The 228,232-nt window shown below is 46.5% G+C and overlaps 3 protein-coding genes and 2 non-coding genes across 13 annotated transcripts; 2 read left to right on the forward strand and 3 right to left on the reverse strand.

Annotated features, from left to right (window-relative positions):
- Positions 1-1,107: 1,107 nt before the first annotated feature.
- On the forward strand, positions 1,108-146,713 carry DENND2B (DENN domain containing 2B). 8 transcript variants are annotated; one of them, XM_036121403.2, is made up of 22 exons: positions 1,108-1,149; positions 1,395-1,528; positions 46,540-46,628; positions 94,782-94,886; positions 111,393-112,637; positions 116,014-116,150; positions 123,853-124,004; positions 125,518-125,733; positions 126,667-126,763; positions 127,362-127,406; positions 128,398-128,582; positions 130,089-130,198; positions 130,415-130,484; positions 133,232-133,309; positions 133,897-134,037; positions 137,998-138,146; positions 141,725-141,902; positions 142,214-142,255; positions 143,267-143,378; positions 144,149-144,388; positions 145,243-145,329; positions 145,962-146,713. In XM_036121403.2, exons 4-22 carry the CDS (start codon positions 94,807-94,809, stop codon positions 145,994-145,996), a joined length of 3,399 nt encoding a protein of 1,132 aa, XP_035977296.1. In that variant the 5' UTR covers positions 1,108-1,149; positions 1,395-1,528; positions 46,540-46,628; positions 94,782-94,806; the 3' UTR covers positions 145,997-146,713. The 8 variants fall into 8 exon arrangements, with proteins under 8 accessions (XP_035977296.1, XP_035977300.1, XP_077914553.1 ...); XM_036121407.2 differs by lacking the exon at positions 111,393-112,637 and having other exon boundaries at positions 1,123-1,149; XM_078058423.1 differs by lacking the exons at positions 1,108-1,149; positions 1,395-1,528 and adding an exon at positions 1,658-1,735.
- Positions 146,714-153,069: 6,356 nt separating this feature from the next.
- Positions 153,070-156,506, reverse strand: RPL27A (ribosomal protein L27a). Its single transcript, XM_036121418.2, has 5 exons — positions 156,406-156,506; positions 155,951-156,014; positions 155,436-155,511; positions 154,385-154,559; positions 153,070-153,243 (listed from the first exon to the last, which is right to left on the reverse strand). Exons 1-5 carry the CDS (start codon positions 156,406-156,408, stop codon positions 153,115-153,117), a joined length of 447 nt encoding a protein of 148 aa, XP_035977311.1. The 5' UTR covers positions 156,409-156,506; the 3' UTR covers positions 153,070-153,114.
- On the reverse strand, positions 153,352-153,482 carry LOC118554108 (small nucleolar RNA SNORA3/SNORA45 family). The gene has a single exon (XR_004926372.1). It is a non-coding gene; the product is annotated as a small nucleolar RNA SNORA3/SNORA45 family (small nucleolar RNA).
- On the reverse strand, positions 155,141-155,271 carry LOC118554109 (small nucleolar RNA SNORA3/SNORA45 family). The gene has a single exon (XR_004926373.1). It is a non-coding gene; the product is annotated as a small nucleolar RNA SNORA3/SNORA45 family (small nucleolar RNA).
- A 2,923-nt stretch (positions 156,507-159,429) lies between the features above and the next one.
- TRIM66 (tripartite motif containing 66) lies at positions 159,430-215,510 on the forward strand. 2 transcript variants are annotated; one of them, XM_036121394.2, is made up of 21 exons: positions 159,430-159,614; positions 165,061-165,367; positions 180,938-181,038; positions 182,516-182,663; positions 183,528-183,660; positions 183,974-184,090; positions 185,367-185,481; positions 186,051-186,197; positions 188,322-188,439; positions 189,855-190,756; positions 192,120-192,281; positions 203,294-203,815; positions 203,976-204,168; positions 206,207-206,267; positions 206,686-206,860; positions 207,136-207,425; positions 207,916-208,042; positions 208,341-208,415; positions 208,787-208,939; positions 209,357-209,575; positions 210,315-215,510. In XM_036121394.2, the coding sequence occupies exons 1-21, from the start codon at positions 159,570-159,572 to the stop codon at positions 210,372-210,374; spliced, it is 4,170 nt and encodes a 1,389-aa protein (XP_035977287.2). In that variant the 5' UTR covers positions 159,430-159,569; the 3' UTR covers positions 210,375-215,510. The 2 variants fall into 2 exon arrangements, with proteins under 2 accessions (XP_035977287.2, XP_077914548.1); XM_078058422.1 differs by lacking the exons at positions 159,430-159,614; positions 165,061-165,367 and adding an exon at positions 174,107-174,543.
- The last annotated feature ends 12,722 nt before the right edge of the window (positions 215,511-228,232 follow it).

Here is a 228,232-nt window from a genome sequence, read left to right on the forward strand (position 1 = left end):
TTCAGGTTTTCACCTGTATTTTCCAGTGTGCCTCAACAACAAAAGTCTTGGGTTTTCCTAATGGAGAACCAATTCACTTTACCAAGTACTGATTATTTTTCACTCACAGACAGCTGTGTCACACTGTCTATAAGACCTTCTGCTAGAAAGGCCAAACGTATCTTCTGGCACCACTATTACTAAGATGAAGGGTTAGTACTAGTAATTTATGTTATTATCTTTTTTGAGCAAAGGAACAATAGACTTTATCAGTTTGTTTCTTGCCATTATTTCTATTCTATCATGAGCAAATTCAGTTATTTCCAGGATATATCTTAAAATCACCATTATTTTTGATGCTTGTCCTGCAGCTTAGTAAGTCCCTCTTTAGGATATATGACAATTGAATTGGCTTGGGCTTTGAAACATGGCTCGGCCTTATAGTGTGTTTATGTTCATTCATGCACATTTGCTCCTTCAAATTGTAACTAGGTTTGTAAAAGTCAATTTTATGCATTACAATATCAAGGTCTATTTATAGTGATTTATGGGATGAGAAATTGGGTTACATGACTTCCTAACATCCCACCAAGTATGTACGGCTTTGGATTTTAAGTGGTTTTCGTTTTTCTTTTCCAAGTGGATTGTCACACTGAGTTAACAATGTCTTTCAGAATTCCACTAATAAATCACAGATTCTCACTGCTAGTATTCCATTGCTTATTTAATGACACCCTATTCTAGTTTTGGGTTTTGCAAGCTCAATGGAGTACTTAAAATAAAATCTCTGAATGCCCTCTGAACTTTTGGTTCAGATCAGACTCCTTGGAGCCCTAGTGCTTTCAGAGTTTCTCGGCCACTGCTGCAGTTCCAAATGTAGCTTCTTGTCATGTCTTTTTGGGTTTTGCAGGGCTCCCCCAGGCCAAGGCCTGGGAGAACGGAAAGAGCTCATCGGTTTGTTTGAAGGCAGGCAAACTGTACAGGCAGCTTTTCCCAGACTCTCCCAACTCCGGCTTTTCATGCATACCAGCAGAGCCGCTTTTTTCCTCCAGTGATTGAAACCATCTGGACTGCAGGGGGGTCACGTGTGTATGAGAAAATGACATAAAGTTTCAGACCCCCTTGTGCTTTGCTCCAGATCCAGACAATTCTTGTTCGGTTGGTGCCGAGGTGAGGGCTGACCAGTTTGAGGGCCAACTCCTCATCCTGCCTCCCACCCCCATTTTCCCAGCCCCGGTTCCCCCTACCCCCTAACTCCGTACTCCTAGCGCGGTTTTCTTGTTCCCTCCAGTGCCTCGGAGCACACCCCTCCACCGGGTTCCAGCAGCCCACCCTCTCCATCTCGGGTGGAGGCACACTTCCTCCACGCCCCCCTCCACTCAAATCCGTGCTCCCTCCCATCTCTCTCCCTCCAGCCGGGCCACAGCCCCGGGCGCGGATGCCTGCCCGACCACCGCCCTCTCTCCCGGAGCGGCTCCTCCTCCGGGCTGCACGGCTCCAGACAAGCCCTCATCATTGCGAGCGACCAGGCTGGCTGGGGAGCTCAGAGGTAAGTGCGTCCAGCCGCCGCCCCGGCTTTCCCAGCCGGTCTGTGTGTGTGTGTGTGTGGGGGGGGGGGGTTGGAGGAAGGGAGGGTTGCCCGTGCCCTTATTCCAGGAGGGGCGCCGGTTCCGCTCTGCCGCGCCCTGCCCGCCGCTGCAGTCCTAGTCCTTTCCCCGCTATTCACCGCTCCTAGCCCCGGCCGAGTTCCAGCTCCGTGAGTATTCGCGCCGGGCGCCCACACTCGGGGGGCCTCTGCAGGCTCAGAGGAGCAGGGCGGAGGGGCAGCTCCGCGGGGCTGGTGGGGACTGCCCTCCGGGCGGTCGGTCGGGGCAGGCTCTGCTTTCCGGCGGGGCTGGGGCCACGCAGTTGGGGGTGGGGAGCCGCGAGACCAGGGTCTGGGGAAGTGCGGAGCTGCGGTGCGCAGAGCAGACTGCTGGCAGTCCCGGCGGGCCTGGGAGTGGGCTCGGCACGCCGCCCCGTCCCCTGGACTCGCCCAGGCTGCACTGCTGTGGCTGTCGAGCCCTTACCTGGAGCTGTGGTAGCTTGTATGCAGGCTCCTTGAGGGACACACACACACACACACACACACACACACACACACACACACACACGGAACTCAAACAAAGGAAAATTAACTTTGCACTCTATCACTTCAACAAATTAAACTGCGACTATTGATGAATGATTAGCTTTCCTTTTTTGCCCTTCTCCTAAAGTGCACTAAGTATTAAAGATGTATTTTTTAAGTGACTCAAGACTAATGGAATACACTTTAGCCAGTGTTTGTGCTACCTTATCCAAGAATTTAGTAATTTAGTAGAATTCAAGAGACTGAACATTTTCAAGTGTTTCTACAGAGATTATTTTTCTGGGATCTTTTATATGAATGTCGTTCACAGTTACTTGAATATGAATAAAACAACTTCTTCATTTCTTCACTAAGTGAGAGAATTTGCCTTAATGCTGCCTAGTCTAGTTCTTGATTTTATCCCTATGCAGGTGTTTCTGTTGTTTAGACATCAGGGTCTTGGGAATGGGAAAGAGGTCATTATCTCATCTCTAGGACAGTGTTGAGTTATCTCTTGCATCCACACACTTGGACTGGCCATCTTGGGATAGGGCCACAAAATTAAAACCCAAGTGACTGTGTTATTTATTTATTTTTCCTCCAAGTAATATTTTCAGAAGGTGAATCCCTTCACCGATGAAAATTTTCAGAAACAGGGGTTTCTAAAGAATCAGAAATAGTTTAGGTTCCAGAAAGCTGATCAAAGGTAGAGAGACCAAATTGCTCACAGTCTGTCTCTAGTGCTGAATTAAGGACTGCACAAAGCAAGAGCTCAAGAGGAGTCTGTTGAATGCAGGGAGTGAAGTAAAGGCTTCCTGGACTCTGCTGGCTTGTCTGAGTGTTCCCCTGTGACTACGTAGATATAAGCTTCCTTTTCATTTATCCGGTAACTCTCACCCTTGGAAAAAAACTCCGCAAGATATGGGGGAGATTTGTTCAAGTGTATATGGGAAGTGGTATTCTCTTCAAAGTATTTTTTATGGATCAATTAGTGATTGGTTGAAAATTAGTAAAAACTTTGCTCTTGGGTTTGTGGGCTCATTGGAGAAAGAGGAGTGACACATAAGAGAAGAATAAAAATCTTCGATCTGTTGGCTTAGAATATAAGAATTAATTATAGAAGCTCAGAGGAGAAAAGGATTATGAGCCAGGGTGGCTTCCTAGAAGAGAAGGGATTTCAGCTGGGCCTTAAAGCAGAGTGTGGCTCTAAAACTGGTGGAGAGTTGCTGGGGAGAGTTTCCAAGAAGAGAGAGAGTAGATAATTTATTTGGATTGGAGCTGGCAAGAAAAGTAATACTTTCTGAGCGTCTTACTCTGTGCCACATGCCATGCTCTCTCTTTCATCCTCTAGTCATACGAAGTAGGTATTGTTATTCTTGTCTCAGAGAGAGGGGATTCTTGTTTTAAAGAGAGGAGATCCAAAAGATGAGTAACCTGCCCAAAATCACACAAGCAGTGAGTGGTACAGCTGGAATTCTAACTCCTGGTTGTCTTCCTCTAAAGCTTGTGCTTCCACAGCTGCCTTCAATAATGGGTAGGGGGACGTTCAGTTGAAGCGGACTGGTCAGCTTGAATTCTGGCTCAGGAGCTGGAACTTTATCCTATACACATTCTCGGGCTTTTAAAGATTTTTGAGAAAAGGAGTGATGGGCAAAGCAGTGTTTTTAAGATTAATGTGACATCAGGGTACAGCAATATGGTATGCTTATCACAGGTAAGGTGCAAGATGTAGTTCTTAATTCAGGAGGTTAAAAAACGTGAAGGTAGCAAAGATACCTGGGTGTTTAAATTCCTGCCCCATTTAACCATAGCCTCCAATAGCTTGATTCCCAGGGTAAGAACTCATTGCACTGACCACAGGGCTGCTGGGGATCTAGAAGAGAGCTGGATCTGCCCAGGCAAACATTGAACTGGAACGTGTATGTGGAACAGCACGGCTGGCGGTTTATCCTTTATACTCCCCATGTGGGTTGCAATGCTTTGGTGAAAGTTTTTCTTTCTTGTACGACTACCCTGGGACAGAGATCAATGTTGTCATTTGTTTAAGAGCCTTTACTAGGTGGCGAAGTTGAGCTCCCAAACCAGGGCCTCTGCCCTAAAGATCTCATTTAAGTTGAGGTGTCCTTATCCCCCAATATTCCCTTGTTTCTTAAAAATGCTGAATTTTAAAATTTGGTACTGCCAAGGGCGCCTGGGTGGCTCAGTTGGTTAAGCGACTGCCTTCGGCTCGGGTCATGATCCTGGAGTCCCTGGATCGAGTCCCGCATCGGGCTCCCTGCTCGGCAGGGAGCCTGCTTCTCCCTCTGACCCTCCCCCCTCTCATGTGCTCTGTCTCTCTCATTCTCTCTGTCTCAAATAAATAAATAAAATATTAAAAAAATAAAAAAATAAAAAAAAAAATAAAAAAATAAAATTTGGTACTGCCAAGATAAAAATGAATTGAGATTACCTTTCTTAATAAGACCAGTTAAGAGAAAATGCACATTTATTTCACTTTTTGTTATGGAGGAGCAATAGAGGCCTCTGGAGAGTTACTGTGTGGAATTTCGAAGGAATGGGAAAGCCAGGATTTAGAGATGTGCAGAGCTCTTCCTACCCCTCTGCATTTCTTACCAGTTAATTGTGTTGTTCATATACACAGCTAGGGAGCTTACAGGGCCTTTGAATACCCAAGTTTATAGCCAGACCCTTTGATTCTCTGCAGATAATGGGCTCAGGAAGGGCAGTAGTGGGTGGAGCCATTTTATTAGAATTGTCTCCCACTTTGAATACAATCTAGATGTCTGGTTCTTCCTTATGCAACCTCTAGGCCTTTTCCTCTGAACTTGTCAGTGCTCTGAAGACTTGGTTTTTAGGCAAGGAATATGAGGTAGTGGGGAAGGGGGTTCTGCAAAAAACGCAGAAAAATCAAGTTTGTCAACTAGAGAATTTTTATTTTAATTAATGCTAGAGTCAACCATAGTTTTTTGTAACCTACAAAATGTAAACCCAAAATATGATCTTAGTTCTCTGTACCCATTTTTACCTTAAAGAGTCTCTAACTGGAGAGCTTGCCCCATTGAATGGGGCTTTGATAGGTAAAATTCTCACCAGCAGCTCTAATCCTGTGAGGACGTGACCCAGTTTGGGTTTTGTATCTTAGAAGGATGTGACCTCTCAGGGCACCTGGGTGGCTCAGTCGTTAAGCGTCTGCCTTCTGCTCGGGTCCTGATCCCAGGGTCCTGGGATCAAGCCCCGCATCGGGCTCCCTGCTCGCCGGGAAGCCTGCTTCTCCCTCTCCCACTCCCCTTGCTTGTGTTCCTGCTCTCGCTGTCTCTCTCTCTCTCTGTCAAATAAATAAAATCTTTAAAAAAAAAAAGAAGAATGTGACCTCTCAGTGTAGGGGATTTAGACTCCAAAGATATGGGTTAAAGTTCCAGCTTTGCCACTTTTATTTGGAAGTGTCTGGAGTTTGATGTCAGGGGGATCTCTTAGCTCAGTTATTCTAGTTCTTCTAGAGGAGGGTAATCCCCAGGTCCAGCCAGAGTTCATGCCCTGATAGTCCCTTGGTTCCTTCTCCTAATTTGTAATCTTGTGTCACCTGAAAGCCATTTTGTTTTATCTGTAGCCTGTGGTTATAGATCAGAAAGGAAAATCAGCTAGGATTTCCTCTAGAGAATGGCTAATTTCCTTATTAGTTGACCAGTGATCTTTTGGTAGGAGTTTTTGTGAGAATGCTCTTGAGGTTAGTTTTGAGAATTGGGGTCTCAAATAGTGACTTTGGCATTGCTCTTATTTAAATGTCAGAGATGTTTATTTGCATTTTTGGTTCATTGCGTACTCAATGTTTTTATATGTGGTAAGCATTTGTTATTTTTATCATTTATTAAAGGAGTGATATAGATTTTCTAAGGTAGCTGAATGCTTAGAAAAATGTGACTGGAATATCCTTTTGGTACTCAGATATGATCTCCTAGTGTGGTAGAACCATTTGACCATTTTAACTCACTCTGCCTCCAAATATCCTTAAATCTCTCTCAAGTGATTTGCTGTCTCTCAAGAGATTTCATAACCTCTCTAGGAAACATTTTCTGAGCTTTCCAGACTGATGATTACAGATTATCTCCTTGTAGTTAGCCTGAGTTTTCTTTTAGTGTTTCTTACTTTCACTGTTTTCCCATCCCTCTTCAACACACAGATGTTCACAGAATGAACAAGTTGTCTTTCAAGGACTCCAGTGGCAGCTACCAAATGTGCAGATTGCCCCTCTGGACTCATCCTTTCTTTCCCTTTGTCTGGCTAACCAAGCTGAGCACTTTGTATTTTTCTTTACACATCTCTCTTTTTAGACCTATGATTATACTTGTTGCTTTGTTTTTTGTTTTATGCAGGAAGTCAGTATCAGATATGATAGCAATTATAGCTTTCGGTGAAGAGAGCCTTTTGGAAATAAAAGTGCTTTCCCCCCCCATCAGCGTGAATCATTGTGTAATGTCTATAAACTCTGGAAATGATCTTCTAAAAAAATTATCAAAAGAATTTTGCCTAAGTCCTTTAAGAGCTTAAAAAGAATCCAGCCTTTGTAAGACTACACTAAAAGTAACAGATTAACCCAATCACGGCCTTTCTAGAAGTGTGGGAATCATTTGTTTATACCAGAATTTAGGATCCCCAAGCAAATATGATAGAATGAATCTACTAACCCTTTGTTAATAGCATAAGCAATAAAAACTTTTTTAGTGGACTCTTGTGATAAAGGGCCATAGTGCTTAGAATATGCTGAGAACCCTGATTGTCAGTGTTCTGGAAACTAACTTTAAGTGTACAGGTATAAATGTTGGTGGCTTTTTGTCTTTCTTTGGTGTAAAGTTGGGATCTTGGATGTTAATTGAGCGAAGGACAAGTTTGAATCTAGATATTTGTGGATTTCCCCCACTTCTCCCTATTCTTCCTTATCCTAAAGGCTAATTGGAGTGGAGCAGAAAGTGCCTTTCAAAAGGGAGTCAATGTCTTGGAATGTTTTGTCAGACACTTGTCTGTATTACTGTCATTCATACACTCTTTCTTGTGTTCAACATTTGTTGAATATCCACTGTGGAAAAAGCACTGGGCTAGTGCTTTCAAGTGTCTGTTTGTTCTCTCACTACTTTTTTTTTCAGTGAACATGCTTCATATTAGGTGTTTGAAGAATCAGTGAGTGGGTAAAGTTAAGAAAGTAGATGGGAAATTATTTTCGGATGTGGGTGTTGGATACCTCCTGATTGGAATGCTGCTGTTGAGAAGTGGCCATTTGTACATCACTCTGCCCTCTGGTTTAGGTGCTGCGATGATCCTTGACAAGGAGGCTGAACTTGGGGGTATATTTTTTAGTGAGTGAACAGGGCCCAGTTACTTATTTCGCTGTCAGTTGTGTTAGATTACATTTTCTGTTGCCAGGAACTCCACTTAGCATAATATCCCCTGCATTCGGAAGTACCAGGTAGTTGGTAGTAAGGACTACCTGGAGAAGGTTTTCCTGAAGGTGTGGTTTGGCCATGGATGGATTCTAGGTGCTTAGACCCAAAGGGCTTCTACACAAACCAGAGTGATTCTAACACTGGGACCCAAGAGGGATGGAAGTTCTCTTAAAATGTTGTACTGGTACGGGAGGGATGTCAAAGCTTTTGTTTCTCAGTGGACTCCAGAATCTGTACACAGAGACCTAGAGATGAAGAAAACCCAGCTTACAAATGAATATTTAATACTGTATAGGGCTAGGGAGAGCATGGAAAAATGGGTTTTAAGATCAGAGGGTTCATTTGTGTCCTTAATGTCAAATTAATCAGAAATATCAGTTGTGAAGGTTTTGTTTGCTCCTTTTCCCCCCACATTTGTATTTTGACAGGTCTTGAAATTGACATTGTCTTGAATTAGAATAGTATTAGGACCAAAATGTTTATACAGAAAGTGATAGTAGAGTTATGGGAGATGGGCAAAGGCCACTTTGTATCTTATTTCAAACCATTTTTAAAATCCCCACGAGTACCTCAGTGGTCAGAATTAATTTGAAATTGCTTTGCTGAGAGGTATTGGTAAAATAACATTTATCAGCTTTGGTTTATTCCTGGTTTAGATATGAGCAAGAAAGCCAATTTGGGAGCAGTATCATCTGCCCAGCCCTGCCCACATTCAAGTTGCCTACTTACTAGTTCCCATGTATTTGTCACTGTTACTGGTCCCTGAGGGCCAGGGTAGATCTCAGGATAAGAGGCTCAGACTTGGTTGAAGCCACATCAAAAGGTATGTGGCTGGCTCAGTTGGTAGAGCATTAGACTCTTAATCTCAGGGTTGTGAGTTTGAGCCCCACGTTGTGTGTAGAGATTGCTTAAAAATAATATATTTATATAAAGGGTTGGACCTGGTAGGTCACCAGGGCCGTGGGTGTGGGGAGATGGGTGGATGGGACAAGGAAGAAAACTGAAGGGCATATAGTACTGTGGAAATTGAGTAAAGAAATGAAAAAGTTAGGATTCTTTTTTTCCCTCATTGACTTAGACCTTTGTTCCGTTAGAAATGCTTATCACTTGAGGTCATTTTATGAACACTCACTGTAACTAGCTGAAGGCGCTGTGATTCCTGTACATTGATGAGAAGAACCCTCCTAGATGATTCTGTGGATATGTATTTGGATTATTTCCATTTTCTTTCCCTCTTTTTCTCCTAAATTGTGATGCTATTTTTTTTTTTTTTTTTTAAGGAATATTCTGGCTTTAGTGTCTGGACATATTTAGGGCTATGGGGACTGGGGGTAGGGGCACTGAGTGTGACATGTTGCCAGGTATGAGAGGCTTTACGCCCAGACAAATTTCCAGGAAAGAGGGGACAGAAAGGTTTATATACAAAGTCAGAAGGGAAAATGGCATGGCATGTGGTGTAACTGCTTTGGCCATTGTGACTGTCTCTGCTAAGATGGGGCTGATGGTTGGATTATGGAGTGGTACTGAGAATAATTTATAACCTACATCATTCCTTGAAGAAGATTTTTTTTTCTTTAAGAAAAAGCATAGTGCATTATATTAATTTTTGTTTTGAAATTTATATGACATATCCATAAGTGAGCATACAGAGAAATGAGCTTTCTTGAGAACACATAGCGCAAAAGATGAAGAGCCAGGATGTGAATCTAGACAGAGACTGAATGCCAAGCCCTTAATTGGTTCTGTATAGCCTCTAACTGGTCTTGACTCCTCTACTCCTATCCCTTTACAGTGTCTTCTCTACATAGCAACCAAAGTATTATGTCTTTCTCCTACTTCAGCCCTCATATGGAATCCCACCCATCACACTTAGAGTCCAATTGCCAAGTCCTTAAGTGCTGTAGCCTGTAGTCCTCCCACCTGCTGTCCACCGTCCTCCCCATCTCTTCTGTCACAGAGCCTTTGTCCTGTACCTGGGATACTCTTCTTGAATAGCTAGTTTGTACCCTCCTTCATTCAGGTGTCAGCTCAAATGCTTTCCCTGAGGCTTTCCCTGACCATCCTATGTAAACCGCTCTTAGTGAATCTTTAATCCTTCCTTTGTTTTTCTTCCTAAAATTATACCACGTATTTGTGTGTTTTTCCTGTTTGCTTTCACAAATAAATAAACTCCATGAGATGAGGGAGTTGGTTCATCTGTTTACTGGTATCTTTACTTTTTAGAACAGTACATGGAAAGTTTTCTTTAAATATTTGTTAAATGAGTAAGTGGTGTCATTTGCATTTGATGTTCATGTTTAACATGACTTCACTTGGATAAAAATAGCAGAGGGGAAAGGGATATATGGGTGATACATACAGGTCTGGGTCTTACTTGGTTTTACATTTATTACCAGGGCTTTGCCATAATATCTGGCCAAGAAAATGCTTAGAAAATGAGTTGAGGGGCACCTGGGTAGCTCAGTCGGTTAAGTGTCTGCCTTCGGCTCGGGTCGTGATCTCAGGGTCCTGGGATCGAGCCCCGTTTTGGGCTCCCTGCTCAGCAGGGAGTCTGCTTCTCCCTCTCTCTGTTCATGTTCTCTCTCTCTCTCTGTCTCTCTCAAATAAATAAAATCTTTAAAAAAAAGGAAAGAAAATCTGAGTTGAACGAATGCACTGTTTGATTTATTTTGGATTTCTGACAGGAGTTCAAAGAAGGGAGAAAATAGTGTGGACTGGAGTGCTGAGAGAAAATTTGTGGAGGCCTTGAAGGCAAGATTGAATTTGGTTGGGTGTATAGGAATGGTAGAGGTGGGTTTGTTATTGTTGTTTATTTTTTTTAAAGATTTATTTATTTGAGAGAGTGCACAAGTGATTGGGGGAAGGGGCAGAGGGGGAGAATCTTCAAGATGAGTCCTTGCTGAGTGCAGAACCTGATCCCAGGATCCCAAGATCAGATGTCCCGTTGTTGTCTTTTAAAGCAGGAAGGACTATTAGGATGATCTAGTTCAGTCTTCTTGCTTATAAATGGGGAAACCAAACCCAGGGAAGCATAGGACTTGTCCAAAGGCACACATGGTTTTATTAGAACCATACCTGGAATTCAGGTATTTTGATTCCTAGGTTAGTTCTCTTTCCTCCATATAGTGCTGCCTTCAGAATCAAGGAGGAGCTTTGGGGGTAGGAAGTGACTAGGAATATTGAGAGCAAAGGCCCAGAGGCAGAAAAAATGTTGGCTGTGTGGGATGGAAATTAGGTCATCCTAATTTAATCAGCAAGTTTATGAAAGAGATCCATGGGAGATATAGTAGGCTGTAGAAGCTGGATAAGACCAGATCCTGGAGGATTCTTTTTTTTTTTTTTCCCCTTAAGTAATCTCTATTCTCAATGTGGGGCTTGAAATCACAACCCGGAGATCAAGTGTTGCATGCTCTACCGACTGAGCCAGCCAGGAGCCCCAGATCCTGGAGATCTTGAGAATTATCTTGGAGACTTTAAATTTGGAATGACAGGGAGGCATGTGAAAATACTTTAAATATTGTTCTGTATTTTCTTTCCAGTGAAGGTGACCAATAATGTAGTACAGAAAATGGATTAGAATTGAAGAATACTTTGGAGTCTTGGAGGAGTTAGAAGGCCCTTATAACAATCCAGGTATTAGTATAGTTTGGGGCCTACTAACATTTCAGTCGGTTTTGTTTTTGTTGTTGGAAATTGTGTGTTTTTGAAGATGATATATAATTTTCTGACAAGATGTGTGTACCCAGATTTCTAAGAGAGTTTGGGAATAAGAACCAGTATTTTACTTTATTCAATTTTGTATATGTTCTAAATGAAATTTTAGTATCTAAATGGCAATCCCTCTTAAGAAACCTGGGTCAGGTTAGGAAAATAGGGATAGAAGATAACACTATATACTAGGTGTGAAGCTCGTGGTGGAGGGTATGGGGAAGGGCAGAAGTTGCAGATGGACAATGAATGGGAGCAGCTTCCAAGAGAGGATGTGGACCTCTCTGTCAGAGCTGCTGCATCGTGAACGTGGCTGGAGAGTTAGGAATCCAGGGACCTCAGCCTGGCACTGGATTTTTTTTTTTTTTTTTTTTTTTAAGGACATTCAGCAGAAGTAAGACCAGTCTCCTGGGCCCACAATGTTTTGGGTGGATGGGTTGTGTTGAAACCCTGGCCCATTCATGTAGTCCACATAAGTTTATTTTTTTTTAAGATTTATTTATTTATTTGGGGGGACAGAGAGAGAGAGCGCATCCTAAGCAGACTATGCACTGAGCTCAGAGCCAAAGTGGGGTTTGATCCCACAACCCTGAGATCATGACCTGAGCTGAAACCAAAAGTTGGTCATTCAACCAACTGCCACCAGGCGCCCCATGCAGTCCACATAAGTTTTCAACTGGAACTGATGAGAATAGATTGATACAACCCTTACCAGGCCAGCATATTGGCACAGGGTATGATACTTTAAAAGTTTTTTCCATCCTCAGGAATCTTTTTCCATCTCTAAGGAAAAACTGTAAAAGTCAGTGTGCAAGTGAGAACACAGACCTTTAAATAATATCTCATATTGGATCTGAGAGTTTGGGTTGCAAAAAATCCTAGAGCATTAACATCCAACAAATACTTATTGAGCAGGACCTGTTAAACACCTCATAATGTGCTAAGTATTGGGGTTTTAATCTTTTGATCATATTGCGTCAAGTGTTATTGATATTGATATTAACATTTGGTTCTATTTCATGTTAAGTTATTTTAGCCCCCAAAGTTATATAGCTCAGTCCATAAACCCTCAGTTCAGACTGTTCACTTATGCTTGCATTCATTTGTTGACTGTTTACTATGTAAGAGGCAATATGCTGAATGCTGAGGCAGTTTTGAAGATGAACGAGGATGGGTGAGGGTCCTCAACTGGTCCGCTGGAATTTACCAGGTAGATCTGGTAGCTGTGCAGTTTCCTGGGATTCCTAGCCACGAGGAGAGTGTTTCAGCAGTGGTGCATCCCTCTTCACTTGTTCTGCCCATCCTGGGTTCTCCCCTGTCTGCCTTGCCTCTGTTCCCTAACCCTATCTTTAAATTTAAGAGAAATGAAAATTACTTCTTTGCCATTAAATTTGCAAAGTTCCATTAAGGGCAGCACTTCTCTGATGAAACCTTTAATAAAGTTTGAAATGTTTCCAGGAGAATCTCTTCTGTCTGTGTAATCCCAAAGAAAAGGCTTCTCCATGAGAACTTTCCTCCTTCCTCTGAAAGTTGCTTTGCCTACGGAGTGGACACAGGGTATGCAGTATTCAGTATTTCTCAGGCTCTTCACTTCTGCCTGCTTCATTGGCTCTCTGTGGGGATGCCAGGAGGGGCTGTTGTTTTGTTTGCTTACAGTGAATGACACAAATCAGAGGGAGGCAATCGTGCTAAATTTTCTCAACATTTGGAAAAGCAGCTGCTCAACAAAAGAGAGGCAAAAGAAGATGGATACAGAAGAGTGTTAGGTTGAGCCTTTGCATTGCCAACTGGAGTGAGGTTGTGTTCCCCTTCTTTGCTTGGCATCTGGAGCCAGCTTGTCCACTGTTTGTTTGAGATTTGCTTTACTTATTGGTGTCTGAGCTCTTAATGGAAAGTTACAAAATATAAAATAATCTTTCTCTTCAACTTTAAATTGATTCTTTTAAAAATATAATATGTGCATTGTAGTACCTTATAAAAAATTAAAAGATTCACTCCCTATCACCTAGAGAATCACCACTGTTAATATCTTAGTGCACCCTCTAATCAGTCTTTCTCTGGGCATATATATGTACATATTTGTATTCTGTTTTTAGAATAAAGCAAGATCATACATACTATTTTTCATTCTATCTTATTTTCAATTTTCTCCACTTTTCCAGGTCAGGACATTTTAATTTTAACTAATGCCCAGACCATATTTCAGATTTCCCCTATTGACCCTTAAGTATCTTTATCATTTTTTCCATACCAACATCGAACCTGTAAGTACACACTGTATCCGGTTGTTATGTCCTTTAAACTTCTTTTAATCTCACCTAGGCTCTTTAGTATGATACTATTTTGTTGAAGAATTATCCTTAGTAGGTTCCTTCAGTTGAGTGCTGACTCTGTTACTTGTGTATTGCTAAGGGGTTTGTTTGTAGATGTCATCTCATTTAACCCTTGCAACAGCACTGAGAAGCATGTTTTTTTATTCCTGATTTTGTATACGCTCTTCCTGTGTGATCTCAGCTATCTCCAGGGCTTCAACTCTTTCCTTTATGGCAGAGGTACATCACTTGTATCTCAGTGGTTACCCTGACAGCATGAGTTCTTGAGCCAGATGTCCTGGGTTCAAATCCTTTTTCTACCACTTATCAGATGTGATCCTGGACAAGTCACTTAACCTCTCTATGCTTCAGTTTCTTCATCTGTAAAAGGGCTAGTAATAGTGCCTACCTCCTACGGTCTTTGTGAGGATAAATGAATTAATACATGTAAAGTACTTAGATGACCTAGCATGTAGTTAGTGTGTATAATCATTGCTACTGGACAGCTGGATGATCCACAGGCATCTCAAATTTTCCCTGTTCAGTACTTACCTCTGTAAAGCTGCTCTTTCTTCTCCTGTATTCATGAGCTCCTTTAAGGATATCAGAGTCATCTCTGATTTCTCCTCTTTCTTCAGTAATCGTACTCAAAGTCTTGTCATTTCCATTTCCCAAAAGTCCTCCTCACTGTCTTGCCTCCAACCCAGTTAGAAATTTGACCATCGTTTTCCTGGAATGCATCCTCAGTGTCTCAGAAGGACTGCCCCTGGATGTTCTTGTCAGTCTCCCAGCCTGTTCTTCAGAGTGATCGTTCTAAAATGGTTTTATTATCATAGTTTCTTGCTAAAAACTCTTTCCTTTTTTATGAAGAATAACATAAAGTGCACAAATATTAATCATATAGCTTACTGGATTTCAACATTTGTATTGACCCATGTAACCCCCACTCAGATCAAGATAAAGAACATTTCCAGCACTCCGGATGGTTGCTTTATGTCTCTTCCAAGATAGTATCTGCATTCCTACCCCCAACCACTCTTCTATTACCGTTTGTTATTGCCTTTTTTTTTCCAAATCTTTACAACTACTTAAAATAGAATTCTTTTTTTCCAGTTTTTTAAAGAAATAATTGCTGTACATCACTGTATAAGATTAAGGTGTACAACATGATGTTTTGATTTACGTATATTGTGAAATGATTACCACAATAGGTTCAGCTAACATCCATCATCTCATATAGATACAATACAAAAAAAAGGCAAAAAGAGAGAAACATTTTATTTCCTTATGATGAGAACTCTGAGCAACTTTCCTGTATGTCATACAGCAATGTTAGCCACGGTCATCATGTCATACATTATGTCCCAGTGCCTACTTATCCTACCTTCTAGAAGTTCATACCTACCCCTGACCATTCTTGTATCTCCATTTGTTTTGCCTTTTCTTGATCTTTGTGTAAATGAATCATAAGAGCTCTTTATTGAATCTTCTTTGACAAGGTAATCTAAACTCATTTAATTTGACATTCAGAAATGTTTGTCATCTGGCTTTTACTTCAAATCCTTCACAGTCAGCCGCCCTTCCTGCCATGCCAAAATTGCGTGTCGTTTACTAACACAATAGGCTCTTTTTCCCTTTCATTTTTTTTGTACTTGATATTCTACTTCATTCCCTGGCAAATTCATCCTTCAAAACTCAGCTCCAGGCTGAATCAAGCCCTTCTCTGTACTCTGGAAGCATGATTATTATTGTTAGTTACTTATTTACATGTCTTCTCCTCCACTCATCATTTTCAAGAGCTCATGGATGGGGCATTCACCTCCTCCCCAATTTTACACAAGTAATTCATATTCTCTCCAGGAAAATTAGAAAACAGAAACAAAAAAATAACCCCAAATCCCACTATATAGGTATGACTGTTGTTTACATATATATATATACACCAGAATATATATACCAACACTGTAAAACAAAGAAACATCCATTCACAAAATACAAAATATTTATTTAATCTGTTATTTACATTTGGTCCCCCCACTTTTTGTTGTAAAAACATTTTGTCTGTATTTTAATGCAGTTCCCTTCCCTGATTATTTTTGGAGGATACATTTATAGAAGTAAAATGGGTAGATGAAAGAGATGAACATTTTTAAGGGCTTTTGATATGCTAAGCTAAATCACTCTCCAAAAAGTCTTTAACATGTGTACACTTCTGCTAGGGTGAGAGTGCCTGTTTCCAGCTGTCTCTGCCAAACTGAAAAGGAGGAAAATAGTATTTGCAAATCTGATAAGATTATAATGGTTTTGCATTGCTGTTTTAGTTTGCATTTCTTTGATTGCTACTGAGGTTGAATATTTTCTCATATGCTTAATGCCATTTAATTTATATTTATATTATACTTCCTTCCCTCTATCGTTTATCTTCTAACTTTATTGTTTTCCACGTATAAGCATTTTAAATAATTTAATGTAGTAAAATTTATTGGTCTTTTAAATAATTTTCTTTACCTGTGGTGTCATTCTTAGAAAGGTCTTCCCTCAACAAGATTAGATAAATATCCATTATATATTCTTGTACCTCTTTTATGATGTCATTTTTTGCATTTAAATCTTTACTCAGTCTGGAACTTATTCTGTTATTAAATAATAATACTAATAATAGCTAATTTTTTGAGTGCATATTATATGCCAGGCATATGCTTCATTTGTACTGACTTATTTAATACTTTCAACAGACCTGTGATACAGGTATGGTTGCTCAGCTAGTAAAAATGGCAGAGATAGGATTCAGGTTCAGGTAGTTGAGCCCTAGAACCCATGCCCTTAACTACTCTGCTAACTTAATTTTTTCCCAGTGTCCTAATGTCATTTGTTAAGAAATCCATTCTTTTCCCACTGCTTTGAAATTGCCAGTTTTAATCATATGCTAAATTTATATATATACTTAGGTGTGTTTCTAGACTTTTGTTCCCCTGAGCTGTCTGTTCTGGTTAATTTGTGTAGCTGAAAGATGGTATTCTCCTCCCCCTTTGCATCCCCAGTGCCTAGCAGTGACTGCTGCCTTGTAGGTATTTAATGAATATTTGCAGAATGATGTAACTCTTGGAGGTTCATGGATAGAATTCAGAGGGTCTGCAACTTGGTTAGGAAAAAGTTACATCATCATTTTCATTGATCCCAGACTGAAATTTAATAATTCTTTCAATTATGAATATAGGCAATAAACCACAGTAGTAATAGCACTACCTGTTACTTCGTCATGGATATTTGCCAGGGTGAACCTTAGGTTAAAAACTCTTGCTTTCCTGGGGCGCCTGGGTGGCTCAGTCGTTAAGCGTCTGCCTTTGGCTCAGGTCACGATCCCAGAGTCCTGGGATCGAGTCCCACATCGGGCTCCCTGCTCCGCGGGAAGCTTGCTTCTCCCTCTGCCGCTCCCTGCCACTCTGCCTGCTTGTGATTCCTCTCTCTCTCTCTGTGTCAAATAAATAAATAAAATCTTTAAAAAAAAAAAAAAAAAAAAAAACAACTCTTGCTTTCCTGTGTTTCTTTCTTGAGGCCATTTTATCTTTGTGTCTAATACCTAGGCAGTGCCTGATACTTGACTAACTAACATGCTAATTTGAAATATGCTAATTTGAATACGCTCATTTGAAAAACTTTTAATTTTCTTTTTCTTTTTCTTTTTTATATTTACCCATTTATTTTAGAGAGAGAGAGAGCAAGCATGTGAGCGCGTGTGCGCGCACAAGTGTGTGTGTGGGGGGCAGAGGGAAAGAATCTTCAAGCCGACTCCCTGCTGAGCACAGAACCTGACAGGGCTAGATCCTACACCTGAGCAGAAACCAAGAGCCAGCCGCTCAACTCACTGAGCCATCCAGGTGCCCCTTAATTTTCAAATATGCACAAAAGTCTGAGAACTGTATAATGAACTCCTATATATTCTTCATCCAGCTTCAAATATTATCAACATTTTGCCAGTTTTGTTTTATCTATCTCTCCTCATTTCTGGATTGTGTTATTTTACCCAATAATACTTCAGAAAGCATATCTAACTGATAAGGACTTTAAAAATATATAGCTACTCATAACACATTTAACAAAAGTGAACAATAATTCCTTAATATCATCTGTTACCCAGGTTGTATTCAGATGTCCTCAATTGTCTCAAAGGTGTCTTTTGCTTAAGTTGGATTTTTGAATTGGGATCCACATAATACCCACACTTTGTTTTGATGGGTATGCTTTTTCTTATGTGTTAAAGACATTGTAAATTACTTGTTAATTTATCTTCATATTCTGATACCGCTCCTCCCCTTCTTCTCTGTTGCCTCTTAACGTTGGTATATTTTTACTAATAATATACTCTTGACAATTGCTCTTTACCCTATTTAACATTTTATTTATTCTTTTAATAAGAAATTGTTGATTTTGGTTATTTGGTCTTATTTTTATTTTTTAATTTATTTTTTTAAAGATTTTATTTATTTGAGAGAGAGAGCGTGAGAGAGAGCACAAGCAGGGGGAGGGGTAGAGGGAGAGAGAAGCAGACTCCCCGTTGAGCAGGGAGCCCAAGGCTGGGCTAGATTCCAGGATCCTGGGATCATGACCTGAGCCAAAGGCAAATGCTCAACCAACTGAGCCACCCAGGTGTCCCTATTTGGTATTTTTATTTATTTATTTATTTTATTTTAAATTTTTAGAAAAGATTTTATTTATTTATTTGACAGAGAGAGAGGCAGCGAGAAAGGGAACACAAGCAGGGAGAGTGGGAGAGGGAGAAGCAGGCTTCCCGCTGAGCACAGAGCCCGATGCCAATGCGGGGCTCAAGCCCAAGACCCTGGGATCATGACCTGAGCTGAAGGTAGATGCTTAACGACTGAGCCACCCAGGCGCCCCCCTATTTGGTATTTTTAAAACTTAAACACTTGTCTCATTTAAAGTTGTTCCTTCAGCCATATTTTGGACTGAGGTATGCAATGGATAAATTTCTTAAGATCAAAGCCCTAATAGATATTTCTTTTTCATTTTCTCAAGAAGTCTCACCTTGTTAAATAATTTGAGATTAAAAAAATACTTTCTCTGAGACTTTTATATGCATCTCTTGGCCCTAATTGTATCCTTTGCAAAATTGGAAGAAATTCAGATTTGGGTCTTTTCTATATGCAGAGTTTTTTCTTTTCTATATATTTCAAAAATATGAGACTGTCATAGTGTTAATCTGTGGTTGTTGATTTTGTTCAGGATTCTATAAATCTTTTGAATTTGGACCAAAATCTTCTTTTCTGGATAGTTTGCTTCCATTAAACTTTTAATTATAGATTTGAGACCATTTGTTCAGACTTCTATTATTTGCAGGGTGGTTCTCTGACCTGCATTCCTTCTCATTATTTTCAACTTGTATATTCTTGAATCTCTCTTTTTCTTTCATTCATTTCTGCATATTATATCTTTTTCTTGATTAGCTTTTTCAGTAGCTTGTGTTTTTATTACATTCATATCTATTCATTGCTTTAGGATGGACCTTCTGTTTTTACAACCTGCACTTGTGTAGTCGTTATGATGGTCTGTTTCATCTCCATGAGAATCAGTGTCAACTGCTTTGTAAATTTGATTGATTGATTGAGTGTTTACTGTGGGGAAGGCATTCCATTACAGGGATTAGCTTTGTTTTTCTTTCCTACCCTAAGTTTTTTTTCTTTGCTTATTTTTTTTCCTGTTTATTCATTTTTCTAAGTTTACTTGTTGATTTGTCTTTCATAGTTTCAGACTATTTTGTTTGCACTGTATTTACTGAGATTTGTGAGAAATCCTTTTCAATATATTGAGATCCCCTTTCAGCCTCAATAGGAATTGAGGCATTTTTTAGTTTGTGAAGATGAATTTAATTAATGATCACTTAATTACAAATCCTCCATTTTGGAAAATGACTTTGTAAAAGAGAAATGACATTCTAAATTCCCAGTTCATCTTTGTTAAGATGAACTTGAAGGAAGAGCCCTACGATGATGGGAGAAAGCTCTCTACTAAGACACGGCTTGTGCCTGAGAGACACGTGGCTTGGGCATGCTTCTGGAGAGCTTGCGGACTGCTGCAGCCTCCAGGTCAGTGAAGGCAGTGGTGCTCATGCTGTCCCCTTTCTCAGTCACTCTGCTCCCACTTGGCCATTGCTGTTATTCATTCTGACTCTTGCCGTTTCTGTGTCTGGTGTTTGAAAACTCCCAGGATAGCAAGCAAAGGAACAATTAGAAATGTTTTTAAGAAAATGAATGACTTTGAGTAACAAATCCTTTCCCAAAATGAGATGGTTCCAGCTTTTGCTTTCAACAAAATTGAAAAAATTGTCAGCTGGTAGAGAATTAAAAATAATTTTTGATTATAGATCACTGTGTAATTTTAGCGTATAACTCAGAAGGAGTGCAAAGATTGATATTGCTATAACAAAATTTCTTTCATTTCTATCTACTTATTTATGTGAAAAAGTTTCTTGGCCCTTGCAACTAATAGACTAAAAATGGAAAAATTAATGCATTTATAATAAAATTTTACTGTTTGTATTTAATACAATTTTGTACTATGATTGTTTTGATCAATTGCATAATAGTAATAAAGGTAAGGAAAGCTCAATCCAAAAGAAAAATTTTTTGAACATTAAGAGTTTATAATCATAGAATTGAAAGAGATATGTATGGGGTGCCTGGGTTAAGCGTCTGCCTTCGGCTCAGGTCATGATCCCAGGGTCCTGGGATTGAGCTCCGTGTCCAGTTCTCTGCTCAGCGGGAAGCCTGCTTCTCCCTCTCCCTCTGCCTGCCGCTCCCCCTGCTTGTGCTCTCTCTCTGTCAAATAAATAAAATCTTTTTTTTAAAGAGAGTAATATAGTAGATTTATTTTAAAATGTCAATATTTGTAAAATGTCAATATTTGTAATATGCCAGAAAGCATCACAAATCTACTATTTGTGATGCAAAAATATAATTTTTAATTTAAACATATGGGAAGAACACTTGTTTTGTAAAATTCATTTAGGGCAATATGACGAACATTTATAATAGAGTATGATATAAGTAATTAACCAGAGGAAAAGATGGAAAGGATGCCCCAGGATTTGAGAAAGCAACCAGAGAAGGTGCTGTTGGAGCTGAAGCTTGGGGGACTATGGGAGTTGGCTAGCAAAATAGAGGTGGAAAGGAAGGGGGAACAGTGTATGCAAAAGGCCTAGAGGTATAAAAGAACATGGAGAGCTTGCGGGAGATGGCAGGAGTGGCATGAGCAGGATGGTGATTTACAGCCAGCCTGACAGTGCACTTTGATGACCTGGAAAGCAGAGGCGATGGGGCGGAGGGGGGCAGGGGGGGTGCAGGCAGGAGGTAGTGAGAACAAGTGTGATCCATTAATTGTGCTTTTTCCTAGTGACTGTTTCCCATACTGGTTGTCTTCCGGACATTCTTAGAACTGTAGAGATTCTTGTTTATATTCTGCTAGGGAAGAAAAGAGAGGCCCAGCCAGGGTCTATTCCTCTTACAGGTTTTGTATCTCAGTAGTGATGGGCAGGCTGAGATTAGTGCTAGAGTCCAAGGCTTCTTTCCACACACTGGCCACATGTTTGATTGAGGCCTTCAGCTTGTTATTAAAAAGGGTCACTACATTTTTGGACCGCAAATTTGAGATCCTTGGGCCAATAAAAGATTCCCTCCCCCTCCGGTTTGTGAATTTGTTTATGTGAAAAACTTTTACAAACTTCTGCAAATTAAATCAAATGTAACATATTTAACTAAATCACCCTTATTATAAAGAATTTGACTGTATAAAATTTCTCTCATCCTAGAAAAGGTAGCACATAAGGTCATACTTCTGGCCCATCTGGTACTGGGAATTCTTTTGCTTTCGTTAATAGAGAGTCTCCCCATTATAGGGACCCAAATAGGAGTGCTATAAAATAAGACTGTGTATAGTCCCTAAAACATTGATTACACTTTTTGCCTTTTTAGAATATTTGTTCCACAAAGTGGTAGAGCCCTGAATCAGTGTTTGGGTAGAGCAGATTGAGTGAACTCCAAAAGGAAATCATCAAAGTGTTGATTTGATACCACACAGAAACACGAGGTGGTGAGATGGGTGGTTTTTCCACGTTTTAATATTTTCCAGGATGACGCTGAAAGCCTTGCCCTTAGAGAACCCCAAGCTAGCTAATAATTCATTCTTCCAGGCTCTTGAGAAGGAGAAATGGAAGATTTATACTATTTAGTAGATGTCCTGGGCCCTTCCTAGGAGAGCCTGGAAAGGAGTTGAGGACAGCTAGGGGATATAACCAGCAAGGCCTTGCTTTTGGGGGTGTGGGGGGCCATAGGAGAGAAATGCTGTCAAAGAAGTACTGAGTCAGTTCAGGAGACCTATTCTGTGCCATTCACTACTTAACACTTTCATAAATCTCACTAATTGTCTCAAACAGGAGGAAGTCAGGACTTGAAGAAATCAAGTAACTTGCCCAAGATCCAGAATTTGAACCCAGGTTTATTTGATTCCAAAACCCTTTCCACTACACTGTCATGCTTCCTTGTGCTGAAATCATGGAAAATGAGCAATATTCTGGATTGAATTAGGGAGCTCATGGTATCCAGCTAACTGTTCTGAAAAACTCTGAGAATGCTTTAGTTGGAGGCATTTGGGGAGAGGAGTAATGCTGGCTAGGAGAGAGGAATTGAGGGGAAACACTAGTTCTTCAGATTGTCTATTTCATGGAAAGGGATTTTGTGTTGTGGCGTCTAGTCCTTGGTGGTGGCTTGGAGGAGGTGGCTCCTGAATTCATTTGCTGCTAGTAAGCCCTGTGAAGGAAAATGTGAGAAGACTAGCATACTCTAAGGATGTGGGATTTCACAAAACTCAGTTTTTGTTTGTTTGTTTGTTTGTTTTTTTGAGACCAACATGGTATTCCCAGGTTTAAAATTTTTTCTCAGAGAAAGAGACTAGAAATAAACAAACAAAACCCTCAAACCTATTATCTTCACATTGTATAAGAAAAGGCATTTGAAAACCAGAATAATAAATAAATTAAGAACAAACAAGCAAAAAAAAAATAGGATAAAAGGGCAGCCCTTCCCAAGAAAGCACCTTATACTCATCTTGTACAAAATTAGGCTAGATTTAAAATATTTTGAATTAAGAAAAATTACAACATAAAATTTATTGATGTGTTCGTCGGTTTTGGAAGTTTTATTTGATATACAGCATTAGGAGAAGCTTGACTGTCCAGTTGTTTCATACCTTTTTTTTTAATTTTTGTTTATTTATTTATTTATTTATTTATTAAAGATTTTATTTATTTATTTGACAGAGAGAGACACAGTGAGAGAGGGAATACAAGCAGGGGGAGTGGGAGAGGGAAAAGCAGGCTTCCCGCGGAGCAGGGAGTCCGATGCGGGGCTCGATCCCAGGACCCTGGGATCATGACCCGAGCCTAAGGCAGAAGCTTAACGACTGAGCCACCCAGGTGCCCCTACCTTTTTTTTTAAAAATCAGTTACTGCTGATAGTCCATTTCAACAGGTATGTTGATGAAAACAGTATCAGTAGTCAGTGTAATTCACTCAATATGGAATATTCTGGTGAATGGAGAGAAGGGGAGTAAGAACAGTTCTTAGCTTTCAGTTCTGTGGCCAGGCTAAGAAGGAAGCACAGTGGTAGCTCTGGGGTCTGACTGGTGAAGGCCACGGGCGGAGGGCTGGCTGCAAGGACCTGTCTGCCCCTGATTCCCATGTAGAGTCTGGGTGAGGGCTGCACGGGCCCCTCACTGCCCAGTATGGAACAGGTAGGAATTTATTTGAGAGGGATGCTGTAGATGGTAAAACCATGTCCTGGACCAGTATTTAAGGGAACCATTCCTCTAAAGGAATTATCCTGTTTGGTTCTCCAAGATAATCTAAAGGCAAGAGGCATAGACAAAGGCCCATTGTTTTCTCCAGGGCAGCTGTTTATTGCATTGGTGCTAAGGAGGGGTGTGGGAAGCTCACAGGACTGTGGCCTAGGTGCTCAGATTTGGGGGTGGTCCTGCTGCTCTGCCTGGTTGTTTTCTTCTGAGTCTCTCATGTGGGAACTTGGGGCAAACTGCATTTTCCTCCAGGCAGTGTAGTCTTAGCTTCACCTTCTACACCGTCTCCATGCCGTGGAGTTTTTGTGAATGCTAAGGGCCTGGGAATAGGAAAAAAGCCTAAAAGCAGCCTGGGAATTCCCCACCTCTCCTAGCCTGCCTCTCTTGTATGAGGGAACACCTACCTTCTGCGTTTCCAGGGCCATGCTGGGGGAAGTGTGTGCCTTGGCCTCTCTGGAGAAGGGCACATTAGCTTCCCTGGCCTGTTTACATTAGTTTGGTCCTTTCTGCCTTGATTACAAATGAGGCCTTGGATGGGGGATTTCCCTGCTTCCATGGAGGTCACTCCTTCCTTTTGTCTGCTTTCTCAATTTTTCCACCTGGAGAAGAGCTGCCCCCCTCCCCACCCCACCCTCCACCCTCGTTATTAAAATACTGTCCTTGGCTTAACTCCTTGTGTCCTAGGCTTGGCCTAGTGAGTAGATCGGTTCACAACCAGGAAGCAATTAATCTGTCTCCTCAATTTTCTTTTGCTCTGTTCTTTGACTTAATCAGATTTTTTTTCATTTGCTTGTCACTGCCTTAGTTGTCAGTACTCTCCCCGAAGAAAGGGTTCTCTTCCAAGCCCAGAGGCCAGACTACTTATTGGTTCTTGTTGTATGGATGCAGGATTTCCTTGTTCTTTGGAATGTCTTGGCTGCTCCAGTAAAATGTAAACTCTTTGAGGTTAAGAGCTCCAGGTTCATTCTTTCCCTTTCCCCCAGTCTGTGTTGTGGCATGTGAGAGGAGAGGTGGGCCCTATGGGGAGCATGACCACCAGTGGCCGACTTTGCCAGTGAGGCTACCTCCACCTTGCTCTCAATGTCAGCCTGTCCAGCCAGAGCATAGACACAGCTATGCCCCCTCTGAAGCTGACTCCATTGTGTGCTGGACGGTGGCTCACAGTAGGTACAAGAGGGGCAGTGGTAGAAGGCCTGCCTCAGACCTCTGTGTTCCTTTGTGCTAGCTCCCCTTTTCTTCGTGTTCATTTGAACCATCCTGATTTCAGAGCTTCTGACATAATTGAGGGATCTTATCTGCCCATTGAAGTGTTTTCTTTCTTAAGAAGTCCTTGGAAAGCTCAAGTGAATTTTACTTGGTGGTAATAACTTTTTCACTCTGTTCATAGCTTTCAGACTTTGGGAGGCTTTCTCTCTTGGGTAATTCAGGTAGGATTATTTTTTAAATCAGTGGACCTTGTTCTGTACAGTGACTTCATGTCTTCCTTCAGATTGATCTTAGGTCTTATTCTCCTTTTGGAGAACCTTGTTTGGGTCCCTTGAGTTCCCTTCCAGTTCCACTAATGATGCTCTGTGCTAGTGGTTCTTTTCCTCTAGCCTGTCTCCGTCTCCTTGAGTTCCCGGTCCCCATCTCACACCCGTAGATTCCTGTCTACATTGCTTGGTACTGTCGTGTATTTTCTTCTGACTTCTGTTTGGTCAGTTGTTAGATGACAGCCTATTTACATTCACATTTAGATCTAGGATCCTATTTTTAAATCTCAACTTTTTTTTTTTTTTTTTTTAATCTGATACCCTTGCCCCTAGCTTGTCTTCAGTTTAAGATTGGGTTTTCCTTTTGTGCCACCCATCTGCTGGCCTTGCAGTGGTCTTTCCTTCAGTTTCCCTGTGTACTGCGCCTACCTCACTCCCACAGTCTTCCCCTCCGGCATAGATCACAAAGGAAATATTTAGTTAGTCTCTGCCAAACATTCTGGCTATGTTGTTTTGCTTAAGAAGCCATGCAGATAAACTGTTTTGATTCTTGGTCTTGGTGCTCTAGGGCAGATGTTCCTCCTAAAGCAGAGGTATTGTGGTCAGGGGAAAGAGTGCTGGACCAGAGTTCGGAGAATTGGATTCTAGTCCCTGCTGCACTACTAATTTGTGGTGTGATATTGTGCAAGGCACATTTCGATGTCTCAATTTCCTTTTGTCAAAAGGGACCTTATGATAAAGAAGACAGGAAATCGGTGGACATGAGATGGGAACCCGGCGAGTAAGTCTGGGGGATCAAGGAGAGAGTAGACAGGCTGGAGGTAGAGAACCATTACTATGAGTATCATTAGTGGAACCAGAAGGAAATACGCATTCAAATACAGATAAAATTAATGTATATAATCACTTTGAAAAAGTCTAAAATGTGATAACAAAATGGTGGCAATTTCTTGACCAGGATGACTTCAGGAGAAGTTAAGCCTTGTCCCTCCCCAGGCTTGCTCTGGGTCTACACCTGTTTGCTGTCACCCTTGGGATGTGGGAGGCTTGGCCTTCTCTGGGTTCAGTTCCAGAATTCCACCTCCCACCTTCTACCTCCTTTATAACCCCAGGAGTATTTGAAACTCAGCCCAGATCCTCACCTGGCTTTGATTGCCTCATCATGTGGATAATGGTCCTTGGAAGTTGTAGTTTCCAGAAACCTTAAATATTTCCTAACATGTCCAACTTCTGCATTTGTTGATCACTCCTTCTGTGCATGGCTTTGTTCCAGTTTTTGTGCCCTAAAGGTGATTGCAGCAGGAAGGGGGGAATCTGGGGGATCCTATCACCAGGAACTAGGAAATAAAAGTAGACAAAAGAACTGAGAGATGCCCTCTTTGTGTTCATGAAAGGCAGGTGTTTGAAGGAGAAACAAAGTAGTTTAACATCTTCCCATGTAAACCACAGCCCCCATGTACACATACTCAGATAGGCAGAGCTTCATTTTTTCCCTTATCCCTATGTGTCCCCTTCTGAAATAATTCTGGGATTTTATCAGATCTTGCCTAGTTTATACTTTTACTTTACATTTAAAGGTTTGCATTGGTTTCTTCAGTGCAGAATGAGCTGAAAGACAGTCTCCAGAGTCTTTTGCTGTCCTGTGATCCTTTATCAGACATAATCAGCAGAAACTTTTCTCAATGAGTACGGAGGATACTTGTCTCTGCGGGGTTAGTGATGAGTTTCTGTATGCACTATTACTGTGCCCAACCCTGGGAGGCTCTTGGGTTACTGAAACATAGAACTGAGTGGAATAGTTCTGGGAGTAGAGTTACTTAATTGACTCTGTATACTTTCAACTGGACTTTCTTTGCTATTCTGTAGTTCTTTATCTCTAAGTCCTTGTGACATACACCAGAGTGGCCATCCCATATTTTTTTGTATTCTGTAAGCTTTGACTCCATCTTGACCCTACATCTCGAATGAGGGCATCTTCTAATTTACTGGGACTGTTAGAGCTAGGTGACCTAGAACTCTGGGATAGTTCCTGTAATCTTTAGATAGCTAGATACTCCAAATCATCCAGCTCCAAGGGAACAGGCAGTAAGCATTTCCTGTAGGCTTTGTAGACGTGTTCATTGTGAATGTCAACATCATCTAGGCAAAATAATGGTTTGGCTTGGGGCTTGATAAGGGTTGTAAGCCCATGTCTGGCTATTTGGTACTTTCCCCCATCCCATTTGATCTTAAACCAAGTTGTCCAAGGCAGATGGCCCACCTGGTAGCTGTCAGGTGATGCCTGTTGTGTCCTCCCTGCCACCCCAGTTCTGGATCCTCATGAGCCCTCTGGTTCTGTGTCTCTCACCAATCATAGCTCATACTGTCACCCTCAGGTAGGTGTTTTTTTAAACCCCACTCATATCCTCTTTAACCCTCTTGTTCCATCCTCTTTCTCTCCTACCTATTTTGCTTTGTTATCTCAGGAAGTACCCTCCTTGTCCCTTTGCCTCTTTGAGTGTGGAGGAAAACCTAGCCCTAATCATAGCTGAGAAGCTTGACATCAGAGCACTTCACAAAGGAAAGTCAGACGTTTGGGAATGAAATTAGATGGTGTGAAAAATCAGTGCTACACCCATCAAAAGGAATGAAATCTTGCCATTTGCAACGATGTGGATGGAACTGGAGGGTGTTGTGCTGAGCGAAATAAGTCAATCAGAGAAAGACATGTATCATATGACCTCAGTGATATGAGGAATTCTTAATCTCAGGAAACAAACTGAGGGTTGCTGGAGTGGTGGGGGTGGGAGGGATGGGGTGACTGGGTGATAGACATTGGGGAGGGTATGTGCTATGGTGAACGCTGTGAATTGTGTAAGACTGTTGAATCACAGACCTGTACCTCTGAAACAAATAATACATTATATATTAAAAAAAAAAAGAAGACGAAGATTGCAGGAGGGGAAGAATGAAGGGGGGGAAATCGGAGGGGGAGACGAACCATGAGAAATGATGGACTCTGAAAAACAAACTGAGGGTTCTGGGGGGGGTGGGGTGGGAGGATAGGTTAGCTTGGTGATGGGTATTAAAGAGGGCACGTTCTGAATGGAGCACTGGGTGTTATACGCAAACAATGAATCATGGAACGCTACATCAAAAACTAATGATGTAATGTATGGTGATTAACATAACATAATAAAAAAATAAAATGCAAAAAAAAAATCAGTGCTACACGTCTTGTCCTTGTGAATGATTTTTGAAATCCCTAAAAATACCCATCTTGTAATTAATCTGTCTTTCTTCTAGGATCACAATTTTGGATATGTAAAAATTATTTAATTTTATTTCTCTTATGTTTTGTTTTACTCCTAGTATTTACACAGGTATTTTTTGTAGGTTATTATATATCAACAGTTTTTTGGCCATATTATTCAGTAATGAGCTTATCTGGGCATCCAACTACCATGTCTAATATTCTTTCTTTGGGAAAAGGTCTTCAGCTCATAAACATGGCTGACTGATAAAGGAGTGATCATAGTCTTCACCCTTTGGCCCCTGCTGGTACTGTTGCCTTGGAAGGGACTACCTGTATTCCTGTCATATGGAGAGGAAGAGAGGTGCTGCCAAGGCAGGCCTGGAGCTAGATCAGGAAGGTGTGGTCATGGTCCTGCCTTTTATCTGAGTCTCTAGGAGGTAGCTAGAGGTGCTGGAGTGTGCCATGTCTGCCTTGGCCTAAGCGCTTTTTCTTCCCACTGTGTGTCACTTCAGGAAATACTTTAGCTTAAGGACTGAAGAAGTACCCCCACTTTGAAAATCATGATCTAATTATGACAGGACCACATTTTTTAAACATGTTGTTTGGTGGAGTTAATTGAATTATCCCCTCCTATTTTTGAGTGGGAAATAATACATTCTTGTTGTGATGCTGTATCAGGTCTTAAATGGAACGCTTCTAGTTTGAAGCTGTGTACATTTCCAGTGGGAGAAATCTGCTGCCAATTTATGAAAACTGAAGACGTCCCTGTGCTCTCTGTGTAAACTGCAGCATCTCCTCGTGGAATGAACACTGGGAAAATGGAACAATTTTTTGAATAAAATTCCAAGCTCCACTAGGTTCCAAGTGACTGAGAATTTCCTGTCAGAGTGGGAAAGCTTATCCATGTGTTTTTGCCTGGGGACAGTGTGCATCAGTTAATTCCAGAGAAGTTCCTCCATAGCTGATTTCCTCTTTCTTTGTCCATTCTCTGGTGCCCAGGGCTGGTTTGAGCTCATCTTAGGTCTCCTCTCTTTGAAACAGCAGCATGCATTATGATCATGGTTTGAGAATAAAATGTGTAGCCTCAGGGCAGGGTGAAACTAATGGTTCTTCTAAGTAGCAAACCTTTCACCTTTCCTTCGTTTGTACCAGGCTGTAAGTAACTGAACTAACCAGCTACAGACACTTATTGTGCAATTTTGAGGTGAGCATAGGCAAAACCCCAGGGACTGGGAGGCGGACATGTGGCTACCAGAGAGATGACATCAGCTAGTTTACTGGTGCTGTGGAGGAAGGGGAGATTCCAGGTGCTCAGCCGCCTTCCCGCACGCACGTGGGGGTGTCTCATGCCACCCCCAGTCCTGTTGGTGGCCAAAGCCTTTGCTTGGGAAAAGCCTTCATCTCATTCTTGCCCCCTCCTGTCCCCGCCGGGACCTGAAATTGGAAGGGGTCTTGCAGCCTTGGCTGTGGGCACAAAGCTTTGAGGAATGAATATGCATGTGTGTTTCTGTGTGTCTGTGCATTTTGTGTTAATGCTAACAACTGATGAGGGTTTCCAAACTGAGGGTTGGATGTGAGATGGGGAAGCATTATCTGCCTTTTTTAGAATCTGTATTAGGAATTGTCCTTTTCTTGGAAGGGAAACCCTTTTATGATTTAACTAGTTTTTTAATTAAGATTATTTTCTTTTGATACTCTTCATGTGGACACTTCGTATACAACAGGAAGGCATTTCTAATTTCCTTTCTGTGTTCTCCTCCTTCCCCTAGCTTATCGTGGGAGAGAACCTCACAAAGCCATAATAGGTGACAATTGGAAAAAGCACTTCTGCGAGAAAGATCTTCCTCTTTGCTTAGCCTTGCCTCGCATGTGGGCTTCTGGGAACTGCGGTGGGGCTTCTTGGGAAGCCTGCACCTCACAGTAGGAATGGAAAAAGTTTTATGACTTCTGAAGCATGACAGAGAGAGTAGGGAATAGAGCTGGGAGCCATTGGAGCCTGTGAAGCCCATCTGCTCACCAGCTTTACTTTCCTGTCAGATGTTGGGTACCCGGTCTGGTTCCACCCTCCTCCCCTAAGAACGTGGGAAAAAATGAAGCCTCTGCATGGAAAGCAGGTGATAAAGCCATCAGCAAAATCTTACACTAAGAGGTTCAGACATCCCCACCCCAGGCCTGTCCTGGGTTTCTCTGGGGCTGTGCATAGCTTAGCGTTTGTTTCTAAGACTTGCTCACATTCGAATGTAGCCACTGCTTACTAGAAGCCGTCTGGGGCCAGCCCAGGCTTGTTATATCTGGGTGTCTTTCCACTGCTGTACTTTTCTTTTGGGCTTTCAGATATGAGGACCTTCAAGGTCTCTGAGCTGCTAGAGTCCTGAGAGCCTGGATCATCCTCTTCTGGGCCCAGGAAGCTGTGGTAAGCTCTTGGTTTCCTTCTTAGGAGGGCACTTCTGGGAAGCTGTCTGCATTCCTTTCTGCCCAACTCTCAGCCTCCAGGGCTCTGCGGGGCGCAGTTGCTTCAGGCCTCTGTGATGCAGAATATTAAGGCAGTTCCACGGAGGCCAGTCACTGGAGATAGCCAGGAGTTTGAAGGGAGAATTGCCCTTTCTTGCCATCCTGGAAGCAGGAGCTCGCTTTTCATGGGATGTGGTATGGTACTGATTCTTCTTAAAACTTTTTCCAACTTGCTTCCCTGTCTCCTTGCCACTCTGTAAGAGAGGGAGAGAGGAGGGAGATTGGTGCTCAGTTTCCTGTGATCTTGCTGTGGCACTGGAGATGGGTGCAGCAGATGCCTTTTGTGAGGAAGGAGCTTAGAGGCAGGTGAGAGAATCTGGATTCTGGTTGCCGTGTAGCTGGCTGTCTTCCCAGTCAGGGTATGTTGACGCCGAATGGTTCGCGTTGGCATCTCCTCGTCCTTAAAGGCAGGTGCCACCTTCACCTGTTAAAAAAAGAATGAACATGCTGGGCAGGAGATGAGCCTGAGAGAGAGGCTCCTGGCCCAGATACTACCCAAGGAGCTGTGTGTGTGTGTGTGTGTGTGTGTGTGTGTGTGTGTGTGTGTGATGGCTGGAAGTGGAGGGCGGGGGTGAACACTTCTGATGGAAAGGGCAGTAAATCTGGAGAGGGAATGGGGGAAGCTGGCTGTGGGGAACACGGAAGCTGGGAATTTTTGCAGAGCTGGGGTTCCAGAGTAGCTGGAGGCCAGTAGTCGTGGGGAGGTGGGTTTGGACACGCTCGGTTTTGCTTGCATTGCTGAATACCTTGCATCTGATGGCCATGAATGCCTTCCTCTGGGAGTAGAGCTGGTCCCACAATAGCCCTCCCCACTCTGCATCTGTATCATACCTGTGTGATTCTTGTCTGTCAGGGGTCCTGGCCTAGAGTGTTCTGGGGCAGAGGCACTGGGTCTGAGAGGTGGGCTGGCCAGCCAAGCCTCACCTCCCAGTTTGCTGGCTCCTTGAGGAGGAGAAGGAGCACGTTTGTAGCTGCCGGTGCCGCTGGCACAGCTGTGCAGGTGTCTGTGCCCCGGCAGCTTACAGAACCTTCTCACGGGTGCCCTGCCTCTTTGGGGTTTGAGAACAGATGGGGCTTAATTTGAAGCAGACCTACCTCAAGGCCCCAAATCTGAAATGTATATTATAAAACTATTGCTAGTCTTGGCTCGTCTTCCCTCTGTGTCTCTCTCTTCCCTTTATCTTCCCCTCACTGTCAGGGATTGTGAGCAGCTGGGGCCATCACATTGACGGATCAGGACATTAAGACTGGAGCTAGGGCTGCCTGGGTGGCTCAGTCGTTAGGTGTCTGCCTTCGGCTCAGGTTGTGATCCCAGGGTCCTGGGATCGAGCCCCGCATCGGGCTCCCTGCTCCGCGGGAGGCCTGCTTCTCCCTCTCCCACTCCCCCTGCTTGTGTTCCCTCTCTCACTGTGTCTCTCTCTGTCAAATAAATAAATAAAATCTTAAAAAAAAGAAAAAAAGACTGGAGCTAAATACCACTGTGCACATTGCCCTGATGCGTGCAGGCTCATCCTTAGAGAAGAGGTGGATTTGAACCTGTGATGATAGAGAGGGCCTCTCCGCCCCAGAGTGGGTGAGAGCAGGAAGGAAAAGGGGGGAAGGTACTTCAGGAGTTGGGAAGAGTATTGATTCCACCCCTTCCCTTTCCCCTCCTGTGCCCCCCAACATTTCCTGTGAATGGTCAAGGGCAGGAGAGAAAACCAAGATCTTGCCTCTCAGCCTTTATTTAGTACTTTTTTTTTCCAGCGGTAACCAGCATTGTGATGCAGATATTGTATCAAGCTTGTTTGCTGCCTGAAGGAACCTATAATCTCAGGGAGAGACAAAATTTGTTAAACAATTAGGATATCAAAGATCTTAGCTGTGTTTGGTTACTAACTGAATATATTTATAGTTCAGGAATGAGGAAGTTGTGTCTTAAAACTATAGGAAAGCTTTCTTGGAGTAGGCAGAATCTTTTCTGGTCTTTGAAAGTTAGATTGACTTTATATAAGCAAAGGAGAGGTAGGAAGTGTTCTGGAGGTGGAGAAGAGCAAGAACATAGAATGTGGCATGGTCAGGGTCACTGTGATGATCTGCCTTGGGAGTGGGAGGTCTGGCAGCGCAGAGCTGGGAATTTGAACCCTGGAGCTTCTTCCTTGGTGCATCGGAGATGGAAGTGAGGCAGTGGAGGTGGGATTTTGTGGAAATCAATCACTCTTGTAGAAGAAAGTAGGGTAATTTTGGAGAGGACAGAGACTGGCAGTAAGGAGACCTACTAAAGAGTATGGGACATCAGCAACAGGAATAGAGATGAAGGGGGTAAGTCCTAGAGAATATTTAGAAGTAGAACAAGTAGGACCTAGACATGGGATGTGAAGGATGAAGTTGAGGGAAAGGCAGAAGATGTTAGAATGTCTGCCCTATCAGAGTGGTTGTTTATAAAATGCTTTACACTTTTCAAAGCACTTTTTCATTCAGTAAGTATCTCAGAATTGTGTGGGCTCTTACATCTCATCTAGTCTGGCTTCATTTTCCAGATGGAGATTAGAACCAAGAAAGGGGAAGGTGCTATTCCCAACTCACACAGCTATTTAGTGGTAGAACGGGGCCTCCAGTCTCAGCCCTCTATCCCCTAGGGGAATTTGAAGAGAAGAGTACATGGAGGAAGGATGTGGGATCAGGGAAGAGTCCTGTCTAGTTGGGTGACATTAGGTGATTACTCATCTCTGAGCAAAATGAAGCTTACTCAGAAACATTCAGACCAGATGAGTGATTTTACTACTAAGAGTTTTTTTTTTTTTTTTGAGAATTACTAGACAAGGAAGATGGATTCCTTGGGTCCTTTTAGTTCTGAGATTCTTAAGAGTGCACAAAAATGTATATGAAAAGTACTGAATTGGGTTTGCTGGGAGATGGGCTGGTTTCCAGTGTGGTACTTTTCTAAGGGAATTTTGAGAGTAATTTGACTCCACGTGATTTTCACCTTATGTGCTGACCACAGAACCTAACTGTGGGCAGTGATAATCAGCAGCCAAGAACTCAATATTTGCAGAGTTATATTTATGGCTCTGTTTGCATTATCCACTTCCTCTCTCCCCTTCTCCTCCTACAACACACACACACACACACACACACACACACACACATTTTCCTCCATTCCCCTCTTTCTCTCTCCTTCTTTTCCTCTTTTATTCTTTCTCCTTTACTGCTTTTCTTGTCCATCACCCCATCCTCCATCCCTGTCCTTTCCATTCTTGTCCGTCTTGTTGTCTAAACAACTTCCTGTGTTGGAGCGACTTTACCTCTTCGTTGAACTCAGACATGACTATAGCAAAGCCGTGGAATATCCTGATGCAGTGGAATCACTGTGGAATATCCTGCTTTGTCTGTATCCCTGATGTGGTGACTGGCGCCCAGTGATCAGAGCCAGAATCTGGACCTTTCCTTACCTTCACTCAGTCATCCTTCACGTTCTTGTTTTCTGTTAAAATAGCTCCTGATCTGGGGATGCCTGGGTGGCTCAGTTGGTTAAGTGGCTGCTTCGGCTTGGGTCCTGATCCCAGGGTCCTGGGATGGAGCCCTGCATCCAGCTCCCTGCTCAGCGGGGATCCTGCTTCTCCCTCTCCCTCTGCCCCTCCTCCCTCCTTGTTCTCTCTCTCTCTTTCAAATAAATTAATAAAAAAAAATCTTAAAAAAAAAAAAATGGCTCCTGATCCTCCTTCCTTATGTCCATTCTCATTGCCCATACATCAGGGGAGAGCAGAGAGAGAGGTCATGGTTGAAAAAAGAGAAGCAGAGATGAGGGTCACCTTTGGTGTCCTCAGAAGCATTTTGCGAACCTGCAGCTCCCAAGTAGAGTCTTCATGTTTGTTTGTCACAGTCTGGCAGCTCTCTCTCGTTTTGTGGCCCTCTGTGATTGGCTGCTGGCTGTGCTTCTGCCGGCTGTGTCTGGACACACCCTGAGTCTGAAAAGAAAAAACAAGAATTTAATAAGCAGTGGTTATTCTCTTGGGAGGACATAGAGTCAGGCCTCATCTTCTCAGTGAATTTTCCCCAAGTAGACTTCCTCTTCTCAGCTCCTGGGGGCCTTTTCCTTGGAAGAGGTGTGTCCCACGCACCTCAGCTGTTCTGCATTCGCATGAGTGGCTTCAGTCTTTCATCACCTTGAGGACTCTCTAATGATTGACTTCCTTTGCTTGCTCAGGTTTCAGGAGAGCCAGCGTCTCTGAGGTACAGCCTATGGAGTCCCACAGCTTAGGAGAAGGAAGCCTTCTGCTGGCATCTGCTGTGCTGGGGACAGTGGTCCTTAACCCTTTGTTTTTTGTACTCTGCCCCCTCGCCTCCCAGTCATTTAGCAGCGTTAGCCAACCAGTTACGGGGGCTTTAGGCAATTGTGTTAACCCAGGGAAAGGAACCCTGACACTGAGGAAATAATAGGCTTTCTGAAATCTTTCTTTCCTTCAAAAGGCTAAGTGGTACTCTAATATGTTCCTTGACATCCTCAGGAGTAATGCTCAGGAATTCCCCCAAATATGCTGTTCTCAGACTTCCAAACAAGCATCCTTCTGTTTCTGTCCTTCAAGGATCTTAAATTGCTCTCTTCTCTCCCTTCACATTCCTCTGTTTTCCCCTCATCATCTTATCTATCTTCCCTTCCTTGCAACCTGGGGCTTAATTTTTCCCCCTATTGCATAGGTTCCTCTATATTGATCTCTAAGTGAATGAATGTTTGAAAGCACCTCTTTGTACACAAAAGGCAACTCCCTCTATTTTACATAAAAATGGGATACACCTAGTGCATGTATTGTTTTCTTTTTAGATTTATTTATTTTATTTTTATTTTTTTTTAAAAGATTTTATTTATTTATTTGACAGAGAGAGAGAGACAGCTAGTAGGGAACACAAACAGGGGGAGTGGGAGAGGGAGAAGCAGACTCCTGGCTGAGCAGGGAGCCCGATGCGGGGCTAGATCCCAGGACTCTGGGATCATGACCTGAGCCGAAGACAGATGCTTAACGACTGAGCCACCCAGGCGCCCCAAGATTTATTTATTTATTTAAGAAAGAGAGAGCACGAGTCGGGGGAGAGCCAGAGGGAGAGGAGAGAGAAGCAGACTCCCCACTGAGTGTGGAGCCTGACATAGGGCTCAGTCTCAGGACCCCCGAGATCATGACCTGAGCCAAAATCAAGAGTCGGAGGCTTAACTGACTGAGCCACCCAGGCACCCCTCCTAGTGCATGTATTGTTAAGGAGCTAATCGTTCTAGAAACTCCTAGGTTCTTATCCTTGGGGAAAAGAGAGAGAATGGTTTAAAAAAATGGCATCTTGTACTATAGGATGTTGCAGTTTATTTAGTGTGACACTCATCTGCAGACCAGGGCCTCCTTCCATGTCCCTAGGATAAGAACTGGGTTTTGAGGGACTGCTGCTCTTCTGTCTTACTGATTCTTCTTAGGTACCTAGAAGAAGCATCATAGTTTTCCATTATGGGAGATAAGCTGGTATGTATATATCCCAGCAATGCCTGATGGAGCTGAAATGCTGCATTCCTGCTGTCTAATGTTTCCGTTAGAATAGTCAAACCCGAGTCCTTGCTCACCAACAGCTATCATATGACGACTTAGTATAGAAGGCTAAAGATCCACAAGAATTCACTCTAATAGTTAAAAATATCACTTTGTAATTCTGATCATGATGAACCATAGTTCAGGGAGATGATGTGTTAAGAATTGTTGAGATTCCTGAGCTTCTCTGTGTCCTTACTAAAGCTTGGGTGGTCAGAGCCCCAAATGGGAGGTTCCAGTGTGAATAGCAGCAAGGACAAAGGGCTGATCAGGCAGGGCTCAGCTGGCTCTTCTTCTCAGGAGCTTTCTTTACCTCATCTAGCCACCAGTCCCCTGAGATGATTCCATAGGGATAAAAGTGGTATCTTCGTGTTCTGCAGGAGGCCTTGAGAGCCTCATGAACCAGACGGACATGTTAGCTTATTTCTCAGCTTAAGGGGCTCCATAGACTTGATTTTCTTTTTTCCTTCAGTATACTTGCCTGAGATGTTATTAAGACTCCATTTACCCCTGGGTCTGCAAATACAGTGTGTTCCCCTGAACGTGCTATTGTTCTAATGGGAATGGAGCAGAGTAAAGACATGGACCTCATTTGATCTGGGCTCTGTATTTTAGTCAGTGAAACTAAAAACCACATTGACTCATCAGTTGACTCATATTGAACCATTTCTCAAGTCTCCTTCACTTCTACCATCTTCATCCTGTTGTTAGTGTAGTTTTTTTTCCTAAACTTGAGTAAAATAGTATCTTTTTTTTTTTTTTAAATGTCATCTTGCTATATTAACCTCTGGTTCCAGTTTGTGGAGGCCTTTCTTCCTGATTCTCTCTAGTATATTAATTATTCCTCCCATTTAGTTTGCCATAGGCATTTTAGATAAGCATGTCTTCCCCTAATTATTGATTAAAAACAACCGTGATAGGATCTAGAACCGATGAGAAGTGGCCAAACTTCTGGGGAGTTCCAGAGCACTTCTTCCTAGTTGATATTGATCCATTTTGCAGCACCGTTTGGTCCCAGCTGTCCTGAGTTACCGGACCATCCAGTTGCCAGTGTATTTCTGTTTTATCCTTAAGATCAAGAGGAGTTTTTCTGAAGTCCAGAAAAATTGTGTCCCTGGCATTCTTTGATATATGTGTGTGCATATGGATGTGTTTATTTATATGATATATAACATATGTCATATACAAATATATATCATGGAAATAGGTATGCATATTATTTTTGAAACCCCAAACTATTGTTTATAGACCACTTGCTATCTATCACTGTGTGTTTCACATATATTGTCTCCTTTATTCTCTATAATAATTTTATATTAGCTTTTTTAAATGAAAGTAATAATAACATGTTTTAGTATGACTTGTACTTAATCTCTAGTGGCTGGTACTTCCTCCTGCATGTCCTTGCCACTTTTCATATTTCTTTGTTCTGGAGTTTTGCTTGTGATATTGCTTATTTAATAAATATTTACTGAGTACTTGCTATGTGTAAAGAAAGCACAGCATTATAGCCTGTTGGGAATTCAAAGCTAATAAGAAATGATCCTATTGCTCAGAAGAGCTTATATGTAATTAAAAATATGAATGGATGAACAATCGTTTGGTGGGGGAAGGAGGGAAAGCAAAAGAACTCAGAAGAGAGAGTCCTGAGTGTGAATGGAGTGCTGAAGCTAGCCCACTTACAGGTTCTGAATGGAAAACTCTAGAAGCCATAGTAGTGGTATGTTCCATGTCAGAACCTTTTCAGAAAGCTGGAAGGTGTCCAGTTGACTGACTTAAATCCTATCCCAGCACTTTGTTGGAGTGTCTTCCTTCTTCACTTGTATGTGTTTTTGTAGTGTAGTGTAATTATAGGTTTGTAATGCACAATTAGCATTGCCTGATGCTGTTAAAGTCTTCACAGTCATCACTTAAGGTTAATTTTCAAATAAGTAATACATGTATGTGTTGTAAATCCAAACGGTGCAAAAAGGTGTACTATGAAAGCAAGTCTTCCACCTTCTTTCCTCTTCCCCTAGAGCCAGTCGCGGTCACCAGCTTGGGGACTGTATCATTTAATGGCCACACAATAGTCCAGTGCAGCTTCTCAGACTGCAGGTCGTCATTAGTGGGTTGGAAAATCAATTTAGTGGGGGCTGTACAAGCTTTGTTGGCTTTCTTAATGAAATAGATTAAGATAGCATCACACATGGTAAAGATAAACACCATTTTGAGAAAACTTTTTGGTTCAGTTTTATACACACACACACATGCCCTCTCATACATGTGCATATGACATTACTATATTACATACGTATTTTTTACTCTGGGTCTTGGTCAAAACATCCTTGAAATTTACCAATCATACTTCGGAAGTTTTTTTCTTAGGATAACTTTCTAGAAGCGAGGATACGATACTGAGTCAAAGAATATGAGCACTTTAATTGATTTAGCCAAGTTACTTTCTAAAAGCTATGTCCCATTTACTATCTAATAATGCCATCTGTATTTTATTTAGTATAGGTTATTTTTATTTTAACACAGACATTTTTCTATGCGTTATATATGTGATATATATTTTTTAACAAAATGGGATAATTTATTACTTTTCTCAAAGTAATATAAAATGAACACTTTCCTATTTTACTAAATATTCTTCTACAGCCACAGTTCTCATTCTGGGGGCAGTTTTTCTTGGATGTAGGGTGTGAGGAGTGACTGCTCTAGTTCTTCTCGAACTTGAGCCATTCTTACCCATTCCTGTGATTTATACTGTATATACTTTTTTTAAAAAAATATTTTATTTATTTTGAGGGAGAGAGAGAAAGAGAGAGGGAGTGCATGAGCGGGGGGAAGGGCAGAGGGAGAGGGAGAGAGAGATCTCGACCAGACCCCCACAGCTGAGTGCAGAGCCTAACATGGGAGTCGATCCCATGACCTTGAGATCACAACCTGAGCCAAAATCGAGTCGAATGCTCAACCGACTGAGCCACCCAGGCACCCCTGTATATACTTTTATTTACTGATCTTTAAATTGGCTTTTTAAGAGCTTTTTATTTTTAAATAATTTTAAACTTACAGAAAAGCGGCAGAGACAATACAAGTTCCCCTAATCTTATAGAACTATGGTACAAGAAGTTTAGTAATAGTGTAATGTCAACTATAGACTTAATTTGGATTTCATTAGTTTTTTTTATTCCAGGATCTAATCCAGACTCTCACATTACATTTATGTGTCATGTCTTCTTAGTCTCCTCCAATCTGTGACAGTTCCACAGTCTGTCCTTGTCTTTTATGACCTTGAGACTTTTGAGGGTATACTAGTCAGGTATTTTATAGAATGTCCCTCAAATCAGGTTTGTTTGATATTTTCTCATAATTAGATTGAGGTATGGATTTTTGGGAAGAATGCCACAGAAATAAAATGCCCTTCTTAGTGCATCATGTCGGAGTACATGATGTCAGTATGTCTTATTAATAGTAATGTTACCTTTGATCACTTGGTTAAGATAAAGTCTGCTAGGTTTCTTCATCATCAAGTTTTTGTATTTATGCCTTTGTAATTAATAAACATTTTGGGAGAGATACTTTGAGACTGTGTAGGTTCCTTATTTCTCTTTAAACTTTTACCCACTAATTTTAGCAAAACAAAACTGAAAGCAAACAAAAAACATACACAGTTGACCTTTGAACGACATGGGTTTGAACTGTGCAGGTGCATTTATACATGGATTTTTTGGATAAATACATTATAATACTGTGGATGTATTCTCTTTTCCTGTGATTTTCTTGATAGCATTTTCTTTTCTCTAGCTTACTTTATTGTAAAAATATGGCATATAATACATATAACGTACAAAATATGTGTTAATGACTTTATGGTATTCGTGAGACTTCCAGTCTGCAGTAGGCTCTTAGTAGTTAAGTTTTTGGGAAGTCAAAAGTTATATGAAGACTTACAACTGCACAGGGGGCCAACACCCCTAACTCCAACGTTGTTTGTGGGTCAACTGTACCTTCTTTAGCATTGGTCTAATCAATGAGATCAGTGAAAATGGGGTTAATAGCTGGTTATGTTTTTTTCTTATGAACATTAAGATAAATATAAAAGTATTTAACATTTTTAAAATGTTTGTCCATATACCACTTATAATCAATCATCTTCTGTACACGTCATACCTTGGGAACCCTGGACCACTCTGAGGTGCTAAGCACCAAACGGTTTAGGTTTTGTGGTGATATTATTGATCCCTTATTAATTAGATTGACTAGTTGGTTGGTTTCATTAGTTCATATATTAAAAATGTATTAATTGTGCTTGGTACAGAGTCCTAAACTAGAATTCAGAGTTAAGACATAGTTCTTGCCCTAAAGAATATTATAGGCTTATAGGCTAGTAGGAGAATTAAGTTGAATAAGCCTTGTACACTAAAATACAAGGCAGTGAGCAGGGCTAACAATGGAGTAGTAGACTGTTTCAATGCGTTATAAGGACTATGGGTAGAGAATCCAGTCCAGGCAGGGAAAATCGGGGGAGATGGCATGGAGGAGGTGACACAGTCTGGGCCCACATCTCCCACATCTTTGCCCAGATCCTTATTCTGAGGAGTACTTTTTCATTCAGGCTCAAGGTATTTTTTTGGTTATATCATGGAAAAGCCATTTGAGTCCACATTCTTCTTATTCCCCCATCTCCTTTCCCCCCACTTTGTGCTCTACCTCCCCTATCATCAAGCTTTGGTCGTGACAGGTTAAGGTCTTGATTGAGCTCAGAGTTCTAAGGCAAGTAAGCATGAGAAGCCCATTCTGGAAAGGTAAAATGGTGCTTTTAGAAAGGGTCTGGAATATTGCCTCCTCAGTCCGGTCTTTCCTGGTCCCAGGCTGTGTTTCTATGGCCCAGTGTTAAAATGCTCAGACTTAACAAGGGACAGTAGTCAGTGGTCTGTGGATTTGAGAGATTCTAGGAAGCATTGTGACAGATACTCCAAGAGACTGGATCAAGCCACGAGTATCTTGTGCCCTGGGGATCTGAATTTTGAGTTTCATATTGAGAGTTGTGAACTGAGTAGAGGTGAACTAGGGCTGGGAGGCTGACAGACCAAAGGAGAGTGTGCTCAACCCAGCACGAAGATGTCCAAGAGCTGCTTCGTCACAGGGCAGTGGGATCCAGGATAGTTACAGGCTGAATCCCACACTCTTTTAGTTCAGAGCCTTAGTGTTGGGTGGGAGGCAGGTGGGATTAGGTCAGGAGTAAGGACCCCAGAGAATTTCCTCTCATAAAATGCCAGGACTTGAGCACAGCACGGCCCTTTCATCTGTGCAAGCAGAAGCAGAGTATGTGTAGCAGTGGCCGGCGCACTGGAGGTCCTGCTGGATGTGGCTCCTGACAGAAGCAGGAGAAGGCTGGCATTGCCATCTGGACGGAGACAGCTGTTTTGTTGATTCACAGGTGCTGTAGAGCCCATGAGGAGACTGCTTGATTGGAAGTATTATCTTCCAGGAGAACTTAGATATTGCCAATTCCTCTGCTTTGTAAAAGCGGCTTTGTCTCAGACCGTTGGCTAAGGAGTGAGTCCCTGGCAGAGGCTCAGTTTCCTTCCAAGGCACTTCCCAGGTCATTTCCAAACTTCCCCATCCTGTGTTTGGCATCTTTCTTCTCTTTTCAGCCTTCTTTAGGCAAGAAGCCTGAATCTCCCATCTTCTCCTCCAGAAGAGGCTGCCTTTTATGGGGCTGGTCTTCTGTCTGGTCCCAGGCAGAGGACTCCAAAGCCCCAGGCCAGGGGCTCTGCTGAAAGTCTTGGAGGAGACTCTGGAGCCTCTGAAACAGGAAGTCTTCCTGAAATCAGTGGGACTAGGTGACTGGGACAGAACAGTTGTACTGGGCAACTGCAACAGAACATTCAAGTTGTAAGGACCGTTAGAGAACAGCTAGTTCCAACAGCCCAGCAGCCCAGCAGCCCTCTTGTTACGTGCAGGGAAAAGCGGAGGCCCTGAGCGGGGCAGGGACTTGCTCAAGATCTCACCACCCTGGCAACCAGGACCTGGGCTCCAGTCGACCGAATCCTTCTCTACTCCTGCATTTCCTAAAGGGCTCTTGTGTAAGCCTGCCTGCTCACACGGCAGCCAGAGCCCAGTGCAGAACCAGGCAGGACACATGCCGGATTCCCCCACTACTTGGGCAGAACTAGATGCCCCCTGTGCAGGGGTGGCTGGACTCCACGGTCTGGTGGCAACTGGGAGCTCAGCTCCCAGAGGCAGCTGAAGTTACACTGCATCTCTTAGGCCTTCTGGGATCCAACAGGTAATATCAAAACAACAGCTTACTTTTCTTGAATTCCTTTGATCCCAAAGTAAGGAGTGACTTTAAAAGATTTACTCTGCTCCTATGTTTTTAGGTTTCTGTATAAGTCTTTGCACTCAGATTCACTTATCTTATGGAGGGTACAGCTTCTGTTTTTGCTTTTAAAAGTCTTTTTCAAAGATTGATTTATCCCACACACATTAATAGATTGCCCACTGTGAATGAAATAATAAAGTTAGTAGACCTTATGGGGCTCATGACTGTACGAATATGAATGACAGTGATAAAGTGCTATGAATACCATGATAAAGCCATCTTCAAACTGCTGTGGGATTGCAGAGCAGACAGATTCTGATAAGAGATCAAGAAATATTTCACAGGGGAGGTGATCACTGAGTTGGGCCTTGTAAGATTTTGCTTGTTGGGGAGGAGGAGGTCCTCCGATAAAGGTAACAGCATGAGCAGTGGGGAGGGAGTGGTGGGAGAGTCAGGGCACAGTTAAATTATAAAACATAAGATGACTTTTTAAAGGAAAAATGTATTTTTCATAAGCACAGTGACCTGCACGATGGAGGTAAGAGAAAAATGTTACTGTCCCTGAATGGAGCTGACCTGAGAGATCCTTCTCATCTATGGGAGTTGGGCCATTCCTGCACCCCGCTCGGTTTGGCAGTGACACTGGTGGAGGAGTGCCTGTAGTGGGTGATGGGAGAGGCCATAAAACCCTGGAGCGCGTCCCTAGAAGAGTGACCTTACGAGGAAATTTCTGGGAAATAAACCACAGGGAGACTTTACAGGAATTTTTGGTCAAGCCCACAGGCAAGGCACATGAGGAGAGGAGATGTAATTATAGTCTGTAAGTCTATGAAAAGAAACAATGAGTGGCATGAAATAGCTGTTCTAAGTTTCTTCTTCCTGCAGGACAAGACAAAATGGGTTCTTTGCACTCATTCAGCAGAAACTTCTGAGTGCCAGCTGGGAGCTGGACCCTATCCTAGATGCAGGGAGTATGGTGGCAAAACAGTCAAGGTTCCTGCTCCCAAGGAGCTCATCAGGGAAAATTGGCCTTAAGAAAAGGGAAATGTATTTTGGTTGGAGATTATGGTGAGTGCTATGAAGGATAAATCCTCATTTTGATTGGAGGATCGTGGAAGACTTCTCTGAGGAGGTGAGAGGCAAGTTGAGGCAAGGTAAGAGCCGATTAGGCAGACTAGGGGCGGGGGTGGGGGTGGGGGTGTCCCAGGCCAAGGGGAATAGCTTGGGAAAAATCTGGCCCTTTGGGGGGAATTAAAAGAAGGCCTGTGTAGCTAGCACACACAGGTGGAGGGCAGGAAGTGTGGTGAGAGGAGGCTGGAAAAGGATCAAGCAGGGCCTTCTAGGTCCTGGTAAGAATTCAGATTTTATCTCAAGTGCAGTGGGAAGCCATTGAAGTGCATCAAGCAGGAAATGACAGGATCGGATGTCCATCAGACAGCTGCATGGAGAATGGAGCTGGGAGGATAAGAGTGGAAGCTGGGGCAATCCAGGAGGGTTTTCAGTAATCAAGGGAAGGGACTGAGGTGGCAGTGGAGGGCGGAAAAATGGATAGACACATTTTGGAAATAGAATTATTTGGAATTGGCAAATGGATTGGATATGGGGAGAGAGAGGCAGGAAGATGCAAGGGTGTCTCCCAGATTTCTGGCACAAGATTGTATGCGTGCCTTTCAACAGATCCTAGACCCCATAAAGCCCTGTCATTTGGGAAAGGTCAAGTAAGGTTGATCTGAGTCCAGCCTTGCATAGGCAGCGGAGGTGTGCAGCTGTCCTCTTGCCCTGCCTGGTTCAAAGAGCTTATACCTGCAGCAGCACCAAGCAGGGGTTCCGGTTCTTCTATCATGGGGCCCTTACTGTCTCCCTTCCCCCTGAGGACAAGGCTCTAAAGAATCTCTGTGAACTCCAGGGTGCCACTAGGGGGAGCATGGCCTGCATTTTGTGCCCAGTCTGGAGGGCTTTTTGAAGTCTGGATTACTTTAGAGACTAGACTTGTAGCCGCTTCAGTACTCAGCCCCGGCCCCGGCCCCTGGCTCCTCATAGTGTTTTGAAGAATGCCTGCCATATGGTAGGTGCTCAGTAAATGTTAGTTGGTGCTAATATTGTAACTGTGAGTATTATCTTGTGGAAGTGAATGGGCATCATCTCTTCTTTTTCAGTATGGTTACTGGGAAGTGGAATGTGCATTTTCAGAGTGAGGAGGAGAACAGAGGGATGCCTGTGGGGAATGGGAAGAGGGAGAAGTTTTGGGACCTGATGGTGTTGCACTTGCCACTTCATCCTGTCTTCCTTTGCAGACGTGGGACACTAGGGCCTTTGAGGGATTCCTGAGGTGGTGTTTGGCTCAGGTTGGGCATCTGTAGTGGGAGATTGGTCCCTGCCCCCTTTGAAGCTCTGATGGCTTCACTACAGCAATAGGGCCCACCACCACTTAGGGTTTATACCGTCCCGTTATTTCCTGTTGCATTGTCTTGACATTTTTCCTGCTTTGGCTCCTGACATGTAGTTACATTTTTTTTTTTTTTAATATTTACCTTTTAAGCTCAAGTCAATTAAAATCTTGTTTTGAGAATTTTGTGATATATCAGAGGTTAATAAAAACACAAGGACTCTGCAAGGAATCGCTGCATTAAAGATTCCATCAGGACCTCTCTGGCACTGTTTTAGGAAGCAGCGTTGAAAATGTCTTCCTTGAGCCCCAGTGTCCTCCTCTGGGAGAGATACCAACTGCCCTGGCTTTTTGTTTGTTTGTACATGGTAAAAAACAGCTGAGATGAATGAAGTTCTTAGCTCAGTGCCCAATTTAAGGAGAATGCTTTCCCACACATCATCTCTTTTTATGCCCATCCCAGCCTGTCAGTTGCCCATGGGGTAGGTTTCATAGGTGGAAACTGGGAGGTTAGTTAGTGGTAGAGCCAGACACTTCCAGGGTCTTCTGACCCCTGCTCCACAGGTGCTTCTACAGCTACTCTGATTAATACACACAGGAGAGCTGAAAGGCTGTATCTAGGTCTGTTATTTTCTGCTTCTGTGAGCTGGGGCAAGTCATTTGACCTCTCTTTGAGATTTTCTTTAATCTGTTAAATTAGTATGATAATACCAGTCCTAACTTTTAGGTCAGTTGTGTTGAACAGATGAGCCAAGATTTATGAGGGTACTTGGGAAAAGTGTAAGGTAATTTATAGCTTTGGGGCAGGACTTTTCGCTCTAATCTGTGCACCATTACCTTCCACGTCTCATAGATGCTATCGTAGCGTCTTCAGGCCAACTGGATGGTAGTCAGGTCTCACATACGATGACTGAAAGATTTCTCTACCTTCCCCTGGGAACTCAGCTTTGTATCTCAATACCGGCTATCAAAAAAGTTGTTAGTGTGGTGCTCGGGTGGCTCAGTTGTTAAGCGTCTGCCTTCAGCTCAGGTCATGATCCCGGGGTCCAGGGATTGAGCCCCGCATCAGGCTCCCTGCTCAGTGGGGAGCCTGCTTCTCCCTCTCCCACTTCCCTGCGTGTGTTCCCTCTCTCGCTGTGTCTCTCTGTCAAATAAGTAAAATCTTAAAAAAAAAGTTGTTAGTTCTTAGGATCAGATGGTAGTGTACTTTAGTGGAAAGTGCCCTGGACTGGAAGACAGTGGCCTAATCTCCTAGTTCTTCAACTGCCTAACTCACGAGCTGTGTAACTGTGGACTAAACATTGGATCTCTCTGAGCCTTGGTTTTCCCATCTATAAAATGGTAATAATATTGTCCACTGTATTTCAAATGGTTTGAGGATCAGACAGAATAGTGCATATAAAAGAAGGTCACAAAGCAGAAATGTACATGGGGGGTTGAATTGAGAGGGCCTGCCATGTCCCAGGCACCATGCTAGCTCTTGGACAGGAGTGACAGTATTCCTGGCTGTCACAGCAGCTCACAGACAGCCGAGGCTTTAGCTGCAGGCCCTGAGCAGGGCAGAGCGACGAGGCTGTGTTTGTGTCATGTCTGTTGCTTGGGCTGTGACTCTGGACTTGCCCAGGACTCTTACTGGTCCTGACCTAGTGTCTTTCCTCTCCATTGCAGGAAGATGAGAGACTGCTTGGGCACCAGCAATAGTACCATGAGTCCCTGCACTGGTTAAAGTGATCACCACAACCTGGGCAGGCAGCAAGGTAAGCAGAGAGACCAGTCCAGGCGAGCTCCTGGGATGTGAATGCATTTCCGCCTCAAGTGCTGCCCGGAAAATCCCAAGTGCACAAACAAGTCAAGGCAATGCGTCTGGGTCCTCCTACCCGCACTCTGGGACCCAGAGGAAAGGCTTGCTTCCCCTCCCAAGTGCTCCAGCTAGCTCCCTCCCCTCTGGCCAGGATTCCTCCAAATTAAAAAAAAAATGAGACACTGGAGGGGAGGAAAACAAGTCCACTCACTGTCTTTCCCTTATCCCATCTGAGCTGTTGAAGCAAGTTCCCAGGAGCTGCCCAGAGCCCTTGTTTGACTGGAAGGGAGGTAGGAGGAGTGGAATGTGTGCAGAACCCGAGCTGATCAAAAGACAGTGCTGTTTCATGGAAGCCTCCCAGAGCTGAGAGCCGGAGAGAAGGGGGGTGGAGGGGGAGAGGAGAGAGGAGACAGAGGGAGAGAGAGAGAGAGAGAGAGAGAGAGAGAGAGAGCGAGAGAGAGAGAGAGAGAGCGAGTGAGAGAGAGTGAGCAAGCGCGAGCACAGGAGCATGCTGGCTGGCGAGAACAGGGTCTCCATGACAACTGGCCTGGCCAGCTAGAAGTGCTCTGCTCATTTGGCTGGAAGGAGCTCCACGAAAGGTCAGAGGAAGGAGCTGTGGGAAGCTCGCAGCAGGTATCGGAGCTTAAGCGAGTGGATTTTGGGGCCCTGGGCTCCCTTACAGACTGTGGTGTGAGCCAAACTCTGCCGAGAATGGAGTGGGCAGGAAAGCACCGGGACTTTCAGGTAAGGTCAGCTTCGGCTTGGATTGTTTTTTCTCCTTTCCATAGTCTTGGGCTGTTTTCTGGGAGGCAGGCAAATGTCTGTACTCTCTGCTCGGGGTTTGGGGCTCAGGAATGATGTCATGCTTCAACAGTTGGATTCTATTAGCTTAAGGAGGAGGGAAACAGCCAATTTTCTTGACTTTGCAAATCTAGCTGATCTCACTCTTGCTGAACCTGAGGTGTTTAGACTTTCTGTAGAAATCATCATCTTTTATTTAGCACAAAGGCTTAGGATATTTTACAGAAAGAGTGTTTTATATAGAAAAAGCAAGTTATCATCACTCCAGTATTGTGTTTGAGGTTCCTACACGGAAACTCCAGTGTCTTTTGAGTGGCTTGGTTTGTTCTAGTGAACACTGTTTTGTCTCTTGGTACTGCTATGTCTGACTTGTAATGAAAAAAAAAAAAAGCCAGTTAACTCAGCTAGGGGCCTGTGGTGAGTTCCCAGTCTCTGGAGCAGTTCTTAGGACAGAGGGACCGTCTTAGGGATATCTGAGCTGGGAATCACACTCTCGGTCTCTCTCCCAGGTAACTTGGAAAGAAGCATGTTGTTCTCCTGCATTAATAAAGCCCATCACAGGCTTTCCTAAAAAGTATATGGGGTGGAGGCTGGCAGGTGTGTGTGTATTTTGGGTTGGGGGGCCTGTGAAGAGGTTTCCTATACAGGTATCTCCGAGTGAGCTCTCAGTGGTGGCCGCTAAGAGCTAGCTTGCTCGTGGAGACACGAGATATTGTGGTTGTGCCAGATGGATACTTTGGGTTAATATTTTAACCCAGTCTCAGGGCATGCACTGTCCATGCTGTGCACTCCTCTTCTGTTTGTCGTATGCTTTGGTAAAACTTGTTCTGACCTAGAGGACTGGTGTGTGGTGAGCTCAGTGTGGCCTAGCAGAAGAAACCCTTCCAGAAAGGCACTTTATAGGTGATGGGGTAGCTAGGTTGTTAGTAATCTGATTTGGAGGATTCATGCAGCAGACACTCCCTGCAGTGGGGACCCATCAGGAGATGTGCTTCCGCTTCAGGCATGTTGTATCTCAAACTTAACTCCTGGGCCTCAGGGAACATTGTGGATGCCTTTGGTTTCTCTGTGGGATGAGGGAACAGCTGCTGTCCTGGCTCTTTGGTTTTTCTTCTTGAACTTTCTGAACAGAATGTCTTTTGTATTCTGGCAGACAATGAGGGGGCCTTCTGATTAACTTCGGGTCAGCTTGCCAATAAAAGCACTGACCATGTCCCCAATTTGGGCTCCCTGAATGTGTACATGTATGCATCAGTATTGTGGCCTAAGGGTCCACAAGGGTGAACTCCGTGGCCTGCACCTCAGATGGGCCACTGTTAAAGTGATGCCCCCTTTTAGTACACTCCAATGATCCTCTGCTTGGTAGAAACCTCTGTTTTGTTGGGGGGATATGGCATTGCACTGTTGGTTGGGATTAAATTTGGGGGGTGTGAGGAAGAGGCAGTGCAAATCCAGAATCTCAGTTCTCCTCTGCTCAAGTGGCTGTGGTTGGGGCTCACCTCCCCCCAGTCCTGATATGTGAAGAGGGCTAGCAATGATCATTCTTTTGATAAATCAGAATGAACACTGGATTTGGGGTTAGTAGACTTGAGTCCATGGTCAGATTCTGCTACTTGCCATCAAGGTGGCTATCGGCAAGACCATTAACCTCTGTGACCTTCAGAGTTATTAGCTGTGAGATGGGAGATAGTGATATAACTACTTCAACAGGTCTTTTGGGAAGAACAAAAATGAGATAATTTTCATGAAAGTAATTCTAAGTAAGTCAAGTCCTATATAATGTAAGATGTTGAAGGATGACCCCACTCTCTTCTGTATAGTCATTTTGCCCCTCTGTTCTGGTTTCCCAGTTTATAAAGTGCCCTTTTCTTTTGTGCATTTACAAATAAAAATGAGGAGAACCTTTAAAAAGTCCTTTAAGATATTAAAGGAAACAAATAGTGCTTTCTTTGGGTTGGGAAATAGAGTGATGTTCACTGTAGGCTTTGAGCCTCCTAAATGATCCTTCAGAGATGAAACTTTCTTTCCCTTAGGTCACCTGACTCATGTGTTTAGTACAGAAGAGAGGGATTCCAGCAGACCCTTTGCTTTTCCAGTGTCCCACAGCTAGCTACCTGGCAGTTATGGTGTCATAAATTTCAGTAGCTGGAAGAGAGGCTTCTGGTTGTCAGGTTTGGTTCCCTCATTCTGCTGGGTTCTGCTGGGGAAACTGTTTTGAGTGGGCAGAGAGGCCTTTCTCCTGTTCTGGGTTTGAAAGGCAGCGTCTAACTGGCAGGAAGAGTTAGCGCTCTGAAAGGCTCCTTGGGGGCTGGGCAGCTTTCAGGAACCTGTATGACTACAGCTTAGAGGGAAACAAGAAAGAAAGAAAGAAATGAGGAAGTGGGAATTTCAAGGGCAGAGATTCTTGATATGCAGTGGGACTGTGCCAAGGAACAGAATAGCAGGGGTGGGGAGACTCCAGGCAAGGACACCCGGATCTGATCTCAGGGAGTGTGTATGGCTCATGGCATGCTTGGTGGGAACACAGGGAGGGACCTGGCACCCCACCTGCAGCCCCAGCTTCTGTCGTAGGACAGGGAAGCTGCCTACCATGCCCTGGGCTCTGGGAGGAAACCCCTGGGAAGACCCTAAAGAGGCAGATTTGTTGTTGAACAACAGAGCCACTTTCCCAGGCGAATCACAGCCCAGCAAGCCTCTAAGGCCTGATGGCAACTTTGTCCATAGCTTAGGTTGGGGCTGCAGCTGTTCCCCACTCCTCCTCAGTCCAGCTTCCCAGAGCTGAGTCACACGTTGGATGGATCCCTCTGTGTTCTTTAAGGATTAAAAAGTAACATTCCTGTTCTCACTCCCTCTCTCCCCCTTCCTCTACACCCCTTCCTGCACACTCTCCCACTGGGCTCCCTCTCTCTAAAATTAGAATAATCAGTTATCCAAGGAAGTTGAAACTTTGAAATGCCTTGGAGGACAGGCCTAGGGCATCCTGAATTCCGCTGTCTCTGCCCTGTCCCTGGAATGGAGGGCTTGGGTATAAAGCTTGCAGGGGCGCCCCAGACTCCAGGTATCATGGCCACACTGCTGGCCCAGGAGTAAGAGAGGCTGTGCTCCATTTCCTACCTAATCTGATTGTAAGAACTACTTTGGGGGGCACCACTGGGCACCTGAGGGTGGTGGGAGGGTCTGAGTCAGGGACTGCCAGAGCACCTCCCTGCAGGCAGGCGGCGGTGGGGGGGAGAGACTGAAGAGCATGTCTTCCTGTTGTTTCTCTTGTCTCCTATGTGTCACTGTCCTGGAGTCTCCTGATTTCTAGTGTTGGGCCCAAGAGAGTTTGCTGAGGCAGCCAAGCACAGGGAACGCGTATCTGAGCCTGGAGGAGTACAGGCATCAGCCCTGCAGAGTGTTGGCTTGGCCTCCCTTCTGGTCCTCTACGTTAGCTTGGGAGAAGAGGGTGTTTAGGGTGGGCAGGGGGAGGGGAAGGGGAAATCTGCCGGCAGATAATTGAGTTCTTTGAGTTAGAAGAACCATGGAAAGTGGAGAAGGGGCCAGGAGGGCATGAAAGAGGAAAAAAAAATTACCGTCTGGCATAGTCTGCAGAGATTTCTCTATAAAGCCTGAGGGAGAACTTGCATTAGTGAGCGCCTTCTCCTGGGGGTGGGGAGGGAGAGTCTGAGCATCTATTTTTTGCTGGGGAGGAGGCGCTGTGTGCATCTGTCTCAGTAGGTGGGTGTGGTGAAATACTGGGTGCATCTGTCTTAGGGAACATGCCACGGAGTATTGCCTGATAGAAAACCCCCCGTAAGACCTAGAAAACTCTCCTATGTGTATGTGTGTTGAGGGGAGAGGAGGATGTTAAATGAGCCTAGACTACCTTATTGTAGGATTTCTCCAAAGATCCCTTCTCTTATTATTTTTGGCTCTAATATACTGTCAAAATTATCAGTATTCTTCTCATCTAAAAACTGCCTGTGTGTTAGATTGTACTGTCTCTATAAAGGGTGAATTATATGCAATTAGAGTATGATACCTTCTTAACCAAAGCTGACCCGTTTCTAAGGGTTTGTCATGAAACTGCCCATTTCTCAAAGATGCAGACTCTTCTTGTGCGTGACTTGTCCCTGAAGGGCTTTGTAGGTGAGCTGGAGGTTGACTAATAGGAAGCAGCACATCAAATGAAGGACTGCTTGATCCTTGGGAAAATGAGATGAACAGGGGGTTATGGGAGTCTAGGAGGAAACAGGAGAGAAGCTCTGGGCAAGGGGACTGGGGGCAGGGGAGGAAGGTAGTTCTGAGGAATAGCATGGGAGATAGAAGGCAGTAGCTGGGCTGCTCTAGGAGGCCTTCACAATTTAGCAGAAGGTTGGCCTGCCCCCAGGGGACCCAAGGGGACCGTGTTGTGTAGGTCCTAATAACCAGGGAGGCTGGCATTGTGGTTGACACCCTGTTCATTTGCTCCTGGGCTTGGAGGCATCTCTGGTGCCAATGTGCCCTCTTGGTCTGTCCACCCATTTTGTCAGTGAATATGGAGGGTCTGGGCCAAGAGCTGGGGAGGGTCTAAATAGTATCAAGTGTGAACTTGATGTTGTCACTAGGTATTGTATCGTAGTTATTTCCTCCCCAAAGTGAGCCTGTCTCTGTGATTAAGAGAGAAGAAACATAGGCCTGCTGAAGTTAGGGTTTTGCAGGTAGGGTTAATGACCATCTCATGCTTCAGGCTGGGAAGAAGGCGGAACATCCAATTTTTAGACTCTGGTATAAAGCACTGTTTGAATGATGGAAGAGAGCCAACTAAAAAGGACTAGAGATAGGAGGGAGAGCGTTCTAGGTCTCTGTCGAAGCTTCTCTGAGAGTGTCAACAGATCAGGTGTGGGGGATAGGAAAAAAGAAAGGGGAAAATTGGAAAGAAAACTATATAGTCAGCTAGTTTTCAGAACTCTGTAGCCTTGTTTGAGGAAGTGAATTTTGGTGTGCTCCCTTGTATCTTGGAACACAGGCTCCCTTATGCAGTTCTGACAACCGAGTTTTATAGATTGCTTTTAAATGAATCAACCTGTGTTTGTTCAGCTATCAGTGACTCTTGATCCTCAGTGCGTGTGTGGTGGAACGAACCATTTGCACTTACCGTGAGCATCTCAATGCCGTGAGGTGCAGTGGTGAAGAGCTGGTGAAGAGCTGGCGTTTGTGGGTCTCACACGCCTAGGTTTAGAATCTGGCATTACAGTTACTAGCTGTGTGACCTTGGGCAAGTTGTTTAATCTCCCTGAGCCTCTGTTTTCTGTGAGGTATCTGTAAAATGGATATAATAACAGTACTTAGCTTGTGAGAGTTGTGCTGAGGATTGAATGAAATGATACATGGAAAGCTCTCAGCCCTAGCAAATGTGCAATGCTTTCCCTTATTATCATCATCAACTTAAAGCAGCATTTTGAAGAGTAAGGCTGGCATCTCTTAATCAGGTTGGGATTACAACACAGGAAAGTCAAATCGGATTCTATTTATTTAAGATTTTATTTATTTATTTGAGAGAGAGAGAGCATGAGTTGGGGGGGTGCGGCAGGGAGAGGGAGAAGCAGACTCCTCGCTGAGCAGGGAGCCCTATGCGGGGCTCGGTCCCAGGACCCTGGGATCATGACCTGAGCCGAAGGCAGACACTTAACCAACTGAGCCACCCAGGCGCCCCCCCTGTTAAATTAATTTTTAAAAATCAATGGAAAAAGGACTTAGTGCCTTAGTGTCTGCATCTGTAAATTGGGAGTAATGTTACTCACCTCAAAGGTTTGTCGCAAGGGTTAAATGAATTTATATAAAGCACTTCGCTTAGTTGCTGGCACAGATATGCTCTTGGTAACTGTCGCTGCGATTGTTGTTTGAGATCTCTCCCTCCTGTGAGTTCCTCTGCCTCCATACAGCAGTATAAAGAGCCCTGGTCATGTAGTCAGCAGATCTGAGTGTTAGTCCTGGCTCTATCAGTGACTTGTCGGGTGACCTTGGGGAAGTAACCCTGGCTTCTCTAGACTTCGGTTTCCTCTTCTAGAAAGTGGAAGGTTTAGATTGAGTGTTTTCATTGACATTCTGACTTGATTCTTAAGTGCATGTATCTTATCTTTCCAACAGATTCCCCGAAGTTCTATAAAATTAAGTATAATATTTTATACATTTTATCTCCCCAAAGTGGCCAACATATATAGTTTATGCTTAAACAACATTTCAGTAGCTTTTTTAAAAAATCCCATCAGCTAGACTCTAGGAAGTGTTTGACTTGGTTCTTGTAACTTGGAGCTTGGGATCTTGTTCTCAGATGCACGGGGCTTGGTTGTAACAGCTTGCAAAGAGTATCCGGCCTTTGGTGAGTCAGAAAGTCTACCAGGTTAGTAAGAAAGGAGGTGGGTTTCACTTGGTGCCGCTGGGAAAATTTTGGTCGACAGATGTTGGGGGTACTTATTTGTCGTGCTGTATAGACTCAGATCAGCCCTGTGAATAAATACTGCCGTCACTGTTTCCTTCTCTCTGTGGAGAAAAATGGCAGTGTTTCCTGGCTGACCCTCTCTCTCCCTTAGAGTTTGAAGTGAGTCAGTGGTGCTCAACGACAAATTCGTGTGTTAAGAGAAGAGCCGTCTAACGAAAGAGTGATGCTTAGAGCCTGGGCTCTGGGGTCAGACAGTTGGGGTTCATATTCTGGCTCTGCTGCTTACTCCCTTTGAGATCTTGGGTAAATTGTGTAGCCTGTCCATGCCCCAGTTCCTTTTCTGTGAAACTGTGAGTACTATTCCATAGTGTTGTGGTAAGGCCTAAGTGTCACGTGCTTAGGATAGTACCTCGTATCTGGTGTTGAATGAAATGTGAGCAATGCCTGTTATATTTCTTATTCCCTTGTAAGCCAAGCAGAGTGTGTTTCCAAGTGGCTGGTCTGTCTGGTTTGTTCTTCTGAGAAATTGGGGCAATACCCCCTTCCTTCCTGTCTTGGGCAGACATCGAGTATCAGCAGAGCAGTAATAAGTGTCCTGCAAACAGTACATAGATCGTAGCTCTTGTACTTTGCTTTTGCAAAGACATGTATAAACCAGAAAGGGAATCTGAGCTAAAAGAGCATGTAGGTTGAAAGGACCCTCTCTGATGAGTAACTTACATTATATGGCACTGGAGTTAGGGACATGGCAGAACCCTGGGTAAAAGAACAAGATGGGAAGTGGGCTGAGGGAGAGTGTAAACTCAGAGACGGAGCTCGGTAATGAAGAGTGGTGAGTATTTCTGGGCAAGTGGTAGTGGCTACGGCAGTAAGCCCTATGGAGAAGCTCCTGGCACATTATCTTCCCAAGAGGGACATTGACTTCCCAGCCCCAGGTGGGTGATCACAGTGATCCCCCACAGTGATCCCTCAGATCAATCTCAGAGGAGTGGTGGATTGAGATGAGGTGGTTCTAATCTGTTCCTAACTAGAATGAGTAGCATGAGTAGCTGGTGTATCTTATCTACAAGTGTAATTATAAAGAGATTTCCTTTTCCAATTGCAAGAAACAGGAACTTTTGCTGCCAAACTTAGCAGCATGTTTTTAGTCCCTCAAATCTCCTCTGAGTGCTACCAAAGCTCTGAGCTTTGTTGTTATCTCTTGTTGAAATATATCCTGGAAAGGTCATATCAACAGTGCCAATTTATGGGCCTGCTGAACCCAGGCAGGCCTAGGGCAGAATGGGGAGTTCCTGGGAGTAGGTGCTTCACAGATTTTCCCTTTGAGTCAGGCTGTTTATAATTTAAGGTTCCTTTTGCTTCAGAAGACCACGCTCTGCAGATTAGGCTCAAACATTTTATTTCTTCTGCAGTTTTACTTCTGTAGGCAGGAGCTCTGACTCTACAGTAGCTCCCTGTACTGTGGGGAGAAGCTCAGCCTTGATGGTCCTTATGGCTGCCAAAACCATGCCCGGCACTCCTTATTGGAGGTCGGTTTTCTTGGCACAAAGTTGTAGCAGGATCCTTCACCCCATTTAGTTGATTAGCAGTTTTTGACCTACTGTGTGTTCTGAAGGAGCGACTAAGGCAAAGACCACATGGTATAGAAGCCGCACTTAGGTATTTACACTCATTCGTAAAGATCTGAGGAAAAGAAGATCAGACCCGTGCGGGCACGTACAGTACTCTGTCACTTGGCAAAGTGGATGCAAATAGGGAAAGGAAACTAAAGAACCTAACCGACCCCAGCAACTGTAAAGAAGTGTGGTGCTTGAGTATGTGAGAAAATACCTGGGACAGCTGAGGTGAACTTGGCAATGGCAGTGACCTTGGTTGGCAGTCTGTGACTTGACTAACTCAGCCGCTGTGTTTAGAGAATTGAGGCTTTGGAATCTAGGAAGGAAAGAGAGCACTGAAATTTTTTATTTTCTTTGCCTCCCTCTAACCCCCTGATTCACTCACCCGTCTGGGTTCAGACGCCCACGGAAAGACTGCCAGCTAAATTGCTGTTTTTGAAGTGGTGTGGGTAGCACTGTCCTTTCCGGGTCTCCGTGTCTCTGGGTTGGAGTCCTCACTGCTGCCCAGGAGTGAGTTACTGCTCATTTGTGCCGGGAGAGCCGGCTGGGAGGAGTCTGGTGGTAAGAAGGGCAGTAGGTTGAACTCTGAGGAAATGCCCGAAGGGAAGTGGCAGGGATCAGGTTAAAAAGAAAACAGTGAGGAACAACTGGGGATGTTTGTCTTATTTAAATCTCATCAACTAGAAATAGAAAAGCTTTTTAAAAAAGATTTTATTTATTTATTTGAGCGAGAGAGCAAGTGAGTGAAAGAGAGAGAGAGAGAGAGCGCACAAGCGGGGAGAGGGCAGAGGCAGAGGGAGAAGCAGGCTGATGCGGGGCTCAATCCCAGGACCCCGGGATCATGACCTGAGCCAAAGGCAGACGCTTAACCAACTGAGCCACCCAGGCGACCCCCAGGTGGGTTTCAAAAGCAGTGCTATCCAGGCTTCTTTTTGCCTGAAGAATACCCAAGGTCAGATGTCTACATAGCTTGCTCAAACAAGTTGAGCCCTGGGAAACTGTAGAAACTAAAGGAGGATACCATAGAGTTATGTGTATTTACCACAATAAGAAAAAGTCAGCGGGGTTGGGGGTGGGAGCAAGCCATGGAGACTGTAACATCTGTGACATCATCCCAGCCCCTGAGAGCAGTTAATGTTTTGTCACCAGGGGAGTTGGATGACTGTTTGTGTTCCCCAAGAGTTTATTTCTCCTCAGCCTTAAAAATTTAAGTAATTAATCGAAGTATAGTTAACATAGAGTATTATATTAGTTTCAGGTGTACAACATAGTGATTCGACAACTCTGTACATTGCTCAGTGCTCCCCATGACGTTACTCACCATCTGTTACCATACAACATTATTGTAATATTAGTGATTATATTCCCCATGCTGTACTTTTTATCTCTGTGATGTATATATTTTGTAACTGGAAATTTGTGCCTCTTAATCCCCTTTATCTATTTCACCCATACTCCCACTTGACCGCCCTCTGGCAACCATCAGTTTGTTCTCTGTATTTAAGACTTTGTTTCTTGTTGTTGTTGTATGTTTGTTTGTGTTTTGTTTTGAATATTCCACATATAAGTGAAATCGTATGTTATTCGTCTTTCTCTGACTTATTTCACATAGCATAATACCCTGTAGGTCTATTCAAGCTGTCCCAGATGCCAAGGTCTCATTCTTCTTTATGGCTCAGTAATATTCCGGTGTGTGTGTGTGTGTGTGTGTGTGTGTGTGTGTGTGTGTGTGTATACCATGTCTTTATTGTCTTTATCTGTTCATCTATTTTTTTAATTTTTATTTATTTTTTTAAAAAGATTTTATTTATTTATTTGAGAGAGAGAAAGAGAGCACGAGTGGTAGGTGGGGAGAGGGAGAAGCAGACTCTCCACTGAGCAGGGAGCCTGACGTGGGGCTCCATCCCAGGATCCTGGGATCATGACCTGAGCCGAAGGCAGATGCTTAATCGACTGAGGCACCCAGGTGCCCCTATCCATTCATCTGTTGATGGACACTTTCATATCTTGGCTGTTGTAAATCAGTACAAGCACTGTGGAAAACAATATGGAGGTTCCTCAAAAAATTAAAAATAGAAATACCATATGATCCAGTAATTCCGCTACTGGGCATTTACCCAAAGGATACAAAAACAGTAATTTGAAAAGATATTCGCACCCCTGTGGTTTATAGTGGCGTTATTTACAATAGCCTTTCTCTTTTTACTTTACATTCTTTCCTTCAGATCCCACCTTCTGCTACCACGTAGAGAAGCAGGGTGTGGGGGTGTGTGTGAAACTCTGCATCTCTTTTTGAAACTTTTTATTCATTCATTCATTCATTCATTCATTCAATACATAATCATTGAGTACCCATTCTGGCCTAGGCACTGTTCTATATACTGGGGATGTGGAGATAACTAAGACAGCAAAGTCCGTGTGTCATGGAACTTAAAGTATTTGGGGGTAGCAGTCAGTAAACAAGTAAACAAATCAATAAATGAGATAAAGATAGTGATAGGAGCTATGAAAGAAGTCGTGGTGATATAAAAGAGGGAGAGTAATAGGAACTTGAAAGCTATTAAAAGAAAAGTTCGAGAAAGTGTTTCTGAGAATGTGACATTTGACATTTGAGCTGCAAGTTCAAGCACAAGAAGCAGCTGTGAATGTCCACGTTTGGGGAACGTACATTTCTGGAGGAGGGAACAGTAGGGGCAAAGCCCCTGAGGTAGGAAAGAGCTTGGCATGTTGAAAGAACATGAAGAAGTCATCATTGTTAGAATATAAGGAGCCACTGGTTATAAGGGTGTAAGATGTTGGTGGAGGCTAGGCCAGGTACAGCTGTTTGGCCACAGGAAGGAGTCTGGAGAACCAACGTGGGGGGCATGCATTCTAGGCCTGTGGCATAACTAGGGATAAGATGTCAAAATGTGAGAGGGATGATTGGCTAAGAGGAACACTGAATTTGATAGAGAAGAATCAAGAAAAAGAATATGGGGAAATAGAGGGGATCTGGAGTGGGGATAGGCATAGCTAATTAGCTAAAAGAAGTGGAATAAGTCTGATTCAATTCTGCATAATTCTTGGGATCAAGCAATATATGTTTTAAAAATTGCCGTAGATTTTAGGTTTGTGGTGTATCAATAGAGAATGCTTTCTGTATTCCTGGCATTGTATTAGACCAGGCATTTCCACTTGCATCATTTGAGTAAATTCTCACAATAACCTTTGAGTGAATTTGTTGATGCTCTGATGTCTACAGATGAGGAACTCAGAGTGGCTAACTTGCTTAAAATCCACATCTAAGTCTGTATGATTCCAAAGCATGTGCCCCTTTTATGCCTCCACTCTGATTGGTACACCAAATGTACCTCCTCTTAGTTACCTAAAAGATTTCAGGTGCATTTTCCCCCTGATTTATGTGTTGTTTAGTCATGTTCTTCTATCCATTGGGAACTAGGATAGATTTTGGATGTTTGTGGATTTGAATGAGTTCTTTTCAGCTTTCCTGAAAGGAGTACCTGGTTAAATATGAAGAATGCCAGTCCAAATCAAAAACCGGGGAGGGTGGGGTAGGTGGCAAGACTTGGAAACAGATAATCTGAATCACATCTCTTTGGGTAGGAAGAGTGATGGTCTTTCTCATGAACAATACTCCACAAGTAGTCAGATGTCTTAGATTACGATTCCTTCTGTTTTATAGTAAGAAGATAGAATTTGTTTTTGGAAAATTTGATTTTCAATAAACTAGCATTTGTAAATGAACTATGCTAGTTTACAGGTCTCCTTTAGAGTCTCAAAGTTTATTGGAAATGTTTGAGGAGAGAAATTTATCAGGCCACAACTTTCACTTGCTGGAAATTGAACATTGAGTAGTTTCTATTGGTGGCTACTTCTTTTTTGAGGGATTGATCCTGTTTGGATTCTGTAAATCAAGGGTCAGGATTCTGAAATGAAAATGTGTGGCTGTTTATAAACTCTTATTCCTCGGTGTTCATGAGATCTGTGTTCAGCCTTGTCAGCCAGCTTAGACAGAATAGTTTGTGAAGGGCAGAGCAGGGTAAGATTGAATTTCATTTTAGCATAGATTCTTGACACACAGAGGAATTTTCTTTTGTAATGGGATTCTGCTTTCCTGTCTCCCCTGTCCCTGTCTGTTTTAGTAACTACTTTGCTTCTGAAGGAAAAGATATGTGGTTAGGAAAGATTCCTTTAGACAGTGTTTTTATCTTCAGCACTGATTCACTGAGCAGACGTGAGATGGTCACCTACCATGAGCAGGTCCCTACCATGAGTGGGGACATACAGATGAATTAGAGGTGTGGCTGAGAAGATTGCTTCGGCCAGATCTTAAAGGACTTGACCCTTCCAGGCACTGGGGAGTCCTTCTTTTGAAAATAGGAAAGGAACACAATTGGATTTGGTTGGTAGAAAAGAAACCTGTGAGACCACGTGGAAGATAGAATGGGGGGGAGTGGGGAGAAAACTTCTATTACCAGGTGTAGCTAGTGGGGTAGTATTCCAGTCTCTCACAGTTCATTTAAGGCAGAGTATGAGGGAATTCTGGAGGGTCTGAACTACAGGTTTCAGGTTTTCAGACTTGAGCGGGCCCCAATTCACCTGAGAGCTAGTTTCCAATTCAGTAGGTCTGAAGTGGGGTCTGAGAATGTGCATTTTTAACAAGTTTCTAAGTGCTGCTTTTGGTTGGGAACCACTGCGTAAGAGTCTCAGCCACTGAGATTCAAATGAGGGTGTGAGGGTCAGATGTAATCCATATGCCTTCTTTCGGTGACCTAGAATTTCATGTCTATACTTTAGAATCTCTTGGGTGGCTTACCACCATAATGTCAACAAAGCCTGGTAAAGGCTTGCGCCCTCGGTTGCAGTGACTCTTCTCACGATATCCATATCACTTCCGGATGAGGTTTCCAGCTGAGTGCTCGTCTCTAAACAGCTGTTTGACTTCTTGGAAAATGCCCATCCTGGGCACTTGGTTCTATTAGGATAGATGACATTTATGTCAGGATAAGCTCCCACCTGCCCTTTAGCACACCCCCTGGTTGGCAGGACTGTTTCAGGGACTGCAGGCAGGCTGAGCACCGAGTGTTGTTCTGTTGATTAACCAGGTTTACACAGGACATGCCTGGGAGATTATCTCTTTAGCCCAGGAGTTGAATTTCCAGGGCAAAGTCCACAGTTGGCGGCTGATAGGCTGAGAACACCTGGAAGAGAGGATTTCATTTGGCTTTCACTTATCCAGGCCTCAGTGCCTCTTCCCAGAGAGGTCAGGTGTTCTACTTGTCTGCTGCCCAAGCAGGTATCTTTGGGGTGCTTCTGCCAGAGCAGTGTGGCTCCAGGCACTGCCTCCTTGCTATCTAGTTCAGGACCCGTGGCTTCCGGTGATATGCTTGCATGAATAAACATAAGCTGCCCTCTCTTCCTTGGCGTTCTTACTTCCTGCAACACTGTGCTTGCTTCTCTCCTTGGGGGAGGCTCTCCCGGGGCTCCCCTTTTCTTTGCTTCACTCATTAGTTCAGCACAGTTGTAGGATTCTGTTTCAGTGTGGGAAGAGATATGAAAGGTTACCTGACCTAGCACTGCCCAACCTTTTTCATAGCCCTGCACACACAGGAAATGATCATTTTGGTAAGCAATTTGGGATAATAGGAGGAGGCTCCTGGTAGTGCTGAGCCCCAGTGCTGCCCTGCGGCTTGAAGGAGTCGCTTTGTCTGCACAGCTGTAACCCATTCTTGGCATTGTGGTTGGGAACTCTGGTCCCGTCCCAAGTGCGTCAGAGTTTAGAGGTGAGAAAACAGAGCACCCAGAGAGGTGGCAGAGCTAGGACAGGGATGCGGGTCATTGCACTTTGGATTCAGGGCCTTTCTGTAAGCATTTCACAAGAACTGTAATGTGTTGCAATTTCAGATTAGTAAGCATCGCATGAAACTGTCTCAGGCTAATTTTTAAGATTTTTTTCTTTTTTAATAACAAAAGTAATACATTTGTTCTATAAACTTTTACACAATAGGAAAATATATGTTGGAATATGAACCTCTCCTATAAACCAATGCCCCAGGAGTATAATCATTGTTCACAGTTGGGTAACAGTGGATTTTTCCCCCTACAATACATTTATATAAACATTTATTTTATTTTTACAAAAAAAGAGTATAGTCTAATCGAAGCTGGAAAACAAAAAGTATTGGCAAGGATGTGGAAAAATTAGGACCCTCACACACTGCTGGTGGGAATGTAAATGGTACAGCTGTTGGAGAGCCAAATTCAAAAGCTAAAACTTACCGTATGACCCAGCAATTCCACTTCTAGGTAAAAAACCCCCAAAATTGAAAACAGGGACTCAGATACTTATATGCCAATATTCGTAGCATTATTCACAGTAGCCAAAAGGTGGAAAGAACTGGAGTGTTCACCCACCGATGAATGAATAAACAAAATGTGGTATATCCACACAATGGACAATATATTATTCAGCCATAAAAACGGGTGAAGTTCTGATACCTGCTACAATGTGGATGAACCTCAAAAACATTGTGCCAAGTGAAATACACCAGATACAAAAGGACAGGATACTGAATGATTCTGCTTATATGCAATATCTGTAATTGGCGATTCACAGAGACAGAAAATAAACTAGAGGTTTCCCAAGAGTCTGGAGAGAGGGGAGAATGGGGAGCCATTGCATAATGATGGTTACAGAGTTTCTGTTAGAGTGATGAAAAGGTGTCAGAAATAGGTAGTGGTGATGACTGCACAACATTGTGAATGTAATTAATGGCACTGAATTGTGAACTCAAAAATGCGTAAAATGGCAGACTTTATATATATTTTGCCATAATCACAAAATGAAAAAAAAAGATTATACTCGCCTGAAAATGTTTTCACTTGGTCATTTACCTCGGCTATTGTTCCTTGTCAGTGCATTACTTTTTCACAGCAGCATTGGGTTTCTTCAGGTGGATGTAGCATACTTTATTTAACCCAGCCCCCACTGATGGACACTCGAGTTGTTTCCAGCTTCTCCTGTCCTGAGCAGGGCTGGGCCATAGTAGCCAGCCGTCTACAGCTGTCTTTGCCTGAGCATTGTAGTACTTGTTCTACCTTTGGCAAAATTCCTAGAAGGGAAGATTTGCTGATCAAAGGTATACTCACTTAAAATATTAGTAAACTTTGCCAGACCACTTCCCAGAGAAGTTGCATCAATGTAATTCTCGTCAATAGTATGTAAAGGTTTCTCCTGCACCTTTGCCAACAGGGCTGTTACAAATCTTTGCCAATCTGATAGGTGAAAAGGATTTCTTATTGTTACTTTATTTAGGATTTCTTTCTTTTTTTTAAGATTTTATTAATTCATTTGACAGAGAGCGCACAAGCAGGGGGAGTGGCAGAGGGAGAGGGAGAAGCAGACGTGGGGCTCAATCCCGGGACCCTGAGACCCTGACCTGAGCCAAAGGCAGATGCTTAACCGACTGAGCCACCCAGGAGCCCCAGGATTTCTTAGTGAATTGAACACCTTTTACACTCACTGGCAGTTCTGCTTATTCTTTTGTGAATTTTTGTTTCAAATACTTTGTTTGCTTTTCTGTTTGGTCATTATTTTTTCTTATAGATTTAGTAAGAGCTTTTACATACGTGTTTACATTAGTGTAAGTTGCTGATCTTTTTTCCCCCAGTTTATTTTTAATTTTTGACTTTTTTTTTTGCTAATTATTTGCCTTTCACATGTTTTAAATTTTTCTTTAGGCAAATGTATGATATTTTCCTTGAGGGCTTGTTTTTTCTCCCCTTAATGACTTTTGAATTGAATATTGTGTCATGCTTGGAAGAATTTTCTTCACTCGTCAGAATTATACAACTCATTGATTTTTTTCTAGTGTTTTTATGGTTCCAATTAAGCTGTAATTAAGTTTGTACTAAGGATTGAGGTAGGAATTAAATTTTATTGATAATAAACCTAAAAATAACCTTTCTCCTATTAAATCAGCTCTTTATATAAAATTTGTAAATGTCTGTTTACTTCAGTGTTTTTCGTGAGTGAGGCTACCCATATTTAATTTTTTGCAATATAAAGGTTTTTAGTGAAAGAGGCAGATCAAGATCAAGGAATTGTGCCCAGGTCTTCTGATTGCCAGTCGTGGTTTTTGTTTGTTTTCTATTATCCTTACACAATGCAGCCGGATTCCTTTTCTTGAGGTTTGGGGATAATTGCATCACTCCCCTTCTGAAGAACTTTACAGTGAATCCTCTGTGCAATTATATTTGACACATTAGACCTAGGTGAGGTGACATGAAAGCTTCGCTCTTACATTATACTTGGTGAAATGAGCTCAGCCTGGCTGAGGTGGGAGCAGAGAGGCAAATGCGTGTTTGGTTCTGAGGAGGCTCAAGGGCCAAAGTCTGAAGGGATGTTAGGACAAGACCCAGGAAAGGTGTGACTCTGGGCGAGGGGAGCAGCAGGAAGAAGTGAGAAGAAACTTGGCTGCTTAGAAGATTAAGGAAGATTTTTAGCTGAGAGAAGGAAGAGGAATAATTATTTATGTCCCGATTACTAAACTAGTAGGTCCCACCTAATTGTATTTTAAAAGTCACCTTTCAGGGCTGGGTCAGCCAAGGGTTGCTGCTCCTAAGGGTTGTGAACCCAGAAGAGAAAGCCTTATTCAAGGGCCAGAGGAAGTAAAATCCTGCAACCAGAGAAGTCAGGGTTTGAAAGACCCAGGAGAGCAGCATCGACCTGGCATCATTTCTGTTCTTGTCAGCCAGGAGCTTAGACGGAAATGTTTTTAGTGGGAATAGGCTAAGTAAGGAAGCAGGAAAAACTACTTCAGACCAGCAGACATTCATTAGGCCCCTGTCGACTGGCTGCGTATGTACGTACAGTCCCTACCCTTAAGTCCTTAAGGAGCTTAGTAGTTCAGGGGCTGAGACATGGAAAAGGTCAATACACTGTAGTGTCATTTATATCGCTGTATCTGTGGTACCAGGAGGAAAGGGTTGTTTAGTCCCTGGTGGGAAGAGCGGGAAGAGGATGAAGGGCAAGGTTTCACAGAGGAACTAATGCTGATTCAGATTTTGAAGGATAAATAGATTTTTTTTTTAAGTTTGTTCCTTTTGACCACCATGAAGAGTTATTTTTTAAGTGGCCAAGCCAAAGGAAGGGCATTCCAGGTAGAGGATCAGCATATGCAAAGACAGAGAGGAGTGGAGCAATATGTGCAAAGTTATGTGCACATAACTACCGGTTGGTCATTTTGGCTGTGCATAGTAGGGCAGGATGAGCAGTGTCAAGATGAGACTGTCGAGGCAGGTCTCAGGAACTAGGCCTTGAAGGGCTGGGTCTGCCATGGCATACCAGATCACCCCAAACATATTGGGTGTTTAAACAACAACGATTTTATTATTACTTCTCATGGTTTTGGGGTTCTTGCTTGGGGTCTTCTCATGTAGTTTTAGTCAGATGGTGGCTGGTGCTAGAGTCTTCAGAAGACTGACTCCCCCCATGTGTGGTGCCTGAGCTGGGAAAATTCAAGCAGTTGAGGCTCCTCTGCTCTGTTGCTCTCACTCCATCTTTCCCTGACCCTCCATCATTATTCCCTGGGGTCACTCTAGCATGGTGGGCTCAGGGATCGCTGGACCTCTTATAGGGTGGCTCAGGACTTGAAAGTCAGTGCCCCAGAGAGGCTGGTGGAGGTTGCGTGGCCTTTATCTAACCTGGCCTTGAAGTTAAGCACTCTCACGTGGGCCACCTTCTGTTCCTTGAGGTAGTTAGAGGGGCCTTTCTGGTTCAAGAAGAGGAATATCAAACAGTTTGCAAACTTGTTTTGAAATCATCACAATCATACAAAGAAACTTGAATTTTATGCTATAGGGCAGTCTTTGCCAAACTTAATTCATTGCTTACCATCTTTACAGTATAACCATGGCCTCTTAATACCTGACCTGTTATTTACATAGTGTTTGAATCAGCTCACGTTCGAACTTAAATTTATTTTAAAAGGAAATGTTATCTCACTCTCTTAAGGTGGAAAATCAATATTCCTTGCCATACACACAAGATAACTTTTAAAGTAAATACAGTGAGAACAAAAAATTTTAGCCAGATACTGCTGCCTGTGAAAGTCTCTCTAAAGACCTGGAGTGTTAGAGCTTGGGACAGCAGCAGGGAGTGGAGACTTTCTTCTGAATCAAATGAGAAGGTTCGAAAGAACTAGCAGAGGAAAGCCTTGATCACCTTGTGATCTGATACTGCCGAGGGCCTGCCCTGCAGTTCCTTACCACACTCCTGGACGCTCCCTTGTGGGCCATGGAGCTGCTGTAGAAGAACTTGAGCCCTGGAGTCATCCAGTAAAATTTGCACTGTAGCAGGATCGCTTTGGCTGAAGTGTAGAAAGTAGACTTGAAGAAAGTAAAAGTAGGAGCAAGGGGATGGTTCTTAGGAGATTATAGCAGAAAGTCAAGCAATTGGTAATAAAAGCAGGGTGAGTGGGTGGCCGGGGAGTGGAGGAGGTGAGCCTGAGGCATTAAGGAGACAGGGTTTGCTGGACTTGGGGACAGACTGAGCTGGAGGAAGAAGGAGAAGGGAAAGTCAGAGACAGCTTATAGAGTTGGGGAAAAGTGGAGAAAGGCTGTGGAAAAAGTACAGGAGGGAAAGTGTTTTATTAGAGGTGGAGTGGAAATGATGAGTTCTGGTTTAGGCATTCCTTTTTTTAAATTTTTAAAAAAGATTTTTTTTCTTTTTCTTAAATTTTTTTAACATGAATTCACTTGGCACTTTATGGATTTGTCTGATTGTTTCTTTGGGGTATTGTGTAGGTTCTTCCTCTCTCCCCTGTATTTTCTGTGAACTGCAGATTAGATCTAGAGGCTTGATTAGATTTAGGGTAAGCGTTTTTTTTTGAAAAAAAAAAACCCTTTATAAATGATGCAGCAGATCAGAGGCACATAATGTCTGGTTTTCCCACTGTTATTGATGCTAAATTTGGTCACTTCTTAAGGTAGGGCCAGCCAGATTTCTCTATTGTAAAATTATAGTTCTCATTTTATAACCAGCAGATAATCTGTGGGTAACCTTTGGCACTGTTCCCCATCAATCTTTCACTTAAGTGGTTTTATTTTTTAAACTTTTTATTGTGGAAAATGTCAAACATACACAGAAGTAGAGAGAATCAAAGATGAACAGCCATATATCCATCGTCCATCTTCAGCTGTTATCAGTATTTGGCCCAGCTTGTTTTATCTCCATCCTTGTCCACTTACCCCTCCTCTTTCTCCACTGGATTTTGGGGAGCAGATTCCAGGCATCATACCATTTCATCCATAAATACTTCACAATGTCTCTCTAAAAGACCTCTCAGACATGTTTTAGACATATTGATTTCTGACCAGTGGATTTAGCTGCCCTCACGAAGGAACAAAGAATGCTGATGGTTGAACTGATCCTGAGTTAGGGTTTTACAGGTAGGTCCAGTGGAAGGTGAAGGGGCTAGAGATTTGAGGGTGTGATGGATTGTGGATTCCTGCTTGGAAGTTCATACTGCCAATCCTTCGGTACTCTGGCCTCACATACCCTCGGTCTTTTCAGCTCTAAAGACTTCATCTTCCATCCTCTTATGGTCTCATCTCATAGCTTGACCATACTTTTGGCCTCATCACCTGGAGCTCTTCCACTTTCAGGATCCTAAGCTTGGAAATTCCCTTCGCTCCCCAGTCTTCTGAATGTTTACACCTCCCACTCTTTATTGTCCCCTCTGGACAGCTGATTCTCTGACCTTTCCCTGCTGGTGGAGCCTCTGAGCGCCCTCGGGACTGCCCGCTTATTTTCCGCTTCAGCCCAAACCCCAAAGACAAGAATTCCAGTCATGTGCTGGATTACCTGAAGTTCCCTCCCTCACTTCTCCTTCCTGTGCTCTTCAGTCCTGGTGGGCTCCATAATCAGATTTTGCTGCTACAGCCCCTGGATTTCTGAGGGCTGCCTCATTTTTCAGAAGCACAGTTCCGTACCCATCATTCCTTTCTCAGAAAATTTCTATGATTTCCTAGAGAAAAGACAAGACCCTTAATTTAGTTCTCAAAGACCTCTGAGATCTGACATTTCTAAGTCTTTCTACTTCTCCTTTTCCCTGGTCTACTTCCAGTTAAACTCCCATCAGACTGAACATCTTGCCGTCCTTCATATGTCTTCTACTTCCCTGCTTCCAAGACATTGCTCATGTAGCTCCATCCACTCAGGATTGCCCCTTTATTCTTTTGCCATTTGACCTTCCGGGCCCAGTGAGTGCAAGGGCAGCCCTCTCTAGGAATCCCTCCTGCTTCTTCAGTTGGAAGTTATCCCCCTCTACCTAAATCCACAGCATTTCATCTCTCCAGTGGCCCTTAAAATAGTCTTCCTGGTATTTATTATATTTATGTTTCTGTTATAACCACCTTACTGGAATGTTTGCTCTTTTTTTTTTTTTTTTAAAGATTTTATTTATTTATTTGACAGAGAGAGACATAGTGAGAGCAGGAACACAAGCAGGGGGAGTAGGAGAGGGAGAAGCAGGCTTCCCACGGAGCAGGGAGCCCGATATGGGACTTGATCCCAGGACCCCGGGATCACGACCCGAGCCGAAGGCAGACGCCTAACGACTGAGCCACCCAGGCGCCCTGGAATGTTTGCTCTTTGAGGGTGGACCTATGCCTGAGGCATTTTGGTGTCCCAGCCAGCACTAAGCACATTAATTTACACATGTTGGTGTTCAGTATGTATTAATTGAATGCATGTATGATTGTGTGAATGGAAGGATTTTAAGTGTGAATTCCCCTGGCTTACCAGAGACTGCCCTTAAAATTTCCTACCACTTCTTCTGTTCTAGTGAGTAAAGAATCAGACTTAGCTTGACCTGGCCCTGTAGAGGAATAGACCAAGCTCCTGACCCACATTGCAATGGGTGAAGCACCAAGCTTGTCCCACTGTGGGAGCAGGAGCCTTGAGTACCAAGAGTTCTAGCAGGATATTTCAGGTTGAGGGAGTAGGCTGGCTTGGCTACATTCTGTGCACTGTAGGGGAGACGATTTCAAAGTAGTACAGAAAAAGGAAACACTGAGAATGCTCTTGGCAGAGGTAAGAGCAGAGGGATTGGAGAGCATGGTGACCCTGAAGGGAGGGTTTTATTTTCTTCAAGTCAGGCCAGTCCTTTTCCTCCGTACCTCCCAGGGCTGAGCCTCAGTTGAATATGGGAAGACATGTGGGCATGATATTTGCCATTCTTCCTGCCTTGGGACCTTGAGTCATAGTCTTAACTCTTCATCTCAAATAGCCTCCTGTCTCATTCTGTCCAACTACTGTTTGTCCTTTAAGCCTCCTGTCTCATTCTGTCCAACTACTGTTTGTCCTTTAAGGTCTGGCTCACATTTCCTCTCCACAGAAAACTTGTCCTGAGCTACTCTAGCCCCTCCACTCCTACCCATTGTACTTTAGAGTACTTTTACTCTGTATCTCACATTTGAATTATTTCCTACTGTTATCTTGTCTCCCTAAGTTAGTCTGTGAGCTCCTTGAGTGCAAGAATCACATCTCATGGGTTTTTTTTTTTTTTTTTTTCCTCTGCTGAAAACAAAGCAGTGATCAGTAATTACCATTGCTTTTATTGAGCAGCCTGATACTAGATCTTGGAAGATTATCAGTAGCAGAATAACTGAAGATGGAAAAGGGCATAAATGTCAAACCTCATCATGGGCTGGTTCTCCAGAGTTTGGGTCTGGGGAGGCAATGCCTGTTCATCTTTACGATCACCTAGTGTACAAGAGAAGAGAGTAGGTTTCCTGAATTCTGGCTTTTGAAGCTCTGAATTTGAATAGTACTCAGCATCCAGGCAGGTGAGGGGATGAGGTGTTCAGGGCCTGGCCTCCAGGGAACAAGAAGGAGGGCCGATGGCAGGGGCCCCACATAGTAGTGGCTAGCTTGGGGTAAGCTGGCACCATGCCAGTTCCTCTGTACATAGGAGCTGTAGGCACACATGGTAGATTGGAGCTTGAAGGATCCTTCACCAGCCTCTTCCCCAAGCTGGAAGCAGGACAGGGAGCAGCAAGCCAGTTGGCTGACTTGCCTTTTTTGCCTTAAAGTACTTTGTTTCTGTTGCTAACAACAGACATGGGTAGTGTAAATAAAACACAGACACACAGGCACATAGACACATATGTAGAGACTGAAAATTTGAGTTGTCGGGGGCAGGAGGAGGGGCTGAGGTGGAAGGGGACTGAAAACGTGTAGCTAAGTCTCTGAAGATCTCAGTTTGTGCTGGGTCCTCCTCCAGCCTTTGGCGATAGGGTAGCTGAGTGGGGGAGCCTGGGCCGTTGAGTAGGATAAGATGCTGCCTGGATACCACAGGTGTCAAAGAGGAGGTGCTTGTTAACACTTGGATGCGAAGCTTCACTCAGGCAGACACTCCTCCGAGGGAGACGCTGGTTATGTGAAGGCTGGCGGCAGCTTCTTCCTGTCTGTCCTGCCTTTCTTTTAAGGCTTTTTGCTCATTGATCCCTCGTGGTGCTACATGTGGTGTACATTGATCGGCAGCAGCTGTGGCCTTTCTGGTGGTCTTGACCTGTCAAAGCCCCCTAGGGTCTGCACACTTAAACATGTGACTGGTGTTTTGGGTAATGTCCCGAAAGCTGTGATCTTCCTTAGCGTGGACTGAGACCCCTTCAGCCTTGCTGGGGCGGGTAATCCTACCAGCAGGAGCTGAACGTAAGAACTAACAGTTGTGTCTCATGTGAGATGAGCTTTTTAGAGACTTGAGGTCCAGATAGAGTGTGAGGAAGGTAGGTAATGAGGAATGAGTCTCTATTGCTGGAAATGTACCTAGGGGTGGGCTAGGTGTTCTCTCTTCCTTTATTCCTGGGTCCAAAAGGCATCTAAGATTACATCTGGAGAACAATTTCTGTTTCTGTTTAGGGGGAAAGAAAGAAACTGCATTGATAGGCTGTGTCTCATACTGCATTTGTTCCTATAGGAGTTAAAGGATCAAGGTACAGGTGAATGGGTTACCCATTTTTTAATTTAGAAGGTCTGCAAGATTATCCCCATAATAACAGCAATCTGACTTATATACTGATAGCCTTTTTTGAATAGGAGAGAGAGGAATAGAGTTACTGTCAGGGTCTGAGAATTGGACATTACCCTGGAGGGGCCTCAAGGGGTTGCCTCCCATGTGACCTCCATCAACTGTGCAGTCACGGTGGCACAAAGTCTGGGAACTCTTGAGGAGACTTGGTCACTTTCTCTCTATTCCCTGGCTTAGGAGGGGTAGTCGACTAGGGCTATTATTGAATGGGGTTGGATTCAGCCTACCTCTGAAGCTGATAAAACTCCAAAGCAGGAGGCAGTACTAACTCCAAGTGGTCAGAGAGAATGCTGGTTCTTGTAATAAACTATGTTCTAGACTACCAAGCCTGTGCCTTCTTGGAGAGGCTTAAGGGGGAGGCATGAAGACCTCGTCCAACTGGACTTCATCTCTCACCCCCACCTCCTCCCCCACAAGTATCACAACAAGTTGCCAGTGAGGTCTGGTCGTTGACTTCCCTACCTGCCCAGTTCAAGTGGGCAAGGAGGTTGATGCTGAAGCCCCTCCCACCAGTTAGCAGCATGTAGGGCTGTGTTGTTTTCCTTACTGTGTCCTCACTGTCTGGCCTCATGCCTGGCGCAGAGGAAGTGCATGGTCATTGTTTGTGGATTGAGCAGTTTCCCAACCTAAACTTGAGAGGGACCTTAGACTGGGCCTTGAAGTTTGGATAGGATTTGGATGATAAGCAGAGAGGAAGGAAAGTACTCCAGGCTGGAAGTGGTTTGAGCACAAAAACATGGAGGCAGAAATGGACATGTTTGTAGCAGGAGGTATTCTGCCTGGAGAGAGAAGTGCATTTGTATGTGTGTCTCTGTGCAGGTCTGTGTGTCTTTGTGGGGAGGGGAATGGAGGGTATGGTGGTATGATGTGGGATGGTTGAAGAAGAGGAAGGAAGAAGAGAGCAGTATGATTGGTTGGTAGCATTTGACAAGGTTCTAGAGGACCTGGGGAATCTGGATCTGGTATGATTGGCAGTTAAGGAGCCCAGAGGAATGACATGATGATATTGATGTTCCAGGATGCTTATTCTGTCATTTATGAGCAGGGAGGACTGGACATGAAAGAATAAAGGGAAACTAGTAATGATAGTAGTATTATTTCACATTTATTTAGTGCGAGGTGATAAGCTAGAGAAAAATTGCACAGAAGATGACATAGTTAGCCTCTTAATATTTGGCTATATTTGGCTTTTATTTGGTTAAATAAGAAATGGCTCCAAGGACATCTTCTTCCTGGGCTCTGCTTCCCAAAACGTGTCCTTGAGGCTGCTGGAGTTGGGGCTATTAGCTGGTTCAGCCGGGCTGCTGAGTTTCTGCACACTCCCTGCCAGGAACTAATGTCCTTTGGCCTCAGCTGGGGTGTGTCTCCAATCCAGCCAGCTGGAAGGTCAGAGAAATTAGCCACTAGAATGTGCCCATTAGTGCGACCAGGGGTTACAACCTGTCACTGGAATCTTAAGCCTGGGAACTGCTTCTCTCACAGGGCTTTTCCAAGTTGGAACAGGCTAACTGTTCTAGCACTGACTGCTCCCTTATTTGGACACTAAATTTTCAGGGTGAGATTGGACTTCTCCTTTGGTTTAGGAGAGTTTTTTAAGGATCTGATATCCTTGTGAGTGATTTTCAGAGAGAACGTGACATCAGAGCCATACCTTTCTTCACCTGATTCTTTCCTTGGCCTCTAGCCCATCCACTTACAAGACCAGGATGGGGCCCTGTCCACTTACCTCAGTCTTCCTAGGGGAAAAACTGGATAACACATCATGAAGCCAAGAGTCAGGGTGGCTGAGGCTCGAGAGCCTGGCACCAGGGCTTGGGGGTGACTTCATGCCCAGCCTTGGCGCTTATCTCTTGGCTTTGGGGAACTTACTCTGTGCATGACTTGGTGGATTTGTGGCTTATCAGCCCAGCTTCATGTGGGGCCAAGGTGGGGAGCAAGGTGCAGGGGAGGGTGTGGATGGTGGATGGTAGTGGTGGATGGTGTGGTGCTGCTGAGGGTGAAGAATCTTTTGTGGTAACTTTGAGAACATATTTCTTTCCTGCCCACACCCCACCCTGGAAAGCTAATTATACCGAAGCTCAGCCCCTTCAACTTCTGCCTCTCCTTGTGGTTGACCTCTGTGAGCCTCAGGAAAGTAATTGAGCTCATAAAGGTGACATTGGATCCTCCTGGAAGAAGGAAGGCAGGAAGGAGAAGAACATGTTTCCTGTGGTGTGCTTTCACTAGTTGGAACTCGCTGTGCGGCAGCCGTCAGCCCTTTGGGCGATTACCGTGGGCTTAAAGTGTGATGCTTATGTGGAAGAGGCTGTAACTCATAGAGACGGGTATGACTGTGGAGTGGAAGCAGGGCCTCCCCCCCAGCCCCAGGTGAAGGCTGACTGAACTGAGAAATGGTTCCTGCCCAGAAGGAAAGCGCCTCAGGCGGCGGTAAATTCTTTTTGCGCAATGCCTCACTTCATCTGCACAGCCACACTTCACGGTGGGAACTGTCATCTCCATTTAATTGAGGAGGAAACCAAAGTTTTGAGAGGTTGGGGAACTCCGAGCTAGTAGAGGCAGAGGTGGAATTTATATCCAAGACCACTCTTTTCCATTATTCCTTATAGAGGAAACCATGACAAGCCATTAATTTTAATATACTTTTTATTTTAGAATAGTTTTAGATTTACACAAAAGTTGTAAAGATAGTACAGAGAGTTCCTGTAGACCTGCAAGCCATTAATTTTTTTTCTTCCCCTTCTGGTCCATTTTATGAGGATTCATGGGGTGGGGGAGGGGGGTATACCGATTTTGGAGTAAGGACATTTTTCCAAAGATCCTAACTTGGAGATTTTTCAGCTAGGAGTTTTGAAAGTCCCATCAGAGTACATTGTTCCTTCCCCAGTTCCACTGTGTCTCAGCTCTGCTGGACTAGGCTAGACCTGGCTTTGACATCTGGTTTCAGAGTCAAATACCCTAATTTCTGACGCTCTCACTAGAATCAGATAGCAGTTGAGTTTTGGAGCTAGGGAAGGCAGGTCGCTGTGGGGTGGGTCCCTAGCAGCTTGGCTCCTGGACATTCTTCTGTCTGATGGGACTGTGATGGGGGGTGTTAATAGTTTGAGCTGGTGTTTCAGGGCCTGGAGCAGAGTCCTCCTGAGGGACTCAGCGAACATCAGTGTGGTGAGGCCTGTTTGCTTGGATGCTCTCTTGAGTCTGCCCTTGCACAATGCGGAGTGTCTTGTGGCCATCACTTCTCTGGGCCCAGGCCTCAGTATGCAAGCAGGCAGGCTGGCTGTGGGCAGGATAATGTCCGTGGGCAGCTGGTGTGCTTTGTTTTGGGCCCCAGGCACATTCTCCATTTAAGGGAAAGGGGTCTGCAATCTCCTTGGCTCTGGGTGTGAATGGGCTGGCCCAGAGTTTGCTCATGGCCTTTGCTGGATGTGCTTTTTCAATGAGATCATTTCAGAATTACATTCCTATGAAATTATATTTCACTCAGGACGTGAAACTGGATTTGTGTAAAAGCATTGGCACTAAAACTCAGGGCTCAGAGCAGGGCAGAAATGAGGCTAGGGATAAACAGCTCTTCTTTAGAAGGAGGAGAAGACAGAAAGAGAGAGAAAACAGTTGTTAAAGGATCTTGCATTGGAAATTGGTACACTGTGAGCATCCCCGGGGAGTCGAGATTGCCCCTCAGACCCTGGAAAGGCAGACATGATGTTTGTTGTCCCAGCTGCCTGCCACCCCCAGGCAGTATGGGTTCACCCTCCCACGTTGTTCTCTATCATAGCTTGTTCTGTTTCTGTTTCTCGCTGTCTCTGTCTCTCTCTCACACACATGCGCACACACGGCCCTCCCATGCTGACATGATGAGATTATTATACTCTGTATGATTCTGATTTGTATCTCTGTGTAAATACTGTTCCCTCCTCTCAGAATGCCCTTCTCTCCCCTTGTCTGCCTAGAAAACTCTGGGCACTCTCTAAAACTTATGTCAGCATTGCCTTTTCTGAACTCTGTTGTGCTGCCCGAGACAAAGTTATTTTTCGGTGCCTCTGTGCTATCATCCCCTTGTGCATCCCACTCTCCTGTACTTCTCCTTGGTGTATCTGAAGGGCAAGGCTATTTCCCCCAGGACCTCGTACTGTGCTTCATAAAGAGCAGGTGCTCATTAAATGATTGTTGAAGGAAGGAAGTGAATGAATGAGGACTTGGATGTGAGCAAAAGTTGGGTGCTGCAGGCAGGGCGAGCCACAGAGTGGTGGCTCACAGCAGAAGTAACGTCAGAGGCCCTGAGACTTGAGAGTCAGATTTATGGAAACGGTGATGCATGTGTGTGTGCACAAAAATACAGAGAAGTTTGAGGACTGGTAAGATAGAGAGCCCAGTGAGTTCTAAGTTCCATGGGCAAATTATAAGGATTGAGTCTAGACTCATTCAAGGTTAGATATCTGACGCCACTTCCTCAGTGATTTGTGCAAAGCTTTAGCAGGATAGAGAGGAAAGAGCTCTGAGTTTGGAATTGGGGATTCTAGTGGTGGTGGTGATAATACTCATAATAATTATTAACAACAACGACGATAATAACATAACATAATAACAACATAATCCTTACTGTGGACCAGACACCATTCCAGGCACTTTTCATACAGGAGTCCATTTATCCTTACAGTAAGCCCTGTGAGGTATTCATTGTTGCCATATGAAGAGCTGAGGTCACACAGCTACAAAGTAGTTCTAGACCTGGTTCTGCACTTACTAGTTGAGCGACCTTAGGGCAAGACAGGCTCCCTGAGGCTCAGTCTCCTTTGTAAAATGGAGACTGGGGGGCTTAGTCTGTACAGCGCATGACTTTTGATCTTGGGGTTGTGAGTTTAAGTCCCAAGTTGGGTGTAGAGATTACTTAAAAAAAAAAATTTGGAGAAAATACCTACTGCATTTAAGCTCTGAGGCTTGTTTGGTAGGCTCCACTGAGATAACATGTGAAAGTGGTTTTGAAAAGTATAAAGTACTCTACAGTACTTTGGAGCCAGTGCTTGAGAAGAAGGGAAACTTGCATGGTAATTGTGGTTTAGATATTGGGCTCATACTTAATGTGTATGCCGTTCTGAGTGTGGGGCCACAGTTGTACTTCACGGCTGCCCTGGGCTACATCTTTGATTATATTTAGAATCAGGATTTGAGCCGTCATTAATGAATCAAGAAACCAGTTTTTATTGGAGCCAAGTGTATATGTGAATAGTCACTAGAAACAAATTCTTCGGGCTCACCAGTTCTTCCTTCCTAGTCAGGGAAGTAGTGCGGAAGCAGGGTGGTGGACATTTGCATGGGGGAGAATTACTCTGTCGGGCCCTCAGGAGCAGTGAGACCACTTGAGCTGGTGGTGGAGAGGCTGGGTCAGAGAAGAGGCCTGTGTTAGCTCCGAGAGCCCAGCTGCCCAGCACTGACTGCAGGATTCTGTGGGTTGGTGGGTGTGACCCGGTTTTTTCTCAGGTGAGAAATTTGTGGGGATTTTAGTAATTGATTTACATTGCTATTGCCTTGATAATGGAGACTGTGTCCAAGAAAGTGGTCCGTTTTTGTGGGCATTGGGCCCACAAACGTGCCAATACTTAGGCTTGGGAGTGAGCTGTTTTGAGCCAGGCAGTAGATAAAGAAGAGGGGTGAAGGGGATGGAGTAGGGGTATCTCCATGTGCAGCCAAGGAAGAGCAGTGTGGCCCTTCTGAAGCCTGTTGTTAACCAGTATTCTCTGGACATCCTTAGAGCCAAGTGGCCTCCTCCATGAGGTCTGAGCTCAGAGTGCCTCCAGCCTGAAAGCTGCCTGGATGGGCCATGATGCCTGTGTGAATAATTATAGGTCGCTGAACAGAACCACTAGTCAGCTACATCCCTCAAAAATGCCTAATTGTAGGCTACACATATGAAAATATACAAGAGATTAGATACATGTCATACCTCATTACAAAGAGCAATGGCATGAGTCAGATGTGACTTGGGTGGTTGTTAGTATGTGAGAGCTGCTTGGTGAGCATGCTGGCTGGCCCAGAAGGTTGCAGGAGGCGTATTCCTTGTGCTTCCCATGAGGAGACTGGGGACTTAGGGAAAGGGGAGAGAACATATGCTGGGACCATAGCTTGCTCTTTGTATCTGCACTTACAAATAAATGAATGTGGCTGCCAGTTCCTCTTTGGGAATTGTTTCCAGCACCAGTTTATAAACCACATTAGGAAATGTCACATTTGAGTCCCAGGACCCTTGGCATTTGTGAGTCTTTAACATTCTTGGATTTAACCATTTCTGACACTCCTGAAGTCCTGTGAAGTGTAGTAGTTTGTAGATTGTGGATTGTCAACCACAAGTAAGCTACGGCAAAACCATAGGCAATTCCAAAGAACAAAGGAGAGGAACATTTTTTTTTAGAGAGCGTGGGCGCCCACCCCGTGTGTGCGCAATGGGGAGGGTGAGGGAGGAAGGGCAGGGGGAGCGGGAGAGAGAATCTTAAGCAGGCTCCATGCCCAGCTCCATCTCATAACCCTGAGATCATGACTTGAGCTGTAATCAAGAGTTGGAGGCTTAACTGACTGAGCCACCCAGGAGCCGGGATGCTCTTTTCTTGAGGGAAAGGGGAAGTTGGGGGGATGGTTCAAAATGTAGTGGCTTTTTTTTTTTTTTTTTAAAGATTTTATTTATTTATTTGACAGAGAGAAACACAGCGAGAAAGGGGACACAAGCAGGGGCAGAGGGAGAGGGAGAAGCAGGATTCCCGCGGAGCAGGGAGCCTGATGTGGGGCTCGATCCCAGGACCCTGGGATCATGACCTGAGCGGAAGGCAGACGCCCAATGACTGAGCCACCCAGGTGCCCCTGTAATGGCTTTTTATTGGCTGAATTGTGACAGTCTCTCACTGGCCGGGCTGTTGCTGGGGGAGGAGAAAAACCTTTTTTTCCTCCTGCTGGGATAGGAAAGTAGCTGAGGTAGTGTGGACTTCCTGTTGGGCCTGCAGTTGTGAGAGCTCCCCCTTCTGGCCTCTTGACTCCATTTTTAAATGAGGTTTCTTTTTACTAATTTTCACCCTGAGGTCCGAGTTTGAAACATGGTGCTGCAAGGACTCAGGAGAGCAGGGTGCTTTGTTGCAAGTCAGTCTCTCTTTGTGCCCAGCATTGGCATATCTGCTGAGCTCGTAGACCTCCATTCAGAATTATCCTTGCATTTATGAGGAAGGTAAAATGGGTTAGGATAAGGATTCTTAAAATGAGTCTGTGGAGTAGCTTGTGAACCCCATGAAAGGAAAACCCTAAAACGGTAGACAGAAACCTATGTTCTTATGAACTTTCTGTGGAAGTTCTTGGGGTTTATTAGATAGCCACAGGTCTCTGGGACCTCAGAGTGAGTAACTGCTGTACTCTAAAAAGTGGAGATTTGGGGCAGTTTCCATACGCATTTCCCTTGATATAAAGGCTCCACAGTACACTTGACAGTTACTGTTTATTCTGACCTAAGGTGGTTTTCTCTAGTTTGTGGGTTTTTTTTTTTTTTTTTTTTGGTCATATGGCTCTGAATGAGTTAGCACCCTTGAAGAATGCAGATTTTCCTTCAGAGAAAATTCAAATCATGTTCCAAAGCCTCTGAGGGCAGTTTCCAAATGGGAGTTTCAGAAATGTTTTGAGAATGTACTGGAATAAACATCCAAGCCTCTAAGAACTACTTTGAAGAGGATAATGTCTGGTATATTGTGAATCTGTGTATCGTTATTGTTAAATAATCTGCTTCATTACCTATAGTTATAACTCTCCAGCCCTCAGCAGTTGGAACCAAGCCTACAGCCCTAGCACAAGCTAGGCAAAGAAGATCTTGGAATTATTTCTTTGAAAATTGGTCTGTAGTAACTATGTTGTCATTCAGATGTCCTCTAGCAGGATAAATGCCTGAGGCTGATGGGGAAATTATAAGCTCCTTAAGAGAGAAGTGAAGGCATCTGAAAATACCTCATGTTACCTAGCTGGACCATACTTACCTACTGCTGGGCTAAGGGAGCCTGGGTTCACATAGGAGCCTACTTTGGTGGTGGTGGGGTGCAGGGGGGGCGGCTTTAATAAATACCCAGCCAGTTGCTCTGGTCTGGTCCAGCATACTGCTGTCTCAGCATGAGGCCTCTCCCTAGCTGAGAAGGCAGCCTGAGCTCAGTCTAGATTTCTAAGCTTGTAAGTGGCAGTAGAGGTGGTAGGGAGGGTTCATCTGTGGCCTTTGGGGTCCTCTTTCCTCTCAGTTTCAAGTTTTTTAGTCAACTCTAAAACCAAGGAATCTCAATATGGAAGGGGCCTTACATGGCATCTGTGCTAAACTACAAAGCAGGGGAAGAGGGGAAATAGACCTACCTTTTCTACCTCATTCACTGCTGTTATCCCCAGCATCTTAATTGAGTGGCATGTGGTAGGGATTCAAAAAATACTTTTTGGAAGAGTGAGCCCCTGTGAACACCAACAACTTCAGCAGACCATTGCTATTGCTTCATTTGTTCATTTATTTGACAACTATTACTAAGCACCTACTGTGTGCTATTTACTCTAAGATCTGGGATATACTACAATGACCAAGACAGTCCTTGTCCTCAAGAGCATCATCTGTAATGGAGACATTGGGCATTAAAAAGAACTTAAAGTCTTTAATTCGAATTTAAGAATAAAAAATTCTCCCTCATTTTGTCCATTCTAGATCTTCTCATGTCTGAGGTCTCTTTGGGGGCCATAGAAAACACATGTCATCCCTTTTTCACATGAGAGCCTTTCAGAATTCTCAAGGCAATTACCCGCTTCCTCCATCCCCAGTCTTGTCTTCTCCAGGGTAAACATTCTCCATTCCTTTAGTCATTTCTCCTGTGACATGCCTCTGAGTGCCCCCTCCATCCTGGTCCCTATCCTCAGGATTCAGTCCAAGCCGAGTCTGTCCCTCTGACAGTGTGGAGTCCAGAACTCAACACAGTATCCCAAACATTAGGTTCTAGGGAACGTTCCAGCCTGGAGCCTTTCCTGCGTTTCCATTTTTCTCTGCTTGCTCTGGGCCCAGGTGATGGATGATGGAAAGAGAAGGTCCTGGACTTGGCCCGACTGAGAACGTCTTCATATTTGGCTGGCTAATCCTAGAAGTGAAAACTTTCTTTTGTCTCCTTTTTGCCTTCGCCCCTCACCCCTGCCGCTCTCCAGTTGATATCGACAGTCTGCATACAGCCTTGCTGCCGGTGGTTTGCCTTTCCTTTTCTGAGTCACTGCTTTTCATTTCCAGGGAAATTAGCATGAAAAAGCAAATTCTAGTTCTATAACTTTATTCTGTTCCAGCCCTTTGTCCCATTCTCTACCCCAGCCCTCACCAAAAGTGACAGAAGTTGAGTCTTGTGACATCACAATAGTTAGCTATTGTATCAACTGCAGTGATGTCACCAACAGAGGATTATGACTTCAGGGAAGAATGGAGGGAGGGAGTGTAGCAGGCGAGAGACTCCTTGGGAACAAAGGAGTTATTCTCATGCAAATCTTCACCCAAAAAGCCCAGTTGGCCTTTCTCTGGATGGGCTGTCTGTCCGTGGAAGCCCTCACTCAGATTCCCATTGCTCCCTCTCTCTGGATTAATGGTTTGGTTTGTGGACATTGCCCAAGTCTGAGCATGTGTGGAAGTCCCCTGCCGGCCTGGCTGGCTTCCGGGCTGGCTTTGGGTTTTGTTCACGAGGTCAGTGCTGAATAGAGGTTTTTAGGGAGGGAGTTCAGAGGAGAACCTGGGAGCCTGGGGCGAAGCTGACACAGATGTGCCCAGGCTCTCGGCCGAGAGGGAGCTGGTGTGCAGCCACCTCTCCTCAGGCATTGGTGGGGGAAGGGGTGCAGCTGTTCTGTCAGCCGCTGTGTGCCTGAGTGTGCCCTCCGTAGACCCGAGTGCTTGCTGCCCACCTCCTTGTGGGGCCGGCTTGGGCCTGCCCTGGGAACTCCGAGGCTCCGTGACGCAGAGATGTAAAAACACCTGCTGCAGAGGTTCCCAGACTGTCTCAGTTCCTGGGCCCTTGGCATTTCAGTAAATTTTTCACAGTGTCCATACGCCAAAAGAAATACCTAAGTTTCATTTTTGAAGCATTTAGGTCCAAACCATGTAGAAAGAGCTTATATCCTAACAACTGAGTAGCCATTTGAAAAAATTATACACATAAATTGAAAGGAAAAATATTTGTATTTCATTCTTAAAGAATCACAGTTACTAACTAATGGGATGGACTGGGCCCTATACAACATCTCACGTCTTGGTATGGGGACAGATGGTAGCTACACTTGCCGTGGACATAGCATATTCTAGGAACTTGTAGAATCACTGTGTTGTGCACCTGAAACTAATGCAACACTGGGTGTTAACTACAGTCGACAAAACCCCTCACATCTTGGAATCAGAGTGAATATTGCCATCTCATTTCCTGCTCTAAATTGCTTCGCACATGGTACTTGCTTTTTATCACTGTAGCTGCTGAAAACCCAGCCTCACAAAGAAAAGACATCACTGAAAAGAATGTAGTGTAATCTGATGTTAAAAGTGTGAACTTGTGGGGTGTCCAACAAATGTTGAATATTGCTCTGTTTCCCTCCAAAAAATAAAATATTTTGCAGCACCCCTGTGAGTTCATTGCAGTGCTCTAGGGTCCCTCAGCACACAGTTTTGAGAACCACAGACCTGCAATCGCCAAGTAACACTTGCTTTGTTTAAAGGAGGATAAAGAGGCAAATTCTGTCCCCATCATGACTCTTAAAGAAATTGGACAGATGGATGGACAGAGTCCCCTTACTTGCAGTCTGTGCTCCAGTGTGACTGCATTTTTAGGGGAAGGTCTTTCTTTGACTAGGTCTGTGTTTGTGAGGGCCTCTGTCCCTAGGTGGGGAAGAATGAAGAGAAAAGGCCTGAAGAGCAGCAATAGAGGGGCATCTCTGATTTTTATTTTCTGTTGATTCAGGGCCCTCTGAACTAGATGGCTTAAGAAAAATGGGGTTTTAACACCAAGAATTTGGGGGCCATGTGTGGGACCTCTGCTAATATCCTTTTCTAACTCTATCCAGTTAGAGCTGGGCTGCAGGGTTGTACTTGGGATGGAGGATGGCTTCCTGCCACAAGATATGACAAAGACCAAGGGACAGATGTGGGCTGGTATCAGTTATAGAGCTCAGTGCCAACCTCTCCAGACTCCAGTGTCTGCCACTTACTATGAAACCCTGGGCAAATTACTTAACCTGAGCCTCAGTTTCTTCACCCATAAAATAGAAATACTGACAGCTAGGTTAAATGAGATAAACGCATGGGGAACCTGGGTGGCTCAGTCGGTTAAGTATCTGACTTGGGCTCAGGTCATGATCTTGGGGTACTGGGATTGAGCCAAGTGTCAGGCTCCGTGCTCAGCAGGGAGCCTGCCTCTCCCTCTGCCCCTCCCCCCACTTGTGCTCTCTCCGTCTCTTTCTCTCTCTCTCTTTCTCTCTCTCTGTCTCAAATAAATAAATAAAATCTTTTAAAAAATGAGATAAATGCATGCATAGAGCCAGCAGAGCCTGGCAGTATATGTGCACTTTCTTCTACCACCTTCCAAAATTGAGAAACAAAGGGCTTTTCTCCAAAGGGAAATTCAGCCCTAATGATCTGGCCAAGGTCTGTAGTATGAGACTATTACTTCTTGATAACTTTCTGTATCAAATGTTCCCAGATCTGCTGAGCCCTGCTGAGCCCTGTAACCTGTGTACCCACTCTGTAGATCCCTTTCTCACTCTCTAAATGGCATATTTTAAATGAACAGAGTTCTTATTTAATGTAGCTGAATTTATCAGTGTTTTTCATTAGGTTATCGCTTCTTTGTGTTCAGCTCAAGAAATCTCAGCCTGCTCCAAGGTCTGTCTCCTTGGCTTTTGCTTGTGGTTTTTCTTCTGCTTTCAGTGTTCTTCTTCTGCCTTCTTTATCTTTCCCAAGCCCTGCAAGACTCAGCCCAGTGTCACTCCCTGTCTCCTTCGGAAGCCCTCCCCAAAATCCATTCTGTCCACCTGATTAGGTGTCTTTCTCCTTGCTCCCAGAGCTCTGTGTTCATACTTCTTTCACAGTTCTTGTTACATTGTACCAAATCCTTTTTAATCTAACTGGGGCAGGATGGGGAGCTGCTCAAGCACAAGGACCAGAGTAAAGCACAGTAGCATGGGGGCCTGGCTGGGAAGATGTTCTCAAAGGGCTCCAGGAAGTAAATGAATGAAAGCCTTGGGTGCCTGCACCTGTCCCTCTTCTCTACTTCTCTGGCAGTATTTCCCAGCCTTTTTCAACCTGTTCCCTCTTTTGATGAGCATAAAGATCTTGTGGACAGATTGTGAATACCCCAGAGAGTGTGCTCCTGATTGAGAGTTAACTACATTACAGTGCTTCAGACAGGGCTGATGAGTTGTATCCAAAACAGTAGACATCAGAAAGGGAAGGTCCTGTGATTCATTAAGATCCACAGAAAGGACGCTTGCATTTTGCAGTTGGGAAATCATTGTAATCTTTGCAGAGAGCAATTTCAGGTGAGTTCTTGGACTGAAGCTACCCCTGCCCTGAATCTTTTGGGTGCTCAGGAGACTGGCCCCTTTTGAGTTTTCTGAGTGGGTATGATTGTTGCAGGTAGGTCAGACTGAACTGGGAAGACTGGTGGGGTTGGAAGATGGGCCTGGATAACAGAGCCCAAAGCTGCTCACCCTGCCCAGGGAGGGTCACTGTAAGCTGGTGGCAAATGTTTTGTCATTCAAAAAATATTTGTTGCGGGCCTGCTGTGTAGCCATTGAGTATACAGCTGTGACTAAAACACAGAAATCCTTAGCTTACATAAACATAATAAGTGGAAGAGAAAAGTAGTATTTTAGGTGTCCGTAAGTGATATGGCGAAAAATAAACCAGAAAAGGGGGAATAGGAGTGCTGAGGGACAGCGGGATGGAGGAAGGTTTTTTTTTTTTGTTTTTTGTTTTTTTTTAAGATTTATTTATTTATTTTAGAGAGAGCGCTTGTGCAAGAGAGTATGGGAGGGGGAGGGGCAATGGGAGAGGGAGAGAAAGAATCTTGAGCAGACTCCCTGCTGAGTGTGGAGCCTGATGCAGGGCTTGATGTGGGGCTTGATTTCATGACCCTGAGATCATGACCTGAGCTGAAATCAAGAGTCTGATGCTTAACCCATTGAGCCACTCAGCTGCCCCTGGTTTTTTGGTTTTTTTTTTTTTAAGATTTTATTTTTAAGTAATCTTCACACCCAACATGGGGCTCAAACTCACAACCCCCAGATCAAGAGTTGCATGCTCTACTGACTGAGCCAGCCAGGCACCCGGAGGAAGGTTTTTTAGTAGCAATTTTGTTAATACTAATTTTTTACAGTGTGGTCAGGGAAGGCCTCACTAAGAAGGTGACATCTGACCAAAGTCCTGGGAGAAGAGGGAGCGGGCTCTCTCAGGGGGTGTGCCCTAGTTACAGGGCACAGTAGGTATGAAGGCCCTGAGGTAGCACTGTGCCTCATCTGTTTGAGGAAGTGACAAGGGGACAGTGGGACTGGTGTGGAAAGAGTCAGGGGAAGAGTAGTTGAAATGAGGTCAAAGAAATCATAGGGCCCCAGCTGATGAGGGCCTTGTGAGTCATTGTAACGACTTTGGCTTTTACTTGGAGTGATTGGGAGCCATGTCAGGGTTTTCAGCAGAGAAGTGACGAGATCTGCACTGATGTCGCTGGTAGCTTTTTGAGGGTGTGTTCTGTTAGTTTCTGTTTTCTCAGTGAAACAGGAAGCAAAATCAGCTAGAAGATTAAGGACAAGGGAAAAGGTTTGAAGGCTGAGAGTTGGGGAAAAACTAACCCATTGCCTAGAGACCTCAGGTGTGTTCCCTCTTGGTTCTGAGTATCCTCTGTTTCTTGTAGATGGCTTCTTGTTGGTCTCCATGTTCTTTCTCATTATAGAGGTGGGGTCTTCTCCCTATGCTACAGATAGGAGAATGGCAATATTGAGACTTGGCCAATCCCTTTGGTCCTTACTATTTCCTAGTCCCCTTCTGAGATAGTTGGCTTGTGGGTGGTTTGTTTTTTAGAGCAGGGGAGGCATCTTGCCATTGGTCAGGTTGAGTTCAGCTAGACTGGCTGAGCGTGGGAGGGGTGAGAAGGAGGTCAAGATTCAGGATCAGGAAAGGCTTCAGAAGAAGTTGACATTTGAATGAATATTTAAGAAAGAATGGGGGAGGAGGACATTAAGATAGAAGGAATCGGTTGAACAAAACCTTGAAGGCATGAACGTCCCTGGCACGTGCAGGAAATGGCAACGACTGTAGCTGGCCAGAGGGAAGGCGCTGGTGTGAGATCGGTTTGAATCGGCATCATGATGACGGGACCACAGGCTCTTCTCGCCAAAGCTGAAGAGGGCAGTGGTTAGCCCTCAGGAGCAGGGCTCTTTGTGGGGCAAGCCTCTGTTCTACTTTCTTTTTTCAAGTGTTGCCAAGTCATCGGACAGAGTGGTCTCCGTTGTCCTGGCAGAGCTGGGATCAGCTGCTTGCTGAGAGGCTGAGTTTCCAGACCGTGTCTGGGTTTTTCTAAAACTATCTTGGAAGCCACCAGATTTCCTTTGCCTAGAATTGCCTAACAAGCCCTCACCCCTTTTCAGGCTTTCAGGAAACATTTAAACCCAGCTTCCAACCTCCACAGAATCTGTACTGAAGTGGAGAAGGACCATCTGGCAGGAAAAGGGACTGAAAATAGTTGAGGTTGAAAACCCAAACTTATAGGCCTCTTTGAGGTTGAGGAGGAGGGTTGGGAAAGAGGATGTGGGAGTGATAAATGGACAGTGAAGAGATGGAAAGAGCTTAATTTTTTTCTGATTATTATTCAACAACAACAGAAAAAAACCCATCTTTTTCCCATGGCTGGTTGAGGAGGATTTCAGCCTCATCAGGACCTGTAAAATCTGACTTCCCAGCAAAACAAATCTCAGTTCCTAGCCACTTGACAAAGCTCATAATCCCCTTGACATTTTTGCTTGAAGGGTTTTCTGGACCTAGAATCCCAGAACCTGGGGCTGGAATGGAGAAGCTCTAGGGTAGAAGGTATATAGAAGTAGTGACAGAGAAACAGGGTCTGGCATTTTGGAGGGAAGTATGGGATAGAGTGGAGAAAATCGTTCCTGGCTTCCTTTCTAAAGCTTCTGTTGCCCACCCATCCAACCTCTGAGCCCACTTTGTCCCCTTTCCCTTGGAAACCCTTGCTTTTAGGCACAGCAGAGCCAAAGACAGGTTGTGCGCAGATAACCAGTGAGAAATGAATCGGAAAAGGAAGAGGGGGATGAAGGAGGAAAAGCCCACGTGAATGAGATGAAGGCAGGTTTCCCAGAACAGCCTCTCCTTGTGGGTGTGTTGGATGGGAACCTGTTAGTGCAGTAGTGTTCCGGAGAGTAATAGGGACACTTGTGAGAAGATTGATTGAAAGCCCCGAGGTGGACAAGATCGGCTGAGGGGTGGGAGGGAAAGGCCTGCCATTGACAGTCTGACTGGGTGGCAGCCACAGTTGGAAAACTCCCTTTCATTGGTTTTATAGCAGCTGTGACTTTGGGAAGAGAAGGAGTGCACTTTGAAGGATACGGCCAGTGTGGAATTTCTAGGGCCCTTTATCACCGTTGCTTTTGACTCTCTGGGGACCCTCTTTTGTCATCAGTTAACAAGTCAGTTAACATTAAGTTGAGCATCAGGGAAGAACTAGCTGAAATTGCCCTCTAGCTTTCTCAGCCATGTGGGGACAGAGGGGGCCAGCATGGCAGGAGAGCAGTATGGCTGAACTTCCTAAGAATGCCAAACAGCAGAGAGGCTGAGTGTGTGAGCTGTTAGTCCAGGCAGAGACAGGAAAGGGAGACACAGCCGTTGCCACCTTAGCCCAAGGCCAGGACATCTGCCGGAGAGAAGGAAAGACTCAAACACTCACACTTTTGAGAACACTGGTTTGGGTAGTTAAAAGGAACTCATATATACAATGGAATATTATGCAGCCATCAAAAAGAATGAAATCTTGCCATTTGCAATGACGTGGATGGAACTGGAGGGTGTTATGCTGAGCGAAATAAGTCATTCAGAGAAAGACATGTATCATATGACCTCACTGATATGAGGAATTCTTAATCTCAGGAAACAAACTGAGGTTTGCTGGAGTGGTGGGGGGTGGGAGGGATGGGGTGGCTGGGTGATAGACATTGGGGAGGGTATGTGCTATGGTGAGCGCTGTGAATTGTGTAAGACTGTTGAATCACAGACCTGTATCTCTGAAACAAATAATGCAATATATGTTAAGAAAGAAAAAAAGAAGAAGAAGAATGTAGCAGGAGGGGAAGAATGAAGGGGGGAAATCGGAGGGGGAGACGAACCGTGAGAGACTATGGACTCTGAGAAACAAACTGAGGGTTCTAGAGGGGAGGGGGGTGGGAGGATGGGTTAGCCTGGTGATGGGTATTGAGGAGGGCACGTTCTGCATGGAGCACTGGGTGTTATATGCAAACAATGAATCATGGAACACGACATCTAAAACTAATGATGTAATGTATGGTGATTAACATTATAATAAAAAAAAGTCAGAGAAAGATAAAAAAAAGAACTCATGGCAAGGGTAGGGTTAATGATATTGTTTTTGAAGAGGTGAGTAATAATTGGGAACAATAACTAATTGATCATAAGAAAACTATAAATAAAGTTAATAGAAAAAATGTAGAGAGATATTTTATGACACTAAAATGACCTTGGATGGGGAGGGGAGTATGAATCATAATGTGAAATCCTGATAAATTTGAATATATCAAAAATAAAACTTTCTATTCAAAAAAAAAAAAAAGAACTCATTCTAATGCTGACCCTCCCTGAAGCTGGTAGTGCCGGTGTTGGTTGCTGGGACTCTTGAAGGAGGAAATTAAAGGCCTAAGCCCTCCTCTGGGGGAGCTGTCGGTTTGTCTAGTCCTTTTCTTGGCCAAGGACCAGCAATGAGAAAAGGTTGCAGGGGGGAGTCAGTAAGAAGGGAAAGGGGGTCCGAGTGGGTGTTCGCTGGGCCGGGGGAGTGGGCGTGTTGACCTCACCGTGGTCGGACTACAGCTGTACAGAGCTGTGCAGTCTCCAGGTTCTCGGGGCACACATAGAGCTCTGTTCCCTTTCCCACCTTTTCCTTCCCTCCAGGCTGCCACTTCCACAGGGGAAATTGCTTAAGAAATTAGTGGAATGTAGTTGTTAGCAGAAATTCTCTTATATGGTTTAGAGGTTTCCTTTGTTGAGTCTTGACTTCTTACCTGGACTAGTAAAGCAGAGTTCATGGCAGGGTCTGTGTTTCCTCTACATGGCAACTTTAACCCCAGCAGAATGGGAGGCTTCCTTCCAAATGCTTACTCTCAGGGTTCAAGTGTCTCCTCCTTCAGGGGCAAAGCATCTTGTCACGTCCACAATTAGGCCCATGGAACAGTATCACACAGACATTTAGAAATATCACCTAACCAAAGGCAGCTTTTTTTTGCTCTAGGATAGGAAGGTTCATTCTGAGAGGTTGGGCATCCCTCAGAAGGTATGCTTTTCAGAGCCTGACCTGATGGGGCCCTTCCTGGAAAACATTTGTGGTCATGGGATTGGATTATAGGGAGAAGGGGCAGGCGAGAGAGAGTTGCAAGATGAAGGCTGGCCTGAGCAAAAGTTGGGAGCCTTTCAGAGGTCTTTCCTCCAGTGGCAGTGAAGAGAATAGATGGGGCAGGGGGGGGGAGGGGGTTCAAGTGGCTAAGAGGCGGTGCCCTGTACTAGAATAGGCTCCTCTTCCCTGCACTGTGCAGGCCCAGCTGTCCAGAGGCTTCTTGTGGATGCTCCACAGGGAGCATGCTCCTGGTACAGTACCTCTTAACCCTCCCCTGCTGGGACTCAGGCTAGGGCTGCAGCACTCACCTGCTGACCGAGGGTCAGGTCGGAGAGCTGAGTAAAGCTGGCCAGCTGCAGGCACTGGGTGGGGAGGGACAGCTGTAAATTGGAGAGCTTGCTGCATCTAAATGGGCCACTTCTACTCAGCCTAGCCAACTGTTGCCAGTGCAGACAGTGACGTCAGATTTTCTAATTTTTCAAGAGAAAGGCCAGAATCTTTTTATTTGTATTTTATTTGTACCCACACGCTTTTTAAAACGTTTGATAACTAATCCAAATTTCTTAAAAATAAAGAGAAGGCCAGATGAGACATATTTTTGCTCTTACAAACCATCAGCTTATGTCTTTGGCTATAAACATTTTTTCCCTGGAGTTGAAAGTGAGGAGAAAGTGCAGAAGCAGATGTTAGCTACTAGAGGTGGGTGGCAGGAAGAATTGTTCTGAGATGCAAGAACACTGAGCACACCTGAAAATTGAGGAACTGTTTAGAGGAGACATTGGTAGTGCTTTCACTGGACCTCATGTTGGACCTGCTCCTTTGTCGTTGAGGGTCGGTGGTTCCTGTGCAGGGTGGAAGAAGCTGAGGGGTGGGAGGACGAAGAGGGGCTGAATGAACGTCCATCTTTTATTTGCTTATAGCTCGGAAACCTTAGGAAGACGGTCAGTAGTGACCCTTTGTACCTTTCCAAGTCCTCAGAAAGCAGTAGGACACAAGCTTTCACACGTTCAGGGATATAAACTAGCTTAAAATGCAAATTCCTAGGCTCCACTCCTATAGATTTCCATTCAGGAGGTGGAGGTGGGGCCTGGGACTCTATTTTTAACAAGCGCCCCATTGATGTGAAGGAGAGTGAGTGGATGCTGACCCACATTCCTGTTCTGTTCCTTCACTAGGTGAGTGATCTTGGGCCAGTCATTAATCTCTCTGACCCTAAATTTTCTGATTGGAAAAATGGGCCTGTATCGTCACTACCTTGCAGAGCTGTGAGAGCTGAATTCGCAGATGATTAGAGGTAATACAGAGTCCTGGCTCCAAGCTGGGGCACTGGTGCCGGCTATCGGCTCAAGTTCCTGCCGAGCCACTTTCTAGCCAAGTGACTCGAGGCAAGCTATTTAACTGCCCTGTACCTTGGTTTCCTTGGTAACATGTAAATAATAATAGTACCTACTTCTTAGGGTTGTTACTAGGATTAAATGATTTAATACTTGTGAAGTGCTTATAACTTCAGCTATTACATAAAGAATGTAGGAACATGTCTTAATAAATGTACCTTTGCTTTTCCTTAGGTCCTCTTACTGTGGGTAGCAAATAGGTTAAGGCTTACTTCAAATGTCACCTCCCTATGAAGCATTCCTGGGGTCCACTTTTTACTTGACTTTTCTCCCTTTATAGTTATATCCTCCAGGGCAGGGACTGTCTGAACGTTTTTATATCCTAGTACCTTGCACAGTGCTTGCATAGAGCAAATAGACTGAATGACAATAGTAACAGGGAATTTGAAAATGACTCAAGGTCGGGAATGGACTGGTTGCTTTCCAAATACCTAGAGCAGCATGATCTGGAAGAAAAACCATTTATTAAACTTCTGTGTGCCAGGAAATCACATGAGGTAGGTCATGTTATTATTATTGCTCTTATAGTGAGAAAGTTGAGTCTTTGAAACTCACTTGTGCAGTGTCACTTAACTATCAGTTGAGAGAGGCAGGGTTAGAATTAGTTATCTGACCCCAAGTCAGGTGTTCTTCCCGCTGGACCTCAAGTACCTGGGATGGTGGTTTCTTTGTCTCAATGCAGAGTTTGTAGAACAAGTCTAGGAATACCTTATTGTAGTCCTTTTTCTGGATAGTCCTGACTCTTCAGATGGTTGTCTATAATTTGTCAGAGCTGGGTTTTTGAGCAACTCGTGACTGGTGGTAGATGCTAATTGAATAATTTCGTTTTCTAAACATGCAGTTTCTGCCTGGACTTTGCCATCGATGGGCCTGAGAACTAGCGAAACAGCCTCTCAGCCCCCTTCTCTGCTCCATGCCCAGTGTGTATTTCTTCCTAACTAGAGCATCTTCTCTCCTTGCAGTCAGGCTAGTTAAGGTGTCAGGCTGAAAGCATAGCTGAGAGCCTGGAGTTGCTCTTAGGGCCCTGGAAGAAGCAGTGTCCCCCAGGAAGCCAGCCATGCGCAGTGCGCAAGTCTGAGCTTCAGGTGTAAAGGGTTAGCCTGGTCCTTAGTACTTCAAGCCCCTAGATTATTCCCTGATCTGATAGACCTGGCCTAGAGAGAGCAGGTGGGAGGAAGGATGACAAGTTGGCATCTCTGTTCTTCTTACTGAGTGGGCCTGTCTGGGGTTCTCGGCAGTGCCTGCCCAAGATGCCTGAACTCCTAGGCTACTTTTGAGAATTGCAGCTGTGCTCTTGCAGAAGTGTGATCAAGAATCCTTGCCATGGGCCTTGTAGAAATTTTGGTCCACTCCTCTTATGGTTACCTCTTCACAGGATTTTTCTTCTCGGCCCAAGCAAATGTCAGAGTCATCTGTATTTTTCCTTCTTACTAAGTTGACTCTGTGTTCTCATACTCAACTACATAAAAGCATTTCTGAGCAGTGGGCCCACCCTCCTTAGATCGGAAATTTGGGGAAAGAAAGAATATATTTTTTATCATGTTATTTTAATATCTTTCAGTTTCTGGTCTTTCCACAGATCTTCTGCCCTTTCCCTGAGGACTTGCCCTGGAGCCGCTAGAGCATGTCTAGTGTTGTTTTGATGGGTTATGATGGTTATTGTGACCATTGTTACCATGGGCACAGTTGAAAGCTGATGCTTAGCCAGTTGATTCCTTGTAGCACTGTGCTCCCCGAGGACCCTGAGAACCGGCCTGGGAAAGCTTCCAGAGGCTGCCTCTTCTCCCCCTTCTTTCTAGTGCACACACAGCCATATGCCAAAAGCTTAACTTGGCACTGGGCTGGGGCAGATAAAGAAGATCTCATGAGAGCCAGTGTGCACAGATGCTCTGGTGGCAGGATTGACTTCTCATCCTCATTATTATCATCATCGTCACCATCATCACTGTATACTTAGGTTTATAAAGATTTTTTGTCCCCCGACAGGTAGAGAAGGCTTTTCTCTACTTTATGAAGGATAAAAGTGAGGCTCAGGTTTGGTTTTCTTGTCATTGAGACTAATCACTTATTTGTACCAAGGTAATAAGTAAGATGGCCTCTAGGATTAAGGTCTTCAGTGGCTGTAAATAAATATGTTTAACTCTCATATCCAAATGCACTTCATTTTGGTCAGTGTGATGGGAATGCCAGTCAGAGTGAGAACTGCTATTCAGCTTCCATGAAGGGGTGTTAGTCCAGGCCAGAGTGTACATTCACATTGGAAATATGCTTGGTGTCTCAATTGTGTTCTCTCTCACATCCACTCTCCAAGGCACTTAAAAAATTTTTTTTTGCCCTTAAGTTTTATTTTAACAGCTATATTGAGATATAATTCACATACTGTAAAATGCATACATTTCAGTTGTTTTTAGTTTATTCACAGAGTTGTGCAACCATCACCACGATCTAATTCCAGTACTTTTTTATCACCTCAAAAAGAAACCCATACTGATCGCAGCCATTCTCTATTCTGCCACTCTCAACCCAACCTTGGCAACCACTAATTTACTTTCTGTCTCTACAGATTTGCCTATTCTCTACATTTTGTAAAAATGGCACCAGGGTTCATGCATGTTATAGAATGTATCGGTACTTCTCCTTCCTTTTTATGTCTGAATAATATTCCATTGTATGGATATATCACATTTTGTTTATGCATTTATCCATTGATGGACATTTGGATTGTTTCCACTTTTTGGCTGTTATGAATAATGCTGTTATGAACATTTGTGTATAGGTATTTGTGTGGACACAGTATTTTTATTTCTCTTGGATATAAACCTAGGAGTGGACCATGCTAGGTCATGTGGTAACTCTGTGTACAACTTTTCTGAACTGCCAAACTGTTTTCCAAAATGGCTGCACCATTGTACATTCTCACCAGCAATAAATGAAGGTTTCAGTATCTCCACAGCCTTACTAACATTTGTTTTTATCTGTCTGTTTCATTATAGCCATACTGGTGGGTGTGAAGTATAATACTATGTTGTAGTTTTGATTTCTGTTTCCCTGATGACTAGTGATTGTTTCATCAGCTGACTGGCTGATTTTATATCTTTGGAGAAATGCCTATTCAAATCCTTTGTCCAGTTTTTATTTGGGTTATTTGTCTTTCTATTATTGAATTGAAAGAATTCTTTATACATCCTGGATACAGCTCCTTAGCAGATACATGATTTGCAAATAATTTCCCCCCATCTGTGGGTGTCTTTCAGATTTCTTGGTGGTATTTTTATAGCGCAAGGGTTTTTAATTTTGGTATAATACAGTTTAGGTCTTTTTTGTTGCTGGTCCTTTTGTTGTCATATCTAAGAAACCATTGCCTAATCTGATGTTACAAAGATTTACCCCTGTTTTCTTCTTGGCTTTGCTTTTGTAAATTTTTACTCTTACATTTAGGTCTGAGATCCAGTTTTCCTTTTTTTTTTTTTTTTTTTTGGTATGAGGTCAGGGTCCTACTTTACTTTTTGCATATGAATATCCAGTTGTCCCAGCACCATTGGTTGAAAAGACTTCTTTCCCTATTGAATAGTCGTGGCATCCTTGTTGAAAATCAATTGACCATGAACATTTGGGTTTATTTCTGGACTCTCAATTTTATTCCCTTCATGTCTATTTCTATACTTATGTGTATATACACTGTCTTGATTACTGTGGCTTTGTAGTATGTTTTGAAATTAGTCTGAGTTCTCTAACTTTATTCTTCTTTTTTAAGATTGTTTTGGCTATTCTGGATCCCTTGGATTGCCATAAAATTTTAGGACCAGCTTGTCAGTTTCTACAGTTGATGGATATTCTGTTCAATTTATAAATCAATTTGGCGAATATTGCCATCTTAACAATTTTGAATTTTCTCATCCATGAACATGGGATGTCTATTTATTTGTGTCTTCTTTAATTTCTTTCAATGATGTTTTATAGTTTGCAATATACACGCCTTGCATTTCTTTTGTTAAACTTATTCCCAAGTATTTTTCTAAGTATTCTTAGAAATACTAAGGTTTTGTTTTTTTTTGCTGAAATTATTAATGGAATTTTTTTTATTTCATTTTCAGATTTTTCATTGCCAGTGGTTAGAAGTAAAATTGATTTTTAAAATATTACTCTGTATCCTGCAAACTTGCCTGACTTTATATATTAGTTTAAAAGTTTTTTAGTGGAATCCTTTGGATTTTCTATGTACATGATCATATCATCTGCAAATAAGAGATCATTCTACTTCTTCCTTTCCAATCTGGATGTACTCTTAAGTTTTAACCTTTTTCTTCCTTTTATTATTTTAACATAAAATGATGTTCCCTAAAGGATAATGATATATTTGCTAACTCTGTATGGTACGTGAATGGACATTTTTCACTTTGTCAGTACTTAAATACCATAATGTATATTAGAAAAAATATGATAGTTCATAATTTTATGGTGTTAGCTTGAATGTTACTCTATTAGAATATTCCTCCCTGAACCTTCTATTTCAAATAACAGATCTTCTTCACTCTTCCTCTACCTTGCTTCATTTTCTTCTTCATACCACTTATCATCACCATACAAATTATACATAAATGTACACTGATGTATCACACACATGTGACTTGTGCAGGCTTATTGTTTGTTTTTCCTGTAATGAATCTCCCCAAGGGCAGAGACTTTGTTTCATTCTTTGTTGGATGGCAGTGCCTAGGACATAGGTGCTCAGTAAATATTTGTTGAGTGACTAAATGATTAATTGTATAGAACAAGGTTAAATCTTTTAAGATAAGCAAGTTAGTTTCAAGTTGTTTCAAGAAAAACACTGAATAAATAGTTATTCAGGAGGTATACAAATAGGATGGAATTTGCCAAGGCTTTATGGCACGCTTGAAGTTTGGGAATATTTAAAAAATGAGAAGAGGTAGGATGGAAATGGAGTTTTGTCATTCTCTGTGAAGTGATAAGTTATCTGCTAGCTCACAGACACCTTGCCTAACCCAGATCAGGGATCCCTTGAGGCTCTTAAGCTATAGTACATGGAATTAAATCTATGTGGGAAAGTGGTTCCTGCCACCTGCCACAGAAACCCTCTTGGCAGTTTTGGAGGTCATCTGGAAATGCTTGAGGTACTTTTGGCTGCCTGTGGAAACTTGGCTAATAGGCCTTGATTTCTTTGCAGGGTTCTGGGTTTGCAGAGAGCAGAAATGACCATGACTGCCAACAAGAATTCCAGCATCACCCACGGAGCTGGAGGCACTAAGGCCCCTCGGGGGACTCTGAGCAGGTGGGTAGGGGAGCACTTCTAGGGAAATGGGGTTCACTGGAGGGTGGCATCAAGAGGCAACCAAATTGCTTGGGTCCAAAATATAAATGCTTATCATCATGACTCTGACAGTTGTCCAGGTGAATGATCTGGGCCCAGCTCATGCTGACTATGAAGCAAAAGCCATCTCTAATATCTATGCCATTTTCCAGTTCTATAAGTGTCCATAGGAGAAAGCAAAGGGACCCTAAAACAGACTTTGCTTTGTGCTGTTGGAGGAGCCTAGAGCTCCAGGAATGGAGCCAGCAAGAAGCAGCTGACATTCTCCTGGCTATATCCTTTTCCTTAAGATGGGACAGCTTGGGCCTGTGCCTGAGCTAGGCTACACTGTAGTGAGGGAGGTTGACCACACTGGGGGTCGGGGTGGGGAGACAGTTATGCATGTTAGCACAAGTTGCAGGCAGAAGTCTAGTTCTACAAGAATTTAGGCTGGGCTGTAAACAAAGCAGCTTGGGGAATTTTAGTCAGTGTCAGCTATAATCCACTTTCCTGGTTTGGTCTTTTTTTAAAAAGTAGAATGTAGAATGATAGAAAAACCACAGATTTTGAAATCATAAACAATTGGCTTCAAACCCAAGCTCTACTCCCCAAATAGTAAGATCTCAGGGCATTTTCTTATGCCCTCCAAAATCTTGGATACTCATCTATGAAATAGTAATAATAGTAAGTATCTCACAGAGTTGCTGTGATGATTAAATGAGATAATATATGTCAGTGCTTAGCAGAGTTTTTGGCATAAAGCTTCTCAATAAATGTTAACTCCCTTCCTATGATGGGATAAAAGTTGCCAGAACTAGAAGATCGATGTATAGCTCTCACCAGGGCTTCTCAATTTTGAGTCAAGGCCTAACTTTTTAAAATATTCTTCCCCCCTACCCAGTTTCCACTATGTGGGGGTTAGAGTGGGAGAAGCAGGTTTTACATCAAGTCACAAAGCAGAATCAGGACCACCGACAAGTACCTGTTTCTATTTGGAATATGTACCTACATGTTTTAAATATTTTTAAAAATTGCTCTTCCTTTAGCTTCCCGGCATGCTTGCCATCATAACATGATAGATGATGTTTGTAAATATCTGAGCCTCTGATGTGCCTTAAAAAAGCATTCTTCCAGCCTCCCCTCTAGGTCTTCATTTCCCTTCCTTTCTGCCATATTTCTGCTTTCCTTCCAATTTTCTTTCCTGGACTTTTGGCATGGAGTCCCAGGCCTCTGTGGCTAGCTATATCCTTCTCTCAGAGGCTACTGCTGGACCGTGAGTGTTATTTTGAAAGTGTCATCTGGTGGGTTTGCTGGCTGTCTTCACCCCCAGCCATATCTGGGAGTTGCTGTTTGGGCTGAGGAGGGCAGTAAATCACCAGTTCATTTAGGAAGTCATTGTCAGTGAGCTCTGAGGGCTTTCCTCTCAGGCACCAGGCTCTGTGGTGGACAATGGGGGAGAAAGAAGAATGATCCTTTCTCTTTCTTCAAGGCATGTACAACCTGTATTAACGACTTTGGCACCTGAATCTCTTAGTCTGACCTTTCAGTAGATGTTTCGCAGTGACCTGAGGCCCTTTTTTTTATCATCACTAGCCCAGGGGTCTCAGTGGGAAAAGACTCCTTGGTGTGTTGGGAACTTTGGTTGGGGAGTGGAAGGGTGCTAGGGCCTGGGAAAGCTGGGTGTTTGACTTGATGGCTGCTTTGGGGACCCCCACGTCATCCACATGGAGGCAGAGGAACCCAGGGGTAGTAGAGGCATCTGTGTTTCACTCTGGGCGTAGGAGGTACTCTGGGGCATGGAAAACTGGTGGGAAGGGCAGATGGGACCCTGTGGAACTGGCAAGGTAGGTATTTGCAAGTTTGTGTCCTTAACTTGAATGAGACTTCACCTGAGCCAGTATGGGTTAAAGATCCTGTATTCCATTCTGCTTTTTGACTTTTATGGGTATTTTGCTAATATATTTCCTTCCTTTTCCTCTGTAGCCCAGTTTTGATTGGCAGGGTATGTAGGAGGAGGAAATCTAAGCCTTTTCATTTGACCACCAAAGTGCTAGGTTTTGGTCTTTTGGAGCAGGTTTCCCTTTCTCTTTGTTGACGAGGCAGCATGGGCAGGTTGCTTCACCCTCAGCTGCCAGATATACCCTCCCTACATATGGTTCGCACTCCAGCTCATAAGATTTGGCTGCATCCCCATTCTGGGAGTGGGAGGTGAGATTCTCCAAGCTCCCCTGGATTTCAGAGGCCAGGTTTTGTGATGTTGGTGTTGATGACCTGGGGTGAGACTAGAAGCAGTGTGGTGACTTGCAAACAGGGAAGTGTTATGTTTAAAGCTAATTCAGCCACCTAAACAGGGTGAACTTTGCTACGTGTTGCTCTCAGGAGATTTCACTTGTGCTGTAAGGCCTGGCAGGCAGCAGGGGCAGTTCTCAGAAGACTCGTCATGCCTGCTGATTTCCTGGACAGCTTCTTCACTGTGAACCTCTAGCATCCGGGTCACTGCCCCATGGAGGTTCAGGCTATCAGTATTGTGTCTGGGAACCTTGCCTCTGGATGGAGGTGTGAGAAACCTGGGTGCCTATAAAAGTGTAGACTTCTTGGTTGTCTTTTCATCTCCCTTGAGCCTGGAACAATGCCTGGTATGTGGAAGATGATAACTATTTATTGACCAGTTGATTAGCTGTCTGGGAGAGGAGCCTCTTCTAGCATAGGCTGCTGTGCTATTTGAGTCCTCATAGTACCTCAAAGTACCTTTCTCGTAGGTCTTACCAACTTTGGGCTCCCTTTCCATTCAGTCCCCAGACTCTTAGAAGGGCAGAGCTGAAAGGAACCTTAGAGTTCATTCAGTCGAACCCATGTGTTTTACAGATTGGGAAGCTGAGACGTAGAAAAGGAGAGGTGCTCCCTCCAAATACAAAGCTAATGGGAGAAAGAACTCAAGGCTAGCTCTCTTGGTCCTTCTGTTGTTTTATTGTACCACTCCATTCACCTCCCTCTAAACATCCCTGGGATCTTCCTGCTCAAAAACTATTGTCAAGTATGATATGGTCAAACTTGGCCTGGCTTGTAAGGCTTTCATAAAAAGCCCTGGTCTTTCTTTCTACTCTTATCCTTCACTGTTGTCTAATGCAAACCTTACATTTCTGCCAGTCTAGACGCAAGTGTTACTTCCTTCCCAGTGCTTTTCTTAACCACCCAGCAAAGAAGGATTTCCCTCCCCTCTGTATTCACTCTTAGAACCCGTGGTTTGGAGCCTCCAGATGGCACTTATCATATAGTACCTCATAGGGTGGATTTTCATGGGGGTCTTATTTCCCCTACTCTGTTGGAACTCTTTGGAGGCCCAGCACATACTCTTTTGGAATGTTAGAGTTGGAGGGGTCTTGGGATTCATTCAGTTTCATGATGTTACATGCGAGGAAGCTAAAACCCACAGTTAATTGACAGTGGAACCATAATTTCAACTCACATTTGTAGGTTTCTGGGCAGAGCAAGGCATTGGTTTGTAATATGGTAAAGTCCAGAGAGGTCTTGGGGTCCCACTGCTAAAGTGGGCACCGATCTGGACCCTCTGCCTTCGATTTCAGGAAGAGGGGAAGAGCTAGCAGATAGGGAAAATCTCCTGAGAGTGGTGGCTGTGGGTAAAAGATAGTGCTGCAGAGCCTGTCCTGGTGTGGCAGGCTACCTCTCCGGAGGACCTGTGGCTTTAGCCCCCTGTTACCTGAGATGCTTCCGAGAATCCAACTGTGATGTCAGTAATATTTGTCTGGTTATTTATTGCTGCATAGCAACCAGTCCTAAACTTAGTGGCTTAAAACATTAACAGTCATTTATTTTGCTCACAAATCGCAGTTTGGGTAGGGCGGGAAAGCTTGTCTCTATTCCTTGCAGCATTGGTGACTCAGTGGCTAGGGGCTGGAATTATCTGAAGACTTGTACACTTACATGTCTGACCACTGATGCTGGCAGTCAGCTGGGACCTCAGCTGCGGCACACCTATGTGTGGCCTCTGTTGGTTGCATGCTTTTACAGCATGATGTCTGGGTTTCAAGAGTGAGCATCTCAAGAGAACTAGGCAGAAATGCATGACATTTTAATGACCTAGCCTCCGAAGTTGCATGGTGTCTTTTCTGTTTTACCCTGTTGATTAAGGCGAGAACAAAGTTCTGCCTGAGTTCAAGGTAAAGAGCTCTGCACCCCAATTCCAACGTGGTGGTGTGTGTGAGGGTGCTCCCCTGCACCACTAAGCAATTCTCTGACACCAGCTCAGTGCCCTACAATTCAACTTGATTCTGAGACTATCTACCAGAGACAGCATCAGATCCCACAATTTAAGGGCTCAATCCTGTAGACTGCCCTTTGCCTCAGATGCTAATCTCAAGCCAGGTTGTTACCTGTGCTTCTGACAGACTGGCTAAACATCAGAGGTTCCCACGACCCCCTCCTTGGGTTCAGTAATTTACTAGAGTGGCTCACAGAACTCAGGAAACCCATTTACTCACTAGATTACCAGTTTATTACAAAGGATATTAATGGATACGAATCAACAGCCAGATGAAGAGATACATAGGGCGAGGTCTCAAACAAAGGATTTTTTGTCCTGGGGAGCTTGGGCCTTGCATAGTGGCATGCGGCAGCATTCTGATTCACCAACCTGGAACTTCTCTGAACCCTGCCCTTTTGGGTTTTTATGGAGGCTTCAGTTACATAGGCACGATTGATGAGATCATTGGCCATTGGTGCTGATTCAACTTCCAGCCAGTCTCCCCTCCCTGGAGTTCTGGGGAGGAGAACAACTGAAAGTTCCAACCCTCTAATCACAAGGTTGGTTTTCCCAGCAAACAGCCCCCATGCTTAGGTGTAGTCCAAAAGTCACTCATTAACATGACAAAAGACACCTTGATCACTGTCATCTCTTAGGCAATTCCAAGGGTTTCAGGAACTCTGTGCCAGAAATGGGACTAAGACCAATTCTATATTTCTTATTATAAATCACAACATCACACAAGCCGAGGGAAAATAATTCCCACTTGATGAGAGGAGTATCCACTTCACATTGCTAGAAGGGCATGTGAGATGGGGTAGGTCATGATCAATGTCTTTGGAAAATGCAATCTGCCATATTCTGCCCTCTGATCACAAATATTCACATCCTTGCCCAATGTGAAATACACTCAGTCTCTCCCCTAAGTTCCCAAGTCTCATCTTGTTAATGGCATCAGCTTGAAGTCTAAGATCTCATCGTGTGAGTCAGGTTCAGGTATAGATGAAACGCTTTGGGTGCAGTCCCTTTCTCTCATTGTGTGCAGTTCCTTGAGTCCTATTTCTCTTGATGTGAAGACCTGTAAACTAGAGAGAATATGTATCTGCCACCCAAGATACCCGGGTGGGACAGGCCCAGAATAACCACTGTAGATAGCCCTCTTCACATAGGGGGAAACCGGAGGCCACGCAGCAGTTACTGGCCCATTGTAATTCTTATATCCAGTGAGGCACAAGTGACCAAAGCCTTGGCTAAGTCGTGGTTTTATTGCCTCGGAGGCATTTACCTTGTCTCTGGCTCCCCCCTCAGGGCTTTGGGTTCTGCCCTGACTCTGATTGCTTCTTCCTTTTCTATCAAAAGTAGCCCATTTGTGCAGGTGAGTAGTTTTCTCCGTCGGCTTCATACCCATAATATTTCAAATGTCCAGAGTCTTCCCTTCATTTTATATGGTCTCTGTGCTTCCCAGTCCCAGCCGATATACTTCATTTAAAACTTGGTGGGTTTCTTCGGAATCCCTTTATAACCCACTGCAGTGGACAGAAGGCACGTGTACAGATCACTTCACTGTGAGCCCCTTCCCTCATTGGGTTCCCTGGGAGACTGCTCGGGGACAAGGGTTCTCACGGGTCTTGGAAGCCTTACCATTTACAGGGGATCTGCACGGCCCACCCTTCAAATCATTAGAAGGCCTTTTGTCTGTCTGTCTGTAAGATTCTCAGAGGAATGCTTGAAACCATTTTTTTAGGTCTTGACAAAAGATTTTTTAGTACTAGACCTACTCTAGATTTTTTTTTAAAGCGGTTTATTGACAGATAATTAAACTTGAACTGAACCTTTTAAAGTGTACAGTCTGATTAGTTCACACACCCACGCGCACATACACACACACACACACACACACACAATAAAACTGCCACTACAATCTGGAAGCCATTTCTTAATTTGAGAATTTTTTCCTATCTAGAGAGACAGAAACAAGTGTTATTTTCTAACCCGGAAAGCCCTTTCTCGTTTCTGTTTCCTTTCCGTGTTGCTTGAAAATGGAACAGTCCCTTTTTTGGCTCCTCTCCTCTGTCTCGTACTGTAGGCAGCTAGATGTCGGACGGCACCTGCAGCACTGCTCGGAGATACTTTAAGCTGGATCGTCGAATTAGGTAGATTTCCTATTTTCCTTGTCGCCAATGGGGACAGAATTACCAAACTTTTCAACATTTATGAGGGTCCCCTTCCCTCCAGCTTCTACTAACATTTTCCTTACTTTCCTGTAACCTCTCCTGATAGCCTGTCACTCAGTCCCCAAGTCAGTGATTTAGGATTTTGTTTCAACAGCACTAAATTTCTAGGTACCAAAATCTGTTCCACTTATCTACTGTGACATAACTACCCCAGAATTTATGGTATAAAACAACCATTTTATTATGCTCACAGACTCTGTGGCTTAGGAATTCAGAGAATACTTCAGGGATGGCTGGTCCCTGCTCCATGATGTCTGGCATCTTGGCTGGAAAGACTTCAAGGCGTAAGGTGACTCATTGACTAGGGGTTGGTGTCACCTAGACGTGTCTTGCTTCATGTCTGGGGGTTGATGTTGATGTTAGCTCTTTCTGGAACCTCAGCTGGGACTGTTAGAACACCTATATGTACCCTCTGTACATGGCCTGGGCTTCCTCACAGCATGGGAGATAGGAAGTAGAAGCTGCTGGTTTCTTGAGGCTTGGGACTGAAAATTGGCACCAATTCATTTCAGTTGTATTCTATTGGTCAAGCAATTGCAGAGTCCAGATTCAAGAGAAGAGGTGATTTTTATAGGAGGCATGTCAAAAAATTGGGGGACCATGTTTTAAAACCATTACAAGTATCTTTAATATGGTTTCCTGGAACTACATTTCTCTCCCTGTTGGCTTTGCACAGTACCTGATTCTGCTTCGTAGGGCAGTCCCATTTTTACTGGACTAGGGCTTTGGGGATATTCCTGTAAGGCATCATTTTTAACCTGCCACAGGGAGGACTTCTGTCTTGTAAGTACTCTGTGTTCATTGCAGCTACTACTTAGAGGACTTGGGGTTCCCACCCAGAGAAGAGCTCACTGATCCTCTTTGTGCTTCCCTAGAAATCAGCTGGAAGGTAGACAGGTATGGCTTTGGTAGATTCTTAGATGTACTTTTGGAAGTGAAAAGATGACTCAGTTTCTGCTCTGACCCTAGTTACCATTCTACTTACTCTGACAAGCTATGGTTGACCTCAAGAGTCTCTATAGATGGTGGCCCATATGTAGCCCCACTTGGAGGATGAGGCTATCCTGGACCCTGTTGCGGGCTTCCAACCATTTGAGATGAGGTTGCTTTGGGAACAGGAAGGCCAAGTTGTGAGTGTCACCCTGTTCTTTGGCTTTTTATCAGGACCATGTCCCAGAGTGGGATGTCAGTGGGAGTTATTGAGCTGAGCCCCTGCTCTGGCCTGGGGAGCAAACTTCTGGGCTTGCTAATGGGACTCAGGAGAAGCCTTCCTCTCCTTTCTTCTCCTTGGGAGCCTCAGATAATGGCCTTGAGGGAATATAGTGAGAATGTCATCTCCAGAGTTAGGGCAGTCACTGTGTGGTGGGAGGATGCTGATGTCCACTGAGTCAACAAGGGCCCACCTTCATTGAACAGCCCTAGAATGGTGAATGGCCAACTCCCAGGCAGTTTCATTGGGGAGCAGGCTAGACACCTGTTTCGTAGAGACTAAGCATATTGGAAGCTGGGCTCCGTGTAACCTTAATTTGCAGACAGGCTCACTTCATGGCATCCACAGCCCATCTTGTTACCTCCGGGGCTATTTCTTGGACCCATAGGAATCTTCCCTAACTGGCCCCAACTTGGTCATCTTCCTGATACCAACACACTCAGAAGCCCTGTCTCCAGAACATGCTGAGTTCAGAAACCTCTTGTCATCAAGGACTAAAGATAGCCTTCCCTCCCAGAGAGTTCTTGGGTGCACTTGGCAATATATGGGGCATCCCTTGGCATGAATGCTTACTGCTGTGTTCCTGGAGAATGGCTCAGATCACTAAGTGAAGGGTTGGGTTGTGTTCTTATGAAACAATACCAGAGGGAAGGGCACATACTTTGCATTTTGACTCTCACTTTCTGTCTGTTTGTACACATATGGCACATGTTGCTTTTTCTTTAAATACCTCTTTCCATACCCTTAGTTCATACTCTCTTTCCTACTCAGTTGTCTTACATATTTGTCTGTATGTGAGTGTTCATGCCCCTCTGTTTAAATTGATATTTAAATTGAATTTAAAATGGTGAATTTTCAATTTAAAATTGAAATTTAAATTTGAATTGAAATTTAATTTCTGTTGAAATTTAAATTTCCTTTGCATTCTCCCCCGCCTTTCTTCTCTCTTTCTCCTTTTATCTGTTTATCTTACTCCCTCTCCTGTAAATGTTGGTTTTGGCCAGTCACATGCTGCAGTGTTGGCACCCACGCCTGATGAGCAGCAGATCTGGCTGCCTGCTGACAAGGTGGTGGCATGAGTGCCCAGTTTCAGTGTCTGCCTCCCCAGGGGCAAGCCTGGGATTTTTAGAATAAAGAGCAAAAGATGATCAGAGCACGGTCATAGGTGTCTCTTAGCTGTGCTGTATTTGCTTTTATATTTCTTTTACCTCCCTGGAGCTATTTATGGTGTTCAAGCACTTTTTAATTGTACATCATTTTAGCCACACAGCTAGTATATACGGATACTCAGAGCAAGTGTTTTTTCTGTTTCATGGATAAAGAATCTGAGGCTCAGAGAATTTAGATGACTTTTCCAGGAGCATATCTGGAAAGTGAGGGAACTGGGACCAGAGGAAACCCAGGTTTCTAGATTTTTGGGAACTGACAGCCAATGCTGGTCTGCACTAAGTGCTTTGTGTAACTTTTTGTGTTGTTCTTCAGATCATATGTGACAAAGAGGGGGAGGTAGGGGGGAGTCTGTGAATATCCTGGGCAGGCATAAAGAGACTTAGGTTTTAACTATTTATTTTTTATTCATTCATTTAGTCATTCAATATAAATATTAATTCCTACTAAATTCTAGATGCAGTGCAAAGAGTAGGGGATATCAAGATTAATAAGACACCATCACCACCTTCAACTAGGTCCACTCATCGTCTAGTAAGGGAGGCAAGTGAGGAAACAATCTAGTCCAATAACATGTTACAAGTACCGTAAGACATTTTTCCAGGTGCAGTGGAGGCGTCAAAACTTGGCCATCTCCACCTGGATGAAAGGGGGTAGGGTCAAGAGAGATTCCAGAGCAGAGCTACAGAGATATGTAAGGGAACAAGCCAACATTCTAGGGAAAGCAAACAATGTGTGAAGGCCTAGAGGCATGAAAAGCAAGGAGTTTGATGTGGGTGGTTTTGGGATTGTATGTAGGAAAAGACAGATGACAAAGTGAAAATAGGGAACAGATCACGAGGCCTTGTCATCCATGCCAGTGAATTTGCACTTCCTTCTGTGGATAATGGGGAGTTTCAAGCGTGAAGATTTTTGTGTTTTAGAAAGATGTCAGAAGATGAGAGGACTGACTAGAACTGGATTAAGATTGAAGGCAGAGAGAGAAATTAAGAGATTGTTTTAAGAGTCCTGGTGAAAGATCATATCTGAGCTGAGGAAGTAGCAGTAGCAGAGGGGATGAGGAGGAAGGGGGCAGGTCTGAGAAATGTGAAGGTTATAGAATTGATAGGACTCAGTCATTAAGTACATCAGTGTGTTTGAGGAAGGAGCTGGGTACAGATGCTTGAAGGAGTGGGAAACAAAGAACAAATCTGGACCTCTTCTCTCCTCTGTGGAATGCATTGGAAAATATGAGGCAGTAAAGGCCAGTGGTGGAAGCATAGAACAGCATAGGGATGAGACCATGCGAAAAGACATTCAGCCCAAGTGGGTGGGAATGAGAGCAAAAGGGGTTCTCCTGTCTAAGGCCAACGCTTCTAGATGGGCATGGGATCCCCATCCCCTTTACTGCCTGCTTAAGGACATTGCTCCTGCATTTGCCCTCTCTCGTTCTGCATTGGCAGCTTTTCTCTCTAACTGGATCATTCCAGTCATCATTCAAGCATGCTGCGTCATATCTCCTGGCTCAAGCTAACCAACAAAATGCTTCTATTACACCACGTTCTCCTCTACCCACCACCTCATTTCCTTGTTCCCCCTTTTAGGAAAACCCTTTGAAAGAGATGCCTGAATTCTTTGTCTCCACTTCTCATTCCATTTTCTTGAATTCCTTCCAGTCAGGCTTCCCTTCCTACCTCTCTACCAAAATCTCTTTTCTCAAGGTCATAGCATCCTCTGCATTGCTAAATCTAATTATCAACTGTTTCTCAGTCTTCCCCTTACTTGATTGTTAGCAAATTTGACTCAGTTGATCACTCCCTATTTTTTGAAGGTCTCAGGACATCAGTCTTCATGGTTTTCTTCTTTCCTTATTACATGCTCTTCTCAGTCAATCTTCTTCACTGGTTCCTCCTTTCTCTATGTGACTTTGAAACACTGGAAAGCTCCAGTTCAGGCCTTGGGTTTCTGTAGCTACTGACTCCCTAGATGAGCTCATATAGTCATATAGTTTTCTGTCTTTTATTACTGAAGTATGGTTGACAGACAATGTTATGCCAGTTTCAGGTGTACAACATAGTGATTTGACAATTCTATACATTATGCAATGCTCACCACAGTGTCTTGTAGTACAATATTATTGACTATAGTCCCTATGCTGTACTTTTCATCTCTGTGTTATTTATTTTATAGCTGGAAGTTTGTACCTCTTAATCCCCTTCACCTATTTTGCCCATCCCCCCATCTATTTTTAATCTTTTGAGGAACCTCCATACTGTTTCCCATAGTAGTTGCACCAAATTTACATTCCGACCAAAAGCGCACAAAGGTTCCCTTTCTCCATATGCTTGCCAGTGCTTGTTATTTCTTGTCTTTTCGATACTAGCCATACTTGGTCATATAGTTTTAAGTAATATCTATATACTGCTGATGACTCCTAGGTGACGTTTATAACCCTAACTCCATTCTATCAGGTTCTCAGGCCAAAAATCTTGACATCATCCTTGACTTCTCTTTGTCTCTCATACCTTTTATCCAGTTCATCAGCAATCCTATTGGCATAGCTCTCAAAATAGATTCATCTCTTCTGCTACCATTCTAATCCAAGCCATAATAATCTCTTGCCTGGATTATTGCAGTGTCCTTTAGGTGATCTCCTTGCTGCCATGCTTGCATCCCTGCACTCCGTTCTCTGATGTGAAGTCAGAGCATATCATTTTTCTGCTCATACCCCTTCAAGAGCTTCCTTTCTCTCTCAGAGTAAAAGCCCAAGTCTTATTATTGGTCCATAGGGTCTTCTGGTGCCTCTCTGACTAATCTCCAGCCCTCTGCCTCTTCTCACTCGACTCTGTCCACACTGGGCTTTTTGCTGCCCCCAGAATACAGTAAGTATGTAGTTGCCTCAAGCCTTTGCCCTGTTGCTCCTTTTGCCTACAACATTTGTCCCCTGGATAAACTCATTGTTCACTTCCTTAAGGCTATATTCATATTGTCCCCGGCAGAGGGGCCTTCCCTGATCTCCCTCACTGTGAATCTTTCTCCCTTTCCCCTTTTTAATTCTTCTTCATTGGCTCCATATCCATCTCTCAGTGTTGGTTTGTTTATTGTCTGTTCACTCTAAACAAATAAAGCCACACTGCCTCCCTCCACTAGACTATAACCTATTAGAGAGACTTTGTCTAATTTTAGTCTCTGCTGATCCATGATGCCTAAAATAGCACCTGGTATGTATTTGGATCCAGGCACCACCATTCAGGTGGCTAGTTTCCCACTGTCCAACAGGGGAGAATTATCTTTCACAACCAGCCTGCATTTGAGGAACTGGAAGATGGCTAGTGAGGACTGGTACCTATGAGTGAGTGAGCACCCCCTCCCATCCATGCTCAGGAGATGCCACCTGCCATGGGAACACTGCCACAAAGAACCATGCATCCTCATCGCCAGTCCCCATCATGTTTCCCCCTTAAGCCTCCTTGTTTTCTGGGTTAACAGGTTGTCCTGAGCCCTCCTTCCACTTGGGGCAAAGACTGATGGAAGCTGATTCTATTATTGGGATTACAGAACTAGCTCCATTTGCAGGGAGTGTTCAGAAGAGATTCTCAGGCCAGAGCTCCTAGTAGAGAGAGTGAGATCCAAACATCAAGACCATGAAAACTGCTCTGTGGGGAAGTGGAGGAGAGAGGCATGGGAATGGAAGGTTCAGGGCAGTAGTTCTGCACTGGGATAGGGCAGGCCAATTATACACATGGCTGACCTTTCCCACCTGCATCATTTTACTATTAGAACAGTTTATTACTTTATTACTTTTCACGTTTCTGTGCATTTACTGGGCAGTCCCTCTGCTGGTTTTCCCTGGAGTCTCTCATGTAGCCAAATTCAATTGGGTCCAAGTGTCAGCTCACATGGGCTGGCTGTTGGCTGCAGGGGCCTCGGTTGTGCTCCACATGGCTTCTCATCCTCTAAAAGACTAGACTGGCTTCCTAACATGACAGTCTCAGGGTAGCATTCCAGGTATGTTAAGGGGGATTCTGCAAGGCCTCTTGAGGCCTCAAGTTTGGGACTTAGTTTAATTTCTACTCCATTCTGTTGGTCAAAGCAAATCACAAGGTAAACCTAGATTTAAGGGGCAGAAAAATAGAATCCACCTTTTGATATCATGAGCTGCAAAGGATTTATGGCCATTTTAAATTACTCCCTTTCTCTTCCACTCCAGATGTTTAGAATCCAAGGACAAAGGTAAGCTCTTTGAAAAAGTTTGCCAAGTGATTATTCTGAATAGTGAGCCCCTTGTTAATATTAGTAATTATCAAGCTAAAACCGAGTACTATGTGTTAGCCGCTGGGTTCAACACTTGATGTGTGTTGTCTCTATTCCTTACAATAACCCCCTGAGACGTGTGTTCTTTTAACCTCCATTTTACAGATCAGGATACTAAGGTTTAAGGAGATAAAGCTATTGGCTCAAGGTCATGTAACTTGTTAGTGGCTACTCTGAAATGTGAACCCTAAGGCTTTATAATATTTTTACCCTCTGTTGAGAAGAACTGGCCTAGCATAACCTGGTGAAGAACTTAATACTAATGATAACTAACAGTCATAGTGAGTTACAGTATATGATATCAATTCACATCCAGTCTCATTTGCCCATTATGACAACCCTGTGATATAGTCAGAACAATTTGGAGGAATTGAAGCTGGAAGCTCAGAGAGAATGAGTGGCTTTGCTTATAGTCACATTCCTAAAAAGGTAGACTCAGAAACATGGAGAGATAGCAGTGAGTTCTTCTGTCAAGTGAGAATCCCATGAGGGCAAGGCCTTATCTATATTATTTATGAATTTATCCCTAGGACCTTGGAGTGAGTAAATGCTGCCTTCTCTGTGATGAACCTGGGGATGACTAGGCTCCAGGTCAGCGTGGGCAGGCCCTTTCTCCCATCCCGAGCTGCTAGAACACACTGAGCCTGGCCTGTGTGGGGAGGCTGCGCAAGGAGCCCCTGTAGCTCTGCCCGAAACTCAGCAATGATACAAAGACCAGCACCTTTAAAGGGAAGGGCCAGTCTCTTCTCTATTTGATCCTTCATGAGAGGAGAGAAACTAACCTTTAGTTAAAGCAGCCTAGGTATTTAGGCTTTGAGAGAATTTCTTACCTTGTGGAGATTTTTTCCATGCGGGAACTACTAAGGGAAGTTAGGGAGTCATCTGTTCTAAAACCATGCTGGAATCGGACAGACAAGAGATCCTTACCATATTTCTTTCCCACCTGTGGGAGCCATGCCATACACCATACATACCTACGCTTCCCCCCCCCGCCAATAAATACAGTGGCTTCATGGCCTGGTGAATTCTCACCTTGGGGGTTGAGGAGTCTCGTCTGTGGGGAGCATATATCAGAATGTCTGGAGAGATGAGGCATATACAAGAGGCTTCCTAAGAGATTCTGAGTCTCATTAGATGACTGTCCTCTCCCACTAGAATTTAAGCTTCATGAAGACGTGAATTTTTGCCTCTTTTATTTATTCTTGTGTCTAGCACCTAGAGCAGGGCCTGGTACATAGTAGGTGCTCACTAAGTATTTGTTGAATGAATAAACACATGTCCAGGTTGTTTTCTATTAACGGCACCTTCTCCCACCTCCAAAGGAGAATAACGGAAACAGAGTCCTTTGTGGAGTCCAGATACTGCTAGCTCACAGGGCTGGACTGATGATGACCTTTGGCATCCATGGTTCTATGAAATAAATGAGGGACTTAAGGCCTCCCTCGTTGTGAGTAGGTTGGGATCTCCCCAGGCTCGAGCTTGGCACATTGCCCTGCTGCTGCCTACCCTAGGGAGTGCTGAGGCTTATTCCTTTCATACGTCCTTGCTGTGCAGAGTCTCTTTGGTCATTGCCTTGGCTCGGCACTGCATTTCTACCATCTGTGCCCATGTACACGTGGGATGGCTCTTGTTTGACTTGCCCTTTTAAAAACAACTTAAGCATGTTGAGGTTTCCTGTTGATCGGGGGCAGCCAGAGGCTATGACCCAACAGGGAATTGTCGGCCAATCCCTGACTCACCCAAGCTCCAGTTTTCTGTGTGTGAGCGAGTAGTGACAGCAGGCTGGCTCGAGGGCAGCTGGCTGCCTTCCTGTGGATGGCATGGCCCTCTGGAGCCTGTGAGGCTCCCACCCAGCTTTAAGGGCCATGGCATGAGGGTCAGGTAGGCCTTCGTAGCGTGCGGTGTTGGCAAGACCCTGATGTATTTGAACTAAAACTGTTTGTGGAGAGCGCCGAGAGTTGAGAGTGATGACCCTAGCAGACAATTAGAAAAGTGTACTGAAAGAGAAGTCTACTCATGGTTCTTGTCAATAAGCTCACCTTTACCTTTTCCTTTATTTGTCCTCCATTCACTGAGCACCTTCCAGATACTGAGGACGTGTCCTTCCACTTGGAAGAAATCATGGACTGGTAGGGAAGAGGTCTAGAGGTCTTGAAGGGGAAGAGGTCCCTGCTACTTATAAATGCTACATTTGAGACAGGGCTGTGCATGGGGCTCTGAGGGTTTCTGCCGGGTTATGTCCAGGAGCCTAGGCAGTTCACAAAGATGGCAGAGGCCACTGCTTCCTCTTGAAAGGGGCAGCATAGTATTTTATAAGTTCCTGTCCTGGCTTCCCCCCTCACCGGCTGAGGGACCTTGGATAAGATATTTAGCCTCTCTGTGCCTTTGTGGTTTTCATTTGTAAAGTGGGGATAATAATAAACAATAATAATTGTGTAGAGTTTTCGTGAAGACTAAATGAGTTAATGATATGTGTAAAACCAGTTATTTTGAACTCTTCCCACTATTGGCTAAGACCTGCAAGTGGATTTAGTGCTGAGAAGTGGCCACCGCTGGAGGGTAGAGCCTCCTGAGGAGCTAGCCTCTCCTCCCCATGGGCATCCTCGCTGACGGGGCAGAGAGGACTCTTTCTTGAGGGACCCTGATGCTTTGAGACTCTCAGGGACCTGAATTCTGGTCAAGACCCAAGCTGAGGTGCAGTATGCTGTGCCGGTAACAGAAGTCTCAGGAGACAGGGGTTTGTTAAGGAGACGGAGCAAAGGGCTCGGGTGTATATTTGGGGTACTTCGGGAAGTAGCGTGCTTGAGATGCTTTCTAGCAGCTCCTGGGAACTGATCACCAGCATTTCTTCCCAGTGCCACATTCCGTGGGGCCATGTTGGCAGCTTGAAATCAGCTGCAGTGGGAGTATTTATACTGTGGAGATTGGCCAGTGTTACAGAACTGTGCTTTCTCTTTCAGAGGGCCGACCGCTAAACATTTCGCAGCACACCCCTGGCCTTACTGTTCTCTAGCTGGCCGATGTAGCTTCTTGGGATCCTCTGACCTGACACAGAGCTGGCCTGTTCCAGACAGCACTCAGGGCCTCTGGGATCGAATTGGGCAGAGAGACCCATTGAGTTTGGCCGGCTGTGGATAAGCAGTGTTCCTTCCCTTGAGGACGGCTTTGAAAGGTGTATTACTTGAATAGAGTACTTCGAGCTTGGATGCCCTGCAGGAAAGGGATACTGAGCAGGCCAAAAATGAAACACCATGCCTCTGGTTGTCAGGCCACTCACTGCCATTTTCTCTTCTTTTCCTTTTTTTTGTTTTTGTTGCTTTTAGGTCTCAGTCAGTCTCTCCACCTCCAGTTCTCTCCCCACCGAGGAGTCCCATCTACCCGCTCAGTGATAGTGAAACGTCAGCCTGCAGGTACCCAAGCCGCTCCAGCTCCCGGTTGCTCCTCAAGGACTGGCACCCCCGTGATCTTTCACCCCCAAATCCTCAAGCTCCCTCCCCAGACACTTCACCACCCATCTGTCCCCTCAAGGCCACCAACTTCAGTTATTTGGACAGAAGCCCTTCAGTGTGCAAGAGAGAGGACCAGAAGGAGAACGTCCAAGGGGCAGCCCAGGATGTAGAGGGAGTAGCTGCTTGCCTCCCCCTTGCCCAGAGCACCCCATCCCTAGGGCCAACAGCTGGCCCACGGAGCTTCTTTCTGAACCGCACTGGCACCCGTGCCCACAGCCTGGGCATCCGGGAGAAGATTTCAGCATGGGAGGGGCGCCGAGAGGCTTCGCCCAGGATGAGCATGTGCGGGGAGAAGCGGGAGGGCTCTGGGGGCGAGTGGGCGCTCAGTGAGGGCTGTCCCAGCGTGGCGCCATCCCCCTGCAGCTCAGAAAAAGCCTTCGATTTCAAGGGCCTCCGGAGGATGAGCAGGACCTTCTCAGAGTGCTCCTACCCTGAGACCGAGGAGGAGGGAGAGGCGCTCCCTGTCCGGGACTCTTTTTATCGGCCAGAGAGACGGGCGGGCCGGAGTGAGCCCAGCGCCTTCCTCAGGGGGCATGGCAGCAGGAGAGAGAGCTCAGCAGTGCTGAGTCGGATCCAGAAAATTGAACAGGCCCTGAAGGAGCAGCCAGGCCGGGGACTCCCCCAGCTCCCCAGCAGCTGCTACAGTGTAGACCGAGGGAGAAGGAAGACTGGGACCTTGGGCACCTTGGAGGAACCAACAGGGAGCACGAGTGTGAGCACTGGCAGCCGGGCAGGAGGAGTGGCTGGAGTTGGGGGGGAGGCAGGCCCACCCCTGGAGAGGGAAGGCAGTGGCTCCACTAAGCCAGGGACCCCTGGAAATAGCCCGAGCTCCCAGCTGCTGCCATCAAAGAGCTCCCCTGATCCCGCTGTGAACCCTGTCCCCAAACCCAAGCGCACCTTTGAATATGAGGCTGACAAGAACCCCAAGAATAAGCCAAGCAATGGTCTACCTCCTTCGCCCACACCTGCTGCTCCACCCCCCCTGCCCTCCACCCCAGCCCCACCAGTCACCCGGAGACCCAAGAAGGACATGCGTGGTCACCGCAAGTCCCAGAGCAGGTAACGAATGCTCCTCCAGTGTCTTAACAGCCGGGCACAGTGGCTTTCTCCTCGTTGGAAGATGCAAAAGCGGATTGTAATTGTGGGTCTCAGTCAGCAGTGCTTCCTAGGTCCCGAAGCAGTGAATCCTTGTTAGGCGGTAACCTGAGTTAGGTGAAAAAGAAATTGTTCTGCTCTTGCCGGGATAAGGATACGTAAATGTGAGTGGGAGGGTGAAAATGGTTCTTCCAAATGCTGTCTACTGAAGGTGTGGGCTAGATTTGGCCTTTGGGGGAAAGTTGGGCTGTCTTGAGCCCTGTTGGAACTTCCTTGGTCCCTGGGGGAGGGGGAGGGCCACCTTCCTTTTAGATAAAATGGGCAGTCCCTTGAGGACTAGTAGTAGGATCTTAGCCTCATGACCACCTGAAATGCCAGCATTAGAAACTTATTTCTTTGAGGGAATCATCATCTGAATACTGCATGTTGTCCTTAACACGGTAGTATTGAGACATTTAAGGTGATTTTCTCTTTCCTGAGGGCTTCCTGGCCATTTAGGGACCCTGGGCCTATAGGGAGAGGGGATCCTTGGATCCTGAAAGGGGAGACTGATGGAAAAACGAGTCGAAGAACATTTTACTGCTTCTTCGCCATGTCCAAGAATGACCTGTCCTGACACTCTCATTGTCTTCCTGGTCAGTCTCCGCATTCCTGACCCTGGACTACCTGGGCTGTCCTATAGTGACCGGGAGCTGGAGCTGCTAGGGTTCGGGAAAGTTGACTGGCGTCTTATTCTCTGAATTGGGGTAGGCTGGGAGCCTGCCTCCTTGGGAAGGCCTATCCCCCTCTCCCTCACTGCCTTTCTCTTCTAAACCAAAGTCAGATGGCATTCAGGTTTATTTCACTTCTCAGGATTCTTCCGTTGGACCCCATACTTCAGGCTGCATCCAGCATATCCCATCTCATATAGATAACTGTTCAGCCATGAGAGGAAGATATCAGAAAGTTTCAGATCCGTGGACCAGAAGAGCCCTTGGCTAAGGGAAATCCTATGTTTTGGCTCACCCCAGCATGCTCACTGGCTCTTAAGTCTTTAACAGCCTACCAAGAGTGTTTGCTTTGTTCTTTATCCATTTCTTTAAACACCCATCTAGAGCCTGCCATGCACCAAACCTTGTACTGGTTAAGGGGACACAGGGTCAAATAAGATGTGGTTCTTCCATTCTTCCATTCTTGATGTGGTATAGGAGATAGATGCACAAATAAATCCTAGATGCTGTTCTATGTGACGTGATCCCTGTCCATGTAGGGTGCTATAGCGACCCAAAGGAAGAGGCAGCTAAATTAGGCTGGGGAGTGAGCGAAGCCTCCTTATAGAGGGAGTTGCTGAACTAAATTTAGAAGAGCAAAGAATTTGCAGTTAGCACGGTGGAAAAGGGGGGTGCGGGCGAGTACATCAGCCTGAAGGTTTTACACATACTCCCACACACATTACATTTATACATAATATACACACACACACACATACCATATATGGTAGGGCCACTTCACATAAGAAGTAACTTCGGAAATTTAAAAATCTGTGCTCTTGGGGAAAAAAAAGACCATTCAAAAAGTACAGACTGTTTTATTTGCCTATTCACATAGTGAGCATATTCCCTCGAGGAGCAGGTGAGTTTGTTTCTATTGTGTCAGGTATGATTCTTATATTTAATATACCTTTTTATTTAAAAAAAATGCAAGCCAAATATTTCTTTGGGTATTCAACCAAAGAAAAAGAAATCTGTTAAAAAAAATCTGTGGAGAAACTGACAATATTAGTCTTAATCCAAGACAGTGTGTTGGTCTTCCTGAGGGATTTTCAAGGGTAATTTGGCTGAACATGATTTGTGTCTTATTTGCTAACTTGAGAACTACCTGCAAAAGATGTTGAGCCCACTGTATGTAGATCCATGAGAGCTTGATCTCAGACCACCAGTTTCTGTGGGCCCACATTCAGGAAACACTGCACTCAACTGGGTGGAAAGTCTGTGTCAGAGACATATTTGGGAGCCATCATGGTAGGAGTGGTAGATAGAGGGATGGCCATCAGTATTTGGGCCCCAGAAAGTACAGAGTGAGAAAGAGAATCCTAAAGACAGAATTCTGAGAGACCCTGGCATTTAAAAGGCAAGTAGAAAAGGTGAACTCCTCACAAGAGCCTGGAAAGTAACTGCCAAAGAGGCTGTTGACCGTGTCATACAAGGCGAAGGAAGGAGAATGCTAGTTAGAGTGTTCAGCTGTCAAGTGCTCCAGAGTAGCCAGGCAAGCTGAGAATAGAATGTGGCTTTTAGGACACCTTCAGTTCTTGACTTGCACCCCAAGACTCTCAGGAGTTTTTCATTAAACAAGAGAGAAAGGCTGAGATGTCTAATGGTACCCAAAAGAAGAGGGAGGTGTTAATGGGTGGGAGGAGGTCTTCAGTCAGTGCCTTTCCTTTCTCCCCCTCCCCAGGGGTTTGCCAGGACCTGCCTTGGAGAGAGAGAGGATGCAGCTGGGGTCACGCCTTAGCTAATGGAGGAGAGGAGGAGAGAGTACTCTGGGCTCAAGCTGTCTGAGGAGCTAACAAGCTGTGGTTTAAAAATTCTGCAGTAGAGGGGATGGCCATTTGCGGGGTGGGAAGGAGCAGGTGACTAGCTGAAGGGAAACTGGTTCTTGGAAGTAGCTTCTGACTACAAATTGCCCTCCTGCTTCCACCTCAGAAGCAGTGTGGTTTGTTTGGAAGTCTCAGCCCTTCCTCTTCCAACACCCCACCTACCACCAACTGCTTCCCTGACCCCCAAACAGCCCTGGGCACCACCCGTCCACTGTTGAGTCCTTACCACCTGTTCAGATCAGGGGCCCTTGCTATGGTGCAGGTGTGATGGAGACTCCAGAGGCAGAACAAGTACTCTATTCTTGTGGTACTGGCAGGTGCTTCTCAAGGATGACATGCTCCAGGACTTGGAGGCCCAGGTCAAAGCTTAGACCCTGGAGCCAGACAACCTGGGTGAGTCCTGCCTCTTGTCATTTCATCTCCCTGAGCCTCCACCTCCTCATTCATAAAATGGCACAATAGCTCATAGCAGCATTGTGAAGATAAATGAGGTTCACATGCAAGGCATTTGATAGAGTATCTGACACATGACACCCTTCTTAGCTGTGGGAGTTGTTACAGGTATTATTTGCAGGCACCCAGTCTGGGCCTCTCAGACCGTTCTCTCCTCATTTGAGTGGTAAGTTTTGATCCATCTTGATACGTTGCTTGGTAGCTGGTTGGTGAGGAGGACCTCTGGACTTTGCTGTTGCCCATGGCCATTCCCCCAACAAGGCAGTCGGAATCTAGTTTTGCTGGAATGACTCATGCTCTTGTTATCTACAGAAAATCCTTTGAGTTTGAGGATGCATCCAGTCTCCAGTCCCTGTACCCCTCTTCTCCAACTGAGAATGGTACTGAGAGCCAACCCAAGTTTGGATCCAAAAGCACTTTAGAAGAGAATGCCTATGAAGATATTGTGGGTAAGCTATGGCAGAGGTGGTGGGCTGGCTTGTCTCTGGGGGCTGCAGAGCAGGAACAGGAGGGACACTCCCAGGTTCCACTTCATTCACTGTGGGCAGACCTGGCCCAGCTTCTGGAACTTCTCAAGAAAATGGGCACCAGAGGAAGCAGCTTAGCAAAGACTGAGCAGCTGAGAAATTAAAGCCTAACCTTGAATGAACTGAAACCCAAAGGGTTTCTGGGAGCACAAAAAGGGGAAAACCACACATCATCCTTTTTTTTTATTTTCACAAGGCTTCCTTAGCTGTATGTCCTTCCTTAGTTGTGTGTCCTTAGGCAATCACTTTTCTCAGACCTCTGTCTTCTCTTACAAAGTGATGATGATGATGTTATGATGTTAACAATGATAATGATAATAGTAATAATACTTCAAGGGATTATTGTTAGGATTCAATGAGATAAAATGTTTATCAGAGTACCTAGCACAGTGCCTGGTCCTTAATATCTGTCTCCTACTTTCCCTTAAAGTAAGTGGTGTCAAGAAAGCATCTGAGGGGCGCCTGGGTGGCTCAGTCATTAAGTGTCTGCCTTCAGCTCAGGTCATGACCCCCAGGTCCTGGGATCGAGGCCCGCATCGAGCCCCGCATCGGGCTTCCTGCTCCGCAGGAGGCCTGCTTCTCCCTCTCCCACTCCCCCTGCTCGTGTTCACTCTCTCGCTGTGTCTCTCTGTGTCAAATAAATAAATAAAATCTTAAAAAAAAAAAAAAAAGAAAGCATCTGAGATTTTACTCTGCTTGCAAACAAGTTTAGCCCTCCCCAGATTCACAGATGCTGACAGAAGACACAAGACTCTTGGATCAAAGACAAAGGACTTTATTGCTCATGGCACAGCAGGAAGCATGAGCTCCGTGTTAACGTGGGTTCCCCTTGCTCCCAGGCCCCATGAGGCAATGTGGAGGAGGTCCAGGTAGAGACTGTACGCACAGTGGGTCTGTGTCCCAGCTGAGGAACTCTAAGCTTAAGGAACCCCAATCTTTTCAGGGGATGGCTAGCAAACGTGCCCAACTTTTGCCCCACAAAGAGATGTTATCTTTATTCTGGTCAGGAAACAAATCTGCCTCTGCCCTCCAGGGAGACACTCTCCTCTCTGTCTTCTGAGGTTGTTTGCTATACATTTTTGAAACGGTAATCTGGATGGTTCATTCCTCTTGCTCAAAAGTCAGAAAGATAAGGTACCATGGAGAATTGTCCTTCAACTGGGAAGACTTGGTGTTGGCAAACCTGTGTTTCAGGGTCAACGAAAAACCAACAGAATGGGGTGGGTTGGGTTTATTTTGGGCTTTCATTTTAATTCTGGCCTCATTCTCTTCAGTGGGTGCTTCAGTTTTGTTCAAGTAATGTGCTGTGTGTGAGTGTAGATCATTCAAGAGAAGAGAAGCAGTGTGCTTCTGCACTTGACCCCTCCTCTCTCATCTCTGGTTCTGTCTCATCTCTGTGTTAGGACTTGAGGCTGGAGACTGTAGTCTTAGTTAACACATTAGAGAGAGAAGTGGCCCTAGTGGAGAATCCTCCAGATTCTCCTAAGACTAGGGAATCTTCGGAAGAGGAGGTCATCTATTCCCTCATTTGATTTGAGCCATCAGTTTCATCGTTTTTTCCTTACAACTTGCTGGGCTGGCATTTCTGGGGAAATAGCAGAGTCCTTGGATCCACAAAGGCACTGCTTCCCCAGGAATGGAGTGCGTAGTATATAGCCATCCAAAATTAGGTCATAATAGGAAGACTGTAGGAGTGGGATCCCTAGAACAGCAAAAGGATTTAGGGAGGGAGGCCTTTCCCTTAACACTGGGAAAAAGCTTTGTATACACGGTCCCCAGAGTTGAGGTCAAGAGCTGTGGGGATCAGAGGCACAACCCCATCTTCCTCCCCACTCCCGTTGCAGGGTACATTCCTGTTTCCTCTAGTTGAGAAGAAATCGGAATGTGTTCTTGCTGCCCGGGGCCCTTGGGAGCACCCAGTGCAGCTGCTGCAGTGGGCAGCGGAGGCTCTCGTTCTTAGCCCCCTCCCCCAGCACGATGGTCTCTGCCCACTCTGTGATCCTCTTCTCTGACAAGGCTTTGCAGCCCGTCTGGGCTGTCCAGGGATTTCAGGTGAGGAGATGCATGTTTTTGCATCAACTGAACTGAAATAAGAGAAAGAGATGCTTTAACCATTTCTCCCTGTCCAGAGTTCCATGATCCTAGGCTCTGTTTGGGCTTGTTTGGGGACTGTGTCTGGTGGAGCAGGGGAAGATGAGAATTTGGGGGGCGCTGTCCTGGGCAACAGAGCTGTTCTCTGGGCTTTCTTCAGTCAGGTTAGAGAGAAGAGGAGGAGAGAGGCAAGGGTGTCTGGGTCTCAGTCTCCAGACTCAGCAGAGGGGTCTTTTTGCCACATTGGGATGCTGCACAAGGAGGGAAGGAAATCCCGGAGCAGCGTAGCTGCTTCCTGAACGGATGAGCTAGAGCTAGGGGTAAGGGCTAGGATGGGATGAAGCTGCAGTGGGGGCGTGTTCCTTTGCTACTCACCTAGCTTGTGGATTTGGAGCATTGTGCAGATAAGGGGAGGAGTGGAGTACTCAGGAGGGTGTTGGAAGAAGGGCAGGGAGTGACCCAGGCACCTGGGTTTTGCTTCAGCCTTGGGGGTGTGGGGCTGTTCAGCATCTGTAGTTAGTTCACTGCCCTGGACACAGCTTCCTCCTTTGTATCCCCCACAATAGCACTGGCTAAATTTCTAGACAAGGGAGGCTAGAGGGAAATATAAGAGAGAATATCTCTTTCTCTTAGATTCTGGTTGATCTATCCCTTTCTCCTTCCCTGGAGACAGGCCCAAGAATTTGGACCCCCCAGAGGCTTCACGGGGGCCCTTGTTGCTGAACTCTGAATGTCGGTTTCACTTTTGCCTGGGATTGACCAGTGCCTGAGACTTCCCAGGAGCCTTCTCTTCTGTTCTTGGCCCAGCCTGTGTTCTGTGAGGTTAAGGTCATTTCTGGTTCTGTTTGGATTAACCAACTCTTCTGCTGCCTTGCTTGCACAGGGACAGACAAAGCTTTGTTTTGGGTGTGTGATAATAGGGCTGTGGGGGGCAGGGAGCACCCATGTTAAATCTCCATCTTGGGGACCAACTGATTGGATTGGAGTTTCTGGTCGGTTAGAGGTTGAGGATCAGTTGGCCCAGAAACTAACATGTCTTTTCTATGAGCAGTGGACTTGAATGAGGGGCCTTGGGGAATTTGTTGGCCTCCCACCCACATCAGGCATGACGCCTGGGGACCTGGGGTGGGATATTCCGAGACAGGCTGAGGTTTATCCTGCTGATTTGCAATAGAGGGGTTCAAAAATAAAGTTACTGCCTTGTTACTTCCTAGGGCTGTTAATTTTCGCCTGTTGAATTTGACATCTGCCCCTGGAAGATGCTGCTATTCCACAAAGCCTTATAATCGTTTGCATTCTGAGCCTGACACTTAAAAATGCACCCAAGGAAGCAGCTTGTTAGGGAGTTATGTGGAGTGGCCTCGGCGCCTGACCAGGGAGCCTGGACTGCATTCCTGCAGAGATTCCCACTCCCATCAGCTAGTTGGGGCTGAGGGAGAGTTTCCAGGAACTTGAGTGGGATGGGAGCTGGGGACAGGGCCAGTCAGCCTGAGTGCAAAGCTTTTTGAGCTTCTGCTCTCTCTGTCATCTTCTCTCATTTGTCCCCAGGCTGGAAAGTAGTAAGGAACAGAGAGTACCTAACAACATTGAGGCTGCAGCCCAGAGGTGCAGCCCAGGGGAACGGTGCCTGGGCAGTTAGAGAAAGGTGTCCAGGCTTGGAGGGTGGGTAACAGTTGGCCCTTTAGAGCTCCCCATCTGATGTGCTGTGTGTTGGCGGAGGAAGGAGGGAGTTGGGCCTTTACCCTGGCCCTTTCTCCACTGTGTGAAGGAGGGGAAGAGGCTGAGCACCAGGAGAAACAGCTGGTTGGAACCAGGAGAGGTTTTGACAGGGAAGCTACAGACCCAGGGCCCTAGGCAGGGTGTGGTCAGGAAGCTTAGGATTCTGTTGAGAGAAATTCTCAGTGTCTGTGCACTTACACACCTCTTTCCTAACTGGTTCTTCTAGTTGTGTGTGTGTGAGTGAGTGCTGTTTGGTGTGTGTGGTTAATGACCAAAGGAGCTGTGGGGAGGAATGGGACAGGGCTGGGTGGGGCTGCTTTCTTCTTTCAAGAGGATCAGTGTGATAAGTTTGGGCTCTGACAAGCCCCTTTAAAAGAGTGCAAAGCAGAAATTCTTGGCGATGCCCTTGTTCCATATCTCATCAGCAAAGCTGGGAAGGGTTGAGACCTCTGGCTTCCCCCAGCTGGGCTTGATAAGATGGGGCTGCTCAGAGCCAGGCTTCTGGGGAAGAGGGCCTACCTCTTCTCCCTCTCCTCTCCTCAGGCAGTCAGTGCGGATCGCCCTCGAGGAATCTGTGTGGGTGGGAATGCAGGTGACAGTATGGTGGTCTGCTAGGCTTCCTGTCTCCCATCCACGCCCCTGCTAACTCTTCACCGTGTTTCTCCACTCAGCTGTGGCTGCTCCAGCCTTGCTGTAGTCCTGTTCCCCCAAAGGAAGATCTGAGCCCTATTCCCCAGCCTTCCTCCTCTCCTGACTCTGAGCCATTGCTTTGGGATTAATTTTCTCTCAGCCGGTTCAGGTGTGGTTCTCCTCGGGGCCTGCTTGGTCTCTGCATATTATCCCCATCCCCTGAGCATCCTTACTCCCTGGAAGGATGACTGGGAGTACGTCCATGAGACAGCTCCAAAACGGTGGCCAGGACCAATCTAGGACATGGAGAGTAGCAGGTGAACAAGGGCTTTGAGGTCCCAGCTAAAGCTGGGGAGGCAGGGCTTGGGCTGCGGCCAGCAGTCATTTCTTGGAGCAGTGATGAGTGGCCTGGTTCTATCAGAGGGGATTTTAAACACTGCTGAAGAAGAAAGAGGCTGGTGTTAAGGCTGGGAAGACAGGAGGAACAGGCTTTTGAGGCTTTCCTGAAATTTTGTTTCCAGAGGCAATACTAGTAGTGAGACCCTGGTGTTCCCAACTGTTTTCTCCCAGGTTGTCACTGATGTGCCTCAATGTTGTGCATCTATTACTTCCCTGGGCCTCAGTCTCCTACATCTGTTTCTTGGAGCTTTGGCTTTTGTATCATTGTTCAAAGCTCTGATTCCTGGGGAAGAAAGAAGGAAGAGAAGGAAGGAGGGAGGGAGAAGAAAGGAAGGAAGGAAGGATGGAGGAAAGAGAGTTTGCCTGGGGAGTTATGTCACGGCAGTCAGAATCTATTAGGAAGTTTAGAAACATCTATCTAAAGCAGTGGTTCCTAACAGGGCAGGGGGATAATTTCATCCATCCACCCATCCTCCCTCCCCACCCCTCCCCTCTTTCTTTCCATCCTTCCCTCTCTCCCCCCCAGTCCATCCATGCATGCATTTGTCCATCTGCTCAGGGGACATTTGACAGTGTCTGGAGACATTTTTGGTTCTTAACAACTGAGGGGATGCTACTGTCATCTAGTGGATTGAAGCCAGGGTTGCTGCTAAACATCCTGCAAATGCACAGAAGAGTCTACCACAACAAGAATCATCCAGCCCCAAATGTCAGTACTTTGGAGAAACTCTGATCTAAAGGAGTTGAGACAAGGTCATCCTGTTGGTTCAGGGATGATGATAAGTACTCTGGCTGGTCATCCAGCCCAAGGCAGTTTGGATTTGATGAGCTTGGAATAAATGTTCTTCCTGCCCCCATCTGAACAGTGATGCTCTGGTCCTGTTTCCCAAGGGTCAGGAAGATTGTGTCCTGGCATTCTTGAGTCCGTGACCCAGCCTCCCCCCCTCCCCCCCACCTCATCAATACAGGTTATATATTGGAGAGGGACCAGGAAGTACTGAGTCTCTCCTGCCTCCTCTCTAAGTGCCCAGAGTGGGGTAGGCTGGATGCCAGTTTTGATGCTTGGCTTCTTGAGCAGTGTTGCTGGGCCGGCTCTGCTTAGTCAGGACTCTGGAATGGAGACCAGTCATCTTTATAGCATGGCTGTGTTACAGGAAAACGTCTGTTCAGTTGCTGGGGCCTGGACTCTGCTTGGTGCTCGGAATCACTTCATCCAGTCCCAGATCCTATCTTGACCCATTCTTGACCTAGACCTTCAAGGGATTTGTGTCGCTCCCCTGGCAGCTTGATTAGCTGTGACAGAAATCCTTCCTTCACACCTCCTCCCTCCCCCTACCTCTGTGAAGGCATTTCCTAAATTCAGTGTAGTTTTCCATGGTAGTAATAAGTAGATACCCCCAGTTTGGGGGGAATCTTGACTTTGGAAATCGAGAATTCTGTAAGCATTTAAGGATTGGTTTTTCTCCTGTGTCCCATCTTAGGAAAGCCTACACTCCCAGTGGCCTTATTTCTAGTCCTATAGCTCTTTCCTCTGCCTGCTCCCTGAGAAGTAGTATCTGAACTCCTCTGGGGCGTGAGACACATCCAGGCATCTGCAGGGCTCAGCGGTCACCAGGCTCCATCCTGCTCTGAACAGAGAGAAGAGGAGTGAGCCCTATTCTCTTCGTGTGTGCCGCCCCTAGTAGAGGGTAGCATATACATGTTGGTCACCGGTTGCTGGGTCCCCAGCCCCAGACAGGGGCATCCGTGTGGCAGGGAGGATATGGAAAGACCAGGGAAGGGGAGCAGAGGGCCGCGCTCACTCGCAGTGCCCACGGATCTGACCCGGCGTACAATGTTCTGGGCTGTAGGGAAGTCCAGCTTTGTGTTGCGGGGAAAGGGGCGGGCAGGTAGGGCTCTGGGAAGGAGATGCTTTCATGGGCAGGGACTGTGCTCTCTGCTCCCTGAGGTTTGCTGGCAGTGCCCGTACAGTGCCTGCTTCCAGGGCTCTTAGCCATTAGTCCTGAGAAGCCCAAACTGCCCACTCTCACCTCTTTGGCGCAGATGGCTATCAGGCCTTTCACATCTCCCCTGTGTCACAGCAGGAGGGCTTGTCCCAAAAGGGGAGTGAAGACCATCTCTTGTTGCGAGGCCAGCGGTGGAAGAAACAGACTGGCCCTGTAGTGAGAGCGGTGCATGGAGCAGATAATGACTGAGCTGTCACTACTTGGCTCAGCCTTGTTCTGGTGTGGGGTTACCTGTGGACCAGATGGCAGAGCTGCCCGGAAAGAGTCGATGCACAGTATAGGAAGTGAGAGGGAGGCCTGGCAGCCCCCTGCTCCTTGTAGTTCGGTAGTGTTCCTCTGTGCCCAGCCCCCAGAGTGCGTCCTCAGGGAGCATCGGTAGCAGGACAGCCGTGTGACCTCTGAAAGCCTTTCCTACCTTGAACTGTACATCTCTGGGGCTTTCACAGTGGGAGGACTGGAGCCAAGGAATGAAGCCTGGTGTTGGCTTTGTCCTCTGGCTGGGCACGGGCAGGGGTAGCTGAACCAGTCTTGTGCAATCTCTGAATTTATAAAGCAGAGGCCAGACGAGGCTGAGCTGAACTGGGGTGGGTGGTTTGCTTCTGGACTTGGAGCTGGGATCTGTTTGTAGCCTCCCCGCTGCAGACGGGCAGCTGTATGACTCATGGGCTGAAGGGCCAGGCAGAAGCCATTCTCTTTGGTTCACAGGAATTCTGCTTGTTTATTTGTGAGTGTGTTTCCTCCTTCCCTTCTCCCAGTCTCTGACTTTTCCCCCTCTGCAGGAGATCTGCCCAAGGAGAATCCTTATGAGGATGTGGACTTAAAGAGCCGAAGAGCAGGACGAAAATCCCAGCAACTGTCTGAAAACTCCTTGGACTCTTTGCACAGGATGTGGGGTCCTCAGGACAGGAAGTACAACAACCCACCCACTCAGGTAATGGCAGCCCCGACTTGGGCCAGCACAAGGGCCACAGTGGAGGCCTGTCCTACCAGGATGTGGGCCCGCTTCCACTCACACTCTTTCCCTCACTAGTGCTTGGCAAAGGAGGTGACCTCAGGAAAGAGCTCTGCATGTAGGGACTTCTGCCATGTTGAAATCCTTGTGGGCAAGCGAGAGGTGCTCCCTGGGCACCCTGCCCTCCTTTCTCCCCTTCACTACTCGAGCTCTGTGCTGCAACACGGAGGCATGAGCCCCGGCTGCCTCCTGTCCTATCATTGTTCCTGCTCCCCTTCTGTGGGTAGCAGGAAGACGGGGCCCTGGTTGGAGTCTTGGTATTCGGCAGCTCTGGCAGAAACAATCTCAGTACTGGCATTTGGGGGCCAGGCATAGGCCCAAGAACCAGATTTGGAGAGCTAGACAGGTGTCTACCAGACCTGGAGCTACTCGTATTGGAGGGAATAAAAGATTGAATATTCAAGGAATGGACTGATAGAAGGCAGGATGAGAAAAAAGAGAGTCAAAGGAGACCGTTAGACTTGAGCTCATTCTGGCCTTGTCCAGGGTGGACAGGAGGCAAGAGAAGGGAGGCGCTTTCTCGGACCTACCCAGGCAACTCTAATTCTCTTTGCAAATGGAGGGACCTAGACATTTTATAACATTGGCTGGAGAATATGGAAATGATTTCTTCTGGCTTTGGAATGATGTAATCATTTTTATAAAAGATTCACCTTTCTCATGTGCTGTATTCAAACAGGCTTCCACTGAATTTGTGCGGCCAGCCAGATTGGGTGGGAAGAGGATGCTGGGGGACGGGAGGAAGGAGGACTGGCTGAAGAGGGATGAGAGACGATGCCAGATGCAGACAGCGGGTGGGAGGCGGGCCGAGTTGGCAGGGGTGCTGCCTTTCTAGCAGGGAGCAGGATCTGCAGAGAGTAAGGTGCCTGTGCAGAAGGGTGCTGGTTTCGACCGAGGGAGTAGATCAGGGCTGGGGAGGGGCAGCTGCGGTGAAGGAGCCACCTGACTGTGAGGCCCACCTTGCCAGGCTTTGGGAGTGAGGGCCCAGAGCCCTTATGTTCTGCCTGGAAGAGGTGAGCGGGGCCAGGCTGCCATGTGGATTATGGCCCCTGCTAAGGAAGCCTTTTAGGACTGGATCAGGGGCTGTGGGAGGGAGACAAGCTCCATCAGGCAGGCTGAATAATGAGTAAAGGCTAAGCCTTGTCCCAAAGCTCAGGAGGAGCCCCCAGAATTCCCTCTTGTCCTTCTCTTTTCCACTCAGATGAGAGCCCAGTTTTCTTAGCCTCTGTTTTCTTTTTTCTGGCAGAGGTGGTTCAGCTTCCTTTATGGAAGCCCATATCTCATCTAGCCCTGACCTGCTGATTAGCAGCTGAGGTCTTAGGAGAAGAAACCCAGGCAGAGGGAAATTCCAGGGTGGGATTCGGGGGAGCCAGGGATGCCAGCCAAGGCATCTGTGCTGAACCCCTCTCCCCCATCTTCTCTCCCATGCCAGCTCTCCTTGAAACCCAGCAGCCAGTCCCTGCGCAGTGGGCACTGGTCAGAGAGGAAGAGCCACCGGCTGCCGCGATTACCCAAGAGGCACAGCCATGACGACATGCTGCTGCTGGCTCAGCTGAGCCTGCCGTCTTCACCCTCCAGCCTCAACGAGGACAGCCTCAGCACCACCAGCGAGCTGCTGTCCAGCCGCAGGGCCCGCCGCATTCCTAAGGTAGCCTCCCCAGGGGAGCCACCTGGGGCTGGCTGGGCAGGTGGGCGGGCAGGTGGGCAGCTCTCTCCCTCCCCTCCTTCCCTAATCTGGGGCTGCTTCCTCAGTTCGCCTTGAATAAATTCTGCACCCTTGCACTGGCCTTTCTTTTTCATCTGGTTAATTCCCTGTCTTATTACCAAAGATGCATTAAGTGATTCATGGGTGCACAGACGTTAGGGGAGGGACAGGCAGGCCTCTCTCCCAAGGAGCACTCCATGCCTTCGAGTGACCGGAAACCAGTCCTTTAGGAGACTCCCCATTAGTGAGTGTGGGGTGTGCACTTTGAGAGCTCTGTGCACACATAAACACTTCCAGGCTTTGAAGGACCTAGGACTCAAACCTGAGTCTTCCTTTCTCTGACTCTCAGAATTGAGAGTTTTCAGCAATGATTTGCACACACAGGCAGTCAGACCCAAATCCCCAGCCCAAAGCGGCAGGATTTAGCCAAATGGTATTTTTAGCCTGCAAACAATGCTTGGGTATATTGGGAATTTAGCTCCTTCCTGTCGTGGCCCCAGGTTATAGCCTAGAGGGAAAGGCTCCAGTCCTTGTTCCTGTTATTACGTCTGAGGAGCTCTTTGTCTCCGTTGGTTCATTGACTCTGGGGACCCAGAAGCTCCCATCCTGTGTAGTTTGATCACAGTTCCTTCCTCTGGGGAGCTAAGTTTAACATCCTTGTGTAGGGGCAGGAGACCACTTAGGGGACGAGGGAGATGAGAGCTACCGGCCCGTCTGCACTTGGGGTCAGTGCAGCAGGGAGACCAGTACTGGTCCAGTATGGGGAGGGCAGAAAGCTTGCACCTTGAGGGAACGAAAGGGCTACTAATCAGCCTTCTTGGAAATAGGGGCAGCTGATGTTAAGGTTATCTCACCTTCCCTGCTTTTCTCACCCAGCTTGTCCAAAGAATTAACTCCATCTATAATGCCAAGAGGGGAAAGAAGAGATTAAAAAAACTGTCAATGTCCAGCATTGAGACAGCATCACTGAGAGGTAGGCCTTGATGTCTGAGCTGGTTCAGGTGTCTGGGGCCCTTGGGCAGTAGGAACAGGGAGGAGCATGATCTAGCTTTAGTTTACCCTTCTGTGGGCCAATCCCAGGATCCTCCTGCCTTCTAGGAGGGTAGAGTCCTACCAAGAAGTGGCCCATAGAAGGGGAGGGCCAAAGAGGGAAGGAAACCATGGGATGGGTTAGTTCAGGCTTTGGGCTGTGAGGCCCTGATGAGGGAGGTGGGTGTGGGAATCTGCTTCTGGCAAAAGGAAAGGCCAGACTTACTGAGAACTGTGGTCTGTTTCCCATTTCAAATCTTGGCGTCCTGGAGGCAGGCCCTGTGATCCAGGCCTGTAGGCCTCTCTGCTGGCTCGGCCTCCAGCTCAGGCCTTCAGCAGCTTCCCCCAGAGCAGGACTGGATGGATAGGGGTTTGTATAGTGATTAGCACCTGCGGTTTGAGCTCAGAGGGACCCTGGGCCCAGGGGGGCCCAGAAGAGGTATGATCCATCCCTTGTGAGAAGAGCTGGGAGGGGGGCGCAGGAAACGTTGGCTGTGGGGCAGCGGCTCAGCAAGCGTGCACTCCTACTGTTACTTTTCCAGATGAGAATAGTGAGAGCGAGAGCGACTCTGACGACAGGTTCAAAGGTGAGGCGTGGCTCCCCGAGAGCACGGAATCCCTTCCCAGCCCTGGCTGTAGAGTCACCCCCCTTCCTCTGCACATATAGTTCCAACGTCCCCAGGTGGCCTGCTTTGGAGAGGCAAGAGGCAGGCAGGATAGCAGCCAACAGAGCTAAGAGCTGTAGGGGAGTCCCCTCCTACTGCGTGCAAGGCAGCCCTGGGAGGGTTGAACTCAGACGTCCCCCTTCACCTGGACTTCCCCACGGTCTTGTCCACAAGAACTGGGTGCTAGATTTGCCTGGTAAATGCTGCAAATCTGGAGGGTCAGAGGTGGGTTTAGAAGATTACAAGTACCTCTTCTGGCTGTAAGAATCGTGCCAGCCTGAGGAAACTGGTCCTCTGGAGGCCCTGAGACCACTTACGCCCCATATTCATAGAGAGGAGGACTGACACCTCCCTGAAAAGGTTTTGGAAACTTCCCGTTCCAGCAGCCTTGGATAAATCTCTGTTCTTTCTCTACTGGGAAACCTGCCTAGACTTTCCTGGATGGTTAAAGTATGTGAGAGCTAGCTCCCTCCTTCCGTCCTCCACTGGTCCCCCAGGCAAGTGGGCAAATGGACTTTGGGCTGGGGACAGGGACAAAGGGTCCAAGTCCAAGGACTCTGAGAGGGACCCAGGACAAAGCCTTCGTGGAGGTTCGTGTGGTACTAGGCAGGGGTAGGTGGGTGCCTGGGTTTTGCCTGGCTTAGGCAGTCCTGTCAGTCCCCGCCCAGCCTGCAGAAGCTCCAGAAGGCCCAGCGCAGCAGCTCCCTGTGGCAGGGCAGAGCCTCTGCACAGGCGTAGACACTTTGCTCCTGCCACTTCAGCCCCAGACCCAGCTGCGAGAGGGTGTCAGGCCAGGCTTCTGCACTTAGAGGTGGTCCACAGAGGCAGAGCCTGAGACTGGGGTGGAAGGGGGCTGATGTGGGGTCTGTGATGGTCCAGCCTGCCTGAGCCCTGACATACACCCTGCTCCCAGCCCACACGCAGCGCCTGGTCCACATCCAGTCCATGCTGAAGCGTGCACCCAGCTATCGGACTCTGGAGCTGGAACTGCTCGAGTGGCAGGAGCGGGAGCTTTTTGAGTACTTTGTGGTGGTGTCCCTCAAGAAGAAGCCATCTCGAAACACCTACCTCCCTGAAGTCTCCTACCAGTTTCCCAAGGTGAGGCCATCTCTCCCCCATCCCACCCCTCCTCTAGCACCTTCTGTCTGCCTGGCCCATCTCTGGGGCAGGAGAGATCCTGTTCCTGCCATAGCCACTCACCTCGCTGCGACAGCCCTGAGCATGGTGCCTGCCAGCTAGCAGGGAAGAGAGGGTTTCCGGGGCATGGGTTTGGGCCCGTGCTTGTTCAGAGGATGAGGGCGCAGAGAACACCTCCCAGTATGCCTAGAATAAAACCCAAATTGCTTATAAGGATGGCAAGGGGCCTGCGGGAGGGACTCCAGGTACTTCTCATACTTTCTCTCTTTTTAACCACTGTATTGAGACCTAATTCACATACTGTTTAATTCAGCTATTTGAAGTATATAATTTGGGATGCTTGGGTGGCTCAGTTGGTTAAGCATCTGCCTTTAGCTCAGGTCGTGATCCCAGGGTCCTGGGATCCGAGCCCCACATCGGGCTCCCTGCTCAGTAGGGAGTCTGCTTCTCCCTCTGCCTGCTTGTGCTCTCTCTCTGTCTCTCTCTCTCTGTCTGACAAATAAATAAATAAAATTTTTAAAAAATTAAAAAAAAAGTAAAGTATACAATTCAATGACTTTTAGTATATTCAGAGTTGAACAATCAATATTAGGACATTTTTTTAAAAAGAATTTATTTTAGAGAGAGAGGGTGCAAGCAAGTGGGGTTGGGGGAGCAGAGGGGAAAGGAGAGGGAGAGGGGAAGAGAATATGAAGCAGACTCCATGCCCAGCGTGGAGCCTGACAAAGGGCTCAGTCCCACGACCACGAGATCATGACCTGAGCTGAAACCAAGAATCGAGCGCTTAACCAACTGAGCCACCGAGGTGTCCCTGGAACATGTTTATCACCCCAAAAAGAAACTGTGTACCCCATTAGCTGTCACTCTCCATCCCCCCACCTACCTTCCCTCTTACCACACCTTCCCTGTCCATCACCAGCCAGCCAACCTGGCCTCCTTGCTCTCTGCCTCAGCCTGGAATGTTCTTTCTTCAGCTCTACACATGGTGGCTGGCTCTTTTTCATTCCTCATTCTCTGCCCAGATAGTACCTCTTCCAGGAGATCTTTCCAGATACCTAAAGTGTCCCTCCCCCTGTCCAGTTCTCTCTGTCATAGTGCCCTCTTTATTTCCTTTGTGGCACCCTTGGGGATTTCGTTGTCAATTGTCTCAGTCTCCTGACCAGAATGTGCAGGGACAGGGACCTTACCCACTTTGTCTTACATCAGTAGCCCCAGCGCGTGACACAGTGCCAGGTGCCACATAGAAAGCACTCATTTGGCACCTACTGAATGAATAAATGATGTCTCAGCTCGCACCCAGACCTCTCTGTAAGAATCGGGAATGGGGACAGGATTGCTGAGAAGCATGCCAGTTGGCCAGATGCCATCTAAAGCTCTTAGGGGAGGAGATGCTTCTCAGCCACCCCCCTCCACCCCAGGATCCATGTCTTCTCTCATCTGTCTCTCCCCAAATCCCTCTCCCTGCAGCTGGACCGACCCACCAAGCAGATGCGGGAGGCAGAGGAGAGGCTCAAGGCCATCCCCCAGTTTTGCTTCCCTGATGCCAAGGACTGGCTCCCTGTGTCGGAGTACAGCAGGTGAGGCCTGGCCCGGTCTGGCCGGAGGCAGGAAGGGGGCATCGGCTCCGTGACTCCCACAGCAGGGGCAACTGCACAGGACATGATGGCGTCCTGGCCTCTGCTCTTACCGCCAGCTGGCCCTTCACCTCCTCCCTGGGAGGGCATTCCCTCTTCTGGGGTGCTATTTCCTGGGTCCTCTGACCTTCCCTGACGCCAGGCCCCTCCCCGTTCCAGTGAGACCTTCTCTTTCATGCTGACTGGGGAAGACGGCAGCAGGCGCTTCGGCTACTGCAGGCGCTTACTGGTGAGTAGAGCCGTGCAGCCCTGGGGGGCCTGGGCCGCACAGTGTGTGTGTGTGCGCCTTCCTCAACTCTGGCTTGTGTGGGATTCTACGTCCTGCTTCCTTGTGTGCTCCTCGAGGCCACCCCCAACACATGCACGCGCGTATGCACGCGCGTATGCACGCACGCACACGCACGCACGCAGGTACCCGGATGAGGCACTCCTAGGATGGCGGGACTCACAGTGACTCCTCTGGTCAGGCCCCAGGATCTAAGATAAACTGCGACAAGAGGAGAGAGTGGATCACCTCCTACTGGGCTGTCCTATGGTTTTAACTTTCCTACACTTTTTCTTCTCCGTCATTTCCCTCGGGCTCCTGGGCTCTGGTTGCTGATGCTGGAGTGTAGGATCATATCACCCCAGCTATGTGTGTGTATCGGACAGGGGTGGAGGACAGCCTTCCTCATGCCCATACCTGGCCCGCTGACGTGAGGAGGCCTCCTGTCCGTGGTCTGGTAGTGTTGGAGGCCGAGGAGGGACAGAGCAGTACTTTCTATGGGATTCTGGGAGAGATGCCTTGAACACAGGGGAAAGGGAGGGTTTTGAAAATATAGGCCATGTTATAGAGAGAGAAGCCCTTCCCCGTCTCCCTTCCCATTAGTCCTGGGAAATAATCAGATTGAGGTAAGGTAAAGAGAGAGTCCTGTTGCACTCTCCCCTGGAGTTCACTAGGATGTTGTTGGTTTGGGGTGTCAGCAGTGTTTCACGGTTCATGCCTTAATGGGACAAAGACTCACTAGATGCCAATCTAAGCACAGATGAGAAGGATCCTAGGCAGGGACCCCAGATGAAGGATTCTGGGCCATTCATTCATTCATTCTGAAACACATACCATACTCCTGCTGAGGGTCAGGCAACATGTTAAATGCACCTAAAAAGGAGTTAGACATGAATCCCATCCAATCCTCAAGGAATTTTAGATAGTCTAGTAGAGGAGGTCAGACTTTGAATGTAGAAGGGAAGACAAAGGGAATAAACTATTATTTAGGACCTGTTATGTTCCAGGCTAGATGCTTTAAGTATGTCATCTTCTTTAATCCTTAGGGGAGAGTTCATGAAGTAGTACTATGTCTGTCAGTTTCTATAGATTAAGAAATTAAGACTCGGGGGGAATAACTTGCCCAGGATCACACAGCCAGTGAGAGACAGAGCCAGGATTGACTCTAAGTTCTTTGATACTCTTGGATCGCCCCAAAGGGTAGTCTGGGGAGAAGGGATATTTGGATATTGAATGCCCGGTGAGTAGGGCTAAGGGAATGTGGAGCAGTACAGATGCCAGGTGGGGAGCCAGCAGAGGCCAGCATGCCCCAGATTCACCTGGGCCTGGAGACGAGCATTCCGAAGGCTGCCTTTGCAGGAATAGTGATGGAGCAGAGCTGCTCCTTTGCAGTGGGCCTGCTGCCCCCAGGGAAGAGCATGTTTGTCCTGGCGTGCTCAGAGAGGGCCTGGGCTGGGTCCCTGCCAAGGGGGCTGGCACTAGCTCGGCATTCCTGCAGATTGGACACAATGATTCTAACCCAAATCCCACATACTTGATTTAATCACTTGGGGCTTTAGGGGAGGCGGGGGAGAGGGAAAGAGAGAGGAGTGAGTTTCAGGCCTAATATGGACAAAAACAGATTCTGCCTTCTCTTTAGATCTGTGACGTTCGGCCAGCAGGTTTGGAAACTGAAATGGGCCCATCTGCATTTGCTTAGCAGCCTGCATGAGGGGCCAGCACCTGCTCTGTGCTCCCTCCCTACTCGGCCTTGCCAGGCACTCAGGCCTCTGAGCCAGAGGCAGCCACAGAGCCCTGCCAGCCCCTTGCTGGAGACGTAGACTCCGGTGGCGTCACCCCAACCTGCATTTGGGGGCTCCAGGCCTGGAGAGCTCTCAGGGCACATCTCCAGTCACTCACCTTTTCAATCCCCCTTTTCCTTTGTTCTCCTCTCCTAGCATACTTCTGTTCTCTGTCTTTGCGTCCCTTTCCCTTCTGTCCTGTCAGAAGGCAGCATGCTTTAGTGGTGAGATAGCAAATCAGAGGCCAAAACAGACTCCTGGCTCCATGACTTTTAGATGCATGTCCTTGGGCAATGAGTTATTCTTTTTGTAACTCAGTTTACTCATCTATAGAATGCAGATGATAGTGCCCGTGTGCTATCTCTAACAGGCTTTTTGTAAAGTACCAAGCCCAGACCTCAGATATGGTAAACATTCAATAAATAGTAGTTTGCCGCCCTTATCTCTGTTCAATTTGTCTTACTAGAGTGGGGTGGATCGAGGAAGGGAGGCAAGGGGAACCTAGAATGGGGATGTTTTACAGAATGTCCCTTGTGAGGGGCAGGGGACTCCATGGCTTACTCCGAGGAATGTACACAGGTCCCTCTCGTGACCATTGTGTCCTCTGGATTCCCAGCTTTTGCCATGTAAATCCACGAATCACCATCTAGCTTTTGCCAGGCTGCTTCCTCCTTCGCCAGCGGCCTCCTGGGAGGAACTCGGCAGGAGTCTGGCACCTTGGGCTGGAAGACCCAGTGGAGGCTGAAGCCTGCCCCGGAAGAGTGTCAGCCTTTCCTCTAGGGGCCTGGTTGAGTAGCGGTTTAGAAGAGGTTTGCAGTCGTCCACTAGAAGATCAGTCTTTAGTCCTCAGTTCCCCAGAAAAGGAGCCGGTTGTAGTAATCGTGCCTTCTCTGTATCTGTCTGTCTCTCCTCCGCCTCATCCCGACCCAGCCGAGTGGGAAAGGGCCTCGGTTGCCAGAGGTATACTGTGTCATCAGCCGCCTTGGCTGCTTCGGCTTGTTTTCCAAGGTAAGAGGGCTCTGGCTTACTTCCCTCCCCTTTCCCCAGCTGACAGCTCCCACAGGAGTATCTATAGTCAGCTCAGATGAGAAAACCACCTGTATGCATGAGCCAGGAAGCGAGCGGGCATGAGCAAGAGAATGCAAGAGCAAGTACAGGGAGCTCTGGGACTCTTTCCTGTTCCCAAGCCTGGCTCCCCATCTGGCCAGCTGGCATCTCCCCAGCTCCTGCACCAACATGGTCTGCCAATGTCGCAGTCTACCCTGGGCCATGGGCAGAGCCGGAGTCCTTGGGGACAGAGACCCCCCCTGCCCACCTGGGGAAGCCAAGTGCCCAGGGACCCGACTTACAAGTGGTGTTTCCTTTGCCCAGCTCCTGGGTGTGAGGCAAGGACGAGTTAGTGAGCAGAGCAGTCATTGAGTGCCAAGGGAAGCAGGAAGGCTAGAGTGTAAAGCTGCTGGCGAGACAGTCCTCCTGTCCCCTAGCTTTTGGCCCCGGCTGGTCAGATGCCAGGCTGCCCTCTTCTCTGCCCAGGAGGTAGGGAAGGGCAGTGTCCTGACACCCTTCCTCTTCGGGCTGCCGGTGGTTGGGCACAGGTCCTAGATGAGGTGGAGCGCCGGCGTGGGATCTCTGCCGCCTTGGTCTATCCCTTCATGAGAAGTCTCATGGAGTCGCCCTTCCCTGCCCCAGGGAAGACCATCAAAGTGAAGACATTTCTTCCAGGTGCTGGCAATGAGGTAGGGATTTCTGCTGCCTCTTCTCTCAGACTATGGATGGGGGCTAGCTAAGGCTGCAGTCCCTGGGAGGGGCAGAGCATGGCCCCTTCCTCGCTCACCGTGTGTGTACAGCTAATCAGTAAGGACTGGAAAAGTGAATGACAGAACTGTCACTGGGGCCCAACTCCCTGCAGCTCCTAGGGGGCCTTCCCTGACCTGCTTGGACTCAACTACATTCCACCTGCCCTCCTTTTATTCATTCATCAGCTCTTTACCGACAGTGCTCTCTCACAGTCAGGGATGGCGCCAGACCTTGGGGCAGCCATGAAGTTGAAGTAGGCCACAGCTCTGTCCCTGTGGAGTTCATAATCTAGTGGGAGAGACCAATATTAAATACATGTGTCTGCTTTTAAGTAGATAATTCCTGAACATTTTAAGTGCCAAGTGCAAGCGTGGGAGTAAGAGTGTGTGACAGGGGACCTGCTCTAGGTTAGGGGGCCCGGGAAGGCTTCCTCTGAGAAGGTGACTTAGGTGAGTAGAGTCAGCTAAATGAAGTGGGGGAGGGAGACTGAAAGAGAAGGGTGTGGATGGGAGAAGGTTATTCTAGGTAGAGAGGGAACAGCACCTGCAAAGGCACATGTCGGCAAAGTGACAAGGAACTGAAAAAAGGCCAAGATGGTTGAAAGGGTGGTGAGCAGGGCAGGATAGGCAGCGAGGGCCACATCACAGTGTGCCTGCTAGGCCAAGTTAAGGATTTTGGAGTTTATCTAAAGCAGGGTTATAAGATCTGAGAGACAATTTTAAAAGCTCACTCTGGCTGCTGTGGAGATCGTGGATCGGAGTGAAAGCAGGGGGACCTGCTAGGCTCCTATACAGTAGGACAGGAGATGATATGATAATAGCTTGGATTAAGGAGTGGTAGAAAAGGTAAGAAGTGGGTGGATTTGAGATACGTTTTAGACTTAGGATCAGAAGCACTTTGTGTTGAGTGGAAATATGCAGTAAGTGTTAGGGAGATTTTAAGGCTGACTCCCAGCTTTTTGGCTCGAGCTTCAGGGTAGTTGCCGGCGTACTGCCTGTGGAGGGAGCAGGCTCCGAGGAGGAAGCAGGGAAGTGGATTTTGTAGGTGTTATGTTTAAGATACCTGGGTGGCACCCAAGAGAAGATGTTTCGTAGCAGAAAGTGTAGATAGGGAAGAGAAGAGAGCCTGGACTCGGTCCTCCTCGGAGCCTGGGGAACTCCAACGTTTGGGGATCCTGCAAAAGAGGAGGAGCAACCCCCAGGAGTGAGAAGACAGGAGGGATAGCAGGCCGTGGCTTGGAAGCCAAGGAAGGGGGCATCTTAAGAAGGAAGGGGTGCTCACGTGAGGTCAGGATGAGGAATGGCCAGCTGCCTTGACAAGAGTGGATCTCAGTGGAGCAGGAACTGAGGGGCCCAGATACCTGAGTGGAGTGAGTTGAGAAGTGAAGAGGGGTGAGAAAGTGGAAATAGCCTGTATAGACTTCTCTTCGAGAGGCTTGGTTGTGAAGAGGACTTGGGAAGGGAGGGCCGTGGTTGAAAGGGGGGAGTTTGCGGAAGATGGTCGTCTGGAGGCTGGTGGGAATGACCCAGCGGAGGCAGAGGTGAAAGCGGATAGTCAGGAGAGGGAGGGGACAGTCAGACTGTGGCTGAGGAGGCGTCAGGGCTGTGGGATCCAGGGAAGGACTGGCTTCGGTTAGGAGAGATGGGCCCTTCCTTGTGTGATGGCAGGGAAGGGCCATGGCTTGTGGATTCTGGCTTTTCATCTGATAGCTTTGGTTTTCTCAAAATGGAAAAGAAGGTCATCCTCTGTGAGAGGTGGGTGCTAGGCTTTAGGAGAGGGAAGAAGAAATGACTTCGTTGTTACAGAGAGCAGGAGAGGGTCTGACTAAAGAAACACAGGGTGTGCTGGGAGTGGCGCGAATGCCAGTTCAGGGCTCTCTCAGCCTCTTTTCCCCCACCCTCCTCTGGAGGGACTTTAGGCTTTTTGAGAGGTCTGGCGCAGGATGGCTGGCCCTGCCCCGAGAGCCCAGCAGCATGCCTGGGAGCCCTTCGGGACGGCCCCGCTCTCACCAGCCTCACTTCTCATCACTCTGACTTGAATTGCTTACTGTCGCTGAACCCTGCTTCCTTTTGCCTTGAAGACTCTTCCCTTCTCTCCTTGGACAGCCCAAATGAAGTATCTTGGGCTCTGAGCCACTGCCCTGACCCCTCCCTGCCTCCACTGGGGCTGCTGCCCTTCCTCTCCACCCTCGTGGCCCCCCCCACCACCACCGTGCAGACGTGAATCATGGCTTCCTCGGTCCAGACACCAGTCTCACAGCTGGGGTTGCTTCGACTCAGTCGGCCCCACTGGACTGCGATCCTTGAAGGCAGGGATGCATGAGAAGAGGCCCAGGTCCCACCAGCTGCTTCTGTGAATTCTCACACGCTGCAGGGAGCCTGGACCCCAGGGGTCGTAGGAGCATGGCGCTGTGCTGCAGAGCTGAGCCTGTCAGACTGCGTGAGGCTCTTGGGGGTGGAGGGGTGTGGGGGAGCATCACTGTGACTTCTGGGGACAAGGACGGGGGGCTCATACAGAGGCCTCTGGTGTCCGTGTGGTGTGGGTTTCCTTCAGGCCACATTCCCTGAGCATTTTGTGTGGGCATGGCATCGTGCTCATCCCTGGGCCTTCTAGGAGTTCACCATCGGTGGCAAAGATAGTGTCCGCTGATCGTTAGGGCACCTTGTGCCCCCTTTGCTGCTTCTCTGGGAGCCGGAGGGATGAATATTGAGCTAGGAGTTTAAACTTCCCTTGCTTCGACCCTGAGGAATAAATGAGATGATGTGGGGTAAAAGCCCCTGGAAAAGAGCTCTGACACCACGGGCTCTGCAAGGGACGTCAGTTTTCACCCTACTTAGCAGGAGGCCTGCACATCCTTGCTGCCCACATGCGCTGAGAGACCAAGGAGAAGACTAGGCAGGCTCCTGTGGTAAGCTGCTTCGGCCTGGCCTGAGCGTCAGCAGCTCCTCCTGCTCTCACTGCTAGGGTCAATTGCTACCCTTCACCCTCAGGGCTGCCCCCAAGGAAGTGGCTTTTTTGTGGCATAGCACTGACCTTGGGAGTGGCCTTGCAACCCCCCTGGAGGGAGGATAGCTAGGTCTGGCCCTGATAAAGTCCTGCTTCCTGGCATGGTGGTGGAATAGCCAGCCCTTCCCTGTGCCTTCCTTGTGCCTGGCACAGAGATTAGACAGGCTGATAGCGATAGAGGCCAGAATGGTAAGACAAACATGACCTCTGGAAGGAAAGTCTAGCAGGAAGGGAGAGGACATGACAACAAGGACACTAGCATTGCCTTCTGAGAGATGGCAGCCCAGGGATATGGAGATGCTGCTCTTCCTATGGCCTGGGGAGCAGCGATTGGTTGTGGGATCCGGTCAGCATGGGCGCCAAGACCTCTGCTTGGGGAGATGGACCAGGGGGCGGGGAGCACCCCACAGATGGAGCTGTGTGGTCTCCTTATTCTCCTGATCTGTAAGAGTATTCACCTCTCCTCCTTTTCCTGTGAGCCTGAGGGATGGCTCATCAACTGCTTCCCTCTGGAGCCTCCCCCACATTCCAGTTAGCCCTCTTGCTCACAGGCTAGGTGTCTGAGTACTGTGGGAACAGAGCTGTGGTCTGAGGGGAGAGGGAGACTGGGTCTTATTGCATAGTGGGGTAGATTAGAAAGCTGGAAAAGGGAGGGTGGGGAGGGAAACCTCTCAGAAGGCAATGTTAGTGTCCTTGTTGCCATGTCCTCTCCCTTTCCTGCTCGAGTTTCCTTCCAGAGGTCATGTTTGTCCTACCGTTCTGGCCTCTATCTCTATCAGCCTGTCTAATCTCTGTGCCAGGCCCAAGAAAGGCACAAGGGAAGGGCTGGCTATTCCCGGGAGTGACACCCACCTCGCCTGCCTTGACCCACTTCCCCCCTCGCTTTCCTGCAGGTGTTAGAGCTGCGGCGGCCCATGGATTCCCGGCTGGAGCATGTGGACTTCGAGTGCCTTTTCACCTGCCTCAGCGTGCGCCAGCTCATCCGAATCTTTGCCTCGCTGCTGCTGGAGCGCCGAGTCATTTTTGTGGCAGATAAGCTCAGGTAAGGCCCAGCAGGGCCAGGTGAAGACGAGGGGGAAGGCACGTCCACTAGTTAATCTGACATGTATTTATGAGCCCTACTGTGTGCCAGCTACTGTGGTATTGGTGTGGCAGGATTGAGAACCCAAGGGAGGACTTGGCCTGAGGGAAGAAGTGGGGCATTTCTTCTTTTGCCCCAGCCAAGAGTGTGCAGATGCAAATACGTGGATTTGGAGAAAGGTGGAATAAGGAGATTTCTGCCTGATGGCTGCACTTCCTCTGGGAGGGGAGGCAGGGCCATCTCTGTGGGATGCGGAGTTTGAGGGGAGTGATGAACTCTTAGGCAGAGCCACGTGAGGAAGGGGCAAGAGCACTGACTAGGCGTCGGAGGAGCGCTGAGCCCCCCAGGGAGGAGCCAGTTAGGGCATGACCTGGAGAGGTCACCTGGGGATTTGTGGAGAAGGACAAGGTGAGGCATTGAGGGTGCTGGGGAGCAGAGTGGTTGCAGGAAGGTTGGCCAGTCAAACCAGGAGAGGGAAAAGATGTCCAGGGACAGGAGGTGCCCGTGAGGCAGGGGAGCTGGTTTAGGAGGAATAAGAAAAGAGCCGGATGGATCATAGGTCTTGGTCCGAAATGTTGGCATTTATGATTTTAGAGGTAGAGGAGTTCCAGATGCCAAGATCTGGTTGTGGCTATGGGAGGGGTGGTAGAAGGGTCACAGAACATGGGCTGTTGTGGAAGGAGTTGAGCTCTCCTAGGCAGTCAAGATTTACAAGAAAGTGTCTCAGTCTATTCAGGCTGCTATAGCAAAGTACCAGACTAGGTGGCCTGTAAACAACAGAAATGTACTTCTCACAGTTCCAAAGGCTGGGCATCCAAGCTCAGGGTGCCAGCATGGATACGTTCTGGTGGGGCCCGCTTCCTGGTTCACAGCCAGAGCCTTCTTACTGTGGTAGAAGGGGTGAAGGAGCTCTGTGGATCTGTTTTATAAGCACGTGAATCCCATTCACGAGGGCCCCACCTTCATCACCTAAGCACCTCCTGAAGGCCCCACCTCATATTTGGGGCTCAGGGTTTCAACATAGGAATTTTGGAGGGCACAAATACTTAAATCATAGCATGGAGTATATGTGGGGAGTGGACAGGCAGGTAGAGGATGAGATCTTGGCAACATGTTATGTATTTTTTTGGTCAGAAGATCCATCACGGGAAGAAGTGGTTTCTTTAAAATGGTGGAATTAATTCAGTCATTTGGACATTTATTAACCCACCTGCTCTGTGCCATACCATATGCCAGGTGCTGATAGGAGGGGCAGAAAAGGACAGTCCTCTTTCGGGTTGGTCCTCAGTAGGCCCAGGCTCTCTGGGGTCTTCCTTTCTGTCTGTGTGAGGGGCTACTGAGGGGAGCAGGAGAAAGGGACTTCTGCATGCCCTCACGGGGCACTGGGCGGGATGCCAGGCCACCCTTGGCCCAGGAGAAGGAAGAGGAGGAAATGCCAGGCTGCTGACTTTTCCAGAGAAGGCCCGCTTTAGAAATGCAAATGGCCCCTCACTTCCCGCCCCAGCCTCAGTGTCTCTGTATCCCACAGTTGTGTGTGTCTTGCTGTCCCTCAGGAAGGGGCTCAGGACAGTACCCCGGTGGAGCCCCTGTCTGCTGCCTCCCTGCCACCCATGTTCACTGTCCCTCAACAAGGGAGGCTCTAGTCTGGCCAGACTGTGGTGTCCCTACCGAAGCCTAGACCCTGAGGTTTCTTTTTCCTGAAGGTTCCATTCCCTCACTCAGGGCTTCCTCTTTGCCACCCCCACCCGTAGCCCAGCTCCAGTAGGGCTCTGAGCACATTCCTGCACCATTCTGGAAGGAAAGTACCCCAGGGCTCTGTTCTTTGCCGGGCTCAGCATTCAAGTTCTGCCACTCTTGGGTCTAAGAAGAGATACCCACTCTCCTCAGGGTCTGCCTGTGACTGGAGAGGGGCAGGGTGGGCAGCCCAGTGATGGCACCCGGTCTGGACTGGGTCAGGGCTTAGTGAGTCCAGCCAGCTCACGTTCTGTTGCTCACATTCTAGGTTGTCCACAAATCCTTTGTCCCTCCAGGTCTAGTTTTGATGTCTGAGTATGTGGAAGGGGTGCGCCGTGTATGTGTACAGGCTCTGCAGTGATTAGCCCTGGGGGCTCTACAAGACCCTCTGTCTCCAAAGAGCCAGGCCTATTGGAGGGGAAGGTGGAGATCAATGTGTCCCTCAACACTGAGACAGCCCTTTTCTAGATCTTCTCCAGATGGCTCCGCTCGAGGTGTGGGGAGCTGCTGTCCCCAGGAGAAGGGCTGTCAGAGCCAGGATACCTGTGTCTCTGCCTCAAGGCCCGGCACTATTAGGTGTCTGTAGGGTGGCAGGACAGCCAAGCAAGGCACTGGCTGACGAAACACTTGTGAACATCCAGGGGTCCTTCTAGAAAAGGGGGTTTGTTTCTGTCATGGATTGGAACCATGTTCTCTGACTGGTGGGGCATTAGTCAGGAAAGGGGGGAGAATTCCTGCGGGAGCTGATCAAGTAGAGTCTATTGTGGCTAATAGGTGGGACTAATAGAGGCAGAGGGTCAGAGTGGGAAAATCAAGCTTAAAACTGAACTTGACTGTGGGCCTCTGCCTCCTCATCTATAATGTGGTCCCCAGAGGAAGGCCTTTGATTCTCCTCCCAGCAGATGGGTTGTTCAAGCCAGGTGTGTCTCCTGTGTTTACCAGTGCCCCACACCAGCCCTCAACACACGTGGGGAGTGCACACTCACTTCTGCTCCTTCTAGCTAGCACCCTAGAGGTCTTCCTCCCCTCTTGCATTGGTCATTCTGCTCAGATGGCTGGTCGTGGAGTGCTGCTGGGTCTAGAGGCCCGGAGCCCCATCTAGGCCAAGAGAGGGATGACCCCACTGAGACCTTAGGTTATTTTTTGGAGCCTGAGAAGAAAGATGGGCGTGGGCACTTTTTTCAGCTTGGTAGGAATGGTGCCGGGCTCCTCACCTCGGTCAGTGGTCCTCAGACTACTCTTTGCGATTACAGCGAGGAAGGGTTGGATAGACGGCAGAGTAGTCAAGTGACACTGGGCTGGGAGACAGGACAACTGTGTCCCAGGCCGGCCCCTTATGAAACTGACCCTTAGTAGCTGTGGCCCCAGTTATAACATGTAGAATTGATAAGACAACCTCTGAGGGTCTTCCAGCTCTTACACACTACAAATCTGTGATCGACTCTTGCTCCCCTTGCCTTCATATTCCCTGGCTTGAGCTGATACTTCCCCACCAGGTTAGGCCTGTCTGTGATTAGGGTGACCCTTGGTGGTATGTATGTGAGTCATTTGTGAGCTTAAGTGTTGCTATGTACCTTCATGGCTGTTCCTAGGTCGAGTCCCAAAGAAGGTCGGTACCAGTGTCCTTGAGGCTCTGAGTGGTGGGAATGTGGGGGCTTCACCAGTCTGCAGGGTCAGATCCTGACCTGAACTCCATCAGCACTTTTGTTGCACTGGGTGGTTTAACCTATAAAAGGATGCTCGAACTCCCCTTCCCCAAAGGTCCTGGGCCTGGGCTCAGATGCTTGTCTCTGTCTGTCTACCAGTACCCTCTCCAGCTGCTCCCATGCCGTGGTAGCCTTGCTCTACCCCTTCTCCTGGCAACACACCTTCATTCCTGTCCTTCCGGCCTCCATGATTGACATCGTCTGCTGTCCCACACCCTTCCTGGTTGGCCTGCTCTCCAGCTCACTCCCCAAACTGAAGGAGCTGCCCGTGGAGGAGGTGGGCCATTGTCTGGGGGACCAGCTGGGTGAGGGGTGGAGGAAGGAAGGGACCGAAGGAACAGAAACTCCCAGGAGGGAGGGAGGGAGGGGCAGAGGGGGAAAGGAAGGGACCAAGACCACTGGGATCTTCTCACTTGTGGTCCCTGGGCCTCTCTACCCAGCTCCTGTCCCTTTTCCTTGGGCACTCTATCCCTGGTTGGAGTTATTCCTGTTGTCTGACTCTGGGAATCCAGGAGGTCTGGAGGCCTAGAGAGGGCATTGCAGGGGCTCATTCCCTGCATCACTGTCACTAATGACTCTTTCTCTTAGGCACTGATGGTGAACCTGGGATCCGACCGATTCATCCGACAGGTAAGAAAGAGCAGGACACCAGAGAATATGGCCTGCCCTAGGGTAGGTGCCTGTTTGCTGCAGGCCCCCAGGCACCCAACACTGTTACACACGTTGTTCAACCTTCACAGCCTATTTGTTGAGCTCTCTGGGCTCCATATTCACAGACTAGGCAAGGGTAGGGAGGGAGAAACTGATCTGGGAAGTCTTGACCCCAGCAGGATCTGCCTTTCTGGTTGGGATCATCCAGTGTGATGGGAATGTGGGAGTGTGAAGAGCATGGCCTGGAAATCTGAACACTTGAGGTCTGGCTCTGCCACCTTTGAGCCACACAATGTCAGACGGGCCTCTGAACTTCTCTGAGCCAGAGTTCTCATCTCTAAAGCAGGCATGGTGACACCACCTGCCTTGAAATGTTGCTGGGGGATGACACATGATGCACAGAATGCTATGGAATGTCAAGGTTTGCAGTCATCATTGTAACTTCAGAAAGCCTTTGTTAGTCATGGAAATCCTCCCGGCTCTCCACTAAGGAGCACAACCCACTGGTGTACCCTCTGGGAAGGTACAGTCTATTACACACCATTGACAGCTGCCACTCCTGGGTACAAGGGATCAAGGTACAGACACGGAACCAGAATGCAGAGGCAGGAACGACAGCCTAACCTCATACCTGAGACACAGGCTGGGCCATCATTTCCCTGCCCCGAGCCAGCTCTGCTTCCCATCGTGGAGCTGGAGATGGAGGAGCCAGGGAGGCTTCATCAGGGTGCTGGGCGAGGAACCCCAAGCTGGTCCTGGGCAGTGAATGCCACGGCTTCCACCACTTTTTATCTGTGTGACTTTGGATGAGTTTCTTAACCTCTCTCTCTGCTCAGCTTCTCATTGTAAAATGAGGTTGATAATTGTATCAGGATTTGGGGGAGGAATGAGTAAGATTATATATTTAAGCTCTTCGGATGGCCTGGCATATAGTAAGTGCTCAGTCAGTGTCTGTGATCATGATGACTGTGTGTTTTCCTTCCCCTGTAGATGGATGATGAGGACACGCTGTTACCAAGGAAGCTACAGGCGGCTCTGGAGCAGGCTCTAGAGAGGAAGAACGAACTGATCTCCCAGGATTCTGACAGCGACTCCGATGATGGTGAGTGAGGCTTGCCCCGGGCAGAATCAACTCTGGCCCCGGGACTCCCTCTGCTCTGGCCCCGGGCCTCATGGTACCAGGACCCTGTTTCTACACACCAGACCCTTCTGGTTGATGAGGCTCCAGGTATAGGACCTTGGTCTCAGGCTAGCCTAGAATTCTCTAGCCCCACTACCAGTGGGCTCAGGGAGTAATGGGCCTGAGGAGAGAGAAGTACTGTGGTAGTTTGTCAGAGGGAGTTGAGAAACATAAATAACATTGGGGGCACTTGTAGGGTGGCCCAGGCTAGAAAGCTACCCTCTTCCCTCTAATTCTTCTCTACCTCAGAAGGTTTGAGAAAGAAAACCCAAAGATATATGGCAACGCCTAGACTCTTCTTGCTGATAGGAAGCTAGTTATTCCTCCCTCAGGGGCCTTGCCTTGAGTCCCTGCAGGAGATGGAGGGAACTTCCTCTTCTTGTGAAGCCCAGGAATACCACCAAGGGTGACGGGTATGGGGAAAGTGATCCTCTGGTCTCTGATTTCCACTCTCATTCGCATAGTGAATATTTGCCAACTTCCATGTGCAGAATACAGTTTCTGACCTTCCAGTTCAGGGGCTAGTTACAAGCCCAGGAGCACAAGAGATAAAGTTTCAAAAACAGATTAAGTAGTTCTGGCTAGAAATTCTCTTGGGGAGAGGGAGACAATAACAGCTAGAGGTTGGGGTTGGAGGTTGGAGATGACCGTTTCTTGACCCGAACCTCAAAGATTTGTCTTTTCTCTTCCAGAATGTAATACCCTCAATGGGCTGGTGTCGGAGGTGTTTATCCGGTTCTTTGTGGAGACTGTTGGGCACTACTCCCTCTTCCTGACTCAGAGCGAGAAGGGAGAGAGGGCCTTTCAGCGAGAGGCCTTCCGCAAGTCTGTGGCCTCCAAGAGCATCCGCCGTTTCCTTGAGGTTTTTATGGAGTCTCAGATGTTTGCAGGCTTCATCCAAGACAGGGAGCTAAGAAAGTGTCGGGCAAAGGGTAAGGCCAGAAGAGCTTGGGGTTGGGTGCTGTGGGCCCTCTTCTGCTACCAGCAGGCCTGAATAACTGGGCACCGTGACGGAAGCTCTTAGCCATCAGCTAGAGCCAGGCCTCCTAACATCCCTGTCTTCTGATACAAACTGCCAAGGGAGCTTTCTTCGCCTCCCGTCACAGTAAATGCCTTCCCAAGGCTGTGCACGGGCTGGAGCCTGGTGGCTGGTAGGGCTCCTCTCCACCCCAGAGCAACGTGCCATTGTAGCCCATCCCCTCTTCAGATGCTCTTCTTCTTCAGAGAAAAAGACCAGACTGAGCAATTTAGGGGGTTCTAAGAACCACAGGTTGGAGAAGCCCTTGATGAAAATTGAGCTAGCTCTCTGAGGTTAGTGGCAGCCTCCATTCAGAATAGAAGGTCACCTTGTCTCTAGTTACTTCATCAGCTCAGCTCACTCTAGGACTTTTTTTTTTTTTACATCTCAAGATCTTTCTGTCTAACCTCAGGGTTATTACATCTTCTGTCCACTAATACTGTCCATTTAGTCTAACAAGCCTTTTGGAACAACATGGTAGAGTGATCTAAGAGGACCTAGAGAAGGCGCCCAGCTCTGAAACAAGGAGTGGCATCTTTGTCTTATGGAATGCAGCTCAGGCACATGCACCGGGAGGTGCTGAGGGCCTCTTGCTTCAGCAGTGAGCACAGTGAGATGTTATTAATTATAGTTCTGATGAGATAATCTGAATTCTAATAAGATGCTCCCATAAATTGTAATTGCAGATCCTGGTTTCTCTGTGCCCAATAGGCCACCCCTTCCCTTCCTGCAATAACGGTTCTGTTCCCTGTTCCTCCTCTTCCGCAGGCCTGTTTGAGCAGCGAGTGGAACAGTATTTAGAGGAACTTCCAGACACTGAGCAGAGTGGGATGAATAAGTTTCTCCGAGGTTTGGGTAAGTAGCATGGTCACTGATGAAATAGGTGTTCAGCAAGAAGCTGGGGCTGGGGGATCTGTACCCAAACTACTCTAAACCAATGCCAATGGATATTTATATTGGGGCTGTAGACAGAACTGTAAGAGATCCCCTGGTGAAGAGGTTCCCAGCCCAGTCCTCCAAGAGCATTTAGCACAGTATTTACCAAATTGCAGAACCAGGAGAAACTACAGATCCTTACATAAACCAGGTCTTTTTCCATGTGCTCCTTCTTGAGTGTATATGAGGGTGCTAGGGGCAGTGAGCTTTTCTCTAGGCCATAAAGGGGTCTACAAAGGTCTCGGTCCCAGAGTGCCCTTCTCTGAAAACCTCTACTCCCTTCAAAGAGCTCAGCCAGCTAAATCATGGAGTCATAGCATGTCTCTGTTTAAAGGGAAATTGGGCCCAAAGAAGTTAAATAGCTTGCCCACAGCCCCAGAGTGATTGATACCAGTGCCCTAATTAGAGCTCTAGCGTATTTTCCCTGCCCTGGCTCAGACCCGTCACAGCTGAAATCCAGGCTTTCTAGCCCTGTGTGCCGCTGAGAGGGTTAGGGCTGTTACAGGAGTTGATACTGAAACCTTCTCACTCTTGCCCTCTCTGACCCACAGGCAACAAAATGAAGTTCCTCCACAAGAAGAATTAAGCCCCTTTCCCAGTAACGGAGTCCAGTGCCTTGCCGAGCCTGGAGCCTGGGGAGGGGGCCGGCTTGGGGCCCTCTGGGCTTCTGTGGCTGCTCTCCCCCCACAGACCCCACCCTCCAAGCCAGCCCACCTCTGCCTTCACAATATCCCAGGATACTGTTTGTAAATAATCTGCTATAAGCTTTCTTATCTCTTTTTGTAACAAGCAAAGAGAATCTGGTAAATATTTGTATATTCCCAAGGGGCTGGGTGCTGGCGACTGGCCAATTATGTGCAGCTGACTGTCTCAGCCGAACCACTGATCTTCCCCTGCAGGCTCCTGGCCTGCCTGCCTGAGGCCCCTGCTGCCAGTCTTGGGCCCTGGAGAGCAGATGCTGTCTTGTTATGTACAGGAGGACTATTTTTTTTTTTTTAATCTTAGAGTTTCTATTTTTTTCTAGTAGTCCCCCTCCCCTAACCCTCTGTTTTTGAAAGGCAAAGGCCAATCAATCCCCATTTGCAGCGTGGTACCAGGCTCTCGGGCCTGGCCTTCTCTTGTTTCTCCCACCTTTGTGATGGTCAGTGAGTCACGGGAAGCCCACCCCCCACCCCCGGCAGTGCCAGTGCTCTCCGGGCCCAGCTCCCAGTCTGTGGTGGCCACGATGCGGTACAGGGCATCCCTCCTTCCCACCATCTACGGGTGTTCTCAATAAACAGTGTACAGTTGTTTGGGCCCAGAACCCTACGTGTTCCTTGGCTTCATTTTCTAGAGTTCTCTCTCCTGGGGGATGGGCTGAGATAGGCCAATCAGGAATGAAACACCATCATGCAGGGAATTGAGGACTTCATTGAGAGTTTAGTGTCAGTGTGAGTCACTTACCTCCCCTGAAATCAGGTTCTCTGGCTTGAACCATTATGACTGGTCTTAGAAGATACCTTGTCATTGTTCTTGTTCAGCTTGCCTCTTCAATAACCAACTGTTCAGACTGTCTTAGTGTTCCCAGTGATGGAAAGAATGCTCAGTGCTTTCAACTCCACTGTTAGGTGAATCTTAACATTTTCCTATTTAGTATGAAGCCCTTAAGATATCATTGGGTATCCTGACACTGGTGGGGTGAAGCTCAGCGAAAGCCAACCCAGGCTTACTCATAGCCCTGGCCCATTGCCTATAGCTCTTCTGTCATTCTGTGACTAGTTTTCTCCTGTTGGAACCCTAGGTTTGCATGCAGAAACTTCTGCAATATTCCATGGAAAAGCAAGAAGAGAAGCAGGGTGGGGAATATGGGTGGCTTAGGCTTTCCACCCAGAGACCGTGAAAATTTCCAAGTTGAGATATGAGGCAGTAAAATGGAACTCTTCACTGGAATTCAGTTTGGGGCTGGCAGGATTTGAACCAAGGAGTAGATCTTTCCTGTCCTTCCACCCTGGCCTACTTAAACAGGAGACAGTCCTATCCTGAATTCCCTTCCCTGCTTCTCCCCATTTCCACTGAGGCCCACGCAGGTCCCAACCTGTCTGGGGTTTGGGGTTGCTATCTGCCTCCTAAAGTAGAGGGTTTGTCTTCTGGGAAGACAAGGTCGTCTTCTCCTCTGAAAAAGCCTCCTACATAGTTGGCTTTGGCATCTTCCAGTAGGGAGGCAGAGATTGAGGCCTCATGAATCTGAGTTTTCAGCTGAGGTAGAGAAGACAGTGCTTATCACCAGGAAGTCCAAGGTCGGGTGTAGTTACCTCCAGGACTCATTACTGTTAACCCAGCCTGGGCTTCATGGCAGTCATAGAAGTAGATTCCTTAACAATCAAATAATAATATTACAGTTTCCAAAAGGTGCTATTTCTTTCTCCTTTCCTTCTCCCACTCCCCTCTTTTTTAACGTGACTCCAAAGAATCTTCACAGACATGTGATCAGATCACAAGAGATATAGGTATAAATTCCTTTTTTTAAAATAAACTTTGAAACTTTTATGTATCTTTAAAATCTTAAGATACCTAAGATTAACCCTAAGGATTCCTTCCTCCTGCGATGGCCACAGCTTTCATCCTAATTCAGAAAATCAATACTGGCACATAATGGCTCTGGATGGGCTGCAAGGGTCCATACAGTGAGTGCTATGGGCAGGGTACAGAAGACTTTGGGGGAATATAGAGGAGGGTGTGTCCAGGGGGCCTGGTATGGGGTTCACAAAAAGTGGTCAGGATTTCTTTCCAAGTTCTGTTTCACATGATTTCTCAACCCCTAAATATATGGTTCTTAACCCTGTCGGATCCAGCACTCTCCTTTTCTATAGCAAATACTCTAACTACCCCCCCCTTACTATCCTGAAATGAAATTCATAGATAATGTAACCTAAACACACCTTAACTTTCATGTAAATGGGGAGAAATAAAAGGAAGTATTTTGTTATAACATGTATTTAAATATGTAAATGCTTGGGTACAGCTGTACTAGAATATATAATGAGGTCAGATGCTTACACCTGTACATAGAATTACTGTGAAGGCAGCAGCTACACATGCACAGATAAAAGTGTGTTGTGTTAGCAACTCAGATTCTACTGAGTAAGTGTTACCATTGGTAAGAGAGTTGAACAACTTTTTTTTTTTAGAGGGTAGGGAGGGGCAGAGGGAGAGGAGAGGGAGAGAGAATCTTAAGCAGGCTCTGTGCCCAGCATGGAGCCCAGCGTGGGGCTCAATCTCAAGACCCTGAGATCATGACCTGAGTTAAAATCAAGAGTCAGATGCTTAACTGACCGAGCCACGCAGGCGCCCCAGAGAATTGAACAACTTTTGGCAATATTCTGAGCAAAACACAGTATGAGCTTTCCCTTGACTAAAGCAGCATTTGGAATCCTGGAAAACAGAGAAGTATATGAAAACTCGGGGGGAGGGGGATTTTTTTATTATGTATAAAATGGAAGTAGACCTAAACTAGATTTTTTTGTTGTTTAGAATCAACCCATACATTGCAGGATGTCTAGCAACCTTGGTTGCTTCCCCTCTATGATTGTGACAAAACAAAACCTGCCCCATTCATTTCCAAACTGCCCCCCCTAGAGGATGGTTTTGCCACTGTTGAGAGCAAGTGTCTTTAAACTGCCTTTCTGACAACCCTAGGGCAATTACTCAGGGGCAACACAATACTGTCTCCCCTCTCCCAGAAGTCCCAGTGCCTACGGAATGTCAGCCTTCCTCTATTATGGAGTCGAGAAAGGCCCTGGGTTTTCTCCTTAATTAGTTTGGTGACTTCTAGAGCAGGGCGGGCTGCCATCACATCTTCCTAAATGCTTTTTTTTTTTTTTTTTTTAACTAAATACACATGCTCTGGTAAACTATAGTGTCAAAATGAGGAGTCTGGGCTTCTTAAAGGCAATATTTTGAAGGAGTGCCCTTGGAAAGCCATATTATTCCAATTCCAGCTCATACTGGAATTAGGGCTCCCCAAAAATCATTCTAATTACAATCACAGCTCAGTTCAAATTTTTGCTAAAAATAATACCCTTTATTTTACATGGAGACTTGTAACTTGTACCCAAAGTGACTTATTTATAAAGATAAATAAACAATATTTAAAAAACAAAGTGGGAAAACAAAACTTGGGCTGTAAAACAGAGCCAGAATGAAACATACACTTGAACTTCTGTTCTTACTAAGGGTGATACACAAAATTAGTTTCTAGAGCCAAAGTGGTAGTATGCATTCCAAAACATCTTGTTTATTTGCCTATGGAGGTGGGAGTGGGTGTCACTTAAAAAGTCATGAAAACTCTAGACCAAGAGAAAATACTACTTTTCGGTACTGGCAAGTTACTGGTAACTTGGGAATTATTTTCTGTCCATTTATATTGCCTTTTAATATAAATATGAATTTGGTTAAGCAAGAAACGCAAACTATCAAAACATACATCTCCCTCACCTCCCACAGCTCATGAAGAAATGCCTTCTCAGTTTTATGTTCTCCCAGAACATTTCCATTTCCATGTATATACAAGCAGGTGTCCAAGGTACCTTGAACATCGTAGCTGGCGCTCATCTTTTTGACAACTAATTAACAAGCTAATTCTGAGAAGTTTGGAAATTCCCCTCTTTCCATGTTTCCGTAAGCGCGGCCTAAGCACGACCTCAAGCGCTGCAAGGTTGGCCCGGCCCCTACGTCTGAAGGAGCCCACGCCCACCGGGAGCCGGCCGAGTTTAACCTCCCGCCTCGCCTGGGAAAGTCTCTCGGCCGCGCAACTAGTCCGGCCCCGCCCCTTCCGGAACTGGCTGAGCCCACGGAGGGAACCGGCGCCGAGCGTGCTTCCGGCCGTGGGAGTGGGCAAGGTTAACGTGACCCCGGAACCAGAATCTCACACGCTCCGGAAGTGGTTCTCAGGGCCTGAGGCGAGAGGAGCTGACCAGTGGGGCTGTTGTGCGACGGCGTCGCAGAGGTCGGACAGTGTAAACCACAGGGGTAGCCGCGAGAGCGCCAGGCCCTGCAGGGCTCTGGCCGCTGCCATCCTCGTCGTCCGCCTTCCAACGCTGCACGCCTTCCGCCGATGGTGCGCCCTTAGGCTTGTTTTCAGGCCAGGGGCTGACTGCGTTTGGCTTAGCCATCAAGTAAGAATACGCGTATTTGAATTGAAAGCTTAAATTCGATTTAGCGGATTTTGATAACGGGGTCGGGTCCGATATCGCCAGCTGATCTTGTTAGAGCTGCAGCTCCGAGGTTTGGATGAAAATGTATCTAAAGCACATGTACATTAGGCCAGACAGACATCCTTAGCAATTCAAGCTTACAGAAAATAAGCATGTCAACCTGATGTGCTAGGTGACGTGACTTTACCAGTTTGAAGAGGTAAACAAATGGTTGAAGACCACGGAGTTACAGGGGCATCTAACAAAGCTCTGCTCTCCGTTTTTGTGAGGACTTCCATTAATCCTGTGCACCTATCAGCCACTAAAGAGACCAGTAGCAGTGTGGGCCTCTGTGCCTGCAGGACTGACTAATCAAAGCTTGGCAGCTTCGTTTGTTTCCTCAGCGTGGACTCTATATTAATCTCAGCAGTGGCCCGTTTCATGCAAATACAAAGTCAAAACGTAAGGTTTGTGGTTGGTCCCATCAAAAAAGCCAAGTGGTTACTATACGTCTGCACCCTTCATTTGTAACATCAAAGTATGGCTTTGCCTCCTGGCTTCCTTGGCAATATCAACACCAGCATACAGGATTGGAATGAGTATTATCCCACTCAACCCCGTCCTGTTTATGGATAGTGATGCTAATAGTGAATTGCTGGGTAAGAAACTGGCTACTAAGGGACTAGTTTTCATGTATGGTCCACTAAATCCCACCTGTCCATGCCTAACCATTTAGCTGTCAGCCCCACCCCAATTTATCCACTTGCCAAGTCCTGTCCGTTGGGTTTTCCGAATCCTACTCCTCGTTTTCTCATTCCCATTTTCTTTGTCCCAACTCCCACTGTAACCAAGTCCCTAACTACATTCTTATTTTGCTTAACTTTTCTGAACTGGTTAGCATGTTTGCTCTTCCCTCTGCTTGGATCATTTTGCCTTGACTTAATCAGACCAAGGGGATTAATTTGTCTGCCCCCTTAATCATTCACAATTTAAGTCAAAAAGTTTCAGTAAATGCTTCCATTTTACTTAATCCACACAATCAATTTTAAAAGATGAGAAAATTGGACTAAGCTTAAGCCACACACAGCTGTTAAGGTTTGGATCAAAAACTCAAAACCCCATCTGAATCTTAAAGATACTCTACATGTTTGTATCTTCAGTGTCTAACTGTAACCAATTAGACATTAAATTCTCTTAGTATCAACTACAACCCATTTCAGATCCATGACCTCAGCTTCCATATTATATGTCCTCCAAAAGACACTAAGGGACAACCAGTTTTACCTTTCTCCATCAGGCCCATCATCAAAGATCACATCCAAATTATTCATTTGTTTGTCCAACTGAGTAAAACCTTCCCGGCACTTAACCAAATCAGCTAAGTTTGCTGTCCAGTTTCCTTTTACTTGAGGGTCTGCAAAATCCTCTAAAGGTTGTCACAAACTTGTCCCATAGAAACTCATGGTTCCCAGCCCATGTATCACCCCAGAGGACTAAGGAAACAACACTGCCAAACGAAACCTAGTTATATTTTAAGCGTCATCCTATTCCTTTGGACAGGGTTCTAGAAAGCAACTTTTATTTTGGGCCAAAGAAAACTTTGTTAAGTTTTGGAAAGAACTAGAAAAACTGTTAGTCAATTTACCCTGAGATCTGAAGGTCCTATCTGCACACGAGCATTGGTCATCATTATGGTTTTATAGGAGATACAAACCCTAGAAAACCCAATTCCAGCTTCTAGCTTTTTCCAAATTCTATGCTAAATACATTTCAGACTAGAATCTTTAGCATTTCATTATGTAGTTCTTTGAACATTAATGCACAGGGATACATAAATCCTGACAAATGCTTTTTAGATTCCAAACCACTTTCATGTGTAAAAGCCCTGGTGTGTTTAACATTCAGACTGCTGGGCCCCATCTCAAGATTCTGGAACAGTATGGTAAATAATGGGGGCGTCAAGGAGGAAAAACTTTAGGTTCAGGATTATATCCTTCACAATCACTTTAATCCTATCACTCTGTCCACTCTTTAGAATGTGCCCCATCAAAACTGAGTCTTCCCTTTTGGGGTGCCCAACTGGCTCAGCTGGTAGAGCAAGTAACTCTTAATCAGGGTCGTGAGTTCAAGCCCCATGTTGGGTGGAGAGCTTACTTTAACAAAACCTAACAAACCCTGAGTTTTCCCCTTTTGAGCCACATATTACAGTTAAAGGGTGTGTTCTCCCCCTCATTGTAAATTCAGAATATACAATGGAAACTGGCCTTTCAACTACATGTGCTATCATTCTCACTTTATAAATGAAAATGTTCAAGTTAGGTATTGGGCCAAGTCCTCTAAGTGCTGGCGCTCTGTTTCACACTTTCTGAGGGGAGTTGGCAGAGGGTCTCAGGCCCTCATACCCTTACTCCTAGAATCTGTTAGGTGGGTTTCTGATGTACAGGTAAGGAGGTAGGGGTGCTAAAGAATTTACACCCAGACCAGAAGAGAAAAGCACTTGTTAGCATTTAATGAACCTCCCCCAAACGTGGCTTCAAGCTACTAGAACGCAGGCGCCCCCGACACCCTTAATCTTCTCCTCTGCTCTTCTACTGAAGAATTTGGCCTTCACGATGACAGGCTGTTTTGGGAGTTTTCCCTTTCCCAAAACTTTGTAGTAGCCCTAGAGGAATAGAAAAAAACACAAACTTTAATACACACCACAGCAGATACCAACTCCCTGGTATGAAGAAAGATGCCTGCCAGTCTACACCATCTAGGAGCTGGGAGGGCATGTTTCTGATCTGGGCACTACCGGGGGCACTGACTGCCCTCGCCAGTGAATCAAGACCAGCAGATTCTCTCTGAGGACTCTAGCACACCAGGACAAGAGATGTGTCAGGATGTGACTCTAGCCTCAAGCAAAGCACACCCACCCCACCCTATTCAATTACCGCGTGATAAGCAAAAAGACAGACCATATTCCCAGCCATGTTCCAAGAAGGTCCTCACCATCACAATTGCTCTAGGACTGTTAAGTAGGCTGGGACAAGGGATTTAAAACTTAACCAAAAGCCCCTTTAGGGTTTAGACTACCTTCACACCCATGGGAGGTAAAACTGACACAAGGACTCCAAAAAACGTACAAAAATGCTTTGTCGGGACGCCTGGGTGGCTCAATTGGTTGGGTGTCTGCCTTTGGCTCAGGTCATGATCCCAGGGTCCTGGGATAGAGCCCCGCATCGGGCTCCCTGCTTGGTGTGGGGAGCCTGCTTCTCCCTCTGCCTCTCATGAATAAACAGATTTATTTAAAAAAAAAAATGCTTTGTCATCACTGTTTTGGGGTGTGCGGAAATCTCTTTCAGATAACGCAGATCCATAAATAACAACCAAACGTCTTAGGATTTTATTCTGTAAGGGACAGAAATGGCCAGGAGCCGTGCCTCCTGTAAGCAGGGTTGTGTAAGAGGGACCAGAGCCAGCTGACGGGAGATACTGCCAAAAGCTTAGGCCAGAAATGCAAACCTGTACAAATCAGGGCAGAAACTGTGGGGATGGGATTACTGACTGGGAAACATTCAAGAAATAACAAAGTAACTGAATGAATGAGGGATTGGAAAGATTATTCTTCTTCAAATATTTTGCGTGAATTACAACTGAACTAGAGTTCAATTTTGGTGAGTTACCTGTGGAAATTCTATCAAAAGATGGAATAGTCTAGTAGGTAACTGGGTAGAGATTCCAGGTAGGAGATCAAATACATTAGATTATCCAGAATTCTGAGAGGCATGGACCACAGAGTCAACAAATATTCCTTCACTCACCGATCGCACCACATCAATGATAGGAGCAGCTCCAGTCTTGTTTTTGGCGGCATTTACCCGTGTCTGCTCACTGACCAAGGTCCACAGTTTATCAAGGTTGACAGTTGGGCAGAAGCTCTGGTTCCTCTTTAAGTGGTAATGTCTCATACCAACTTTTCCAAAGTAACCTGGGTGACTAGGAAGAGAAAGGCAATCACGTTCATAACCTGACTCCAAATAAGAAGTGATGTGTATCATCTTCATAGTTCATGTCTCCCAGTTATAGTGTAAATTGCTCACTGGTGTACGACAGTGACATAGCAGGGACTCCATTCATTGTTGAACTAAAACAAATCTTTAAAAAAAAAAAAAAAAGCCACCGAAGACGTTCAGGGTAAGAGACTAGCCTTATTTCATGGAACCAGAAGTCACTGAAAAAGTCAGAGACACGGGGCGCCTGGGTGGCTCAGTCGTTAAGCGTCTGCCTTCGGCTCAGGTCATGATCCCGGGGTCCTGGGATTGAGCCCCGCATCGGGCTCCCTGCTCAGTGGAAGCCTGCTTCTCCTGCTCCCTCTGCCACTCCCCCTGCTTATGCGCTCTCTCCCTCTAATAAATAAATAGTATCTTTAAAAAAAAAAAAAAAGAGAGACATTGCCAAGACCAGAGGTCTTCCAGATCACCTGACAGCATTTTATGGAAATTCTACACATTCTTGTAATAGAGATTTTCTAAGCAAATTTGGGGGCATAAGTGAATCTAGCAGGTGCATAGTTAATCTGATGTCACTAACCCGGTGACTGACTATGCCATGAGGGTCACAGCCAGTGAATAAGGTCAGCAATTACTCTTCGAGGACTCTAGCACACTAAGGCAATCAGCTGATACCCAAGCGTGACTCTAGCCTCGATGACAAGTTCTCAGTTCGCATCAAATCTTAACTTCGTAAAACGCAGCAACACAAGGTTTTTCAGTGTTAAGAGGCTTTCTTCCCACTGAAGGTGTCTGAGCCAGCCCTCTGCCCCTAACTCCAAACTGTCAGTGCCAGTCGAAGTACAGGCCAAGAAACACTCACTATTTGTCAAAGTTGATCCTGTGGTGATGCATGCCACCAGCATTACCCCGGCCTCCTGGGTGCTTCCGGTGCTTGCCTGCAAGAATACAAAGCTACATGGCTAACATAGCCTTCTCCAGCCTCTCAATTCTTCTCCTTTTCCCACAATTCTGCGTATTTCTTACCTTGTTCCCAGTCTACAATTCCTCTTTAAGCACGGCTATTTCCTCAAGTTTCCGGGTGAAACCTCTCTTTGTAATGTTCCCCATCACAGCACTATCTACAGTACTCCATGCCTTCGACAAATTAACACTTTGCCCCAATCAAATTTCCTCCCCCCAATTGATGTGAAATTCTCTTTAAAGTGGAGTACTGTAGAGAATTCCAAGAGAAAAAAAAATCAACCGCTAACAGTCAAATTCAATCCGACTGACCGCACAAAGCGAACCCCCACTTCTACCCTACCCAATTCCCGGCTAGGTAAGCACCCGGCGGGGAGAGCTCAAAGCCGACCAGGATGGGATGCCGGCACTTACCGATGCGGCCGTGGCCGTGGCTCACGTGGCCCCGAAGTTTCCGGGTCTTCCTCAGTCTGGATGGCTGTGTGGAAAAAGGTGCTTGGTGATAAGGCCAAAGGGAGGTGGGACAGAGAGCGAATCTGACCGTCTGCGAAGGGTCTGTAGGCTCGGGGGATCAAGGATCTGCTTCGGGTCACATTCAGCAAAGGTGATGTTACGGACTGGCCCAGGGCCATGCGGCCTCATCAGGGCGGCGCCCGAGCGCGCGAGCCCGCGTGTCTCAGAGATCCGAACCCCGGGCAGAACACGCAGCCCCAGACTACGGGGCCCATGCCGGCCACCCTGCCCTGAGGCTCGCCATGCGCGGCCTGGAAAACCGGGCCAAGATCGGGGGTAGGTGGTTGCGGTGCAACGCGCGTAAGGCTCGCGGCCTGCACAACCAACGAAGCGGACGCACAAAAAGAACCACCTACCATGTCGGCAGCCCAGACGGAAAAGGGAGGCCTTTGCGAAATCTCGCGAGGTACCGATAACGGGGGCGGAGCCAACAAGACTCACTTCCGGCAGGGAGGCCGGGCCTAGGGTGGGGTCTCTTGAGTCTCGCGGGTCTCGCGGGTCTTGCTGGTCTCGCGTGACTGCAAGCCCGGCCGTCCGCCTCTTTCTGTGGGGTGTCCTGTCCTTCCCGGTGGCGGTGGCGGCCGAGATACCCTGTCCGCGCAGTCCTCTCTCCCTCAGGCTCAGAGGCTGAAAGCTGTCGCGGAATCCGCGGCTTGGGGCGCTGTGTGGTCACGCCGCCGCGGCGCTTTGGCCCTGGAACCCGCTTAGGCCGTCGTATCTCAGCTCCTCGCCAAACGCCCCAGTTCTGAACCGTCCCCCGCGCCTCGCGTTCTTTGTGGTCTGCTCGGCTCTGGCGGTAGCTCTTGCTTGCTTGTCCTCTGGCCGCAGTGAGGATTCGCGAGGCACTGTTTGACCCTCAGTGTGCCCACCGGGTGTCTCGCTCTGCTCCCTTTGAAGTCCTTCCCTAGGTGTCTAACACCCGCCGGCACCTGCGCACCCACATTCCCGAGGGGATGCTCGGTCTTAATTTCACCTTTGCCCTTTTGCTATCATCCTGGGCATCCCCAGTTTGAACAATCCTTCATACTTCAGGGACCTGTACACCTGGTTGCTTTATGGTCCTTTTAATCCAGACTCTAAATACTTTTTCTAACCACCAAATTTTAATTTTCACCTGAACCTACTTGACATGGCCTGATCCTCTCTCCTGGACCAGAGAACCCCTGCTTAACCTCCACCCTGTGGAACTTCTCTGACCCATTCAGTCATTGTTGCTTACTCTCCCCACTTGTGCCCCACACAACCTAGTACATTTAATTGTCGACCACATTTGTCTTCCCTACCCGACCAAATTCCTTAATGGTTCAGGATTATTTTATTCTACCCACGCACTCCCAGTTCCTGGCATGTAGTACATGTTCAAAAAATGATTAAGTGACTGAATGTACTTACTCTCACCTCACTCAGTGGAAGAGCCATCTCTCAAGTCTCAACCGGTGTCCAAAATCCCATTCTTTCAATTACTCTGTGTTGTATTTTCCCTGCCTCGTTCCTGTCAGCTAAAATATATTTTAGCTAAAATACCCTAAATTCTCCCTGACTGCTTTCTACCTACCATCCTTGCTCTTTCCTTTACAGCCAAGCTCCCCAAAAGAGTACTCTGAATTCTCTCCATTTGTTCATTTCCCATTCATTGTTTCATCCACTGCAATCTAGCCCTCAGGCACACCACTCTTACTCAAATCATCAATTAAACAAATACCAAATTGAATCAACTCTTCCCATTCCTTTTACCACTTGTTCTCTCTGTTGTACTTCACCTCTTTCACTTCTTTATAGAAACTCTTGCCTTTTTCCTAACTCTCTGGCCATTTCTCAGTCTTTTCAGGTTCTTCTAACTTTATTCCCCATCTAAGTGTTGATCTTTTTCAGCCTCTGGTCCTTGCCTCTCTTAACTTTTCACAGTACACAGTCTTGGGTGAGCTTATTTTGGGTGGCTTCAATTCACATCTCTATTGCTGAGCTCTACACTCATGTATTTACTTAATCTCTGATTATTATTCCTTGGACATTCTACAGACAAACTTGGTAAATGTGTTCAAAAGACTTCAATCTTCCTTGCTCACTGGTGCCTTCTCCTTTATACTATATCTTGGCGAATGGCACCTTTGTCCACCTAGATAGTGATGTCACGGAGACCTGAAAATTGTTCCCAAGCCTTCGTTTCCCCTAATACACTGTCACCATATCCTTCTGTTCTATATCTCAAATCTGCTTCCTCCTGTTAAGCCCCTGTGCTGCTGCCTTCATTAAGACCCTGATCATGTCTCTTACCTTGAGTCACCCTGTGGTCACCCTGCCTGCATTCTAACTCTCCTCCAATCCCTTCATCCTTCACACCTCTGCCAGGTTAGTCTTCCCAAAACGTAACTTTCATCCTTTCACTTACTTGATCAAAAAGTTGGATAGCTCCCTATTACCAACAGAATACAGCCCACTTGCCTTTCCAAACCAACTTCAGCTTCTCCTCTTACCCGAGCTTTCTACTGCAGCCAGACTTGATACATCTCTTCTGCCTCTTTGCCTGTGCTGGTGCTATTTCTCATGCCCGTAGTGCTCATCTTCTTCCTGATCAGATATCCTGAATCTTCCTCGACCTTTAAGGCCCACCTTATATTCTGCTTCTTCCCAGAACTCTGCAGTCCACAGATCTGCTTTTACCTCAGTGACCACTCCCTCTCTGACCTCACAGCATTATGGTCTTCATCAGTCCTTCAGTCCTTGATCACATACTGCCTGTGACCAGCAGAAAGAGGGGCCTTGAGAGCAGGGGGTGAGGCCCAAGAAGAGATCACCCCCTATTTGAATCAAATCTGGCCAGTAAGTGCACAAGAGATAAACTGAGCTACCCTTGGGAACATGGTCTGTGAATGGAGGTAAGCTGGGCAGAGCTCTGGGAATGAAAGGTAACCATCAAGTGTCCTGTAAGGAGGACCTAGAGCAAGGACCAAGACTGTCCAGGGGGTAGAGGTAGGATTCTGGGTCATGGGCACTACTTCTGGGTAGGTTTGCCAGGTTCCATGGGTATAGAGAGAGCTACATCCTAACCCTCAGGCCATCCATCTGAATGGAAATTCTCCCTAAGTGGATCAGCACTCTGTGTTGGGTTCTGTGTTCACCTAACATTCTTCTCATTGGTGGTTTGATCTCCAGGGAAGAGGGCATGCCCTGGGCGATTGTCTGGCTCTGGTTTCTAGCAGGCTCCCTTTCATTCCCAAGGCAATCCTATAGCTTTAACATAAGGCTCGTGTGCTGTTCATCAGTGTAGGTCAGTTTCCCTAGGTTGACTAGCTCTGAGAGAGCAAAGGAAGTATCTGCAAAGTTGAGTAGCATCCAGACATTAGGCATTTGGTGACCTGTCCTTCTCCACTCAGGCACACGGAACATGACCCTGAGACATGACCTCTGAGAGGCCTGCTTCTCTGTGACATCTCTTCTGAAGTAGAGCGTGGCCTTGTGACATACATCTCAGGCATTTGGGCTCCCCCAGAGAGTCAGGGCCTCAGAAAATACCTGTGAAATGAGCAGAAGGGAGATGATGCCAGGCAGCAACCTGGCGAGACAGGTAAATGTGCTGACCTTTTTGGTACCCCAGACCTTTCTCCAGGGGACCTTATGAACACACCTCCACCCTGAAGAGGGCCCTGTGATCCCTCTTTCTTCCTCTCCTCTCTGGGTTCCTGAGTTCCTCAGCAGTCCTTCAGATAGCGACCACAGCATAGGTGGATCCAGCCTTGTTTGCTTGCTCTCCATCTTTAGGTTTGGACATTTGGAAATATTATGTTGCTTTCCTTTTTCAGGTAGAGGATTGTTCATTTAAGATGGGAAGAGCCTGGGTTTCTGTTCTTTTTAAGTAAGAATTCTAGAAAAACTCAGAAATCCAAATTTATTTCGGAAAGGATTTTAAAAATTGCATGTAATAGAAAAGCCAGTGAAACATTGAAGGAAATGTTAAAAAATATGAGTATAAACATCTTGAATCATAATACCTCCAATGCTGTTTTTATGTCTGAATATTACCTTTCAGCTCTTGTCTACACAGAGACATAGCTGCCTATGAAGCTGATGATCATAGCACACAAATCCTTTTGTATTTTGCTTTTCATTTAATACCATGACATTTTTCTGTATCACTACCTGGTCTTCATGATTGTTATTATTAACAGCTTAAGACTAATTTATCTTCAGCAGGTACTATAATTTACCAAGCCATTTTCTCCTGTAGTTTGTTTTTTTTGTTGTTGTTGTTCTTATTGTGTCCTTTGCTATTAGTGATGCAATGAGCATTTGTGTGTATGTGGTTTTTTTCTTCTATTGAATAACTTGTCTAGGGTAAATTCCCAGGAGTGAGATTGCTGTATTATAGGGTATGAGCATTTTATTTAATAAATAAAATGTATTTATTATAGGGTATGAACATTTAACACAAATGTTACCTTGCTAACATTTGTGAGCAAGGTAAAATAAAAATTCATTTTATGCTATTTTCCCCCCAAATGGATTGGAGCAATTTATGCACCAGCAGCATGTATAATTACCACTTTCAACTACACCAGGCTCAGGGGTTTTTGTTGTTTGTTGTTTGTTTTGTTTTTGTTGTGGTTTGTTTTGTTTTTGTTGTGGTTGTTTTTTGCCTCTATCAGTAGTTGTTGATCTATGGCAATATGGCATTTAGAGGAAAATCCATAGGACCACAGGGTTGTCTTCAGCACAAAGTAAAAGTCATCTAATTTCTGGGAGTCTTTCCATACTGTGTTGGATAGATTTTTAAAAAATATCATGGTACTACATGGAAAATGCACTCCTAGAAGTTTTGTTGGAAGCTAGGATGGAAAACCTTGTTGCCATTAAACTCAGAGTAGCAAGATGTGAAGAGAGGAATTCTAGGATCCTGAAGGGCAGTTTATCCAATAGCACAACAAGGAAGGGCTTAAATATTTGGGTTTTCATTTAATTTCAGATGATAAAATTAGCAGAAAGAACACAGAAGTTTGGGTTCCTTTCCCAGTTAGCCAAATGATATTGAACAAACAGCATATTCTCTTTGGATCTTGGTTTTCTTGTTTGTATAATGAAAAACGCTGATATTCATTCTTTCATTTTTAGAAATATTTATTGAGTGCATGCTATGTTCAGAGACTACATATGCGTGCCAGGCAGTGAGGAGCGGGGACAAGGGTGAACAAGAAAGACTAAGTCCTGTCCTAGGACTGTGTCCAGGACAGACAGTAAACAGGGACACAGGTAATATGTAACACTCAACACCGTCTAGCTTGAGTGGATGTTCTCTCATTACCTAGTGTGTCTCTCTCCCCATTTTTGCCAGAAAGGAGTACTGCTTTGATGATCAATTTGTTCTGTCCTATGCATGCAAACAGTCTTTGGAAATTCTTACTCCCAGGGTGGCATGGAATGACTCCCTCTGCTATTCCTTGGCCAAGTTGTAGAAACCAGATCAGGCTGTGGGGTGTTCCAAGGAGGGATTTGTGAGCAAGGTAATCTTATACGTGAGGTTTTCTGTCCTTCCAGACTTTCACATGATGTTTCATTTAGTCCACGTTTCTCCGGGACTTAAAGAGAGGTTGCAGGCTGATGACTGGTATATTTTGTTTGACTCATGCTGTTTTCTCATGTTTTAAAAATGTAATTAGTTGCCAACGTTTCAGAGTTTAAGTAAAAAGTTGGATTTCTGGCGTTTTGGAAAACTAAGGTTTGACAACACTGGACCCACATTCTTTTAGGCGGAGTACTTCACTATTTATATCGCTGGCCCCTGTAGGCATTTGAATTTACAACCCCTGGCTTAAGTACGTTCTGTCATCCTCTATCCCCTTCCCCAGGTCAGAGGAGATAGGAAGGAGAGGGAAGGGCTAAGGGGGTAGTGAAAAGCAGCCAGAGGAAGGGGATAGAAGAGATGTCATTTGACACCCCCCCCCAATCCTCAAATCAGAGACTCCATTGCTTGGCTGTGCCTTTAATTTAACCTTTACCCTCATAGAGTCACTTCAATTGCTCTTCTAAGACAGAAATGAAATATTTATATATACTCATCCCGAGTAGTGCCCACTGGCATTGGAAAGCCATGCCACCTCCTTGAATCCCCAGAGTTGTTATTTAAAGCCTAATGCAGCAGTTTGGAAAGTGCCGTCTGTAGACCTAGGATGGGTGGGTGGCAGGGGGGACGGGGAAGGTCCCTGAGACTCTTTCGCAAGTGTCCACGGGGTCACAAGTATCCACAGCATCACAAGCGTCCACGGGGTCAAAATCATTTTTATATGAATACTAAGATGTTATCTGCCCTTTTCACTGGGTCGGCATTCGGCCTGGTGGTGCCAGAGCAAAAACCAGAGATGGTGTGTAAAAAGCCGAAGGTGCTGGTATAAGTCATTGTATTCTTCACTGCCAGGCATTTGCAGGAAAAGAGAAAGGACGGGAAGGGAAGGGAAAAGCCTGTCTCACTTAGGAGTGTCCATGACGAAGCAGTAAATGTTTCACTACATTTCAGTCCTTGAACACACATGCTTTTAAAATTCCGTGTGAAGAAACTGGAAGAATGCATAAAGCACTTCTACTTATCAAAGTGAGGAACTGCACTTGTGCTGTAGTGTGAGTTGCAAGCTGAACCAGCCTGGTTTTGTTGTTGTTGTGTTGTTGTTATTGTTTTTTGTACGACACCAGTTTTACTTGAAAGAACAACTAACAGACTGTGGTTATTCAGCCTTGGGAATTTGGCAGCTATTTTCTCAAAAATGAAGTGAGCTTGTCATTTCAAGGAAAAAAACCTGACAGTATTTGTTGCCAGTGATAAAATGAGAGTTCCCAGCAAAAATTAAAATTCTGGTAAAGGTATAGCTGAGTTTGACATCTTTATTTGAGTCTGACATCTTCCTCGTAAAGAATTTTTCAATGAGATTCGAGGCGATGTGAAAGAGTGTGATGTTTTGTTATTGTCTAATGAAACGTCAATGTTTGGAGCATCTGCATAAGTCATTGAACCAGTATTTTCCAAATGGGAAATGCTTGGTGTTATAAAATGATGCCTGGGTAAAAGAACAGTTCACAGTGCAAGATAGGCTAGTGGATTTTAATGTAACAGTAAGAAATGTTCACTGATGTAGTTTCAGATTCCACATTACAACCAACCTTTAAGAAGCTACCACTTGTAGAATCAAAGAATGTCCACAATTACCTGATAAGACTATTAAAAATAGTCTTACCTTTTCTAACTGTACAGCCCCGTGAGGCTGGATTTTCTTCATACACCATAAACAAAACGACAGAGAGTAGATTGACTGCAGAAGCAGGTATGGGATTCCAGCGGTCTCCTATTAAGACAGACATGAATGAGGTTTGCAAAAAGGAAAAATGATGTCACTCTTCTTACTGAATTTATTTTTTTGAAAATAGTTAATTTTTTCCTAAAAAGTATGTTATTTGAGTTGACATGTCATAGGTTTATTGTTTTTGAATGAATTAATAGTTTTAAATTATCTCAGTTTTCATTTATAATATGGTAAATAGCAGTAGATAGAACCCACATAAATAAAATATCTCTGGGGTCCTGAATAATTAAAAAAATGTAAAGGAGTTCGAGACCAAAGAGTTTGATATTCTCAGAGTCTAATGAAATAAACTCAGCTACACTTGAACCTTCGAAGACAGACTACCCTTACCTCCACGGGGCTACTATGCTGCCCTCTGGGAAATAAGTGCTCTTAGAGCCCCAGACTGAATCAGAGGTGAAAGTACCTCCATTATTTTATTTAGTGACATTTTGCTGGGCCCCCAAGCAGTGGGGCATCTCCTAGCCCTGTCACTCTTTGTCCTGAATGGGTTTGGCTCTCAAAAACTACGGCCTGAAATGAAAGCTCAGTCAAATCTGCAATAATTACAGAGCTCCAGATTTGAATTAAATGATTTTTGTTTTCTTTCTTAAGTAAGTATAAATATAAAACCAGGTACACTTCTTTTGCTCTTATACAAGTATAAAACTGAATACAGTTTACAAGTTATAAAAAAAAGCAAAACAATCAAATTAACAATATTGATTTCATTTGCAGATGATGTGTTGCTAAACTGCATTGCTAGTACAATTTGAATGTGGTGTTCCCCATGTGGCTGGGTTTGGCCAACGTCTGCCACGATGATGATGGCTTAATTTCCCCACCTCCTTCCTCTGTTCCAAGTACCATGAAACAGTCATCACCACGTGCCACACTGTTCTTGAGACTTCACGTGGCAAGAATGCATCATTTACATATTAAGGCTGCCCCTTTTCTCTTCTCATTAGCCTGAGACAAACTAATACTGCATGGTGTGAATTAGCTCCTGAACTCTTAGCACTGCCTCTAAAATCTCATGGTGGTGGATAAGAATATTGATACATTAAAACCTTCTTATCAGAATGAATACTAATTAAAAAAAATTGGAGGGAACTCATGAAAATATGTGTGTGGACCTCAGCTTGAGAAATATTTCACTAGTAAGGATGTGAGTCTGATTTTGAATTTGAATTTGAACTTTGCTAATTACCATCTGTCTTTGTACAATTACCCAGTGTCTCTGAGCCTCGGTTTCCCCAGCCTGTCCCTCATGGCTTTATTTAATTTGTAAAAGTATCATAATGCCTATATCTCCAAGAGTAGTTGTGAGGACTGAGATAAAGCTTAGGAAGCACCTGGCATACACTTGGCTTTTAATACATTTCCTTCTCTTTTCCAAAATGAAATCTTGGCTCAAGCTTGTCCACTAATAAAGAGAAGCACAGGTAGACATTTTTGAAGGCAAACAAACCCTGTAAGAAACACACAGCCTAGCAGACCTCTGCAGGCTTTGCTTTCTAGGGCGGAGATGCTGGAGTCTCTCTCTCTCTGGGCTCAAGTGAGGTTGTGAGGCTGAGGCCTGCGGGCTGCAGGGCACGAGCCTCCAGCGCTCTGAGTCCTCCCTGGCCTGTCCAGGAACATCCCCCACCCAAAAGAAATGAATCCCTCTGCTTTGTGATTCACTTACAGGGAGTGGAGCTTGCTCGCTCTACTCGCTGCTTCACACCTGAGGATATCACTGGAAGAGCCCCGGGCCCAGACAGGGGCATGGGCGCCGATTCGGGCATGAGCTTTATGGGGCTGCCACTGGTTGACCAGAAACACACGAGTGGTCAGATGGAGGCCATGGTACAGACCTGCTCGGTGTGCCTACGGGACCTGGACAATGTGGGGGCCCGGTTCCTACCCGGCCAGCATTCGCTCTGTAAAGACTGCTTCCAGGGCTTGGTGCAGGAGCTGACGCAGGTGGCCAAGGTTCTCGGGACTGTCCCAGATGGTAAGTACAAAAGTACTGCCCGTTCCCCTCCTTCCACATAACCGGTCTCTTCCTGTTTCATAGGAACCGAATTTCAGGCGTAGAAAGAATCAGAATTCAAATGCCCAAGGGAGACTCATTGCCAAACACAATTCTTTGGGGAATCTGTGAGACAAAGCAATCCTCCTGATGCCTACTATATCTATTTTGTAAGCTGGGACTTGGCATGTTTGGGATTTCCTTGAGTTGGTGGCAAACTGAGAAATCTGGGAAGGTGTTGATTCAAGGTTTGGCTGACTTCCCAGATGGAGAGGACACTGTCCAGATTCACTAAACTTCCCAGGCAGAGGGAGAGTTGCTACCCCGCTAGGATTGGTTGGGAACTGACTTTGAACAGACTCACACAGACTAGTGAACCATTCACCATTTAATTTTTTTTTTTAAGATTTTATTTATTTATTTGACAGAGAGACACAGCAAGAGAGGGAACACAAGCAGGGGGAGTGGGAGAGGGAGAAGCACGCTTCCCGCAGAGCAGGGAGCCCGATGCGGGGCTCGATCCTAGGACCCTGGGATCATGACCTGAGCTGAGGGCAGACGCTTAACGACTGAGCCACCCAGGCGCCCTGGAGCTTGTGTCTTGCTCCGAATATCAGGTTTCCTAGGGAGCAATCTCATTGAGGACTGTGAGTCCTTGGAGGCGTGAACCAGGTCCCTTCAGCTCAGCATTCTAGCACGGGCCTGTAACGGAGGTTCAGTCTCTGTTGAAGGAACTTGGAGAATGAGAAGGTCTAACAAGTTGAGAGCGTTTAGAAACATCATCTCTGTTTTGTTGTCTGCAGTATTATTAAAGTGATTTGTAGCCCAAGGCTAGGTGCTTTGAAGCATTATAGCAGCGCAGTTGTCTTTAGCTATGAATTTGGGGCCCTCTAAACCCTTGGGCAAGCTGTGTGACCTCCCTGGGCTCTTTTGTGAGTTTGGAGCACAGAAAAGATGATCTAGTTTGATTTTTAAAATTAATATCTGATTTTTAAATTTAAATTTAGTCCTTCCTTAAAACTTTTTAACTTATACGTCTTACTCTATTTATAAATGTAGCAAATTTTAACAACTTTAAAGGGGTTTTTATTAATATTTGAACATATTTACAAACCTAGCTAAAATTTGCTTTTATAAATTAAATGTATTTTATTTTTAAGTATTTCAGTTGCCTAGCAAATAAATGTTCCTATTTAAAGGACACTTGGAAATCTAAGTTAAATTTATAAACATGGTGAATCTTAAATATGTCTTAAAAAGTTCCAGCATTGTTGGGTGAATATCTAGACTATATAAAGACCTTCTCCAACTCAACAATAAAAAACAACCTAATTTAGAAATGGGCAAAGGACTTGAATAGACATTTCTCCAAACAAGATATACAAATGGCCAGTAAGCACACAAAAAGATGCTCAATATCACTAATCTTTAGGGAAATACAAATCAAAACCACAACAAGATACCACCTCACACCATTAGGATGGCTACTATTAAGAAAAAAGAACAGAAATACAAGTGTTGGTGAGAATGTGGAGAAATTGGAATCCTGTACACTGTTGGTGGGAATATAAAATGGTACAGCCTCTGTGGAAAACAGTACAGCCATTCCTCAAAAAATTAAAAAATAAAATTATCATATGATCCAGCAATTCTACTTCTGGGTATATCCAGAGAGAATTAAAGAATTAAGAGCAGGGACTCAAAGAGATATTTGTATACCTGTGTTCCTAGCCACATTATTTCATGGCCAAAGGTGAAAGCAATCCAAGTGTCCATTGACAGATGAATGGATAAACAAAATGTGGTATATACATACAGTGGAATATTATTTAGCCTTAATAAGGGAGAAAATTCTGACACATGCTACAACATGAATGAACCTTGAAAACACTATGCTAAATAAAATAAGCCAGTTACAAAAAGACAAATAGTCTATGATTCTGTTTGCATGAAGTACCTAGAGTAGTCAAACTCATAGAGACAGAAAGTAGCCTGGTGGCTGCCAGGGGCTGGGGGGTAAGGGGGGGGAATGGAGAGTTGTTGTATAATGTATAGAGTTTCAGTTTTGCCCACATTTTAATTGGGGTTTTGTTGTTGTTGTTGAGTTGTAGGAGTTTTTAAAAATATATTATGGATATTAGACCCTTATCAGATACATGATTTATAAATATTTTCTCCCATTCCATGGGTTGTCTTTTTATTCTATTAATAGTGTTCTTTGATGCGCAAAAGTTTTTAATTTTGCTAAGTCCAGTTTGTCTATTTTTACTTCCATTGCCTGTGCTTTTGGTGTCCTAGCCATGAAATTATTGTCAAATCCATTGTCATGAAGCTTTTCCCCTGATTTTCTAAGTGTTTTATAGTTTTACTCTTATGTTTAAGTCTTTGATCTCATTTAGTTTTTTTAACATGAACTAATTATGCATGTATCAAGGCTTTGTATGGCTCTAAAGTCAGAAAACCAAGTCATACTAATGACAATTATTAGAACCATTGTGTTTATTCACCAAGTTATTCCGAGTGTAATGGAAAATAAAAGCATAAGCTTTGGTGTTAATGTCTGGGCATCAGAGTGTGAGTTCTAATCTGCCTGCCACTTACTAGTTGTGCAGCTTGGGCAAGTTGTCTCGCCTAGAACACGGGGATGGTGATAGTGGTAATTACCTTATAGGATTGTTAGGAAGATTAAGTGATCATGTATATGTAGAACATTCTGTACTGCTCATAGGAGATAGTAAGAAGCCAAGAAACATGAGAAAATACTATTGTTTAGAACTTTTAAAACTGAAGTGGAAAAAAAATTGGTCAGATGTGAATATGCCTGATTTGGAACAAGAGAGGCAATTTCTTAAATATGTGGCATCTTATATTCTTTAGTATGTCCTATGGTCTGGCCAGGCCATTGTTACCTTCCATATTTGCATTTATGGGTGAAGAGTAGAATCAGCTTCCGTGACTACTTGGAGATTTTAGGACTCTATGCTGTGTGGCTGTTAGTTGGTTTGTCTGTCTGTGTATGTCTGTCTTCTTCACGGGTATTTGACTTCTGTGTACCAGGCTCCTTGGCATTTAGGGTACAGAGATGAAAAGACAGGGCCCTTGCCTTCAAGGAACTCCTGTTCTGTTGAAGGGCAGATAACCAGACAGATGATAATAATATGGTGTGGTATGGATGTGAAGAGAAGATTGTAAAGTTCAGGCAAAGAAGCAATACTTCTAGGAGGTTCTCCATGGACCAGGACTGGTGGATATCAGTTGCTTACTGAATGTTTTTTGGAAGAACTGAAAGAATGGTACCCAAATGAGCTGTCTTATGAAAAGGAGAGCTATCGTCTATCTCTGGCAAGTCTAGTGAGAGACCCAAGACCTGAACTTGATAGATCCATAATTTGAGAAGCCAGGCTTTGGGAGTCCGGTTCTTTGGAAAGAGCTTTTAGCACTGCCACTTTATCCAGCAGAGTAGGGGCCCAGACTTGCTAAAATGCTTATCCTATTTCTGCCAGTCTGGGGTTTTCAAAAGTAAAATATGGGAGCAGCTAGAGAAGAGATGGGTAGAAGCTAAAGAAGCTAGCATCAATGCCTCCAGGCAGATGGGCCAACAGTGCATGGGATAAGTCCACTTCTATAAATCTAGGCCTGATGGTTGCTGGGCAAAGCCGAGCATTGCTGTGTAGAATAGGCTGGGTGCCTGGGCTCAGGGCCTGTCCAGCTGATTTTCAGCTCTGATCCCTCAGGGGAGCCTCCCCAGGCCTGCACTTCTGCGCTGGTACCTGGCATGAGGGGAGACATCTGATTTAACTGGACTGGGCCTTTCATCTCTACCACCCCCCAGCCCAACACAGAACCTGACACAGGATGGGGGCTTCGGTGAATATTTATTGAACAAATGATTGAATCAGTGAAACTGCAGAGATCTCCCATGGCTCTTACATGGGAGGCAGACTGTTCTACTTGTGACACTGCCCTTTCTATTTCTCAGGTTGCAAGGGGCAAACATATTTATCAAGCACCTGCTGGTTGGCAGACACTGTACTGGGTGCTTGTGCCTGTATCATCTTTTTTAAAATCTTACAACAACCCTATAATTAGGTATTATTCCCATTTTACAGATGAAAACCCTGGGTATTATGAATATGTCATGTCTCAGGTCTAAAACAACTGTTAAGTGCCAGGTCAGGTCAAACCTGTCTTCAAAGCTTACGATCTGCACTGTGAGCACTCTGCTCAGAGGAAGATTTCATCTGGAATCACTGAATGGATGGGGAGACTCCATGGAGAATCTTTGAGGAAAGAACCAGCACTGCAGCCCGAGTCCTCAGGTGCACATCTTTAATGCGGCCACAGCCTCACAAAGATTTTATCCCAGCAACTCTGTCACACTAGGAAATGTGTCTGTGTTAGGTCTCCGCCTCTAAGGAGACCAGCTGGGCAAGGTCTTCAAAAGCTAGTGATGGGGATCAGAGTGAAGGCAGCCATGTGCTGAGCACACAATGGCTTAGCCATGCAGCGGGACGACTGGAGCTGCGGGCTCTGTGCAGAAAGGCTGGATATGGGAAATGGGTGTACTCAGCCAACCAGAGCCAACATACGTGGGACTATTTGCTTTTCAGCCTAATTGAAAATGGTCCCAGGTCAAACTCTATCGGAGAAGTTGGCCACTGAGTGGCAAAGTGATACTTTAATGTAGCAAGCTCTGAAGGGACCTGGCTGCCTGAAACTGACATTTACTATGTGCTGCGTTTGTCTTCAAAATTCTCAGGACTCCCCTAGCTCTAGTTGTTGTTTTACTTCCTCATGTAAATAAAAGGGACATTATTTTTCCTTTTCAAATCTACTGAAAGACAAATCCTAGCTGAGAGACCTTGATTCTGATATCAAAGTTTTAGAATCTACTTGTTTAGTATCTTACTTTTCCTGTTATCGATGTGGGTGACGTGCGAGATGTGGGCAGAGCCCTGGTCTGGAAGTCACGGCCCTTGGAGCTCAGTCTGGACTCCAGCACCAATTGACTGGGCAATCCCAGGTCTTCTCTGGCTTTCAGGGCTGGACTTGAAGAGCTCTAAGAACCCCAAACAACCACCATGGCCTCATGCTTCCTGAAGCTAATGATGGGTGACAGCATGTCTCTTGTAAACTACAGATGCGGAAAGGGGGAGCAATCTCTGTCCTCAGTGGGCAGGCCTTCGGACTTTGGGAAGATCCAAAGAGAGGGAACTGATGCAAGATGCTACAACCTCAGAGTCAGAGAAAGAAATGATGATCTTAATGAGAGCTCAGGTGGAGGGGCTCTAATGGCCTGGGGTGAGGATGGGAGGCAGGGGGCGGGTGAGGTCTCAGCTATAGGAGCCTGGAAGGCAAGGTGACTGCTGTTTGCTCAGTCCGGGTGCTGAACAGTGTCTCCAACCATCGTGGGGTCTGGTGTGGGCAGTGACTCAAGTCTCCTAGGTGGAGGACTGGCAGTTGAGCTGGACTGAGCTGGGTGTGCAGCAGGCGCAGAAGCTGGAGCTCCCAAGCCCTATCAGCACAATGGCTTTTTAGTTCATGAACAGTTTCCTCACCTTAATTGGCTCTCTAGGGCCCCGGGAGTAGCCCTGGCACCTCAGAACGGTGCCTGTTACTGGGAGAACAAATCCCCTGGTACGGGGAAGGAGGCAGGCTGCGTTCTGGGGGATGTGCTAGCTGCTGCCAGCACTGCTCGGAAGGATATAGCTAGAGTAGATTTGCTGAGGCTTCCCTCAGTTCAGGGTAGCCGTGATTGATGGACAGGGTCTTGGAGGGGCCCCTTGTCTACTGGAACTCTCCCATTCAAGGGGGACCAGTCATGGTTGACTGCTGTGGAGGCTAGAGAGCAGGGAAGAGCCTTGGAGCTTATCTCTAATCCCTTACTACATAAAGGGAGCATCAGGATTCCAGAAAGCCTTAGAATTCTGCTGAATGCCAGAGTTATTACAGAGCCTGAAAAAAAATTCAGCTCCTTTGCCTGCCAACCCAGGGCTTGCCTGGACTTGAGGGCCAGTAGGAACTGCAGACCTAGAGTAGGCTGTTGCCCTTGGTTCTCCCATTGTCTCTCTGTCCGGACCCAGTTGGAAATGGGGACAGTGGTTTTGCATGGAGTATGTCAGTACAGTCCTTGGATTGACTCTTGAGATTTGAAGTGAAAGAAATAGAGGTGCCTGTCTATCAGATGAGATGAACCTAGTTCCATCCTACCTGTGCCTTCTGCATTCTGCTATGGGCTCTTTCTTGGCCCCGAAAGCTTGTTTCGCAGTCTGGTGGTCCTATGAACATGAGCTCTGAAAGCTGTGGACCACCATCTCCTGCCTCAGCCTATCACTTAGCTTTCATGCCCATGTTCTGACTCCGGCTCAGATGGGCCACCTGGCCCTGCCCCACACTCTCTGGATCCCCTTGCCTAACCTCACTTTACCTCTTGCCTCTTGTGCGTTATGCTCTCAAATCCTCTAGCTTCAACCCTGATCACTCTCTTCCGTTGTGGGCCTGCAGCTCTAGCTACCTAAGAGGCTCTCAATTGCTTACAGTTCAGAACAGACACTTAGCATGGCCTTCAAGGCTCTTCCCGATCTGACTCCAGACTAACTTTAGAGCCTCATCTCTGTCACTCCTCTCCATGAACCAGCTTTACCAATCTTTCCCCTAGAGGCCTCACATTTTGACATCTGCAATCCTCTGTTTATGACGTTCCCTCCTCCTGGAATACCCTCTTCTTGTTCAAGTGTGCCAAATGGAAGGTTGGCTCAAGCATGACCCAGTTATCAGAACTCGAGCACACAGGGGTGGAGGTAGACCTGGAAATAAGCAGGATCCCCATTACCAGGATTTAACCCCCAAAGGTGAGGCTAGAACAATTGAAGTAGCCATTGCTTTAGGCCAGGGACCAGCAAACTTTGTCTGTAAAGGGCTAGATAGTAAATATTTTTGGCTTTGTGGGTCCTACAGGCTCTGTTACTCAGTGCCGTCACTGCAGTGCAGATAATTCGGGAATTGATGGGCATGACTGTGTTCTAGTAAAACTTTATTTATAAAAATGGGCAAGCTGTGGTTTTCTGACCCCTGGTTTAGGCTCTGCCTGGGGAAATTGGATGGATTTGAACCTGTGAGTGGCATCAAGCAGGAATATCTGTGTAGGAGCCAGACAGGGCCAGACTCTGGAAGGGAACTGCAGGGAGGGAATAGTATTAGGATGAGGCATATAGAGGCAAGGCAGGAGGAAAAGGACGGAGCTAATTTTGGCTGCAATCTAGGATTGTTCGAAGGAAGGAAGTGGGAACTCTGGAAGGGAAATTTGGGGACACATTGTGAAGGGTCATGACCAATTTCAGCTATTCTGTAGGCAGTGGGGAGACACTGGATATTTTTGGTCAGTGGAATACAATCAGATCTGTATTTTTGGAAAGTTATTCCGGCTTAGTGAGAAGAATGACTGGAGGAGACAAGACTGGATGCAGAAAGCCCTGCTGGGCGGTCCCTGCAGTTGTCCTGGCCATTGCTTCCAGCTTACTGGTCCTTGAGCCAGTGCCGGTCTGAATGCTTAAGAATCACTGGGGTAACTTGCCAACAATATAGATTCTTGGTCCCACACCCACACCCGAGAGATTTGAATTTGGTAGATTCAGGATTTCTAACAGACCCTCCAGATTGGTGAATCACTGGTCCAGCAAAGCAGGATGCAGCCTGACCTAAAGAGGCTATGGATGCCAGAGAAAGTAGGGCACATGTGAGACGGGGTTTGGCAACCACTCTCCCACCCTCTCCCTGCTCTTACCTCTGGTTCTGACAGCCCTCCATTTGACTCCTTATTCTTCACACACCACCACTCCCTCCCACATCCTTTTTTGCTCATGCCCTATTGGTTCTCTTTGAAACAACTCTTCTGTCCCTTTCTTTCCATTGCTACCCTTGTTCGGAATCCCACTACTGCTAAACAGGACAAGTTCTCCCTGACTCCCCAGTCCCCTGTTCATCAAGATAATCATAAAGCCCAGCTCTGTCCCTCTCCAGAGCCTCTGCTTTTAGGATAAATGTCAAGTTCCTTAGCTTAGCATTCAGGGCCCTTCAGGGAGCTTACTCTCCTGCCAGTCTTTCCAAGCATATTCCCTGCCATTCCCCACCCATGCTTTTGCAATTTTCCTGTGCTCTGTGCTTTTACAATTCTCCTGTACTTGTAGTTTTGCCCGCTCCTAATGTCTTCCCTCCAACTCGACCCTGCTTTTCCTTCCCTTTTCTCTCCCCGCTTGTGTTCGACTGTATCTCCCCGGGGTGGGGGCAGGGAGGGTAGAGTTAGCTGCCAAGGGACACCTCCAGGACCTTTGTGCATCATAAATGTGTGTCTTCCCCATCCAAGTCCTAATCCTCCACTTGTGACGGACAATTGGTCACTATGGCAACTGACTGTGACGTCACAGAATAAGGACTTCAGGTGAAGTGGCAGGAGCAGGTGAGTGTGTAGGAGATAGATTTTAATGTCTGTCGAAGGTCTCCCCCCCCACACCCTCTTTCCGTGCCGGGGGCACGGAGGGCTATCTCGGGCTCCTGCTGATTTTTAAAATGATGCGGTGAGAGCGTGTGCCTGGCATCTGCGTGCTGCAGCAGTGTGGGGCTGACAGAGTGTGTCAACTTGAGCTCTGGGTGTGCAGACACCGCGCTGCTGCGTGAGCCTGTTATTCCGTTCTGGATTGCTATTTTGATACCCAGATTGCATCATTCTTCCTACGTATAAACAGGGGGTCCCCAGGGCCCTGCAGCTACTCACTTCTCCACCAACACTGTTGTTGTGATGAGCTCTATTTAAATGAGCTGCCGGATCGCGGCAGATTCCAGCCATACATGAGCACTGTCATTTTGGGGAACATGGAGGGCTGAAGGATTTTTGGATCGAGTCCTAAAAGGCTGAGAGTGATGGCCTCCTGAGCCGTGCAGAGGGCGGCAGAGCTAGTTCCTGAAAGTTGAAAATCTCGTTTTCTTCCTTCTGAGCTTCTATTCCAAGGCACCCAGAGGATTAGGAAGGAGATGCAGCTAGGAAGAGAGTCGCCTCTTTGAGGTCTCCCTCTTGCTGTTCAGTTTGGGAAATTGCTGCAGAGCCTTCGAGATAAACAGGAACAGGAGGAGTCAACCAACCTTTTCTTGCAGGAGCGTCTCAGGTGAGCTGGAGAAATGCAGCCCTGGCTGAGGATGCATCAGAGAAAGGAGAGGACCCAGGGTGCTCCCCTTACCCCACCCAGGACCCAGTTTCCCAAGGGTTAGGCCTGCAGCCCAGTCGGCTGCAGCACGCAGGGTGGGTGTGCCCAGGCACTTGGTGAGCGCGGTCCTCTGGGACCTGTGGTGGTCTCACCTGTCGCTCTTCTGACTTCTCTCCCAGGTGTTGCTCTCATCACAAGGCAGCAGGGCCACGGGTAAGCCTGCTGGCAGCCAGGGGCAGGAGCAGCAGTCCCCGTGGGATCGAAGTCTGTCTTTCTAGCAGGGACTAGGCATCTCGGGAGTGGGTGCAGTGTGTTTCTAGATGGGGGTGCTCCTTTGAGTTACGGGCTAGAGGAAGGCTGCAGGGGCTTGTGTGGTGGGGGGCTTAGCTGGTGCCTAGTACCTTGGGCTACCCTCGGGTGGGAGGGCAGGAGTGGGTAGTGAGGATGGCCAACATGCCAGAGGATACCACCAGAGGGTTTTTTTTTTTTTTCTCCTTGCCTAGTGACTGACAGAGGCATAAGGAGGTAGAATGTCTTACTCGTGGTTACAGAGGTGGGTAATCAGGGACTGCTCAGTGGTTCGAGGAAGTACCTATATTTTATAAGGGCTCCGTGGCTTTCAGCTAAGTCCCTCCCTCTCTCTGAGCCTCCATGTCACCATCTGTATGGTGAGGGATCTGGCTACATGCAAAAAGCTAGGTCTGTCCAGCTTTGGTTCTACAGGTGAGACCTGGCAGGGAGCGTCAGGCTGCTTCCGAGGATGCCACTGCTCTGTGGGAGTCAGAGCTTGGGCCCCAGCTGTAAAGTTCCTTGGAGTCATGGACAGGAGCTGTAGAATGAAGGGCTCCTTAACCCTTGGTGGGCTGCGTAGCACCGGGCTCAGGCTTATGGGTCTGGGGTTTATGTGTCCCTACCTGGTGGGCTGAGCTGACCCAATGCTAGCTTTCTTAAACCTTGGGATTTCTCTCCCAGCCTAGGCCCCTGGTCCCCAGGTTGCCTTGGTGCTGCTGTCCATGTCTGAAGGGTGGATTACCCAGTCTTGACCCCCCCCCCTTTGCTGCCCCACTAAGTCCTGAGCTCAGCACACTCTAGGCCCCAGCAGCAGTGGTTGTAGTGCCAAAGCTCAGGCGGCCTCCCAAGCCCATAGATTGTGGGTCCTTCAGTGGAGCTGGGAGTTAGGGGAGGCAGGATGTGTCCCCCAACTCACCACCAATCCCCAGGGTACCCAGGTATCAGGACACCCTGCTGTCTGTCAGGAATCTGCCCTCTTCCCTTCCCTGCCAGAGGGGAGATACATCACAGCTGCATTCAGTATGTTTCCTAACTTTGAGGAGCCTCTTTAAAACTGGGTGATCCAGCCCTTCTCAGCTGCATGGTACGGGGAAAGAGCTATCAGGCTCAGGTACAGGGGCAGGGGATGCTCTAAGGTGCTGGTTCTCAAACATGGTTGTATATTGTAATCACCTGGGGAATTTTAACAAATACTTATGCCTGCATTCCACCTCCTAAAACTTCAATTTAGTTGATATGGACTGGACATCAGGATGTTTAAAGTGCCCCATAGGATTCAAATATGTAACAAAGTTTGAGAACCACTGGTTCTATAATATGAAACTATCCCCAGATTTATTACCAGGTGGAAAAATCTTCTTCACCTACCTTTCCTCAAAGATCGTATTTCTTAAAACTTGAAGCACAGATGGGGCTGGCTCCCAGCTCCTTCCTTCTGGATTCCCATAATCCAAAGCTGGGTTCAGGTCATCATTAGAGTCTCATCATTATTATGGAATATTTTACTTATAATAAAATTATCAAATTAATTAAAACAAAGCTACCTTGTTTACACTTGAATTAGAGAGCTATAGCATAATGGAAAGGGCTGGATTTTAGAATCAGAAAGACTTGGATTCCAATCATAGCTCTGCCCCTGTTTTGTATGATCTTTGCCAGGTGGCAACTTCTTAGAGTCTCAGTCTCCCCAGCTATGAAATGGGGATAATGCCTGCCTCTCAGAGGTGATTTGACGATTGAATGAAATAACACACATAAAGGTCTGGTGCAGGGACTGGTGGTAAGAGAATCATCTGCCCCACGCCTCCCAGGGACCAGAGTGCTCACTCTTATGACAGGCAGACTGAATACCCTGGGCTTTCAGAGCTTCTCTCCCAGGCCCCTAGATCCCCAGGAGAACTCTGGTGCCTGTGACTTCTTCATCTGGGAGGCAGAAGCCCCACTTCCTATAGGGATGGTTGTGTGTGGCCTTTGGGTCCTGGCTCTACATTGCTCAGAATTGATATTCCTGTGTATGAAATAAAAGCTTAAGGCTATTATTTGAATAATCCAAATAGAGAAAGGGAAGTGTATATAAATATTTTATGTAATATGTGATTTAAATATGTATTAATAACTAAGTATTAAATATTAAGCGTTAAATATCATAAGCAGATGTTTGGTTATTTTATATATACATCTGCAGCCGTACGGGTTCATGTATCCCAGTTATCTCAAATAAAACTTTGGGGGCAGGGCGCCTGGGTGGCTCAGTCGTTAAGTGTCTGCCTTCAGCTCAGGTCATGATCTCAGGGTCCTGGGATCGAGCCCCACGTCGGGCTCCCAGCTCAGCGGAGAGCCTGCTTCTCTCTCGCCCTCTGCCTGCTGCTCTGCCTACTTGTACTCTCTATCTCTCTGTCAAATAAATAAAAAAATCTTAAAAAAAAACAAACTTTGGGGGCACTTGGGTGGCTCAGTCAGTTGAGCATCTGACTCTTGAGCTCAGCTCAGGTCTTAATCTCAGGGTCGAGAGTTCAAGCCCCGCATTGGGCTCCACACTGGGTGTGGAGCCTGATAAAAAATAAAAAATTTAAAAATTAAAAAAAAATTTTGTTTTGGTATTCACGTTGAAGAATGGGGAACCCTCTTGAAACAAAAGCTCAAAGTTAACACAGCTTGTTGGGGGTTAGGGACCTTCTGAAGGAAGATAAGAATTTCTGGACAAAGATGCTGTGACCCGGGGCACCTGGGTGGTGCAGCTGGTTAAGCTTCCAACTCTTGGTTTCAGCTCAGGTCATGATCTCAAGGTTGTGAGACTGAGCCCCATGTCAGGCTCCGTGCTGAGCACAGAGTCTGCTTGAGAGTCTCTCTCCTCCCTCTGCCCCTCCAGCTTATGTGTGCACCCCCCCCAACATAAATAAATCTTAAAAAAAAAAAAAAAAAAAGATTTTGTGACCCAAAGAGAGCCCATGTCCTCTGTGTCCACTGTGGGCCCCACAGCCTCCCTGGGACCTGCTCGTATCACTGCCATGGTGCCCCAGCTCTGCTGTTTGCCGCAGCTGCCCCACTTCAGTGGGATGAGCTTTGAGATGTAGGCCTCTCCTAAGCCATAAGCCTGTCCCCTGACTTGCTCACAAAGGTGATACGCAGGTCACTGTTTGGCTCTCTGCCCCATCCAGTCTTGCCCAGGGGAATATTTCTGATGCTTGGGTGCAGGAAGCAGGGGAAGAGGGTTGGATAAACTACAATTCCCTGCTATTCCTATTCCCTTCATTTTAAGGATGTAGAAAGTAAGGTTCAGGGGGAAAGGGATCACTTACCTGAGGTTACACAGATAGTGCCAGCCCTGGGCCTGGAACCCACATCTCCCAGTACACAGCCTTTCCCAAGCACCTCTGCTCTGGATTGGACCTGATTCTTTATCATCCTGGCTGGCTTTTTTTCTCATCACCCTGAAAGCTTCCAGATGACTTCTTACTACTTTCAGTGGCTGTGAGTGCAAGGAATACGCACGGGATACCCAAACCCAAAAGAAATAAAATTGTCCAATCTGCTAAAAATCACGCAGTATCCTTTAGTGCCAATTGTGGATTATTTTTGTATGCAGACATATGAACAGATAGTTAAAATGCAATGTGATATTTGTCATACTAGAAGGACGTTCAGGGTGCTGTGGGAACCCAGAAGAGGGAATAATTAACTCATCCTGAGGGAAATCAACCCTGCTTCTCCGAGGTAGAACATTCAAACAGGTTTGAAAGGATGAATAGGAGTTTATCTGAAAAGGAGGGGAGAGGGAACAGCGTTAGGCAGAGGTTTGATATTCAGAAGACAGCAGAGATAGTTGCCCTGGCAAGGACACAGGGTGTGTGGCAGGTGAAGTGGAAGATGAGACTAGAGAGAGGTAAGGCCAGCTTGGAAGGGGCCGTGAGCACCAAGATGAGGACTTTGGCATTTAAGGCCAGGGGCAGTGGAGGATTTGCTATGAGGCCTTGTCTGATCTCTTCAGTTATTTCTCTTTTTTCATGATGCTAATGAGACTGATGTTTGGGCATCTGCTGCCAGGGGCTTAGAAGCCTTGTGGAAATCATTTTCAACAAATAGAGCAGCATTTCTGAATTGAGGGTAGATGAGGAGGGTCTCCCCGGGACGAGCCAAGGGGAAGGGAGGGACAGTCACCTGATTCCCCAGGGAAGAGCATTTTTCTTCACCTCTGGCCACTGTTCTTGACAGGCAGGAGACTATCTAGGAGATGGCTCTGTGAAGGCTGGGGAGAGTTTCTTCAGTGGGGAGGTTAAGGGAGGGGTAGGGGAGAAAGAGTATTGAATTATTACTTTGCATGATGTGGATTTTGATTTTTGCAGGATAGATCAGTTAGCTTTTGCTGCATTATGAGACACTCAAGAATTAGTAGTTAACAAAAACTGTATTTTATTGATGAGTCTGTAGGTCAGCAATTTGGACTGGGACTCTCCAGGTGGTTCTTCAGGGCTTGGCTAGGCTTGGCTGGGCTTGGCTAACCTCGGCTGTGTTCACTCCTGTGTCTGTGTTCAGCTGGCGAGTCAGTTGGGGCTAACTGGTTTATGAGTGAGCCCTTGAGACAACCAAGGCATTGGTCTGCCTGGTCTCTCATCTTACAGCAGATCTGACCTGGGGTTGTCCATGTGGACAATCTTAGAGTTCTGAGAGCAGAGCAGAGTCATACAAAGCCACTTGAGGTCTAGGCTTGGAACTTGTTCAGGCTCACTTCTGCGGTGCTCTGTTGGCCAGAGCAGGTCACGAAGGCCGCCTAGCTTCCCAGGGTGGAGGATAGACCCCACCTTTTAATGGCTAGGATTGGACGAGCATGGATGCAGGGGCAGAAGAACTTATGGCCATATTTTCGCTTGACCTCTCCGGCTCTGACTTTGATCACCTGGGAGAATTGATAATTGAGGTCCTGGCCTTGCCCTGAATGGGATATGAGAAATCTTTTGAATTCAGTCAACATTTGTGGAGGATCAGGTGCTTTCTCAAGTATTACAGAATTTAAACCTCGAGGCAACTCTTCTTTTCCCTTCCTATTTTACATCTGAAGAAACTGGAGCACAGAGGAGCTAAGTGAGATTAACTAACTTGCCCAACCAAGGTCACTCGTTGGTAAACCTGGTATTTAGACTTTGGTTGGTCTGACTGCAACTGCCATTGTATCATTTCGATGATATGGGGCCGAGAAGATTGTGGTGGTTGTGCTGCATTCGCTACCATAGCCACCACTTTCCAGGTGGCCCTCATGCCTGGGTACAGGCACCTGACCCTACTCAGGAGCCTCATTTCCTTGCATGCAGTGGGTTTCCTGCTCTTGAGGTGGCCCAGAGAGCACTCTCGTCTCCATGATGCTTATATAGTCCTGGTACCCCCTATGCTGAGGAAAGTGTTGGAGACAGTTACATTTCTCTAGGGAAAGGGGGTAGGACAAGATGTTCATGTTCACAGGTGAGAGATACACATGTGCAGTGCATGCAACATGGCTGGATGGAGAAGGCCCAGCGAAAACTCTCTGAGCCCCATGGGCAGACTGATTGGTATTGGTGGTAGTAAGAGAAAAATACCTCCTAGATGAGCAGGCAGGGAGGCCTTGCTATCTCTGGGGAGAGCTTGCTCGAAGCTCTAGCTATGAGATCTTTAAAGTTGTTCTGCTGTGTGGGAACCTTAGTGGCTAGATCTATGCCCTGGGCTAAACCGAAACCCTGGAACTTAGGCAGTAATGGGAGCTGGGCTCTCAGAGCTGGGGAATGAGGAGTGGGAGCAGCAGGAAGGCACCCAGTTATCAGAACCAGAACAGGGCTGGGCCTGTGATAGAATAGCTTGTGAGGAGGGCAGGAAGGTAGGACCAGCGAGGAGGTCTGTAGGGCTGGCCCCTACTGGGATGGTCATGTCCAGAGTACCCAGATGGTAAGTGCAGGCCATGACATCAAATGTAGTTCATTTTGGCATAAGTGGTATTGGCATATACCTTGGTGTTGTGTATTAAAAAGCCTCATGTCTAGGCCTTATGTATAATCTGCCGTATTGCCCTGACTCTGCTTTTTTGCCCCTCTCCCAGAACTCATCTCCTGTCCTGGGTGTAAGCGAGTATACCTTACCAGGGATGTAACTGAACATTTTTTTCTGTGCATTTCTACTGGGCGATCCAAGATGGCCAGGGTAAGTCCGGACAAGTAAAGAAATAGCTGATCCTTTTCAGAAATCTTTGGGGCCCCTGTTCATAAATTCACCTGTTCACCCATCACTTCCTTTGACTTGTTCTCCCCCATCAATTTGCCTAATCAACCATCCATCCACCCATCCATCCACCCATCCACCCATCCATCCACCCATCCATTCATCCACACACCCACCCATCCACCCCTCCATCCATCCATCCACCCTTCCTTCTATCCACAGAGTATCAAAATATTTGAGTTGGGGAAAGTAAAATGGGGGTATTTTTTCTCTCTCTTACAGCTCTTACTGGAAAATATTAGTACTGAGCTTTTATTTCCATTTTTTCTCCCCCTGAGTTGAAACTTAAACACCAGCTTAACTAAATGGGTTCATCAATTTTGCCCGTATTTAGCAACTAATACCTTCTTCCTGAGTTTCTAAAATTTCACATCACTTACCGACTAGCACCTCCTATTCCTCTCTCCTCTGGGGTACCCTTGCCACTGCATTTGATCCACTTGGCCAATCTACTTACTTGATCCTGTATCTAATTCTTATTGAATGTCTGGTACATGCTGGGCCCTGGGCTAGGTGCTAGGGAGATGGACACCCATGTTCTTAACTCTCAAGGAATTCATAGTTTAATTAGTAAAACTTGTATTTCTCTTCTTTTTCCCCCATTGTGGGTTTGTCAGATGCCAGCACGAGGGCACTGTCAGAATCCACGTCATTTTGACGGCCTGTATTATTCAGGCCCAGACAGGCCAACTTTTTCCAAATCTCCTTTTTTACTCATGTTTTTACATCAGCCCTGCAAGATATTTGCTGACCGAATGAATGAACATCTGGTCTAGGAGAGGACTAGGTTCTCTTGGGCGCAGCAAGCCCCAGCTGTGGAAGCATGGCTCTGAGAGTTGGTCTGTACTTGTTCTTTCTCGGCCATATGTGACCATCTCTCTGTGTACTCCCACAACTGTGGCTGCCCCCTTTTTGCAGGCACACGGAATTTTCTGTTTTGCCTGTGCTCTCCCATCTCACTCTCTCGTCTGCCTGGCAGACTTCTACTTGTCATTCCCTATCCAATCAGAAGTCACCTCCTCATGAAATTAGTTCCTGGCACCTCCAAGGCTGAGCCCCTGGGAAACCCCACTTTGCTTCCTTAGCACTTGCTGTGGCCTTTTATCACAGCATCTCCCACTGACCGTGACCGGCCGCCACCCCATGCGGGGAGCCCCCCTTTGCCTTACTTACTCGGGTGTCCTCATCTGCAGCATGGGACTTGGGGGGCATAGCCCCTGAGGCCCCTCTTGTTTTAGCTGCAGAGGCTGCTTTGCTTCACAAGCCGCCATGCGGCTCTCCAGAATTGACTGCCCTCCAGGGAACAGCCCTCCAGGCTCCCAGCCCCTCACAGAGGCCGCCCCCCCACCTCGCCCTGGAGGAGGATCGGATCAGTAACCGCAGACCCCTGTGCTTGCAGAACTGCTCCGAGTGCAAGGAGAAGAGGGTGGCGCACATCCTGTGCACCTACTGCAACCGCTGGCTGTGCAGCTCGTGCACCGAGGAGCACCGGCACAGCCCTGCCCCCGGCGGCCCGCTCTTTTCCCGGGCCCACAAGGGACCGCCAGGTAGCTTTCCCTGCAGTCCTCGCTGGCTCACGTGCCCCGAAGCAGCGCCCCGACTGCAAACTTCTGGAGAGCGGCTCTTTCTCACCTTGTTTCCCTACTGGGGGTGCGGGTAGGGGGTGGCCTCCCAGCCTTTCCCAGAGGACAAGTTCATGCTGGGCTCTCCCTTGGGGAGGGGAGGGAGGGGGAGGGGGGTTGTGAGCAAGATGTGCGGGGAGGAGTAGTCATGAATTATCACGGGAGCTAGCTGAGTTCCCTACTTTCACCTCCATTTAGAGCAGTCATGCCTCACTTCTGTTTAGTGACTTGCCTAATTAAACAGCCCAGATCAGGGCTTATCCATTTGTCTATCCAGTGCCGCTTGTTTTAAATGACAGTCTCCTTGACCGTCTTTGCCCAAGGTCTTTGAACTGTGGGAGGGGTTTTACCTTTGTGACACCCACAGGAACCGGAGTTAATGATCCATGTGATCTGGCCTGGAGCCCCCCCCCACCCCATTCCACCCCCACCAGCATCCTGGTGAATGAAGAGGTTTAGGTTGAATTTTAGAGGATTCATCACTCTGCAGGAGATCCATGTGCTGCAGCAGCAAGCACCTTCCTCAGCCGTAGGCAGGCAGTGGGGTGCCTGGGGCTGGGCGATGTGTGATTTCTGCACAGCTGGGCAAATCCTGCCCGGCTCAGCTCGCATTCTTCCTTGGGCTCCTAAAACCTCACTGGCCCAGAGGGAGGCCTCTCCTGTCTGCACCACCTTCCCTCCAAACTCTGGGTCTCCCCTGTGTCCGTTGAGGGTGAGGGCTGCTCAGTGGAGCTTACCTGAGAGTCTTCCCCAGCAAGAGAAGCCCACTTTGTCTATCTTCTCTGGCAGGAGTGAGTGGTGGTTCCGGAGACTTCGCCTTGTACTGTCCTCTACACACACAGGAAGTGCTCAAGCTATTCTGCGAGACCTGTGATGTGCTCACGTGCCATAGCTGCCTCATGGTGGATCACAAGGAACACAGGTGTGGCTGCCTGGCTGCCCAAAGGGGGCTCAGGAGGTCTCTGGGCTCCGCTAGCCCTGGGCTCCCAGTGTGTCATGTCAAAATGTTCTCCCTGCTTATGCCAGTCTGGGGCCCTGAGGCCGAAGTTTTTCCTCTGCTTCTGCTGTGGGCCTTCTCTGGAGAAGGCTCGAAGGGCCAAGACTCAGCACTTTCCCTAGATGTAATCCTAGCTTCTGTGGGCCTGGCTGAGACAATGCACAGTGGGGGTTCTTGCTTGGCTGGGATGCTCAGAAGACTCGGCCCTCTTCAGCTTTTTCTCTGTCTCCTTCTTTAGGTGCAGACATCTTGAAGAAGTTTTGCAAAACCAGAGGATGCTTCTAGAAAGTGTGACTACACAGGTGGCTCATAAGAAATCTAGTCTACAGACATCTGCAAAACAAATTGAGGACAGGTAACACACACTAGCCCCTTGCCAATGCTGGAAATGCTACGTTTCCTGACCTCCTGGATCCTGATACCAGGCTATCAGATGTAGTACTTATGAAGAATGCAGGAGGTTAAGCAGATGTGGGCATATGTCCCAGAAGGCATATGTCTTGGAACTTAGAGGTCTTGTGGCCACTGAAAGGGCTTTGGGTCATCACTTGGTAGATGGAACCAAGCTCAGTCAGGATGATCAGTGTGAGTTTGGGCCTAAGCACATGCCTTCTGAACGTGGCCATGACATAGCCAGAGGTAGGTCCTCGAGAATGAGGGCATAAAGCAGATTCTGGGTTTATCATGAGGATGCAGTAAGTCAGTGGCAATATGCCCTTTATCCACCCTTTCCCAGTGTGTTCTGTATAAATCTACAAGTGATATGGAACCATTGATATTTAATGTGGGAAAAGGAATTAGTAGGTACTAAGAGCTCATCATGTGGTGGGCACTGGGTAGGGCATCTACATGCATGATTTTGTACAATTCTTATAATTCTTTGAGTTGGATTATCTCCATTGTACTGGTGAGGAGACTGAGGTTCAGAGAGGGCAGGTGATTTGTCTGAGATCACACAGCTAGTCAGTGACTGAACTGGGTTTGGAAGCCAGATCTGTGTGACTTCAAAGCCCATGTTCTTTTTTAAAAAAAACTTTACTGATATAAGTTATATACCATAACATTGCCCTTGTAAAATGTACAATTCAGTGGTTTTCAGTATATTCACAGAGTTGTGTAAATCAGTATTACTGTTTACTTTCAGAACACTTTATCACTCCCAAAAGACAACTGATACACCTTAGTAGTCCATTCCCCATTCCCCACAATATCCCCAGCCCTTGGCAACCATTAGTCCACTTTCTGTCTCTGCCCATACTATTTTTACTGCATGGCATTGTTTAATGGATATCCACCTTTTTAACACAACAGATGACATGACTCACTCTCTCTGTGCCATCTCCAATGTTGCGTAACCAGTGAGCTGCTGGGTTGACCTGGGTGTGGACCTGAGCTTTACCTAGAGAAAACCTGGTTGAGTTTCAGGCCGTTGGCCCACTTAGATCGAGTGGGCTGGGTTGTACCAAGGTTAGGGTGGTGGAGGAAGGTTCTCATTTCTTTATATTTGGTGCCTGCTGGGCCCTGATCTTCATAGGCAGCCTCTAAGTTGTTGGCTGTTATGTTTTCTCTCTCTAGGCTCTCATAGGCCTGGAGGGAGGAGCTCACCATGCTCTGTCCTGTTCTGTTTATAGGATTTTTGAGGTGAAGCATCAACACAGGAAGGTGGAAAACCAAATCAAAATGGCCAAGATGGTTCTGATGAATGAGCTGAACAAACAGGCCAATGGGCTCATAGAGGAGTTGGAGGTATATGAGGACAGATGGGTCACATGGATGGGCTGGTGTTCTCCCTAGGTCAAAAACCAGGCACATATCAAACTAGTCCCAGGGCTCCAAGATGCCTGAGCTGGATTCGGATGTGCAGTTTGCATAGCTCTCTACTGTTCCCTATATCTTAAAATGTCCAGTCTCATTTGGGGAGCATGGCTTGTTAAGGGCCAGAAAGTCAGTCCAAACTCCCATCAGTGCTATGGCTTTAAGGCAACTCCTTCCTGGACTGTGCAGGCTTCTAGCCTCAGAAGAGAGGGCCGTGAAACAAGTTATGCCCGAGAGATGTGGACATTTGTTCATGTCCTCATTCATTTATCACCCATTCCCTATTGGCACTATAAAATCCACCCACTATGCTCCCTTCCTTCCTGCGTCCCTCTGCCGCCCATGGCAGCAGTCTGTCCCACTGTCATCCTTTCGGGGGTGCAGTCTCATCTGACCCCATCAGGGTTCACACTGAGACACGGGGCCACCAGACTCCCCAAACAGGTGGACTGAAGTCCAAGAACAGGATGAGGGACTCTGTCTTCTCTGTCCACACCCAGGGCATTACTAACGAGAGAAAGCGGAAGCTGGAACAGCAGTTACAGAGCATCATGGTTCTCAACCGTCAGTTTGAACATGTGCAGAACTTCATCAATTGGGCTGTCTGCAGCAAAACCAGTGTCCCTTTCCTGTTCAGCAAAGAGCTGGTAAGAGCTCCAACTCATCAATCACTGCTTTTGGGTTAGTAAGTGAAACGTATCTTTTACCAAACCCCACAGTGCCAAGGACAGGTGCTGAAATGGTCTTGCTTTCCTTCAAGCAAGTCAGGTGGGAGATTTTGTAGTTCTGTGTTAGGTCATGGATTTGGGCATGAGCCTGGACACTAGCAGTGTTCTGGACATCCCAGGGACAGTTGTTTGTGTTTAAATGGGGGCTAAGAGGGAAGGAGGCATTGAGGATGATGTTGAGGTATTCGGCTTGTGAGGGTGGTGAAGACCAGGAGAAGGAGTGAGAATTTTGAAAGAAGTTGGTGGGGTTTATATTGGGATATGTTGAATCTAAGGTGCCTGCAGGACATCTCAAAGGAGATGTCCAAAATCTGTTTCGACTGATGGGTCTGGAAGTCAAAAGGAAAGTCAGGGTTGGGGATAGCGATGTGGGAGTCACTGGGGTATTGGTGGTGTCACTTTGGAAGAGTGTGTGAAGGAAGAAGACAAGACATCTGGAACCGAGGGAAATACTAGCATTCTCAACATAGAGGAAGAAGAAGAATGAAGGAGGGTGAGAAGCAACAGTCCAAGATGGATCGCAGGAAAAGTAGGAGGGGGTGGTGCACAGAAATTAACAGAATTTCAAATTTCAAGTTGTCAATGTTACCGTTGCTACCTAGGTAAAAGAGGATGAGTAGTGAAGAGAAGCTTTGAGATCTGGGAATCAGGAGGTCCCCGGTGATCTTTTGAAAGAAATCCCAGCAAAACAGGAGGGTGAAAAGCTAGAATGGGGGGACTGAGGGGAGGGGAGGAAGTAGAAACAGAAGTGAAAAGAAAGGAAATAAGGTAGCTTGAGAAGCAGACAGAGTTGGGGGATTGATTTTAAGTATGGAAGACATTTGCACAAGTGTATTTGGGAGAAGAGGTTGATGATAGAGAAAAGAGAGGTGTGGTAGAGTGAGCATACTGAGAAGGCAGAGGGAACCAGTTGACCCTAAACATAAAAGGCACTTCCTCTGAGGAGGGAGGACAGGAAGGTCTCCATATAATGTTTGGAGGTAGGCAGGGTACCAATTTGGGACAGTTTGTCTTTTGTGTCTCTTATCCTTTTTGAAGTAGGAGGTGATAAGAGAGTTAGGCACTGGGTAAGTGGAACTGAGGAGAGAAGTGAGGACTTTAGTCACTGAGGATAGTGGAAGAGGAAGCCAACAAGAAAAGAAATGATAAGAGAAAAGACAGTGGGGTGCCCCCGAGGTTAGCGGTCACTGAAGCGACCCCAGATAACATGGCTTTGGGATGGCTGGATTGACCTAAGGTTAATGGACAGTCGTGATGCGGAGGGAATTAGGCCCTAGTGATACTGTTACTGGAAATGATGGGAAGCTGGGCCGGCCCTAGGGACTGATGGAGCAGGGCTTAGGGAGTTCAGTGAGGCTGGAGAGCATGCTCAGAAAGAGCGAGAGCTAGTTAGAGCAGGGGTCAGTCATTGCAGATGAAGGTCTCTAGATGGAGAAGAGGTCTGGGTACGGTACTCAAACTGAAAAGAGAGGTGAAGGTGATTGGCGCTAAAGAGATGGAGGAAGAAGAGGCCAAGACAGTGACTGGGACATTGGTTAACTAGATGCTGGCAGGGTGAGTTGGACACTTGCCCAAGTCCTGGATGCATGGGAGAGTTGATGATAGGAGATGGATGCAAGGGATGAGGGAAGAGGAGGACAGTTGATGAGGATGGGAGTTTTACATGTGGGTGAAAGGACAGCAGTGGGGAGCTCAGAGCAGGCTTTTACATTGAGGTTATGGTAGAATGAATGGAACTCTTGAGAGGGCCACCAAGCAGGTGATCCTGAGGGAGAATTACCAACCATTCAAGGCCTGAAACAGATAAGAGTATAGGGAATCCAGAAACCTGGATAAGAGGAAGGGGATCAGCTGGTGGGGGGAGGGGACAAGAGCAGGGGAAGGGATGTGAAGGTACCAAGGTACAAGGAAATGAGCATATGGGAGACCTGAGGCTAAAGACCCATGGCTCCAAGCCCTTCAACCTGTCCGAAGAATGAGAGAGAGGGAGTTGTCATTTAGATGCAAGACGTCCACAGAAATGACCTTCTGGGCTGTTGTCAGATTGTGTTTCAGATGCAGCGATTGCTGGAGACAAACTGTAACACAGATCCGGGCTCCCCCTGGAGTATCAGATTCACCTGGGAGCCTAACTTCTGGACCAAGCAGCTGGCTTCCCTTGGTGAGCCAGAGCCCACCCTGTGGGCTTTTACATAATTACTAAAAATGAGTAGAGTGCATCTGCTTAGCTTACTGGGTAGGTCAGCGTAGGCCCAAGAGAAAGCACTCCCTGAGACTGCCAGTGGTCATGGAGTCACTCACAGACCTGTGTGTGTGTGTTTGGGGGTGGGGGTGTTGGGGAGAGGGGACAACTTCAATAGCAGTGGCAACCCAGGACTCTTATAACAGGACCAGTTGAAATCTGAGCTTTCCATTCTGCATGAATGCCCTGTTACCTTGGTTTCATTGCTGGAGAGGAGACAAGACAGTGGCCCTGTTCTCCAGAATGCTGGATGGCAGTGCAGGTGAATGTGTGTCTCTGTGGTCCTACAGGGTTATTTGTGTGTGTAGGCACAAAATGGGTATCAGCATTAAAGAGAGGGAGGGAGGGAGGGAAAGGGGCCATGTCACCCCCCCCTTGGAGTTGAGATATAAGCAGATAATTTCTGAGCTTCCCTGCTGCAGTGATTTCCTGGTGTTCAGTCTTAGGCAGAGTGTAGACAACTTGAGGTTGTACCTGTGTTGCTGGCCTGATGTAGGTTTGTTATGCTAATGGCTACCGGCCGCCTTCGTCTGGGTGGTTAATGTCCAGGAAAGTTTCTTAAACTTGACAGAGTGCAGCATAATATTTAGGTTTATATTTTGCTTCTCTTTCCCCTTTGATTTAATTCAACAGACCTTTGGTGGGCCCCTGCTGTGGGCCCGCACCCCATGCTGGGCGCTAAGGGACCAAAGGTGAATAGAACACACCTCTGGCCCTCAAGTTGCTGAGTCTTGCCCCAAGTAAGCCTCATCAAAACAATGAGCTGAAGAAGCCACGAGACTGAGCTGGAGACTCATGCGCAAGGGCCGGGAGACCTCAGGACGAAGCTAGCACTTGTCACTGACATGATGTTGGGGCTCCCCGACTACTTCCGTCCTCCTTGCCCAAAACACAACCCCCCAGACCTATATTTGGAGACTTGGTCATTTGTCCCAGGGTGGGCTCTCTCTCCTTTGCAGTTTCCCAGCCTGCTATCTCCCCAGCCCCAACGTCGATTTTGTTTGTTTGTTTGTTTGTTTGAGTCTGTGTTCAAAAGGAGTGGGTGCTGTTTGAAGGAGCCCATGGTTTCTCTAGTGGGATACAAACAGAGTGAGGACTGAGCATCTGGAAAAAGCTGAGCTAATTTCCCAAATGCCCTGGCCCCCACAGGTTCACACTCGTTCTATTGCTGGCAGCATTCTAGGCTGAGTCTTAGAGATCAGGGTTGAATTTGCTAATCTCTGCACCTGGTACAGGTTTATTGGATGATGTCCTTTGGTCCCAGGAGCAGGAAGCGGCAAGCGGGCAACAAGTGCGGATTACCTTTGGAAACACTCTCTGTTCTGAATTTCCAGGCTGTATAACTACTGAAGGTGGACAGCTGTCCCGGGCAGATACTCCTGCTTATGGAGGCTTACAGGGACCGTCATCCTTTTATCAAAGCCACCAGTCCCCAGTGGCTCCACAAGAGACTCTTAGCCACCCCTCGCACAAGTTCCAGTCTCCAGCACTGTGTTCCTCCTCTGCGTGCTGCTCCCACTGCTCCCCAGCCTCGCCCTCCCTCAAAGGCCAGGTCCCCCCACCCAGCATACACCCAGCCCACGGCTTCAGGCAGCCCTCTGAGATGGCACTGCAGCAACTGGGGTCTCTGCAGTGCTCTCCCCTGCTGCCCAGGGAGAAGGAGCTGGCTTGCAATCCTCAGCCCCCAAAGCTGATGCAGCCCTGGCTGGAAAGCCATCCGCCCGGGGAGCACGAGAACCCAGCCCAGCGGCTCGGGCCGCAGCTGACTTCCCAGCCCGTATGCATCGTGCCCCCGCAGGATGTTCAGCAAGGGGCCCATGCCCAGCCCCCCTTGCAGACCCCCTCTATCCAAGTGCAGTTCGGCCACCACCAGAAGCTGAAGCTCAGCCACTTCCAGCAGCCGCCGCAGCAGCAGCTGCCCCCCCTGCCCCCTCCGCCACCTCCACCCCAGCAGCCGCCACCACCTCTACCTCCACCCCAGCAGCCAGCTTCGAGTCAGCGTGGCAGCCCTCCTGGGCCTGCCTGTTCCCAGAACGTGGATATAATGCACCACAAATTTGAGCTGGAGGAGATGCAGAAGGACCTGGAGCTTCTCCTTCAGGCTCAACAGCCCAGCCTACAACTGAACCAGACCAAATCCCCTCAGCATCTTCAGCAAACCATTGTGGGGCAGATCAACTACATTGTGAGGCAGCCAGCGCCCGTCCAGTCCCAGAGCCAAGAGGATGCTGTGCAGGTGAGCCTCAGGGTGGCTTGGGGCTGGGGAACATGTCTCGGCAAACACAGCCTCCCCGATCACGGGGTGGCACGGGAACATGGTTTCTTCATCTGAGGGTGGCCTTGAACTCAGCGCTCACGTTTCAAGTCCTCCCTGGACTCTACTGCCCGTCTCAGGAAAGCTCCCGAAAACACAGTAGTCCCGGCAGAGATCTGGGCTCAGTACTCTCCAGAGTAGCCTGGCTTAGCCCTGCCCTCCTAGATGACACTAGGGACCTTGTCCATCCATAGAACCTTCCGAGCTGTGCCAGACTCCTGCCACTGCTGGGACAGAAGGGAGGCTGTCTCATCTTTGTAACCTCCCACTTCCCTTGTGGGGAACGAACGTACGACTCTCAGATGGAGGGGGAGAGCTGAAGGAGTGGAGAGAGGGTATGCATCAGATACTAGTGGGCCGCATCTTTGTAACACCACACAGCTATAGACTTAAAATTTGTTTCAAACCTCCGAAGCTAGGTATGTTTTGTATATACTGTATTATTTATCCGACCAACAGTGTTAGGTAGGCATTGCCATCTGTTTTTTATATAAGGCACACAAGTGAGGGTTGGAGAGGCAAGCACTTTGCCTAGAGATCATAGAACATTGAGTGACAGAGCCAAGACTTGGATCCCGGTCTGCTGACTGTAGTTCAACAGGAGAGGCCTCGTGCTCTCCCGAGGCGGGTGCTGAATGCTGCTCCTCTCTTCTCTCCGCTAAGAGCCGATTGAGGAGGTGCAGATTGGACCTCTGGGATCTTTGCTGCATTCCACATCTTCATCTGTAACCCGTGCTTTTCTTTTCTTCCAGAGTTTCCCATTCTAGCCCCTTCTCCCTATCCTTTCTCACTTTTCCCCCCGTGGTGTCTCCTTTAAATCTGTAATCACATTTATATCTTCAAAGCAGCTCTATGGACTTTTACTTTATTATAAAATATGAGGCCTCCCATTTATGCTTTAGCACTGACAATGTCAGATCCTGCTTCAAATGTCTCCCTCTGAGGCTCAGTTCCTTTGAGGAGATAGGAAATCATCCTGAGGATGGCAGAGAAAGGTTCAGGGTTCATTGAGGACCACAGGCGAAATGTAAGTCAAACATGTTAGGATTGCTTTGGTGAATATGACAGAGTTAGCCCAGAATTCTCGGTCTGGGTTCTATCCTAAGACTGTCATATTAAGAGGTAGTCTCACGAAGAGTTTAGAAGAGAGGGTCTTTCTGAAAAATTTTCCAGCAGTTCACAATGCGTAGTTGGTGACAATAGGCAATGCAGGGTGGGCATCAGCCTTGCCGCCGCTGTTGCTCTTTGCGGGAAAACCCACCCAAGTTCTTATTTGCTCCTTCAGGCTTCAGAGGAGCCCCCAGCATCGGAAGGCCCAAAGCCTGCTCTCCCTCTTGAGAAGAATACGGCTGCTAGCTCACCCCAGGCGCCTGGGGAGGAAACCGCTCCCGGTGCACCCGCACTGGACGGCACCATCCGGCACCCCTCTCCGAATGTGGTGAGAAAGGTACTAATGGAGCCTGCTTTTCCTGACCACAAGGGACCCACTGCCAGCCAAGACCCCACAGGCCTGGATGAGGATGACTGGGTGGGGGGAGGAGTGTCCCCATTCCATCCCTGGATATTACACAGCCCCGACTCAGGCCTTCTGGCCTAATGAGTCAGCAGCATAGGTCCTCCTTCACGCCCATTTCCACTCCCGCACACACACTTCAAACGGGACCAACTGGGCTTCGTTTAGAGTGGAAGGGGGAAGGAAAAGGGAAAGAAAGCCAATTTATGACACACTTACACTGTGCCTGGAATGGTGCCTGGGGCTTCATGGTTCTGTGAGGGGGCCATCCCCATTTTCTAGCTGAGGAAACTGAGGTCTGGGGCCCTATAGCTAGTACATGAGAGGGCTGACATTTATTTAAAACAAGGTTTGTCAGAATCCAAAGACTGAACTGTTTTTTCTCTGCAACAAAAATGAGGAAAATATTTTATGTGGCTGCACGACCCAAAGTTGATTGGCTTGAGAATTTGCATCAGTGGAGTTTGTCGGGTGAGTGGTCTGCAGGGGTGTCCTATGGGGGTAGCTGAGCAGCTAGGGCTGCTGAGAGCTCTTGAAGATAAGCTGCTGGAGCCCTTCCTGTCCACTGATTTACCTGCTTGCTATAGGTGTTCGTTTACTCTGGCGATCAGCCAGAACCCCACAACTCGTCGGCTGTCCTCCCCTTATCCCTGCCCTTCACCCTCCCTCCTGTCATCCTCCTAGCTGGAACCTCACCCGGCCCTCCCTGTCTCCCTTGGCCCTGTTTCACTATCCTGTTGCCTTCTCTGGTCTGGTACCCTCGGGCCTCCTGGCGCCTCCTCTTAGCCATGCACTTGAAGCTGTGTCAGGTGTTGGGTACCCCTCAGCCTGCACACTCAGCCCTGCACAAGGCTCTGGCTCTGCAGCCCCAGTTCCACAGCTGTTCTGTGTACCTGCCCCTTACCGTGTTTCCCCCAGCACCATCACCACGTATATCTTAGTCTATCCCTGTGATACATGAGAAGAGACTTCAGAAAAGTAAGGGATGGCAAAGATGAAATTGTAACTTGGAAATCCCTGGTGGCTCTTGAAATCTGGCTAGGCCTCTGGTATTGGTGGGTTTTGGTCTCTGCTGGGCCTGTCCTGCCCTGTCGGAAACGGTTTGGCCTAGAGGCCATAGAGATGCTGTAAATGGGCCCTTTGTGGCTCTCACGAGTTTAACTTTTTATACTTGGGCTACTTACCTACCCATCCATCCAGTTATTTATTCACTCAATATTCAAAAAATAGAGATTTGTCTCCTAGTGTGTGCCAGATGTTTTCCTAGTTGTCAGGCACATATCAGTGAATAAGAGTCTCACATTGGAGGTTACAAACTAGTAGAGAGACAGTTAAATAAGCAACAACAATAAATGTGATAAAGTGCTGGGATAGTCACTGGGGTGTAGAGAAGGAGCACATAACACTGGAAAAACTGTTCACAGAGTACTTCCTAGGGGACATGCATGATTTTAAGCTGAGGTATGAAGAAGTTAGGCTACTGAAGGGGGATGAGGGAGAGGGTTAGACTAAATAATCAAAGGGAATGGCTAGTAGGAAGGCCCAGAAGTGAGAGAAAGCCTGGGGCACTTAGGGGGGTTTCAGATAACTTGGCCTGGTGGGAACATGAGGTGGACTGGGGAATGGGAATGGAACCAGAGTACTTGGAAGGCCTTGTAAATTATGCTCTAGAGTTTAGCATTCAGTCTTGGGGGTTGTGAGGAGTGAAGGGAGGAATTCTTAGCAAGGAGGGATACAGTTTGAATTAAATTTTAGAAAGGTCCCTTTAGCTGTAGGAAGGGAGACCAAAATAGTACAGAGGGGAACGAGGAAAGGTTGAATGGAACCTGTAACAATGGGTATAAGGAGGAAGCGTGGACTTCAAGAGATCAGATCACAGGAGCTTTTGGACTTGGAGTCTGATTGGTGATAGGAAGTGAGGGAGAGAAAGTCCTTTGGCTTGACACCCAGGTCTGTCTTGCCCACTGGGTTGCCATTCACTGAGATGGGAGCATGGGAAGAAGGGCCTATTTGGGAGGAGGAAAAAGTTAAATTTGAATTGTTGGTGTTCTCCTGTGGAAGCTACATAAGAAGACGCCCAGAAGGTAGCTAGCTCTGGATGTCAGTAGTTCAGAAGGAAACACGGGGATTGCCAGTGCTCAGGGGGTAGTAGAAGCCATGCAGAAAATGCCGCTGCTTCTTTAACGGGGCTTGCTTCTGTTCCTGTACACAGTACAGAGGAAAGGAGGTGAGCCGTGTGCAAACGTGGAGTCTGTGCTGCCCGTGCGGTGGCCCACAGGGCTTCTGAGCATCAGGGGATGCCACCCGACTGTGTGGCTGTCGGTTGGCGGTGGGGTTAGTGAAGGTCCTAGGAGCTCTTAACTTTTCTTTTTGAGCTGCCCCTGCCCCTTATTAACCTGGGTTCAGGGAGAGGTTCAGAGGGACAGGCGGCCTGGCCCTTTCCTGATGTTTTATAGGCCTCTTCATGGTTTGGACTCCCCAAAAAAGGAACCTCAATGTTGCCATCCTGGCCCAGAGGAGCCTTTGGGTCTACTTGGCTGAGAGAGGTACTGGTTAGACCCAAAGCTACTAAAATAAGAAAAAGGGCTTTCTTTTTGAGGGAATTCATTGCCTTGAAGCTGGGATTGGGTATGGCGGAGGGCGTGACGATTGAGGACACCGAACAACATTTTGAGCATCTTATCATTGAATGATAATACTTTGCATAGCATTTTTCTACCTGTTCCCTTAGATTTTTACATGGATTATTCCGTTTTATCTCTTTGTTTATCCTAGAAGTACTATGAGGAAGCCACTTCCATATTCCCCTTTGAGAGATGTGGAAACTGAGACACAGAGAGGTTAAGTGACCCACGCAGGGGCTATACAGCAGAGCACTGGCACAGTTAGGACCAGGGCAGGAACCCGGGCCTGTCTCCGTGGCCGTGCCCCAGGGGCTAGGTTGGATTGCCTCTCCTTGGGCACTGCAGTGGGAGAACCAGGACTCCATCTGGCCTCTGACTTGCTGGATTTTCCTCTTTACACACACTCGTTGGAGTAGCCCGAGGCCCTGCCAGGGAGAGGGCTTAGGACCCAGCCTCGTCTGGTTATCTCTGTCTGGTCGAAGTGTTTAGCCTCCAGCCTACTCCTGAGCCTGTTCTGACCTGCGAGGACGGGGGAAGTCAGAGGTCCTCGGTCCGGTCCAAGGACCGGAGGAAGCTGCGGCACCAGGCTCCTCTGTGGGTGTTCCGCAGGGACTCATTCACGCTCTGAGCTGCCGACTGACGTTCCCTCTCCATGAGGAGGACTTCGGTTACAGCACAGCTGCTGTGCACACGTACTTTCGAGTTGGTGCTAACTGAGCTGCTGGTGAAAAGTGAGTTAGGGAAGTTTTCGAATGGGTTTTCTAGTGCCTTGAGCTCTGCAGTCTCAGAAGCAGCTTCCCCCACTACCTTCCCTGCGTTCAGCAGGGTGTTCTGGAATGAATTTTGACATCTGTCTGGCCCTCGTGGTTGCCTCATCTTGGTTTAGCCACTCTGAAGAGAGACCACGGTTACAGTGTGACCATAGAAGGTCTTACATCCCCGCGGAAACCGGAAGACATTTTGACGACTTCATCTGTACTTCTGAACAAGTCGACTGCTGAAAAACACACACACTCTCTTCCTCAAAGCTTTCGTGGAGTCAAGGCTGTAGGCATCACAGAGAGCCTGTCCGAGCCCTAATTCAGCTGCGAGGGGGACCTCTCTTCTGCTCACATGTGGTCCACATCCCCCACAGGGGACTGAGAGACCACCAGGATACTGCTTATGGCTTCAGAGGAGTCTGAGATGTATTTTTAGCAAATGATGCCTAAGCAGTAGGCATTCCTGTGGTCCATGTTAGTAAGAGTGATGCAGAAGAGGATGGGATAATGACTCACACGAAGAGCATTCACATCATTACCAAAGCACTCTGATGCCTGAGCTCGTAATCTGATTCTTATAACTCAGAGGTACATTAACCTGTGGAGGAGGAGATTGAAGCCCAGAGATGGGAAGTATCTTGTTTAAACTCATACTCTAAATCCCGGCTTACATAAGGAAATACAGGGTGTCCTGCCTTCACAGTCTCCAGATCCACGTCTGTGAGCCAAATCATGGCTTCTCAACTCCAGCAATGATCGTTCCCTCAAAGCCTGGCCTCAACAGCAGAGCTTGCTCAGAACCCTCCCAGGCCTCGGGAGGCTTTCTTAGGGCACAGCCTGGGTTCTGGTCAGCAGTTGCAGAACTGTATAGAGATCTGCTATGTCTTGTTCAGAGGCCAGCCAAGTATTCCCCAGGTCTGGCTCCCTGAATTTTACAGCCTCTAGGAACCAGGCTCTTTCCTCAGTTCTAGCCTCATTTCACTCACTCATTTCACTCACTCATTTCACCAAATCCAAGATCTTTGTCAAGGTCTCCTGGTCCATGAGAAAACAGGTCCTTGTTCCTGGGCCCTAAATTTCCTTACACTGGCCTGGCCAAAAATATCTCTGGTCTCATTCTCCTAGGTCTCCAAGGCTTGGGTTTTGAGGGTTCCACTCATTCTTTTCTCTTCCTTCCCCCTCAGACTCTGGGATCCTCTTTGCTTTTTCTGTCTTCCCTGAATCATTAGGGTGCTGGGCACCCTTCAGTTTTTCTCTCTTCACCACCCATGAATATTTTCCCATTTGACTCTGGTCAGTTAGCATATATTACCATAGTTGCATCCACAGGAATAGCCTTAATTTGTACAAGAGCTTTTCATTCAGCTGGGGGGAGTGCTCACTGTCATTAAGAACAACAACTTTGCTATTAAAAATCAACTCGTGAAACCACCTGCTAGGAAAGTTAGTTCTTTCCTCAGGTATCTGATTCAGTTGTTTGAAGATCTACTAATGTTCAGCCAGTCTACCTGATCTGAAGCTGTCGAAACACTCAAATATTCCAAGATTTAATTCACAAATCTGTTTACCTCAATCCTTGTCTCCTTATCTGTTTCCTTCAACCAGAGTGAAGGCCTTCAGTGTGTTTCCAAGACACAGTTTCCAAGTCATTGCTCCCTTCTTCTCTGTACGTTTACAGGGTGGTCAGTCTGTGACAATTCTAACTACTGGGGCAAAATCCTAAAACCAGAAGTGAGCAGGCAAAGCTTCAGAGCAGCAACGAGAACAGAAGTCACAAACCCCACACATTCTATTCGGCGTGAGATCATAAGTCCATGCTCAGGTGTCTAGTCAGAGGTCTTGACTGCAAGCTTAGTTATATAGTTTCCTCTGGAAATTTTCATTTTCCTACATTAGAGCAGTAAGCAGAGTAGAAGCAAGAAGTCAGGACTTCTGTAATGCAGCTAATGACAAGGGAGAAGACAGGAAACATCACCTGGACAAGTGCCACATTGGGAGATCATTTGGTGAAAGGACAGGCTCAGCCCTACAGGCCTTAAAGCATCACTGAACTACAGCCCACTCCAGCGATAGAGGTCCATCCAAGTTCCTTTATGTCACTAAGAAATGGTCTCATGAGGCTCCATGTACTCTGTTTATTATGACAAGGTGGTGTGTAAAGTTTTAGAAGTACTCCTATTCAAGATATTTTAAAGCCAATTGCATTTTTTACTGAAAGAGATATGTTTCAGATATTTGGAAAATTAATTTCTGTGGAACATCACCCTATTTGTGCTACTTTATCCCCAGCAATATTATCTTGCTGTAAGAACCTGGAATTTATATTAAACTCAGGGCATGTGCATTAAGTGTCTGTTTATTGACTTCTCTATCATGTCTTACTAGACTACTAGCTTTCTGGCTAATGACACAAAATCAAGACCAGCCAGTAGATTTTTAAGGCTGGGCCAAGATTCCTAGTCTTGGGCCTATATAAGCTTGGGAAATCTGTGTCATCACTCTGTGTCTCAGTTTCCTTTTCTGTTGAATGAAGGAACAGTGCTTTCTCTGAATTTTGACAACACCATGTACCAATCATCTCAATAATGTAAGCACATTGAATTCCAGAACAAGATCTGAATGGTGAGGATGGGGAGGGAGGCGGCAGGTAGAAGAGCAGAGGTCAAACAGAAGACAGGCTAGGTGGGTGAAGAACTGCATAATGACTAGTAGAAGAGGTTGAAGGTCTGGCGGTTCAGGTAGGTCACAGGTCAGGCAACGTATGGAGGCCGGTGGTTCAGACAGGTCACAGGTCAGGCAGGTGGCAAACAGAGATCAAGGAAGAAAAACAAGAAGAGGAAAGGGACAGAGATAGGAACATACAAGTACGGGGGAAGGAGAGAAAATTAGGAGCAAGTAAGGAGATGCAAGTGAGGAGGCTCAGGGCAGCTCCCCTCGTACCCCAGCGATGACCTGAGCTGATTATCAGAGTGAATGTTTTTGGCATTTTTGACTTCTCTTCTCCCCTGAATGAGAAAATAGTTTATTTTCACTTGCAAACTTCAAAATACATATTTTTCCCTCATGTAATCTGTAGGTTTTGTATGTGAAGAAGGCAAAGTGTCTGTTTTGTAGCTGACAACTTGGAAGTGGTTGCCTCTACAGACCTCACACCTGGCCATATCATTTTGCCTCCTCTCATTTGACCTCTGAACAATCCTGGGTGCTAGAGAGGGCAGGCAGCATCGTCTCCGTGGACTGATGAGCTCCTCCTGTGTGTGCGGCACCACATGTCAAGTGCGGCCATGTTCCCAAGCCTGGCATGCTCTCAAGAAGCCCCGTCCTTCCTTCCAGTCCCTGGAGACCCAGCCTCCTTTCCTAGCCCTGAAATTTGGCCCTCCCCTTCTCCCTACTCACCTGGTATCCCTGGCAGCAGGGTAGGATGGAGGTTCTCGATCCTCTCTTTCTTCCTGCACAAGAAATAGTTCCTTTACTTTTTGTATTTTGTACCTCTTCACTCAAAAATACCAACACACAGTGTACCTATGTTCCCGAAATGCCACTGTATTTGTATAACCTGTAGAAACAGGGTGGGGCTGGCACTTTCCTTGCACTTTCTCTGAGATCCTTCTCAGACTTCTCCCATGGATATTTCTCAGGTTCTTTTTACCACTACCAGAGCTTCCTCCCACCTCCTGATAGCCTTGGTCTCCTGGAGGTTGGCTGTGGATGTGGACATGAGGAAGACTAGTCTAGTCGGCAGTATCTTAGGACATATTATTGACCCTGTGCTGTGTGCTGGGTGTTATAGGAGCAGGTTCAGCAGGCCCAGCTCAAAATAAACTGCGATAGAATTTCCATAGTTCTTCCATGGCTCAGTCTGCATGCCCTCCTCTATCATTGTATTACGTCACACTTCGTGATATGCAATAAGTAATCAGGACAAGGGAGTTGATATCCTACAAAGATATCATGCCTCTAATCTGGAGATAGAGGTGGAGATAGCTTACCTCTAATCTGGGGAGTTTTTGTCTGTAGGAATTTAATGTTGTGCCTATTTTGTGACATACAGCACCTGACCATTATTGGAATGGGAACAATTGGAATTGTCCCAGGTAGACCTGGGTGCCCTTCATGCTTGGCACCAAGAATCTCATAGAGAGAGTCATCTATGTCATTGGCAGATGAGATGACCACCAGAGCTGCAGGGAATATACATATCAAACGGGGAAAGGGTGAAAGAAACCAGTTCAAAGGATTAGACTGTCATATATTACAAAAGGGGTTGCAGCCATCTACCGGCATTCCTGTCCGTAGATAAGGAAAGATAGTATCTTAGAAAGCTGTGGTAGCATATAACCAGGACAGCCGGGATGCCAAGGGAGGCAGGTCACGGCATGTCTGAGATAGCTCTTCCATGCTTAATCTACCCAATTCGCTTTGAGTAGTCTCCCCAGACCTCCTTCCCCTCGATATTCCTTATCTTAGGACTTAGACTGTAGAGCAAATTGGAGCCTTTTTATTGAACACTATTGAAGTACCAAGGAACATAGAAAAAACAAACTTTTCTTTGGGGAGACAAAGGGCATTTATATTTAGCTTGTCTGTCTTTAAAATTGAGAATTAAGAATAGAACATATAAACTTTACTAAAACAGTGAAATAATAAGGGAAAAGCGTTGGGAGAGAAGAGAAAGAGATGATAAGAAAAAAAACAGGAGAGGAAGAGAGAGAAGGTCGAGGAGAGCAGGCGAGGGAAGGACAGAGGCTGAAGCGCAGAGTGTGGGAGGGGGGAGTTCATACAGAGAAGGACTTAGACAGGCCACAGTCAAGAGTGTGGCGTAGGCGCCGGCGATCTGGATTCTTAACCTGTAAAAATCCCACATCACATGTCATGCTTAGTTGGTGAAATATTGAAAGGATCCCCCGAGATCAGGAATGAGACTAGGATGGCTACTATCACTACTTCCATTTGACCTGGTCCTCCCGTACTTAGCTGACAGAGTAAGACTGAAAAACACATGCAGGGAAAGGAAGAAGTAAAACTTAACTAGTCACGGATGACATGATTTGTGTGCACAGAAATTCCCCGAGCGACTTCAGCAGGGTCTCTGGGTACAAGGTCAATCTACAAAAATCAATTGCATTTCTATGTGTGAGCACAAATAAAGGGAACTGGAAATTTACAAAGTGATGTGTTCAATTACATAAAAAACTTCAGATGCCTTACTGAGTTCGGGCCACAAGAACAACACTAACAGTCACGATACTGGGGACAGCAGCAGTAGCTGGGGGTCACTGAGTACCTGCCATGTGGCAGACAGTGTCCTAAACCTTTACCTGGATTCATTCTTGTCACCTTCACAACCACCCTTTAACATTTGTGATGAGGATTCAGTGAGGAAATGTACCTAAGACACTTAGCAAATTTCCTTGCATGTAATAAGTGCTCAATAAATGTTAGCTATATAAAGACAAGCATGATTTTAGAGAGATGCATAGACCCCGTTGTTAATAGAACAAAGCTGCTATTTATTTAGTTTAAGATTTGTAGAACAGTCACACATTATTGTTGTGTTTTTTTTTTTTTTTAATTTTAAGCAGCTCATGAATTCATTTATTCAGCCAGGCACCGCTCCTGGATTTAGAAATACAATGGGTAACAAAATAGATAAAATCCATGCCCTAGTGGAGTTTACAATTTATGGGGAAAATAGAGATTCATCAAATGGTCTCACAACTATGAAAATACAGCAAAAAAAAAAAAAAAAAAAGGAGTTAAAAGAATGTAAAAGGGAGGAATGAGGTCTGGGCCACAGAATGAAAAGAGGCTTTGATACAAAAAAATCACAGGTGAGCTGAGTTTAGAAGGATATAAGTGGTACAGGGGCAGGGATAGGAGAATGTTCCATGGAGGGGAAGCAGTCTGTTTGAAGGGGATGAAGGTTGTAGGTGAAAGGAGAGCTTGGCATGTTTCAGGGTTTGAAAAAAAATGTCTGAGTGGCTGGAGCTCAGAGAATGGGAGGGTTGTTGTGTGAGTAGGACAGGGGATGGGCAGTCTTTTTCACAGTTGTTGTAAGAACGGTGGAGTGCACTGTGGGGCTTCATGCAAAGGAATGATGTGGTCAGATTTGTGTTTTGAAAATATTTCTCCACTGAGGAGGCTACTGCTGTAGTCTGGGAGAATACGGGAGTGTAACCCAGGCTTGGGCACCAGCAATAGAGAGAGGAATTAGTGGGAAGGTGTGTGAATTGTTTAAGGGGTAGAATTGATGAGGTTTGGAATTAGCTTGGGTGAGGGAGGAGGGATGCCCCACTAATGCTTCCCCTCCTAGCATCTGACTTGAACTGGGTGACTAGGAGTGACATTCACTGAGGTGAGGACAGCCTTTTCTTCACCATTAAATGGCTTTGCTAATTTTATAGTGAAACTTGAGAAGATATTTGAAGTATTTACTTTCCTGTGGAAATTTGAATATGTTACTCATAGGGAAAGGCTGAAGACACTGATTTTGGAAGCTTAGAGAGGTTTACTCTGTTTCCCCTTTGACTTTCAAAAGATGTCAAATTGTTCTATCTTTAGTCTTAAAAAAAAAAGGCAGGGATATCAAACTTCTAAATTCCTAAAGGTTACATTTAGAACCAGTCTCTCACTGTCCCCCCTCCATCAAATATATTTCTCCAATCTGAGAAACAGAGTGCATCCAGTGCAGAAATCTGTATGTCTTAACTTCTCTTCGTGAACCTCTAGGTCTCTTCTCCCTACATCACCAAGCAGTTAGACAGGAGAAAGTAATTCTTGGGGTTGGGAAGTTATGGCCTAATCCAGTGATTGTCTGGACTGGGTTATATTAAGACCTAGCTGCTCTGATGTTCTCTGCCTCCGGTTAGAAGGTCTTTGGCAGATCGAGTGGGGCTAGGAAAGACTTTCACATCTCTTGGTCAAAGCCTTCCCTTAATGCTAATGGTTCTGGAGTTGATCTGAACAGGCCTGTGAAAAGGGCCGAGTTGGCCCAGGTTCCCCAGGACTGATTGGGTGCCCTCGGGCCTTGGCATTATCTTAGAGAAGGCCTGAGGCAGATCAGAGTTTGAGCCTTCTGGACTTCCTTCCATTTTCAGGTAGCAGAAACTAGCCCGCAGGAATGCCTGAAGGGATGAGAAGGCACTAGTGGTTTAGTCAGAGGGGAATGTGAAGTTGGAGGGCAGTCCCACAGTCTGATCCTTTGCCTAGGTACTGGATAGGGGGTGAGGCGTGTGGGCTGATGGTGGCTGTGTGTGTGTGTGTGTGTGTGTGTGTGTGTGTGTGTGTGTGTGGTCACTCTCCCACAGTTTCGTCTCTGTCTCACAAACACACATGCACATGAGTGTCCTCAGTCTGTGTCCGCCTCTCTGTCAGAGCCTAGCAGCCTCCTTGGCATAGGGGAGTGGGAATAGGACTTCATGTGTCGTCTGAGTTCCCTGCAGCTCCTAGACTCTGAGGCCAGAGTGAAATCTGAGCATGGGAGCTCTCTCGGGCTGCATCTCTCAACCCTTCCCCCATCCCCTGCCAAAAGCCTGACTCTGCCCTGTGTTCCTTCCTGCAGCATTCCACTTCGGTGAGCATCATGGGCTTTTCCAACACGCTGGAGATGGAGCTGTCATCTACCAGGCTGGCAAGGACCCTAGAGCCACAGATCCAAAGCGTGAGCAGCCTGACTGCTGCCCCTTCCCACATGGTCCCAAGCCTGCTGAGCGGCACGCCCACAACTGTGTCCGGCCTGATGAGCGGTCAAAACCAGGCTATGCCCAGCCTGACAGTCAGTCATCTGCAAACCATACCCAGCCTCGTACGCAGTGTGCCCCAGCCCATGCCCGGTCTGATGAGTGATTCCTCCCAGGCCATCCCAAGCCTAGGAAGTAATCACTTGCCGGCCAGGCCCAACCCGATGTCCGGTCTCACCCAGACTGTGCCGAGTCTGGCGACTTGTCCTCTGCAGAGCATGCCTCCAGCAGCTGACATGCAACCGGAAAGTGGTTCCAGCTGCAGTCCAGGCTCTGGCCAAGCTGGAGGGAGCCTGTGCCCTGCAGATGGGGCTGACCCCTCTCTTGGGAATGCCCTGTGTAAGGTAAGTCCTGGGGAAATGACATTCAACTGCCTCTGCTCATCACTGGGCAACAGGGTGGCCCCTGAAGGCCTTATCCTGGCCTTAGCTTCATAGCTCTATGACTACTAACAGCAAAGCCACTTGATTTCTTTGATTCTGGTTGGCCTTTCGCTTTTGAAAGATGGAAAGTGAGGATTCTACCCGCTTCACTGGCTCTCTGGGACAAGACCCCACAACCCCGGGTCTGGAGGTTTCCAAGGATGTGGCTATGCCTGCAGAACTGGAGGAGCCAATTAACCTCTGTGTGAAGAAACCTCCGCTGGCGCCAGCGGTCAGCACATCCGTGGCTCTGCAGCAGTACCGGAACCCAAGAGGTGAGGCACAGGTCAGCGGAGCAGCCTGTCCCCCGTGCTGGCCACAGACGTGAGCTCAGCACTGCCGGGTCAGATGCAGGTCAGGAGACAGGCTCGGGGCAGGCGGGAGCAGCGTTTCTCTCAGGCTCAGTTCACTTCTTCCCTCCAGAACTGACTTACTGGGACCTCTTCTGTTTCCCTCACTGTGGCCGGGACTTAGCCTCGTGTAACATTTCCATGCAAAGAGTTCTGGAGGTCTGGTCAGAGGCGGGGGAAGCAGGAAGCACTCATCTCAGAAGGGCTAGCCTTGGCAAACTATTTTAGGGAAAAGAGCATATCTGACTTCGGAGTCAGGTATTTGTCACTTAGAAAACCAGTTCTGTCTTTTTACGTTTGACCTTTCTGAGCTGGTTTCCTTCTCTGTAAATGGGGCTAATCATAGCTACTTCATAGACCACCGGGACAAATAACTACAGTGAGATCACTTGGTGACTTTCTCTGTAGTAACGAGAATTGGCCTTGCTTTGCCTCGCGCCCGGCAGTCCTTTGGATTTGTGTTGTGCCCCAGAGTAAAGGGAATTTGGACCAGTGGACACTGGCTCTGATTCTCTTCTCAGCTACCCACACCACCTCCTCAAATGGGGCTTCCTTTCTTCTGTCATAGGCGAGGGCTAGTCGGGGAGTTTGAAAGCAACCACCGAGTGAGGATTTGGGACTTGTTCTGTTTAGTGTATGATACGTGTTTAGTCTGTAATGATCACTCTATTTCCTATACCTTTAATAAACAAAAAGGAAGTAATTTTTCTCCTTGTTTTTTCACACTGACTGAAAGACCAACTGAACAATGATTGGTTCTTATTAACTGCATAGTAATGGGACCCTAAATTTTAAGCAATTAAATGTTTTGGACCCGGCTTGCCCATGGAAAGTGCCTAGGACAGTGCCGGTGCTGAGTGGGTGCTTGGTCAATGCTAGTTTCCTCCTTCCTCCGCACACCGCTTCCTGCCCATCTACACAGGCTCCACTGCACCACTCAGGGCAGGGCTGCAGGGAACCTTTTGCCTATGGAGTATGAACTAGACTCTCAGGCAGTACTAAAATCCCAGCACTGGGCTGAAAATGCAGAGGCTGGACAGAATGACTGCTGAGAGCAGGTAACACCAGTGTATGGAGAACAAGAGATTTCTGAACTAATTTGAAGATGAGAAGCTGGCCCCTCAGCACCTGACCCAATACTCACCCCTAGATAGCCTCTGAGTATTATCTGTTTGTTTTTTTAAAATTTATTTTTAACTTTTTAACTTCTTAAATATTTTTTAAGTTTTATTTATTTAAGTAATCTCTACATCCAACATGGGGCTTGAACTCACAACCCAGAGATCAAGAGTCGCATGTTCTTCAGACTGAGCCAGCCAGGCACCCCATATCTGTTTTTCTTTTTATTTATTTATTTATTTTTAAAGATTTTATTTATTCTCATTTTAAAGAGAGAAAGAGCACAAGTAAGGGAGGGAGGTGGTAGGGGAGAGGAAGAAGCAGGCTCCCCACTGAGCAGGGAGCCGAACGTGAGGCTCGATCCCAGGACCCAGAGATCATGACCTGAGCCAAAGACAGATGCTTAACCATCTGAGCCACCCAGAGACCCCTCTGTTTGTCTTTTTAAATATTTTATTTATTTATTTGAGAGAGAGAGAGAGAGAGTGTGTGGGGGGAAGGGCAGAGGAAAGGGAAATAGAGAATCCCAAGCAGACTCCCCACTGAGCGTGGAGCCTGACGTGGGGCTCAATCCCAGGACCCTGGGATCATGACGGGAGCCAAAACCAAGAGTCGGATGCTTAACCGACTGAGCCACCCAGGTGCCCCTGTTTGTCTTTTTAAAGGAAGGTGACCTTCTTCCCCTCTCAGGAAGGAGAGCCATGGTAGGATTGCCACCATTACGAATGATTACAGTGCGGGTAACAATTGTGTGACAGGTGTGTGGCCAACGGTATGAGTAGGACATATGAGTGGAAGGCATGGGTCATAAATGTACGTCACAGGTATTTGTCTTTTGCCTTAGAGCATGAGAGTTTTGAGCAAGGAGCCCTGGAGCTGGATGCAAAAGAGAACCAGAGTATCAGGTAACAGGCTCTTGGCCCAATCACCCTCTCTCACCCTCCAACTTCATGTCCTGGGAGGTTGGCACAGGAAGTCGGCATCCTTGATGACTTAACTAGAAGCAGAAGTTTACCTGCAACCATCTTCTTCAACTCCCAGATGCTCGAGTAGGATCTGTGTGTTTGGGAGTCTGGGATCTTGTGGGAGGGTATCCTGGCTCCCGCAGCAGAGGGCATGTACTCTGTGTGAGGTCCTCCCTCTTTAGGAGTTCCCCTTTCTTTGAGCAAAGCGCTCCCCTGGGGCAGGAGAGTGAAACGTGGGCCAGCGCAGGGTGGGACTGCGATCTGGAGTAGCGGCATGTGGGATCTTGGAGGAGCTGACTTAGAGGCTGGGGTCAGAGGAGGCTCCTCCAGAGACCCAGGGGTGTCTCTCTTGCCACAGGCCCTTCAGTAGTGAGCCTAAGATTCCCTACGTGCGGCTGGAGCGGCTCAAGATCTGTGCAGCCTCCTCAGGAGAGATGCCGGTGTTCAAGTTGAAGCCCCAGAAGAATGAGCAGGATGGGAGCTTCCTGCTGATCATTGAGTGCGGCACTGAGTCCTCCAGCATGTCCATTAAGGTACCACTCTGCTCTGTCTTGTCCTTGAACTTGGCCCACCCTGGAAGCCCCTCTTCTCTCTCTGCCTCTGTCAGAATTCCGGCTCTGGCGCTGGCCCTGTCCCGAGTCTGGTCTGCGTGGGGCTGCAGCCTGGCCGGACTTACCCCTGGCTGTGAGGGGGCTGTCCCAGCGTTCCCAGGGCTCGGCTGGCCGGGGGGCCTGGTGAGTCCGTCCTCTCCCACCCTCCACAACTTGTTGGTGCTATGCTCTGACTGCCGACTCCCTTCTTCTCCAAGGTCAGCCAGAACAACCTGCCTAATGCCGTCCAGGCCCCAAGTCTGGGGGGAAGAAAGGTCACTGTCACTTCTTTGGCTGGGCAGCAGCCCCCAGAGGCGGAGGGCGCATCTCCTGAGGAACAAAGACTCATTACTCGGACCCCTGGAGCCAAGAAGGGGCCCCCAGTACCCATAGAGAATGAGGACTTCTGCGCCGTGTGCCTCAATGGGGGGGAGTTGCTGTGCTGTGATCGCTGCCCCAAAGTGTTCCACCTCTCCTGCCACCTGCCGGCCTTGCTCGGCTTCCCAGGGTGAGCCGTGCAGGTCCTTGCAGGCGCTCTTCCGGGAGGCCTCTCCCAGGCCCGCGCAGCTCCCTGGGCTGGGCTTCCTGCCCGGTCTGGGCCCCTGTGAACTGCAGGCTGGGAGTCAGTGGCCCCACTGCTGTGTGCCTTGTGCGCACCGACAGGCGATGTTTGAGATTTGAGTGGCTTCCTTTCTTCCTCTGTTCCCAGCTTCCTCCTACACACACAGATTTGTCCCCATACTCCTGTCGCAGCCCCTTGCTGAGTCCTGTGATTTTCTGGATTCACTCCATCCCGAGTTACTGAATTTCTTTCAAGCTGGTGGTTAGGAAGCCATTCCTTACAGGGCAGGGCTAGGGACCGAGTCTCCCAAGCCACTGTGCCTCCGCCGCGCACCCCCCCCCCCCCCCGCCGCCCCGGGTATCTTGGAGCAGAGGGACAGGGGAGGTGGCTCTGGGCCACGTGCTGAGGCCTCACTGGGCCTCACCTGCCTCTGCAGGGGAGACTGGGTGTGTACCTTGTGCCGCAGCGTGACCCAGCCCGAGATGGAGTACGACTGTGAGAATGCCCGCTATTGCCAGCCTGGGATGCGGGCCACCCCTGGCCTGAGCGTCTGTGACCAGAAGGTAGGGAGGAGTCTCTGGGGACAATGTTTCCTGCCTGCGGCAGCCTCCCTATGCCAGCAGCTGAGGCCTTTCTGAGGCGATGGGAAGCCTCTCCAGGTACCTCTCTGCTGGGCGATGCCTGACAGCCTGGCCCGTGGGTGTTTGCAGGGAACCCCCTCCTGCCAGCTGTTTTCCTCTGGTGGGGGCCCATGCCCTGCGGGACAGAGCAGACCCTGCTGGAGTTTCCGGGGTCACTCTCTTCAGTCCTTCTTGAGGTGGGGCCGGGGCGAAGTAACCTGCTGCCTTCTGGTTTCTGCAGAAGTGTGAAAAGCTGGTCCTGTCCTTGTGCTGCAATAGCCTCAGCCTGCCCTTCCACGAGCCCGTTAGCCCGCTGGTAAGGAGGGCCGCCCGTTTCTGCCGGCTCCCGAGGTCCTGGGCCTGGGGCGGGTCCCAGGGGTACCCGGGGCGGGCTCAGCACATGGCCACTGCAAGTCAGGTTAATTCGTGCCTGGGCTAGCGGACCCAGCTGTGGCCACCACAGCCCCCCAACCCCACGGCCACTGTGCCACACCTGACTGGACAGTGAGCCAGTCCTCCGTTTCCCCTTCCCTTTGTCTTCTCTCTCCACTTTTCTTCTTGCTGCCGTTCTCTTTCTTGTGTTCTTTCACTTCTGTTCCACCTCATTCTCCATCTTTCCCTCCTTCTTATCTGTACCTCCACTTTTTCTCTCTTCCTGCTTGGCTTCCCCTTCTTTCCTCCTCCAAGGCCCGGCATTACTACCAGATTATCAAGAGGCCCATGGACCTGTCGATCATCCGGAGGAAGCTGCAAAAGAAGGACCCAGCTCACTACACCACCCCGGAGGAGGTGGTGTCTGACGTCCGCCTCATGTTCTGGAACTGTGCGAAGTTTAATTATGTATGTCGTGCCTGTTTTCCCTCTGCCCTATTTCCCAGGGACCCCAAGACTCCTGGCTGGATGGGGATATCAGGTTTGGTCCTGAGTTGCCATGAGGACCTGGGAACAGACTTTCTGGGGCCCCCCGTAGTGAGTGTTTATGAGCGCTCTCCTGCACTTGGGTCTCAGCATGAACTCAGGAGGAAGCAGGGGGGAGTGCTAGTGGTTGGCTCTCTGTGGGTAACTGTCAGGGCCACTTCTGCTTTGAGAGATGGTACTAAACTGGTTATCTTGAGTCTTCAGGAGAAAATGTCCCATTCTAGACTTCCAGGAAACCAGCCAGGCTTTGTGCTCTCTGTAGAGCTAGCTCTTGAGGGACCGGGTAGAGATGGGCTGGCGGAAATGGGCCGGACCATCACTGCTCTCCTTCCCCTTCAGCCTGACTCAGAAGTTGCGGAGGCCGGCCGCTGCCTGGAAGTGTTCTTTGAGGGCTGGTTGAAGGAGATCTACCCGGAGAAACGTTTTGCCCAGCCAAGGCAGGAGGACTCAGACTCCGAGGAGGTGTCTAGCGAGAGTGGGTATTCCACTCCCCAGGGCTTCCCATGGCCCCCCTATGTGCAGGAGGGCATCCAGCCCAAGAGGCGGCGGCGACATATGGTAAAGAGTTGCTGCCAGGTGGTGGGCAGGTGCGGGGGGCAGTTGGGCAGGCAGGGGGCACCCAAGCAGCACGGACAGGGCAACCTAAAGCCAGACTGCTCGGGAGGCACAGGAGAGTGGTGACAATGAACCCTCGCTCCCAGCCCCTTAGTCTAAGGGGAAGGCAGGGCAGCATGCGGCTCAGTAAGTCTGATTACCGCTGAGGCTTGAAATTCAGAGACGTGGATGTACCTGCCCAGGTCACCCAGCCAATTAGCAGCAGAATCAGGGCGAGAAGCCAGGGCTCCCGACTCGCAGCTCAGTGCCGGTTATTCTGTACTGTGATCCCCAGGAGAGGAGAAACACCTGGTCTCAGTGTCTGATCTCAGCTTGGGTTTGGGAGGAAGGAAGGCGTATTTCCGTCCCCTTGGTGTAGAGAAGGAGGGAGAGGTGCTGCTCGCAGCAAAGAGCGCTCCTCTGACCTTGGGTCTGGTCCTACATGGGCAGACTCGAGACATCACTTCGGTGCTGTTTCGTTCCACTGAACCGCCCCGCCTGGCTGCTGGGTGCCGGGCCCGACCAGCCGCCCCCTGTTGTGTACTGTGCTTGGCACACCATAGTGTGTAGTGGCTGTTGCATTCCTGGGCTAGAGTAGAACACCTGGGCTCTGGGGAGCCCCAGTCTGGACCCTGGGCCTTGTCACGTTGACAGGTGTTACACTGGGCCATGTTAATGCCACACATTTTTTTTTTCCTTTCAGGAGAACGAAAGAGCAAAACGAATGTCCTTCCGCCTGGCCAGCAGTGTCTCCCAGGTGTGAGCAGCCTGGTGGCTGGCGCCCCATCCTGTCGACCACTCCTCCCCACCTTTCAGCTCATTCTCTTCGGATCGTGGATGTGAGACGAGTCTTGTCGAGCTGTGTAGTGCTCTTCTTTGCCGTTTGCATCTTACAGCATTCATTTGGGAGCCATAGTGCATCCACTACAGAGAAGATTTCAGTAATAAACAGCAAAGAGGGAGGTGTTCCCGATTACCAGAAAAATCAGATGTGTAGGGTCCACTTGATGAGCCCACGCCCGGTCAGGCTCGGGAGGACCTAACTTCCTTGGTGACTCTCTCTGCTGAGGAAAGCAGACTTTTCTCACCTTTCAGCGTGCAGGGCTCGGGAGCAATGTATATATCTGAAGTCCTCTTGGGCCCCGAGGGGAGGAAAAGAAGGGAGAGAGGTTCTGACATACGGCAGGCCCGTGAGCCCTGGCCCAGCACAGCCAAAGACTGTCACTGTTTGCCTTTGCTTGGCCTGCCGGGACAGGACGCCGCCTTGCGCAGGGTAATGGAGGTTTCTAGAGGCCAGAGGTCTCAATTGGTGCCTATTTGGGTTCTAACGGTTTTCAGGGTATTTGTTTCTCATGCCCCCTCTCCCGATGTTGACTTAGGTGGCCGCTGTGCTCTAGGTGGTATGGCCTTCTCGACGGGGCCGGGTGGCTGTGCAGGGGCCACTGACAGCTTCAGGCTCAGATTTCACTGGCAGAGCCTGTCCTCTGTGCCACTGACTTTGGGTTCATAGCTCTTCTTCAGTGTCAGAATCTGCCTTCCTAGGAGTGATTGTCAGTGGCCATCCCTTCGGTGTCTCCACTCGGAGGTCCGGACTCTGAGTTCTGCCTGGGAAACCTGAGAGGCAGGGGCTGGCCAAGGAGGCTGACCCAGAACCAGCTCACCCTGCTGGGCTTCTCCTCCTCTTAGAGATCCTGGTCCCCAGCTTCCCCACTTTCACAGAGCCAAAGATCAGAGGCGAGTGCTCTGACTCGCCTGCCCCCAGGCTGCCCGCAGCCCCGAAAAAGCCAAGACTCTAATGGTAACCCTTTTCTGTTGGAGGCTGGAGAAGGCCAGAGGGTGAGCCAGGAGCCCGATCCAACTGCTCATGGGGAGATGTTCTGTCTAGGGTGGAGAAGGGGAAAACTGAGAGGTGAGGAGCCAGAGTCCTTTGGTGACCTTGAAGCAACTAAGAATGCAGAGGGAAATGTTCTGGAAGCCACAGGCATGGGAATTCCAGACTGCATCTCGGATGGAGATGGCTCTTCATGGTCCGTGCGGGGTGTTTGGGAGGAGGAGGCCCAGGCAGTTGCTGGGGGTCAGGCTACTTCACCAGCAAGGACTCGGTTGAGAAGGAAGCTACTGCTGATGATGCTGGGGGAGCTGCAGAGCCGGCACTCCCGTGGCCTGGCCTGCAGACGCCGCTGTCTCTGGTCTCGTCACGGCTGGGCTAATTTCAAGGGAGTCTTAGGTCATGGCTTTATTTTTGCTAAGAGATGAAGTTTAAGGAAGTTCTTGTGTGTAGGGCCTTTGTCAATGGGAACATTCTGCTTGGAGAAAATATTTCCTCTCTCCTTGTCAGTTGGTGGTACTGCTCATTTCCTTCGACACCCAGGCTGGGAGGCTGTCTTCGCTTCAGAGCCAGCCACGCCCTTGGCCCACCATTCTTTCATCAGCCCTTGCCAGGCTCTCCTGCACAGATGGGCTTCCATAGTCCTGTTTCCGAGTTTGGGGTAACTAAGTCTTTAATGAGCCAGTAGCCAGGCAATCTTTAGACCTAGCCCTCTGCTCTTTGGGGTGCACATGACTCTCTGGATTGGGCATTGGCTACTTCCCTTTCAATTTTTGAATCTTTTCCCCTGTTTAGTTGACTTGGCAAGGTTCCCTCTGTACTTACCTCACTAATTCATGCTCTTGGTCATCTTTTCTTTGTTGTGGCCCCCCACCCCCACCTCCCCTGCGTGAGCATCATGGTGCTATGTGCCGGACAGTCAGGTAAGGGCTGTGACAGCCTCTAATCTGATTGAGATCCTTCCACAGGACCAACTGGAGGCCACAGATACGAAGCAGAATTGCCTGGCTAACTGCTTGGCTTCCCTTCTGTTACGTATAGCGTGCTGGGCCAGGAGATCTTAGTAATGTAGTGGAGAGTCACATATTCCTTTCCTGTCGCAGAGACCCTGCATGCTGAGAGGCCCACTTTCGGCACCTGAGCAGTCGTAGGGTGTCCTTTCCTGCAAGGGGTCGAGGCCCTGACCCACCACACCACCCCTGCACTGGTTACCCCACACCACTGCCCCCCCCCCCACCCCGCCGGGCTTTTCCTGTGGACTTAACACCAGCATTTTGCATCATGGTCTTGTTTTGTTTTTGCATGCAGAAAACAGAACATGACTTTTTAGAAATTAAAAGAAAAAGCTGCTAGCTGAGTGACTGACCTCATTGGCTATTTGCTAACGTCTGAGCTGATCCTGCTTTTGACTTACTCCCATAATGGCCCCTTTTGAAGTCAGTCAAGTCCTTTGGCCCTTGACTAAGTCATGAAATGGAAATACAGTGAGTTCTGGGTCCTCACAGTACAGAATGCAGTCCTAGTGGAGAAATGGGGCTCCTTGGATGTGCTGAGAAATAGGAGAGCAGAGTGGCTTCAGTGGATATGAAGGGGATTTTAGTGCAAAAATTGGAGCAGGATGAATTGCGCAGCACTCTTCCAGAACATGGGTAGGCTGGCCCTACCTGACTTCTAGCAGTTGCCAACTACACCCCCTCTGTGGGTCCCCCTCCCACAGTGGCAGCTGCCTGACCCTCTGTAGGCTCTGCTCGAAGATTTGGTGGGTTCTGGCTCCCTGTGGCAACAGGTCTTTGCCTTGCTCCTGAGACCTAGACCTCTCCTCATTTGTTCCCAGGCTCTGCTCTGCTCTCTTTCACTCCGTGATGTCATGTCATCTGTAGTCTTCTCTCCTGAATTCCCGAACTGAGACTTTGCTCCTTCGGGATCACCTCCCCCATGCTTCCTCTTCTCCCACTCCCTTGCTGCTGTTTACTGAAATTGCCTGCTCCTTTAGCCCAGTTCCCTGACCTCCTCTCTTTGTCTCAGCCTTCACCTGGGCTGCTTCCTCTCCCTAGCCTAAACCCGTGGCCCGTCACACACGGACATTTTTATCAGGATCCTGAACTTTCTTATCCTCCCCAACTCAAACCTTCCCCTGAAACTGTCAACCGTTCTCCATTTTTGGCATCTGCTTATTTTCTGATTCCTCCTCCTGGGTTGCTAAGCATGACAGCTTCATAGTTGACACCCTCAGTTGGGCTGTCAACATTGATGGATATATCTTTGGCTTGTAATTATGCTGCTATCTGTCCATGCCCCTCATCTTTGCTCTCAGCAAGTGACTGACCCCATTGCCTACTTCACAGAACAGAGTCCCTAAAGTGAGAACCTCCTTGCCCACTTGCTCTTCTCTACCTCCCATCTGTCTGTGTCTGCATCCCTCCTCAGATCCTTGCCTTCTGCTCCCATTTGGTGCTCTGTTTCTTGAATCCTGCTCTATGGCCTCCAAGACTTATCCCTTATCCCACCGTTCCCACTTCCTGGGGCCTCAACCTCCCTCTCCATCAGTGGCTCCACAAAGCCTCCAAACAAGCAGAGGTCTCCCCCAGACTAAAACAAAGCTTCTTAGAGTTGGTTGCCCCTTACCCATTTTCCTTATTAGCCAAGTTTCTTTAAAAAAGGATTTTTTTCATTAATCCTTTTCACTTTTCAACCCTCCACAGCTTTTCATAAGAGTCACCAGTGACCACCCAGTTGCCAAATCGAAAGAATACCTTTCAGTCCTCAACTGTCTTGACGTGTCCACAACATTTCACACCACCCACCCGTTGCTCTTTGAGACAGCCCCTTCACATGGCTTTTCTGACACCGCAGGTGTCTGGGTTATTCTCTTACCTCTCGGCCACATAGGCTGAGCCTTTCTTGAAGTCTTGACAAGGGAATACACCTGCAGCTGCTTGCGGTCTCCCCTCTTCAGTCACTGGGCCGTCAGGAGGAAACCTGGCTCTTCCTGCCCCCCACCCTCTGGGTCCGCCTGTTTTCTTTGAGTCCGTTTCTCTCCCTGGACTCTGTTCTCCCCATGCCAGTCATGTTTATAAGCTCTCCTGGGAGGACAGCATCTGCAAGCCTTTCCCTCTGCCTTTGCCAGTGTAGCATGGAGACAGATTTTAGCTATGTTCGCCAAGAGGTCCCATCCAAATCAGCCTAAGAATGTGGATTGAGTCTTACCAAGAAGCAGTTTGGTAAATGGGATTCCCAGGCTGGTGGGCAGCTCATCGCCATGATCCCCATACCAGTTAGAGCCAGCCACAGTTGGTGAGGCGCTTGGGATCATGATAAAACATGTTTCCATGCATGGGTCATTGTGCTACTGGTCAGGAGGAGGATCCTGGCAGGGGTGGCTGTCTGCCACTGGTAACGTTCTGGTCGAGGGAAAACTGAGAAGTGCTGGGATTCATCCCTTGCTTCAGCTGGGCCTCTTTTGGCCAGGTCTGTCCCATCTGTACTGATATCAGCCCCGGCATGCTCCAGCTGTTCCTAGAGCTGGACGCAGATGTCAGGTGTTTTCTTGGAGGTGGGGTGAGATAGTAGAAAGTGACCTGATTTGAGATGCTGAACACCTAAATTTTGGCTCTGCCAGTTATGAGCTATGTGACACTGGGTACAGTTTCCCCATCTATGAAGTTGGTTGGGGGAGGGGGTTGAAAACAGTGATCTCTCAGAGGCTGTGCTACTAGAAAGCTGGTGGTAGTGATTCTAACTCTAAAGCTCAGGCCCCACAGGCAGCAATTAATGGGGGTAGGACATAGCTGGGGAGTCTTGGCCAAGGCAGGACAAAGGGACTCACAGGCTAGACTGAGCTGCTTTGAGGAAAGCAGCTTTGAGCTGCTTCTTGAGCCATATGCCCATTCCTCAAGCTGCACCTCTTTCTTGGATATCTAGGGTGAGTTCCTCTTGGGCCTTTTCCAGAAGTGGCCATTGGATCCAAAGTGGTTGAGGGCAGGAGGGAGGAATATGGTAAAGGGAAATGTCACTGATCTTCAAAGGACTTACATGTTCAAGAACAAATTAAAAAATAGCACTTTTCTTTACCAATAATTGTGTCCTGGAGTGTTTCTTCAGTAATTATGGTCGAACCTACTTCATGGTCTTCTTGCCCCTGGACTCCACATCATGAAGAACACAAGGTGGGGGAAGAATAGACTGGGAAACCTTCCATCCAGGGAAGAACTCAACTCTCCGCTTCTTGTTGCACGAACACAGCCCATTCCTCAAGATTCAGGCAATGAGTCTGAGGCAGAGTTAGGGGAAAGCCATCTTCTGAGTGCCCACCACTTCCAGGCACTTCATACCTCAAGAATGTCCTTTATATAGTGCCATTCCCCAGTCACCTAGCCTGAGCTCTCCTCTCTGCCCAGTCTACGCCTGTGGTTTCTAGCCATCTGGGGGAGAAGGACGTTGTTTTGAATATTCATTCATTTGGACTGCACAGAATCTGAACCCCTTTCCTATTTGGGCAGAATTCCCCACTTCAGGAGTCTTGGGAAGCAGAGCTCACTCCTCACCACTGTAGCTAAGTATATTAAAATCTTGATTTATCAGCATGCCCTGTAGCTAGGATACAGGTCTAATGGTAGTCATTAAAAAAAAAAACAACAAAAACAAGAAAAACACCAGGGACCACAGAGACTTCTGTGGTGATGGTATTGGTTGCAGTGAGGCAAGGTTTCCATGGCAGCGAGAGCAGCACAATGAACTGAAGCCCCTGGTGCTTGATGGCAGTGCTGGTTTCTACAGTAGACCCATTAGCTCCTAATTCTCTCGCTTTTCCAACAATTCTGTGAACTCTCTCAACAAATATTTTATAGAATCATTTTCTGCTTAAATGAACCAGAATTGATTTCTTTTCTTTGGAAATAAGCACCCTAACTGATGCAGAGATCTCGGAGAATCTCATCAAGTCAGCGACCCACTCTCTGAGCTCCAGAGTCCTGCGGTCTATTGGACACGTACACTTCAGTGTCTCGATGTCACCTGACATACTAGCCAGTCCCCGGCACCCTTAACGTATTCTTCCTTACGTAGTCTCTATCTCGGAAGCTAGGAAGAAAACCAGGGGCATGTGGTGTCAGAGAAGTTTGTGTTTCAAGGAACGATGATCACTTTTTAAAAAATATTTTATTTATTTGGGAGAGAGAGCACGAGAGCATGCACATGAGTGGGTGGGAGGAGCAGAGGTAGAGGGAGAAGCAGACTCCCTGCTGAGTAGGGAGCCTGACATGGGGCTCGATCCCAGGACCCTGGGATCATGACCTGAGCTGAAGGCAGATGCTTAACCAACTGAGCCACCCAGGCACCCCAGATGATCATCACTTTTAATGCTTAAGATGAGACCTGGAAGTCTTTCTGACCCCAACCCTTCCCAGAGTGGCCCAAATACTGAAAACCTTACCCATGCCTGTTCCGAGCTTTCTGCTATGTTTGTCGTCCAATGCTATCTTTCTCCAGGTCCCAGGGACATACAGCCTGACTACTCCCCACTCCTCAGCTTCCACAACAAGCTGCTATAGCAAGCCCACTCCCCAGAGCAAGCCCTACACTGGCAGGCAGGCCTACAGCAGACCCCTTCCTTCTGCACACATGGCCTGTGGATTGTTTTATCCACTGGGCAGTATAGGAAGAGTATCCGGGGCCTGATAAAAATAAGTCCTAAGAAAATTTAAAAATAAGAAAACCTAAATAAATACCTATTCAGTGTCTAAATGTTAAACCCTTGTTAATTTTATAACCATTTCACAATATTTCTCCTACACAGATGGAGGCCAGGGGTACAGCAACCCCCAGGAAGCTTAGGAATATCCTTTCAGTCCAGTGGGGGAAATAAAGCTCTGTTTTCAGTATAAGAGGATAGGCTCAACTGCTGTAATGACAACAAAAAAGATCCAAAAAAAGGGGCTTAAAAAATAGAAATGTATTTCTTTTTCAGGTTAATAGTCCCAGAGGTAAGCAAACAGATTAAGGTAGGTAGATGGCTCTGCTCTGTGAGATTGTCAAAGAACCCAGGTTCTTTATAAGGTCCGTTTTTACCATTCTCTAGGATGTCACTTTCATCTGTGGGATTGAAGTGGTTGAGCAATAGCTTATCTGTGTTCCTGTCTGGAGGAAGGGTAAAGAGAGAGGAAGTGGAAATAAGCAATTTCATTTAAAACCTGTATCTTGGAAGTTGTACACATCACTGCTTCTGACATGCAAATTCATGAAGCATTCCATATTTTTAAGTATTAGCTCTGAATCAAGATTATTGTTAGATTTCTTCCATGCATCCACATGTTCCATGCTAATGGGATGGTATTGTGATAGAGTTGCATGGATAAAACCTGGTTTAGAAAAGAAAAAACAAACAAAAAACCTGTGTCTTGGAAAGTGCTATATACATCACTGCTTCTCAAAAAAGCTTGGTTAGATCTTATTCATAAGGCAACATCCAGCTCTAGAGGAGGCTTGGAAACATCAACACCATAGCCTCAGCCATGCTTCAGCCAAAGAACTAAGGCCTAGGGCTGGTGGAAACAGTTGTCCTTCACTAGGGCTCTAGAGAAGGGCTCTGTCCTTTGTTCCAGTGAGTCCCAGGTGTGGTCCACTGACAAAGTCCCTTCATGGCAAAGGCTGTGCTAGGGCTGAGCCTCTGTGACTTTTTAAGTTTATTAATTAGCTTAGTGGAGCATTTATCCTCTCTTTCCTGTATGAAATGTATCTCTGGGTAACCAAATATTTGATGAGGGGAAGTGTCTCTTGCAGAAGCATTCCAGCTAATAATTGAAGGGTTGATAGATTGGAATATCGCCATTTTCCAACCCCTAATGAATGAATGAATCTGGGTAATGACCATGCACGGCTACCCATATCACAAAAAAGAGAGACATCCAGACATTACATGTCTCCTGATTGAAGAACACAATATCACCTATGAAGTGTTTCCAAACAAATATGTTCTGACCCTAACCAGACCCCTGCGTCTAACTGCCAATTAACAGATGTAGCTCCCAAATGACAGGAAATGCAAAGAATAGAGGAACACCTTGAATGACATCACAAGGATACAATCAGCAAAATCCAGTCTGTGGAACATATAGGACATATGATCTGGTTCCTTCAACGAATATATTGCACTGGGGATAAAAGTGGGATGGGCAGGAAACCTATAGATTAAAGAGACTTAAAGAGCGGGGTGCCTGGGTGGCTCAGTTGTTAAGTATCTGCCTTTGGCTCAGGTCATGATCTCAAGGTCCTGGGGTTGAGTCCCACATCAGGCTCCCTGCTCAATGGGAAGTCTGCTTCTCCCTCTCCCACTCCCCCTGCTTGTGTTCCCTCTCTCACTGTGTCTCTCTCTGTCAAATAAATAAAATCTTTTTTTTAAAAAAGAGAGAGACTTAAAAACCATATAAACCCATTGCAAAGTATGGAACTTACTTACATTCTGATTTAAACAAACTAAAAATATCATGAGATAATTGGGAAAAGCTGAATGCTAACAGGATATTTGATGATATTAAAAACTTATTTTTTATGTTATTTGAATTTGTTATTTTAAATTTTTATGTTTTTTAGGCATTATAAAGGTTTGTTATAGTAGAGTATTAGAAATAATGAAAAGCCTGTAGAAGATGGTTAAATAATTAATAGAATATAATTTAAATTATATTTAAGGAGTCTATAGGGCATACTTTAAATGAGACAAAGATTCTCAAAGTCTTTGTTTGGATTAAGAATCCAACAGAGTAATGGGATGCATAAAGGGAGAAGAAAATTCCAAAGTTCTTATTTCTGAAAGCAGAGACGTCAGTTTAAAAAATTATCAAAAGAGGAATAAATTATTAATACAAGCAAACAGATTTGCAGATTAGATTACCTTTTATAGAACATCATAACACCTTCTGAAGCACAGGCCTCTTAAAAGATGCTTTTGTATGAATAACATTTCCAAGGCTCACTGAACAATCCTGCTCTGTGTTTTGTTAGAAACTTTCATGCAGTCTCCCCACCAGACAGGAGAGTAACACTGTCTAGTCTTTAGTGTTAGTTAGACTGGGTTGATTTTCACTAGCAGTTAGAATGGCCCAAATTTTCAAAACTAAGCACTAAAATTCTATCATTTCACTTTAAGACAAAATTTCCTGTCTAAGAAGTTTTAAGTGTATAATATAGAAAAGAACAACTACATAAAATACCTGGTACTTAGATCAAATACTAGATACTAGATCAAAAAACAAACAAACAAACCCAGTTGTAAAGGACATTATTGGGACAAGTGGGAAAATTTTAGTATGGGTCCGTAACTTGTATTAATATGAAATTTCCTGAGCGTGATAATTTGAACTGTGATTACAGGGGAGAATGGCTTTGTTTTTCAGTGATACATGCTCAAGTATTTAGGGATGAAGGGTCATGTTGCCTGCAACTCTTCAGGGTTCAGAATAACTCTGTGTTGTATTATTAAAGGAAATGTGGCAAAAAGTTACCAATTGGTAAAGGTAGATGAAGGGTATATGGGTGTTCATTACACTGTTCTTGGGAAGCAAGGGAAAATTTAACAAATAAAATATGAAGCATGCATCTAGAACAGCATCATGGAAAATACTTATGAGATGATGCCAATTTTAAAAAAAGCAGAACACAGAATTATATATAAAATAAAAGAAAAAAGATATAAATATATTAGAATGTTGCCAGTGGTTGTCTTTTCTCCAAACTTTGCACTAAAAAGTTACATTGTGTGTGTGTGTGTGTGTATATATATATATATATATATATATATAAGCTTTTATCATGGAATGTTTCAAATATGATCTTGTGTGTCTTAGCTCAAAGCCCCCTCCTCAGAGAGCTTGTCCTAACCACCCAATCTGAAGTGGACCCCCAGCACTTTCTCTCACAATCTTGTTTTATTGTCATCCTAGCACTTACTACTATATTATTTTTCTTTTTATGTCACTTGTTTTCTTGCTTATTGTCTGGATCACCCCTCATCTGATGTAAGCTTCCCGAGAGCAGAAATCTAGCCCAGACCCTCGAACAGTGCCTATAGTTGCTCAATAGCTATGTGTTGGATGAATGAGTGACTCAGGTCTTTGTCATCCAACCTCCCATTTTACCGGGCACTCCGAAGTCTTGAGAAGGGGAAGAACTTGTCCAAGGTCCCTCATGAGTTCGTGGCGTTGCTAGAACTAGAACTCAGGCTTTGTGACTCAGGTCTCTATAGGCTCTTCTTTCAAAATGTCTCAGGCTGAACTAGCTCCTGGGCACCAGGCAGGTGGCAGGAGTGAGAGAGGACGCACAGTGCATTCCCCTTGTTGCAGTGTGCCGGAAGCCCCCTAGGTGGCGCCAGAGGCGCTCCTTTAGCTCTAGGGAAAGGGAAAAAGTGGGTACAGGCAAACTCCAGAGGCACACTTGGATGAGAAGCGGGATATTTGACAGTCTTAAATTGTCTCTCTACCGACTGCTCATTAGTTGTGAGGGAGAAAAAATGTACAGTAATTAGACAGTGGAGAAATCCACACCTTGACTATGTGACCAAAAAAACATCACGGATGAGGACAGATGGACGTGTTGTGAGTCCAGAAGTGATACACTGTTAAGGACACAACATCACTTATACAGTATTGAAGCCCGGAATGCACAACCTGAATCTAATGAGAAAAACATCAGACAAGCTAAAAATGAGAAATGTTATATTAGGGCCAGGGGATAGGGGACTGGATTTTTTTTAAAAAATGGTGTCACGAACAATGAAGAAAAATTGCGAAAATGTCCCAGATTAAAAGAGGCTAAAGAACAAAATGCAGGGCGCCTGGGTGGCTCAGTTGGTTAAGCGACTGCCTTCAGCTCAGGTCGTGATCCTGGAGTCCCAGGATCGAGTCCGACATCGGGCTCCCTGCTCAGCGGGGCGTCAGCTTCTCCCTCTGACCCTCCCCCCTCTCATGCTCTCTCTCTCTATCTCATTCTCTCTCTCAAATAAATAAATAAAATCTTAAAAAAAAAAAAAAAAAAGAACAAAATGCAATACCTGAGACTAGACTGGGTCCTGTAGTGGAGGGAGATGCTATAAAGGACATTATCGGGTCAACTGACAAAACTGGAATATGGACAGTAGACTACATTAGTGTATCCATGTTAAATATACTACAGCTGATTACTGTACTGTTGTTATATAACGGTATATAAGGGAATATCCTTATTTTTAGGGAATATGCACTGGAGTAGTTAGGAGTAAAAGGCCATAGTGTATGAGACTTACCCTCAAATGGTGCAGGAAATATATATATATTTATTTATATGTATATTTAAATATAGAAAGTATGTATTATATATTGGGAGTATATACTTTATATACTGAAATTAGAAAAAAATTATATATTTGTATATACACATATAAATAAAGCAAATGGGGTAAAATGTTAATAAGTGAATCTGGGTAAAGATTCTTTTTTACTATTTTTACTTTTTAACTATTCTTGTTACTATTGGATATTATTTTTATTATTTTTATCTTTGCCACTTTTCTGTAACTTCGAAATTATTTCCAGATAGACATGTAAGAAGCAAAACCAAAGTGAAGGATGGTGGTTGCAGGCACCTCCTCTGCCCGCCCTGTTTCTGCTGCCTGATTCAGAGCTGGCGTCCTGCCTCACGCGAGCGTGTCTTCTGCTGTCCCTTGCTTCAGTCATTCTCTCCTGAAAGGACTAAGTTTGGCTTCCAGCCCCTGAGGCTGAGACTGAAGCTGCAAAGGGGTAGAACTACTCTGTCCATGGCTGGGAAAGGTGCTGAGGCCTCTGTAAGGAATGTGGAGAAGCAGCGGAAGGCTCTGAGTCCTGTCTTCACTCCAACTCTGGCCTCTGGGGCCTGAGGGTATCTGTGGGATCAGCTCGTTGGAAGTCATCGGGCTCAGGCTGGGTTTCCCCAGCCATTCTGACGAGGCATCTGGTACCTGGGGGGCTCAACTGGGCTGGGTGTGGGAAGAGCCTTGGCAGTATTGGGACAGGGAGGGCCTCGCTGTCCTTTCCCTCTGCCGACAGTTTCTTGGAAGTGACACAATCTGTTTTCTCTCCTGAGTCTGGCATGCTGGACACCCCTGATTCCTCAGGAGTCCTTCCAATCTTCCAATGATCTCCTTTGCATTACATCAGCAACATGGGATGTCTGGTGATAGGGAGGTAGGACACTGGCCCCAAGTCTGACCCTGCACTTCTTCCTGGGATGACTTCTGGTGGTGTTTTCCCAGGCTCCATACACTTCAAATGTGAATAAGAGAGACTTCATCCCTTCATCCCCATGCTGGGACCTGCCTGGGCCTGACTCTCACCCAGACCTTCTCAGAGGAGAGGGAGGTCGAGTCTGCATTTTCATCACCCTAAAAAGAACCCCATACCTGTTAGCAATCTCTCACCATTCCCCACCTCTTCACAGTCCCTAGCAACCACATAATCTACTTTCCCTATGTATAGATTTGCCTATTCTGGACATTTCACGTAAGTGGAATCATACAATATATGAACCTTTGCATCTGGCTTCTTCCACTTAGCACAATATTTTCAAGATGCATCCATGTTGTACCATGTATCAGTACTTCATTCCTTTTTATTTATTTATTTATTTATTTTTTTTTTTTAAGATTTTATTTATTTATTTGAGACAGAGAGAATGAGAGAGAGCACATGAGAGGGGGGAGGGTCAGAGGGAGAAGCAGGCTCCCTGCTGAGCAGGGAGCCCGATGCGGGACTCGATCCAAGGACTCCAGGATCATGACCTGAGCTGAAGGCAGTCGCTTAACCAACTGAGCCACCCAGGCGCCCCCTTCATTCCTTTTTATAGCCAAATAAATTCCATTGTATGGATATGCCAATGTATATGGCATGAAGTACAGGGTCAAGTTCATTCCTTTTCATGTAGATATCCAGTTTGCCCAGCATCATTTGTTGAGAAGACTATTTTTCCCCCCATTGAATTATCTTGGCACTCTTGTCAATTGACCAGTGATGCATGGGTTCATTTCTGGACTCTCAGTTCTATCCATTGGTTCTGTATGTTTATCTTTATGCCAGTCTGGCAGTCTTTTTTTTTTTTTTAAGATTTTATTTATTTTGAGACACAGAGATAGAGAGAGAGCACAAGTAGGGAGGAGGATCAGAGGGAGAGGGAGAAGCAGACTCCCCACTGAGCAGGGAGCCTGATGCCGGGCTCGATCCCAGGACCCTGAGATCATGACCTGAGCAGAAGGCAGATGCCCAACCAACTGAGCCACCCAGATGCCCCTAGTCTGGCAGTCTTAATTAGTGTAGCATTATAGTAAGTTTGAAATTAGGAATTGTGAGCCCCCCAACTTTGTTCTTCTTTTTCATATTGTATTCCCTGCTCTGGGTTTCTTGCATCTCCCTGTGAATTTTAGGATCAGATTGTCAATTTCTGCAAAAAAGGCATCTGAAATTTTGAATTTGTAGATAAATGTGGGGATTATTGTCATCTTAACAATGTCAAGTCTTCCAGTCCGTAAACATTAATTTAGTTTTGGTGTGCACTAACCTGACCTTTAATTAGATTTATTTGATAAGGAGGCTGGGTTCAGACATCCTCAGTCAATCAGAAAAACTGAGTTAATTGTCAAATGTTTCATTTTGAACCGTGGGGATAAGGTACACCTCTACTTTTGTGAAGGTAGGAGAAGAGAAAAGATGGAAAGACTTGTATAAATTGGTAGATCCTACCAATAATTAAAGATAGATCTCATTAAGAAAAAGTTACATTTTGCATTATATACTTTTCAAGGACATGCACCCATTCAAGAAATCTTAAGATAACACATAATGATCTAAACATCTCTGAATTTATCTTATAGAACAGAAAAATTATAGGATGGTTTTTGTGATGTTGAGTGTCTCAGAAATCTTTTGAATAACAGAGATACATATTAATTAATGCATAAAGCAACTCTTCTTGGCTTAAGAAAACTGAAGTCCATCCCTTCCCCCCAAACTTTGGAATTTTTACTGACAGGGCCAGCAAACCCTGGAACAAACTGTACTAATTGCTTCTATGTTTTGTTATAGTGACAAACTTCAATTCTGATCCCTCTTCCTTAAATGACAAGAAAGTTGATATTGCACTTTAACAATGACGTTACCACATGGAGGGTTTAAGTAAACAGCATATAATGCTTGTGTCCAGCAGTGACATTAATAATTACTGGAAGGGACTGAGAGAAGATTGTTGTGTAGTAATGACCCCTGCAATAGATTGAGTTCCCTTGGCAGTATCGAGAGTTTGTCACGTTGGTGGTCATGGTGTTGCAATCCATTACCTCACCGAGAACTGACGACTTCAGCTAGGGTAACTAACCATAATATTTAATGTAGCTGCCTTGAGCCACTTGAAAACTTGGAAAAAAATTTTTTCTCTAAGGCATTTATATCAAGTGTTCCCGGGAAAACCCAGTACCTCTATGTACACATTTTAGGGAGTTGTGTTTTATTTCCTTGTGTAGTTTCTCTGAGTCCTCTCTACAAATGTTAGTGATATTTGCACACTAGAAATGAATATTTGTCTATTTGTCCAGTTTACCTATCTACCTATTTATTCGTCTATATTTTACCATGTTCTACAAAGTCTTCCTCCCTCCCTCCCTCCCTCCTTCCTTCCTTCCATTCCTTCCTTCCTTCTTTCCTTCCTTCCTTCCATTCTTTCATTTACTAATGCCATGATGTTTTATTAAATAACTATTAAGTGCCAGGGACTGTCCCAAGCATTGGGAACAAGCAATAAGCAAAGAGGTTGGAGCTTAACTTCTGGTGAGGAAAGAAAGAAAATAAACAAGATTGTTTTAGGTGATATTAAGATGACAACATAGGGTAATGTGATTGACTTTCGAGGTGGGACTACTTTAGATATAGGGGTCAGGGAAGGCTTCCCTGAGGAGGTGGCTAGTGGGCTGAAATCTACATGATGAAAAAGAACCAGCCTTGGGGAGGTATGGGGCAGATCCTTGTAGGTAAATAGTACGTGCACGGTATTGGAAGCAGCTTAAAATAATACAGTCAATACAAGGAAAAAATAGAAAAAGATGAAGGTAGAAATGAGGGAAAATGGAAGAGAGAGAACACGGGAAAGTCATACTGCTGGTATGCAAGCCATAACGTTCAGCAAAGTTATCAGAGTTGAGCTGCAACTTTGCTTCCTATCTTCCTGGAAGCCAAGGTGAGACAGGAAGTATGACCGATTTCATGGTATGTTTTCTTCATAAGGAAAAGAGGTGTCAGTGCTTCAAGGGGAAAAAGATTTTTTTTTTTTTTTCTGGCACTCAGGATGGAAATACATTTCTTGTGTGGACTTTTCTATAAGGAACATAGAGTGATTGTATTAGTCACCAACTTTATGATAATTTGTTACAACAGCCATATAAAACTAGTATAATTAGATCCATCTTGGATGCAATAACAGACACTCAGCCACTTGAACTAGCTTAAGCAAAAGAGGACACTTTAATATAAAGATTTGAAATATTCCATGGAATTCTAGGAATGCAGCTCATTTCAGGAAATACTAGGATCGGGGATAGAAAACTGTCAGAACTCTTTTTGGTCCCTTTTCCTTTCTCTTTGTGGATCTTTTTCATCCTTCCTATTCTTTTCACATTTTTCTTGCAGCCTGGTCTTGTGTATTTCTACAGGCCATGTGGTGGAAGCATGTCTGTGGACATCAACTGATTTTCTATGTTTCCATGTTAGCTACCTAGAGAAAAACTGAAATCTCTCAGTCCTAATTCCAAATTCCTGGGAGAGAGAGATGATTGGCTCAGCTTGAATCAGGTACCTACTTGGAGCAATCGACTGTAGCCTGGTGGCCTAGTTACCTTGTCTGAGGATCCAAGGCTAGTTTCCAGAAAAAGACACCATTCTGCTGTTTTTTAAATACACTCATGTAGGGGGTCAAGAAACTGTTTAATGGGTTTAAACCAACATTAAAAAGAGATAAAAATATCCGGGTGCATAGCATGTGGTATGGATATTTTATAAAACTTGTTTCAGTTATTAAAGGTATAGGTGCATATGTATTGGATGATAACATAAAATGTATTTCTTTGGGTGGATTATGGCCAAAAAGTTTGGGAAACTCTGGGATGGGCAATCTGGTAGGATTCTGTTATAGAGTTATAAAATAATGTCGTGAGTATTTTTTTTTTTTTAACAGCATTTCTTAATATAAGCAGATGGCATAAGGATAAAGCATGACTTGGTACAGGCAATTTTGCAAGGGTGATGATAAAGTGGTCTTTGTCTGGCTTGATTCAGGCTAAAATATAGTCCAGTGGTTTCCAATCTGGCTTGACATCACGCTCACTTGAAGACCTCTTGAAAATGATTTCATGGGATCTATCGAATCAGAATTCCTGTAAGTGTAACCTTCAAACCTGAACCTGTATTTGAATACAAGATAAAGCAAAACAAACAGAACTCCCCAGATGTCTCTGATAGGTAGACAGGTTCGGGACTCACTAACCCAGAGACGACATAGAGGAAGGGTCATCTGCATACCTTTCAAATAATTGTCCTAACTGCAGTTTCTCTCAACCAGGCTTCTCATTGGGCAGAGTGGGGAGAATTCTGTGACACAGAAGAGAAATGCCATATTCAGACTGGTTTCTCCTGGGTACATTGACATACCTTCTTGGTATTGCCGAATCTTTATTTGAAGGCAAGGAGTCTTCATGTAAGGTAAATTCTGGAGGTTTGAGGGTAATCCAAACCTTTTTCTCAAAGTCATAAAGTATCCCCAAACTGACATTGACCCCAGAGGATATTCTTGAAACTTTTATTTAATATAAAAAAATTATTTTGCTTTATGACAACAACACCTTCATGCTGGATAAGCTCTGAATATAAGACAGAAATTAATAAGTTAATGAATACATAATTGACATTCTCACTGTGGTTAGGTGAATGGGGGTAAGTGTTTATGACATTCAGCTCTAGTTTGTTTATTCAAATATAACAAAGAAACTGAATTTGAAAAAAAAAAGAGATAAACATTTTAAATGTATTTCTTGGTAATGATCTGGAATCACCGCTGCTGATTAGAGAGAAATCTGTACACTTCACAGTTAAATGAAACAGATGGCCAAGTTCATCTTCTTTTGTGGGACATTGTGCCACTACTCATGCTGGGATGGGGCAGCGTTGAGGGGGAAGAACAAAGAGAAAATTCTTGCAGCCTATTCCAGACCCTTGTTAAACAACAGTTCTGTATTTCTCCAGAACAAGGCCTCAAAGTTCTACAGTTCAGGATATGGTGGGGATTATTTACGCTTGCTAAATTTGCAAAACTGAAGTTAAAGTTACGCCCCACCCCCCGGCCATTTTGAGTTTTCTAAGGAACCTGACAGCGTGAACCAGTTGCCAAAGGTAGCCCCACTTCTAAGCAATAAAATGAATGGACCTGCTGTACCAAGTTATTGGCTATTAATCAAATAACTTGTACAGGATATCTGCCTGAAATAATTAGGCCAGTAGTAAGAGTTGCATTTCTCCTCCACCGCTGCCGGAGAGCAGGGCCCACGTCCCCAGGAGCCATTCCCAACGCAGGTCAAGAAGTACATCAGCGTTCAGCGGGAGCCCGCACTTCTAGCCACTTCTGCAGGGGGCCTGCATTCAGACGGTTCCGCAGAGGTTTGTGGCTAAAACTTCTCTCTGGGAATTGTCCTCGGGTCAGCGACGAGCGCTACACCCTTCGCCCCGGGCCTCCGCGCAGCCCCGACGGCGGGGTCATCT

This window comes from Halichoerus grypus, chromosome 11 (assembly GCF_964656455.1).
Source record: "Halichoerus grypus chromosome 11, mHalGry1.hap1.1, whole genome shotgun sequence".
Lineage (NCBI taxonomy): Eukaryota > Metazoa > Chordata > Mammalia > Carnivora > Phocidae > Halichoerus > Halichoerus grypus.

Bases quoted from the DNA above. Each gene is read 5' to 3' on its own strand.
- DENND2B (XM_036121403.2), top strand. From the start codon at position 94,807: ATGACCATGACTGCCAACAAGAATTCCAGCATCACCCACGGAGCTGGA. The intron at 127,407-128,397 runs GTGAGGCGTGGC...CCCTGCTCCCAG, and splicing joins CTCTGACGACAGGTTCAAAG to CCCACACGCAGCGCCTGGTC. The intron at 145,330-145,961 runs GTAAGTAGCATG...TCTGACCCACAG, and splicing joins TAAGTTTCTCCGAGGTTTGG to GCAACAAAATGAAGTTCCTC.
- RPL27A (XM_036121418.2), bottom strand. The intron at 155,512-155,950 runs GTAAGTGCCGGC...GTATTCTTGCAG, and splicing joins CCACGGCCACGGCCGCATCG to GCAAGCACCGGAAGCACCCA. The intron at 153,244-154,384 runs GTGAGTGAAGGA...CTATTCCTCTAG, and splicing joins TCATTGATGTGGTGCGATCG to GGCTACTACAAAGTTTTGGG.
- TRIM66 (XM_036121394.2), top strand. From the start codon at position 159,570: ATGAGCAGAAGGGAGATGATGCCAGGCAGCAACCTGGCGAGACAG. The intron at 204,169-206,206 runs GTGAGGCACAGG...CTTTTGCCTTAG, and splicing joins GCAGTACCGGAACCCAAGAG to AGCATGAGAGTTTTGAGCAA. The intron at 208,416-208,786 runs GTAAGGAGGGCC...TCCTCCTCCAAG, and splicing joins ACGAGCCCGTTAGCCCGCTG to GCCCGGCATTACTACCAGAT.